This window comes from Acomys minous, assembly GCF_964271855.1.
Source record: "Acomys minous genome assembly, chromosome: 16".
Lineage (NCBI taxonomy): Eukaryota > Metazoa > Chordata > Mammalia > Rodentia > Muridae > Acomys > Acomys minous.
This window is the reverse complement of record NC_140498.1, coordinates 41,892,242-42,113,840: the sequence shown is the minus strand read 5'-3', so window position 1 is coordinate 42,113,840 and position 221,599 is coordinate 41,892,242. Positions and strand designations below refer to the sequence as shown.

The following is a 221,599-nucleotide window of genomic DNA, read 5'->3' as shown; positions in this document are numbered from 1 at the left end:
CATGTGTGTGCTTGAGGAAGACAGGTGGAAATTGTTTTAGTAAAGGACTTTTGGCCAGGTGTGGTGGCACACGCCTTTAATCCCAGCATTTGGGAGACAGAGGCAGGTGGATAACTGTGAGTTTGAGGCCAGCCTGGTCTACACAGTGAGTCCAGGACAGCCAAGGCTATACAGAGAAACCCTCTCTTGAAAAACCAAAGGAGGAGGAGGAGGAAGAGGAGGAGAAGGACTTTTATATGAAGATTAAGATGGATGGATGATTCCAGAATGGAAGAGGAAATAAACTAGAAAGCTTTTTGCAAGTTATAAAGGTCTGAGTAAGTTGTTTAAAGTATGCAGAAGATCAAATGTAGAGATAATATATATGGTCTAAGACCAACAATTACAAAAACTGGCTAAAGTGTCCAGTCAAAGTTATTTGTAGAAATATCTAGTTATTAAAATATTATACAGTGGATTAAAGAGCCACACCGGTGGGGCTGGAGAGATGGCTCAGCAGTTAAGAGCACTGTTTGTTCTTCCAGAGGTCCTGAGTTCAATTCCCAGCAACCACATGGTGGCTCACGAGCATCTATAATGACATCTGGTGCCCTCTTCTGGTGTGTAGGCACACATGTGGGCAGAACACTGTGTACGTAATAAATAAATGAAGAAGAGGAGGAGGAGGAGGTAGAGAGGAGGAAGCACCAGACGGTGAACCTGATCTTCTGGGTATTTAATAGCCGTACGTGGAGTACAGTCTAATACGATCAGAAGGACTGAAAGGGAGCATATCTCCCCTTTCCGGGGAGGATACTGACTCTCCAGGCTGGACCAGCACACGGGCCAGAGAGACACCTAAGGACCCGTCCCGTGGAACGGATCCCGGAAGGTTCACTCTTTTGTCCCTTTAACCTTTTTTCCTTCTTGTGTAAGCTAGTTGGGTTGTATAATAAAGTTTAATTGTTAAGAAACAGAGCCAACATTTTGTTTTTTGAGACAGGGTTTCTCTGTGTAGCCATGGCTGTGCTGGACTCGCTTTGTAGACCAGGCTGGCCTCGAACTCACAGCGATCCGCCTGCCTCTGCCTATCGAGTGCTGGGATTAAAGGCGTGCGCCACCACGCCCGGCTCCATGCCCTCCATTTCTAACTCTTCAAAGTCAAATATCCTCTTCACTCGCTGCACCCCTCCCCCTTTCCCCTGACCATATGGTCCTCCTATGGACTCTACTCGCCCTCTCCTAATTTGTGCACCAACCATCTGGGTGCTCCTCTTAACCTGAACTCAACGGCTCTCAAAGGCAGCCAGTTCCATTTACTCATCCAACTGCTGGGCCTGTCTGTCCACTAACGTCCAGTGAGCCCGGGCTACCCCTGCCACCTCCTCACCACGATCCACACCTCTGTCACACATCTTTATACACTGACTCACCCCTTGTCCCCAAGTCCTCGCCCTCCCACGACAGTGCCACTTTCCCAGCCTCCAACTGATCAACTCTAAGGGCTGCCTTCTCATGCTGACCCGACTCACCTGATGCCAAACACCCAGAGCCCTTCAACACACTGCACAAGTCCTTTCCCAGCCCCATGGGGGCTCCCATCTATGGACACCCACCGTCTCTTACAGGCTCCTCTCTGTGTCTTCTGCTTCTACTCCTCCACCTCCCTGGGAAGTCTCTCAGTTCCCTGGGAAGTCACCAGATCATCCGTCTTCAGCCCTCTAACATATTTTTCACAGGTGTTTTTAGGAGTGCATGGCGGCAACCAATCATCCACCACAGCTAGTAAAGTTAAAACTCTCCTCTGGCTACATGCAGTCAACCCGACCTTATGAGAGCCTGGTGATGGAGCCCAGCCCACTCCTCCTTTACTCCTCTTCTGAGGAAGTAGCTGGTGAGTGGGTGCATCACTTCCCCCTCTTTTTATCTGTCTAGAATAGCCTAAACGCCTCAGGTGGACCTAGAAATCGAGGCAGGAAAGTTGACCTGACTGACAGCACTCGTGGACACTCTGCTACAAGGCTCTATATACCTGGTATCTACCACATCAAGACTGTGGGGGACTGACCTTTACTGTCCTATAAAACCCCAAGTCCCCTGTGCTGCATGCGGGCTCTACTCCCTTAGAGAGATGGTGGTCCTTTTGTTCTTCTGATTAAAGAACAATTCTGGCTGGGAGTGGTGGTGCACACCCTTCATCCCAGCACTCAGGAGGCGGAGACAGGTGGTGGATCTCTGTGAGTTCGAGGTCAGGCTGGTCTACAAAGTGAGTCCAGGACAGCCAGGATGACACAGAGAAACCCTGTCTCAAAAAACAAAAACAAACAAACAAACAAAAAACCCCCAACAATTCTGCTTCTGGAGATGGCTGTCTTTTTCCTATTATTTCCAAGTCACCTCCATCAGTCCCAATCTAACAGTTTTAGATGGGTGTGGTGGTCCATGCTTTTAATCCCGGCACTCAGGAGGCAGGAGCAGGCAGAGCTTTATGAACCCAACGTTCAGAACTAGGGCTGAGAATGTAGTTTATTGTAGAGAGTGCGCCTGGCATAGATGAGGGCCCAGGTTTCCAGCCCAACACTAGCAAGCAAACATTGCAATCAAATGCGGTGTTATTGTGTAATTCCAAACCTAGGCTACAAATACATACATGAATGTTCTCAAGCGTTATTAATAAGAGCCAAAAAGTAGAAACGGGCTGGAGAGATGGTTCAGTGTTTAAGAGTTCTGGGGGTTCAATTCCCAGCACCTATGTGGCAGCTCACAACCATTCCTAACACGGTGCAGACATACATGTTGGCAAAATATCCATACACCTAATATAAAAACTAATAATAATAAAATGCAAAACACCTCTATGTCCATACACAGATAAGCCACACGTAGTATATGCTACAGCAGATTACTCAGCTACGAAAACAAATGAAAAATCCAGTCATGCAAGCTAGACAGACGAGGCCACGTATTTTATGATCCCATTTATATAAACAGACACACTTAGAAGATTCCGGGCGGAGGGGCGGGCTGGTGGTGGCTAGGGACTGACTGCTAATGAGAAGCAGCAGTTTCTGTTTGAGACCATAAAATGTTCTAGAGTTCGAAAGCGATAGATAGATAAGGATCTACTGAAGCAGACACTTTAAAAGGATTTCACAATAGCATAATATCTCTTAAGAAAGTAAAACACATGGTCTTCTCTCCAGATCTACTCCTTTAAGTGTTCCCAGTGTTATTTCAGTGACTGATCAAATGCTCAGCCCAGAAATCTACAAATTATAACCTCCCTGGCTCTTTTAACATTGTGTTAAAATCTTCAGGGACTCCGGAGGACCTCCGGGTGAAGCTGATTGACCTTTAACATGCCTTCACCAGGGTCTCTCCCGCTCCTGGGCTGCAGCAGCCAGGCACGCAGGCCGAGTCTGGTGCTTTCTCCACACGAGCTCCCCATGAAGGGATGCCACTGCCATTTTTTTTTCCTTTTAAGATTTATCTATGCATATGGATGTTTGTCTGCATGTACATCTGCACGCACACCACAGTGGGATATCGGATCCCATGGGACTACAGTTATAGATGGTTGTGAGCCACCATGTTGCTGCTAGGAATTGAACTCAGGGCCTCTGACCGTAGAGCCATGGCCCCTTCTACCGCACTTCTTTAAACGCGACAATCACTACCCTCAACCCGAGGCTCCTCAGGACTTTACAGAGCTCAGGCAGCCGCGCGCAGCCAGCAAACCGCCACTCCCGGATCGCCCCGCCTCACGTTGTCCGGAAACGCTCGCACCCGCAGAGGAAGACCGGAAGATGACCCTCGGCCCCTTTCCCACACTCGGATCATTTACGGAGTCTTGCGCACGCGCAGACTCTGGGCCTGCGCACAGCATTCTCCGCGCGCAAGCCTCAGGGCGCAGGCGCAGGCGCGGCCGGGCGGCTCTTGGTTAAGAAGGTGCGGTCGCTGTGCGGGAGGTAGGAGGAGCTCGGCATCGGGCTAGAGTGACCCGGTCGGGGTGGTGGTGCTGGGGGCTGTCACCTCCCGCGGTGTCCCCTCTCCTGCGAGGCCTGACGGCGTCTGTCTTATCAGCCTTCGCCGGCGGCCCGCAGTGGAGTGGCTGGAGCTGAGCTAGGTAGACAGGGGACAGCGCCTGCCGGGAGGGAGGTGGTGACAGTGCCACGGCCCCCTCACAGCCCGGCAATCCGAACCTTCTGGCTGGCTTTAGGACCCTCAAGACGTTTCCTCAGCCAGGCCCAAGTCCCCTTCTGTGGGTCACCTGTAGGGCTAAGCCGGGAGGGTCCGCCCCGCCCAGATCCATTCATTGCCTCCTCCTCGCCTCCTAGGAGCTGGCAGGCAGGCAGGCAGGACGCAGAGGAGGCACGAGCCCTCTGCCCTCTGGAAGCTTGCATCCTGGTGGGATCCCTTATGTCGTTTAGCAGATATTGGTGGAGCATCTTCCGACTCGATTGTCTAGAGAGATGTGGGGACTCAGCACGTGTGTGAGATTTACACACCTAGCACGATAAAACTCTGTTTGCTTTGCCTGATGTTCCAGGTAAACTGACCTCTCCCTTCTATCATTTCTCTTCACTCCCGTTGCACCAGACTCTTTGCAGGCCGTGAATTCAGCAGATAGCTGCCTAGTGTTTATTACAAGTTGGGTACCAAATAATCCAAAGAAAATACAAAGTAAATAAAGGCATATCTACTGATATGCTGAACTTCATTAACAGATAATTCGGTAAATGAAAACATGAAATCTGAACTGGGCGGGCCTCCTGTAATCCCAACGCTCTGGGAGGCAGAGGCAGGTGGATCTCTGTGAGTTCAAGGCCGGCCTGGTGTACAAAGTGAATCCAGGACAGCCAAGGCTACACAGAGCAACACTGTCTCAAAAAACCAAATCATACAAAAGCCGAAAACAACCACAACAACAAAAAGGAGGCCCCATACCCTGGAAGCACACTGCTCAGAACCTCTGCCCTGCTGCTTCAAAACTGGTCCTTACACTGTTGTGCCTGATTCCTTGCTCTAAAGAAAAGATGACCGTAGACTGTATTCCATACAATTGTTGTAAGGATTAAGTGGGTCAAAGACTTGGAAAGCAATTAGTATAGTGTCTGGCTCATAGGCATTCAGTCAATGTTGGGCACTGCAAATGATTATGAGCTGTGACAGATGTCGCCGTGACAACCATGTGCGCTACCACGGAATGGGGAGGGGCCCATGTGAAGGAGTCAGGGGTTCTTTTCTAATACTGCTGAGTTACTGTATTTGGGTGAATAGATTTCTGCCATTGGGTTATTTAGGGAGTGTGTGTGTGTGTGTGTGTGTGTGTGTGTGTGTGTTCTGTCGTGTGTCATGTGCTCTGTGCTGGGACATACTGTGGGACAATTATACTTCTGACCTGGCTGTATTCGGAGCCTTTCCCCATACTACATGCTCTTGTACCTTCCTGGAAGAAATGACATAAAATAGCAATAGCTGTCTAATTATACTTAGATGCTTTTGGTTTCCCACAGGTGCACAGTTAGATGAACGCATGCCCTTTATCACTGAGGAGAGCCTGGAGGACCATCCGATCACAGAGCTCACATGTGTTCTATCTCAGAGGCAGCCGCTGGACAACTGAACATTCTCTCACTTGTGAACATTAACAGAGGGAAGTTTTTAAGCAAGTTGTTTGACTACAGGTCCAAATTGAAGAAAGACATTTAAATCATTATGGAGAGGAAAACACTGATTTGTTTTGTGCCAAATCTCCAAGTAAACCAGAGAGAAGGAAAGCCCTGGTGAAGCGCAGGGGTGGGAAGGCCTAAGCGGGCTTCCGCGCGCTGTTCTCATCTGTGGACATGTTTCCAGATCAGTCCTCGCTCCCCTAAAGGCAGACCTGGAAAACCTTAAAACAGGTCAAGTGATGGATGAGTCAGATGAGGATTTCAAAGAACTCTGTGCCACCTTTTTCCAAAGGGTGAAAAAAAATACAACCAAAGAAGTGTCAGGAGAAAGGAAGAAGCAGACGGCCTCCAGTAACCCTCAGAAAAGAGGCAGGCTGAAAGGAGCCAGTCAGACTGCCACCAGGAGCAGAGCCCCTCAGGGCCTCTCAGAGAGGAGACCTCGAGTAGGCAGCCAGGCCCCTAGGACTAAAAAGCAAGGGGCCCCCACATCCCAGGAAGGGGACCCAGCTCTCCCTGTGAATGGGAGGGGAGGCGCTCTCGCTCCTGCCTCAGACCAGCCTGTGCTGTGTGAAAGAGCCCAGAGCACTCAGACAGGTAACCAGGCAAGACCTGCCAGATCTGGTTCCTGAGACAGAACCAAAGTGATGTGTGCTGTTGTCAACCAGGGCTCAGAAAACTTGCTATAAAAGGCCAGCGTGCCAGGTGTGGTGGCATATGCCTTTAATCCTAGCCCTTGGGAGGCAGAGGCAGGAGAATCTTTGCCAGTTTGAAGCCAGCCTGGTCTACACACTGAGTTTTTTTTCTATGTAGAAAGAGATCCTGTCTCAAGGCGGGGAAAACCCGCCAGAGAGTAAATGCTTTGCCATGTAGTTTGTGTTGTACCTGCAGTTGACCCTCATCTGTGGGATTCCAAGGCTGCAGATTTACACTCTGTCCAATAGTAAACTTTTGAGAAAAGAAATAGTCTACACTTAATAAGTCCAGTCTTGTCTTTGTACCCTAACAATACAGTAGCAACTATTTATACAGCATTTTCTTTATGTTGGGTACTACATTAATCTATAGCTGACATAAAGCACAGTGAGTAAATATAGATAGGACCCTGTTTAGAAGGGACTGGAAAGCCATCTGCAGGTTCTGACATTTGCCGGGACTCCTGGAACTGATCTCCCCTAGAGACAGAGTGATCGCTGCTAGAGAGAGACATCAGCATGGATGGTATTGAAGTGAATGGATGTCAATGAAACGTAATTTAAAAAAATATGGCTGGCCCTAGGACCATAGTTTGCCCCACCCTATATGTGTGTCCTTTGTGAGTTTTCTTTGAGTACATTTATAGCTCTCTGCTGAGCTGTCTCTGACTGTTGCTGAAGCTGACAGTAGTCACATTGGTGCCATCTGGATTTTTCTGAATTCTAAGGTGGGCCAGCCAGTTTGGTTAGGCTGAGGAGGCTTTCAGAGAGTGCACTACAGGTTGAAGTTCCCCACCCTGGCATCCTTGGCATCCTTAGCCATGTGCTTGACATGTCCTCTTCACACAGAGCTGGAAACCAGCCTTGCAAATGCAACACACTCTGCAGGCTCCTGGTTTCTGCTCCTAACTTTTCCTCACCTTCTCGTCCTTACTGTAGAAGAAAATTTTTTCTAGTATAGGTGTCGAGTCTCTCCTGAGTGCTGGTACAGGCTGAGCTCCTGGAGACTGCAGTACGACGCTGCAATGCTGCCCAGTGCTCTGGGCATTCACGCTCCCTTCGTGCAGCTGGTGAAAGCTCTGTGTGATGTGCACATGCATGCCTGCAAAATTGGCACATAGCTTCAGGGTTCCTTAGTCTCCGCTGAAGGCCATACATGATCTCGAGCCAAAGAATGGTCTAGAAAAGGGTGAATATTTGTCATAAAGTGTACAGTTTAGTGCTTTTAGTACATTCAGAGTTATGTAGCCACCACCACTACTACCTAACTTGAGAGCATTTTCATCACCCCCAGATGAACCCCAAGCTTATCAGCGATCACTGAACCCAGTACCCTACCAGTGATACGTCTCCATTGCCACAGTGAGTGAGTGAAGTCCGGTCAAGCCTGAACTGACTGGCAAAGGACCTTTTGGAAATTTGAGTCTAACCCATAGAACAAATGCTGTCTTCCTCCTTGCCAGAGAGTGCTCCCAATGGCGACTCCCAACCCCTTCCTTCCGGTTTCCCTACGACTGGTGTGCCAAGTCCTGCCAAACCCAGAGCCTCAGAGCTTGTTCTCCAACGGATGAAGCAGTTCAAGAGAGCAGACCCTGAGCGCCTGAGACACGCTGCAGAAGAGTCCTCTCCGCAGAGCTCACCGGGAGTAGATGTCCCAAGGAGCCCTCAAGAGGACGTGGTGGTGGACAACGGTATGGTGAGCATGTTCTGCTTTCTAAGATGAGTTACACTGTGTAGAAATCTCTGAAAGACATCTTGTTCACTTCATTTCTGTATGCAGCTTTTCTGATCCTTAGCTCACCACCTCACTGAGCCAGCCAAAGAATAGGATGTCCCTATAAAATCTGTTTTTTCTTTTGTTTTGTTTTGTTTTGGTTTTGGTTTTTTGAGACAGGGTTTCTCTGTGTAGCCTTGGCTGTCCTGGACTCACTTTGTAGACCAGGCTGGCCTCGAACTCACAGCGATCCGCCTGCCTCTGCCTCCCAAGTGCTGGGACTAAAGGCGTGTGCCATCACCGCCCGGCTAAACTCTGTTTTATTATCTTTAATTACGTTTACATATGTGTGTGTGTAGGGGTGTGTACATGGGAGTTTAGGTGCCTGAGGAGACCGGAAGAGTGTGTTGGATCCCCTGGAGCTAGATTATAGGCACTTATGAGCTATGTGACCTGAGTGCTGGGAACCAGACTCTGGTCTCTGCAAGAGCACTGTACACTCAACTCCAATGAGCTATCTCTAGCTCCCCGCTTCCTACTGGGCTTCCTTACATGGTCTTGCTCCCTCTTTTCCTTCCTCCCTTCCCATTCCCCTCCCTACTTCTTCTTATGAAATTATTCTTTACACAGTTTGTTTGTGTGGTTGCTTTTTAAAAACTACAGTAAGGGCTGAGGAAATGGCTTGGTGTGTAAAGTGTTTTCTGTGCAAACAGGAGGACCTGAGCTCAAATCCCCAGCAGCACACACATGTGCGCACATACAACATATACCAACAAAACAAAACAAAACAGCAAAAAGACATAAAAGAAATCTTCCAATAGGCCAGTAGCTCTCAACCTTCCTACGCTGCGACCCTTTCATACATACTTTTTTTTTTTTGAGCCTAGGGGTCTGTTCAGAAACATCACATGGGCCACTTTTGAGCTACGTCAAGACCAAAATTACTCCACCTTTTGGGCTGATGCTAAACAGAAGAGTCTTGCGTGTGGAAGGCAGTTCACAGCGTCCTGGTTCTTTTCTTACACTAAATAAGAGATTGGCACTAGAAAAGGCGAAGCTGCCGGACATGCAGAGTCCCAAGCTGGACTCCACAGAGCAAGCTTTCCACATGCTCCATGCTGCGCTGTGGGAAGAGCTGCCCTGTGTGCCTGGGCAGGGCCTGTCTGCAGGCGTGCAGAGTGCTGCTAGGTTTTAGTTTCTTTGTGCTCTTCTTAGTGTCCGTGATGTAAGAGTTCGAGCCAGGCGGAGAGGTTAGCAATCACGGAGGCTGTCTGTTTCATGGCTCTTGATGCTTCTCCACAGAGTGTAAGCCCAAGCTGCATGCCACAGACAGCGATGCTGCTATGGCCTTGGCCTTACAGCAGGAGTTTGGAAGGGAAAAAGTGTCTTCCCATCATGACAGCCTGGAGGAGAAGGGGTTGTTCTTCTGCCAAATGTGTCAGAAAAACCTCTCAGCAATGACTGTGACACGGAGGGAGCAACATGTGAACAGGTAGGAGCAGCAAGGGTTGTCCGCTTTTCTGTGTCAGTGACCAGATGCCAGTACACCTGCTAGCCCCAGTGGGCATCTTGACGCCTTGCATGGTGCGACCACCTCAGCATCATTAAGTATCTCTTTCTCTAATGAACCGCTGAGATAGAATCCTCATGATGTACTTCATCCACTCCAGGGCACAAGTCACAGGGCACAGACGAAGGGAGCCAAATGATGACACTTTCACTCCAGTTAGACTTTAAAGAAAAAAAAAGCTTTGTATAGTGCTGGTGAGAACTAACAATCTCTTGAATCTTGGCATGAGACATTTGAGGAACTTGGACAAGAAAGAATTTAGGAGCATGAGGATTTCACCTCAGTTTTGGATTATTTTCATCCCTTCCAAAGGGAATGTCTTAACCCCGGAAGTTACCATCAGTTGCCTCCTTCCTTACTCTCATGACGACCGTGTCCCAGCTGTCTTGTCTCTGGATTGCGTTCACATATGTGTAGTCACACAACATTTGTCCTCTTGTGTCCATCCTCCACTTACCCATGCTTTCAGAGCTCGCCTGTGTGTTGTGTGTCAGTATGTCGTCCCACCATCCCATTCTGTTCAGTGGCTAAAATAGTAGCCCATTGTCTGGATAGAGCAGAGATACTTAGGCTTTCATCCATAGCTAGACACTTGGGCTTCCTCCTTGTGGATTTTGTAGGAGAGCTGCTGTGAGCATGTGTTTCATGTTTGAACACTTGTTTTCATTCCTTGGGAGTGGATTGCTGGATTGTAACATGCCTCTGTGCTGATACGTCCTCAATCTCCCGCCCTCTCTTTGGTTTTTCCTTTGCTGTCCTAGACTCGCTTTGTAAACTAGGCTGGCCTTGAACTCAAGCGATCTGCCTGCTTCTGCCTCCCAAGTGCTGCGATTAAAGGCGTGCGCCAGTCCTCAGTGTCTTTAGCTTCCTTTGCTAACACAAACCCAAATTTAGTGTCTGAGGCTGACTGCCAGGGGACTGCAGGGTTTTGGGGAAGCATTTGCTACTGTCCTTGTTACCTGAGAGGGTGGTTTTGTATTTACTGACATCCTGCAGATGCCTGGATGAGGCAGAAAAGGCACGGATATCTGCTCTGCCTCAGATCCCTGATTGCCCAATATGTGGTAAGCCATTCCTCACCTCCAAGAGCCGAGCCAGTCACTTGAAGCAGTGTGCAGTGAAGATGGAAGTGGGTCCCCAGCTCCTGCTGCAGGCTGTGAGGCTGCAGACAGCTCAGCCCGAGGTGGGCAGCGGCCCCCAGGTACCCAGGTAAGACAGACAAAGGGAGCCAAATGATGATACTTTCACTCCAGTTAGACTTTAAAAAAAAAAAAAAAGCTTTGTATAGTGTTGGCGAGAACTAACAATCTCTTGAATCTTGGCATGAGACATTTGAGGAACTTGGACATGGTCAAGAAAGAATTTAGGAGCGTGAGGATTTGGCATGCACACGGGGCCATCCATCCACGCAGAGAACCGCTGCTTCCTTGAGATCCTTCCTGCGATGTTGCCAGGCCCACAGTCCTGCAGTGGCCACTCTAGCACATCCAAGAATGTGGGTGTGTAGCATGTTTCTATATTAGTGTAGCTTTATTTTCATGCTATTCATGTCCACTTATTCGGCACAGTTTAGAGATGACAAGGCAGAACTATAGGACCACATAGTCTTCTTTAAGAATCCCATACAGTGTTTTTGTTCATGTTTAGCCCCACTTTTTACCCTAAGGTGGTATTTTTTTTAACTGCACAAATTAAAGCTTATGTATTAAGATAGGAGGTTGCCCTAACAGCTGGGCTGTGGTCCTCAGCATGCAAGCATCAGGGGATCAGCTCTGTTCACTGAGCCTCAACTTTACAGGGAACAAAGGCAGCACGGGCACAGCTGAGGTCAAACAGGGCAGAGGAGGTTCTTCAGCCAGGGAGTCTGTGTACACTTAGCACATCCATACCAGCATTGTAGGACAGGAAGCCTTGAGGCTCTAGAGTAGACATCTAATCTTTTGCTTGTCTCACAGAGAGTAAACATGTATAAAGATCCTTCCAAATAGTGAAACTAGACGTACCTTCTAGAAGGCTGGTGAATAGAAACTGAAGGAAATTGAGCATCCTCAGGGGACTCTGAATCTTCTGTAAGTGGGCTTTGGAAGTTCCTCTACTAAAACCAAGCCTTGGGATTTGGGTTTTGGGCTATTCAGAACTTCATGGACAGAGCACACATGCAGGTCTGAGTATCTTCTTGCCCTCTGTACTCCTTACTTGTTTTCTCCCAGCCCCAGCTCTGCCTGAGGCACAGGGTACAGCATCAGATTGCTTGTCTCACATAGTTCCTGGCTACTGGCTAGCTTCCCCGAGAGTTAGGGATTGTTGACATCTTCCATGGAGTCTCCAATTTGACCAGCGTCCGGGGAGAGTGTGAGCTTTTGCAAAAGCCTGAGTTGGGACAACAGCTGCAGGGCAGGCCCTCAGAGTTGCTTCCCACCACACCTTCTGGTCCAGCTGCTGGGGCTTACTCAAAAAATAGATTTTTCTTTCCAGCTAGAGAGACCTTCACGTAAGTCTTCTGTAAGGCAGAGAGACAAAGCAGCTTAGGGCAGCTGGTTTGAGCAGCAGAAACTGGGAGGCTTTGTCTTTGGGGCCAGAGATAGAGGTGCTACTGTAGTCCTGAAGGAAGGAAAGGGTCCTTTGTGGCCAGGACTGCCTTGGGGGCATCTGAAGTTTCAACAGGCAGAACTTTTTGGGTACAGAGAGCCTACTTGGAGCTATAGACTCCTAGGATTTGGCAACATCTAGGTTTGTAGGAACCACTGGTGGCCAAGACAGAGCCCAGGCTCTCCAGTGTCTGCACTGTGCTAAATTTCTAGGTTTGGATCAAATGAGCCCACAAGAAATAGAATCAGCACAGTGAAAGCCAAAGCAGTTGCTGCCTATTGCAGTGGGGCAAACACATCTGTCCCCCGTTTCCTGTATGATAGCAGAGGCCAGGGTCGAAGGCACCCACTGACCATTCTCTGTGGCTACCTTTTAGTTTCAGCAACCATGTTGGAGGTTTGAAACGGAAAGGAACCACCAGCAAGAAGGAGCCGCAGAAGAGGCGGAAGGCTAGTAAGCCCGAGGCTCCGACTGAAGATCTGCTGTTGGCCATGGCTCTGTCTCGCTCTGAGATGGAGCAGGGTCCAGCTATGCCCTCACTCAGACTGGAAAATGCATTTTCGGAGAAGATAAGGCTAGGAGCAGGTATATGCGGCTGGAGCAGAGGCCTGCGGGAAGCTTGGTGCCGGGTCGCTGGCTGGGAGTCAGGGCTGCGTCTGGGATAAGTGGTCAGAGGCACTTCGGACTGAGTCACTGCTTTTTCTCTCTAGAGAAGAAAAGTCGCAAGAAGAAACCCCCAGTGTGTCCCCCACTGTTGTTAACCCAAGACCTTGAGACCACAAATAGACAGATCGAGGATCGCGTTGCCCAGCTCCTATCAGAGGAAATGGAGCTGTCCTGTACCCCACGACTTCCTGCCAGCAAGATTTTTAAGGAAGAATTGGAACATACAGGCTGGCGAATGCAGCTGCCTAAAGGAAGGCAGAATTTCCTGTGGGAATGCAGTGCCCTCCCAGGAGCCTGGGCTGAGGAGGCCTTCTACACAGTGGGCCTGTTTCCTCCAACTGGGTCCCAACGCCATACCAAGGTGAGCCCTGCTCCTCCTAGTACACATGTGGATGGGCCTTGGGTAGTACCTCACTTCTCTCCTCAGTAGCACGTCTGCTGAGAAAAGGACTATGGCTCCCCAGATTTAGCACATTTCTTGTTTAAAATGTGAAGTCCAAGCCCATCTCTGCACAGCTCCTAAAACATGTCTGAGATAGAAACTTGGAACCATGTCCTGTCTAGCTGTGCATGTATTGGGTGGCTGCAGCAGAGATGGTGTTGGTGACAATAGCCACATAGTCACTAGCTTTTCAACTTCTTTCAGGAACCTGAGCTACCACTGGAGCTGCCCGAGCAGCGAGAGCCAAGTTCACAAAGGCCACCTGCTTCCCACAACAGCTCTAATAACCAGCTGCTGTCCCGCAGCCAGAGGGAGTGTCAAGCCCTTCAGGACCTTGTAGACTTGGCAGTGGAGGGGCTGAGCTCTAGCCCCTGGCCCAGCAGTCTGGGGGTGCCCACAGGTGAGACACCGGGCGGGGCATTGGGCTTGCCCACTGCAGTGTGAGGTGGGGTGGGGCTACGGCCTGCGCTGCTGTGAGGCGCTGTGCTCTTCTGGGGTTTAAAGCGCTTTTGTGGTTTTCCTCAGAGCTGAATGTGATACGGAACATATGTGTCTCTCACATTCTTCCTTAGACTTTAGCCAAAGACAGAGTTTCCTGGGCTGGTTTTATCTGTCTTACAATCCTTCTTTTTCCCTATTCAGCAGATGGGGAAAAATAACTGGGGGACGGTCGCTTTAAGCGAAGATGTCCTTAAATAACATGTTCGGCCAAGCCTGGGGTTGGCACTGCCTGCGTGGGAGGTGACATCCCTTTGATCTGTACATCCTTCTCTCAGGGTTGGACTTGGGACCCAGCAACCTTCCATTGACGGGGTTTGTTCTGCCATCTAAGAAGGCGAGGGATGACAGTGCCTCAGTAAGTATGAAGGCTTCTGGGCCACAGGTCGACTTGTCCAGCTGTGCCCTGGCTCTGTGGTAGAGCTGAGAGTCCCAGGCCTCCGTTCTCCCCTCTTGGGTCATTGTACAACATCTTCTGTCGTTGCTCTGCTTGGACACTGGAGGCTTCCTAAGCAGCCAGTCACCGGCGCCAGCTTTGTTGAGGAGTCCAGAGATCATAGCCTCCCTAATGACTGCCTCATTCAGGCATTTGTTCTGCGTGCTTGTTTCCTAGTGTCCTTCATCCACTAAGGACTCATTGTATCCTTTCTGTGTATGATGATGGGCTGAGCTCCAGCTACCAACCCAGCATACTATGTTGTCAATGAAGGGGCCTCGGAAGATGGCTGTTCCATAAAGTGCTGTTCCATAAGTACCCTCCTAGGCAGAGGGCCAGCCTGGTGATGCTCCTGCATGTAGCTGAGAAGTATCGGGTTCCTGAACAGCCTTTGCATCAGGCTGCCCTAAGACCCAGGTGTACTGCTGTGTGCAGGCAGTGCTTAGGAGCTGTGAGCATCTGCCTTTATGTACCAGTGTCGTCCCTGACATAGAGCACCCGAGAAAGAAGGTAGCATTTGCCATTCTGGTTCGATGACGTCTTTAATGTAACCCAGAGGCATAACCTCATACCTCATGTGTGCACACCCTGAAGAGGAAAGTGTGGTCCTGGCTCTTGGCCTGCCCTAGCAACCCCCTCTCGCGGGTTGTTAGCAGAGCAATAGAGGGAGCTGACAAGCATCTTTTCCTCCGCCCATTGCAGCTCTCTCTTGGGTTTCTGGTGGCCGACTTTGGGGCCATGGTCAACAATCCACACCTGAGTGATGTCCAGCTCCAGATTGACAGTGGAGAGGTGCTTTATGCCCACAAGTTTGTGCTGTATGCCCGATGCCCACTTCTCATCCAGCATGTAAGTGCACAGAGTGCTGCTGGCCTGCCCCTCTTCCCCACTTCTTTTTTCCCCAGAAAGGAAGTTTTCCTCCTTCCCCACCCTTGTATTTCTATCATTGTGAAATCTCCTGATCTCTGTCTGTCTCTGTCTCTGTCTGTCTCTGTCTCTGTCTCTCTGTCTCTCTGTCTCTGTCTCTCTGTCTCTGTCTCTGTCTCTGTCTCTCTCTCTCTCTCTTTCTGTCTCTCTCTCTCTCTCTCTCTGAACATGTGATCTTGCCTTAGTCTCCTAAGTACTGATATCACAGGCTTGATCCAGCAAACTGCTCAATCTTTGTCACAGAGTTCTAGACACAGCAGTATGGTACTATCATCTGCAAATGTATTGGGCCATATTCTTCTCTATCCTGGGACTCATGTAACCCACAGGCCCCAGGTTGGACATGCCTAGAGTCTGATACGTGGACCAGCAAGTGGAAGCTAGCCTGTTCCCTAAACATTCATCCTGGTATGATTTTTGGAAACAAACATCCTGACTACAGAATCTGGCCAAGAAAATACACAGACTGCCCTTTCCCCTCAGGCTCTCAGGCTGTCTTAGAGGCGAAGGACAGACCACTGGTCACTCCAGCCTATCATAAGCCTTCTGTGTCCTCCTCCTTCAGGTGAATGCTGAAGGCTTCTGTGCGGAAGAGGATGGGGACCTGACTCAGCGCATCCTGCTCAGTGACGTGAGCTGGGAGGCCGCCCATGCATTCCTCAACTATCTCTACGTGGCAGATACTGACGTGCCTCCTGGCCTGGCTCCCGAACTGCGTGCTCTGGCCCTAAGGTGGGATTATTCTGACCACACACGCCACAGCCTTTAGAGCTGGTAGTGTGGATTGGGAGATGGACATCGCAAGGCAGGCTGAGCTGCCAAAATGTCAGGGCTGAGCCTGTCAGAACTTCATTATAGCTTTTAATCACAAGTTTATGCCAGCAGCAAACCCTGAACCATGCATGACAGTTGGCTAGATTGCATGCTTGCAGGGGTGCTGAGAGCTGGGTAGAGAGAATTACACTTGGCATTGCAAGATGGTGGCTGGTGGCCGCAGACATAGACGCTGCATGTAGCCCCTTGATTGTCTCCACAGGAGTTACTTAGAGGTGTCCAGGCATTCCTCTTCACAAAGCTTGAACACCTTTGGCTGCTCACTCGTGCCAGGATCTGCCTTGCTCAGCAGTGGGGATTTGAGATGTTTTAGGGCCTTCCGATAGGTGGTCGACCTGGCCCGCCGACAGTTTTGTCTGCTGTGGCTTTTCTCAGGCATAGTGTCTTGAGTGACTCCCGGGGCAACATGTGCTGCCTGGTTTTGCAGCCCTACCAGCTCCTGATTGCCCACTCAGCCCGACATACCCTTACGTTCTCAGCAGCGAAGTTAAAGTGATATCTAGAGCTATGACCAAGTGTGTCCCTAGACAAGGAGAAAGGCCACAAGAGGAGCATCCGGGTTCCCCTTCATGAGCTCTGCTCTGGCCTTCGGTGATAATTTATATCTCCTGTTGCAGGTTTGCTGTGAGAGATCTTGTTCAGCTGTGTGAGCAAGTGCCTGTCACGGACTTAGAGGGAGAGCAACAGGAGGAGAAGGAAACTGAGAATTGCGAAAGCAGAGCAGAGCATTTCCAAGAACTCCTGAGGTCAGTGTGGGCAAATGAAGAGGAGGAAGCGGAGACTTTGCTGAAGCCTGAGGTCTGCGAAGAAGATAGAGAGAAAGTGAATGAAGCAGAAATGGAGGAAATTTATGAGTTTGCAGCTACACAGAGGAAGCTGCTCCAGGGGGAACGAGCAGCAGACACAGATGAGGACACGAGCCAGTTCAGGGAGGACGGTCCAGTGTCTGAGCCTACCCTGCTAGGTGTCCCGAGGAACAGACAGTTAGAAGATACAGAACAAATGGACTCAGCTGGGCTAGAGAGAGAAGAGGCCCTAGCCAGCTGGGAACCTGAGAGAGATTCCATCCCACTCCAGGGCCAGGGCTCAGACTGGGCAGACAAAGCAGAGATCGAGGACACACTGAGGGGGACAGCAGACCACCCCAAATCCTGCAGCCCACCTGAGAGCCACCAGGTGAGGAAGAAAGAATGCTCACCTTTTCACCCATCCAAGGCCCATGACTACAAACAGCTCTTTGTATCAACTCAAAGAAAATCATCTGAACTGTCACAAATAGCAATTGACCAGGAAGAGCAGAGTGGCCCTGTTAGGGAGAGGCAGGCAGAGATGGCCTATCCACCCGCTCTGCACCAGACAGCTGTTCCACGCCCCTGCTTCCTCCTGTCCCAGTGCCCTGTGGGTGGAAGTCCCAGCCAATCACGGCTTCACCCATATCACCCAAGTAATTTGTCCCCATCAGTGTCCCCGTCCCGCAGTACCATTTCCAAGATGGAGTCCCCAACCTCACTGTTTCCAGCTTCACCAGCTAAACAGAGGATGGACAGGAACATTCTCATGTTACCAAAAGAACCGAGCCACCAGAAAGGCAAACAAAGTAGTCCCATGTTGGGACACAAAAATAGGGGCATCCTGATTTCCCCAGCAAAATCTCCACCCATTGACCTGACCCAGTCGGTTCCTGAGCACTCGAGCCCTAGGGCCCCGGACTCTCTGCATTGTGTGAAGAGAGAAGATGAAGTTATCCTCCTCCTGGACTCTGATGAAGAGCTGGAGGTAGAGCACACCAACACAAGGCTGGTTTCTAAAGACTCCCCAGAAGGAAGCAGAGTTCCAGAATCTAGCCCCAAGTCCTCTGAACTGTTCTCAGTCATTGATGTTGATGAAGACCAGGGACATTTCGAAAGCCCGCTGAAGAGAGAGGCTGAGCTACAGCAGGAAGACGGCGGACTGCTGGGAAATCCGTCGGCTACGGGGAGGAAAGAGATGCCCTGGCTGTTCTGCAGCCAGAAGAACAGCCTGGATGAGGACAGCACTACAGACACCTCCTGGCTGGTGCCCGCCACCCCGGGGGCCAGCAAGAGCCGCGATTGCTCATCACAGACCCAAATCAAAAGCCTTAAGACCAGGACTCCATCAGATGCTGCTGCTCAGCAAGCACCCAGGCCTTCCTTAGGATGTAGGGCTGGGCCAGAAGCAGCCCAGAAATTCTCAGTGATCAGACCACACACACAGCCTGCTACTCAAGGGACCGCTGACGGTGGAGGACACTACCCTAGGCGCTGCAGGCTCTCCTCTTCACAGCCATCATGTCCTGTCCTTGATGTTACCACATGGTCCCAGAAACCCTCATCATGTAGGCCGTGCCTGCCAAATCAGGCTGCAGCCGATGAGGTGGTAGAAGTTGGGGACAGTGATGATGAGCAGGAGGTGGCTTCCCATCAAGGAAGCAGCAGCCCTGTGCCAGATGGTGACCCCCCAGGTCCCATAGGTGACGACTCCTGGCATGAGCCCCTCTCACCAATTCCAATTGACCACATGAATCTGGAGCGGACTGGCCCCCTGACCACAAGCAGTCCCTGCAGGCAGACCCAGGATGCTCTGTATGGTGGTGACCCCCACTCCTCAGGAGTCCTGGGTGCCACCCCCATCCGAGGAAGCTATTGTGCTCTAAGAGAGTCTCAAGAGCAGTCCTCACAGGCTGGCTCTCCTGGGAGCAGCAAACTGAGTGTCCTTAGCCCAGCTCTGTGGGATGACTGGGATGAGGAGGAGCGACACTCTCCAGAGGCTCTACCTGTGGCCCAAGTGCTGAGCACGAAATCCCGGGAGCCAGACAGGCCGGAGACACCAAGTGAGTGGCTGTGAGGCCCAAGAGATCTGTCTTGTACTGTTTACACTAAGGGGCTGTGGAGGTCTAGGATGGGAAGCTGAGCTAGCAATGCTCAAGGGCTTGCTCATCTGGGCAAGGCCCCTCCCTTTGTCCTCCATACTCTCCTGTCAAGTAGAGGGAGAAGTGGCCAGCTCCCTAGGGTATTCTAGTAAGTACCTGAGCAGTGAGTCCACATTCCCTAAGCCTGCCTGGATCGCACCAGATGCAACGGCTCTTTCTGTGAACCACTGATCCAGCACTCAGAGGTTATAGCTGTCAGCAGACATCCCAGTTGTACGTGAAGATGGGCCAAGTGCGGTTCCTTAAAGAAGCTAAGTACATGGGCTAAGGATGCAGCTCAGTGGCAGAGCACTTACCTAGCACATATGCGGCCCTTGAACTCAGTCCCCACACCACATGATCACAGATGTTAAATATATCATAAACCTGGGTATGGTGACGCACCTTTAATTCTAGCACTTGGGAGACGGAGGCAGGAGGATCAGAAGTTCAAAGTTATCATCAGCAATATAGCAAATTTTACTCTGTCTTAAAAAAAAAAAAAGAAAGCTGAGTATAGTGGCGCATACCTTTAATCCCAGCACTCTGGAAGCAGAGGCAGGCAGATGTCTGTAAATTTGAAATGCTTTAGGCTGGTGGTGCACAACTGCAGTCCCAGCACAGGACACCGAAGCAGAATCTCAAGAATTCATAGCTGACCTGAACTACACTACACAACCAGGTTTATCTTAAAAAAGAAAATACATTTAGGGAGATGGTTCAGTCCATAAAGCACAAACATGAAGGATTAAGTTCGTTCAATCTTCAGACCCCGTATTAAAAGCCAGGCATGGTCTGCTGGGCGTGGTGGTGCACAACTTTAATCCCAGCACTCAAGAGGCAGAGGCCAGCCTGGTCTACAAAGCGAGTCCAGGACAGCCAAGGCTACACAGAGAAACCTTGTCTCAAAAAGAAACAAACAAACAAAAAGTAGGCCAGTGTACAGTGCAATGCGTAGCTGCACAGCGAGTGCTTAGCATGTGGGTCAGTCACCCTGCACCAAACACACAGTGAGGAAAGCGTGTGAGAGCATGGCCCCTGGCCCTACCCCCAGGTGGAAGGACGTTACCTCCCATGCATTTCAGCCATTCAGGAAAGCTGAAGAGCCTCTGCCTGGCAGGGAGGACAGTAGCTCTGCCCCACCGTGAAGTCACATAGCCACCCTGGGAGGGAGTGTAAGCAGCTACCTGCTGCTTCCTTCCTAAACTCCCAAGGGTACCGGGCTGCTGACACACTTCAGAGAGCCCCGTCACCCCACCACTTCTACTACAGGGGGCACCTGCCACACAGATTTGCATTTCTCATCAGTTCCCAGGCAACACTCAGAACCACTACAGGAGACTTGAGACCCAAGTGCTTTGGTCTGAGTCTGAGGCAGGCGTCAGGGACTTCCAGGCAAACTGAGGTGACAGGAAATAGACTCCAACTTGCACACAGTCATAAAAGGGAGGATTGGCTAGTCTCATTTTCCCACCAGTTTTTTGTTTTCTTTTTGTTGTTTTGTTTTCAAGACAGGGTTCTTCTGTGTAGCCTTGGCTGTCCTGACTCTCCTGGACTCACTCTGTAGACCAGACTGTCCTCAAACTCACAGGGATCCATCTGCCTCCACCTCCCAAGTGCTGGGATTAAAGGCGAGTGCCACCATGCCTGGCTCAGTCTTTTGTTTTTGTTGTTTGTTTTTATTGTTGTTGTTTTGAGGAAAGGTCTCCCTCTGTGTTCCAGGCTGCGCTTGAATTTGTAGTAATCCCCCTGTCTCAGCTTCCAATGTGCTGGAATTACAACTGTGAACTTCTACCCCTGGCTTGTGGTTGTAAGCAGGTAGAGTTTGGTTTGGTTTGGTTTAATTTTTTGAGACAGGGTTTCTCTGTGTAGCCTTGGCTGTCCGGGACTCACTTTTGTAGACCAGGCTGGCCTTGAATGCACAGCAATCCATCTGCCTCTGCCTCCTAAATGCTGGGATTAAAGGCTGCACCACCACCTCCAGGCCAGCAGGTAGGGTTTTGCTGTTTGTTTGGCTCAGACTGGAAGTTGAGGTAATCTTTTTGCCTAAACTCAGTTTTGTACCGCCACACCTGGCATCTCCATTAATTAAAAAAAAAATTTTTTTTTTTTTGAGAAGGGTTTCTCTTTGTAGCCTTGGCTGTCCTAGACTTGCTTTGTAGACCTGGCTGGCCTCTAACTCACAGCAATCTGCCTGCTTCTGCCTCCCAGTATTGGGATTAAAGGCATGTGCCACCACACCCAGCTCACTTTTTTTTTTTTTTGAGACAGGGCTTCTCAATATAGCCCTGGCTGTCCTAGAACTCACTCTGTAGACCTAGCTGGCCTTGAATTCAGAGATCGCCTGCCTCTGTCTCATGGGATGGGATTAAGGTGTGCACCACCACCACCACCCTGTCCTCCAAAGAATTTTTAAGAGGACTCCTACAATGTATGACCTTTCATAACTGGCCTCTTCACTTAGCACAGGTTTTTCAAGGCTCATCTGTGTTTCTTTATTATACTGGATAATATCCATCCATCCATGAGTGGGCATTTGGGTTGTTATGACTAATCCTGCTTTTTGTGGACAGAAATTTCGTTTCTGGTGTAGTTAGGTCCAGGATTGCTGGGTCATATGCTAGCTGTGGTCAGCACACCGCCCCCCCCCCCATCCTGCTTTATTTTACATCCCCACCAAGAATCATGTGAGGTGAAGATTCCAGGTCTTGCCATCCCTGCTAACACATTCATGTTTTCATCCTCGTGGCCGTAAAGTGTTACTGCACTGTATCTTTGATACCTGATGGCTCATGATGCTAAGTGCCTTTTTATGACTTTAGTGGCCATTTGTATGTCTTCTCTAGAGAAACACTTGCCCCAATCCTTTGTTTATTTATGGTTATATTGTATTTGTTGTTGTGTGTGTGCATGTGTGCAGTCAGGAGACAGCTCTGGGTGTTGGTCCTCTCCTTTCACTGTGTGGGTCCCAGGGATGCGACTGAAGTTATGAGGCTTGGGGATAGGGAACATGGCCACTCCCCAGACCATCTCACCAGCCTGCGTTGTCTTTTTATTGTTGGACTGTGAAGTTGTGCTGTCTAAGCTTGAATGTGCTCAGTACTGCCAACTGTCTGATGCTGTCACTGCATCCGCATAGTAGGATAAAGAGTCAGGATAGTCTCTAATGGTGGACCAGAGCACGTGCTGGGCTGTTGAGCCAGGAGCCTGTTCACCACACACTAGTGTTGTGCACATGGCACATTTCTTCACAGTCGCTGTATACTGCCTTCCCACGGGAAGAGACAACTCCAAGTGGTGAAGGTGGCTGTCCCTGAGCACGATGTTTATTGGGGTCTGTCATTTCCCATGGTGACACTTCAGGTCTAGAAGTGGTGGCAGATCCATCCTCTCACACTAAGTCAGGTGCTTCTCATGTTTTGTCCAGAAGGTGCTAACCGGAAGAAGAACTTGCCTCCCAAAGTGCCTATAACTCCAATGCCAAGGTATTCGATCATGGAGACCCCAGTGCTGAAGAAAGAACTGGACAGGTTGGTGATGTTCTCAAGGCTTTCTCTTGGGTGGTCTCCTGTCTTCTCTTAGGGGCCCAGCAAGTAGAATGGCCCCACTCCTAGCCCTTCGGGTCTGGGACATGCAGCGGGCTCTGAGCCTAGGTCCTCCTAGTTCTGCATTCTGCTCCTCGGAGCCGGTGTGCTTGCGAGAGTAGCATGGATAGCTGGGCTTTTCTTAACTCTTATGAGATGTGAGCTCCATCCAGAAAGCTAGCCAATGAGACCCATGTGGGTCCAGCTCGGAAGTGAGTCTCCGTGTTTCACGATGGTAGAAATGGAGCCCTAGCCATGCCATCCACTATCACGTGCCAACCAGTGCTGCTCTCCAGCTTAGGTGCTTGACGGAGTCATTGCTTCCACTGTCGCTCAGAACACTGTGTGAACATCTCTGATATGGATGGCCTTTAGAGCAAGCTTAGTTGGCAGATGGTCAGCTTTGCAGGCTCCTGAAAGTCAGGCCTCTTAGATTTCCATCCAACAAAGCTGGGCATCACTTTGCAGAAGCAGCAGAATGTATTGATAAGCTGCACTGTTGACCCTGAAATTCACCTGTTTCCACATGCAGGTTTGGAGTCCGTGCTCTGCCCAAACGCCAGATGGTTGTAAAACTGAAGGAGATTTTCCAGTACACTCACCAGACCCTGGAGTCAGACTCCGAGGATGAGATTCAATCCTCCCAGATACCCCCAGAGGTACCCTGTGGCCAGGCACCTACCACTGACACCTGCAAGTCTTCAAGGTCAGGAGGCTATACCCAGTTCAAGGCCACTGCAGGGCTTGGGACTCAAAGATCCAAGGGCCCCAGTCAGAGCAAGAGCCCTCAAGATCAAGGGAGACAGCTCAGTGAAAGCATTTCCCACCCAAGCAGGTTGCAAGCTGGGGAGCTGCCTTCAGGCCCTGATGCAGACGCCGAGCTCCCAGCCTCCCAGGAATCCCTGGCTACCTCTGTGGATGGCAGTGACAACTCCTTTAGCTCTCAAAGGTAATGGAAGCAGCAGGGCCAGTCACATCATGTGTCCTCTAGGTGGTGGGTCTGAAAGAGGGCAAAATCATGTGTCCAAAAACCCAACGATGTAGGAAGCCCACCTGGTCTAACAGCTCCCTCCCTGAGTCCCCCAGGTATTTCCTTATATGCTTGCGCCTTCTGGCTAGGGGTGGGGGGTTGGGGGTGCAGATCCCACCTAGACCAGGAACCAGGAACCACAGAGACCTGCAGGATGCCATCAAGGAGTCCTGTCACGTGCCTGGTCCAACAGAACCTTGGAAGCACTCCTCCCCTCAAAGGGGCTCCTAGGCTTGGGGCCATAGCAAAAGGGTGTCACGGAACATCACCTGTTGTTTTCAGTTCCTCCGGGGAGTTTGGAGCTGCCCTAGAGGCTGCAGGTGAAGACAAGGATGAGGAGGAGGGGGTCAGCGCATCACAGGTAGCCATCCGGACCGCAGACACAGAAGAGGCAGTGAGACGCTACATCTGCTCCAAGCCTGCCCTGCACAGGAAGGTACTGACCTACCAGCCTCTCGAACTGGCTGAGCTGCAGGCTGAGCTGAAGCAGAATGGCATCCCTGTGGCCATGGGCAAGCTACTGGACATCCTAGACGCTCAGTGCATCACCTTCACAACCGCTGCAGCCCGAAAGGAGAAGCTGAGGCGGAAGAGACGGCAGCCTGTGGGCAGAAAGAGAAAGGATCAGAAATGACAGGCCTGGACCCAATAGCTACCTGCCAGAGGGCCTGAGCACCTGGTGCCAGTCAGGCCTCCACAGGTGTGTCGTAGGACATGAGCCTGTGCCTGTGCAAAGGACACTGACCCCAACATACTTTCTCTCCCACTCTCTACAGCTCTATGTTGCTCTTGGCCTGAGAGCAGACCCTCCCTCCCTCAGTGCCAATTTTTCTCCCTTTGGCCCAACCAAGCAGGGTCTCCATCCTGTGTGTTCTTGAGAGGCAGTGGGCCACACCAACTGACCAGGGCAAGACCCAAGCCTTCTTCGCTTGGCATTCTGTGTCCACCACACCCAAGCTGCCCTATTAGTATATTCTGGCATGGCACTAGATGCAGCCTGCCTTCTAACCATTCAAACCAACCCAGCCACCACGGCCGACCAGACACCCGTGGGCGGCCTGTACCACATCATAGGTGCTCTTCTGACCTGGTGCCTGCCCAGATGCTTTGTCACTGTCACCAGCATTCTCCAAGCAGGGCTGTGAGTGGGGCCCAGCACAACTATGATGATCCCCAGAGTAAGCATGTTCGTGGGCTCCTCCCATGTGTTAAGCCTCCTTGACCCAGTATGGACCCTGGGGAGGGCCAGGAAAAAAATACAGATGTTTGGGTTTCCACAGCCTGTGAATGTCGTTGTGTGTTTTGAATACAGTGAAGTTGTTTTATATGATGCGTAATAAACAAAGAAGGCTTTTAAAAAAAATAAACCTAGATGCTCCTTTCTGGAAAATCATGGGGAACACACGGTGAGTGTGGGCCCCACTGACCTGCCGCTTCACCGGTGCCTTTGCACGTGCTCTAATCTTGGGGCGCCAGGACTTTTTTTACTGCCCACTTATCTACAGTTCCTCGGTGACAGGCATAGATACTCTTTTCTTGCTTAGCACACTCACTATCTGTGTTCACACTAATGGTGCCCTCATAAGCACTAACTCCAGCTGCTGCTGCTGCTCAGGGAAGCAGGCCAGGGACACAGTCTCACTAGGAGTGTCACAAGTACCAGGCTGGTCATGCTGGACCTATTGAGTCAGCTTGCCTTGTGAACACAATGGGTGCACAGCACTGACCTACTACAGGGAAACAGCAACCAGCCATTCTTTTTCGGCTCGGTGGCAGAGTGCTTGCCTGGCACACCTAAGGCTCTGGGTTCAGTTCCCGGCACTACAAGAAGAAGAAAGCAAAGCATCCTTGGGCCCTGAGGGTAACAAGGACATACTCCTGAAAAGGGTGTGAGCTGATCTTAGAGGCCAGCGGTGTTTGAGTAGATGAAAATGAAGCTTTGCGGAATGTGTTCTGGTCATGATCAAGCAGAGAGCAGCCAGTCCCAGCTCACGACATTCAGGGCAGGCAATTAGAAGTCATGTGGAATATTCTATGTTCATCCGTCCATCCACCTACCCATCCATCTATCCATATTTATTTATTGAGACAGGGTCTCACTGTGTAGCCCTGGCTGTCCTGGAACTCACTATGTAGACCAGGCTGCTCTCGAACTCACAGAGATATGTTTACTTCTGCCACCCAGGTTGCTGGGATTAAAGACGTGCACCACCACACTAAGGCTTTGGCATATTTTAAAAGGTCCCGTGTTTCTCCTGTAAAAGGCTTGATGGAATCTTCCCCTTAGGCTGGACTGGTTGAGGGAAGAAAGATGGAGTTGTCAAGACAGAAGACTGACAGGTTCTCACCACCTTAGCAGGGTTTGTGGTTGGGATGTGCTTTGTGGCCCTCCCTAGGGAGAAGCTGGAAACCCTCAGAAAATTCCTATGACCTGCTGAATGACTCCAGGTTGTCCATTTTAAGGGAAGAGTTTAGAAAAATTAGGCAAGAGCTCTTGTGTGCCTAAAAGTCTGGAGATGATTGGTGACTGAGTCAGCCCACCCTGACTGTGCCAGGCTGGATCCACCTGGCTCCTGGCAGCCAGCTGGGCTGTGGAGTAGGCTAAGGCTGTAGCACGCATGTGCACTGCGGGTCGCCAAATGACAGTAGCCTATGTAATCAGCACCGTTCACCTGTTTTAAAACACCCAGCGAACTATGGCTGCTTCTGGAGGAAGGAGGTTGAAATGAAGTGAAGTGAAGGGCCAGTGAACAGGAACCTGGGGAAAAATACCTTGACTTTCCCACAAAACCAAAACCAAACCAAAAACAAAGCCTTGCTTCCAGCATCACAGCGCCGGGCCAGCCACTTGAAGAGGAAACCAAGGTGCAGCGCTGCCTCACACCTTCAGTGGAGCAGAAGCCATGGCACAGGGACCACTTGCTGAGTAAAGTGAGGAGGACTTCCCTTTCAGAAACCACCTTGCCTTTGCATAATCAGCACAAGAAAACCCTCAGCACCACAACAGAATGCTCACTGAACACAGATAAGCCAGACATGTCATGGTGACGTGACCAGACTCCAGCCTCTTCACTTCCTGTGGTCCAGCCCTTGCCATGGCCTAGGCTTGTCTACTTAAAGCATTCTGATGACCACTAGCTCAGATAAGGGAACTGACAGGGAAAGGCCCCTGACTGCAGGCTAGAAGCCTCACACTCCTAAGCCCGCTGTCTGCCCTGCTGTGTTGCTCTTGGGGAGCAAAAAGTCTCGAGTGAAGATGACCCTGAAGAAATATGTGTACTTACACACACACACACACACACACACACACACACACACACACACACACACACACACCCCGAAATAGTCAATGTATGAGCTGGTGGCCATTACTGGGAGGTGAGGAGGGAGCTAGCACTGGGGTGCTCCCCATGATCATCAGGGAAGAGGGGGTTCCTCTCCTGCCAGATCCCTAGAGAACGCAGACCCAATTTCTTTTGATAGGCCCATAAGGCCCCTGTGGCTTCCAACATCAGATAGGTACCTGGCTCTAGGCATCTTTTCTGGATCTCTTGGCCAGGACTGCAGCTACGGACTCTATGCTCTGTCTTTAGGCTTCTCAAGGGGCTGCCACTGTGCCCTCCATCTCCTGGCATGTTCCTCTGTGCTCAGTAGGGAAGGGGATGTAAGGTGTACCCTTGGTTGTCCTGGACTCGATTTGTAGACCAGGCTAGCCTTGAACTCACAGCAATCTGCCTACCTTTGCCTCCTGAGTGCTGGGATTACAGGTGTGCACTACTGCGCCTGGCTTGAAACAGCATTTCTAACCTACCACCAAGGCCCCTCCCTCTCAGTGGGAATGGACAAGTAACAGCCACAAGTGCCACACAGACAGACAGACAGACAGACAGACAGACACACACACACACACACACACACACACACACACACACACACAGGCTGCTGTGAACATCTGTCACTCCCTGTGCTTGCTGAAGAGCTCAAGGCCCCTGTCACTTGGCTACACACCTTGTCACCTAACTCAGTGGTTTCACAATAAATGGCTTGTTTCCTGTCACTAGAAGATGCTCTAAACAGTTCATTTATTACAGCTTTTCTCCTTTGTTCACTCTTGAGTCATGTCCTTACCCTTCCTTCCCTGTCAGAGCAGAACACCTTCAGGGACAAAGTTCCTGCTGTGAACAGCTGCAGTCAGCTGTTTCAGGATCCAGGTGACCTGTCTTTGGGGCCCACTGACTCACAGGGAGACGCAGAATAGGTACCTTTGGGGTGAAAAGGAAGCGGTCTAGTAAAAAGAGGGTCACAGGCTGTCAAGGCCTGGAAGTGTACAGGCATTCCGGCCCCAGTAGTCATCTCTCAGCAGCGTGACCTAAACCCAGGTGCTGACTTCCTCCCTGCTCACTTGGTTCCCCACCACCCACCTAAAAGCTACCACCTCTTGATGGCGTCTGTTTTCAGAGGACGGAGGGCAACATGTCAACAGCTTTGCACTGTACCCTCTCCTGAGCATGCCCAATGGGGATGCTCAGTCCCAGGATGGAGACCCAACATCATTTCCCTACTCTTTAGACTTCTAGGGGGATGTGACAAAACCAAAGAGCTGAGCTTGGGGCCAGCCAGCTCACCGATTTGTCAGCGAGGCTGTTGGCTTTTCAAACTAGACAGGAAGGAAGGTTGAGGTGGAGCCCCGCACAGGAAGAGCTGAGGAGCCGGAGCTGCAGTAACAGTGGGTGGGCTCCTGGGGACTGCAGGATGTGGTGGGTCTGTCACTCCTTGCCCTAGTGTAATCGGTGTGGTAAACTGCCCTGATCCCTTCAGAGAAGGTTTCTTCAAGCTCTGGACAGACCAAGGCATCAGACTCAGCTGGCCTGCACTGACACCCCAAGGCGTTCCACCACAACCACGGCCTCCTGCTCACTGGAGCAGAGCTGAGCCTAGGAACATGCAGATAGAGCATCCTGGGGCGACAACAACGGCAGGAATGTAAGTAGAAGCCTAAGCACATCAGTGCAGGACAGAAGAAAGGCGGTGTGGGGGATGGGGGAGGCAGGCAGCTGGTAGGAGAACTGAGACTAATTAGGACCTGAGCTATTCTGGGCATGAGGAGACTCCAGAATGCGGACCCCTGGCTGCTGGGAGCTGCTGGGGCTGGATGTCTCAGTGGAGAATAAACTCGCATGGTCCTGTCCTGACAGGATCCTAAGGGAGAAAGCCCAGCTCCTTTTTCTTGGGGACGACATGGGAGGAGGAGGACACATTACAGGTTGCTACAAGTGAGCACCCACAGTCTTGGTGCCTGCCTCTCCTGGGCTGTAGAGCCCAGGCAGGTGACCCTCTTGTTGGTGTTCAGTTTTCACCTGTAAGTGGAGTAGCAACTCCAACACCTGCCCCGAAGGTCAAGGGAAGTAGTAATACAGCTCCCAGCTGTCCCCTAAGCACCCCCTCCCCCAGGGCCACTCCCAGCCACACCCTGGGTTTGATGAAACTTGTCATTCTGCGACTGGTGATTATGGGAGGCCTTCTGTAAGAGGTGCCGCTGCAGAGCGAGGTGTATGTTGGACACAGGGAGTGTTAGCTATGGTAAGCCACCCTATGGACAGGCTCTTAGGCCCTGGACCTCCGCCCCAGTCCAGCTTAGTCTAGGTGGTGTGTATCCTTAGGGCTGGAGCTGCCTCTTCCTTCAGGACGCTGATCTCAGAAGCCAAATAGTTGCCATGGTGCTAGGTCAGACCTTGGGAGGGAGATGAGGGTGAGGAGTTGGTAATAGGGAGAGCCCAAAGTACTGTGTGTAGCCAGAGATATGAGCAGCCCATGTGCCCAGTTTCTAAGCCAAGGCAGCCATTTGGAAGGGAATCAGAAGGCTCAGGTCAGGCCTGTGGCCCTGGGAGAAGAAGCATGGGACAGAAAAGGCTCCACCAGACATAATGTTCTGGCAGAGCCCTTTCAAAACAAGGTCACGCAGTCAGCCGGTGGTGGCGCACACCTTTGATCCCAGCACTTGGGAGGCAGAGGCAGGCAGATCTCTGTGAGTTCAAGGCCAGCCTTGTCTACAGAGCGAGTTCCAAGACTGCTAGAGTTACACAGAGAAACCCTGTCTCGAAAAACAAAACAAAACACAAATCTAAACAAACAAACCACAACACGGTCACCTCATCCTCTTAGTAGCAGCAATTAGATCATCTGTGGGCATCCAGTTACAGAAGGCAGTGGTTAGACACAGTCCATGCCCTGACAATACCCTACCAGAAAGCACAACTGGGGCCCCTCGCATCCTGGCCTTTGACACGCACAGGTGGACACTGAATTGCTTCAGTTGGTCCACTTACATTTGCATTTTTACAAAGTTAACTTTAAAAGTCAAGATGTACCTTACACATAGTAAGCTGAGCTCAATGGCTCTGTGTTTATATCACCAGACAGATCACTGTGTAGAAACTGGCACCCAAGAGGTCTCTTGTACCCCCTCTCAGGAAGCAGCAACCCCAAGAGTGACTTTAACATCTATCATTTCAGATTGGTTTTAAGCTTCCTGGAAATCCAAGAGCATATTTTTTTTCTTATTTCTTTATGTTTGTTTGTTTGTTTCAAGACAAGGTTCCACTGTGTAGCCTGGACTGTCCTAGAACTTGCTCTGTAGGCCAGGATGGCTTTGAACTCACAGCAATCCACTTGCCTCTGCCTCCCAAGTGCCAGGATTAAAGCCATTTACCACCACTACCTGGCAATTTTTTTATGATACCTTAGCATTTCAGTTTTGATTTGATTGTTGCTAGTAAGTAGAAATAGAATGACTGTTTGTGAGCCCGGGCCCTGGGTCTAGAACCTTGTGAACTCATACATCAGGCCTAGTCATTTGTCCATAGACTGTTGTGAATTTTCTGTGTATTCAACCATAACTGGGAATAGTGAGCATCCTGTTTTTTCATCATTGTGATACTTTCTTCTGTATGTGTGTGTCTAATCTGTCATCTCAATTTTTAGTTTAATAATAATATTTGTGTGTATGTGTGCACGTGTGCGTGTGTATATGTGTGTGTGTGTGCGCGTGTGTGTGCACACGTGCGTGCACATAAGTACATCGTAGCATGCATGTGGCAGTCAGAGGACAGCTTCAGGAGTCAGTTCTCTCCTCTGATCTAGGGACAGCTCTGTGGCTCTCATGTTTGTGCAGTGAGCACTTTAAAAAAACCTCTAAAAGCCATCTTGCCAGCACTATCCTAATATTTTAAAAACTAAACTACAAAACAAAATGTTATACTTAGTGGATAGAAGACTGCACTCTCTCTTTGGATTATTTAACTATTTTAATAAACATGTATTACTTTTCATAATTCTGTAAGCAGTCTACTGACGTGTAAGAGCAATGTTAGTGAAACCTGAGCAATTAAAATTCATAAAAGCTCCACTGCCATATATTTCCAGCTTTTCCTACAGTAAAACAAAATGGTATCCTACTATAACTGTATTCTGTTATTTTTTTAGATAACATAGGAAAAGTGGGTTGTTAAGATACAAGCCTTAGAAGGAAAATTAGAGAGACTTACAAATGAGAATAAGAAAAATACTCAGATACAGACAGAGGAATTTAGAGTCAGAGAATGAGAAGGAGCCAGATTAGAAAAGATTGCTGAGTTAGTTTGAGGCCAAGCAGAGCAATTCAGGGACCAAGAGAGAAGCCAGATTGAATAAGTCAGCTGGGAGAAGAGTTTGAGCCAGAACAGCTGAGTTGAACCAGCCAGCCCAGAGCTCAGTAACAGGAAGAAAGGGTGAGCAGTAAATCTCAGAGGCTGAAAACGTTCTAGGCCTAGGTTAGATTATATGGAGGCTAGAAGCTTCCAGGATTAGGTCTAGGCTAGCAGACGGAGGCAGTAATCCTTCCAAGACAGCAACTGAAACAGGCGAATAAAAGTCCCTTTTACACACGTGTCTCTGTGTATATGTATGCACATGTACTTGCAGGTGCCTGCAAAGAGGAAAATGGATCCCTTGAAGCTGGAGTTACAGCAGCTGTGAGCCACTGATGTGGATGCTGGGAACTGAACTTGGATCCTCTGGAAGAACAGCGAGCACTCTTAACCACTGAGCCATCTCTCCAGCCCCTGTATCCTGTACTTTAACTTTTTCAATATAAAAATGTGAATGTATTGTAGATCTGGGGCGATAGCTCAGTGTTAGACCACGAGCAAGACTCTGGGCTAACTTCCATCACAGTACAGAATGGAGTCATCTAACTTAGCTATACTCAAAATTATGCATTTTGTACATAAACTGTACCTTAAATAAGGTGTTTTGAATCTTTATGACATTAGAAGGCAAATGGTATAGTGGGAAGCCTGGCGTGGAGGCACACACCTTTAATTCAGCGCTTGTAGGGCAGAGACGGTCACCTCGCAGAGTTGGGGGCCAGTTTGTCTTAGGTAGTGAGTTTTGGGACATCCGGAGTTACATAATGAGACCTTGTCTCAAAATAAAGAGCACACTGTGTGCACTGTTCTAATTTGACACACTCTGGGCTGTACTTTACCTTATGCCTTCATAGTATTGCAATGTGGAACTGAGCCATTTTTATTTTTATCAGTCTCTTGTTGGGTAGAAAAAAATTTTGACACTTTAACTTCTTCCTGTTGTGTACATTTTATGAGCATTCTTATAGTCTTATCTGTGCGTATCTGTCCAATTATTTATTTAAGATAAATCCCCATGTGTGGGGGTGAGGGAGAAGGCTCAGTAAGAGCACTTGATGAGAACATGAGTTCAAATTCCCAACACCCATGTAAAAATCTAGGTGTGGCTGTACAGACAAAACCTCAGTGTTGTGGAGGGAGGAGAGGATGTCTGGGGCTGGCCGGCCACTGGCCTGCTCCTAGGTCAGTGAGAGACCCTGTCACAAAGGAGTAAAGTGCAGAGAGCGCGCAGGGCATCTGATGTCCTCTATTGGTCTCTGTACATGCACAGGCACTTGTACTCACATGTGTTTGTGCATACATCCTCTCTCTCTCTCTCTCTCTCTCTCTCTCTCTCTCTCTCTCCATGTTCTCTCTCTCTCTCTCTCTCCATGTTCTCTCTCTCTCTCCATGTGCTCTCTCTCTCTCTCCATGTTCTCTCTCTCTCCATGTGCTCTCTCTCTCTCTCCATGTTCTCTCTCTCTCTCTCTCTCCATGTTCTCTCTCTCTCTCCATGTGCTCTCTCTCTCTCTCCATGTTCTCTCTCTCTCTCCATGTGCTCTCTCTCTCTCTCCATGTTCTCTCTCTCTCTCCATGTGCTCTCTCTCTCTCTCCATGTTCTCTCTCTCTCCATGTGCTCTCTCTCTCTCTCCATGTTCTCTCTCTCTCTCTCTCTCTCCATGTTCTCTCTCTCTCCATGTGCTCTCTCTCTCTCTCTCCATGTTCTCTCTCTCTCTCTCTCTCTCTCTCTCTCTCTCTCTCTCCATGTTCTCTCTCTCTCTCCATGTTCTCTCTCTCTCTCCATGTTCTCTCTCTCTCCATGTGCTCTCTCTCTCTCTCCATGTTCTCTCTCTCTCTCTCTCTCTCTCTCTCTCTCTCCATGTTCTCTCTCTCTCTCCATGTTCTCTCTCTCTCTCCATGTTCTCTCTCTTTCTCCATGTGCTCTCTCTCTCTCTCCATGTTCTCTCTCTCTCTCTCTCTCCATGTTCTCTCTCTCTCTCCATGTTCTCTCTCTCTCCATGTTCTCTCTCTCTCCATGTGCTCTCTCTCTCTCTCTCCATGTTCTCTCTCTCTCTCTCTCTCTCTCTCTCTCTCCATGTTCTCTCTCTCTCTCCATGTGCTCTCTCTCTCTCTCCATGTTCTCTCTCTCTCTCTCTCTCTCTCTCTCTCTCTCTCTCTCTCCATGTTCTCTCTCTCTCTCCATGTTCTCTCTCTCTCTCCATGTTCTCTCTCTTTCTCCATGTGCTCTCTCTCTCTCCATGTTCTCTCTCTCCATGTTCTCTCTCTCTCTCTCTCTCTCTCTCTCTCTCTCTCTCTCTCTCCATGTGCTCTCTCTCCATGTTCTCTCTCTCTCTCTCTCTCTCTCTCTCTCTCTCTCTCTCTCTCTCTCTCTCTCTCTCTCTCTCTCTCTCCACGTGCTCTCTCTCTCTCATACACACACAGATAAAGAATTTAATTCTCATTAGTAGAATTTTTAAAGCATAATTTCTTATTGATATTTTGGGAATTTCACATCATGCACCCCAATCCCACTCATTTCCCAGTCCTTCCATATCCACCTTCCACCCATGTAACCTCCTCCCTCCAAAAGAAGAAAATGTTAAAAGACAAAAAAAAACACAAAAAAACCAAAAACACCCCAACCCTCACCTGTCCAGGCAACAGCACGCTCCCCCTGGATCAAGTGCAGTCTTCTCTCATTCACAGCAGGCACAGCTGTGGGGCTCCGGGTGCACCATACCTACATCACCCCGCTCCTCTCTCTTTCCCACCTCTCCACTGTTTGTCACAGTGACACTGGGAGCTGCGGTGTGTCACACAGTATACCTTTTGCTTACACATCTTGCTAATGCTCATGGCAATGAGTCATTGGTCTGGTTCAAGCCTCTGGCTTCTGCTATACCATTGATACTGGACCTTCACCAATACTCCTCTTGTATATCCCGCTGTTGTGCAGAGTCAAGGAGATGCTCTGGCTATGGTCCCACAGGACTGGCCCCTTCACATGCTCTAGCAGCTTATAGAGGGGACAGATGTTGGGGCGAGCCAACTCAAGGCCCTAGATCTGGGTTGGTCAGCCTAGGTCTCTGCTGGGCCTCCCCTGCTCCAGGCGAGGGTCGTGGCCCGCTCTCCCATGCAGCCCCAGTGAGGGGTGGGGCCAGCTCTCCCATATGTGGTGGCTGTTGAGGGGTGGGGCTAGCCTTCCTATGGTCAGTGTAGGGCAGGCCATAAGTAGAATTTCTAACGGCAAATTAAAATCTATAATGTTGTCTAGGAAGTGTGGTAACAGTGGGAGAGTTTGCCTAGCATGCACAAGGAGGATCCATTCCCAGCACTACAAAAAATATTCCATTATATTTTTATACTACCTTGTATTTCCACCACCATGTATTAAGATATCTTGGGCTGGAGAGATGGTTCAGCACTTAAGAGCACTTGCTGCTCATGCTGAGGACCCAAGATTTGTTCCCAGCACCCATGTGATGTCAGCTCACATCCGTTTATAACTCCAGTTCCAGAGCGCCTGACACCCTCTTCTGGCCCCCACAAGTACTGCACACACATGGTGAACGTGCATGCACGGGAAATACTCATAATACATAAAATAAAAATAAGTAATTCTGGGCTAGAGAGATGGCTCAAGATCACTGGCTTTCCCAAAGGTCCTGAGTTCAAGTACCAGCAACCACATAGTGGCTCACAAACATCTATAATGAGATCTGGTGCCCTCTTCTGGCCTGCAGGCATACAAGCAGACAGAACACTTTATACATAATAAATAAATTAATTAAAATAAATAAATCTTAAGAAAAAGATCCCTAATACTGCCACATTCTCAACAGGATCATGCTATATTTTCATATTTGCCAATTAGATGAAACTAATAGTTCAATGCTCTTCTTTCTTGATTTATAGACTGCTTCCTTTTAATATCTTAGCCACATATGTTTTTGAGAGGGAGGTTGAGACAGGGTTTCTCTTTGTAGCCTTGGCTGCCCTGGATTCACTTTGTAGACCAGGCTGTCCTTGAACTCACAGGGATCTGCCTGCCTCTGCCTCCTGTGTATGCTGCAATTAAAGGCATGGGCCACCATACCCGGCTTTTTATTGATTTTGGGGGTTTTGAGTCAGGGTTTCTCTGTGTATCCTGGAACTTGCCCTGTAAACCAGGCTGGCCTTTTGCCTTCTGGAATTAAAGGGATGCTCTACCACTTCTCGGCTACTTATATATTTTTTTAAAAAATTATTTGAGGCTGGAGAGATGGCTCAGAGGTTGGGTACTGGTTGTTCTTCCAGAGGATCTCAGAGCCTACATGGCATTTAAGAGCCGCCTGTAACTCCAGTTCTAGGGGATCAGAAGGCGTCTTCACACACATCAGGCACACACACGGTGCACAGACATATATGCAGGCAAAACACCCACATACATAAAAATAAATAAAACATTTAAAACTATTTGTTGGCTTTACTCATGTATATACATCTGTGTGAGGGTATGCCTCAGAGGCCAGCTGGAGTTACAGGCAGCTGTGGGCCGCCTGATAACACATACTGAGAACTAAGCCCAGGTCCTCGGGAAGAGCGGCCAGCATTCGTAACCACCGAGCCAACCCTCAGCCCCCTTTTCTTTTTCTATCTAGCCACTTCCTCTGTCTATAATGCTCTTCTCATCACTGTCTAACTCTTCTAATGTGTGCCTCCATGTGTATTTGTGAGTCTGTGTGATGCGTGCAAGTGCACATGTCTGTATGTGTATGCCTGAAGAACACAGGTAGACAGTGTGTGTCCTCTTGACCAATATCTGCCTTTTTTTTTCTTTTGAGACACAGAGGCTGTCTGGCCACACCGGCTGGCCACATGGAACCTGGCTGGCCACACTGGCTGGCCAGTGAGCGCAGGGAGCTGCCTGTGCCTGCTCCAGCACTGGCCTCACAGCACACATCACTACCCCTGCCTTTCACACTGGGTCTGAACTCTGAACTCGGGTTCTCATGCTTGGGCAGCGAGCACTTCACCCACTAAGGCAGCTCCCAGCCCCATCACCCTTCTGTATCTATGCAGCTCACAGATTCAGAGAAAGCCTCTGAGGCAAAGTATCCCTCGGTCCCAGCACACAGACGGCCAGCTCTTGTCACCCGCTGCTGATCACACTCATGTCACTAGTCGCCTTAGAAACCTTCTTCCTTCTCCATTATTATCATTGTGCCCTACTTTTCCCTACTCACAAGACAGGGACTTTGCCCAATTTGTTCACTTTCACATTCCCTGTGTCTACAACAAATATTTCCCAAAATACATACCTACAGTTTCGACACTTGGAAGGATGAGGCAGGGGGACTCCATCAAGTACAGGCCAGCCTGGGCTAAAGAGCAAGCACCAGGCCAGCCAGGGCCACACTGTAAGACTATCTTATAAACAAACAACAAGCAACCACACCTGCAGACAGGAGGCTGGGAGATAGCTCAGTGGGCAAGCACAAGGACCTGAGTTCAAGTTCTTAGCACACATGTCCCCAGCTGGACACGGCTGCATGCATGGCTACATACACGTGCATGGTTCCCAGCACGGTGGAGCCCAGAACCAGGAAGGGCTCTGGGGCCTCCTGGCTGCCGGCATAGATCCAGGTTCAGTGAGAGAGCTGGTCTCAGTGAAGTAATGCAGAATATGACACAGCAAGACACCTGACACTCCACTTTGGCCTCTCCATATGTGTGCACAATCACACAGGCCTGTGAGCACATACTACACACATCATCACACACACACACACACACACACACACACACACACACACACACTTTCAAATTTTACTGGTTGAATGAGTGGATGAATAAAAAAAATATTTTCTAGTTAACAGACATTCCTCCATTTTTTTCTTGGTTTTTCGAGACAGGGTTTCTCTGTGTAGCCTTGGCTATCCTGGACTTGCTTTGTAGACCAGGCTGGCCTCGAACTCACAGAGATCCGCCTGCCTCTGCCTCCCGAGTGCTGGGATTAAAGGCATGTGCCAATCACGCCCGCGTCCTCTATTTTTTTAAGGCAAGGTCTTACTATGTAGTCCAGGCTCTCCTGAAGTTTGCATTCCTCCTGCCCCTACCTCTAAAGTGCCAGGATTAAAGCCATCCACCACTACGCCAGTGACCAAGTTTTTAAACCATGTGTATACCTGCTACAGAGGCAGCAACACAGCAAGGTGCTGGGACCAGTGAGGCCTTGGTTCCATCCCAGCTCAGCATCCGTGCCTCCCAGCCATGAGTCCTTAGGAAGATCACCTAACCTCAGAGCTCTGTCTATGAAAGGGAAGACGCAAAGCTGTGGGGCGTAGCATGCCTTTGGGAACATCACCCAGCAGTGCTGAATGTGATAGGATCTGGGAGCTGTCCCCAAGAGGAAGGGAAAACTAGAAGTCTACCCACATACTAAACCCAATAGTTCTATACAGAGCTGCTCTTCATGCCTAGAATAACAAGACTGCTCACCAGCACTGCCCCAGGGAAAAAGCTGCCAGTGCAGTGAAATTGTTCAAAGTGAGTGACAGTTCAGAAATAAAAAGATGAAATTATGAGGTTAGAGAGATGGCTCAGCAGTTAAGGGCACATAAAAGAGTACATACTATTCTTGCAAAGGACCAGTGTTTGGGCACAAGCCACCTACATTGCCAGCTCCAGCAGATCTGATACTCTCTTCTCACCTCTGTGGGCACACACATGCATGTGCACAAACCCAAACAGACATGAATACACACACATAAACAAAATATAAATCTTATTTGAAAAGATGAAATTATTTGTACTGAAAACCTGAAAGCTTGAAGAAAACTAACAGAAAAGTAAGGAGTCAACAAAAGTATTTAGCCTGTTGAGATATGGTGAAATACAAAAATTAATCATCTTTTATACCAATAGTATTAAGAATGACAACAAAACTATTTTACAAGTTTAGATGCCAGTAGGAAACTGTTACTTTCCAACTCTAGATGAGAAAAAAAAATAAGGCTTTACTAGAGATGCTATAAAAAGATCTAAGTATAAGCACAAATCAACTGGGCATAGTGGCACATGCCCACCCAGCACTTGGGAGGCAAAGGCAGGCCGATCTCTATGAGTTTGAGGCCAGCCTGGTCTACAGAGTGAGTCCAGGACAGCCAGGGCTACACAGAGATTCCCTGTCTTGTAAAATTTTTAAAAAATAAGAAAGAAAGAAGAGGGGGGGAGAGAAAGAAGGAAGGAAGGAAGGAAGGAAGGAAGGAAGGGCAAATCCAAACACATACCACAGTTGGCTGCAATGTCACTTGCTTTCCCCCTTGGTTGAACATTTGGAAAACTGAAAAAGCAAATGCCAGCAGGATTTTGCAGGAGTGAGGAGAGAGTGGTCCACTCTGTGCCAGCCTTAGCGTTCCCAGCTTAATACAGCTTGTTGGACTTAAACCTTAAACATGTTGCATTTACCAATTCTTCAACACGGCCATGAGTGGAATGGCTGCTTTTTTTTCCCTTTTCCTTTTTCTTTCTTTTTTTCAAGACAGGGTTTCTCTGTGTAGCCTTGGCTGTCCTGGACTTGCTTTGTAGACCAAGCTGGCTTCGAACTCACAGCAATCCGCCTGCTTCTGCCTCCTGAGTACTGGGATTAAAGGCGTGCGCCACCACCGTCTGGCATTGGCTGCTTTTCTTACTGTTAGACTTTTAGCATTTTCTGTATGAAAATGTTCCTGCTGAATTAAATTGATACCAATCCCCAGTGCAAGTTCAAACCCAGGTGTCTGTTTACAACGATCACCTCAGCTAATCACAGAACCAGAGAACCCCAGGCAGCCAGCACTGGCCAGATTCCTGACAGTGACAACTCCTGCGTCATCTTTGTTTGGTTGGTTTTGGTTTTTCAAGACATGTGTTCTCTGCAATAGCCCTGGCTGCACTTTGTAAACCAGGCTGCCCACCTCTGCCTCCCAAGTGCTGGGTCATATTAAATAGGGCTGCTGCCAGCAGTAATGGACAGTGACCTCTGCTGACCCCCTCTCCCATTATGTTTTCTCTTCTAGAACTATAAACAATGGATGACTCGTCCGTCTCTGCCCACAAGTCCCTAAGGGACTGTTGTGGCCCCTGTTGTGAGGAGGAACATACATGGGGCAGGCTTGTATAGGAGAGCTTCAAACAAGGAGCCAGCTTTGGCAAAAGAGCGTGAGCAGGTGAGGCATGGCATGGCTTTGCCTCTTGCCGTCTCTGTATCACTGTCCCACAGCCCCTGAGCTTCCAGGAAGGCCAGGAAGCTACTAAGAGGCCAAGAAACAACAGAGGTCCACCAGGCTGCAGTTTCGCCTCTGTCTTCACAGCCCCTGCTGCAACCACAGGCTCCATGAGGAAGCAAGATCTGTGGAGGGACAGAGAGAAACGCCTGGCCTGCAGCGCTGGCTCCCCGGCTGAGCAGGTGAAAGCACTTGTGGACCTACTGACTGGGAAGCGTGGTCAGCTGCTACAGGCCCATAACAAAATGCCAGACTCCCCGCTGCGATCTCACAGCCACGGTAAGTCTTCCACAGGGCGGGGGAGCCACAGGGGAGGGTATCCGAACCCCCTCACCTTACCCTGGGACCTTACCTGTTTTGCTCTCTGCCGTGCAGATTCGAGGATAAGGAAGCACTGCGAGGCCCTGCTGAGCAGGGTAGGAAACGACCCAGAACTGGGCAGCCCCTCACATCAACTGGCCAACCTCATGCTGGTAGAGGGCCTGACAGACCTGCAGCTAAGGGAGCATGACTTTACCCAGGTGGAGGCCACACGTGGGGTCTGGCACCCTGCCAGGGCCATCACCCTGGACAGGCTCTTCCTGCCTCTGTCCCGGGTATCCATCCCACCTCGCGTCTCTATCACCATCGGAGTGGCTGGCGTGGGCAAGACTACTCTGGTGAGGCATTTTGTTCGTTGCTGGGCCAGAGGCCAAGTGGGCAAGGACTTCTCAGTGGTTCTACCCTTGACCTTTCGGGATCTTAATACTTATGAGAAGCTGTCCGCAGACAAACTCATCTGTTCCATCTTCCCAAACACTGGGGACGCTAGTCTGGTGGTGACAGCCCCAGACAGAGTTCTCCTAGTCCTGGATGGTTTGGATGAGTGTAAGGCGCCCTTGGAATTCTCCAATACCATGGCCTGCACAGACCCAAAGAAGGAGATCCAGGTAGACCACCTGATCACTAACATCATCCGAGGCAACCTCTTTCCAGAAATTTCTGTCTGGATCACCTCCCGTCCCGGTGCTGCTGGTCAGATCCCTGGAGGCCTAGTGGACCGGATGACTGAGATTCGGGGCCTTACTGAGGAAGAGATCAAAGTGTGTCTGGAGCAGACATTTCCTGAGGATCAGAACCTCTCGGGCCAGATACTGAGTCAGGTGCAGGGCAACAGGGCTCTGTATCTGATGTGCACCATACCAGCCTTTTGTAGGCTCACGGGGATGGCCCTGGGTCACTTGTACCACACCAGGCTGGCTGTCCACGACACAGAGCTGCCACCGCCTCAGACCCTGTGTGAACTCTACTCTTGGTACTTCAGAATGGCCCTGGGAGGGGAGGGGCAGGACAAGGGAAAGGTAACTCCTAGGATTGAGCAGGTGACCCAGGGGGCCCGCAAAATGGTGGGGACATTGGGACGCCTGGCCTTCCATGGGCTGGTTAAGAAGAAATACGTGTTTTATGAGCAAGACATAAAGGCATTTGGCATGGACCTCACTTTGTTGCAGAGCACTCTGTGCAGCTGTCTCCTGCAGCGGGAAGAGACTCTGGCCTCTTCCACAGCTTATTGCTTCACTCACCTGTCTCTGCAAGAATTTATGGCAGCCACATATTACTACAGTGCATCCAAGAGGGCCATTTTTGACCTCTTTACCGAGAGTGGCATGTCCTGGCCCAGGCTGGGGTTCCTCGCACATTTCAGATGTGCAGCCCAGCGGGCCACACAAGCTAAGGATGGGAGGTTGGATGTGTTCCTTCGCTTCCTCTCGGGCCTCTTGTCTCCAAGGGTCAACACTCTGCTGGCCGGCTCCCTGTTGGTCCAAGGTGAGCACCAGAGCTACCGGGCCCAGGTGGCTGAGCTCCTACAAGGCTTGCTATGTCCCGACACTGCAGTTTGTGCACGTGCCATCAACGTCTTGTACTGCCTGCACGAGCTGCAGCACACAGAACTGGCCTGCAGCGTGGAGGAGGCCATGCAGAGTGGGGCCTTGGCTGGGATGACCAGCCCCTTGCACCGCAAGGCTTTAGCCTACCTCCTGCAGATGTCTGATATCTGCTCTCCAGAGGCCAACTTATCCCTGTGCCTCAGCCAGAGCGTCCTCCAGAGCCTGCTGCCCCAGCTGCTCTACTGTCAGAGCCTCAGGTGAGTATGGGGTCCATGCGGGGAGTCAGCGCAAAGGAGAAAAACTCAGAATGGCTCCTTGGTTCCTCATGCCCCTTTCCCTGTAGTCTGCTGAGACTGCTATAGCAAAGTTCCACAGCTGGGTGCTGAACCATCACGGTAACTGATTTAGTTCTGAAAGCCAGAAATCTGAGGTCAGGGCAGCACTGCCTCTGAAACCATGGCAGGAGGGCCCTTCCTGCCTCTGGAGCTCCTGTGGGCCAGCAATCCTAGATGCTCCTTAGCCTCTCCTGTCATGTGACCATCTACTCCTGTGACTCTGTCTTCACATAGCACTCACTTTTCCTGTAAGGATACTATATTGGATTATAGGCCCACCCTACATCAGTGTGATATCCTCTTAGCTATTACACCTGCAATGAGCTTGCATCCATATAAAACTACATTATTGAGACAGCAAGGTTAAAATTGCAGTGTGGAAATATAATCCAACTCATCAGACCCTCTGAGACCAGGCATTGTGACTCATACCTGTAATCCGAGAAGTCAAGAGGTGGAGGTAAGAAGATTGCTGAGTTCCAGGACAGCCTGGGCTACATAGCAAGGATATACATATGTGTGTGTGTTTATATGTATGTATAAATGTGTGTATATATTAACACACACACACACACACACACACACACACACACACACACACACACACACACACAAAGACTGTCTGAATGTTGACAGAAGCTACACCCTCAGTTATACTCTGAACCTAGCTAACAAAAAGAAAAAAATATAGGACAAAGGTTGGTCAGGCCCTGAGAGTGGTTCTGGCATCCTCAGATGTATAGCTAGCCAACGGTGATTCACATGGGCACATGGTGTGCTGAGCTGTGAGGAACATCACAGCTCACAGGAACCCCCTCAGGTTGCTTGCACAGAGAACTCTAGAGCTCTGAGCTGACACAGTGGGGCCACAGTGGGGATGAGAGGTGGTGGAAGCCTTGCCCTGCTCATGGGCTGCGGGACTGCTCACTGTCATGGCTCCCCTGCTCATGGGCTGCGGGACTGCTCACTGTCATGGCTCCCCTGCTCATGGGCTGCGGGACTGCTCACTGTCATGGCTCCCCTGCTCATGGGCTGCGGGACTGCTCACTGTCATGGCTCCCCTGCTCATGGGCTGCGGGACTGCTCACTGTCATGGCTCCCCTGCTCATGGGCTGCGGGACTGCTCACTGTCATGGCTCCCCTGCTCATGGGCTGCGGGACTGCTCACTGTCATGGCTCCCCTGCTCATGGGCTGCGGGACTGCTCACTGTCATGGCTCCCCTGGCCAGGCTGGACAACAACCAGTTCCAGGACGCCGTGATGGAGCTGCTGGGCAGTGTGCTGAGTGGGAAGGACTGTCGCATTCAAACCATCAGGTAACCCAGAGCCCAGTGTACCTACCTGTTGCATGCGATAGGGGATCACTTCCCCCTCTGCTCAGCTCTTGCTTCCCCAAGAACAGGTATCTTTTTAGAGTGTGGTTCAAGATGCAGTCTGCTTTCTTCTACCCCTCGTAGAAAGCGCCAAAGGATCTGGTACATGCTCTGTAAGGAAGGGAAACTCCTAGGAAAGACTTGTCTGCCTGCTCAGGTGGCACCTTCTCAATGTTCCTCTCAACATTTACTCTAATAATATGCTGAGCACAGGATTGCATTTAGCTATAATATTAAAAGTTTAACTTTTAATTTAATTAAATTTTAAGGTACATTTTTTAAAAATTAGATTTATGTGTATTAATGTTTTGCCAGCATGCAGACATGTGCCATGGCTCACTTTTTGTATCCACAGATGTCAAAAGACAGTTTCAGATCCCCTGGAAGAGGAGTTAAGGATAGCTGTGGCCCACCAAGTGGGTACTGGGAATTGAGGCCAGGTCCTCTGCAAGAGCAATTGCTCTTAACAGCTGAGCCTTCTCTCCAGCCTCAAAATCTTCCTTTTTCCTTTTTCTTTTTCTTCCTTTTCCTTCCTTCCTTCCTTCCTTCCTTTTTTCTTTGACACAGGGACTCATGTACTCCAGATTTGCCTCAAACTCACTATATCGGTAGGGTGGCCCTGACTTTTGACCCTCCTGAGTGCTGAGATCACAGCACTGTGTCCTTATACCCAGTTTATGCTATGCTGGGGATGAACCCAGGCATCACACACGCTAGGCAAGGACTTTACCTACTTGAGCTACATCCTCAGTTCTGTTTTCATAAACATAAAACTTTGTCTTTAAGCCAGGCATGGGGGCACACACCTTTAATCCCAGCACCCAGGAGGCAGAGGCAGAAGCAGGTGAAGCTCAGTGAGTCTGAGGCCAGCCTGGTCTACAAAGCGAATTCAGGACGGCCAGGACTCTGTTACATGGAGAAACCCGTGTTTCTGGCAAAACGATAACAACAACAATGGCAACAACAAACCTTGGTCTTCAGCTGGGTGTGATGTGCGTTCCTATAATCCCAGCACTCTGGTGGCTGAGACAGGAGAATTGCCTGGGCCACACACAGGCAAGGCCTATCTCAAATAACATCAAATCACATTTTAAACTGTAATTAGAGAAAAGTCTGTATGCTGACTTAAATGCTGATGAAGTTTCTACACTTTGAGACGTAGGCAACACTTAGGCTCGGGGCTGGATCAGTGTGGAGATGGTAGGAAGGTTCCGGAGAACTACAGAGTAACTTTGGAGAACCGGGTCAGGAAGTGAGGTCTAGTAGGGCTGGCTTTGCCTTGCTGGTGGGCAGTGAAAACGTAACCCCTTCGGAAGACAAATGGTCTTGACAGCTTCTCATTGCCAGTGTTTTGTCTTTCACAGGCAGCTCTGGCCTTTCGGCACATGGAAAAATAATCAACATTTAGTTTTGCTTAAAATGGTTCAAAAAAATTCTGAATAAAACCAAACATCTTTTCACATGCTTTTTCCTCTCTGGTCTTCAGTGACACTTGTTTACAACGTCCACATCATTCTGCAGAAAAATATATAAGGCTGCTTCTGCCTGTGAGGTATTATTTATACAACATTATAAACATCCTGTGGCAATAAAAGTGGTCTGGGCTTCTGACATTTTGATGGCAGAGGGCAGGGAAACAAGGTCTTGTGTAGTCCAGCTGGCCTTGCCCTCAAGGTTCCCAACCTTCCACGTTCTAGAATAACAGATGTCTACCACTACACCTGGCCATTATTCAAATTTATTTATTTGTGTGCTTATTTATTTGTTTTTGAGGCAGGGTATCACTATAGAGTCCTGGCTGGCCTTAGAACTCACATGTAAACCATGCTTGTCTCTGACCCACAGAGCCCGGCCTGCCTCCACTTCCCAAGAGTTAGGATTAAAGGTGTGTACCACTATACCTGACTCAAATTTATACTTAAACAACAGACTCACTTGAAAAATGGTATATCAAAGGGATAAAGGGGAAACTGTTGGTGTATGGTCCACTCAGCTTCTCTTGGTCTTTTGTTGTCCTCTGGTGCCATTATCCCAAAGAGCCCTTGGAATGCATTTGCTTCTAACATCGCCAGGACCCTAGTGGCTGCTGCCTACAGAACTAAAGAACTACTAACTGCTCCACTTCTGCACTGAGCCGACCAACCAGTATGCTGTTAGAACCACCCTTCCCAGACACATAAAGAAAAACCTTTTTTAAACTTAAAAGTTAATTTTGTGGTAATTCTACCATTTTCTGCTTTGTACTAGAGAAAGGCTAGAATCGATTGCAAAATAGTTTGGACTAGTTTGTAAAAACTAGTTTGTATTAGTTTCTGAGTGCTATATGGGCTTTTAAGAAATTTCATAAGCTGAGGGTGCCTGGGGGCATTTGAGTCTTACAAACCAGCACCAGTGTCTGGCACTTTGCTTTTTCCTGAGAGCCACGTGAACTTCATGCCACTAGAAGGTGTATATGGAAGAACTTTTTTTAAAATATCAGCAACTCCAATATAAACATTTCCTGTACTTACTGTATTTTTGCTAGTGTCTGTGTGTGCACATTTGTGAGTATGTTTGTGTGAGTGCACGTTGTGTAAATGCACACACCACAGAACATATGTAGAGGTCAGAGGACACCTTGTAAGTCAGTTTTCCCCTTCCATTATGTGGGTGCTGGGGGTCAGGGGTAGGTTGTCAGGCATGGTAGCAAGTACTCTGGTTTTTTTGTTTTGTTTTGTTTTTTGTTTTGTTTTTTGAGACAGGGTTTCTCTGTGTAGCCCTGGCTGTCCTGGACTCATTTTGTAGACCAGGCTAGCCTCAAACTCAGCGATCTGCCTGCCCCTGGGCCTCCAGAGTGCTGGGATTAAAGGTGTACACCACCATGCCTGGCTAGTAGCAAGTACTCTGAAAATTTGCTGGTTCCATATGAAAGACTTCTATTGTTTACACTTTTGGCTGCACACTTGTAAAGCAGATACAGTGTGGGATGCTGGGCAAATTTCCTTGGGACCATCTATCAGAGCGAAGGCCGTCTGGCCCTCCCTGACTCTACCTTCCCAGGCTCAGGGGACTTCCTATTTCTTTCTGCTCCATAGTCACCTTGTCTCTGCTTATATCCACATGAGTGATGCTGGGAAAGCAAGGGCTAAACATGAGTGTAATATCAAAGAGTCACATCCTGAGATAGCCACTCTCCTGTTTCTTTTTTGGCAGCCTGGCTGAAAACCAGATTGGTAACAAAGGGGCCAAAGCTCTGGCCAGATCCCTCCTGGTCAACAGAAGTCTCATCACACTAGAGTAAGTAGGACCTCATCCAGGACAGGCCCTTGGAATAAAGGGGATTTTAAGTTATCTCCCTGTCTATGTATGAAGTGTCTTGAGTTTTCTCCATCCTTCCTCCACTCTTTGGATTCAGCCCATTTAGAGCATGTCAGTGCTCTGTGCCCTGCAGACCTCTTGTCCTGGGAGGACAGCTGAGCAAGCAAAGCCACCACTCTTCTTGTCTCTTGAACTTCATTTCAAAAAACTCTTGATTTTTGACCCTGACCTAGAATCATCTTTGTCTTCTCTACACTTAGCTCTCTCGACCATCGTATCCTGTTTTCTTTCCTTCATCACGTGGGGCTACTTTGGGGAACTCCTTTGTGTACACACACACACACACACACACACACACACACACACACACACACACACACGATCTCTGCCATGGCGCCATTCTATCAAATGTGAAAACCTTAAGCCTAATTCATTCCCTTTAAGGATTATAAACTTAAAATGTTGATGCCATTTTAATTGCTATTCCTACCCCAGTACCTTTTTTTCTCTTCTACCAGCCTCCGGAGTAACGCCATTGGACCACAGGGGGCTAAAGCTCTAGCAGATGCTCTGAAGATAAACCGAACTCTAACCTCTCTAAGGTATGTGGCCCTGCTCCTGGCCCCAGGGGAGGGCCCAGGAGACAAAACTCTGGCTACAGAAGATACTATGGGTGGAAGAGGGTTAAAAAATGGAGGCTTTGGGATGCGAGGAAGCTTCAGGTTCTAGATTCTCCCAACTCTGTGTGCTTCTGTGAGTCCCCAGAGTTTCTTAGGACAATGAAAAGTCTGCCTTCCAGACGATGAAATTGTTTGGGTATAGTTTGCAGTGTCCCTTATAGAAGTCTACAGATGTTGAGGGTGTACTACTGTTCTGTTTTATTTTGGTTTTCTATTTACTATTTAAGTAAAATTTTTGTTGTTATTGTTTTGAAATGGGTCTGGCTACATAGCCTTGGCTGGCCTGGAGCTCACTATGTAGGCCAGGCTGGCCTTTAGCTCACAGAGATCCACTTGCCTCTCTGTCTCCCAAGCGCTGAAATTAAAGGTGTGCACCACCACACCCAGCACCAGGTGAAATGTAATAAATATAAAATTTTATCATTTTGAAGTATATAGTTCATTGGCATTTTGTATATTCTCAGTGTTGTGCTACCTAGTTTCAAATGTTTTTGCCTTTTCTCCCAGTCCTCAGCATGTTTTTCTATGGGTTTATTGATTGTAGACATTTCATACAAAAGGACTTATACAATAAGAGCTTTGTGTCTGACTTCCCCAATTAGCATAATAGTGGTCTACTGCATGGGTGGAACAGTCTGCTTATCCACTGATGTGCAGACAGACAGACATTCAGTGTGTTTCTCTCATTTGGCTGTTATGAATAATGCTGCTAGCAATATTTGTGTAGAAGTATTCAAGTGCCTGTCTTTAATTCTTTAGGGGTATATACCTAGAAATGCAGTTGCTAGATTACATGCCAAGTCTAAGTTAAGAATTGCCAGACTGTCTGTGCTCCACAGAGGCCAGGCCATTGACATCCTAATCAGTAGTGTGAGGCTTCCTGTTTCTTCACATCTTTACTGTTGTTTGGGCATTGTGGAGCTTTATTGAAATGGGGTCTACCGATGACCTCATTTTAATTGATGGAGATAGCATAGGCACCTTGTTCCTAGTTGGCAGGCAGCTAGAGACTCAATACAGGAGGGCTTATGGTCTTTCCTGGGTGATGGACCATGAGGGGGGCACATCATCAGTAGCAAGTCTTTTCTCAGAAGTCAGTTTCTCCCTGTCTTGGGCCTCTGAGACAGGTATCCCCATGGCAGTACAAGTCCAGGCCACAACTGGGCATCTCATATTCTATTAGTGACACATTCCTTCTTACCTCTGTAGCCTCCAAAGCAACGTGATCAAGGATGAGGGTGTCATGTGCATGGCTGAGGCCCTGGTCTCCAACCACACCATCTCCGTGCTACAGTGAGTAGACGTAACTCCCATTGCTTCCCCTCTCTTCTACTGGGCATCTCTCTCATTCCTGATAGAGAGAGCAGCAGACGATCAAGCCTAAGGCTTCTGACCCATCTGTATTGTGCCTGGAAAACCCGATGTCACCTGCTTTTCCAGAGAATAGGTTATGAGGAATTACTGAAAACAAAAACCCTTGTCAACCCAGAAAATCATCTCCAGAGATGCAGGAAAAGAGCAATGCATTCTTTTATTGAATAAGTGCTAGTCTGACCATAAAGATTGCCAGTGAGGTTGCACAGAGAGCTCCCACCCTTCCTACAGCCCAGCAGAGGCAGCCCCTCCCATGCATGTTCCCAAGGACAATGACAACTTGTCTTGCAGTGTGAGGAGCCGGCAACACCACTTTTTAGCAGCTTATTGTAAGCCCAGCAGATGCTTGGAGAGGCCGTGTGCTCCTTAAATACTTTTGGCCCCAGAACAGAACTGCTCCTACCTTTATGTTAATCAGGTACTTGATGACCTGGAGCCAGGTGCCAGCCTAATGCCCACAGTGGCAGGGAAACAGAGGCACTATCTTGTCTGATGTTTATCTTGGGAAAGAAGGCCCTAAGACCCTTAGGAAGATCCCAGGAAGCCAGGCATGGTGGTGCACACCTTTAATCTCAGGCAGAGACAGGCAGATCCCTGTGAGTTCAAGGCCAGCCTGGGCTACATAGAGAGACCCTGTCTCAAAAAACAAAAATCAAAGAGCCTGAGAAATATACTCCTAGGCTGTGAAGCCAGAGGAGGCTGGGTGAGCTCATAAGGAGACAGCACATTTCAACAGGCCAGCCTGGTCTACAAAGAGAGTCCAGGACAGCCAAAGTGACACACAGAAACCCTGTCTGGAAAAACAAAACAAAAACAAGATGTATGGCTGGGCACAATGATGCACACCTTTAAAACCAGCACTCAGGGAGAAAGAGGCAGGCGAGTCGCTGTGAGTTCAAGGCCAGCCTGGTGTACAAAGCAAGTCCAGGACAGCCAAGGCTATACAGAGAATCCATCTCAAAGAAAACAAATAAAATAAAATAAAATAAATGTAAAAAGACGTATGGAGCTGGGCGTGGTGGCACACGCCTTTAATCTCAGCACTTGGCAGGCAGAGGCAGGTAGATCGCTGTGAATTCAAACCCGACCTGGTCTTTAAAGTCCAGGACAGCCAAGGCTACACAGAGAAACCGTCTAGAAAAACAAACAAACAAACAAACAAACAAACAGACGTATGGACATGTACAATGCAGGTCCATTATTTTTTACCTTTTATTACCTTTATTGTGTCTATGTATGTACGCACACACATGCATGTACACGCCATGGCACAAGTGTGGAGGTTAGAGCACAACTTACAGGAGTCAATTTTCTCTTTCCATTAGGTGGGTCCTAGAGATTGAAGCCAGGTCTCCAGGCTTGGCGGCAAGCACCTTACCTGCTGAGCCACCTCACAGCCTCCTGTCTCTTTCCCTCTTACGGATAGCATTTTAACTTCCCACAGGAGCGGTCCCTCCCCATCTGTTCTATACCTCTTCCCAGGAAAGTTTCTTGAGGTGGGAGGCAGTGTGTTGGTCCAGATGGGAAACACACCTTGCCAGCTGGCAGCCTTGTGTGTGGGAGTCTCTCCTATGGGAGGCTGCTGAGCACTATCAGCCTCTGCTCCTGGCTGCACTTCTCCCTTCTCTCCCCCAACCAGATCCCGTGAGACCCTTCCCACTGCTGTATAAATTGAGATGGTACCCTATTTGTCCTTGACCTCTCACCCAACACCTAGACTGGCTTTGCCTAGGAATGACTGTGGCTGGCTTTGCTGAGGGACCTTCTCATCTCTCCCAGGCTACAGAAGAACCGAATTGGGCCCAGAGGTGCCCAGCAGATGGCAGATGCTCTGAAGCAGAACAGGAGTCTGAAGGAACTCATGTGAGAAAGGCCAAAGGGTCAAACTGGTACTGTCAGTGTCAAGCACAAGGCTAGCCCACCCTACATATCTGTGAGCAGGAGAATGGATGACGAGTAGAGGGTGGATGAAGGGATGAGATGTAGGAGTGGATGGTTGGATGGAGGCATGGATGGATGCATAGGTAAGTGGATGGATGAGCGGATGGACTGATGGTAAAATGAATGGAAGGAGAGGTACACGAAAGACGCAGATACACTGATGGGTGAGTGAATGCAGGTTACTGGCTTAGCAGTACAAAACACTGGACAAAGAGAATTAAAACCCGGACTCCCAGAACTGGGTGAGCACCAAACTTCACAGGCATACTTACATACTCCTCTCCTGCTCTCAGAAGGAAATAATCTCTTGTCCATCTTCACAGAAAGTCCCACAAATACCTCTAAGGGTTGACTCAGTTCTTTCCAAAGAGTTAAGATAGGGGTCATCTGGAGTGACAACAGATGAACACAACTATGGCCAAACAAACCGCACTGCACACCCTTGAGACAGAGGTGGTCTCCCCTGACCTCTGACCCCTAGACTCAGCACACCACCATTTGTCTCTTGCAGGTTCTCCAGCAATACCATTGGGGATAGAGGTGCCATGGCCCTGGCTGAGGCCCTGAAGGTGAACCAGGGTCTGGAGAGCCTGGAGTGAGTCTGCCTGAGAACCCTCCATGGATGATAATTACCCTTGCCAGAACCCATTTCCGTGAGAGAACCCTACCAACCCTAGCTCTAATGCTGTCCTGTTTCTGCCCCTCCATCTACCTTTTGTCCTAGTCCATCTACCAGCTCCACTTTTCTGCAGTTTTTAGGGTGACAGGTCTATGTGCCTTGTCATAGGTGGCTGAAACGCCTTGGCAGGTAGGGTGGGGTGAGCTGGATACTGCTGCCACATTAGGATGCTTTTGCCTCATCACTTTCTCTGGGGCAGAGCTAACAGACTGAGGATGTCTGCAGTCCCTGTGTCAAGGCAGTTTGAATCCTGGGGATTACGCTCAGTCTCCTGCCTTCACCTGGCATGAGCTAGAAAGCAGAGTGATGGTGAGAACAGAGAGGTGAGGAGAGCACTTCACAGTTCCCAACTCCCTGTTGAGCTCAAGGTGTATGGTTCCAGGCTGCACCAGACAGCTCCCTCCAGGTCCTGTGGCAGCCACATCAACAGTACCTTGCCTCTGTCTGCAGCCTACAGAGCAATGCCGTCAGCAACACAGGAGTAGCAGTGCTGATGCGAGCCCTCTGCACTAACCAGACACTCTCCAGTCTCAAGTAAGTCCTGACCCCCGGCCCACAACCAGGATGTTGTCCCTTTGACCAGTGGGGATACAGGACCTCTGGGAATTGGGAAGAAAACTGCTGTGGAGAAATCTGTAGTTGGTACAGGCTTGGTTCTAGAACATGGCATCCTGTCCCTGTTTGTACTTTGTCAGTTGTGGCCTCAGTGGGCTGCTCCCTTCTTAAGTCCAGGTGCCACTTGCTCCTCACAACTCAGATCCTGTCTTTTTTCCTCCTGTGCATCTCTACACTGTAGGTAGCCCTGAGTGGGGCACTGGGTAGAGCCCTGGCTGGCTGGAACAGGTTCCTTCACATTTCAGCCCAGAAGGCCAAGGGCCGGTCTGTGGTTTCTAGGGGTTCGGAAAGCCTAAACATCTGGGCTTGCTCTGTCAGAAGCCTCACGTGCCTGATTGGATGCTCAGAGAGTCTTATCTCTCCTCAGCCTACGAGAAAACTCCATCAGCCCAGAGGGAGCCCAGGTCCTTGCTCAAGCTCTCTGCATGAACAACGTGCTGAAGCACTTGGAGTACGTGGTAGGATCTGGAGGGATGGAGGGCAAAGGGAGCTGTGCCTCTTCACCTACTCAAACACCAGGGTTCGCAGGCACAATTAGGATGGGCTAGACCCTTGGCATCATTCACAATTTACAAGGTGGGCAAGGGCTTGGTTTGGGAAGGGCCAGTAAAGAGGCCTGGTACCTACTGACAACCCTGACCCTGAACTCTCCACCTCAAGATGGATAAACACATGGGAGAGGACCCTAAAGAGTTGGCATGGAGCCATGCCAATAGGCAACAAGTCCTGCTCATAGTGCTGTGTGTCCTGGCTGCATGACCCTTGTAACCATAGTTGAACACGGGATGCTCTCAAGTATGCTTGGCACACCAGCGTTCTTCACAAGCTCGAGCCACACAAACCTAACATCAGTGCCGACAGTGTGTCTTGGGAGGATGGGGGGTGGCTGGGACCAGGGCAGGGGGTGCATGGTGGCTCCTACTTACTTGCTCCTCCTGTTCCCTTTTTGCCAGCCTGACAGCTAATCTCCTTCATGACCAAGGTGCCCAGGCCATTGCAGTAGCAGTGGGAAAAAATGACTCTCTCACACACCTCCAGTAAGTCTACTGTCCCTACCCCCAAAGCTCCATTCTCCTCAGCTGCAGGGCTACTCACAAATCAAGTATAGAAGCTGGCTTTGGGACATGCCTGAGGCCTTCCCAGGCTACTTGCCTCCAGCAGGTATTCCTATCCTGGGTTTAAATCTCAAGGTTATCCCCGAATAGACCCAGACTATGAGGCAAATGTTACGGCTGTGACTTGAGGTGACCTATGCATTATGGAGAATATTTAACCCTGTCTCGCGGCTACATTTGATAAAACACTGGTCCTCTGGGGGAGCTGAGCCTCAAAGACACCCCCCGCCGCCTACCACATCCTACATAGACTCACCCAGTCACTAGACCCCCCCATCCCTCAGAGCTTCTCTAGCTCTATTCTTGGGTACGTACACACACACACACACACACACACACACACACACACACACACACACACACACACACACACACAGAGTCACCTGTCTGTGTCTTTCCAGCCTGCAGTGGAACTTCATCCAGGCTGGTGCAGCCAGGGCGCTGGGACAAGCCCTCCAGCTGAACAGGACCCTGACAACCTTAGAGTAAGTGTAGCATATGGTTCCAGGCACAGGTCTGGTCTAATGGCAGTCAACAATACTTTCCTCCACCATGACACCACAGACTTGTTTCAATCCTCACCTATGGCACTGTGTGTGTGTGTGTGTGTGTGTGTGTGTGTGTGTGTGTGTGTGTGTGTGTGTGTGTGAGTTCAAGGCTAGCCTGGTCTACAGAATGAGTTCCAGGACAGCCAGGGCTACACAGAGAAACTGTTTTTTAAAAAACCAAAAGTGTGTGTGTACCTGCCATATACATGGCCAGAGGACACCTCCAGGAGCTGGCTCTCTCCTTCTACTCTGAGTTCCAAGACTCAAACTCAGGCTGCCAGGGTTGACAGCAAGCACCTTTACCTGCTGAGCCATCTGACTAGCCTCAAGCCTTTTCTTTTTAAATCTTTATATGTACGTGTATACATGTGAGTGTATTGAGGTGTGTGTGGGCATACACATACCAGGATGTACATGTGGAGGTAAGCGGTGAGCCTCAGGTATTGGTCCTCACCTTCCACCTTGTTTGAGGCAGTCTTCTTCCCTTGCTACATACACCAAGCAATCTGGCTGTAAGCTTTCTGGGGTTTCTAACTTGCTTCTGATTTCCCTGTAGGAAAGCTGGGGTTACAGTCGTGTGCTGCTGCATCCAGCTTTACATGGGCTCTGAGCATCTTAATTCAGGACCTCCTGCTTACAAGGCAAGCCTTTTGCCCACTGAGCTGCTTCCCCTGCCCGAGGCTTATACTTTTGCATCACATGGTTTCTCCTCAATCCTCCGTGCATCACTCCTCCAGCTGGTACTTCCTACTCTTTCTTGTTTTACTCCTAGACACTGGTGCTCCTCAGGGTTCTGCCCTAGGGCCTCTTCCCTTGAATGAACTTTCCTGGGAGTGCTCTTCTGACTCTCCCAGGATTCTAATTATGCAACGCAACTCCTGATAACTTCTACCTGGGGTGTTTTCAATGAGAATAACACCCGTGAGCTCATGTATTTGAATACTTGGTGGCCAGTAGGTGGAGTTGTGTGGGAAGGACTAGGAGGTGTGGCCATGTTGGAGGAGGTGTGCCAATGGGGTTGGGCTTTGAGTTTTAAAAACCCACCTCATCCCAGGGCCTCTCCTTGCCTTACATCTGTTGATCCAGGTGTCCGTTCTCAGCTACTGTCCCAGGACCATGTCTGTCTGCTGCCTGCTGCCTGCTGCCTGCTGCCATGCTCCCTGCTATGATGGTCCTAGAATCTAATTTCCTAAAACTGTGAGCCCCAAATAAACTTTCTTCCATAAGATGCCTTGGTCGTGGTGTCTTACCACAGCAATAGAAAAGTAACTAAGACACTACTCCAGCTGTGTCCCCTGAACTCCAGGACAGGAGTGCATACCCATGTTGCCTTGTGCCCTCATGGTTTCATGGGTATCGCAAGTTGCTGCATCACCTTACACACACACCTTCTTAATTCTCCATCTGACCCTTGACAGCTACCAGCTGTGCAAGCTCAAGGCACCCCCTGTGCTGCTGCCTCCACTTCCGCCCCGCTCCCCACTGTTTTTGTCCTCCACCATCCAGGCCATATCCCACTCACCTGCCATACTGGGTGACCTCCATCCATATCTAGGCCATCCCACTCAAAGTGCTGGCCAGAGATCTTTCCAAAACGTCTTCATTATGGGTGAGATCCTTAAGAGACTGCACCTGCAGAGTGAAGTGTAACCCCAGAGCATGGATTCCAAGGTCTGCCTCCCTCACACTTCCAAGCCTCAGCCCTCAGCGCTCCAGGAAATCAGCACTCTCCCAGGTTTCCTACATGGAGCAGCCTTCTTTGTCTCTCACTCACTGCTTTTGGCTTTATTTCTCCTGGCCGTCACACTGGGGTGGAGACTGCTGGTCTTACCTGCAGCTTAGACCTGGCTGGTCAATTTGCTCATTTAATAGTGCCAACCTAGCTGAGCTCTGAGAAGGCTTTGATAAGTTAGTTGTCTACTGCTGTGCTAAAACACTGTGACCAAAAACAACTTGGGAAGGAAACCTTTCAGCGTGTAGGTCCATCACCGAGGGAAGCCAGGCAGGCTTGGAGAACTTAGAGAAAGGAAGTGGAACAGACCACTGAGGAGTGCTGGTTGCTGGCTCATTCTTCCTCCTTGCTCAGCCTATTTTCTAATATACCCCAGGGTTAGCACCACCCACAATGCCACGGGCCCTCCCACTTCAATAATTAATACATAAAATAGCCCACAGGCTTGCCTATAGGCTATTCTTATGGAGGCATTTTCTCAGCTGATGTTCACTCATCTCAGAGGTCTCTAGCTTGTGTTAACTTGACAAAAAACTAGTCAGCACAGGGCAGAGCCCCAACACATAGGACACAGATGTTTGCTAGAGTAAGAATGAAATTGTCCTAAACTCATTTACTGTCCTGGAACTTACTCTTGTCCTCCAACTGGAACTAGGAGAAAAGATATAGAAACCCCAAGCAGCAAGAATGGTGCAGATCCCAGCACTCGGGAGGCAGAAGTAGGAGGATCTCTGAGTTCGAGGCCAGCCTGGTCTACAAAGAGAGTTCAGGATCACCAAGGCTACACAGAGAAACCCTGTCCAGAAAAAACAAACAAACAAAAAAGATGATGCAGAGCAGGGTGGTGGTGGCATACATTTTTAATTCCAGCACTTGGGAGGCAGGAGGAGGAGGTTCTCTGAGTTCGAGGCCAGTCTGGTCTACAGATAGGACAGCCAAGACTACACGGAGAAACCCTGTTTTGACAAACAAACAAACAAAACCAAACCACTAATAGAATGGTGCAGAGATGAGGATGTCAGGTTAATTTTTCCATTGCTTTAAAAAGGCATAACTTTTGGTCTCAGGCCTTGTTGACAGTAATTTCCATGTCCCTTTTCTTGTTTGCCTTTGACAGTTTATTCAGATTCACACAAACTCCTAGATTCCTCTGTATATTATGAGGCCAAGGGCACAATGGCTCCCCAACAGGAACATTTTTTTTTTGCTGTTGTTGGTTTTTTGTTTTGTTTTGTTTTGTTTTTTTCTGAGACACAGTTTCTCTGTATAGCCTTGGCTGTCCTGGACTTGCTTTGTAGATCAGGCTGGCTTCAAACTCACGTCAATCCTCCTGCCTCTGCCTCTTGAGTGCTGGGATTATAAGCATGTACCATCACACCCAGCTTCAACAGAAACAATGATCTCAAGTGACCTGGTGTAGGCCTGCTGTTTGTAAAGGACCCAAACCTCATAGGCCTTGGCCAGAGTGTTGGTTTGTGGCCCTTCTGTACCAATGGGTCACACTGTGTTCAGCTTACAGGAGAACGCTATAGGGGACGAAGGAGCTTCTGCAGTGGCCGGTGCCCTGAAGGTGAACACAACGCTCACTGCTCTCTAGTAAGTGCCCTGCAGGTGGGAGCCAAGTAGGCCACGCCTTCACCACCCTCTTTGTTTATAGTCTAGGGAGGGTTGCAGGCACAGACAGCATTCACCCCAAACCCTTCATAAGATACCCTACTTCCCATCCCGTGTCTAGATCTTACTCTTAGATGTCAGAGTTAGGTGGAAGATGTGGTGTTCTTGGAAGAATCACAGGAAAACAATCCTTAGTGTTATTGCTCAACTCTTAGCCCTGGCTAACAGGTATACAGTATGAAAGGAAGCCTGGCCCAGGGCAGGGAGGGGCCAGGAGCACTGGAGCCAGATTACCCACATTTGATTGCACCTCCCTCTTATAGCCTACAGGTGGCCTCCATTGGTACCCAAGGGGCCCAGGCACTCGGGGAGGCCCTGGCTGTGAACAGAACCTTGGAGATTCTTGAGTGAGTATTCTTGTCTCTCTATTGACAGACTTTTGCTGGGGGAAAAAAATCAAGCTATAGATTCAAAAGGAATAAACATGAAGACAAATACCTACTCAGACACCGACAGATGATTTTCATAATTATTTTTGGCTGTATGTCCCACCTTCCCCATTCTCATTTTATGTCTTTCCCTTAAGTCACTATGCCTCTATGTTCTGGGTTGGGCCTGCCCCAGACAGACAGGTCCAAAGGCTCTGTTTAGTGGTTGGTATCCACCTTACCCTGCAACACACACCAGAGGAACCAGTAGCCATCTCTTGGGGTGTGGTGGGCTCAAGCTCTATGAGGCTCTCAGCATGCCCACCTCATTCCTGCTCTCCAGGGTCTTTGTAACCACAGTGCACTGTGTACCTCTGGATGGAGAGTTACTTCCCCCATCTCAGCCTAGGTTTTCCCTTCCCTGGAGTAGAAAAAAGAACAGGCTCCCCAGTGCTTAGGAAGAAGCCACCTCCAAGTCCAGACAAGATACACCCATGTGCAGGGACATTGGTATCACCCCAGCCTATCCCTGCACCTTAGGCTTCTTGCTTGCCCTGACAGCTTACGAGGAAACAATGTTGGGATAGCTGGAGCCAAGGCCTTGGCAAATGCTCTCAAGTTAAATTCCAGTCTCCGGAGACTCAAGTAAGTGACAATGTGACTCACACACAAGCAGTCAACTTCTGCTAGTGCTTTTGGAATGGAACACAGACTTTCCTTCAGCTCCCTTTAGTTGCTTCCTTCTGGATGTTAAGTTACCACACTGTTCTGACCACTATTGTCCACATCCAGGGCAGTGAGTTTTGTTCATTCTCCTTAAGTCATTCGTTTAACTCAACACCCACATTTGTGGTTTTGGGTAGAGTACCTGGCTATAGTTTAGGGGTCAAATGTCATTTAGCAGTTGCTATGTTACCTATGGACCATCAGCCTCAGAATTGCTCATTCCATCCACATCTCAACAGGGCAATGTTGCCTCCTTATGACTTTGCTGTCCTGCTGGCTTACTGTGGTGTCTCCATCTCTTCTCTGCCTAGTCTCCAAGAGAACTCCCTGGGGATGGATGGGGCCATATATGTTGCCACTGCACTGTCTGAGAACCGTGGTCTTCATCATATTAAGTGAGTACACTCAGTGGCACCCGCCTTTCCCAGATACTTTTACTGAGCCCCAGAACTGCTCCCAGATCAGGTTCTGCCTTTGGTCCAATTCTGGGAGCCAGGTGATACAAAGACACTTGTAGCAACTCCATGGGGAAACTGTCTAAGAAGGAACATGCCAGAGTGGTGTGAGTAGGAGGGATCTCAGAAGGGCAAAGGCTCAGCAGGGTCCTGAACTCATCACAGCAACAACCACCCTATTAAAGACAACCTGTGGATGCTGAGTTCTGCCCTAACTCTTGTGTTCCAGTCTCCAGGGAAATCCCATTGGGGAGTCTGGTGCCAGGAAGATCTCAGAGGCTATCAAGACAAATGCTCCCATGTGCACTGTGGAAATGTAAGGGACACAAGGTCCTGGTGGGTTGTGCAGTGACTCAACGGGAAGGTTTTGATCAGAGAAACCTCTGATCTCTGCGTATCTTCCTGGAATCTGCAACCGTCGAGCCGGCTCTCAAGCGGTGTCCTGAACAGAGGAAGGAAGGGCGCTTCCAACAGAGGTCACAGGCACCTTTCCTGCTGAGGGTCAGCCGGAGGGAAGATGGATGCTGTCACAGCCTGGAGAAGGGAAAGGGCTGCCACTGAGGAGCACGCAGGGGCAAAATCTCAAAGCTCCACAAAGTAGGAAACTGGGCCTGGCGTATTTAAACCTGGGGTCTTCATGTGCCCCAACTTAAAAACAAAACAAAAAAACAACAAAAAACTGTGTTTCTGCCCTGTGCACTTATATGGTTAGCATCAGTCTCGCTGCAGTCTTCAAGCCCACTAAGCACTTAGCCTGGCAAAGGTGACAATGGGCCCATTTTTTCTTTTCTCTGGAGAAGAAAGTTTTGGAGTGTGACCCTTAGATATATATGAAGAAAATATGAGGAATCTGTAAATGAAAGGTTAATTCTAAGATTCTGGAGTCAGAGATGAGCCTCCAGGGGTTCTGCATTCTTGTAAGATCTCTCAGACATCTAGGTCAGCCATATTTGCAGTCCAGCACACTGGCTATCCACTGTGAGTTAAGGGTTGGTACCTTGGTGCCATTATCCTGTACTTAAGCTTTCAAAACTCCACAGTGGCTCTAGCTTCCCCACGCGCTTCCATGTGGCACCTTCCCTCCACTGTCTGACTGAAACAGGAAAACCTAAATGAACTTCACAGGTCTCAACTAGGCCACAGAGTGAGTCCAGGCGTGGCGGCGTTCTCCTTTACTCTCAGCCCTTGAGAGGCAGAGGGATCTCTGTGAGTTCAAGGCCAGCCAGTCTACATCAGGAGTGAATTCCAGGACAGCCAGAACTACATAGTTAGATCTCGCTTTAAACCAAAAAAGAATGAGTATCCAGAAGGCAGACTTGGTGCCACATAGCACTTGAGAGGCCGAGAAAGGAGGGTCATGAATGGGAGGCCAGAGTGTTCAGATGAGTAATCACAGAGAGGTGCTGCTCTGTTTATGTGGCAAGTAGCAAGATAAATGCAGCCTTAGGGAACATGACTAAGCTTCAGCCAGGAACAACAGCACATGGAGACCCCAGCACATAGTGGAGGCAGGAGCATCAGTTCAAGGCTGTCTCTGGATACACAGTGAATTCAAAACCAGTTTGTGCTACAAGAAATTCTGTCCAAAGAAAACAGCAACATCAACAACAACAAGTGACTAAATTTAACCTCACAGCCATGACACCAATGGGCATCACGCATGGCTGTAGGCACTGCACTGATGGGGCATTTCTGCCAAAAATGTTTACCTAAGCCTAACTGTAAAGGTGTGACTATACAAAACCCAAATAGAAGGACTGTCTACAAAGATGGCCTGCCTGCAGAAAAATGCGACAACAGTTTGGAGATTGTTTTAGATTAAACAGATGAAAAAGAACTAACAGTGAAATACAAGATTTGTGATTGGCCTCAGGCTGGAGGAAAATATAATCTTCTAAGGATGTTCCTTGGAAATTGAAGGTGTGTTCATTTTGGTTTTGAAGGGTATTGTTTCTGGGTAGAGAATGATGTTTTCTTTCTTATGGTATTTTTGTGATGTTGCTCTCTGGCTGGGGATACATCCAGCTCAGTGGAGTAGGCCCTGTGTAAGGAACTGCCACAGCGTACCATTGCTTTACTCTTACATTGTTTAGCTCAGCAGCAGGAGAACAGAGTCAGTAGGCACATGCTGGGACATTCGTACCCTGTAGAAGCTGAGTATGGAGGTCTGAGGGCCAAACACTGTGAGGAAAAAGGGTTCCCTCCAAGGGTACAGAGAGCAAGCCCCACTAGACCTAAAAGGTCTCCTTTCCAGCAAGTCTGTTTATTTGTTTGTTTTTGGTTTCTCAAGACAAGGTTTCTCTGTGTAACCCTGGCTGCCTTGGCCTCACTTTGTAGACCAGGCTGGCCTCGAACTCACAGCGATCCGCCTGCCTCTGCCTCCCGCGTGCCGGGATTAAAGGCGTGCGCCACCGCACCCGGCTTTCCAGCAAGTCTGTCCAGACTCCACTCTCAAGGCCTCACAACTCTCTGGCTAGCAATGTCTAGCTGCGTCACCACAAAGCAAGGCAAAATGTGAATGTGGTGCTGAGATAAGCTAACTGGACCAGGGGGTTGGTTTTCCTCCTATTTGGACACTTTTTGTTGTTGTTTTCTGCATTTTCTCCTGTAGCACATAATCTGCTGTTAAGGGCATCTTGTTACTTTTCATCTCAGACTTTTTGGTTTTTGTTTTTAAGTCTGGGATGATGCTCAGTCCCAGCTCCTCCAGCTTTAATGCTTCCATCTGCTCTGCACATCACTGAACAACTGCTGTCATTGTCACTCACTCTGGCCTCTGCTCTGGCTCTTGGTAGCCTGTGGGTTTACCTACCCCCTGCGGTAGTTCGCATAGGTTTGGCCCCCCACAGACTCTCCTTTAAGTGCTTGGTCCATGGGGAGTGGCACTATTATGAGGTTGTGGCCTTGTTGGAGGAAGTGTGTCACTGTGGAGGCAGGCTCTAAGGTTATATATGCTCAAGCTATACCCAGTCACAGAGTTCTCCTGGCTGCCTGTGGATCAAGATGTAGCACTCTCAGCTCCTTCTCCAGCACCGTGTCTGCCTGCACGCTGCCATGCTCCTCGGCATGACGATAATAGACTAAACCCCTGAAGCTGTAGGCCAGCCCCAATTAAGTGTCTTCTTTTATAGGAGTTGCTGTGGTCATGGTGTCTCTTCACAGCAATGAAATCCTAAGACACCTATGAAACATTTCTCCTCCTCCCTATCTCTCTCCTTTTCTTCATGCTTCCCTCTTTGCCTCTCTTTCTCCCTTTGGTTTTACTAGAATTTCAGGAGAGTACAGAGAATTATTAATGTACGGTTATATGTTTAACTGGAGGCCTACCTTGTCTGTGTATTTGTAAGTCATTATTAGACATCACTATGTAGTGCTGGGTATGTGTCAGCGTATTTCCAAAGTGTCTCTACCACTTTCTCCTCACACCTGCTGCTGCTGCACTTCTCAGTTAGCAAGTGCCCAATACAGTGCCTCACCTCTAGGAACTTTTCAAGACAGCTTTTCCACAATGAGTAGTCCCCAGAGCCTTTTTATCCTCCCAGCATCTCTTCAGACACTTTGAATCTAGCTCAAGGGCATCACCTGAGCTCTTCCTACACCACCAAGCCTTGGCTGGCCCAAGCTTTCTGTGTAGCAGACCGGCCTTGAGCTCACAGAGATCCATCTGCCCAGCATTCAGAGTGCTGGGATTAAAGGCATGCAGTATCATACTCACCCCATAGTGATTTTTTTCTTTTTCTTTTTCTTTTTTTTTTTCTTTCTTTTTCTTTTCTTTTTTTGGTTTCTCAAGACAGGGTTTCTCTGTGCAGCCCTGGCCATCCTGGTACTTGCTCTGTGGACCAAGCTGGCCTTGAACTCAGAGATTCACCTACTTCTGCCCCCCCCCCCAAGTGCTGGGATTAAAGACATGTGCCACTACTGCCCAACTGAATGATTTTTTTCTCTTTTAAACTTTATCTCTGGAGGTTGCTATTTACCCACAGAGCAAAACCCAACTAATTCCTTAGCAAAACACAGGAAGTTCATTTTACTACTCCCTTATTTACATACCAAGCATTTCAGCCTTATATACCTGTTGTTTCACCAACAGACTTCTGATATATGCTTTTGTAGTTCTGTCCTTCCTGGTCTTCTTAAGATATCTTTTAAACTATGTGTAGATATGTGTGTATGTATGTGCGTGTGCGTATGAGGATATGTGCATATGAATAGCTGGAGGAGGAGGAGGAGGAGGACAAGAAGAAGGAGGGTATTAACTGCCAATAGCTCTTCAGCACAGGCTGGGCCTGGGGCTCATCTCCTCTATCTATGTGGGGATTCTGGCTGGCTTGATCTTACATAGATGTTATGTGATGGAGTCTTATTTGGCCAGTCCAGGGCTGGGGTGCAGATCGTGGGAGAGCACTTACCTAGAATAGCAAAACCTTGAGTTCCATCCCCAGTACTACAAAGCAGAGACAAATAGACAACAAAAGTCCCCCAGAAGACTCATTCCAATCTGACTCACAGACATCTTAACTGACTCCTCCAGAGAAGGCTTGATGCTCCTTACTCTGGTCCCCTACACCACCCCTGACACTGAATGCACCTTGTAGGCAGATACTACAACTCATTTATCGCAGAACTATTGTTAGCATGACAGCTGAAAACCGTAACTGCTCAATAAATATTTAGTGGGGGAAAAATCTGCACAGGAAGTGTCCCTGTGACACGATGATCCTATGGCCGTGGCCAAACAGACTCCAGGTACCAATATACTGGGTTCCTGAAACTGCTTTCTATTATTTATTGACCAGGCTCTTTACCCTCTCCTGGCCTCCTGAGTGCTGGATCACAGCCACATGCCACCACACCAGTACTGAACCTTCTACATTATAACTGCTCTGTTACTATTACACAGTCACGCCCCTGGAAAACAATCCCTCCAAATTACTTAGAGTGATTGCTGACAAATGGCAGGGTCCCTGAGCCACATGGTGAGTTCCAAACTAGCTAGCGATTCTGTTTCAGAAAGCAGGACATTTAAGGAAGCGACCAGGAAGATCTGCCCTGTTGATTACACCAAGCATGGACCTCTGACACCTCTCCCAACTCTTAAGCCTTTGATAATGACAGCTTGACACCCCCCCAAACACTTGGGAAAAAAGAGAGATTTTATATATTCTTCTTATCTCAAGTAAAGGGAACAATTTTCAAGTTTTCTGTCTTTAATCCTTTGACTTTTTTTTTTCTTAACTTTTTTTTTTCAAGACAGGGTTTCTCTGTGTAGCCTTGGCTGTCCCGGACTCACTTTGTAGACCAGGTTGGTCTCGAACTCACAGGGATCCATCTGCCTGCCTCTGCCTCCCTGAGTGCTGGGATTAGAGGTGTGTGCCACCACTCCTGGCTTTTTTTTCTTAATTTTAAAAAAGAGTTTTAAATTTATGTGTGCCTGCAGAAGCCAAAAAAGTGTACCAGATACCTTGGAACTGGAGTTATGGGGTGGTTGGGAGCCGCCAGATGTGGGTGCTGGGAACTGAACACTTTTAACTGCTGAGCCATCTCTCCCCCTATGATTTTCTTTACGATGGCTATAACAAACAAGCAAACAAACAAACAAACAAACAAACAGCATTTAGCCAGAGGTGGCAGTATACCCAGTATGTACAAGGGCAGAGACAGGAAGTTTAAGTCTACCTGATCTTCAAAGCAAGTTCATGGCAGACGCAGGTGGATCTCTTTAAATTCAAAGCCGACTTGGTCTATACAGTGAGTTCCAGACCAGCCAGAGTTACACAATGAGACTCTTCCTCAAAAAAACAAACAGAAAGTGTTCAACAATGACACATGCTAATTTAGTTTTATATGTAATAGGTACAAGTTAAAAAATAATGCTTCCAAGTGAAGCCTAATTATATAAAATATAGTGCTGAGTACATTTCAGACTTGCACTTGTGTGCGTGGAGCTCTGTGTGGTACTTGCATGCCTATGTGGACGTCAGAAGACAACCTGTGGCAGTCAGTTCTTTCCTCCACATAATTCCTAGGCACTAACTCAGGCTCACTGGTGAGTTCCTTTCCCTACTAAGTCACCTTACATTTTACTTTTTCTCTGTTTTCTGGAGAGATAAGTAGCTTCTGAAATCTTGACTTCATAATCCTAACCTAAATGAAAATGACCCCACACTTGTGTCCACGTGTGGTGTATACATGTGTGCAAGTGTTTGTGTATGCCCGTGCTAGTGCACGTAGAAGCCCATGGAGGACATCAGTCCTTGAGACAGTCACTCTCTCAACTGAAGCTTGCTTGATATATAGACACACACACACACACACACACACACACACACACACACACACACACACACATGCGCGCACCACCACACCTGGCTTTGCTTGCTATTTTTCAGCTTGGCTGTCTAGACAACAAGCTCTAGCTACACTGTGCTGGGGTTACAGGTGTGTGCAGCCACACCCAGATTTTTGTTGTCATTTTGTTTTTGAGTCAGGATGTGGCTGTGTAGCCCTGGCTGATTTGGAACTTGCTATGTGGACCAGGCTGTCCTTGAACTCACAGAGATGGGCCTATCTCTGCCTCCTGAGTGCTGTAGTGAAGGTCATGTAGCCTCTGGCTTTTTAAATGTAGGTTCTGGAGATCCAAACTTAGGTCCTCAGGCTTGTATAGAAAGTGAGCCATCTCCCTAGTCCATGCTTTGCACAGAACAGTCAATTCCACTTGTGTTTTGCTTTCATTTACATGGAAAGTCTTTTGAGTACCACTTTACCAAATTTGGATCTGGTTTATTTTTCGAATCAGAAACATGAACTGGTACTGGTGCTTTACCTTTCTGATGACTTACTCAGGTGCAGGACACCTACTTGTATCCCTGTGCCATAGGAGAGCATCTTGTTAGACTTTAGACAAAGCTCCTTTAAGAAAAGCCAGTGAGTGGATGAGGGACTGGCTCAATAGGTAAAGCAATTGCTGTGCGAGTAGAAGGACCTGAGTCTGGGTCCTCAGAATGCACATAAAACTGGATGTGGTAACATGTGTGTGTAATCTTGGTGCTCCTATGGTGAAGTGGGAGGTGGTGACAGAACCCTTCACATTTTTGGACTAGCTGGCCTGCACTGTGCAACAGTGATCAACTAATTCTGCCTCAAATAAGGTGACAAGTGAGGAGTGACTCAAGGTTGTCTTCTGACTTTGACACATGTACTTGGTACATGCATGCCAACACCCTTATTTATGACATACACACACACACACACACACACACACACACACACACACACACACACACACACGGACTTAAAAATGAGGGTGCCAGGAGTGGTAGCACATGCATTTAATCCCAGTACTCCAAGGCAAAGGCAGATGGATCTCTGTGAGTTTGAGGTTAGCCTGGTCTACAAAAAAGTTCCAGGCCAGCCAGTGCTACACAGAGAAACCCTGTGTTAAAAATGAAAGAAAATAAGAAATGCCAGTTGGCTTAGCTGGTATGAAGCTGCTATGCAAGCACGAGTCCAACCTCCAAAACCCTCGTAAACCAGGTGCTGTGCTGTGTGCCTGCGCCAGACCTGGGGAGATGGAGACCAGGCTGGGGCTGAGTGTCTACTCAGGAACAGACCCATCCCTACCCCACAAAAAGGTGGGCAGTTCCTGAGGAACAACTTTAAGGGGTGTCCTCTTGCCTTCACACATACATGCATACGACATGCATACATACCAGCACAAACATGTACCTGCTCACACATGAGCATGTGTACACATAACACTCACATGTACACACACACACACACACACACACACACTCAGTCCCATGGGTGCCTGCTAGCAGGAGTAGACGGCAGAAGGGTTGGAGTTGCTCTTGTTGGGGTGGCCCCGGTCATCTGAGTGAATCTGCTCCCCAGAAGAACAATAGTCTTCTGAGAGAAAACGGAGCCTTCAAAATCTGGAGATTCTCTGTGGCCAGAACATCAGGGAAAATTAATTTAATAATAACAGCAGCCAAGACTTACATGGTTGTCAATCTGTATTTTTCCTCAAGGGCTTTTCTTGTAGATTTGAATTACTTATAACACAAGTGTTTCACAAGTGTTAGGAAATAAGACAAAAGAAAATCTTTGTTGGGGTTTCAGTTACGGTTAAGCCCAGATGGTGTAGTGAACAAAATACATGTTACCTTTCCAGCCTGCTGATTCCATTTACCTATAAATCAGAGGCTTTTAATCTGCCTGGGTCCCTGGGCAAGAAGGTCAGAAGTCATTGTCACTCTCATCCAGGGGTTCAGGCTTCCGGACCCTTCGACTGGGCTTAGCTGGCGAGAGAGCAATGCTTTCATCTTCCAAATCGTCATCATCTTCTTCATCATCTTCCATGTCAATTTCACTGTCCTCTGAGTCTTCCTGAAGCAAAAAGATGGCAAATGCAACTGAGGTGCTAGCTCACTATGATAGCTTATCTGAGACTCCACCGTCCTCTTTCAAGGAGAGTGCAAAGAGCAGAAATACCCCTAGAGTGGAAGGTTGTAGGAACACACACTGCTGACTGAGTAACTGCACTAGACTGCGGCAGCTATTAACAGTAACTTAAACACAGCCTTTGCCAGGGTTATCAAGCAGGAGCTGCCTTCCCATGGATGCCATGGGAACACCCTGCACACATGCTGACGCCCCAGCAGACAGAAGGGCAGGAGGAAGGGAGGCTGGCTCCAGGTGGAGATGGAAAGCAGCACAGATGTGGGCACGAAGGCGAGGTGAGGGTGCCACAGCTCACTCATGCTCTGGATCCAGGGAGCACCAACACGGGCTGTCTTTTTTACTGCAAGTCCTGTGCCCCTTGTATACCACGATGGCTGGCCACACAATCTAGATTATTCCTGAGTAGTACATACACGTTGGAATTCTCTTCTTTGAAGAACTGCCACCCTTTCCAGCTCCCTGCTCTGTCTGCTTTCTTCCCAGCAGAGACCCTTAGGAAGGCCAGGCCTACTGTGGGGCAAGCCTACAGTGTCAGCATCCCAGATGCTAAGGCAGGAGGATGAGCTACACAGAAAGACCTTGTCTCACAATGAAAGGAAGAAATACTCAAGTGGCCCCCCCATGTGCCCCTCCCATTGCCTATACACAACAGTCTACCCTAACACCCCAAAGCACTCTTATGAAGACTGAAAGGGTTCTCACCCAGTGCGGGCCAGTCTCCTCTCCACCCCTCTCACTGACCCACCCTTCCTCTGAGGTCCACCCCACACCCTCCCGGCACACGCTAGTCTAGCCTCTATCCCTAGCTCTCTGTACAGTCTGCTCCAGCTGTTTGGCCTGGTGGTCTTTAATCCTCTGGCCTCTGTTACAGAGGCAGCTCAGGGCTGCAGGCCGCTCCCTTCTCCTCCTGCTCCTGACACAGTGTGATCACACTATCAGTGCTTCCATAGCTAAATATGGATGGCTCCCAAGTTGCACTTCTGGCCCAGCCCTTTTTCTTTTCTTTTCTTAAAGTTATTTATTTATTTATTTATTTATTCATTCATGTATGTATTTATTATGTATACAGTGCTCTGCCTGCATGCCAGAAGAGGGTACCAGATCACATTTAGATGGTCATGAGCCACCATGTGGTTGCTGGGAATTGAACTCAGGACCTCTGGAAGAGCAGTCAGTGCTTTTAACTACTGAGCCATCTCTCCAGCCCCCAGCCCTGTTTCTTAAACTCCAAACTTTAGTTTCAGCTGGATGCTCCACACCAGCATGTGGGTGTCTAATAGGCCTCACACCTGACAATGTCTAAAACCAAACTCCTGATCTGCCTTCACAGCCGCTCCCTAAGTCATCTCTATGTCAGGAAGCTAGAGCCCCATGCTTTCAGTTAGTTACAGCCCACCAAAGCGTTCTGCACTTCTCTGCATCACCCTGTTGCAGTCAACTAACAAGACACCCAGAATCTGAGCACTTCTCTGCACCAACATCACCACCGCCTCTGGCTAAGACACTCTCACTTGTAACCCACACAGTTGCACTTCTACCTGTTTCTCCTCCTGGGCTGACGATTCTCCGCCATCTCTGTCTTACCAGGTGCTCCTTGCATCGCACACAGCTCTGCATTGCCTTTGCCTCCTCTTAGCTCTCTCACCCCAGGCCCCTCCATCCTGCCGCTGCCTCACGTTCACACTCCCCCGGCCCAGGGCCTCTGCCCACCCCAACATGGCTCGCCCTTTCCCTCACTCAGGCCTTTGTTCCAATTTCTCATTAGAGAGGCCTTGCCTTGTTTCTGTCATTTCTCATCTCCTGAACCTGACTGTGTTGTGTCTGCTAGATTGTTCCTAGAAGGAAAGGACTGTTTTTGTTCCCTGCTGCATTCAGGATCCATCACTGATAGGGCCCAACAGGCTCTTGTTGAAAGAACACATCAAAGCCAAGCCCTGGGAGAGAGGAGATGTGTGAACACAGCCTCCAGGAAATAAACAAGTAGGAGACCCGAGCCACTGTGGATGCATGCATTCTGAAAAGCATGTGAGCAAATAAAACAGAAGCCAGACACCACTTTCCTGGAAGCACTGGTTCCTTTAGGCCGGATCCTCCCTGTTTCCGACTCCCTGAACAGGAGTGGAGGACAGCTACCTCAGCATGTACATCTTTGCTGTTAAAAAGTTTTGCTGAGTGATGTCCCTGCCTCTCTATCAACTGTCCCCTAGGAATTCAGGGTGCAAGTGCCCTGCCCGACGAGACTCATGCCAGGTGTGCCCCTGGCTTTAAGCAGAACAGCACTGTGGCACTTAGGAAGTCAAGCTCCACACAAGGCATTAGGTCGGTTTTGTCCCTGGGCAGCCACTGGTTCTATACCCCAGGCAGAGGCCTGTCCCTTACAAGCTGACCTTGGATTGGCATCTCTAGTAACGTTTGCCCTGCAGGGACTGCCACAGAACAAGGGCTCAGCGTCCGGCAGCACACCCAGCCTGCCACTCTGAGAACCTAGAGTCCCTGTTTGGTTAAGTTCTCCAGTCGGTTTTCTATCTGGTAGATTCAAGGCTCCCACACCCTGATCTCAGCCTCCTGCCTGGCCTCTCCAAGGCCCTGGTCTAGCAAAACATGTTTTCTGTGTTCCTGCTCAAGAAATGCAGACTGGAGCTGAAGAAAGGCTGGTGTTGGGCCATGGCCCCTGCATCAGCACTTCCTTTCTAGGTTAAAAGTCAGGGCCTGGTGACTGGCCCCCTTCTCATCTTTGGTGAGACCCACGCCCCCTTAGTGTGGTAACGCAAGATACCACTGTGCCTCTCTCAGCATGGGATCTATTCTGAGGGCTTCTTGCCCAAGAGAGGAAGCATCACCCTGGAGGAGAGGTTCTGCTAGCCCTGGGCAGGCCGACACACACCAACAAACAGATGAGAAAAAAAAGAAAAAAAAAAAAAAAAAAAAAAAAAAAGAAAACCAACCTGCTTCCTGGAGCTGGGAGTCTTGCATTTACCTAAGAGGGCTGGTGCTGCTTCCATCTTTGGAAAGCGAGAATGGAAAGAAGAGTGAGAAGGCGAAAACAAAGGGCGAGCATACTTGTGTGAAAAGAGAAACAAGCTACTGACAAGCAGAGAAAAGAGCCGGCCATTCACAGGCTAAATTCTGTCACACTCAAGCAGTGTGCTGGGAACAGCTAGTTTTCCTGACTGCTGCCAGCACCTGAGCTAATCTATAAGGACAGGGCAGACACCAGGAGGCACAGGAGTGTCGAGAAGGTGCTAGCACTCACATCTTCATCAGAGTCTCCACCTTGCATTGTGCCCACGATGCGTTTGCTGGGCCTTCCTGAGAACAAGAACACAAAATGATGAGATCCTTGGAAAATATGGCAGCAACTGGCATTTAAGACTTGCTTTCCCTTGGAAAACTGGGGAAAGACTAAAGTACATACAAAAAAATATACTTAACTGAGCTCCAACTAATTAGAACGGTCAACAAATAGTAGTCAATTTTCTGTATCCCCCCCCCTTCCCCTCAATTTTGAGAAAGAAACTCACTATATAGTAGAGGCTGGCCTTGAACTCTTGGTCCTGCCTTAGCCTCTAGAGTGCTGGGATTACAGGTTTGGGCCACCATGCCCCAGCTCTGCACTTCTACTTTGAAAGGCAATAAAATATTACTATAGCAGGTGTGATGGCATATAGCTTTGATCTCAGCACTCAGAAAACTGGTACAGGAGGATTACTGGGAGCTCAAAGCTAGCTTGAGCTGCATAGTGAGGCCATGTCTCAAAAAACCAAAACCAAAACCAAAACCTTTACATGATGGCTGGGGTAGAGATAAGTGGTTGAACATTCATCTATATGCCACAGATTTCATCTCTAGCACACAGAAAAATTGAAGACAGCCGGGCCTGGGACAAACAGAAGCAGCTAACAACAAAAGTTAGCATCAAATGACGAGAAGACAGCGGCTCATCTCTGCAATTCCTGGGTATATGACAACTCTCTATGGTCCCAACACTTTAGAGGCTAAGGCAGGAGGACAGTGAGTTTGAGTCCAGACTAGGTACAAATGAGATCCTGTCTCAAAATACCAAAAATAGTATCTGGGCTCTAACATTAGCTGAGTGGTCAGTAAGAATTTTTTAAATCTACCGGTACTCCCGAATTCTGGGATTAACGGTGTGCACCACCATGCTCAGTTTAATACAGACATTCTATTGGCTTAACCCCATGTCCAAGCTGTCTTCTCCAGTGGGCATCTGCAATAGTGACAATGTATTTCATTTGGGTCTGAGTGTAGTGTATGTGTAGGTATGTGTGTATGTGCACATGCGGAGACCAGAGGTGATATCAGTGCCTTCCTTTGCTACTCTCCATGTTACTTTTTGAGCTCACTGATTCAGTACGGCAGCCAGCAAGCCTCAGTGATCCTCCTGTCTCCACCTCAACAGCACCAGGACTTCAGGCAGGCACTGAGGCATGGCTTTTCACATGGGCGCTAAGGATCTGAACCTAGCATCATGATGCAATCTGGTCCCACCTAAGTTAAAGGATTTTCAGGTGATCTTTTTACCTAAGTTTGACAATATGTGTGTATTTGAGTGCATCTTACACGTACGCGGAGAGGCAATCCCTTGACAGCTAGCTAGGCTAAAGTGGAACACCTCTCCTTTTTTGTTTTTTTTTGGTTTTCAATACAGGGTTTCTTTGTGTAGCCTTGGCTGTCCTGGACTCACTTTGTAGACCTGGCTGGCCTCAAACTCACAGCAATCCACCTGCCACTGCTTCCCTAGTGCTGGGATTATAGGTGTGGGCCACCACGCCCAGCTCAGAAGACCCCATTTTTTAAAATGTTTTATGAGAGGCACACATGAGACCCCTTTTCTTGGTGTTAACCTTGTCCACAAAGATGTAATTGCATTGACCCCCAATGGATAGAACACAGAGCTCAGCTGCAGAGACCATTCCTGAGGTGTCTGTGGGAAATTTGAAGCCGCCAGCGTGAACCAGCTATTCCCAGGGCCACTGGTAAAAATATTACAGGTGCTGGGCATGGTGGTGTATCCCATAATCCCAACACCTAGGAGGATCAGGTTCAAGGTCATTTTAGGGTATACTTTGAATTCAAGAGCAGTTTAGCTCTAAGAAAGCAAACAAAAGGCCTACTAGAGGCAACAACCACCAGCAAGCAGTCTGAGCAACAGATACTCAAGAACAGGAAAAACTGAGACAGGAAGTCTTCCAGGGACCTTCCCAGTACACTGTGCATCTCAGTACTAGCAGCACTCACGCGCTCTGCCCTTGTGTTCTGAGAAGCAGGCACTGGGAGCTGGGCAACAGTGGGAGTTACTGTACCTTGCATGAGCACCTCCATGGCTGTCCGAGGCTTAGACAGCCGTCTGTCCTCCAGCTCACTATCAGATTCATCGTCCTCGCGGATGTCTATGTCTGAGTCATCGTTACCTGGTAGGAACACCAGAAGGCAGAGTGGAGGAGCGGTTCCTTCATCATAGTCAAACGTCTGCCCACCACGGCTTCAGTACAAAGGTGCCTGCCTTTCTTAGCCCGTTTTTCATCTCTTAGACTTTATGAGACTCCCTGAATTTGCTCATAGGTACTTAATGAAATGTTAAAGCAGTCTATAATGTACTGTACTTGCTTAGAGCAATTTTTCAAAGCCAAAAGAATGTGGATCGGATGTTTTAAAAGCATTATGACAGCCTGAATATATTTTACAAAATCGAGAAGCTGGCTGTCAAGGTAGATGGCAGGGGGAGGGGAGGGCAGGCCTCTCTGTCTGTGTCAGCTATGTTACAACTCAAGAGCCTGGACCCTAACAAAGATAAAGACGTGGAGCTGGATGGAACAAACAATGCAGGCTGGAGGCAAGAAGGGAGCCAGGCGTGGGCTGCAGAGTAGGCTGTCCTGAGAAGGACAGGACTGATGTGGCCGGCATGTGTGAACTCTCCCTGAGGAGAATTCTAGTAAAGGTGCCCTGCTGGGGTTCTGCTGGGGTTGTGGTCCAGTGGTAGAGCACGTGCTTCTCTTTTATAAAGCTCCAGGTCCAAGCCCTGTACACCACACACACTTAATACTTTTTAAAAAAAAATACATTTTATTTATGAGGGCGCATTCATATAATAGGCTATTTCCTTTTATCAATTTTTAACTAAAAAATTCTCTGTGAGCTCGGTGTGGTGGTACATGCCTGTAATCCCAATACTTGGGGAGGCAGAGGCAGGCAGATCTCTGTGAGTTCGAGGCCAGTGTGGTCTACAAAGTAAGTCCAGGGCAGTCAAGGCTACACAGAGAAACTCTGTCTCGAAGAACCAAAAACCAAACTAAAAGAAACCCTCCTCTGTGTGTGTATGTGTTTGTGTATGTATGTGTGCACATGTGTTGGGGAGGCCTGCAGAGACCACAGAAGATATTGGGATCCCCTGGAGTTGGACTTAAAGGCCGTTCTGAGCTACGTGACGTGGGTGCTGGCAAGTGTTCTGAATCACAGAGTCATCTTCTGCAGCCCAGAATTCACTCTATATGCATTTCTTAAATACTTGGTAATATTCTTTGTGCCTATAAGCTGAGCATGTCCTAGACAGAAGCAACAGAGAAAGACTATAATGGGAGGAAAAAGATCTCATTGTCTGGTGCCTTATGTCCAAGGAGTGATGGAGTCTGGCAAGAAAGGGTTTCAGTTGCTGGTCTGACACTTAGAAGTCAGCCTGGAAATCCAGCAGTTGTTGGCATTCCAAAAGGTTTTTCTGTGCGCCTGCATGAGAAGGTAATGTCAAGGTAACTGGATCGGTAGCTTGCTTCCTTTAGCCAAAAGAAGAGCCGTGTTCTTCAGCTCAGGAGGGACAGCCTCAGCGCTGGTGACAGTGTCACAAAGACTACCAACAGAATTTGAAAACTACACCTTCTAAAAGTCTTTATACAGAAAACAAATCTATACTAACTTAATTTAACAACTATAACACAAAACTGCCACTCAGTTTAGTTTCCCGCTTACTTCATCCACAAAATTTATATTAAATGCGTACTCCACGCAGCACAGATCGTTCACTCAGCCACTTAGTCTGTCCTGACTGGCCCAGAACTAAAGCGGCAGGGGTCCGATTGGCTTCAGACACTTTTTAGGTTTCTAAACCCGCTCTTAGAGGATTCCCAGCAGTCCCTGCTCTTTTTCTGGGGCTCCCTGAGAACAGTGACAAAAAGACCCAGACAAAAGGACAGGCAGGTGGGGGAAAGGCTGGCCGTCCAGGTGTGCTGCTGTTCAGACCACAAGAACAGAGATACTGCATCATGAAGACATAAGCAAGAGAAGCAAGTCAAAGCAACAGAGCTGTAATGCAGCAGGAAGACCACCACTGCTACGGTTCCTGGTGTAGCCGCTGCTGCCTTGGGCGTCATCCTGGAGAGCACGTCTAGCTCACCATGGAGAGGACTCTCTCCCAGAACCTGGGCCTCATGTTTCGTACATTTAGCACATTTCATCTCAAGGCCGAAAACACTAGGCAGAACACATCTCTCGCTACAGGCAGAGTCTTGTTGAGCACTCCTACGTGACTGTGTGTGGGATTTTCCAACAAGCAAGTGGTCGCTTCACTGACACTGCATGTAACAGTATCGTTTTTAGCCTGCCCTAAAATAAGGGGCCATTCATACTACTAGGGATAATTTTTCTTTTATAGTTGCTTATTACATAAAGTTCAAGCTAACTGTAGCACTAAACAGACACAAATGTATCATAAGAAATGAATGTTAGATGCTGTATAATTAGAAGCAAGCTTATTATTATTATTATTATTGAAATTATATTCTTCTCTCATATATTCCAACCTGTTTCCCTTCCCTCTGCTTCTCTTAGTTCCTGCTACTCCCCCCTCCCTGCACCCTCCCTCTCCATTTCCTCTTCAGAAAAGAGCAGGCCTCCAAGAGACAACAGGACAAAAGATACAATAAGACAAGGCAAACCCTCATATCAAGTCTGGACAATGCAACTTAATAGGAGGGAAGAGAGTCTCAAGAGCAGGCAGAAGAGTCAGAGATACACCTGTTCCCAGGGTTAGGAGTCCCACAAGAACACCGAGCTAACAGCCGTAACAATCACACAGAGGACCTGATGCACGCCTCATAACTGGCATTTCAGTGTCTATGAGAAGCAAGCTTTCTGAGTAAACTCAAACGGCACTTAATATAGAAGCTGTGAGGAAACTATTTTCTGAGAACATTCTTGCAGTTCTAGTCAACAGTGACAGATTAGTGCTTAAGAGGGCAGATGTCATCTATTGCTCTTACCACAATAAAAATGAGAAAATAATTTAATTAAAATGTATTTTAAAATTTTTTCTTTAAAGTTTTATTTATTATTTATACAGTATTCTGGCCACACGTGTGCCTGCCCACCACAAGAAGGCACCAGATCTCATTACAGGTGGTCCTGAGCTACCATGTGGGTGCTGGGAATTGAACTCGGGGCCTTTGGAAGAGACAGTGCTCTTAACCTTTGAGCCATCTCTCAGCCCAAAATAAGTATTTTTTAAATGTAGATAATTCTGCTAGAGAAATGTAAGTAACTCATGTAAACCTGCTGACCTGAGTTTGATATCAGGGACTCATGTAAGGGTGGAAGGAGAGAGACACAACATTAAAGTAATTCTCTGACCTCAACATGTGCGCCACGGCACAGCCACACCTGCACTTAGACTTGGCATGGGTGTGCATGTACATCAGACACACACATGCGCGCGCGCGCACACACACACACACACACACACACACACACACACTGAATAAAAACCTTAAATACTTAGTTACTTTCTCATAACTGAAAACACTAGTGAAAACAAACAGCCTTACTTCCACTCTTGAGCAGTCGCTTTTCCTCTTCCTTTAGTTTGTTCTGCATCAGACGGAGAGTATTTTCAGCTGCCTGTGGAGGAGAAAAGCCAGATTCAGAACGAGGAACTTTGGTGGATGATTCAATTCTTACTATTGTGTGAACACTGCAGTGTTTGTCATACAGAACAAAACAAACAAACAAACAAACATACAAATAAGACCATAGGAGGTTGCTTAAGGGGATTAGAGAGTAGGCTAAGTGGTTTAGGATACTGGCTGGCCTTCCAGAGGACCCTGGTTCAGTTCCTTGTACCCACACGGTGACTTACAACCATGTGTAACTCCAATCCAGGGGATCTGATGTGCTTTTTTGGCCTCTGAGGGCACTGCATGGATGGACATGGTGCACACACATCCATGCTGGCAAAATACCAACATACAATACACACATAAGCAAGTCTTTTAAAATTTTAAAAAGTTTGCCAGGTGTGGTGGCACCTGCCTTTAATCCCAGCACTTGGGAGGCAGAGGCAGGGGGATCACTGTGAGTTGAGGCCAGCCTGGTATACAAAGTGAGTCGAAGACAGCCAAGGCTATACAGAGAAACCCTGTCTCGAAAAACAAAAGCAAAACAAACAAAAAATAAATAAGTAATTAAAAAGTTTCCATGAGAGCTGGAGAAATAGCTCAGAGGTTAAGAGCACTGTCTGCTCTTCCAAAGGTCCTAGGTTCAATTCCCAGCAACCACATGGTGCCTCACAACCATCTATAATGAGATCCAGTGCCCTCTTCTGGCCTGCAGGCACACATACACACAGAGTACTGTATTTAAAAACAAAAACAAAAGTTTCCATGAGCAACCTATGTGGACCCTAACTTGTGCTCTTCCTCTGTCATCCACCCGGCAGCCTGTGGGAGCGGTCTAGGCATTTGATGCTCTGGCCCATACCCTCTTCCTCCTACCACCCCAACTCTGAAAGAAATGAGTGACACAACAGAAGTCCACCACATGTGCCTTCAGGGGCAGTGGACACAGGAGATGTGTCCAGTGCAGACAGGCACAGCTCTGCTGCTCACAACAAAAGCAAGAACGTTCCCATGTTGCTGCCTGTGTCGCTTCACTACCCTGATCCTAAAGATGCGTATGGACAGGTCAGCATGGTAAGATAAGCCAGGAAACCCTCATCACAGCTCCTAGTGTAGGGCCAAAAGGAAGCAGTGTGCCAGGGGTGTTGTCAACTAGAGTCCTGAGTAAGCCGGGCGTGGTGACATGTATGTTAGGGTTTCTGCACTTAGGAGGCTAAAGCAAGAGGCTGGTCTGGGTTACATAGTGAGACACTGGCCTCCTCACCCCCTAAAATGAACAGGAAACAGCCCTGATTATTATAAAAAAAAAAACAGTGACAATCTGGGGAGATGGCTCAGGGGAGCACAAGACAACAGAGGGGAGCACTGGAACAAGCTGCCCAGCTCAAGTCAAATGGGCAAACTTCAAATTCAAATGCCCACCTGCCTCATTACATAAAGCAGAGAGGGGAAGATACCAGATGCCAACTTCTGGCCTCACCTGGACACACAGACACACATGTGCCCATACAAATGTGAAAATGCACATACAGACACACACATAACACACAAACATGTACATCTGCAAAAAAACCCAATGAAATAAAACGGGCTTTTAAATTTCGTTTGGTAGTCTAAGGATTAAAAAAACAAGGAAAACAAAACAAAACAAACAAACAAAAAACAACCGGCATATCAGTCAGGAAAGAGCAGAGCACACACAGGCCCTTCCAGGTCACAGCTGACCCATTTCCACTTCCTCACTGTCCAAACCCCGATAACACATCAAATATTTGACAATGAAGAATCCAGGCTATGCAGTCAGCAAAGCAGAATAATGATGTGAGCAGTCTGGAGAGCTGTACTTTCTATACACTGATAAGTACAAACTGCTATGTCTCAGGTGTAGAATAACACGCAGAAAGATGTCTGTATGGGTGATTAGGCCAAGGACCTACTTCAAACCTCTCCTGCTCCATCAGATGATGGTCCTCAAGTTTCTGTTCCAGGTAAGCCAAATTCCGAAACTTCCCTAGATACATGTCATACTGCTTTTGCAATTCTTCCTCAATCTTCTCATATTCATCCATAAAGGCTGGCCTAAAATGGGCAAATGAAATAAAAGTGAAAGCTTTTTTAAAGTGACAACTAACCAATCTACAGTAGTATGAAATTTGTATTTAAGAGTTCCAATGTCCAGCGTAATGACTTTCTTTCAAATACACCATGAAGCCTCTAATTATACAAGATCTCCCACTCTGATAACTGCCTAAAAATAATTTGTATTTTCTCCTCTCTACCTACCAAATGAACAATTATGATTATGATTATTTTGTTGTTGGCTTTTTGAGACAGGGTTTCTCTGTGTAGCCCTGGCTGTCCTGGACTCGTCATGTAGACCAGGCTGGCCTTGAACTCACAGCGATCTGCCTGCCTCTGCCTTACAAGTGCTGGGATTAAAGGCATGTGCCACGATGCCTGGCCTCAATGATTTTTTAAACCATGTATTCTTTATAAAAACCTGGAAAAAAAAACTCTGAACGAATTATGTAAAAAAAAAATTACTTATAAACCATCAATTAGGTGAATTGGGCGTTACATAAATCCTCCCAGGGTGTGTATGTGTATTTTTTTGAGACAAGATTTTTTGTTTGGTTGGGTTTTGCTTTTTTTCGAGACAGGGTTTCTCTGTGTAGCCTTGGCTGTCTTGAACTTGCTTTGTAGACCAGGCTGGCCTGGAACTCACAGAGATCTGCCTGCCTCTGCCTCCTGAGTGCTGAGATTAAAGGCGTGTGCTTCTGCACCTGGCTGGAATGTATATTTTTAATAAAAATTAAATAGCACTTGAAAGAGTAGACTCTGTATCTCACCTGGGCAGCACAGTAGAGCTGTCTCTGGTGGCATGGGTTCGGGTGAGCTGGCCCGCAGCACTGAGTGAGCTGGCAGGGGCAGTGGAAGAGAGCTCCCCCTGGTGGTGTGGGTGCAGGAGAGCGAGAGAGCTAACCAACTCAGCTACCAACCAGGCTCAGGTTCGGGGCTTTGAGTTGGCCCACCCCAACATCTACCCTATCTATGAACTGCTGGAGTGTAGGAAAGGGCCGGTCCTGCAGATCCAAAGCTGTAGGACCTCCATGACACAGGGCTATGGTGGGGTTCCGGGGGACCATTCTCACCCAAACCACCACATCCCCTACTCCTTATGTTATTTTAAAAACTGTTTCAAGCGCCTGCTTTGGCAGCACATATACTAAAACTGAACTATAGAAGATTAGCATATTATCTGTACAAGGATGACATGCATAATTATGAAGCAGTCCATAGTTTTGATATGGGTTCTCTCTTCCCCTCCCCCCACGAGACAGAGTCTCTCTCTGTATAGCCATCCTCAAAGCATAATTCACTCTAGTTATGCTCCAAATCATCTTCTGTTTGGTTTTCAAAACAAGATCTTGCTATATAGCTCTAGCTGTCCTGGAATTCACTTTGTAGACCAGGCTGGCCTCAAACTCACAGATACCTGCCCGCCTCTGCCTCCCAAGTGCTAGGATTAAAGGTGTGCGCCACCACGCCCGGCTGATATGGGTTCTCTTGGTGGCATGGACAAGCCTCATATATTTGACTACTTGGTGCCTAGCTGGTGAGACTGTCTGGGAAGGACCAGGAGGCATGGCCTAGATGGAGAAGGTGTGTCACTCGGGGCAAGCGCTGAGGTTTTAAAGCTTTGTTCTACTCTCAGTGTGTTCTCTTTCTCCTGCTTGGGATCAACATCTGCGTTCTCCGCTGTCCCTCCTGCCATGCTTTCCATCTGGCTAAATGCTGTCTTTCATAAATTACCTTGGGTAACTTTTGTCACAGCAATAGAAAAGTAAGACAGAGGATGAAAGAGAGAGGGAAAAAGAACTTTAATCTTTTAAAACTTGAATAGAGTAATTTTTCTATTAAGTTGATTTGGGGCTTGCCATGGGTAGTGGCACACGTGTTCAGCCCCAGCATTTGGGAGGCAGAGGCGGGCAGGTATCTGTGAGTTAAAGGTCAGCCTGGTCCACAAAGTGAATTCCAGGACAGCCAGAGCTATATAGCAAGATCCTGTTTTGAAAACCAAACAGAAGATGATTTGGAGCATAACTAGAGTGAATTATGCTTTGAGGATGGCTTTGTTAGTCCAAGGACTCTCATGGCCGTGAGTTCAGCAGAGGGAAGAGCAAGCCCTGGAGCGGTATGTGGGGACCTGTGGTGCCTTGCTCCTGGTGCCTGCTGTTTGCCAGTGCTCACTCCCAACATTGTGAAAAGAAAACCCAAAAGATACTGAAGCCAAGGAGGGAAGGCATAAACCAAGTAAAGAGAGGACACAGAGAAAATGTGAATACACAAAAGGCCCCACTAACACAGGCAATGTTCCGGGCCACTACTAGACTTCTAAGGACAACTGTTCTTCCACTGAGCCAAAGTCATAAGAAAAATAAATTGCTGACAGGTAGGAATTATCAAAGTGAAAAGTCTAAAACCTATTCAACCCAAAAGATGGAAGTATGTTCTGTTTCAAGCTAACTTATGGCAAGATTTTAGAAGGCCAAGCTTGGTATAACTCCCACCATCTCGACCTACTTTGTCTCATAGTCCAAGAAACCATAAACTTTAAGAGGGCTCCAGGGTTCAGCCATGTTAAAGGCAGTGCAGAGTGAGTGAGCGGAGCAGTCTGCTTTTAGGACAGGCAACAGGGAAACTGTGACAGGGTCTCTGCGCATGAGGCCGCTCTGTGGTGCGGAGCAGCTTATGCCACTGACATTCTTCCAAGCACATTTCCACCGTCCACAGACGCTATTCTCACTCTACCTGACACTCTGCAGGGTCTGTAGTCGCTTCCGATTTCTTTCCAGTTCTAATTTTCTCTTTTCAATTTTGGCTTCTAAGCTGGCTTCATCAGAGGCCACATTATTGAGCAGGTCTTTAGTCTTCTGAACCTGTGCCTACATTGAACAGGAGATACTGAGATGAGATGCCAGCGTGGGCTTAACAACTTTGACAAAGGAACATCACACAAATCATACACAAACGCAAACCAACAAAACACCAGCCCCCACCCAGCGTAGCTTGTGTAACAAACCATTTTCAGAGACAGGAGTGAGAGGAGGATACACTGACAGCCTGCTTGGTTGAACTGGGCACTGATACATCACTTTGCACTGTCTACTGCTCTCACTTAGGTGGCTCCCTGGTTATAAAATACCAACCTGAAACTCCCAGTCCAGGAGACCTGATGCTCTACCTGGCCTCCAGGCACTGCACAGACCTATACATATGCAATGTACATAATCTTCCTTTCTTTTCTTTTCTTTTTTGAGACAGGGTTTCTCTGTGCAGCCTTGGCTGTCCTGGACTCGCTTTGTAGACCAGGCTGGCCTCGAACTCACAGCAATCTGCCTGCCTCTGCCTCCCGAGTGCTGGGATTAAAGGCATGAGCCACCACTGCCCGGCTCATAATTGTTCTTTTATTAAAAAAAAAAAAGTTATTGAGTAAGGACCGATCTTCCTGTTAGAATGAATTTACACTTGTATTGGAGTATTAACATGTATTTTTAATAAATGAGTATATATCTCTGTGTAGCCCTGGCTGTCCTGGAACTCCATTTGTAGTCCAGGCTGTCCTTGAACTTACAGATCTGCCTCCCTCAGCCTCCTGAGTGCTGGGATCAAAGGCATGTGTCATCACTGCCCAGAAAAAAAAAACTGGTAAATTTTTAGTAATTTTAGAAACTGCTAAGGGAAAAAGTAGTAGCCATAATGTAGGAATCCTAAAATATCCTCTAAGTTTCCCCTGAAGCATCTCTTGTTTCTAGGCCCCTCTTATTCTGCCTAGTGTATACATAAAATCATACTTTTGAGTCCCAGGTATAAAAATAACAAATAAAAGCAATGTAATCTTACCAAAATATCTTTTATTGCAATTCTCATCACTTTTTCAGTCTCGTTTATTTCTAGAGGTCTAGCAATGGCTTCTGTTCTCAGTTCCTAGGAGAAATAAAGTCACGTATATACTTGAAGACAGGGAGTTCAGTTTTTTATTTCTATTAGTTTCATTTTTTTCTTACGAGCCTTGTTATGTTTCCTAAAACGTGCTTGAACTTGCGACCCCCCTCCCACTGCTGTCCTCAGACTCTGCAGCTGCCGGGATTACAGATGTCCACCTTTATGTCCACTGATGCCCCACAAAACATGTGCTGTATATGTGTCTACACAGTCACACCAATTCTTCAAAGTGTAACTCAATGGGGAAGACTGCGGCTCAGCATGTGCAAGGCCTAGGATTCAATCTCTGACACCATAAGAAAATAAAAAGTAAGGTTTTACAGTAGTGCACATCTCTGTGCAGAACATAATCACCATCCCTCTTTAAGTGCCTGGCTCTCCTCGGACTGCAAGTTCTCATTCTCAGCTCAGGGCCGCATGTACCTCTGGCAAACTGTAACTCAATATCCATTGCCTTTTTTTTTTTTAACACATTTTTTTAATTTAAAAGATTTATTTACTTATTAGGTATATAGTGTTCTGCCTGCTTATACCCCTGCAGGCCAGAAGAGGGCACCAAATCTCATTATAGACAGTTGTGAGCCACCATGTGGTTGCTGGGACTTGAGCTCAGAACCTCTGGAAGAGCAGTCAGCGCTCTTAGCCACAGAGCCATCTCTCCAGCCCAATATCCATTACCTTTACTGCTAAATTTCATAGGCGACCCCCCTGAAAACGGAGCACAGCACAACTTGCTGCCTGTATACTCACAGCCCTATCACTAAGATGCCCACTTCTGCTTGTCCCTAGAGCAGAAATGGAAGCTAGGCATTACAATGGAATGCTAAGACAGTGACAGAACAATGGAGGCTCACATACTTGAAAGAAAGTAAGGAAATAAAATCTGTTTAAAGTGAAAAATGTTAGACGGAGAATGCACACTTTAAACACCTTCAGTGGGTACGCATAAGGATTCAATAATACTTTTCTTCTCCTTCTTCTTTTTTTGTTTTGTTTTGTTTTTTGATTTTTTGAGACAGGGTCTCTCTGTGTAGCCTTGGCTATCCTGGACTCACTTTGTAGACCAGGCTGGCCTCAAACTCACTGCGATCCACCTGCTTCTGCCTCCCAAGTGCCGGGTACTTTTCTTCTTAACCCAGTGGTCCCAAACTACTGTTTGGTCAAAACCCTGATGCTAACTTATAGTATTTGAGTAGTCTGGGCATCGGGAAGTCCTGTGCTTAGCAAAGTTTGGGAGCCATGCTTCATCAGTCACTAGAAACGGAATGAATGGTGCACACTGTGTGACTGGCACTCAGCGGCAAGGCAAGTTTCATAGCAGCATTTTTCTCCAGCTACTTGAAAGTGCTGCCTAGATGACTGGTCACAAACATATATGTTATAGTCGTCAACAGGGAAAGCTTTGAAACTCCTAATGCCTAGATCATACTACACAGCAGCGATGTCAGCATGGTCTCTGGGTGAGTCTTGGGTCAGTGAGTCCTGGGAGCCTCACGCTGTACATTGGACAATCCTGACCTAGAAGCTGAAGATCTTAACAGTCACAGCATGCAAAGTCCATTCTAACCAAGGAGCTATTTGCAATTGATAGCAATCCATTTTCTTAATGTGGTGACACTGTGTATTAGCCACACTCAGGGCAGGCCTCATGCACACGAGCAGTCGGCCAACACAAGATGAATGCCATGTTTTTTTATTTTGGTTGTCTTTTTTGGGGGGATGGGGAGAAAAAATGGAGTTGGGTATGTAAGGGAGGGAGGATCTGGGAGAAATTGGAAGAGGGCAAAGAATACAATTAAAATATATTGTATGAAAAATATTTTTAATTGAAAAATCAAAGATTAAAACTTTTGCTTCTCCAGTGGTCCAGGGTCCAATAGAAGCAGGAAAGGATTTACACCCTATACCAATTTCCCACACATTAGCCCTCTCAATCAGGTACGGTGATTATGAATTGGAAGAACTATAGGGCAACAAGCAAGAGACAGTTTTCACTCCTTAACTGAATAGTACTTACCCTCAGCTCAACCTCTTTGCCCAGCAAGTCATACAGTGATGCTCCCTTGGCAGTGATTTCAGAAGCAAGCTGTCTGGCTGCTTTCAAATCTGCAATCTGGAGGGAAATTGCAAATACAGAACCCTCGCTTCTCAGCAGGCATTCAACAGCCACTCTGTCCTCCAGGCAGGTGTACAGCACGGAGCACATGCTCCAGCAGCCCCACTTACTGCTGTAGAACAGAGCCTAGGACACCAACTTAGAAACCATGGACAAGGTTCAAACGGACCAATTTCAGAGGCCTGGTCTCTCAGAAACCCAACTGGAAAGTGAAACAAGTCACAAGTAGGAGGTGTAAGCAACAAAAGCTGATGTGCTTCTTGTTTGGATTAGGCTGCTGATAGGAGAATGACCAAAGGGGCAGCCTGAGAGACACTACTGCAGCATGGCAAGGCCAATGCCTTGGACTTCCCTCCAGGGAGCTGCTATGACGCTCAGGGGAGGCCAACTCTACTAAGTATTTAGAATCTCCTGGGCTTCCACAGGGGACGATTGCTAGGAAGTTGATGCCAACAGCTCTGATGACGACTCAGTACTCAGACTTTCTTAGGGTGTGCTTATCCCCTTCTCCTTCAATATGTTAAATTCTCAAGAAGCCCAAACACAGACACATGCATCCTTGCTCCCCACTTCTCTTGAACAAGTATCCCTTCCCTTCTCTCTTTACTTCCAACCTCCCAGCAACAACTCACCTTAACTCTCAGCCCTTCTCTCTCTTTTGGTCCCGCTTTGTGGCCCCCTACAGTTGCAGCTTCTTCTCTTACGGCCCAGGGTACATTTCTTCCTGCTTTTCCTGCCTGATTAGCAGCAAGTACCCCTATTTCTCTGTAAGATTCACCTTAGTGTTTCTGCTTCTCTACAGTGGTAGAGGACATAGATTGGTCTCTGACAGACACTTCTCGCCCATGGTTTTAAATCCCTGGCATGCTGATGCCTTTTAACTCGCAGCTTCAGTCTGACGCATGAACTCCTGATAGGCATCTCCACTCAGACAGCCAAAGGGACTTATAAGCTTAATGTCTACAGTCAGACTCAGAACAAAAATCCACTAGTCACACTGGCTATTTTCATCTTTAAATTACAAAAAAAATTAAATAATATCAGAGCTCATTTCCTTGGTCACTTTGGCCAGTAGCTTCCGAAGAAGACAGGTCAGCTGGACCACTGAACATCATTACACCAAGCCTGGCAACATGACTTGAAGCTCTCATGCCACCTCATCTACTTCAATTCATATGCAAACCCATAAAAATCTACCATCAAATACATCTGAATCTGGGCTGAATGTGAGGCTCACATGCTAAAGGTGCTTGCCACTGATGATAAGGACCTACATGATAGAAGGAAAGAATCCATCCTCAGATTGACCTCTGACCTTCTTGCCCACTGTGACACTGTGTGTGCTCACAGATAGATTAACCTTTAACAATGTCTGGACCTCATTTGTGAGCGCTGGCTCAGCATGATGACCACAGTGCTTTCTCTGGGGGCTGAGAGAGAAAAACTACCCTGGTACCAGACTAATATGTGTTCTTATTTCGGATTTTTTCGTTCCTCAGTTCCCCATCTGAGCCTTGGGCTAAGGACCTCTTTAGTTGCTTCTGCTGAGGCCTTTTTATGGCAAGTTCTGAGAAAGACTGATGATATCTTTCCCACCTTAACACAGTAACCTAGTAGTTTTCCATTCTTTTGTTTTCGTTTTTTTGAAGACAGGGTTTCTCTGTGTAGCCTTGGCTGTCCTGGAACTTACTCTGTAGACCAGGCTGGCCTTGAACTCACAGAGACCCACTTGCTTCTCCCTCTTATGTGCTGGGATTAAAGGTATGCAGCATGGTTGCCCCAGTTTAGTTTTCTGTTCTTGTCCCTTCTCCCCATCTCAGGTCTGTGGAGCTTGCAGACTCTGGACCGAGATGGATGGATGCCATTGCACGGGCAGAGATGAAACGCGCAGCTGCTATCTCTAGTCTGAAGTCTTAGGCCACGACGGTAAGTGATTAGCAGCTCAACTCTCCTGTTGCTTGTTGCTTCCGTAGCTGCTCAGCAACCTGGCAGCCGAGAGCTGAGTGAGCCCCACCACAGCACTACATCCCCAGCCCTCACCTTTTCTGAGAAGGGGACTTTCTAATCCCCAAGGCTGGCCAAAAACTCTTGGGCTCAGAGGATCATTCAGCCTTGTTTAGCTAAGAGGAAGTTTAAAGCTTATAAATCTTGGTTGAAACCCCGTTTTCCACCCTTGAGTAAGGCCAGAGGCTTTTCCGAGGCCAGAGGGTTTACTATATTCCCCTCTTAGCTTCCACCAAGGACTTCCTCTCTTCGTCATCTTAGGACATTAGTCCCCATTCTCACTCTCATGGCCTGTCCCTTCCCTCTCACTTCTGCCAAGAGCCATGTATGCCTAGAGGCCCCCCTGACGGCAGTGTTTATGATAACAGCCCTCCCCCTCAGCAGGCTCCATTCCCACAATGCTCTGCTGCTCTCCAAGGCGCTGCCTGCATCAGACCTTCCACATCTCCATCAGTGTTGTTCACACTCTGAAGACCTCCAGCTAAGCAACAAGACCCAGCACCCTCGGTGCCTCAACACCATCTGTAAAATGAGGCTGTAAAACAATTGACTTTAGCACCACGCCTGTAATCCCAGCACTCGGGAGGCGGAGGCGGGTGGATCTCAGTTTGTGACTTTGCTTTCATTCCAACACTAATGAGAACAAACCTGTTACCACAGACTGAAGCACTCTCCTCAGTCAGCCAGCAAGGAGAGAGGGAGTGCGGCCAGTTAGACACACTCTGTTGCTGAGCTAGAGAAAGAAACATTTCCTAGCCACAGCCTTCATCATCCTCACCTTCGAGCCGAGATCAAACTTGAATTTGCTGACGTCGTCCCCTCCGACGTTAGAGCCCTCCATGCCTTTGGTCTTCATAGCGTTGTAAAGAACAGACGTGATCTTCAACAGTTCTTTCACAGCATACCCATCTGCTTGATAAAGTTTCTTAGTGTTGAGTTTTATATGTGCCTTCGTGGCCTGTTGGGAGACAAGAAAGTTCTGCTTTGTTTTTTTCTTCAGACAGGGTCTTACTATGTAACCTAGGCTGGCCTGGACTCACTACGTAGCTATTCGGGCTAGATTCAAACTCTCAGTTCCCCTGTCTTGTCCTTCTAAGCCCTGGGATTACAAGTGTACACCATCATACCTAGCTTCAAAGTTTAAGACCCTTCCCAGCTATATTTCAGATCCCATGTAGGTAACTTGAAAATGTCTCTGCCAGAAACCATGATACAACTCAGTAATTAAGGATAAAAGACATCCTAAGTGTTTCGCAATAGAGCAACATGGGAAGACACCCAAACTACAAACGTACATATCTTTGACCCAGTAATTTCAATTCTGAGAACTACTCTAAGCATAAACTCACATACAAAATGAAAACCATGGTCTATTCATTACAGAATGACTTCAAATAGGAAAGGTTGTAAACACCTAAATACCTGTGTGAATAACACAGGTGCGCGACACTCATGTAACTCGAGTGTAAGAGAGGAGATTCTCTATGCGTTTGGAAGTTTTCCAAAATACACCATAAGTGAAGAAACCAAAATGCTATACAGAATGTGTAAAACTGAATATAAACATGAATATTATTACTCACATATAATGTTATTATTTGTTAAAATATTCATAATGAAACCCTGGGATTAACTGAAATTAATAGTTATTATGATTGTAATTCAGGCCAGGGGAGACAAGGCAGAAAGTCATTTTACTCTGTATAAGTTCATGATTAAATATTTGTTATTTTATTACTTATCTAAAAATAAACAAATAAAACTATACAAGTAATAAGTCAAAAGCAAAGAAATAAACAAACACTGTAGTCAAAGGGTTCTAGAGAAACCTGGCAGTGGGGCAGTTTCAGGAAGTAAACAATTCAAAAATAGTCCCAACTAGGATTCATCTTTTTCTAACTTATTTGACAACTCCATAAAATAACTGTGAACTAACCATGAACTGGGCAATCGCCTTAATGAAGAAAACTCGGTCTTGTTCCGTCTCGATGTCAGAAGGGATATCGGTCTGCGGCTCGTACCTATCAGACAGAGAACAAGCAGAAGCCACCAGAACACAAAGCCCCTAGTCAGCCGTGCTTGTGTGCACCTGCCATCCCAGCACTTGGGAGGCAGAGGCAGGTGGATCGCTGTGAGTTCCTGGCCAGCCTGGTCTACAGAGTAAGTCCAGGACAGTCAAGGCTACACAGAGAAACCCTGTCTCAAAAAACCAAAAAAAGAAAGAAAGAAAGAATAGAAAAAGAAAAATATAACAAAGCAAAACAAAACCACTGAACAAACAAAACAAAGCAAAAAAAAAAAAAAAGGTCCATTAAACAGAAAGTGGATGATTGACTATTGCTAACATGAGGTTCTCCAGGCCCCATCCAAGGTAATGCGATTAAGCAAAAACTTCCAAAGCAAACAAAATACCCAGGGAGCAATTCAATGACTTAGCCGGGCGGTGGTAGTGCACGCCTTTAATCCAAGCACTTGGGAGGCAGAGGCAGGCAGATCGCTTTGAGTTTGAGGCCAGCCCGGTCTATAAAAAGTTTCAGGACAGCTAGAGCTGTTACACAGAGAAACCCTGTCTCAAAACAATGCCCCCCCCCCCCCGAAAAAAAGAGATTCAGTAACTCAGACCACATGATGGCTCAGTAAACAGGTCTACTACCAAGAACCTCCACATGTATGCCGTGGCTAGCAGGAGCCCATACACATAAGTGGATACACACATGCTTAGTAGGTAGAGGGATTTGTTGTATGAGCCTGGAAACCTGAGTTCAGTCCTCAGAGGCTGTATAAAGATGGAAGGAAATATCACTTCAGCAGTGTTTTCCTGCTCGCCACTCTCACTGCATGGCACACATGTACAAGTGCACACACGCAAAGTAACAAAATGTGAACAAACATGTACGAGAGCCAGATTACAAACGAAATCTATCTCAAACTTGCAACTTTTATGAAAATAACCAAGATTGTGACTCAGGCTGATAGTCATTGGCCCAAGATAGATACCAAGGCTAAATAATTCACTTTAAGAAGTGGCAGAGTTAGCTGGGCATGGTGGCACACGCCTTTAATCCCAGCACTCAGGAGGCAGAGGCAGGTGGATCGATATGAGTTCTAAACCAGCCTGGTCTACAAAGTGAGTCCAGGACAGCCAAGGCTACACAGAGAAACCCTGTTTCGAAAAACAAAAACAAACAAATGAAAAAGAGTGGCAGAGTTGTTGGAATTATTTTGATGTGATAATTCACCAAGGCTCAGAAGACTGTGACTCTTAGCCTTGTACACTCTGAAAGATAAGAATAGTTTTTAAATATAAAGAGCAAAGAAAAGGGGCTGGAGAGGTGGCTTAGTTGTTTAAGACCACATACTGTTCTTCCAGAGGACCTGTGTTCAATTCGTAGCACCAATATCAGACAGCTCACAACTGCCTATAACTCCAGAATATTCACTCACAACTGCCTGTAACTCCAGAATATTCAACAGACATCTCATGTAGACTGAATTTTATGTGTAACAAAACATAGAAATTTACTATCTGGTTCCTAACACTAATCCCAATTATATGAGATTATTACTAATCCCAATTATATGAGACTTTTTTTTTTTTTTTTTTGGTTTTTCGAGACAGGGTCTCTCTGTAGCCTTGGCTGTCCTGGACTCACTTTGTCGACCAGGCTGGCCTCGAACTCACAGTGATCCGCCCGCCTCTGCCTCCCGAGTGCTGGGATTAAAGGCATGCGCCACCACACCCGGCTATATGAGACTTTTTAACACAATGAAAAGTCTACATTATTTCTTATTTTGGATTTTTATTTTATTTTTTATTTAAAAAAAAAATATATATATATATATATTGGCCTGTGTGTAAGTATGTGCCCACTGAGGTCAGAGGTATCAGATCCTCCAAGGGCTGGAATTACAGTTGTGAGCCATCCAACATGAGTGCTTGGAATCAAATTCCGGTCCTCTGCAAGAGCAGTCCATGCTTAGCCTCAGGGCCGGATCTCCAGCCATTAGATGTTTCTAATGCAGTATATCCTAAGTGTGCACGAAGGTCCCTGCCATTTGTGTGAGGGCTGAAGTGGAGCCTATACCAGCACTCTAGTGAGGGCAGTCACCTCCCTCCAAGGGCTTTAAACTCTGGTGGTTTATTTTGCTTTCATGGTTTTACATTTTGAGACAGGGTCTCTCTATGGAGCCCTGGCTGGCCTGGAACTTGGTGTGTAGGCCAGGCTGACCCTGAACTAACAGAGATCTACCTGCCTGGCAACTCTTCACAAGGTACAACTAGGTCCACGCTGTGCACACTCTTGCTTTTACATCGCGAGTTTCCAGTTAGCTAACGAATGGAACCGATCGCGCACGCTGAGATGTGAAGAAAGTGCATTCTGACCTTTTCACAAGCCACAGCAGCACTTCAGAGACAAGCCCGAAGTTGGGTGTGCGGAAATTCTCCATTGAAATATGTCGCGGGTACCCCAAGGCTCGCATCATCTCTGTGAAATCTGTCCAATGTAGAACACAGCGCAGTGAGTCCTTGTCAGAGGGCAGCTCCTTCTGGGAGGCAGTGAGTCTTAGTCTCTGCTTTCCCTTCTTATTGCTTCTCCCCAACTCAGGGACAGTTCTGGGTGCTGAATCCATCAGCTCTGCACAATGCGGGGGGGGGGGGGGGGCAGGGGACGACAGTATCTAATCGGTCACCTGGAGATCACCTCACCTCAAGATCAATGGGAGCAGCCTTCCTACAGGGAAATGGGCCTTAGGTAGTAGCTGGGGCTTTAATTTCTCTCTGATAGCTGCCTCTTTACTAAGAACTACTTAGATAGTGGTTGGTTAAAGGAAGGCCTAGGGTAGGGTCAAGGTCAAGATTATGCATGCCCCCCTTCCACTCCCCGTGAACATATGATTTTCATGACGTTTCAAAGGTCAGTTACCTCATATTCAGAGAAATTTTAAGAGAATGGTTGAACTATATGCTGTATTTAGATTTACTGTAAAAGCAGAGTAGTAAACAGTAATACTGTACGTTGGGAATGCCTGAAAAAAAGCTACACTGCTTGAAAGAAAGCAGAAACAGCCCTGGAGAGATGGCTCAGCACTTAAGAGCACTGACTGCTCATCCAAAAGTCCTGAGTTCAATTCCCAGCTACCACATGGTGGCTCACAGCCAACTATAACAGAATCTGATGCCCTCCATGCATACCTGGAATAGAGTGTTTATATATATGAAAATAAATAAATCTTTAAAAAAAAAAAAGAAAAGAAAGCAGAAACAAAAACAAAGAAAGTGAGACTTAGAGATGAACACAACCAAGCCGGGCTCTGTGATGCACAGCTTTAATCTCAGCACGTGAGAGGCAGAAGCAGATGGATCTCTGTGAGTTCGAGGTTAACTTCACCTACACAGTAAGTTCCAGGTCAGCTAGGGCTGTTGTTACACAGAAAAAACTTTGTCATGAAAAGAAATGAACACAGGCAGCAGCATTTCTGAGTTCCCACAATACCCTGAGACCTTGAACGTGTTTCCTGGCTATGTAATGTCTGCTCATTCTTACTGTAGACAGTTATTTTAAAAATGTCCTATTGACAATCCCAAATATAATCTACTTGGGCAATAAAGGAGGGCAGATCACACCAGACCACGGAAGCGGAGACGGTTGGAAGTAAGTGGCAGCCTTCCCCCAGTCAGGCTTTGCCTCAACAGCTGGGCAGTAGCTGCCAGGCTCTCCACTGTTCTCTCTCACAGTACAGCACTGTACAGCGCTTAGTTATGGCACACATTCAGAAACGCGTTTTCCCGCACATCGCTATTCCGTAATCCTAGCCAAGCGCCGTCCTCATCGAAAACTATGTGGGGCAGCCATCGTAACACGTCCAAACACCCTCAAACTCCAGAGAGCACCCCTAGTAGCTGCTACTCTTCTGCAAGTGAAGCCAGATTTTTGGGTCACACGGTCCTAGTCCCTCTTTCTAGCTGTGTGAACCGCGGGTAGCTGTACTACTTAAATTGCAGTTAAAAGCAGGAACGGTAAAAGTGAAATATAATCGCCTGGCCCATAACAGATGTTTCCTCCCCCCCCCCCCCAAAAAAGTATTCCACTTCTCCATGCTCTAGCGATCTGCTCAGAAAGCCTGGATTCAAACCCCAAAGCCACACGTTTCTATCCTTTACTTGTCCACTTGACTTTAACCTCTTGCTGCTTGTTTCCTCATCTCTGGACCCCAGGGCACAAGAACTGCCTAGGAGTAAACGAAATGATGCTCACACGGAGAGCGCAATCGACAGACTGCAACAGACCCTCGGAAATTTAACAAAAAACCTAGTAGCAATAGCCATTCATCCGGTCACCTCCGTGGCTTTATTTGGATCTTCCTACACAAACCCTGACACAGGAAAAGTCTCCATCTCCCGTAACCATTCCAATGCGCCTGCGAATGCGACCGTGATAAACTGAGATAAAAACGAGGTAAAAATTAAACATTCATTTCCTCGGCCGCTCGAGACACACATTCCAAGTGTTCCAGCCACACGCGGCCAGTGACGGACAGAACTTTCCAAAGGAGCTGTAAAGTTCTGTCAGCCCCTGGCTGGTGTGGGAGCCACCGGCCTGACGGGGCCTGAGGCTCAGGCACGGGTCTGGCAGGGGAGCCCCGAGTCTCTGGGAAGCCCCCCAGGAAAGCCGAGTGCAGCCTTACTGCGGAGGTCGCGGAAAGACATGGCGCTCGGGTCCCCAAGAGTCCACTGCGGAGCGGCAGCACGTCTCTTTAGAGTTCCCAGGCCCAGCGCTCGCCGGTCTCTATAGCAACCCGGAAGGCACTAGGACGGTGCGCCGCCAGGGCCAAACAAGGCAGGAAGCGAAAAGGCGTAGTGCGCGCATGCGCACGACACAGACCTGCAAGCGGCGTTTCGCACCTTGCGAGCTGCGCTGCGCCTTTGGCTCCGGTCCCGCTGTGGCTCTCATTGCTTCACTTCTATATAGAGAGCACTATCACTTTATGTGGTTGAGTCTTCGTATTCGTAAAAGCGTAGCTAAACCCCGGAGTCGAAGCCGCATAAAGTAACCGGTAAATAACCGGAACGAAGATACACTATCTTGGCGATTACGCCAACAGTACCCGGAGGCATTTCGTGCACGCACAGTTGGTCGGTCTTCACGACCGGCGGGAAATGGGTGCCCAGACTCGCGTGCCAGAGGTTGTCCTGGAAACCCTGGTTAATTCTGATTCGGGCTGGTTTATCATACCCCAGCCCAGGCTTAGCAGGGACCGCTTCCTAGTGACTGCTACGAGAGTCTGGGACAACCGCGGCAAAAAAAAAAAAAAAAAAAAAAAAAAAAAAAAAAAAAAAAAAAGGGCTAGGGGAGAGAAGAGATGACCCAAGAAGGGTGGGCGAAGAGGAAGGCAAAGCCCCAAGCTGGGTAGATGCTGGATGTAAAGGTGGTGCCCACTAGCAGTAGATGCTTAAGGATTTATAGTACATGGAATAGGGCCACACATTTGTGACTAGTGCATACGTTTTTTATGATGGGGTTGATTCCAAAGCAATTGTTTTTATATTTCCACCAGCAAGACAAAAATTCCAGTTTGTCCACATGAACAGGAAAACAAACAAAAAACCCCTGGCATTATCTATACAGTGCCTAACAACTTATGAGTAAATGGACAACTAGGTGTCACCCAGAAACACCTCAGCGTGATTCAGCTCTCTCCAGGATTGTACTCCAAACCACAGATGAGGAAGCTGAGGCCCCTAAAACCTCACCCCCAGAGAATGACTTTTCAGCATGCCAAAGCTAAACTTTTTTTTGGGGGGGGGGGGTTGGTTTTTTTGTTTTGTTTTTGAGACAGGGTTTCTCTGTGTAGCCTTGGCTGTCCTGGACTTAGTTTGTAGACCAGGCTGGCCTCGAACTCACAGTGAATCCACCAGTCTCTGCCTCCTGAGTGCTGGGATTAAAGGCGTGCGCCACCACGCCCAGCTAGCTAAACTTGTTTTATGTGGCTTACTCTGAATCTGAGGACCAGTGAATTTACCCTAAGTGTTGCTCTGAATCTGAGGACTGGTGAATTTAGCCTAAGTGTCTGGCCCCTTTTCTTTCCCTCCTCGCACCCTACTCCTGACCTGATACCATCCTTTCCCAAACTAAGGGGTCCAGGAAGACTAGAGTCTTTACTGTGACATCATAAGGACCAGTTGCCGTGGGAGACCCGCGGACCCACGCCCTTGGCACGGGAGAGCAGGCCTTGCTGCACACAAGGCCTGGCCACTACTCCTTCACCATACTGGCCCTCCATGGAAGCCTTGGTCTGTGCATTCTCTGAGCTTCGAATAAGAGAAGGTGCCTGGCTGCAGGGAGGAGCAGCAGCACAGATGCCACCCTGTCCCAACCTGAGCCCAGAGCTACTGGGCAGATCCCAGAGACATGCATGCTTGAGAAGGGAGTAACTCTTAATCTAGGCTGTAGGACTGGGCCAGTCACCTCCTCCTGTATCCACTGCACACTGTATAGTGGTGCCAGCGTACTCTTTCTGGGGTGGAGGGCACAAAAAGCACTTGCAGTGCTCAACAGGATCTCGGTGCCAAAGTCCTGGGCTGCTTAGGCCCCTCTGTTAGGGGAGCAGAGAGGAGTGATGGGAATAGACAAGAAGTGAGGCAGGACAGCCTGGGGGTGGAGCCTATCGCGTGGGCTGCATTCTCCGCAGTTGCTGGGCCCACTGGCCACCACCCTCCTGCTCTCTCTCTCTTGCAGATGCAGTGAGCTGGGCTCCAGGTCGCCCCAGCCACCCTGACACACCACCCAACATCTATGAGGGAGGTCTGGGGGCCCAGCAGCAGCAGCCGCAGCAGCAGCAGCAGCAGCAGCAACAGCAGCAGCCACAGCAGCAGCAGCAACAGCAGCAGCAGCAGCAGCAGGGCCCCGGTGCCCAGGGAAGCAAGCCCAAGAACTTCCGATTGCGTCACCTCCGGAGCCTGGCTCTCTACCTGCCAGGCCACATGCAGCCAGCTGGCCAATGTGGAGGCCACTGGTTAGGCCGGCTCATGGCTGGGAGCAGCCTGCCACTGCCTGAAGGCTCGGCGTGGCCCCTGGACCTGCCACAGGGGACCCCAGGTCCAGGTAACAGCCATTGCTCAGCCCTTCTGGAAGCCCAACTGCCCAGGGACATCCTGGGAAATAAAGGTGAGCTCTGTTAAGGCAGGACTGCAGTCATGAAGGAAAGGCTCAAGGGAACTCCAATAGGCCTTTTCCATTCCCTAGCCTTCTACCAAGGAGAAAGGATGCATGGCCAGGACACACTAAAATAATGTCATGTTCCAGGGGCCAAGATCTTGTTTAATTTTTCCCCACCAGTGGGCATCACCCATCAGTGGTGCCCCACCACTGATTCAGAACATGGGTGTGCACAATGGGTCCTGTGAAATCTCAGAAGTACGATGCAACTGGACCACAGCAAAAGCCAGTTGGGATGAGGTGTGAGGCAGGGGAGATCTGGGACTAAGAGTTCTGGGTTCCTACCTCATTCTGGGTTTTGATAGGCCTTGGCCAACTCTGTCAGTTCCTTCATTTCACAAGTGGAGGACTCAATGATGCATCATCAGCTTGGCCCCACTGACATTTTTCTCACCTTCACTGGTTCTTTCGAGGAAATAGCACCAAGCCATTCAACTGTCTGGAAGGTTATACCAGGGACTCCCAAGGTAGGGCTTCAGGCCAGGCCCCTCTGAGTGACTTCTCTTTCCTTTTTCCTCAGCTTCCGGTTCCGGCATGGATCCAGCCAAGGGTGTCCCCTCCCAGTCTGGTCCCCCTGAGGGCTTGGGACTCAGGCCCAAGAGGTCCTGGAGAGCCCTGGAGGAGACCATGTGTCCCTTGTGCAAGAGAACCCGCTCTGGGGCCTTGGAGAGGACATAAGGAGCCCAAGTGCCAGGGCTGGGGACAGCAGGGGAAGGATGGCCGAGGAGGAGGAGGAGGAGGAGGAGGCCAGGGTTCCTGAGGAAGGGTTCAGTCCCAGCAGCGGCCCTCCCCACTGACATGGCCCCCATAGGTGCCCAGCACCAGACCTGGGCTAGTCTGGGGAAAGCATGAGGAGGGGGGGAGGAGGAAGTCCCATGGGAGGGACAGAAGAAATGGAAGCATGCCCATGCCCTTGCAGCCTGCCCAAACTCCGGTCAGCCACTTGGACCTGGGAGGCCAGGCCGAGCAGAGAATCGGGTTCCTGAGAGGCCAGGGAGTCCTCAGGTCTAATCTCAGTAAAAGCCAAGGCCTGCACCTTCCTGTCTGTCTGTCTGTCTGTAAGTCAATCCAGTCAAAACAGCCTCAATCCCAGGAAGCTTTCCTTGGGGGTTACACGGAGTCAGGAGCCAGGTCCGGGAAAGCATTGTGGGTGAGAAGCTGCTGAACATGACAGCTCAAGACGGCAAGCAGGGTCTCAATAGGCCTCACATAGGGCAAAAGGATGGAATGTGGGATTGCTGTAAAGAGGAAACCAGGAGGGGACCCATTAGGACTGGCATAGGTGTCCTCCTCCCAGCTAGACTAGATTTGAGGTGCCTGGGTGTTGACCACCTCAGGTGTCAACATTTGGGACTGTCTCAAGGCTCTTGTAGGCCCGTTCTGTATCCTGGAGGATGTTCTGTAGCCTCCCAATAATGGCAGGAGTCCCCTCTTCCAGGCCTGGACCACCTAAATTGTCTCCAGACAACACCCAACATCCACCAGGGACAAGGCGGAGGCCTCTGCTGACCACATGCTGAATTACTCTTGGAGCCTTCTCTAAGTTAATGTGGCAGTGGGAGACAGGAGGTTGGGTGAGAGAGCTATACAGTTGCCCCCTTGGACAAGGCCCTAACTCAAAGCTGAGAGCCAGCTGTCAGGCAGTTGGTTAAGGACCTTTAAGAAACAGCCCAGTTGCTGCTTTTAGCAGCAGGAGCCTTCACAAGTTCACAATCTCCCCCACCCCAATCCCCCACCTCTCTACGACAGTGGCCTGCATGCTGAGCCACCAAGGATACAGTAAGCAAGCAAGCTCCCCACCCCACAACCCTGGCCCACAAGGGCAAAGCACACAGTGTGAAGAGACAGGGTAAGACTAGTGAAGGTCTATTTATTTGTAATGAGACTACACACTACGATTTGTTCAACACTGGGCTGGACACTGCAGTAATTACGGGACAGGAGGAAGGGAGACAGGTTGAGGCCTTTGAGTTGGATTTATGAGTGTCCGAGTCAGAACCTTCGGGAAGCCTCTTCCTTGACCACACAGGGCAGAAATGAAAATCACATGATCACCATTGACTGAAAAGGGAGAGGATGCGGGGCTGGGGCCTCAGCACACGACCAAAACCAATCAGGACACCAGCTACCTGCTGGCCAGTTCTGTTGAGGAAGAGGGATACTTTCCCTGCCTTGGCCTTCCTCTGTGAGGACCCTTCCCTCTCTGAGGCTAGGCAGCCTAGAGCTGGCTCTGGAGCCTGAGAGCCCTGAGCCAGGAGATGCTGAGGGAGGCAAGCACTCGGTAAAGAGGCTGAGATCCCCTTCAGTCTGGCACAGTGAGGGGCTGTGAGGATGCCCTGCAAGGGCTCCTGTAACACTGCAGCAATTCTGGGCAGAACCGTTGACAACCAACATTTGGGGGCACAAGGGAAACTTGAGACATATGCTGCAAGCACAATTCATGGTACTGACAACACCTCTGCCTCCGAGACTGAAGGCCCACAGGCGCCAGCTGCCCCCTGCTGCAAAGGCCAGGTCCCATACAAGGTCCACAGCAGCAGAGTGCCCAGTGTAGAACTGAGCCTCCTTCCATCTGCATTTGGCCAGGCCTTGAGGTTTTAGCTTCTAGAAGGATGAGCAGGGAAGGAACCCAGAAGCCAACAGCTACCTGTCCTTGGCCGAGCTCCCAGTGTAGGTCAGCTATGTGGAGCATGCCAGGATCCAACAGGCAGATGATCCTTCTGGACAGCAGGAAGCCACCGTGGAGTCTGGAGTTGTCCATCTGACTGTCTACGGAGAGGGCTGATTCCTGAAGCTTTAAGTTCCTGTGAAGGGCCAGCCCCACTCACGCTCTGCCCAGTCCCCAGCCTGTCGTGGAGGGGAGAGCTGCGTCCACCATGTTAGCTTCTTTAGGCATCCAATACAAAAACCTGACATTCTCTTTGCTGTGCCTCTTTATTCTAAGGTTGCTGTGTCTTCAAGGTCAAAGAAGTTGATAGTTATCAGCAAGGTCCAGTCCATCTTGTAGGAAAGAGCTGAAGCAGCAGGAAGGAGGCAGGGGAAAGGCCTGGAACGCCCTTCCCCAGTAAATGTAGCCACACCTGCCAGGCCTTTGGGTGGTGCCAGTGCTTAGAGGCGGGACAAGGGCTCCAGGTGGAAGGAGAGCCTGAAGGGAAGAGAGCAGGGAACATGAAGACACTGCAGGATGCTCACCCACCTCAACCATCAGGCCTATGGCATTTGCCACAACAGGAACCCCTCTCCGGCCCCTGTCTTAGCGATGGCCAGGCTCCCGTGGGACTTTACAAATACAAGCAACAGCCAGATTGCCACCTGAATGTCTATCAAGCCTCTAGGGGGATAGGCAATGGCACGGGTGTGGCAGCAGCCCGGCTTCCGGCACTCAGCAACTAAAATGGTTGCATCCAAGCAGAGTCTTGTCTTGATTTACAAGCTGTCGGCATAGGAAGCCCACAACGGGGCTCGGGAACGCCACATGGAGATGCGCTGGTGAGGGCGCTGCAGTGGGAGTGGAAGTCTGGAGGGAATTCTGAGAAGCAGCAGGCATGGACCACAGATCACTGGGTGCCTCTTGTGAAGTGGAGTAGCTAGGGCCTCAGGTAAGAGCTACGCGGTCTTTCTGTATCTTCCCCATGTCTGAATTATGTAAATCCCCCCATATTAACAACAAAAAAGATTAAAAAAAAAACTTGTTCAGGGCCTTGGGAGGTGGAGCTGGCTCAGTGGTTGAGAGCATTTGCTGCTCTTTCCAGCAGACCTGGGTTCAGTCCCCAGCACTCACATGGCAAAACTGCCTGTGCCTCTAGTTCCAGAGGACCCAGTGGCCTCACATTCCCAAAAGATACTTAAAAACATTTCTTCTTAAAAAAAAGCCACTTAGGGCTGGAGAGATTGCCATGTAAACACAAGGACCTGAGTTTGATCTCTAGCAACCATATAAGAAGCCTGGGTTGGCAGCTGGGGAGACAGAGCCAGGAGAAGCTCAGAGGCTCACTAGCCAGCCAGTCCAGTTAAACCAGTGAGCTACAAGTTCCATGAGAAACCCTGTTTCCAAAGTAAGGTGGAGAAAAACTGAGGAGGATACCCCGTGTTGAGCTCTAGGTTCCACAAATGTGCACATGTATATGTACATGCACGCGTGCACGCACACGCACACGCACACACACACAAACAGGCACACACACACGCAGGGTCCAGGGAGTAAAATGAATTCTGGCAAGTGGTCTGAGATCTTTGGTCTCTTGCTCTTCAAAAGGCTTCTGGACCCGCTGTGAACTGCTCACAGGTGCCTTGCCTAGAAACTTCCTGTTGCTGCAAGCACCAGGCTCCCAGGTCCTACCATCTGTTCCTACCTGCTGACGACCGACCAGGCATACACTCTGCTCCTGAGCCAGCATAGCACCGGGCCTGCAGCTGGGGCAGGCTGATGGGCTGGCAGGTGGCCACCAGCTCTTCCAAAAGGACAGCAGAAGTCAGACAGACAGGAAAATAGGCTCCACAGAGTGCTGAGGACAGAGGCCTGGTGGAGGTTGCCCCAGTGGCGTTACATGGTACGGCTGTATTCGATGCCACCTTTGGTGGAGATGCTGGACCATGGCAGAAAGCTGCAGAGCAGGCTGTGGGCCTGCCGGTAGATCCTGTGTGGGATGGAGCAGGGGCTCAGGTTGGCAAGTGCTGAGCCCAGGTGCTGGATGTAGTCTGTGGGCTCTGTCAAGGAAGACACCCCACGTGCCCCATCTGCCTTGCCTTTCTGCATGTGACCCACAGCACTGTACCCACATGGCACAATGCACTCAACTGGAGGCCCAGGGCCTATTAAACCCTAGAGAATACTAGGAAGGCTCATTAAATGGACCATCAATATAGGACAACCACCATAAGGCAATTAACAAAGAGTAGGGCAGGATCTACAAGACAAGTGTTCCTAGCTCTCCAGTGGGACAGAGCTCACCCCAACAAGGAAATACTCCTGCAGCACTAACCCCTGGACGCCCATATGTGCCTGACTTCAACAGAGCTAGGCCTGTAGAATTTTAGGTTTTTACTTCCTTCTAAAATGAATCATTTCTTCAAAAACACATAGAGGCACAGATGGTCTATTCTGGGCTGTTACCCCGACTGCTGGGACATCTGGTTTCCTTCCCACCTAACAAGGACATTACTAGAGGAGAGAAGTGGGGTGGATGGAATGCACCCTGGACCATGCAGCTCCTCGAGGAAGGTCTGGACTCGTGTGCTCTTTTGTCACTGCTTGCTTCCTTTTCTGCATCACAGGCTGCACAGGGTGAGGCTTGCATCTGCTGTGCTTATTGCTGACCCTAGAATAGGACATTTTCCATATTGCTTGAGTAGATGAATCAATTCTGGGCCCAAAGAGTTAAAACCTAAGCTTGCTGCTGGGCTGAAGGTGCCAGGGAGCGCCAGCTTTCCTAACGTATGCAACCAATCAGGTGCACCCAAACTGGCCATACCATAGGCTAGTCAAGGAACAATGCTGCAAGCTAAGCCTGTGACTGTCACTCGAAGGTGGCCACAGTGCCAGCTACCTTTCTGGTTCTTCCAGCCCTCTAGCCTGGAAACCCTTCTCCTGCTCCCTTCCAGCAGTAAAGGATATAAGATGGTCCAGGGAGGGTGGCCGCCATTGATGTAGAGGACATAGGTGAAGCCATCTTTGAGGACCCCTCGGATGGAGTAGTAATAGGGCAGATAGTGATGCTGCCTAAAGTCTCTGTTTTCGTAGAAGTTTATTGCTGTATTGTTGGTGGTGAGAACATGCAGGTAGATGGCTTTGCAGTGGTCCTGGGCGGTGGTGGAAATATGGTCCTTTAAACTTTCTAGTAAAAGGGAACCTGAGGAAAGGAGATGAAGGTTTCCCAGAGCAGGGCCGTTAGGAGGACTGCAGAGTCTAAATGGCTATACACCCAGATCTGAAACCAGCCTCGGTTCCCTCCCACTGCCGAAGCCCCTAGGAGATCCTAGCCAGGCAGAGCCCAGGAACTGCACACTAGAACGAGCCACAGCTGTGCCCTGGAGCTGCTCTGGGTCCATTGAGGACACTTACCAACCCGTCAACAACAGGACACGCAACCAGGACCCAGAGAGTGCAGGAAAGGCAATCCGGGGCTGAAAATAGGACTGCTACTCTCTGCTGTGTGGCAGAGTAAAGTGAGAGCCTGAGGACACAGTGCCTGATGAATGCTGGGCAGTGCTGTTTCTTCATTTGTTGTTCTTCTGAACTGAAAACACCTGCCCACACGCAGGACTATGCCTGGCAGCAGGAGAGCTAAGGGAGGCCTATTCCCTCCTGAGGCTAGGACGACAGGGGTGACAGGGTTTGACCCCAAATAGGGACAAGGAAGAAGAGAATGAGAGGCCTCTCTGAGCTGAAGACCTCAGAAGAGATGCCTGACCTGGGGCAGGAGGTGTTACTGGTTAGGGGAGGGGTGGTTTGAACCCTGAGCTTTCTGCTTCTTACCTATGCCGTGTTTTCTGAATTCTTTCACCACGCCCAGACTTAAAATGTACGCAACTTGTGTGTCCACAGAGAAGCTGGAGGCTAGAATATCTCCATCCTAAAGAGAAAGTTAGAGATAAAGTCAGGGCAACACTGTGTACACAGACTCCAGGCAGAGCCTTCCTGGGCTCTGCGTGTCCGCTCTCCATATCCTGAGCCTTGAAGCCACAGGGCGGGAAGGGGCAGAACAAAGCGAACAAAAGGCGCCCTGCTGACGGCCAGAACCAGGAGAGGTTAGGCGCTGCGGGCAGAATGCTGCTACAGTGAGACACCTAAGAGGAGGGACAGTGGGCTGGTACTTTATGCCAGAATTGCACTGCAAGCACATTAAAAAACACCTGCTGGCCAGGTACAGTGGCGCACAGCTGTAATCCTAGCACTCAGGCAGAGGCAGGTGGATCTCTGTGAGTTCCAGGGCATCTGGGGCTACACGGAGAAACCCTGTCTTGAAAATCCAAAACAAAACAAAAAGACAATGGCTGGGAGTGGGAACGTAGCTTAACAATAGAGTGCATGTCTGGCATACATAAGGCCATGGTCTGATCCCAGCAACACACACACACACACACACACACACACACACACACACACACACACACACCAAAACACCAGGTTGTCAACAGCAGTGACACAGCCACCATGATATGGGACAGTAGACAAGTGAAAAGTTGTGTTACACTTATTTGTGTGTCGGAGTGAGCATGCGTGTGCAGCATCGCTCAGAAGATAACTTTGAAAGCTGGTTCCCTCTCTCCTCCATGTGAGTGCTGGGAACTGAACTCAGACTGTCAGGTGTACTGCTGAACCATCTTGTCAGTCCAAGTACAAAGCTGTAAAGGTTTATAAAGAAAACATGCTGTCCCTAGTTACCACGAAGAGCCGTTTAGACGGCCATCCACTCTGCTCTGCTGTCAGTGCTGGGCAGAGCTGCACACTGCAATGTAGATAGCATGGTTCTCCATGGCTACCTTGATTTGGACAAAAATGCCTCATGAGAGAGTCATGACTCTGGCCATGGGGTTCTCATGTTATTCTAACCTCTTAAGAAAAAGAAAGATCGGCCATGTGTAAGGTTTTCCCTTCCAAGAAAGGATGCCGGGAGACTTGGATCTTCTGCTTCCCGCACACTAAGATACCTAGCACCCCCTTCTACAGTGAGCCCGGACACAGCAAACGTGGGGAGGGGAGAAACTCACGGCTCCAGTTAACAGAAGCCCTGGCTAATGATGCTAGCCAAAAAGCTGGACAGAGAAGGGGCCCCAAGTCTGTGGAAAGGGTAAACACAGTCAAGAGACCCTCGGGCAGTGCGCGTGGTGGAAGTAGACAATCACTAGGAAAAAGTCCCAGGGAAGGATCATGAAGAAACACGGTACAAGAAGGTGAAACAGCACCCAGCACAAAGAGGAAGATCCAAGGGGTATTGGCCCTTGCTCTCTCTCTATCTTAGCAATGATCAATGTGAGGCAGTGACTCAGGAGGAGACTGGGCTAGACAAAACCCAAACAAGCAATGTGCTAAGATGTAAGTATGTGCACAGTGGGGTAACCTTCAATGGGCTGGGTTCTTAGCAACAGCTGTTTCTTCTTCTTCTGGGAATGGGACTCGGGCCTCCTGCATATTAGGCAAGCACTCTGCCCCCAAGCTGCAGCTCCAATCTCCCTTCCCTCAAGCAAGGCTGGGTGCACATCTTGGATTCCAGCACTTGAGTGGCAGAGGCAGGCGGATCTGAATTTCAGGCCAGCTAATACACAGTAAAACTCTGTCGATAGATAGATAGACAGACAGACAGACAGATAAGATAGATAGACAGACAGACAGATAGATAAATGGAAGAAAGACAGGAAAAGAAAAAGAAACAGGAAGCAACCTCAAGCCAAACAAAACAATTTACTGGTTGACAGGACTTCCTTTCCTTACTGTGGTAAATACTGTGTCATTGAGATTTCCAGGAGACTCCTTGCTGTAACCAAGCTGTACACAGAACACAGGTCTTTCAGCTGTGGTCTTTCAGCCTGCACTTAAAGCAGTTGCCCAAATCCCTGAGGGGTCTGAGGTAGGTAAGTCTTTGAATGGTCCATAAAATTGGGTAAAAAGATACATTTTCATTAATTCCTAACTGATACTTGCCATTTCCCTCCATAAAGTACAGCAATATTGGATCTTCTGTGACAGTGCCAACAGCACAAACCACAGGCACCCTCATGTCACATAACATATGTCACTTCTGCTTGTTCCCATTTCAAAGTGGCCACATCTTTATTAAACCCACTAGTAGGTCCTATTCATTATTCACACTATTCCATGAATGGAAGTGCACGCCACTGAGCTGGAGAAACGGCTCGGCAGTTAAGAACATGCACTGCTCTTGCAGAGGACCTGAGTTTAATAGTGGCAGCTCACAACCATTTATGACTCTAGTGTCAGGCAAGTCATCTTTGGGTTTTGTGAGTATATACCTCCATATAGGCATACACGCACACACACAATAATGATAATAATAAATAATCCTTAGAAAAAAAGCCCATGCATTTACACCTACATACAGAGAAACCAACTGGATACGAATGTTGTTTGCTGCCAAGTCCTCAGGTCACACGCTGCTGAGACCCCAGCAAGAGCTGGCCATGTGACCCACGTGACCCCACTGCACAACCCCATTTCAGTCGGCACGAGGGCCACGTCACTGCAGCGCAGACATACCTCTTTATGTATTTTGGTCCTATTCTTGATTTCAGCTACTATCATTCCCACAATGGCACCTCTGTAGGTTGCAGCAAGCGAGAAGAACTTCTTGTTGGACGTGATGTCACGATACCATGAGTCTGGGTACCTGAGGGAGAGAGCACACTCCGAGTGAGTCCTGGGGACCCTTCCTACACTTATAGTCTCTAGGAGCCTCGCAGCTATCTTTTCAAAGAAGCCATCTGTCCACTTGTAAACTTTTTACAAAAGATGCAGGAAAGGAGGAAAAACCTCCCATGAAACTGTCTCCATAGAATAGGTCCTGGAGGGACAGCACAAGGCAGCTGACTCCTCGGTGCGAGCCAGGACCCCAGGGCCCTCAGTGTCCCATCAACACCTGGGCGGTCTATGAGAAATTCTGTGAATACTTACAGACAAGCCTCAAAACCTGAGTTCAATACCTAGGACCAAAATGGTGGACGGGGAGAGCTGACCATGCAAATGGTCCTCCCTGAGACTTCATGGCACTGAAGACTAGGCAAGGTGAGCCAAGGCAGAGCCAAAAGTCACAGCTATGTACACTAGGGGTTATAGTACCTTTCTAGACACTGGTAGGGACATACATGACTAAGTGATGGCACTTGAGGGAGACACGGGCCTAAAGCTCAATGTGGGTCCCAACAAGCCCAGCCAGTCCTCTACAAGGCCTCTTTTCTGCACTTACTGGCACTCTTATTTCCTGGGGTTACTTTTCAGTAGTGGGATTCTAACTTGAAGGATAGCTTATGTTTCATCATATTAAGCACAGTTAGCCCACATCCCTAAGGAGCTGGCAATTTATATCTCAACAGAGATGCACAGGGGTTGGGGAAGTGTTCTGCTGGCACAGAGTAACAAGGGTAAGGCTAGGACTCATGAAAAACCCATGACTCAAAGGACCTTGCTTAGCTTAATGTTACAGTTTGTGCCTGTTTTTCTTACCAAAACAAAACATTTTTTCATATCATACAATAATCTAGAAATAAGGCAAGTAAAAACAGAGGAACCCACAGGGACTGATAATCCACTCCACCTCAAATTGCTGCAAGTATTTAATTTTGTAGTACTTTGGGGGCTAGTAAATGATGCCCACAGAGAAAGTGCAGAAGGGAAACTCCGACCTGCCTCTTGTTTCTCATTCTCTCTAAGATGAGCCACGCAACCTAGAATTCTTCTACTCTAGTATGGACCACAGAAACCACAGAACCCTTTTCCTCCGAGGCCAACCTGACTTTCTGTGTAAGAAGTAGAAAGGCCTCTGTCCCGTCTTGTCTCACAGTAGCTCTGACACCACTGATCAGCTTGACTAGACCAGGATGAGCCCTTGAGATTAACAATACATTTCTGGGTGTGTCTGTGAAGACACTGTCAGGGTCAGACTCTGCACTGGGCTAGGGTGGAGGAAGTTGGTCACCGAGGGCACGTCCTTAGGGGGAATTAGCTCGCTGGTGGCCTGTTAACCACTCTCTTCTACTCCTTGTCCACTGTAATGTGCGCTGCCCCTTCAAACCTTCTCTGCCACAATGTCCTGAAACCGCTGAAGTGGAAAATAAACCTTGTCATACACAGGTTGTTTCTGCCAGGTATTTTGGTCACAGCAATGACAACACAATCCTCATTCCAGAAGGATCCCACCAGTGCCTAGAAAGAGGGAGCCTGAGCAGACAGGCCTCACTGTGCCCTCGCCTTCAACCCATAGTAGATAATATTCTCTGCCTAATAATCTCTATATGGCAGTCCACGCTTCATTGAACCTAAGCACAGAAATGGAGAATTCACCATGGGTGTTCTGATCCATCCTTAACCTGAAGGCTTCCATGCCCCACAGTGTGGTCTCTTCTCCTGGTGGCCTATCTTCTGCTAAAGCAGTGTCGGCAACGGTTCTCAGGAAGGGCGGGCGGGTCCTCGCCTGCCTCTACAGCATACGGATGGAGGCTCTTATCCTATGCTTATTTTGAAAGGAAGGTGCAATAGGATAACGCATGGCTCTCTAGTCTGCTTTCACCTAGTATTTGGTAAAAGAAAGAGGGCGGAAGGGAAGAAACGTTGTCAGGAAATAAAGTTCTTTAACAGATTTTTGTTCCTGGACAACTAATAACCTCCTTTAAAGACAGGGTCTCTCTCACACAGCCCAAGCTGGCTTCAAACTGCCTCTGTATGGCCTTGAACTCCTGACCCTTTCCTGCTTCTGCCACCTGAATTCCAGCACCAGGCCTCTGCCACCACAGCAGCCACACTGCGGTTCTACATATACATATGCTAATACATCTAACCAACTTCTTACATGAAGCTGCTCCTAAACTTGCATAGTACATGTAGCGCTGGACGCCTCTGTGGGTAAAATGTCTCAGCAGAACCTCTTGAGGAAGGTGAGAAGCAGACAAGCACGAGGCCCGGTGTGCACTGCCGAGCTGGCCAACTTTACCCAGCAAGTCTGGCCCACTGTGGTCTTGTCTGAGGACGTGCAGCCCTGTGCGTCCCAGCCCAGCACTCACTCGATGGGGAACCAGTCGCCACACAGCTGCTTCACAGCGTCTATGTCATCGTGGCAGAGGAGGCGCAGGCTGACCTCGCTGAGGGCGCTGGAGGGCACCACCTCTGTCATTCACACCTGCAGGGAGAGGAGACAGCATGACCGGGAGGCTTGCTTACCTGGGTGAGGTGGGAGACTGCTGAGAGCCTCCCATGGTGCAGAAAGCACTCTTGGGGTGGCAGATGGCGAAGAGCTGACTACCTCGGGGCTGTGCCTCTCTCTTCTCTGCCTGAACAGCACCCCACCCTTCAGCTTTCCCCCAGGAGTGACCACAGCTCCTGCCTGGATGGTCTTCTATCTCTTAACTGTCATTCCTTCACCTACAGGAGGCAAAACGGTCCCAAGTCTGACTCTGGCTCGGTGTCAAAGAGAGTCCTGGGCTCAGCAGCCCCCTTCCAGCAGCCTGGTGGGTGCGGGGGAGGGCAGGTCACGTACTGCTTCTCCCCCTGAGAATAACCGGATGCTACTGACCATAGGGGAAGGGAAGGCTGAGGATCACACCCACGGCCTCAGGCACACCAGGCAAACATATGCCCACCAAGCTACGCTGCCAGCCCTGTTTTTGTTTTTAAGATTTATTTATTACATATACAGTGTTCTGCCTGCATGTACACCTACACACCAGAAGAGGAAACCAGATCTCATGATAGATGGTTGTGAGCCACCATGTGGTTGCTGGGAATTGAACTCAGGACCTCTGGAAGAGCAGACAGTGCTCTTAACTGCTGAGCCATCTCTCCAGGCCTGTTTTCGTTTGAGACTTGTCTCCCTAAGTTGTCCAGGCTGGCCTGGAACTCACTTTGTAGGCTAGGCCTGTGGAAGTCAAATGCTGAACTCTTCCAAAAGGGAAAACACCATTCTTTTCAGCAGGTAATTCAAAAGAAAAGGACTATACATTTATCCTATTTTTCTAGAAGGAACTGTGCAGTTAATCTCCCATGGCTAAGGAGGAGGACTTTTTTACACAACAACCACCCGGTGACAGTTGCCAGATTCAGAGTCGACACTGTGGAAGCTCAAGAGGAAATCTCCAAGTGCAGCAAGACTCCTGGAGGAATTTGAAGGAGGCAAAGGCTGCTGAGGCGCAGGTAAAAGGCACAGACACACCCATGACTTAGCTTGTGCAAACAAGGAGACCCCGCGCCATTGGGCGAAGCTCTCCAGTGTCCTGTGCCTCCAGTGTGACTGGTGGGTATGGCCCAAACTTTTGGAGTTTCTTCTGAAAATCCTGGGTCTGGACCTAACTACAGCTTTAAAACCCAACTCCCTGATTGCAAGAAGGGAAGTGACACCCAACAGACAGACATGTCAATCACATTAAAGATATCAACGTAAATGAGAGAAAAAAGAAACAAAACAACAACAGCAAAACCCGATGAAGAGAGACTAGGAGATCTAGAGCCAAATGTAATGCCTCAACCTGCTCCATAAAAATGAAAACCAAGACACGCAGCGGACCTAACACAGGTACAGGGAAGCATCAGGAAACCGCTGTTAACGCTTAGGTGAGGGCCGCTCTCACAGGACAAGGTCTTCTTCAGGAGACACACACAGAAACAGTTCAGACGGAGGTATCCTGATTTCTACCTTAAATGTTGTAGGAGAACCACAGCAATCCTGAGGTGAGCTTTGTAGCCCTGGGCCTCAAGGTAGTTGTGTGCCTCGGTTTCCCAGTCATGATTTCAGGAAGATTCTAAAATCTCTACCAGACACAAACTGGAAACGTCTGCAAGATCTTTCTCCTGGCCTAGGCACACTGCTCTGACATTTGTCAACAGCATATTCCATGCAAACTCCTGTCTGACAGGCTGTGAGCACCATGTGTGCCCCCTCCTTCAGCACTACCTGCACCAGGCCTGCCCCTGCTGCGATGCACCTCAACACAGCTGCTGCCTCCTGCCTTCCCCACATCCCGCTCCTACTCACCGTGCCCAGTTTCTGCCTTGTTTGTGTGAGAACGGCCCGTTCCCTCCTTTCCTCAGGAAACCTCCTCAGACTGCCTGCTGCTCCCTGCTCAGGCCAACACTTTCGCAGACCCTTATCTTTCTTCCCTCTACAGCAGAGGCAGGTGTCATCATAGGCCTGCCTCCAAGCAAAGCACGAGGCAAGATTCCTCAAAGCTCCCTGACGTGTGAGGCAGGAATCATAGGCCCAAAGGCTCCTGAGAATGTGAGATTCCATGGACACAAGGTTTACTGGTTTGAACAGTGAACAAAAGTGAAATTCCTTCCTTGAGGAAAAACAGAGAAAAGGAAATAAACTAGTGATTGCTAAAGGCCACTGTCTAGTACATCAGTAATATGAGCTCAGGGCCTAAGTGGAGGGTGAAGGAAGCAACAAATACTATTCACAGTTCGTTTGTTCAAATGAGCAGCTGCCTGTGGGCGAGAAGCCATCTCCATAGCTGCCTGTGCTGCTCCCAAAACTGCAGAGTAGAAAAATGAGTAATTTTCAGAGTGACGAGAAAACACCCACCTCTCTATTTCTAAACAGCATCCCGCTTAAAACGCAAGTCTCTATGTTCTGAAGGGAGCCTGGACCATATACATTGAGTGCATATGATTTGAAACACATCTCTCCAAACCCGAAATAATGATATAGGAGGATTCCACCTGTAGGAGATTCTAGAATTGGCTAAAAAAATTAAACAATACCAGCAATTAAAAATGGTTATGGCCAGGAGTGGTGGCACACAGCACTTAGGGAGGCAGAGGCAGGCGGACCTCTGTGAGTTCGATGCCAGCCTGGACTACAAAGCAAGTCCAGGACTGCCAAGGCTACACAGAGAAACCCTGTTTTTTGTGTGTGTGGGGGGGAGCAAAACAAAAAGTGGTTATGGAGGAGGGGTTGGAGAGGGCTGTTAAACCATACAGAGTGCAGCTCAGCCAGTAGAATGCCTACCAATCAAGTACAAAGTCCTGGGTTCAATCTTGAGCACTGTATGAGCCAGGCCTGGTGGTGCACACTAACAATAACCATAACATTCAGAGCATACATGAAGGGAAGACAGGAGAATCAAGCGTTCAAGCTCAGTGGCTTGTTTGGATGGAGCCCACAAAGAACAGACTGCTGGGATCAGAGCAGGCGCTGCCAGATAGGGTAAGTGAGCTCAGAATGAAATTCCTAATTCAACTCAGTGAAAGGGTTTTGAAAACAAAACAACAAAACTACCTACAGAGAATACTAGATTTCAAAAGGTGGGAATAAAAAAATAGTAAAATACTGCTGAGAGTGGTGGCTCATACCTAGAATCCCAGCATTCAGGAGGCTGAGGCAGAAGGACGATGAGTTCAAGACCAGCCTGGGCACTATAGAGGGTTCTAGACCAGCCTGAGCTTTACTTCAACACCCTGTTTCAAAATCAAAGACAAGAACCCAGCAGTTGGGCTAGAGACAGAGGCTCAGAAGTTCAAGGTCATCCTCAGTGGCAGAGAAAGTCTGAGCAGTCTTTCTGAGACAAACAAAAACACAGGAAAGTATCTGCTCGGCACACGACTTCCTGTAGTGTTCAACCCGCCCAAGAACCCTTTTGCTGCTGCAGAGAACAGCTCCCAGAAGCCCTTGTGCTGGTGGGGACAGGAGAGGAATGGAAACCTGGCCACACAAGGAAAGAACTCGAGGACAGAGGCATCTGGTTTCAGCATCTCACCTGCGCCCTTCCTGCAGCAGGCCAGCCCTCCCGCGACATCAGTCTTTCCATCTCTCGTGGGGGTGTGCATGTGTTGTTTTTCAAGTGTTTTATCTCCCCTCTATTGTTTCCACTTACTTTCCTCCAGAACGTAATATACATTTTATATATTATATAAGTGTTATTACATTTTGTATAAATTACCACTAGGTCATAGCTCAACTTGTTGTTTTGGCATTTGTGATCACACCTAGGCCTGAGGCACCCTGGGTGTCCATTCTACCACTGTGCAGCGGCAGCAGCAGCCCTTACCTCCTGTCTAAATTTCCCTCAACAATCATGGCAGATGTTTATGTCCTCTGTTCCACACTGTCATAATATTTGAGTCTTCCGCAATGAGCTTGGGCTATTTTATTATCAAAAATAAAGACTGAGTGTAAAAATTCTGAACACATTTAATATTGAGATAATCTCATGGATTGTTTTAATTAATAATGACAAGGAAATCTGACAGTGTCCTCAAATTATGAGCAGAATCAATACCCACTAAGTGCTAAAACATTCTGAGAGCTGACTTGTACATCTGCAGACCTCTGCAAGGTGACTGAAGTTGTCAGACGCACCAGGGAGGCACCTGGAGGTGGGCTGCTGAGCGACCTTGCCAAAACCTCTTCAAGGGTTCTTGTGTAAGTAGCAAAGAACCAGCCCTAGTGCTTAGACAAAAGCTACAATAAAAGCCTTTGCAAGCCTTGAGGCAACCATTTCATTCGCCTCGTGTGCACAAGGCCCCAGGTTCAATCCTTACCACTGCAAAAGGCAAAAAGAAAACAAGCGCAGGGGCTGGAGAGTTGCCTCACTCATCAGGAACCCTTCCTGGTCTTCCAGAGGATCCAGGATCTGTCCCAGCATCCACACACTGGCTCACAACCACCCTTACTTAAGTCCAGTTCCAGGGACCCAATGCCTTCTTCTAATCTCTGCTGGCACTGCACACATGGTACACATACACACACTCAAGCACACACAGAAAACATTTTTTTTTAAAGAAAAAATACAGCAGAAGGAGGAATTAAAAATCCTGTCCTCACCCCACCCCCATACAACTGTTACTGGTTTCTTGCAGGTTCTATGAGGGGAATGACTTGACTTTACGTAAGGAGGGGGTTTGTTGTCTGCTAAGCAGACCACTTATTTGCTAGGCAGAGCAGTTTTATACACACACCAGGGAGAGGTTAAAAGGAGAGGCCAGAGGATAAGCCAAGTAATCTGAAACGCAGGGCAGGAGAGCAGCAGCAGCAAGACCATGGCGTGAGTCACAAGCAGGTTACAACGGCAGCTCCAGCCGCATCTTTCAAGGAGACACTAAGTGTGCACAGCCCTCCACAGCACTCGTGAATGCCAAGGGAATGACAGAAACTCTTTTCCAGAAAAGACTCCCCTTTTGGTACTTAAGGGAAAAAAAATTATCACCCACCTATTTCTAAGCCTTTGTGCCCAAATTAACCCCATTTCAGAAACAAAGGGGAAAAATGTCTTTCTGAGTCTGCTAGCACACTCTGTGCTGTCAGCACAGGTCAGCGTCAAACTCTTGAAAGGAAGGAGGGAAAAACATTCATGGTTATTTGCTGACATGTATGTCTGCACTCCGCTGGTGCCAGAAAAGGGCATCAGATCCCCTGGAGCTGGAGTTACAGATGATTGTGTGAGTTGCGGGTGGGCACCCCAAACCCAATGGGGTCCTCTGCAAGAACAGCAAGCACTCTTAACTACTGAGCCACATCTCCAGCCCCTACCCCCCAACAGCAAGCTCTTGCACCTTCAGCCTGGGCCTGGCAAGCGCTGGGATTACAGGCATGAGCTTCATTTTATTTATTTTAAAGAGTTATTACTGTGCGTGTGGCTGCATGTGTTTCCGCACACTCACCGATGCTCAGGGCCCCTAGAGCTGGAGTTTTAGACGGCTGCAGGCAGCCGGTGTAGATGAGGAAGGGTTCCAAGTCCCCTGCAGCATTCCTAACTGCAAGCCATCTCCATCCTTTCCTGGTTTGTTTTTGCTGTTTTTTTGGCAACAGTAACTATTCCACAAAAGTAAGTAAATAAATAAATAGATATAACCTGGGAGCTTTGAAAACAAGCTTATTGGCTTGTGATAGGGCCTTGTTATGCAACCCATGTTTACTTGAAAATTCATTACCTATCTCAGGCTGGCTTCAGACTTGTGACAATCCTCCTGCCTTGACCTCGAGTGCTGCGATTAGATGTGTGTGCCATTATGGCCTAAAAACAGACGTTTAAAAGTATCAAAGCACATTTCACCTTCTTATGGAAACAAGGGCAACACAGGCTGTCTCCACTCTTTGTTCTTAAGTCTGTCCACAGCCATCTCCTCTTCCTTGGAACTCTGAATCTCTGCTTTGGCATTTATTTCTAGCATCAGTGCTCAAAATGCCAAGCTATTCCTAGGGTGCTGGCTTTAAAAGGCAACGCTAAGAGCCTATTTTCAGATGAAATAGGTAGTCATCTACTTATAATTTGAAGAAACATTTGAAAATTGAGTCTTTTCCTTTTTTTCTCCCCCGAGACAAGGTCTCTCTCTGTAGCCCTCACTGTCCTGGAACTCACTGTGTAGACCTGGCTGGCTTTGAACTCACAGAGGCCCACCAGCCTCTGCCCCTCAAATCCTGGGATCAAGATGTGTACCACATACACCCTGAGCAACCCCTTAGAGCTCAGAGAAGAGAATAATCTCCCATATATTTGTCTTTGCCATGTAAACACACACAGGCCAAGCAGCAGTGTGAGTTATCCAGGCTTCAGACAGACCCCCAGCTGTCCAGCCAGCCTCCATCAGAGCCCGTGTTGAAAAAAAAAAAAAAAAAAAACGGTGTACAGGAAAGGAAGTCTGCCCTGAAGTTACCAAAGCTACTTCCAACCATTTGCTGGACTGGGCTGGACACAGCCCCAGCACCTCCAGCACCAGCCTGCAGACTAGCGTTGTGCTGGGACGCACTTCACCCTGCACAAGCAGGCCATTCCTCAGCCCTGCCCGCTGCAGAGGATGGACCGGGGCGGCAAAACTCTTCCAGGATGAGAAGCACCCTGAGAAGCAGCACGTTCAACTCCGCACGTACACGGGTCCTCTGTCTCATTTGGACAGAGCAGATACACTCCATGCCTGGAGCTCAAGTCCGAAGATTCCCATTTCTACCCTCCTCTGTGGCGTCTATTAGGACTCTACCCACCTGAGCCACTCCTTATGCTGCACTGACGTACACAGAGGCACCAACAGCATCTAGTCCTTAGCACTCCCTGGTCATCGAGGACCGCTGCTTCCTGGTCTTGGTTCAGGGCTATCTTAGATCCTTCAGATCTGGCATCCAGAAATCTTCCCTTCTGGTCAGAAGCATGTTGTTGCTATGCAACTTGGCCAAGTCAAATCTAAAGATACTCTCCACACTGTGTGTGGGTGTGGGCGGTTAAACAGTGACAAAGTCTCTTGAAGTTACAACTGAAAGAGGCTAAAGATAGTAAAGACAGGACACACATAGACTTTATTTATGCTGGTGCTGGTGTGTTGACACCAGACCAACCTGATTCTGTGACGAGTTTTAACAATTTAAATTGAAACCCAGCCCAGCAAGTCTGATGTGCAGCTGTCTGGGTCCATGAGATGAAAGTCTAGCAACCCACAACTTGTTGCAGGAGCCAGAGCTCAAGGGACTCACGTCCTGCATACTACCCTCCGTGTTTACAACCCCCCTAAAAGGAGGTGTGGACACTACGGTCACTGCCATGACGACTGCACCACTTTACAATGATGGCTGTCAGAGTCCTGTAGCCTTGAATCCTAGCTGTACTAACTGAGCAGTCACTGGTGTGTGTGTGTGTGTGTGTGTGTATGTGTGTCCCAGAACCTCCTCTTTCTGACACTGAAGCCAGTAGCACAGTCATAGACTTCTAAAACTTTCTTCCCATGTCACATGGTTGTGTGGACTCAAGTATTTGCTAGGTGATTTCCTGCTGCGTCAGACAAGCACTAGTTCCGGGGGGTTTAAGTCTTCAGTGCTTTGACAAAGGAAAACCTCTGTAATTGGCAACCTTCTCTCTTGATTAGCACTCAGGCCACCCAGTGAACCACACTGTCAGGCTGTTATTCTTTTCTTTCAAGACCAAAGGGTGACAAGAATGACCCAAAAGCACACGCTCAAGGACTTGGCAGAGTTAAGAGATCAATAAAGCAGCCAAAGTTTATGTTTATTGCGGCCTGTGCTCCCCAAGCCTTGGGTTTTGACACCAGCGAGGCAGGCAGACATTTGCTGGAGGTCAGGAAAGGCTCAGAGTAACCTCTCCACAACCCCGGGCCAATTTTCTCAGAAGACAACCCTCTTCTCCTTGACAAGTGTGTTTTTTTTTTTTTCCGAACTTAGAAGAAAGAAGCCAGAGTTGATTATGGAGGTTCAGCTTAGCTTCCATTTGCTGCAATATCAAAAGTACTGCTGGAATAAGACGCAGAGGGACCCAAAGCAGGGTCCTCTGCTTTCACGAGTTCAGACAAGTCCGCAAGTACCACCAGTGCAACAAGTCCCCAAAGAGAAGCTGGAGCTACAAGACATGGCCAGACCCCTCACCTCCAGCAAACCCAGAGGATGCCGCTTTCCCGTCTCCCAATTCCTGCGCTCGCTGGCTGAGGGTCCCCGGAAAAGCTAACTCCCGACGCTCCACCGCCGCCACGGAAACCAACTGGGCGCCACGAAGCGCAGTCTCGCAGGGGTGGAAAGAGGGACGCGCTCTCCCGGAAACCCGGCCTCCCACGGCCGGCGAGTGCCGTCGGGGTCCCGACTGAGACCTCCCCACCGCCCCGACTTGAGCCCGCCGAGGCCCTGGCTACCTCACCTCGGATGGGAGCCAGCGGCAGCGGACGGCGTCGCAGGGCTCAGCGCATCCTGGGGTAGCCGGGAAGCCGGACAGGGGACTGCGAGGGCTCTCCCGCGACGGGTTATGTAACCGGCAGGGGCCGCAGCCGGGACAGACAAGGCCGCCCCGCGGCGCTTCCGCCTCTCGTGCACTGCGGGCGGCGCAGCCCGGAAGATCATTGGCCGCTGCGCCAAGTGGCACCGCCTTCCCTGACGACGACGCCACCATCTTGGGAACGGGCAAGCCTCCCCCAAAGCTGCCAGCACCCTCTGCAGAAGCTCAAGACCGCTGCTGGCCGCTGGGCTGCCCCAGCGTGCGTGCGCGGACGCCGGCGGCAGGCCCCGGTTTCTGCGCTTTTCCGCGATCAAGCTGGTCAGGGGAGCCAAGAGGCCTCGCAGGCCCTAAGACGCACCGTCCGCCGCTGGCCTGCTCTTTCCCCGCTGAGGTTAGTAGACGCCCGCGCTGGCGATTGCTGGAAGCCCTGACTCAATGACACCGCCCCGCGCTCGCGCAGACGGCCTCAGAAGAGTGGAACTGGGCTGTCACTGCAATGGGCAAGTGGCGGTGGCCTTCCGGACGGGGTAGGAGTGGTGGGGGTGGGGGTGGGGGGTTCTATATCCAGATGTAATTCAAAGATAATTCAGTTCTTGTTACCAGAGAGCGGGTGCTGACAGTTTATCCTTTGCTTTCAAATAACTACAATGATCTGCATAACAAAAACAAAAAGAACATAAACAACCGTAAAGAGTGCAAATAGTTTGTGTCTGAAAATGTAAAACATCACTATCTTAGAAACATCACAGCCGTATTCTTTTAGCATTTCGAAAAGTAATGTTAGAATTTTGGGGTTGTGTATGTAGCTAAATGGTAGAGGGCTGCCTACCTTGTGCACCTGGCTGGGTTCCATCTGCGACATCACACACTTTGTAGACCAAGAGCCGTGAAACAAACAAGATGATACAAATTAACCACGAAGAGTTAACTCTCTTGCCTGGGTGTATATGGCTAACAGTCTATGTAAAGCAACCTTTATATTTTCCTTTTGAAGGGGGACTGGAAAATCACTCGGACAAAATGGAGACTGTTACATAATTTACAATTCTGTTGGGTCCAGTTATCTACTTCCTGCTATTGTATGCAGGCAGCTGTGACAAACATGCTTGGACCTATTCAGGGCATTTTGAGCCTTCAATACATGTATACTTCGTGTGGCATTACTAGAATTATTTCTAATTAAACTCACAGGAAGATATGTAAGATTCGTCTTGGTGTGTCGCCACACACCTGTAATCCCAGCACAGGAGAGGCAAGAGGGCATGTGATACATGCACCTTGTGTCACACTCTTGAAATAACATTGGGAAAACTATGTTAAGTGTATACTCCATTATACAAATATCCAGATTTGAAATTTCAAAGTAAAAAGGTGAGGCTATGAAAAGGAACTAGCCCACTCTCCGCTCCCACCCCACTCCTTTCCTACTTGCTAAAGCCATTCAGTGACAGAGGAAAGGCAAAGTCCTACCAGCATCCTTAGGTACATTGTCTGGCCTGGGTTCAGCATCAGTGTCACCTTAGGGCTTATCAGACTGTCTGAATCAGAATTTGCATTTAACTCAAACTACATCCAACAGGATTCCCAAGTGAATAGAAAGGGCAGTAAAGATTGAGAAGCACATTATGGATGATGACAAAGTAAAGACATTTCCAGAATTCTAAAACAAACTGGCAAAGCCTTGGTTATACAAATTCCAGGAACTCAAAACTGCCCGATGAGATTCTGCCCGTGTGCATGCATGCCCCAATGAGTATGGGCATGTGTGGGCAGGTGTGCACGCATGCCCCAGTGTGTGTGGGCATGTGTGTGTGCCTGTGTGCTTGTGGAGGCTCAGAGTTGACGTCAGATGTGTTCCTCAATGGTTCTCCACTTTATTTACTGAAGCAAGGTCCCTTGATGAACCCAGAGTTCACCAATCCCAGCTAACCCAGCTAGCTGGCTTGCCATAGGGATTCCCTGGCTCTACTCCCCATGTGCTGGGATTATAGGAGACCGCCATCCCGCTCAACTTTTTTTTTTTTCATGTGAGCTCCAGGGACCTGAATTCACTTCTCATCTCACAGCCCTAAACCACTACTTTTAGATCCAAATGAGATGATTGCGATTTTCCTGGAGCCCCTTAGGCACCACACACGTTAAGCAGGTCTCACCATCCTCAGGACAGGGTCAGAACTGTGGTCTTACAGTGAGAGCAAAGGTAGCTAACCCCTAAAAGACAAACACAACAAAGCTTCTCCCTCCTATGTGGGTGTCCTCAACCTGAGCCTTGGTCCCAGTCATCCTTACAAGGGCTAATCAATTAATTAATGCCACCCTGCCCTGCGGGGACTCACCGATTAGTTCAGCTAACCTTAGCCTAAGCAGGGCAGAGGGACATGGGACTGATCTGAATCAACACGGTGCAGTGCTGACTGAGCACCCAAGACTGCCTTCTAGTATCTTCTGATGTCTTAGCATAGCTCCACGTTGCTCAGCAGGCTCCAGCTTTGTGGTGACCACCCCTCCCTCAGTCCACCTAACTGAGTCTGCTACAGCTTGAACAAAAATGCCCCCTCCTTCAGGCCCACCAGGAGCCGGCTTCTTCTTCCTTTGGATCCTAAGCGCGCTATCAGGCTTACTGTTTTCCTCTGGCTCCCTCATGGCCCCTTTCACCTTCTAGCTTTTGGTCAGACTTGCCAAAGGCAGCGCAGTGGGGGCAAGCTGGCAAGAGAAACTGGTAATTCTACCTCAGCTCCCCAGTGCCTTCCTAGCCTTGGAGACAAGGCTGTCATTGGCTTCTGTGATTACAGGGTGAGCAGCAAGCTTTCAACTGCATGCATAGGCTCTTCTCTGAAGGCCGGAGAGCCTCCCCAGTCAGGATCCCCCGTCCTCTGCTTCATGCTTCTCTGGCCCTTAGGAGGACAAACCTAGCGCCGCTCTCTGGGAGGCAGCAGCCATGGCCGTACTCTCATGTTTGAAAAAGGCTGTCAGTAGCTGGGCTGGGGAAGGAGTAGAGCAGAGACTGGTATCATGTTGACCTACCAATGTGTAGGCATTGATGAGGAGCAGTGAAAGTCAGGAGACACGTCAACACACTTGGATGGCAGAGGCTGCTCCACTCACAATGCGGCCACCTCCTGATAAAGCCACTGTAGGAAGCCACAAATGCACTAAGGGCTGGAGAGAAAGCTCAGTCTGTGAAATGCTTGCTGGGCAAGGGTGAAGACCTTTCAGATTCCTGGCAATCACATAAGCTTGTATGGGGGAGGGGGCACCAAGATTCCAGGGTCTTGCTGGCTAGCCAGTCCAGCCAAAGCCACAAGCTCTAGGTTCAGTGAGAGACTTTGTCTTAAAAACCAAAAAAGGTGGAGAGCCATAGAGAAGTCACTGACTTCTATCTCTAGCCTCCATTTGGAAGCAAGAGGATCAGCAAATTAATGTAATCCTCAGCTACACAGTGAGTTGAGGCTAGCTTGTGTGTTTCTTTCTTTCTTTCTTTCTTTCTTTCTTTCTTTTTTTTTTTTTTTTTTGAGACAAGGTTTCTCTGGGTAGCCTTGGCTGGCCTATACTCACTTTGTAGACCAGGCTGGCCTCTAACTCAAGAGATCTGCCTGCCTTTGTCTCCCAAGTGCTGGGATTAAAGGTTTGTGCCATCACACCTGACTTAGCTTCTGTTTCTTAAGACTTCCTTCTCAGCCTGGCATGGTGGTGCACGCCTTTAATCCCAGCACTTGGAAGGCAGAGGCAGGTAGATCACTGTGAGTTCAAGGCCAGCCTGGTCTAAAAAGCGAGTCCAGGACAGCCAAGGCTACATGAAGAGACCCTGTCTCGAAAAAACAAAGACTTCCTTCTCAAAAACCCAAAATAATAAAAACTTGAATTTACCACATCTAACCTACCAAACATCACTGCTTTGCCTTTCAACATGTTAGAACATACACATAAGCCTCTAGTGTGGCAAAACCATCTAACGCAAAGCCTGTTATGATAGAATATTGACATCTCCTGTAATTTGTTGATTACCTATATCCAAACAATCCTGGCAACACAGTACACTGTACACAGTACATTGTAGAGTGCTGGATGACTGTTCTGCCTAAAGGCTTGACTGGGTGCTGTAGCACCCACGGCCAAACACTGCAGGAAAAGTATTTACCACATATTGCTAGTTTAGAAAATGATCAAAAGTTGAGGTACAGTTCTACTAAATGGGTAATGATCTATCATTGAAGAGCTGAAAACTGTTAAGTGTAAGCATGCTAAGTTGGGAACCATCTGTATTGCTTTAGGAAAAATTCCTAGAATGTTGGTTAAAATTGTTTTTAATTAACCACATTTTAACTTTGGAAACTCATTTGACTGGCAGGTAGGTTTTACCAATGGCCTCTCATTCTAAGAGAAGAGCTCCCTTGCTACAGCAGGGCACATGGCCAGTGCCCTTGCTTAGACAACTGAGGTGGAAAGCTTTCAGCTTTTTGTTTGTTTTCTTGATTTCTTCTTGAGACAGGTTCTCATGCATCCCAGGCTGGCCTTGAACTTGTCATCTATCCAAGGTTGGCTTTGAATTCCTGACTTTCCTGTGTCTACCTCCCCAATACTGGTATCACATAGTTGCTAACATGCTCAGCTCCGTAACCCCCACCAACTTAAAAGAACCACCATAGGGGCTGGAGAGATGGCTCAGAGGTTAAGAGCACTGGCTGCTCTTCCAAAGGTCTTAAGGTCAGTTCCCAGAACCACATGGTGTCTCACAACCATCTATAATGAGATGTGGTGCAGGCATACATACACGCAGGCGTATGTACAAACAAAACACTGAATATATGATAAATAAGTCTTTTTTTTTAAAGTCTATATTTAAACTTCACATAATTTTTACAAATGTGTCCAAGATATTTTGAATCTGACTTCACAAAAAGTGATTTTCTGACATTAAACCATTTTAAAAGGAAGCAATGCATGTCTGTAGCAAACATTTCAGATAGACTAAAAGGGTGTCCAGTGACAATTTTTCCTCTGTCTGAGTCTTGGTTACCAGTTACCACTTTCCTGGAATCTTTTATCTTATACTCATGGTGAAACATTGTCTCTTCAGAAACAAAATCCAAGTGTGTGCTTGACTGGGATGATATACACACCTACAGTCCTAGGACTTCTGAGGCACGGAAATAAGGAATTTGCAGCCAGGCTTCAGCTTCCTACCCAGCTCTAGATTAGCCCAGAGAACCATGAGGCCCTGTGTCAGGGTGCGGCTGGGGAAATGGCATAGTGCATAAAGTGCTTGCTGTGCAAGCAGAACCTGGGTTTGATCCTTAGAACCCACATAAAACCAAAGCAACAGCATGGGGTGCCCATGACAGCAGCACTGGGGATCCAGGGGAAGGTAGAGATCTGGAACTTGGTGGCCAGCCAGCACAGCTAACCTCACAAGTTCCAGGCTATCAACAGAGCCTGTCTCAAGGAAACGACAGGCAGCACTTGAGCAGTGACACCCAAGGCTGGCCTCTGCCCTCTACATGCACATGTACTCAAACACTCAAGTGTACACATGTATACACGCATGCACGCACGCACGCACACCCGGCACAAAGGTCAAGCTTTGAAGTTCATTTCTTTTCTTCATTTACAGAGGAAGCAGGCAGTGTGGATTCAGAACACTCTGCTTTGAAGATTTGATATTACACAGTGTGTTAAGGATTTCAACAAGTGTTTATTATAGAAACAGAATTTTTAGAATTGAGTATGAGTGAATATATATATTTGCCATGTTAAATATTCTGCTAGTCCTTCAAATATATTCCTTTATTTTCTCAATAACCACGAAAGGTGCCCTTGCTTTGCAGTGAAACACCTACCTAAGGCCTTTATAGTATGCCGACTGTCGAGGACAAAGTCATGACAAACAAGTGGTTCATCGTTAAAAATCACAAATCCTTCACTTGGATCACAATTTTCCTGACATACCTGGATAAAAACTGAGTTCCCAAAAGTAGCCTTTCCAGGAAGACATCTGAAGCCATCTTTCCCAGGGTTTTGTAAACAAGCTTTAAAATAAGCATCTTCATGATAAACTAAGCAGAGACATCTTACTGACCATCACCTGTTTCTGCCTTGGGAGCACTCAGGAGAGAATGGCTCCATGAAACTATCATGAGACAGTCAATTACCCAGGCCTGGGCTTCTAAAGGGCATGAATCAAAGCCAGACAGGTCTGGGAAGCAGCTCAGGAAAGATTCTGCAAGCATGACTTGAGTTCAGTCCTTGAGCCTGCGTGAAGATGCTAGGCACTATAATCCCAGTAAAGACAGCAGGATCCCTGGGCACCCCTGATCAGACAGACAGCGCAGCCTAATTGCTGAGCTCCAACCAGTAAGAGAACATCTCAAAGGAGGTGGACAGTGGTCCTGAGGGTGACATGCATCAATTACCCTCCGGCCTCCACGGGCATGTGCATTCACATACACATGAGCCTGCTCACACATCCAATCCAGGAAAAAACGAGAGCCACATATTTTACTTCCGAAAGCCAAAGAAATATTCCTGTTATGAAATAACACATGTAGGGCTAAAGAGATGGCTCAATAGTACAGGAAGCTTGTTGCTCCTCTAGAGGACCCAGGCTCAGTTTCCAGCACCCTGTGGTGGTTCACGACCACCTGTAACTCCAGGTCATGGGACCTGACACCCTCCTCTGACCTCCTTGAGCACCAGACATACAGACACTGTGGCTGATACCACTTCTTTGAGTCAGGACCAAAACCAGTGGACTAAGTTGACCGTGTGATCCGAGTGTCTAGTGTCAGAATGTTAGGGCAGTACCATGAAGGATCTGGTTCTCTGCCGCCATTGAGACTGGGCCTGACGATGGGACAAGAGAGGATGCGAATACTAATACTTGTTTAATTCCTTAGTCAGCTAACTGTTCTGTTAACCTCCGAGTCTTTAAAACCTGCTCTTTCAGTAATAATTTAAAAAATAACACATGGACTGATTTTACAGTTGAAAAATACTTGTATTTGTGTGTGAGGTGGTTCTTGCTGTGTCCCTCTGGTTTGCCTCAGCCTTCTGAGTACAGGGATTCCGGGCACACAGCACACTAGTCTCTAGCTCTCTTTTTGATGGGATTCACTAGGCAGCACTGGCTGGCCTCGAACTCACAGAGATCTGCCTGCCTCTGCCTCCTGAGTGCTGGGATCACAGGCCTGTGCCACCACGCCAAACCACACCAGTCTTGTTATTTTTTATTAAATGCAATATGATCTTAATTGATTTATTTAGATCTTAAGAAAGAAGACACTTGGCTAGAGAGAAAGCTAATATTTGTAAAGGTTTTACTACTACCGTTGATGTTAAAGATGAAAATGGAAAATCTTGCAATGGACCCTTTTATTTATTTATTTATTTATTTATTTATTTATTGAGACAGGGTTTCTCTGTGTAACCCTGGCTATCCTGGACTTGCTTTGTAGACCAGGCTGGCCTTGAACTCACAGCGATCCACCTGCCTCTGCCTCCCTAGTGCTGGGATTACAGGAATGCGCCACCACACCCAGCTTTTTAGACTTTGTGTATGTGTCTGTGTGAGTGTATATATGCACGTATATATACATGGAAGGATATTTAAGTGAGTTTTTTGTTTGTTTCAAGACTTATAAGTTTGGGCTGGTATTTATGTCAGTTATTTAATGCATTAATAAGCATAATCATTTATTAATAGAGAAAATTTCAACATCCACTTATACTGAAAACTCAGCAGAACAGGAGTTTTTTGCCATTACAATGTACTGGGCACCTCAAGGGAAATACAGTATTATAGGAAGTAGATTTGGAATAATATTTTAAAAGATTTAATTTTATGCATATGGATGTTTTACCTGTATATATATCCACCTACACCACAAGAAGTCATCTGAGTCCATGAGACTAGTTATAGATGGTCGTGAGCCACCACATGGGTGCTGGGACTTGAACTCAGGACCTCTGAAAGAGCAGCTAGTGCTCTTAACCACTGAGCCATCTCTCCAGTCCAGATTTGGAATTGTTTTTAACTGCATATGTTAGGTAGCCAGGAAAATTAAGGAAACATAATGGACAATGGGGAAAGGAGGAAATGATTCATATATTCAGTTAATACAAATGAGGCAAAAAAATAAAATGGTGGTGGAAAGACAGCAAGACAACAATAAATAGTAAACAGCACTACAGACGCCAGGAGCTGCCTGAAAAGTAGCAAGCGGTCACGGTTGTTTTGGTTTTGAGACAGACCTCATGGTAGCGCAGGCAGTCCTCAGACCATGAAGCTGAGGATGACCTTGAACTCCTGGTTTTTCTGCCTCCGCCTCAGTCTAATGCTTCGGTTGGCAGAGGGCATGCCTTACTATACCCAGTGTGTGTGGTGCTGGAGACCAAGCCATGCCTGCCAGGTGGTCTGCTAACTTATTTTCCCTATGCTGGTTTACCTTAGGCTTTTACCTCATCTCTCTACTTTCAGCAAGTTCAAGCTTTCATATTTGCTGCTTCTTGATCCACGTGTTTGGCTTGGTAGTTAACACCCACAAGGGCTGAGGACAGTGCTGACTCCGCCCCCTTAGGGCTAACATATTCTCTGGTTAGTTACTCCAGGCTTAGTTTGTGGTTGTTGGAATTTGCTCATCTCTTTCTCTTTGCTCAAAGTAAACAACCATACATCTGTATCAGGAGATTCTTAGCCCAAATGAGAGAAAACTGGCAAGCACAAAACATGAGAGATGATCACACGAGCTGCATTCAAGACACGCCTTTGCTTTAGGACTCATACACTGCTCCTCTTCAATATTTTGAGATGGGCTAAGTCTGCAGGGAAGTTCGTTTTTGTGATTCTTCTGCCTGTCACTGAAGCATTTTCTTTCCCCCCCCCCAGAGCTCTTAGGCCGCCTCTTCAGTGGCCCATTTCCAGGCAGCTTAGCTATCAGTGGGCGTCCCGTGTAATAAATGTTAGCACTTGTCATGCTTTCTACTTCCGTTTTCCTTTCCCCAGGGTCTTGTCTTTGTTCGGTTAGGTGGCTAGAGCATGCTAGAGCCTTCTCCCACTGCACTGAATCACGACAAACCAAACTCTAGTGAATTCTTGATCAACTTGGGGTGGGAACATGACACAATAAAAGTTAGCCTGCAGTATCTGTACTCCACTGCCTTGATCAATCAGCCTGCAAACTAAATAGGAAGCACTGGGCCTGCGTGTCTTCACTAAGCCACAAAATTAACACAATTGCCCCACTCTTAATTGTTTTCCTAGAATTCCTGTTATACGCAGTTGAAGCTATCCTGACATTCTGTCAAATCCCACTACTCTTCCACTCAGATGTTCTGATAACCAGGCAGCTAGTCACTGAGTGACCTGATGCTATTGTAAGAAGTGTTGGCACTGGGCGGGATGACCTGAGTCCCAGCACTTGGGAGGCAGAAGCAAATAGATCTCTTATATGTTGGAGACCAGGCTGGTGTACACAGCAATTTCTAGAGCAGTAACACCCTATCTCTAACAAAGGAGAGAGGCCTGTACTTTTTTTTTCCCCAGAATTTTCAAAGTACTAATCCTGTTTGTCACCCCTCCTCCCCAAACACCTTCATAAACTGGCAATTCTTTTCACTTAACACTTCATTATATTTTAAATTGCCCTCCAATTTATCATAGTGAAGCATTATGGACTCTTTGCAGCTGAGGAAAGCAAAGTTAAAAGCTGTCCAAATGTTGGGTCTGTATGGGTGTATGTAAGGGATACTGAGGCAAGAGGCTCTTAAGTGCCAGGGCTTGCTGGGGCTACACAGTGAGGTCAAGGTTAGCTTGGATCAACCTAGTTTCAAAATGCAAAATGAAGTTTAAAAAGAAAGGATAGGAGCTTGGATACAAAGTGGTGGTGGTGGTAGTGGAGGAAGAAGAAGAGGAAGAGGAGGAGGAGGAGGAGGAGGAGGAGGAGGAGAAGAGTGAGGGTGTTTGTGTTATGTGAAGCCATAGGTCCACCCTCAGTAGCACAAAGGAAAAATTTTGGCACAATTATCCAATTAGTGACAGTTCTAGAAGGAGCTCAACTTTCTGATTTTGAATCATTAATCAACCAACTACTCAGTGTTGGTTACAAGAGACATTTGCCACTGGAACAGGTCCAGCGCGAGGTACAAAGCGACCGACATCCTGTGAAGGAAATCAACGACTCATCCCCGCTTGATGTCCGCAATGGGTCCCGACCGTTCGGCTGGACCACAGCTGTGGGCTACAGTGCCTCAAGCCCTTAGAATGCTGAGGGGTGGGACAGGAGCAGCCGGGCTAGCCTGGCCTGAACTTGTGGTTGCACAAGGCAGCCTCTTATATACCGCGGCCCCGCAAGCCATCTGAGACAAGGGCCCAACCTAGGCCTGGGTCTCGGGCCTCCCATTCACCTCATCCCGTTCAACAGAAGCCTGAGGCCCGCAGTTCCGTGACAGAGTCCAGGACATTCCCGCCTCTGTTTTCGGAATCGCCAGGTCCCTCTGGGGCCGTTCTACTGCTCCAACTGAGCCCACCAAAAGGCGGGGCACTCACCACCGAGACCCAGCCAACGGAAGCGGAAACTATTGTTCGTAGAAGCTCAGGAATAATTACGTCTCTCAGTTGCCAGGTGTGATTTTGGTCCTCAGGAAGCGGCTCGATTGGTCCATTGAAGAGGGACGGCCTCGGGAGCACGCTGACCAATCAGGATGCAGGATGGCTTAAGCGGGGGAGGCGCGTCGCTTCCGGCGGTTTCCTCACCCCACGGCGTAGGGGAGCATGGGAGCGTGGGAGTTTTGTAGCGGCCTCCGCCTCCTTTGTGGCGTCCCGGCTGGGCGTGGCTTCGTGCTGCTTCTGCCGGGTTGGGCGAGGCTTTCAGTGCTCCGGGGCTGCTGAGTGGGACCGGCTCAAGGCTCTTTCGGAGAAAGAAGCTGTCACCTCAGATTCTCCAAGGAGCTTGAGGCTTTCGAGCCTGAGGGCGGAGTGGAAAGGCCTGGAAGCCCAGGCGGAGATTCTATGGACTCTTCTCTCCACTCGAAGTGTCCCAACGTGGGGGTTTGAAGGAGCCCGTCGTTTCCCCTGATGGCGTCGACGCTCCCCACATCGGACGAGCAGGTGAATTCTGTCGCTGTTTTGCTACAGCTGCCCTGGCCTCCTGGCAGCAGGGTTAGAAGCGCAGGCCCTCAGGTGGCTCCTCGGATAGCCCTGTCATCGAGCTGTCCTCTTTCGGAGGCTTACCAACTTCCTCCTCAGCATCAGCAGATGGGCAGCAGAGCCCCTGCAGGGGTCGCTAACAGTTTGACAGAGTGTCCTGCTGGACGGCCTCGCCAAGTGGCATGCGGCTAGGCTTCGCACCTGTTGAGTAATGATGCTAAAGCCCAGGTGATTTTTAACCACACCAAAAGCTCTGTGGGTTTATAGGAACAGGAAACTTAGAATTAAGAGAGCTAGATCTTGAAGTGGGGGGAGCCGAGCAATCACAGGGAAGAAGACAGACTAGCAAAGGACGTTAGGAAACTCCTGAAGACTATTTCCCAGGATTCTTACTGTGGCAAGCTCCCTCCCTCTCTTTCCCCCCCCCTCTCCCCTCCCCTCTTAGAGCATCCTTAATGATTTCTCCCCCCATAACTGTCCGTTCATCTTTTCAGGAAAGACTGCATTTTCACAGTGTCCTGTCTTGATTCTCACACCGCTGTTTCACAATGTCCGTTTATGCTTTCTCTCCTGACCCTACCCAAGTCATAGAACCCTCTTGCTGAGGAATATTGTACACCAAGCCTTTGCCCCTTGCCCTCTGAAGGGTTTTAGCGCTCTTCAGCCTTCCTCCATTGACACTCAACTGAGCTGCTAGCTGCCTGTACTCACAGGGCTCCCCTGTTTCAGGGAACGCTGCTGTTTGAAGATCTGGACGTGTATTTTTCTCAAGAGCAATGTGTGAATCTGCATCCTGCCCCGAAGACCCTCCGCAGAGAAGCGCCATTGGATTATCTGGAGGATTTGGAGTTGATGGGTAAGACAGTTGTTTTCCCTGCATTATGGAACTTTCTTCAGTTTTAGGATGAGAATTTTATGCCCTGTCCACATTGATGATGCTAACTGTGTGATGTGGGGTGTGTGTGTGTGTGTGTGTGTGTGTGTGTGTGTGTGTGTGTGTGTAGGCCAGAGGTTAGTTCTTTCCAACCTGCTCAGCCTGTCCTCCTAGTCTGTTGTGTCACCTAAGAGACACTTTCTACTAAGGGGACCCCACTTGGCTGAAATGTTAGTGGATCTAAAATTACTCTTAGTCTCCTAGTAGCCTGCCTGCGGGAGCCCCTCCCCCGACTCTAGGCACTCTGCCTCCTGAGGCTGACCCTGGGCCACCTAGCTCTTTCCCACTGTTCCTAGCAGTCTTTCTTCCTGTGTTGTCACTAAACCACAGTGTCACCCACTGACCTGCAGAAGCAGTCTTTACTAAGGAGCCCACAGCCACAGTACATGCATAGGATCCAAAGTAGACAATAGCAACCAAATATTTATAAACATTATAGTATAAATGACATGTTTATAATACCGCTTGCTGCCTTCTTTGCTGGTTTTATTTCTTAGGTTTTTTTTGAGACAAGGTCTCTCTATGCAGTCTTGGCTGTCCTAGAACTCCCTATGTAGACCAGGCTGCCTTAAACTCACAGAGATCCGCCATCTCTGCCTCCCAAGTATCAGGATTATAAGCAATGCCATGCTAATCTTAATCATCCGTGTTGCTTCTGAGTCTATTTGTATTGGTGGTGCATACTTTTTTTTTTTCTGGTTTTTTGAGACAGGGTCTCTCTGTGTAGCCTTGGCTGTCCTGGACTCACTCTGAAGACCAGGCTGGCCTCGAACTCACAGCGATCCGCTTGCCTCTGCCTCCCGAGTGCTGAGATTAAAGGCATGTGCCACCACACCCGGCTTGGTGGTGCATTCTTATTCCTAACATGGGCTGGATTTTTAGACATTGGCTATCCTTCCTTTCTATCTTTCTATCTATCTATATCTTGTGGTTTTTAAAGATTTATTTTTGTGTTATGAATATTTTTGCCTTCATGTGTATGTCTGTGTGCCATGTGTATGTCTGGTATCTGAAGTCAGAAGAGGGTGTTAGGTCCAATGGAACTAAAGTTACAAATGATTGCATGCTGCCATGTGGTTGGGAATTGAACCCAGATCCTCTGGAAGAGCAGCCAGTGCTCTTAACAACTGAGCCATTTCTCCAGTCCCCACAGATATGATTTTAAAAAAAAGGAAAATCTTTAACTTGCAATTAGTTGAATCTATAGCTATAAACCTATGGGTATTAAGGGATAGATATATTTGGAAAGATATTTAAAAGGAATTCTTTATGTTAGGTTTAGGTTCTGCCAGCCCTCCTGAGATAAGATAATATCTACCCATAGTCTACAATACATACACATACATATCATGACCACTCCTCTATGAGGGACGGAATTTTAGAGACCCTCTAGGGATATAGAACTATTTTTGATAAGTTGTATGTACATTAAAGTAGAAAAACATTTGTTTTCTTTCTTTTCTGATAAATATGCCTAATCTCCACCCCAGTTTTGACTATTCAGCTCTCACTTGAGGTAAAGGAAAACTTCTAGAATCTAACTAGACTAAGCAGAAAATCCACATGTCTAGGCACTGCCTACCAAGATTGTCCTTAGCACCCATGTCACCAAAGCACCTTCGAGTCTTTTCTGCTCCTTCTCCTTGCAGATTGGCCATGTGCACCCACATGGATAGACTTTTGATCTGGGGAAGTCAGCACGCCTGTTGGCTCCTGATTTTGTATATGAAGTTGTGTCTTGGGTAATAACTCACTTTCAGTTCCCTAGTCTTCCGTGTAACTACTTTAACTTGTTCTTTCTCTAGTGTCGCTGAAAGGGTGGTATCTGTGTTTTGCTTTTATCAATAGGAGGGGAAGACAAGCCTGAGACCAATCAGCAGTTAAGCCTAGAGCCTATGGAAGTTGAAGAGATGTCCATAGAAACATACTCCACTGCTGCACCCCTTGTCCATTACTCTGAAAAACCTGAGGGTGATGCCAGAATACATGAAAGGAGAATGTCAGGTGGAACTTTCACTTCCAAGACCAAGCTTATAAGCCTCTTGGTTACCATTGAAAACAAAACCCCATTAGTAGAATTATCTCAATGTTTAGGAGTCAGAACACTTTCTGATATTATTGAAGTTCCCTGGGAAGAAGCTAAAAATGTGTACAAGTGTCCTGACTGTGACCAAAGCTTCAGTGATAATACGTACCTTGTTTTGCACCAGAAGATTCATTCAAGAGAGAAAAGGTATAAATGCTGTACCTGTGGGAAGACCTTCAGTCACAGAGCCAGCCTGAGGACACACGGGCGAATCCACACTGGGGAGAAGCCTTACAAGTGTGCCAAGTGTGCTGCCAGCTTCCGGCAGCAATCACACCTGTCCCGGCACATGAACAGCCATGTAAAGGAGAAACGATACACCTGTAGTGTGTGTGGGAGAGGCTTTATGTGGCTTCCAGGACTGGCAGAGCATCAGAAGAGTCACACTGATACAAAACCTTACGAATGTGCTGACCGTGATCAACATACAAATCTGGCTTTGCCTGAAAACACAGGCTCATCAGACACCCCATGCCAGCACCCACAGTATGTGAAGAGCTTGGAGCAGCCCTCAGATCCTGCTCTCCCTGACAGGGACCAAAAGGAGGACTCCAAACCTGGCAGTGTTGATGATGAAGGCTTTTTTTCATTCTCCAGATTCAAGCCCTTACAGTGTCTTGACTGTGACATGACCTTTCCTTGTTTCTCAGAGCTTGTTTCTCATCAAGCCATCCACGAGATGGAAAAACCTCATAAGTGCAAAACATGTGCAAAAACTTTTGCTTTAGATTCAGAACTTGCATCCCACGAGAAGAGCCACAGACGAGGAGAACCTTTTAAGTGTACGGTGTGTGGGAAGAGCTTCCGAGCGAATATGCATCTCATGTCTCATAAACGAACCCATAGGAGAAAGACCAAGTAAACACAAGCTTTTGCTACCATGTGGGCTTTTCAGTATCTGTATGACGGTAAACCCTGCTCATGTGGGGCACTGTGCTAAGCAAGTACTTTACACACAGTCCATGTAATGTAGGCAGTGTTATTTATTAAATCTCACTCAGAACTGGGAGATGAAATTTATGTTACATAGATAGTATATGAAGCCAGGATTGAAACACAGTTTCTGACCAAATTCTATTTATATGAGCCAGAGAAACATAAAACTTCTATAAAATTCAGTTTTTGACTGCTGGGTGTGGTGGCGCATGCCTTTAATCCCAGCACTCGGGTAGCAGAACCTGGAGGATCTCTATGATATTGAGGCCAGCCTGGACTACAGAGTGAGTTCCAGTCAAACCAAGGCTACATAGTAGGACTCTATCTCAAAAACCAAAATAACAGTTTTTGTTAAAATGAAGGGTTATTGCCACAATTCTTTTTTTTTAAATGTGGTTTCTAAGAATAGGAAGAGGAAAATTTATTTTTTGCCAGTTGTATACATGTAGTGTCTAGGAAAATGAATGTCTTTGTATCTGTTTTTATACTTTTTGTTAAAACTACTTCAGTGTAAAGTTTGTATGGGATTTTTTAAAATGTGAATTTCTAGTTTAGGAATGCATATAAAGTTACCAGATGGGCCAACTTTTTTTTTTTAAGTATGTGTGTATGGGGCCTTGCTGTATAGCCTAGGCTGGCCTCAAAATCATTATATTCCTGTTTGCATCTCCCAAATGCCAGGATTACTAGTATATACCAACACATCCAGCTGGTTAACAGCTTGATTACAGTGTTTATGCATTTCCCACTTTCAGACCTGATGGCAGGGACAGGTCCTGACAGTCTCTAGAGGTTAGACTTTGAGGAGATTTGTTCCTCTCTAAGGGGGATTGCCTCCAGATTGTCACTGAAGCTGGTTATGAATAATTAAAACTACTGTTTAGAAAGCATGCTAAATACTATGGGTATATTATATATATTAATCTTCCAAAGAATCTGAGATGGGACTGTTTATAAATAACCAGAAGCTTTCACAGGGTAAAGCCAATACTTTGCTAAGCACACAAAAGATTACATTGTGATGAGGGTGACATCTAAGTGCAGGTGTTTTGTAATTCTTAAAGCCATGCATTTGTGACACTGCACTATCAATTACTGTTTGTGTCACATGTTAATACTACTAGAGACGAGGAGGCTGGGAGAGGGAGGGGAAAGACGGTCATCATAGGGGCTGCCCTTGGACTTGATTACCTGAAGCCCATTATGTCCTTAGTTTTATCCAAAGCTTTATTTCATTATTCTTAAAAGGCAACAGAAAATTCTCTACAGCTTCACACTTGAATTCTTTGTCACTATATTAAATCAGACGGTTTTTTCCATTAAATTGTAACATTTCCTGCCCATCTCCAAAGAAAAATACATATAGCACTGTTGAGTTTTTAACCAAAATAATTGATAACATATATACTATTAGGTATGGGTATTACAGATAAATATTAGAACAAAATATTATCATATAGTATAGTTATAAAAAAGACCCCAAAATGTTGTAAGTATTCACTCATACAGAACTATACCTTATTACAAAATGGATTATATATATCAGTAAAACTTATCTATATGGTCTTTTGGTGGTATGCAAGGATGATATTGTTGTTTAAATGGACTATAAAAATACAATATTTACTAAAATAGAATTAACTGCTGGGAAATTTCATAAACAAAAATCAAGCCCTCTTGAGGGCCAGTGGTTGAACAGTAGTACCTGGGCAGTATCCCAGCTAGGCTCTTAGTGTGCACTAGAGACAGTGCGACTGCTTGCTGTGTGAGAGACTGAAGTCAGCAGCGTTGCCTCATCTGTCATTCCTCTCCTGGCTGTTGACCCTCTCCTAGAGGTCACTGTTTCTGCTGCTCTACAGTTGAGACCGCATGGCCTATATGTCAAGGTCAGACTTGGATGTTTCTACACATTTAGGATATAAAGCATCATTCTGTCAGGGAGTTGGGGGTCTTACATTTTAAATGATCTCCAGGGCCCTTCAGCCCTCTGTCGGAGATGCTTTGAATTGTATAGTCTCAAGTCTCAATTGGTAGTCTCAACTTAAGTCTTTAGCTAACCCTGGGATACATACAATGCTTACTACACAGCAAGGAGAGCGTTAGCTTCCCACACTTTGCGTCCCAGATGGAGGAATTGGCACGGTGCCTCATAGGCTCTAGTACTGCAGTGAAAACAAGAAGAGTTGAAGGATAGGGAGTGAAACTGGAAAAGAGGCCCCTACTAATAGAGTTGGTACAGAAAGAAGGGAAATGTGTCAGAAGGTACTGCAACAAAATGTGGCTGATAGAAAAGATGGAAGTTATCACTTTTTTTTTTCTTCTAAGGAATTACTGAAGAAGGTGAGTTTATACTACAGGTCCTGCTGTACTTTTTGTTTGTTTGTCCTGGACGCGGCTGTGTAGACCAGGCTGGCCTCAAACTCACAGGCCTGCCTCTGCTTTCAGTGCTGGGTTTAAAAGCGTGTGGCACCGCCACCCGAATGTGCTGTACATCTTAACATGGAAATTCACAGTTTACCTCTTAGTGTTTGTCGTTTTCTGCATTCTCCAAATTTCAAAAGATTAGAAAAGAAAAAAAAAGATTAGAAAAGGACTTTTACAGAAAACAATATATGTGAGAGTAATTAAATCACCTTTGGTATATTATTGGTGATTGGTATGCAGGAAAAAAAGGAAAATTGTATGCCAGTTACTGTGAAATAAGCGTATTTTTATTTATTTCCTTATTGTATACTTTCTCCTAAAAACATGAATTGTGTGTTATTCTCAAGCTGCTCTGCCCTAAGGAGTTGAAGGGAAAGCTGTGTTTGCCAATGGCCTCTGGGCTACATTTATGATAATGGCCTTTTTGTCCTCTGTATAATATTGCCAACGAGGGTAGATCCCATACAGTTGCTCTAAACTGGTGATGTTAGCAAATATGTTAGGTGCTAATAGCAAATATTGAATACAGTCAATACAGAGATAAAAAATGGAATGTAAGAGTGTGAAAACTTGATACTGAAGAAATAAACTTTGTGGGGTTTGTTGATGTCATGATAGACATGTGAATAAAGCTTTTCCTTAACATGACTGTGGGGACACCAGGTTCTCTTAAACAGTCACCACTGGTGACAGCAGCATTTCCCAGGGGACTTTTGATGCTAGTGTTTGCACTTTGTATTTAAGAAATGTTAAATTTTGTTGTTGAAAGAACTGAACTCAAACTAGTTTTGCTTAGAATTTTGCTGCTACAAAAACTTGCCCTGTAATACTGCAGCCAGCCAGCCCAATAGCTCCTGCAGGTACAACACATGACATTTTTGTCTTCATGTCTAAAGTTCTATAAAATTAAGTGGCAGTGTTCTGGTGACTGTAATGTAAGATGTCAAGCAATCTGAAAATAGAGATTTGGCTTTAAATAGTCTGTAACTTATATGTATTTGAGGGGAGGTGTAGGTTATAGTTATATAAAAAAGAACCTATTTTGAATGTTTCTTGACTGAGATCCAGATCTCAGTAGGAAACTGTTTTTGCTTTGACTATTTGTTAAAAGGGTAAAAGATGTTTATCAAGTGTGTATATTTAACTGTTTTAGTCTTGTAGGAGAGCTATTTATGTGATACAGAAACGACTATTAGCTATCTTTCCAGGGCCTGTGTGACTACAGGTATTTTGCCTTTTCAAGTTGAGATTCCCATCTGCATGAATGCTAGCTAGAAAGGGGATGCGACGTATGTATATAAACCTGAGAACATCTTGCCATGTCTACTTATGTCGATGCCTAGTTTTCTGTGTGCACTTTACCGTTTCAGCTTTACTGTTTTTGATGCATTCTCATCAGTCTTAGCACTAGATTGCAATCTCTCAACTGCGAATGTGAATCTGATGTGCAGTTTATCATCCAATAAATGTTATTGTGAAAGAAAGGTGGTGAGCTTTTAAAATGTATACTTAAGTGATTTTGGGTTTGCAGTAAGGTAAATTTGAAACAGCTGATTGGATAATCGTTAGGAGAACGAGGACGAATGACATTATCCCACTTGATAAAGGAAATAACATGTCATGTTCCCTGGAATCCAGTATAAAGTTCCAGAATTATTCTAAGACAGCACTAGATGTCTACCTACCTTCCCGTCTTACTGCAGGGTAGCAGCATGGGACCAGGTATCTCCTGCTCTGCTGGGCAGCGGTTGTTTGACAGGTTCAGCTGGGAAGAAGTATGGTAAATAGTTATCTCTTCTGGTTTCCTGTGGCCTCAGGGTGATCATGGGGCAGCCAAGCCGACACCAGTCAGTCGTACAGGCTGGAGTTACTACCTGTCAGATGCCGTTTGCCTCAGCAGTGGGCAGGAAGGCGGAAGCTGAGGCCACTTCCGGTGTCTGCTTCCATCCACGCTTGCGCACTGCTGTGGTTGTTGGGGCTGAGCGTGGCCACCCCACACTTCGAAGGTCTCAGCAGAAACTGGACTGTGGCCAGAGGACATGTGTCCTGAGGTTACTCCGGACTGAGTCTGAGCACGTCTGTGCGAGAGTAACGCGTTGAGGCTACAAAGGCCACCTTTATTTCTCTACCACGATGGGAAGCAGCAACCAATGCTGGACCAGAGGAAGCCGCACTGTCCGTTCAGCTTCTTGCTTGCCCTGGGTAGAGCGTTTTCTCTGGAACCTACATCAGCAGCAGCTCTTCTGCTCAATATGTCTCGTATGGTGCCCAGACTAACCTTTACCTTATGTGCTCAAGCAGTCCTGATCCTCCTGCATCCGCCCCCCCCCCCCCCCCCGGGACTAGCTGAGTCTGAAAGCTCAGCTGGTTTCTTGGCGGTTACCCTATTTACTGGCTTCTGGTTAGCCAGAGTGTGTTCTTGGCTCGCCGTGGCTAAATGGTTTCTCCTGGATGATTTTAGCCCTGTTTATGACAGCACAGACGTATTTGGTGTCAGTCCAGGTTTCTCCTCCATGTTGCACTCAATTCCTGTAGTGAAGCGCCTAAGACATCCTCCTTTGAACATTTTTGAGACTTCCAAATACCTATCCAAAATGGGACGTGCATCTAGCCTCTGGCTTTGCCTCCAGTGTGCCACGCCATCCACACAACTGTCCTTCCTTCTCCTTCCCCCCACTATGGTTCCAGTGTTTGTCTCCCAAGATTCATATGCTAGGATCCTAGCTCCCAAGGGATAATGTGAGAAGGTGAAGGACTTTGGATGGTGGTTAGGCGAAAACCCTTATTTAGTTCCCTTACAAAAGAAGCGAGAGAACTAGCCAGAACCTTCCACCATATGAGGACCTGTCAAGAAGGCACTCAAAAAGCCGGACGTGGTGGCTCCCGCCTGTAATCCCAGCACTAGGGAGGCAGAGGCAGGCGGAGTTTGAGGCCAGCCTGGTTTACAAAGGAAGTCTAGGACAGCCAAGATAACACAGAGAAACCTGTCTCCAAAAACTAAAAAAAAACCAAAAAACAAAAAAACCAAAAACAAATACAAAAACCAGCACTCTATAAAATGGCCCTTTCCAGAAACAGGGTCTGCTAGCACTTTAGTCTTGGGCTTCCCAGCCTCTAGAAATATTTATAAGCTGTCCCAACTTCTCATCCATTCTTCCGTGAATTTCTGCGAATAATACCTCAAGAATATTTCTCAAACCTGTTGGGGATATAACTCAATGACAGAGTGCTTATTTAACATATGGGGCGGGGCTGTCTTGGGTCCTAGCATTACAAAACAAAAAACAGACCAAAGAAAACCCAAAATATTTCCCAAACCTGTTTCTCTACTTAATTGTCCCTACCTATATCCAGCAGTCACTAAACTTTATCAATCCTGTTATGTAAAATAGCCAAATATCTGATTATGTCACTATTCAACTTGACACTTTCCATAGACATTCTGTTGTCCTCAGAGCAACATCTAAAGTCTTCAATGCAACCATTTCTGTTACTTCCTTACCAGCCACGCTCTCTAGCTACGTGTGGACTTCCAGTCCCACATGCCAGTTTCTTCCTCAGGAGGAGTTGTGTAGTGCTAGGGATTGGCCTTAGGGCTCTATGCATTGCTAGGCAAACATTCTCAGTTCAAGCAGTATTTCTTACAGAAACCACATGTCAGGAAAGGGAAGGCAGTCTCACAGAGTTTTACAGAACGGAGCATGAGTTTCCTTGGATACAGAAAATAAAAAACGAGAGGCCTCAGGGTAGTGGTGGTGCTCACCTCTAATCCTAGCACTTGAGAGGCAGAGACAGGTGGCTCTCTGAACTCAAGGCCAGTCTTATCCACAGTGCAAGCTCCAGGACAGCCAGGGCCACACAGTGAAACCTGGTCTCGGAAACAAAAACAAAAACAAAACAAATCAACGAGGGGCCAGCAAGATAGCTTAGTATATAAAGGTGCTTAAAGCGAAAGCCTGAGGAACTAAGACCTAAGTTGGATTCCCATAACCCACATAATGAGGAAGGAGAGAACTGAGCCGCGGAGCTGCCCTCTGACTTCCACGTGCACACAACACACGCAGATGGGGGCAGGGCTATCAGAAGCTCAGGAGCATCCTCAGCGGCGAGAGACAGTTGAAATAGGAAGAACAGGCGTCGTCTGCTCCTTTTGGAGGGACACCTCAGGATAAGTCCAGGCCTTCAGCACGCACACACACACACACACACACACACACACACACACACACACACACACACACGTTTGTGACCTCCTGATTATCACTGGTAAAACTTTTACTTGTCACGTTCACCTTTGGCAAGTCTTGGTGACTGCTCTGAGTTGGAGGTGCTATGATCCTGGCCCTGAGCACTGGCTCAGCTGACTGTGCGGCCTGTGCTAAAGACTTAACTGTGAGGTTGCCTCATCATGCTTTTGAGTTACACTCCCCCGTCAGAGCCTTTGGCAATCAGTAATCTAGTTTTTGTCTTTAGTATCTGCCTGACTAGGCGGTCTCCATAACTGAAATCACACATGTATGCACTTTGCCACTTGGCCTCTATCACTGAGCCTGGCTTTGGGTGCATATGTGGTATATGTACTTGCTTTCTTACGGTTGACTACTCACCCAGGGAGGACAATTTGCCTACTCATTCCGTCATCTATGTTCTCTGCTGGGGTATGTACCCTATAAATCTACGTGATGATCCAGCTGGGAAGAGCCAAGCTGCAGGTGGCATTCCTCAATACAGTCTGTGTCAGAAAAGCCACCCAGCATCTGTTCTTTAGATTTTCCTCAAACCCAGAACACCTGTCAGCTCCACTGACATGCTTCTCTCAGAGGCCAGCGTCCCCAAATTTACAGCACAGTGATTCAAAAACTGACAGACACGGTGACACATGCCTTTACTGCCAGCGCTTATGGGCTAGAGGAAACTCAGAAGTTCAGGGTCAACCTAGGCTACATGGTTCAAAGCCAGCCTGGATTATGTGAGACTCTATCCAGAGCTCTGTGACGGTCTGAAGGGGAATGGCCCAGACACTCATGCATCTGAATGCTTGGTTTCCAGTTGGTAGCCTGTTTAGGAAGGATTAGGTGTTGCAGCCTTAGGGATCGAGTGGGCAGCCGCCCGTCCCGGCCTGCTGTCTTTGGATCGGATGTGGAACTCTCAGCTACTACTCTGGCTCATGCCTGCCTGTCTGCCACCATGTTTCCCACCATGACGGAAATGGACTCACCCTCTGGAACTCTAAGCAAGGCCCCAATTAAACGCTTTCTTTTTTAAATTGCCTCAGTCTTGGTGTCTCCTCACAACAATAAAACAGCGCTGAAGACAGACCTAAGAAAGAAAAGCAAAATAGTAACATTGTTTTGTTGTCCCAGAAACTCAGGATGCTGAAGCAGGAGGACTGCTTGAGCCCAGGAGTTTGGGGCAACACAGTGAGACCCCATCTCAAAACATAAACCACACCAACCAAAGAGCCAATCAGTAAACTAAAGAAACAATAAAAAGTTGAAACTCACACTGACTCTTGTCTGGCTGGCTGTAAGATATGGCCTAGAGTATTTGAATTCTGAAAATTTGGGGTTTTCTTCTGCCTAAAATAGCAACAATAGAAAGTTAGTCTCCAAGTTAGCTGCATTTAAGTGAGTTACACCCCACGACTGGGGAAAAAATGTCTTGTATGTCAAGTACTTACTGTTACTTAATGGAGTAATCAGTAGCACCTTCATTTCAGTGAGAAAATGTTTATTCCAAAGCCTAAAACAGCAGAACTATTTTAATAGACTTTACATTTCCCTTGGGCTCCGTCAGTCACGTGTGACTGGCACAGGGAAGTCTGGGTGATGATGGACCTGACAGGCTTGCAGAAACGAGTATGAGCTGTGTCCCAAGGGTCCTAAACTTCATTCTTATTCACAGGGATGTCAGCCTGTTTTACTGGCAATTTGGAAACTGTGAGAGTTTTGGTCCCATGTATTTTGGCAATGATAGCTGTTTTCATTACAGATGTGTACTGCTGGGCATGGGTATACACGAGTAATCCCAGCATTCCACTGGTTAAGACAGGAGGCTGGCAAGTTTGAGGCTAGCCTGAGTTATACAGGAGATGGTGTCAACCCCCACTGCAAGAACAAAAACAACCGTACAAGAACGTATAACAAAATGGGACAAACAGTTTGCAAGTCATACAGCTGATAAGGACTTCTTTAAGGAATTCTTACAGCAGTAAAAAACGATGAGTAGTACATTTTAAAAGGGCCACAGACATAGTTATGGCGGCTCACACCTGTAATCCCAGGACTAAAGGCTGAGGCAAGAGGATTGCTGCAATCCTGACCGGCCTAGGCTACAGAGCAAGACTCCCTCTCAAAAACAACAAAAGTCAAAGGGTTTGGGAAACAGAGGCAGGAGCATTATCTCAAATTCATCGCCAGCCTGGTCTACATAGTGAGTTCTAGGCCAGCCAGGGCTATACAGCAAGACCCTGTCTCAAAACATCATGTGGGAGGGGAGTTTTGAGCAGCCATTTCTTCAAAGCAAATATACAGACAATAAACAAATACATCATTAGTCACCAGGAAAAAGAAAATCGAGATCATAACATCACTTCACGCTGACTGGGACGGCAATAATCACCAAGACAAATACAGGAAAGCGACATGGTGACACATGCCTGTCATCTTGACACTTGGTGGAGGCACAAGGAGCAAGAGTTCAAGACCATCCTCAGCTAGGATTGTGAGTTCTGTGCCGGTCATGAGATACTGTCTCAAAAAAAAAAAAAAAAGCAAAATAACAAAAAGACAATAGTAAATTATGTTGAAGGTGCAGAGGAACTGGAACCCTTGTGCACTGCTGGTCAAAATGTAAAGTGTGGTGCAGCCACTGTGGAAAACAGTTTGATGTTTCCTAGAAGAGTTAAACGAAAAAATTATCATATGATTAGCAATTCAACCGTTAGGCATGTACCCAAGAGGAATGAGACATAAAAACTTGAACCTCAGTGTTCATAGCAGCATTATTCTATTCACAATGGCTAGAGTGCAATTCCACAATGTCCACCAATCAGTGGATGGACAAAACACCCCTCCTACAGTGCAGCGCGATGAGGGAATACAAGGAATGAAGTTCTGACACGTGACACAATGCGTATGGACCTGAAGGCACTGTGTCCCAGAGGCTCACGGTGTGACAGGAACGGGACATTCCTGCTAGTGCTCAAGGGTACTTCCTTGCTGACGCTGGCAAACTGAGACAGTGGTGACAGATGCACAGCTCTAAATCCGATATTATAAACACTGAACTGTGTACTATAAATTCACAAGTTTTCTAGTATGTATGTGCAATACTTCAATGAAGCAATAGCAAGGAAGTGTTTTCATTTTAGGAACAGTTGGAGGGGAAATTTAGCGTCTGTTGCACTGTGAGGAGTCACTGAGAGAGACAGCTGGACTGTGGGATTGGTTTACACAGCATCTGCTGGAGATGAGAAAATGCTCGTTTAGAGGTACAGACCTCCACGATCTGTCAATGTTTCCTTTCTCCTTGGGTCTCCCTGGGAGTAACTCAGGGATCAAACACTGAATGCAGGAGTCACCCCTAACCTGACGCCAGTGTTGCTAGGCAGCACCCAGAAGTATGGTAGCACCAATGGGATGGCTAGGAGCAAGAGCTGCATATGAAAGGAAATGGTTATTTTTCTCATTTTGGGGTCCAGCAGAGAGAAGCTGGCTGCAAAGAAAATAGGTCAAGACTCTACGCCGAGGCTCTGGTGAAGCACGTGTGGGCAAAGGAGACGCAGGAACTCCTGGGTACAGTACCCAAGGGCCTTCTGTGCCATCAGACTCCCTACTACCATCAGGTGTCTGGAGGGGAGCCTCATGCCAAGGAGGCAAGGCAGCAGCATGGCCTTGACACCGCATGTTTACTGTGGGTTTGTCCCAGAAATGAAAGGTCTTCAGTTGACCAGGTACTGAAGACACTAAACAATTACCAACCCTTATGAACAACTCTATGCTCCTCTTTTTGGAGATCCTTTCTGACTGACCAAATTGACCCAAGATACACAGGCGCGGTAGGTAGGCTGAGTGACGGTCCTCCATGACGGTCCTCCATATACATTCACATCCTGACCCCCGGAACCAGCAAACGTTACCTTTTTGTGGGTGTCACTAACAATCTTGAGATGGGGAGATTATCCTGTTATACCCAATGTAAGAGATCCTTCTAAGAGAGATGCAGGGGGCCAGAGTTAGACAAGGCTGGGCAATAGGGACAGCCAAAGAATGTGCTCTGAGCATGAAGGCCACAAGTCCAAGAATGCAAGAGGCTGCTGTTAGCTGAAGACTTCAAGGAAACCGATTGACCTCTCGGAGTCTGCAGGAGGAAAGCCCTGCCCGACGTGATTTTGGTTGCGTGAAACTGACTTCAGACTTACCTTCCAGAAGTATAAGAGAAGTTTTGTGTTAAGCCCCCAAGTCTGCAGTCATTTGTTATAGCACCAGTAGAAAACAAATGTAGACATGACTGAGAAGTTACTACGAGACAGTTCCAGAACTGTAACATTTTATATAAATATAGTATTCTGTCATTTTTTATAAAATGCTACGGAGGTATAATTTACCTGTCATAAATTAACCTATTTCAATATATTGTATAACCATCACCACAATCCAACTGTAAACACTGTGAACACGCCAGTCTTACAGCTTCTGGCTGAGGTGAGAAAGAAAGGTAGAATCCCCCACCCACCACAGTAGCATTACCCCTCCGCAGCTTTTCTTGTACCTCACGCTGCAGTGGCAACACCTTTTGTAAATGAAAAGCACATTGATACACAATCCCTCAAATACAACTTTTTAAAATAAAAGTGCCATCTCCTTGCTTAGAAACTGCGAATCACACAAATACACATATATTCTCAATCTGTCTTTTGTTAAATCAGTTACAGCAGGGGGTGGGGCACTCAGGAAGCAGAGGTAGGTGGGTCTCTGTGAGTTCGAGGCCAGCCTGGTCTACAAAGTTAGTTTCAGCACAGCCAGAGCTATGTAGAGACATGTCTTAACTAATTAGCTAATTGAAAATCATCACCACCAACAACAAAAACGTTAGTTGTAGAAAGACTGTTAAAGGACTCCCCAGTGAACGTTTTCTTGGCAATCTGATGAAATGCTTTGTGTGTACATGAAAACAACTGCATTTTAGAAGATAGAGCAACAAGGAGAATATAATTGAGGGGTCGTTAATTAAAACCACTTGTAGCTCATCGTAACTATTCCTAGTATCTAGTCCTCACTCTGCAGAGACTGAGGTTCTCTCTGCCCTAACCCCCATCAGCCATCTTTGCAGACAGGCCCCACCAGCCTCTTTCTGAGCTCCTTACCTTGGCTATTCACCCATCACTCCCCCAAGCGCCACTTGCTCTGTAAGTCACAAAGACATTCTGTGACTGACATGCAAGTAATGGAAGAGAGAGACCGGCAGCCCTCCCCTAGGGCTGTACCGCACACAGCATCTCTTTAGTCCCCATGGTGGAGCCTGTGGTGCTGGTGGAGGTTTGAGCTTTGGCGGAAGCTCTTCCCACACTGGCTGCAATGGTATGGTTTCTCCCCAGTGTGGATCCTCTGGTGCAGTTTCAGAGTCGACTGCCTCCCAAAGCAGTTCCCGCACTCCCCACAGATGTAGGGTCTCTCCCCCGTGTGCACCCTCTTATGCCGCTTCAGCTCCGAGTTCCACGTGAAGCTTTTCCCGCAGTCATCACATCTATAGGGTTTCCTGGCTGAGTGGGCTGCCTGGTGACTAAGGCGGTGCAGAAGGCTGCTCAGGCTTCGTTTGCCTCCTCGGCTTTTCTTTAGCTCTCTCAGTGCGGGACCCCTGAGGGGGCTGCTGATAGAGTCCAGCTCCCTGCAGTGTCTCTGGTAGTGAGCGAGTGGCGCCTGAGCACGCGAGGGGCTGCCCTGCCACCCTGCCACCCGGCCTTCACTCCTGTTCATCCCTCTTGGCTCAGGGCTGTGCAAAGGATTCCCTTTAGCTCTTCCGGGTGACCCCGCAAACGTCCTCACTCCTTTTGCTCCGTCCTGTTGTGGATTCTCCTTGTTGTCACTTCTCATTCTGGAGGCCTCTATAATTAGAAATAATATGCTTCATTTTCTGTACTTAGAAGACAGAACTTCAGCTCTAAAAGAAGTATAAAATGTGTTGTCAAGTTTGTCAAAGGGGAGGCAGTCTTCTGCTGATAGCCTCCTGGGGACCCATCAAGAGGCTCCTCGCCCTTGACATGGGTGAGTCAGAAGCTCTGGGGGGTAGCCATGGAAATCTGCACAGTTAACTAGTTCGTGGGAGTGTCCCTAATTTATAGCAAAGCTATGGACCAAACTCTCCTTCTGTCCTTCCTGTCTTTGGGAAAAGGTATAGGAAAACGGGAATAGAAAAAAAGAAAAAAACATCAGAGTGAAGCATCAACAATGAAGAAGGAAGGCTTTGACATGTTATTTATTTATTGACAGGGTCTACTGTGTTACCTAGATTGACGTCAAACTCTAGGGCCTACGTGATCCTCCAGGTAGCTGGGACCACAGAAATGTACTACTGCACCTCACTCAGTGTTAAAATTCCAAGACTTTAAAACAACTATTTGAATAAATTTCCCCGCTTACGTGGACAACAACTGACAACCTCCTTCACTTCAAAGGATGATAAATCCAGTGCCTATGGTGTTTTTCTCATCTCAATGTTGACAGCCTGTGTTTTTAGAAACTGGAATACAGACTAGATATGCATCCTAATTAAGGAAAACTGTGCACCATCTGACAGGACTGAGGCTCAAGATGGATGTGAGCTGGAATGGACGTGGGATTCCAGAGAACCAAGGACAGTGCTGGCCAACAGGTCCTCCAACGTGAAGAATGTGTTTCCATGAGCTGTACACACCACTCAACATGGCATCCACCAGACAGATGGGAAAATTTTGAGTTTTCATTCATTTAAAACTTAATAGCCATCTCAAACTGCTATTGCTAAGTGATGTTCATCAAGGTTTTGTTTTGTTCCTTTTTTGCGACAGGTCTCATATCGCCCAGGCCGGTCTCAAACTCACTAACTGAAGATGACCTTAAGTGCTTGCTCTTCGGCCTCCCTATCCCAAGTGCTGAGACTGTGGGCACGCATCGCCGTGCTTGGCTTCATCAAGGTTCTTAAGAACCACTCAGTGGAAAAGGAATCATTTTCCAGTGATCGACCCTGGAGGTGAACGGGTCACAAAGATGGAGCCCTCATGGATGCCTTGCTTTCTGTTTTTCTTTCCAACCACATGGTCCTCAGACCTGCATCTGCCAGTACCAACTCTGGACTCTGTGTGTGTGTTTGTGTGTGTGTGTCTGTGTATGTGTGTGTGTGTGTGTGTGTGTGTGTGTATGTTAGAGTGCATAAGTATGGTGATGTGTAAAGCACAAGTGAAGAGGCCAGAGAAGATGTCAGAAGTCCTGCTCTGTCACTCTCTGCCTTCCTCTCTTGAGACAGGGCCTTTCACTGGCCCTGAGGCTGACTCCTCCTGTCTCCTCCCGCCCTCCAGTACTGGATTACAGGAGCATGCAGCCAGGCCTGATTATTTTCCCTGTAAGTCCTGGGGATTTGAACTCAGCAAACACTCTTCCCTACTAAGCCAACTCCTCAGCTAACTTTGGACTTAACTTTTGAAACTGTGAAGAATAAATTTGTTGTGCATTTACTGCCCAGTCTAAGGCACTTTTGTTATAGAAACCTTAGCAACACATACAAAATATCACACACAAAACACTAACTCAAAATGAACCCAAGAACTAAACAACTCTTTAGAGCACATATCTATGAAGCTGAATCATCTGATTGGGCAATGGTATTTTAGCTACAACTGCAAAAACCCAAGTAAAGAAAGAATCAGAGACTGTAAACATAAAAGAAAGGCATTTGGGCCAATGAGATGGCTCAGAGTGGCCAAGCCTGATGACCTGAGTTTGACCCCTGGGACCCACATAGTGGAAGGAGAGAACTGAATCTCCCAAGTTTCTTTTGACTTCCACATATACACAGGGCATGTGCATGCCGCTCACACAGGTACACTCAAAATACATAAAATGTAGTACAATTTTTTTTAATAATATGAAAAACATTTGTGCTTCATGGAACTCCATTAAAAAAAAACTGAAAAGAGGGGGCAGTAGAGATGGCTGAGAGTTAAGAGCACTGGCTGTTCTTTCAATGGCGTGAGTTCAATTCCCAAATTCCCAGCAACCACATGATGGCTCACAACTATCTATAATGAGATTTGGTGTCCTCTTCTGGTGTGCAGGTTACATGCAAGCAGAATACTGTATACATAATAAAGAAATCTAAAAACAAAACAAAACAAAAGAAAACAATAACAAAAAACTGAAAGGGAAAGCTGAGCAGTAGTGGTGCATGCCTGTAATCCCAGCACTTGGGAAGCAGAGGCAGGTGGATCTCTGTGAGTTCAAGGCCAGCCTGGTCTACAAAGGGAGTCCAGGACAGCCAGGGTTACACAGAGAAACCCTGCCTCGAAAACCAAACAAAACAAAACACACCAAAAAATCTGAAAGGATAACTCACAGAATGAGAGAAAACACTCAGGGGTTATCATCTGTGAGGTATCGGATTGAGAACACTTACTTAGCTCTCAGACCTCAGCAATAAAAATACAAATCGCCTACATTAAAAGTGGGCAAAGTATATGACTAGAATTTTTCTGTAAGGTGAGAGTGGTGGCAAAGGCCTGTCAACACCTAAGGTGAAGGCCAGAGGATCAGGAGTTCAAGTTCAGCCTCAGCTCTGAAGCTAGCCTAGGCTACAGGAGACCTGATAACCATCAAAAGGCAAGATATACAATTTCTTTTTAGAAACATCTTATTATACTGTGTGTGTGTGTGTGTGTGTGTGTGTGTGTGTGTGTGTGTGTGTGTAGAGGACAACTTGCAGGAGTGGTTCTTGCCTTCCATCATGTGTGTGGGCCCTGGGTATTGAACTCAGGTTGTCAAGCTTGGCGGCAAGCACCTTTACCCACTGAGCCAGCTCACTGGCCAAGATATATAATTCAATAAGCATGTGCAATAATGCTCATTAGGGAAATGAATATCAAAACCTCAGGGGATATTCAGTCATAATAAAAACCGCTGGGAGTGAGCGCTGTCAAGGATGTGCGCAAACACCCTCACGCTTTGTTGACAGGCGCCTCAGACGGTGCAGCTGCTCTGCAAACTGGTCCAGCAGTTCTTCAAAAAACACAAACAAGTGAAAAACCAAACGGGCCGGGTGTGGTGTTTCACACCTTTAATCCCAGCACTTGGGAAAGAGAAGAGAGGCAAGAGGATCTCTCTGAGTGTGAGGCCAGCCTGGGCTTCATAGTGCCACCCTGTCTCAAAAATATACGTAATTTTAAAAGGTGGGAACTGGCCAGGAAAATGGCTTAGTAAATAAAGGCACTTTATATAAATAAAGTGCAAAGACTGGGGTTTGGTCTCCACAGATAAAGGTAGGAAAGAAATGACTCCTTAAATGTGTCCTTTGACCTCCACATGGGCACTGTGGCATGTACATGCAGACGGATATACACACACACATAATTAATAATTTATAAAGGGCGGGCATATGCAGCCCAGCTGTGATGGAAGTAAGCTGATGAGAGAGCCCAAGGACACAGAGTGTTTACCTGTCTCGGTCAATCTGGGCACTGGGTCCTGAAGGAGGAGTAATTTTTCCCAGTGATGGGGACTCAGCCGGTCATGAGCTCCTCGCCCATCCAGAGAGTTCTCTTGAGTATCTCTGCTAGGAGTTTGGGGCTGAAAGTCTCGAGGTTCTTGTTGTACAAGCTGAGCTCCTGTTTTCTCCAGGAGCACCTCTTGCCCTTGCATGCAAACGGTCACCTAGGAAAAGGGCTATCCATTAATTCTGCAGTATTTGGGCTGAGCGCAACACGCCACTCACTGCTACAGAGGGAGCCTCTGCCCTCGGGAGACCTGCTAATGACCGAGAGTTCAACTTCCAGAGGCCACCCACACCTTCAAAGGAAGGGAAGGAACGCAGAGCAGGAACGAGGCTGCTTCATAATCAGCCAGGACTCCCCAAGTAGATGCCCAAAGCTCGGGCTATTCCCACGGCCTGGAGCCAACATCATCAGAAGAGAGCTGGCAAAAATATTCAAATCAGTAATGCCACCCGTCTCTACTTCTGGGGACAGGCTACATGGGGACAGAACCTGTACAGTTCTAACTTGGTAAGCATTTCTGCCAGAGAGGTCCAGGGTGCTCAGATCTAAGAACACGGTTCCCTCTGTTGCTCGCTTCCATTTTCCAGAGCACGCCTTCCTTGCTTCCTTCTGAGGCTCCAGCTGGGGTCTGACTTGGGGAGAGGATGTGGCAGGGCAGCGACACCGGGGAACTGAGCTGAGGTGTCCCCACTCAAAGGCAATATGGTAGGTGAGTCATTGGAACAAGGTCCACGGAGCCGTGCCCCCAAATTGGTTTCCTATCGAACAGGCTAGACCTGTTGGCCAAGAATTCTGATTGTAGCAAAACTTCGGGATGAATGGGTCAGGAGAGATGGCTCAGAGGTTAAAGAGCACTGACTACTCTTCTGAAGGTCCTGAGTTCAATTCCCAGCAACCTCATGGTGGCTCACAACCATCTATAATGAGATCTGGTGCCCTCTTCTGGCGTGCAGGTGTAAATGCAGGCAGAACACTGTATACATAATAAAGAACTAAATCTTAAAAAAAAAAAAAGATGAATGGGTCAGAGAAGATCATTCCAGAAACTTAAAACTACTCTTCTAAGCTCACGGGTCCTATGAAGGAATACCTCAGTCTGCTTCCTCACTGGGTGCCAGTGACTCGGTTTTCTGAAACCCTGTTACAACTTTTTGGGGGGATAGGGGAGTTCCCCGAGGCTGGAAGCAACTTTTGAAGCTCTTCATTCCCCTGGAATCTCTAACTAGCTAAGGATCATGGCAAGATCCTGAGAAGACAAGAAAGACATCCAAGGACCCACAGAAAAAGCACCCTCCTTACCCACTGCTTTGGTCTTTTGGATGCTCTGTGCAAATCTTCCACCAGAGTCACAATCTCCCTATTGCTCATCGGATATCGAGGCCAGACCTGAGCCTGGATCTCTGGAGGTAGGACGACCAGAAACTGCTCCATCACTAGGAGCTCCAGCATTTGCTCTTTGGTGTGTAGTTCAGGCTGCAGCCATTGTGTGCAGAGCTGTCGAAGGCGGGAGAGCGCTTCCTGGGGTCCAGACGCTTCTTGATAAGAAAAGTGTCGGAAGCTCTGGCGGGAAAGCTCAGGGTCAGGACAGGCTTTTTGCTGAGGGAACCCATGTTTCTCCTCGAGCTTCATTATTATATGCCTCTCTTGCTCGTCAGAATCCCCAGGGTGGGCACCCAAAGTTATCTCCATCTTAGCTGCCATTTTGGGGGCTCAGGGAACGATGTCACTCTAATCGTCAACTGATAACGTCTTCTGGGTCATTGCTCTAGAGAAATCTGGAGACTAGAAAAAACGGCAGGAATGTAGGTCCTCTGGAAGTGTTAGGGAAGGACCGCAAAAAACACAGCTTTCTCACTTGCTAGCCTTTATCCCAGACCCTGAAGACAAGATAGTTCCTGCCAGTGGGAGGAGTTGGCCTTTTCGTCCGTTTTTAAGGCGAAAAGTCAATACTATTCCAGAAGGCACTGCGGAGTAGAAAGGCACGAAATGGCCTAACGGGCTGGTAGAGGATGACTCCCCAGGAAAAGTTCAAGCTGTCTTGCAGGACAGCTCGCACCAACTCTCCCGCATCCAGCAGACACCCACCACCTCCAGTACCTCCGAGAGCGAAGCAGAGCCCAGCGAGGCCACAGCGAGAACCGGGAAAGCGAGTGCGGCTCCACCGGCCAGCCAGCCAGCCCTGCCCAGTGAGGCTGCGGCAAAGGGGCGCGCAGCACCGTCGCAATGCTGGGTGTCAGCTCCAGGAGCCACGCGCGACGCCAAGGTCTGAGGCAGCTCAAAAGCCAGAGCCCGCCAGCGGCCAAGCCTGCTCTCCAGAGACTGGTGACCAGGAGAGCTAGAGCATGGGCTAGGGGCGGGGCCGGAGCCGGGCCAGGGGGACGCCCACTGGCTGCGGGAGCTACCCACGGGAAGACCCGCCTCTCCGCTACAGGATTGGGTCTCCAGAACACTGGCAATTTTTTATTAGCTACTTGAGCTATCATTCAGTCGCAGTGCCTCTCGGGAGTCGTAGTCCAGTAGCTCTTTTGGGAGAGGGTGCAATGCGTTGCCTTAGTGCCCAGACAATCATTAAGTGCGGGTTCTCAAGCGCGTCCTCTGTGTGGAGGGCTCCAGCTGAGGTGTCACATTGGCCGGGAGGCCCTCCCTATTAGGACCGGATTGTGGGGTGCTTGGAGCTGGACCCAGGCGTTGAACGAACCCTCCAAAACTCGCTCTCCACAGCAGGACCTTGATTTTTTTCTGACCTCACCTCTAGGGCTTTTCCACTTTAAAAGTTCTAACCTTGGCACTGTCTCAGCGGACTGACTGCACCACCTGGTACCGTCTATGATGGTCTATGATGGCCTGGGCACGGGACCAATCCCTGTCTCCACAATCAGTCAATAATTTAGTGATGAACAGAACATAAGGGGTCCATGGGAGTCGTTAAGTGAGGGGAGCATCTGCTACACTTTCTTGAGTTACACAAGTACAATATATGAGAGAAAGTAATTCCATTACTGAAGATCAACATTAACATTTTCACACACTTCTTCATATGCTTGAAGACATTCTTTCTTCCTGCATATTTGTCCGGATCTACCGGACAATCAACTGGGACCCTCGGACCCCTGGGGAGAGAATGGGGGACAAGAGACGCAAAGAACCGACAGCAAGTCAAGGAGTCTGATCAAGCTGACAACATTTTATTTTCTCACAGGCAATTATGTACCATTGAAGCAGGAGGCTGAGTGGGGTGATCCCGGGTGGGCGGTTTTCACAAGATATCAGGACGTCAGGAAGTCTGACAGGGCGAGGGCTCCTGTGGTTCTGGGGCTGGGTGGAATTGTTAGGCATCTGGAACCACAAGGCGTTATCTATAGACTTTGTTCCACTTGTCCTCTGAAGGCCTCTGTAATTCCAGGAATTGGTGGAATCTTACTGAGAACAGCTGGAGAGTACCTTGAGGGCGGGAAAGAGGTCACAAGGCAGCCTTCTGGAATGTACCCTGAAGCAAGGAGGGAAAGGGGTCACAAGGCAGCCTGCCCCAGGTCCACTTGATGTATTATGCCAAGGTCCGAGATGCTTGCTGGCTACGGTCTTGGCTCCCCACACATATTAAGAACTTAACCTTTGTAAAATGCATTTCTCCTATGATTTTTGCCTTTCTTCCACAGTCTTATTTTAAATTTATTTTTATTTGTATGGGAGTTTTACCTGTAAATATATCTGTGCACCATATGCATGCCTGGTGCCCATGAAATCCAGAAGAGAATGTGGGAATCCCTGGGAACTGGACTTACAGAGAATTTTGAGGTTTTTTTTGTTTGTTTGTTTGTTTATTTGTTTTGAGACAGGGTTTCTTTGTCAATTGTGAGCTGTCATGCGGGTGCTGGGAATTGAACCCAGATCCTCTGGAAGAGCAGCCAATGCTTTCAACAGCCAAGCCATTTTTCCAGCTTCTTTTATTTATTTTTTTAAAAAAATATTTTTATTTAATTTTAATTTATGGGCATTGGTGTGAGGGTGTCAGATCTTGGAGTTACAGACAGTTGTGAGCTACCATGTGGGTGCTGGGAATTGAACCCAGGACCTTTGGAAGAGCAGACAGTGCTCTTAACCACTGAGCCAACTCTCCAGTCTTTTATTTTTTACTCAAGCTTTTTATTTTAATAAAAAAACTTTTTGATGTTGTTTTAAGACCATGTAAACCTGTTTTCCATCCGCCCATCTCAGCTTGCCCAGTGTTGGGATAATAGGCATGTGCAAGTACTAACATGCTTAGGAAATGTTTTAATGGATTCCTTTTTCTTGAGCCTGGAAGTATCTCAGTTGATACAGTGCTTGCACACGAGCGTGAAGACACAAGTGAAAAATACGGAGCTCTTGTAATCCTCCCAATGTGAGGGAGGTAGAAAGATCACTGTAACTCCCCGGCTACCCACCCTAGCCTAGGTGTGAATTCCCAGGCCAATGAGAGACCCTGCCTCAAAACAGCAAGGTGGTCTAACAACAGCAACAACAACAAGAAAAACCAAACCAAACAACAACACCCAAAACAACAGCAACAAGAGGGCTGGAGAGATGGTTCGGTGGTTAAGAGCACTTGAGGATTTGAGCTGTAGTCCCAGCACTGTGTCAGGTAGCTCATGTATAACTTCAAATTCACAGCATCCAGCACCTCTGGCCTCCCCTGGCACCTGCATTTACATATATCTACCCACATACAGGCACATACACCTATATAATATTTACAAATAGTTAAAAAAAATCTTTAAAAAGTTAAAAAAGCAACATAGTGGCACATGTCTTTAATCCCAGGACCCAAGAGGCAGAGGCAGGATGATCTCTGTGAGTTTGAAGCCAGCCTGGTCTATATGCCTGCCAAAGCTTCATAGTGAGACCCTGTCTCAGGAAAAACAAACAGAAAGTTTTAGGGCTGGAGAGATGGCTCAGAGGTTAGGAGCACTGGCTGTTCCTCCAGAGGTCCTGAGTTCAATTCCCAGAAACCACATGGTGGCTCACAACCATCTATAATGTGATCTGACGCCCTCTCCTGGCCTGCAGGTGTACATGCAGGCAGAGCGCTGTACACATAATAAATCTTTAAAAACAAGAAGTTTTAAAAACAAGTTGCAAGCAAAAACCTAATCAATATGTCTGCTCAGAGAGTGTTTAAAAACAATTCCTGATCATTTTCCTCAGCACCAGAGATGGGAGAGGAGAGTGGGGTTGCAACACGAGGTTGAGGGAGGAAGACACAAGGGGAGCAGCTCCTGAGAAATGACCCCTATGGATGATTTTTTTTTTTTAGTCCACAAAAACATGCACAAATGCAGATACTCACAGAAAAAAAACTTTAGGTAAAAATTCACATAACATACAATTAACCAATATAGAGTGAACAACCACTCTGTCTAGTTATAAAACATTCTCATTACCCTAAAGGAAACCTTGTACTTGCAGCTTGTTCCTGTTTGAATTTACCTGTCCTCGCATAATAGTCCACTATACGGCTAGTACAAACGTCCATGTTTCTATACCTTTGTTTTGTTTTGTTTGTTTTTCCAGACAGGGTTTCTCTGTGTAGCCTTGGCTGTCCTGGACTCACTCTGTAGACCAGGCTGGCCTCAAACTCACGGCGATTCACCTGCCTCTGCCTCCCGAGTGCTGGGATTAAAGGCGTGCGCCACCACACTCAGCAGCCACATTTCTATACCTTTATATCTTTTTCCAGGAAATAATGTGACTGGATATATTTCTAGACAGCCTTAAAGTCCATTCCTGACTTCCCTACTTCATTGAAGATGGTCTCTATCACTTGTTACATAAATCCTGAGTTCAGATGCAGCAGAATAAGAAGTAAGAGAGAGCCTTATTTCTTACCTTGCAGAGAAATCAACTCCACATGGACCAAAGACCTTAACATAAGAACTGAAACTCAGGGGCTGGAGAGATGGCACCCAGCATGGGCTCAGAGGTTAAGAGCACTGGCTGCAAGATATCTTCGAGAGGTCCTGAGTTCAATTCCCAGCAACCACATGGTGGCTAACCACCTATGATCAGATCTGGCAAATACATGCAGGCAAGCACTTTATACATAGTAAATAGATCTAATCAATCAATCAATCAAACAAACAAACAAACCCCCTCAGCTGTAATGAGCATGGTGTGGTGGGACTTGCCTTTAATGCCAGCATTTGTGAGACAGAGGCAGGTGGATCTCTATGAGTTCAAGGCTAGCCTGGCTGAGTTTAAGAACAGCCAGGGCTTTATACAAGGAACTCCTTTGGGGGAGGGGGTACTGAAACTGGAAATACTAGAGGGAAAAGAAGGGAAATCATCCCTAGGTGTAAGCATAGGTACCATACTTTCTGAGAACACTCTGCTTGCTCAGGAAATACATTAGTGACAAGTGTGAACTCATGACCGTAAAAGGTGAAGCAGCTGCCAAACAGCTTCCCGTTGTCAAGATTGTCCTGAAGCGATGCCTCACAGCTTCTTGGACACCTCCAACCCGGTCTTGAGGCTCAGATACCCAGAGAAGACTTCATTATAGTCTGGGAATCACCCAGCTGTCACCACCGCAGGCAGCTGCAGCATTGCTCTGTGGGACTCTGGGGCTCAGAAAGGTGCTCCTTCCAAGTGGGGGCTGCTGCCCTGTTCCTAGGTGGGGGTCATCTACAAGTTGCAGCCCCACAGTCTGGGAAAATGGTGGGGCCGGGAGGGGGAAGAAGCAGGAACAGTTAGCCTGTAGCACTGAGAAGGCACAGAGCACTGGACCAAGCTGATGGATGGCTATGACACAAAGAGGAATTCTCCTTTCATCTGAGGTTGATAATGCATGGCCTCAGGTCACGGAATTATAGCAAAAATTATACAAGAAATTTCACGTTTCTTAGAAAGTAAGGAAATTCGGCAGCGATATGTTATAATAAACAACGTAGACGTCAGAGACAGAGCCAGTGAAACAGATCTGCACTAGGTGAACAGCTTCTGGCCACGCAATGACACGTAGCTGCCCTGTTATCTGCAGCTCACAGTAGCATTTCTGGTAAATAAACATAGAGTGTCTCAAGTAACACTAACCGTCCTCCAAAAGCGTAGTATTGTCAAGAACGCACCTTGGCTTGGCTGAGTATCGATCTCATCAAAAAAAGAGCACAGGGCGAAGAGACAGCAAGTGATGAAGAGGCTTGTGCTTTCCTCAGCCGCCTTCTCTTCCTCTCCCCAGCAATCTTCCCAGCGCCCCCTTCACTTCTTTGTTCCTTAGGGTGTAAATGAGAGGATTCACCATGGGTGTAACCACAGAGTAGAAGAGAGAAATGAATTTCCCTTGGTCCTGATTACTGCTCTTAGCTGGAAGCAGATACCCATAGATAGCCGAGCCATAGAAGAGGAACACGACCAGCAAATGGGAGAGACACGTATTAAAGGCCTTCCGACGTCCCTCCACAGAGCGCATCTTCATCACTGCCTGAGCAATGAAGCAGTACGACATGAGGATGATGCTGAGCGGGACAGCGGTGAAGAAGGTGCAGACGCCATTGAGCACAGCTTCGTTGAGACTCGTGTCTCCGCAGGCCAATTTAATCATGGCGGGCACCTCACACAGGAAGTTGTCCACCTTGCGGTGTCCGCAAAACGGGAGCTGCAGAGTGAATGTCGACTGAATCACAGAGTTGCCTAAGCCCCCCAACCAGCTGATGGCGGCCAGCAGCCAGCAGAGCCGAGGGTTCATGACGCTCATGTAGTGCAGGGGCCGGCAAACCGCAACGTACCGATCAAACGCCATCACCACGAGCAGTATGCACTCGGTAGCCCCCAGCCAAAGGAAGACATACAGTTGAGTTACGCATCCACCGTAGCTGATTGTCTTGTCTGGCCCCCATAAGTTCTTCAGCATTTGGGGCACTGAACTGGTAGTGAAGGCGAGGTCCAGGGAGGAGAGGTTGCTGAGGAAGAAGTACATGGGCGTGTGGAGCCGGGCGTCAAGGCGGGAAAGCAAGATGATGGTGGAGTTCCCAACCAGGGTCACCAAGTAAGAGGAGAGGATGACCACGAAAAAGACCATCTCCAGCTGGGGATGGTCAGATATTCCCAACAGAACGAAGCTCCCAGAGGAGCTGTTGCTGTCTGCTTCCATCGCCAGTTGCCTCAAGTCACCAGAAGCCTGCTCTGGGAAACTTCTGTGGGAAAAGCAAGGGACGAGGCAGCTACTGCTAAATCTGCATCCACAGTGTTCTTGAGGCTCCACAGTTAAGTACCAATCCAGCCTTTCTGGGCACAAGCTTTCTGTGCAATCGCTGGTGCTCAGTTGAGTCGGGGTGTCAGCATGCACCTAGCACAGAGACAAAGGGAATGTCTCGTGAAGACAGATTGCTCTTTAGTGTGGAGCTGTGGTGTGGCAGGAGAGAGGGGAGCTGCCAAGGTAGAATCAGATGAGGAAAGCCAGGAGTGGTGGCGCACGCCTTTAATCCCAGCACTCAGATGTCAGAGGCAGGCGGATCGCTGTGAATTTGAGGCCAGCCTGGTCTACAAAGTGAGTCCAAGACAGCCAAGGCTACACAGAGAAACTCTGTCTCGAAAAACTAAAAAAGAAAGAAAGAAAGAAAGAAAGAGATGAGGACATTCAAAGCACAAATTCCCTCAGCCAACTTTTGATCAGGGGGAAACACAACCCTGACTTTGAAGTCTCCCCGGAAGTCAGGGATACATCTCTTTCTGAGGCTGTAGAAATGGCTGAGGATCCACGTTTGGTTCTCAGGACCCTCATCAGCAACAGCCTGTAAGTCATGTCCAGCTCCAGGGGATCTGACCCCCTCTTCTGGCAACTGCACAGAGGTGAACACAGCACCCCAAACACCAGTGCATAACTTAAAATAAAGCCCCGCCCCCTTGGGACAGGTTCTCCTTATGCAGCCCTAGTCAGACTACAGCTTTCCTCCTCTATGTTTGCACAGCAGTGTAATCACAGGGCATGCGGATGGCGGACTTAGTGATCCCAAGAGATGTAGGGTCTCTTTTTCACAGATTGCTTTTAACCTATTTTTGCCCTATTTTTCAACACCCAGAATAAAAGAGGCATCAATTTTATGATAGTATTTGTCTTTGAGGTATTTATGGTTACTTTAGACACAGAAGCGTCTGTGACATAGATACAATTTTTAGGAACTGATTACATGAAGTTGGTCCTTGTCTTTGCCTATCTGTAAATTTATTTTGAAAATGCTTCATACCGGGGGTAGCCCACAATTGTGTCCAAATCCAGCTCGGGAGGGAGGGGTGTTTCATACCTTCTTTTGGCCTCTGAGGGCACCTGCAAAGATATGCACCTCTGCCCCCAACAAACAAACACACACGCACTCTCTCTCACACACACACACACAAAAACACACACACACTCACATAATTAAAAGTAAACGTACATATTTTAAAAAAAGAAACTTGCCACCTGCTCTGAAGAGCTTCTTCAGGAGAATGCTGGGGCTGGGAGTGCAGCTCAGTGGAGGAGGACCTGCCTAGCCTGCATGGCGTGGAGTGAGCGGGGACAGCACGGGGACCTTGCCTGTTTGTCCTGTCCTTTCTCCCCAGCTTCCTGCCCACTTCTTCTGCCCACTGGTGGTTTAGCACCTGCATGCCTGACATTTGGGCTTGGCTGTCTCCTAGGCAGAGGCTAGTGCTGGTCTGTAGCATTTCCTGAGTGTGGGTGCAAGGCAGTCAAATCCAAATGTGGCACTCACATTGTCCTGTGCTAAAAGGTAAAACAAAAACAAAAACACAAAACAAAAAACTCAAGAAAGGCATGGTGGCAAATGCATATAATCCCAGTATTTGGGAGGTGGAGGCAGGAAGGTCAAGAGTCCAAGGTCATCCTATTGACATAGTAAGTTTCAAGACCAGCCTGGGCTACAGAGACCGAGGGCATCAGAAAAACAAACAAACAAACAAACAAACAAACAAATAACTAACCAACCTAATTTTGTACTCCTAGGACTCCTAGAGTTTTTAAAGTATGTTTTATTGTAAAACATTTCATTTATTATAAATGGGAAAATTTTTAAGTAAAAAAGAAAGAAAAAATGGATACTGTGATGTTCTGAAATAGATTACTTGTACCTGAATGTTTTGAATAAAGTAGTCTAAGTTAATATTATCTGTAATTGGTCTAAATGAATGCATGTCTTTCAGAATACATTACTATTATGATAAATAGACAGGCAAGAATCACACACACACACACACACACACACACACACACACACACACACACACACACACTTTTTCTAGAAGGAATGAAATCTGCATTAGAATGCAACCAATTGTCAGGTCCAAAAGAAGCCTGGGGAAAATGGCTGGTTGTGCTGCCTGTTAGCACACAAAGCTCACGCTGCCTCCAGGCTCCCTCAGTGCCTGTGGCTCCTCTCAGCTCTTCTCAGCCCATCCCCACCCTGACCTTCTGCTCATGGGCTTTCCTTCCTCCAGCTTCTTACACCCACATACAACTGCCCTCTTGCCCATGTACTCTCTGTGCCCTCTTGCCCCTTCTGGCCCTCTCTCCTCATTGCCTTCTCTCCCTTCCTCTGTCTCCCCCCATCCCTCTGCTCTCCTTGTCTGGTGCATTCTCCTGCCTGTGTTTAGTCTGCCACTTTCTCTCCCTGCTCTCCACTCTTGCAGGCCCCTCTGGCTGTACTCTCTCTCCCTCAGTCATACACTGGGCCCGGCATGTCCTCACTCTGTGTATCAATCACTCTGTAAGTAGGAAGACTTAAGGTATTAAACACAGCAAATATGAATTTCCTTCCTTGAATCTTAGAGTAGAGAAAGTTTGGGTCCTAGAAGAGGTCAGTTTAAGACCAATAAGAGAAAAAGAGTTCATTATCAATAGTAAACGTATAGAAACAAATCTTCTCAGGCAAGACTTCCAGTTCAGTATTTAAGTTTAAGCACAGTTACAGGGGGCAGCTAAGGGAGTCAGCCTGTTTGGAGGGGAAGATTAGTGAGGCTCTGCTCAAATGTATATTTTTATTTTACTGTTGATGATAAATCCTTGATGCCCCCAAGGCTGCTCAGTGGGTAGAGATGCTTGCTGTCAACCCTGGTGACCTGAGTTTGAATCCTAGGACCCATATGGTAGAAAGAGAGACTCTGTGCCTACAAGGTGTCCTCTGATTCCTCTATGCACATAGTAGAAGGTGTTCCTACAAACAAACAAACAAACAAACAAATGCTGGACCTGGAGAGATGGCTCAGTAGTTAAGAGAACTGACTCCTATTCCAAAGAGCCTGAGTTCAAATCCCTGCACATACATGGCAGCTCACAACCATCTGTAACCGCTGTACCTGAGCATCTAACACCGTTTTCTGGCCTCTGCAGGCACCAGACATGCAGGTGGTGTACACACTTACATGCAAGAAAAACAACAAAAAACAAAGTTTTGAAAGTCATGGTTGAAGGGACCATGAGTTAGCCGTGTAGCAGTTCTAAAGAACACAGCAAGCGGTTTTAAGGCGGAAGAGCTAAGCGCACAGCAGTGCATCAGTTAAGTAGGAACATTCAGAGAGCTGAGGTGGTGAAGCCCTCTAATTCAGGAACGGGTCTCCAGGTTAACCTGTAAACAATTTGCCAAGGGACAGAAGCATGAGGATTGTCCCCCAGCGCGGCTGCCATGTCACTCTGGCACATCCTTACTCAGAGGGTCCTGCCTGGTTTGCCTTTCTGAGAGGTAGGCGGGAAGTGCACTCTCCAGAGAAGAGAGTGGGACCAACAGTCCTGAGAGAGGCCAGATGGTACCGTTTTGTTAGACCCTAAAGGGGCTTTGTTTCTGTTTATCCTGTGACTGTCTTCACTGTGAGGATGAGATTTTAGAGACTCGAGCTTGCTGAGCAGTGCCTTCCTGCTTTATAAAAAACAAAGACAAACAAACAAAACCAACAGACCGAGAATTAGGAGAAGCTGGCATTGGACATCCTGAGGTTTCAGTGGTAACACAGTAGAAATCCTTTCTGCTCAGCCACAGGCCTGCCTGGAGGTGCTGCGTTCTGTCTTTGAGTCTTTGGGGCCAGAGGACTCCATACTAGGGCAGGGTTTTACAATCAACAGGGGACTTGGATGACAAGTGGTTATTTTTTTATTGCTACTATTTTTTAATTTCTTTCCTAGGTTAAGAATTTCCTCACTGTCAACAGATGATTTTTGCTAACGGGTTCTAATCAGTGCCATGTGAAAAATCTCCCTTTTCAGCTAAAATATTTTTTTTCCCTTCTTGTCTCTCCTCACTATTGATGGAGAGACCTCTACAACTCTGGCCTTTCCCCTAAAGGAGTACAAAGCAGCCTATTTAAAAAGCCTTTATTCCATAGTGTAAATGTACCACAGTTTCTTTATCCAGTTTTCAACTGAGGGACATTAAGGCTGTTTCCAGGGTCTGTCTATTATGAATAAGGCTGCTATGACCATGATTGAGCATATGTCCTTGTCGTGTGGGGCACTCAAGGAAAGAATAAGCAGGCTACCAAGATGAGACTTGATAGCCTATGACCATATAGTGGGGGAGGAGGTCCCCCTCAGTCTTAGACCTACGGGAGGGGAATAGGGTGAAAGCAGGAGGGAGTAAGGAATGGGAAGATACAAGTGATAGGATAACAATTGAGTTGTAATCTGAATAAATTAATAAAATTAAATTTAAAAAGATAGAAACCCCCAAAATATAAGAAATTATAAAAATACACACAATTTTCAATTAAAAAAAAACGCTTTAACACTTTTGCTCTCTCTTTCCTAGTTTCCCCACATAACCTCCTCCCACCACCCCCTTTTGGTCTCTCTTTGACTCTCTTATACTCTGGATTTGCCGCTCCTATACTCACAGGAGGCTTGTATGCAGAAGGATGCCTGTGAGTTCAGGATCCCCCATTCTCCTGCCTGGAGCTCAGAGGATGGAGAGGGAGTCTGGAGCACAGGGCCGGCCTTCCACTGTGCTCCTACACTCAGCCGCTGGCTGTTCACCTGACATTCCTCTTGACCTCTGCGCAGCCTGGATCCGCCAGCCAGAGGCCTGACACACGGGGCTGATCCTGAAGGACCCAAGGGGCAGGTACCTCAGCCCCTTCTTATCCACACCAACCCCTACTCCAGGCAATTAGCACTTGGGGCCTGTGTGGCCAGAACACAGGGAAGAGGTTCCCTGAAGAGCCAGCTCAGTCTTTCATCTGACCTCTCTCCCCAAACACAGAACTAATTGAACTTGAGAGAAGAACAAGTGTGCCCCATAATTAATTAGCGATTACATGTGGCTTGGATTTCTCTTTCTTTCTTTTTTCTTTCTTTTTCCATGCTAGTTCTTTGGGAGGCATATGTTCAATCCCACTGGCAGACAAATAGATAAGAAATAAAATAGTTCCATGTCTTGGCTGGTGTTAAGTAAGTGCCACTCAGAGAAGATTTTTCTTACTAGGTACCAACCAGCTTTTCTAGCTATAAAGTGTGCTTTTGAGATTTTGGCCAGGGGCAGGAAACTTGCACACTTGTACTGTGCCATGGGAAAGCAATCATTTACAACCATCAGTACAGAAACATTTGGGGTGCTATTGGGGACATGGTCGCATCCTTATGTCATAGAAATTGACCTAGTCCATGAACAGCAAAGAAACCTCATTCATTCAAGAAACAGACACTGGCTGAGGGTGGCAATTCAGTGACAGAGATGTACCCTGCCCTCGGGAGGTCTTGGTTCCAATCCTCAACACTAGAGGTGAAATGCTAAAAATGCACAGTGGAGGGGTTGTAGCTTGAGCAGGCTTAGCCTGACCCTGCGCAGTGGGATCATCATCTGTACGCAGACTGCAGCCTCTCAGAATCCTGAGCAACACCTGTCAGCTCAGCGGCTGGCAAGCAGGAGCACAACCACACCTCACCAGATAAGCATCTTTCAGCCTTTTATACAAAAGAAGAACCGATTCTGGGAGGTTTTGTGTAACTTGTCTATGGGCAAGTGACCAGTGACAGAGTTACTAAAGGCTGGGGGTATCGTGCACTTGGCAGGTGCCTGCCGTGCAAGCATGAGGACCTGAGTTCGTATCCCCAGGACTCACAGCAGAAGCCAAGTGTGGAGGGTGGAGAGATGGTTCCACAGACAAAAGCACTTGCTGTTCTTGCAGAAACCCAGGGTCAGTTCTCAGCACTACCATCTGCAACTCCAGTTCCAGACCATCTGATGCTTTTTTTCTAGACTCCATGGGTACCAGGCACACATGTGCCACATGTATGTACATGCAGGCAAAACACTCATACACATAAAAACATAAGGAAATCTAAAATTTCAAGATGAGCACTCAGGAGGCAGAGGGAGGTCAGTCTCTATAAGTTAGAGGCCAGCCTGGTCTACATAACAAGTTTCAGGAAAGCCAAGGCTACAAAGAGAGAGCTTGTCTCTAAAGATCATCATCATCATCATCATCATCATCATCAATTTTTAGAGTTAAAAAAATCCAAGTGTGGTCACAGTTATCTAGAACCTCGGAGAAAAGAGCTTCAAAGACAGGAGGATGCCTGGAGCACAGCAGCTACTCAGCCTGGCCAGTCTGTGCGGGCCAGAGGCGGTGAGAGACCCTGTCTCAAAGGCTAAAGTGAAAATCAAGCAAAGAAGTCACGGAAGTTAACTCTGCCCACCACACTTGCCTACTCATGAGCCTGCATGCACACACACTCTACATGCACACACACACTCTACATGCACACACACACTCTACATGCACACATGTACACATGGGTGGCTCACCCAGGAGGCTGAGGCAAGAGGAAAGTGAGATTAAAGTTAGCCTAGGCTCCACAGCAAGACTCTGATGAAAAAAAAAAAAAGGTCCTTTTGATTCTAAAGTCCATACTGAGACAAAATTGGCAAATGTCAATGTCCATCATCAATATTTCAATAATGTGATGTGTGTACAGAATCTTGTGCACATGGCCGTTGTTCTCTGCAAGACAAGAATCCTGTCAGGGAATTCATATTTCATTTGCTTTCTCAACTTCACTTCTCCCTATGCCTCCTCTCACTTGTCTGCCCTCACTCTTAGGTATCTGCTCCATCCATGGGGCTGTGTGCGCAAGGGAGTGCAGGTTCCCACAGAGTGCAGGAGAGGGTACCAGGCCACCAAAGCTGGAGTTGAGCCCTCGTGAAACACCTGATATAGATACTGGGAACCAAACTCCGGTCCTTTGGAAGAGCAGCAAACGCTCTTAAGTGCTGAGCCATCTCTCCAATCTTTAAACTGTTCTTTGACATTTATTATTATTTTTTTTCTTGAGAGGGCAAGAGTGTCTGTGTATGATGTGGCATGTGTGGAGGTCAAAGGACAGCTTGTAGGGGTCACTTCTCAGGTCGTCAGGCTTGGCAGTAGGTGCCTTTACCCACTGGGGTCACCTCAGAAGACCACGATGGTTAATCTTGTCATCTTGGGAAGATTTACAGTGACCATGGACACATCCTCCTCGGTGTGTCATCTATGACAGTGTTTCCAGAAAGGTTTAAGTGAATAAGGAGGATCCGTGCTGAATGTGGGTGGCACCACCCTATGGGGCAGGGTCCTAGAAAAATAAAAATAAAGTGATCTGAGCACCAATGTGACCAACTGCCTCACCCTCCATCTGGGGTGCCTCTCCTCCATGATGGATTGTACCCTCAAACTGTGAACCAAAATAAGCCCCTCCTTCCTCAAGCCTTAGTCAGCATCGTGCTAGAACATGCCAGTACATGGAAGACTTTGTCAAGACAGTTGTCTGCGCCCCCAACAAGTTAATCTTCTTTCATACCAGCAGAATTTAACATTCTCATTTAAGGTGGAAGGTATTCCTCAGGGATAGACATGATGAGTCTTTTGGATCAGTCTCCAGCACCTAACAGTGATGATGGTGTCCCCTTTAATGTCTCTGTCTTCTTTCCTAGGTTAGTTCCTAGACATTGTTGTAACTCTGGTAGTCTGGTTCATTTACCGCTATGAATGGCATTTTACTTTCTTCTTCTTCTTCTTCTTCTTCTTCTTCTTCTTCTTCTTCTTCTTCTTCTTCTTCTTCTTCTCCTCCTCCTCCTCCTCCTCCTCCTCCTCCTCCTCCTCCTCCTCAGGTTGTCAGGCATGGTGACAAGCACTCTTTTATCCACTGAGTCCCCACTAAGCCCCCAACTTCTACTAAGTCCTATCTTTTTAACAGACCCTTGCTGTGGAGCCAAGACAAAGCTTGAGTTTGTGGTCCTTCCATTTCCACTGCACCAGTGATGGTGTTACAGGTGTATGCCACTGTTTCCTTCTCACGGTAGGCTTTAAATCAACATTATTGGACTTCTTAGGTAGGATACTGAAACATGAAAGAAAATACAATGTGTAAGGAATGGAAAGATCGGGGGGGGGGGGCAGGGGGGGAAAGCTAATGGTGAAAGGACTAGCAAACCAGACTCTATCTTAGGCCTGTCTTCCATCTTAGCACACACAGGCTTTCAGTGCTGGGGGAGCAAAGGGACCATCTACTAACCAAGGACAGACAGATGTTCTCAGTCCCAAGACAGACTGCTGTTGCTGACTCCACACATTGCTGACTTCCCATCATGTCCTGCCGACTGAGTCCTTCTGGTCCTGACCAGCGCAGACAAGGCTGCCCTCCCCTTCCTGCACATGCCTTCCTGCTTAGGGTCTTTTGCTTTGAAAACACTGTAAGGAGCTTCTCTTGGTGGAGGTTTCACTCCCGAGCCTGAAGCCCAGCCCTAGATGCCAGCAACTGCTGCCTAGAAAATAAACATTTTGCTCCACTACAGGGTGTCCTGGCTGTTTAGTTAGCACAGCTCCAGACCCAACAGTGGAATTGAAGTTCATGTTCTGGGTAAGAGAGCGTATGCATGCTTTCATTGTCTTTTCCTTTACACTGAAAATAGCTATAAAATGTAGACCATACACAGCATGGAGCAGCGGTTAGCTAACCCTGAAAAGCCAGTAAGTGATTATGGGAAGAATATCAGAACTCAAAAGATTATTGAATTGATTGAAATTTTCTTATTTTTTTCTGGTGTCTTTTTACCTCATCTTTAAAAAAAGATTTATTTATTATTTATATAATATTCTGCCCAAATATGTGCCTGCACACCAGAACTCATTGTAGATGGTTGTGAGCCACCATGTTGTTTCTGGGAATTGAACTCAGGACCTTTGGAAGAACAGATAGTGTTCTTCACCTCTGAGCCATCTCTCTAGCCCTTCTTTACCTCATCTTAACACAGCTCAAAATTCAGAATGCATGCTGTAGTGAAGGTGGAGAGAAAACTATGGGATTTATTTAAATTAATTTGATTAAAACTTTAAGCAAGTGGCTAGAAAGATGGCTCAGAGGTTCAGAACACCAGCTGCCATTTCAGAAGAGCCAAGTTGAATTTCCAGCACCCACATGGTGAATTACAACCGTTTGTAACAAGACCTAGTTCTAAGGGATCCAATACCCTCCTTCCAGCTTCCTTGAGCACCGAGTGCACATGGTACAAGTACCATGCAGGCAAACACTCACACACATAAAATAAATACATCTAAAAAATAAAAACGTTAAGCAAACTTAGAACAGAATGAAACATTTCCAGTGTTTCAAATATTTCTACAAAAAAGCTATAGCTGGTAGACTAAAGATCAAAGACAGAATCCCACCATTCAGGATGCAGAGGCAGGAGGATCACTGTGAGTTCAAGGCCAGCCTGGTCTACAAAGCGAGTCCAGGGCAACCAGGGCTACACAGAGAAAGCCTGTCAAAAAAACAAAGATAAAAAAATACTTAAAAAAAAGGTCAAAGACTGAGTGTGTACCCTCTGAAGTCAAAACCCAGTCTTATGCCTACTCAACGTAACAGTGGAAGGTAACTCTTCATGAGATAATGCAAGGAGAAACAAAAACACAAATTGGAAAGGAAAAAGTTTAAGAATGTCTCTTTTTATAAATGGTATGATTGTCAATGTAGAAGATCCTCAGAGCTTGCACAGATTTCTATAATTATTCATTACAGCCAGAATATAAAATCGTTTGATAATAAATAGTTATATTTCTATATACTATAAATGGTACTAATATAGTTGTTTCCAAAATGAGAGAGGTACAAATATGACAAGAGAATAAATCCATCAAGAGCAATGAAGTGCTGGTCAGGAAAATACAAGAGGCTGTGAATAAACAGAGACGTATACCATGACCAGAAATAGGAAAAACTCAACATAGGATCTATCAACTCTCCCAAGACTGATCAATATAATTATTGCAAGAAAAAAAAAATTAAAGGAACATGAATGGTCTAAATAGTTTTGATTAATAGGAATTGATTAGAAGGAATCATATTACTTGATTATACATTTTTCTCTAAAGCTATCTTAAAACAACGTGGTATTGTTTTGATACACAGATCAGTGGAACAATCTGAATAAAGTGTCTAGAAACACACTCACACACACACACACACACACACACATATATATATATATACGATCAATTGACTTTTATAAGTAACTTTTTATGTTGACATAAGACAAAATTAACTATTTCTAAGTAAGCAATTCAATGACCTATATTCACAATATCGTGTGACCATAGAGTTCCCAAACATTTTAATTATCTGTAAAGAAAATTCCATACTCACTAGAGATTTATTTCCATGCCTGCAACCCATAGTTAGCGACCAGAAATCTCCTATTAATCCCATGGACAGCATGTGATTTTTCTTGTTCCAGCTTCTTTTTCATAGTACTATGCTTCTGAGGCTAATCTGCATTGTAAATGTGCTGAAATTATTTTTTTAAAAGATTATTTATTTATTATTATGTATACAGTGCTCTGACTGCATATACACCATTAGGCCAGAAGAGGGCATCAGATAACATTACAGATGGTTATAAGCCACCTTATGGTTGCTGGGAAGTGAACTCAGGACCTTTGGAAGAGCAGGTTGTACTCTTAACCACTGAGCCATCTCTCCAGCCCATGTTGAAGTTATTTTTATAAACTAGTGTTGGTATCCCTTAGCTTATTTCTTAACCTAGCTATCACACAAATAATTGTGAATCTTTTTATAAATCAAGGCTTCACAATGGTGACAGCTGTTGCTTAGGATTCTGAGACGCTGCAGTGATCTCACTGCACAGGGTCAGGCTAAGCCTGCTCAGGCTACAACCCCTCCACTGCGCATTATTAGCATTTCACCTCTAGTGTTGAGGATTGGAACCAAGACCTCCCGAGGGCAGGGTACATCTCTGTCACTGAATTGCCACCCTCAGCCAGTGTCTGTTTCTTGAATGAATGAGGTTTCTTTGCTGTTCATGGACTAGGTCAATTTCTATGACATAAGGATGCGACCATGTCCCCAATAGCACCCCAAATGTTTCTGTACTGATGGTTGTAAATGATTGCTTTCCCATGGCACAGTACAAGTGTGCAAGTTTCCTGCCCCTGGCCAAAATCTCAAAAGCACACTTTATAGCTAGAAAAGCTGGTTGGTACCTAGTAAGAAAAATCTTCTCTGAGTGGCACTTACTTAACACCAGCCAAGACATGGAACCATTTTATTTCTTATCTATTTGTCTGCCAGTGGGATTGAACATCTGCCTCCCAAAGAACTAGCATGGAAAAAGAAAGAAAAAAGAAAGAAAGAGAAATCCAAGCCACATGTAATCGCTAATTAATTATGGGGCACACTTGTTCTTCTCTCAAGTTCAATTAGTTCTGTGTTTGGGGAGAGAGGTCAGATGAAAGACTAAGCTGGCTCCTCAGGGAACCTCTTCCCTGTGTTCTGGCCACACAGGCCCCAAGTGCTAATTGCCTGGAGTAGGGGTTGGTGTGGATAAGAAGGGGCTGAGGTACCTGCCCCTTGGGTCCTTCAGGATCAGCCCCGTGTGTCAGGCCTCTGGCTGGCGGGTCCAGGCTGCGCAGAGGTCAAGAGGAATGTCAGGTGAACAGCCAGCGGCTGAGTGTAGGAGCACAGTGGAAGGCCGGCCCTGTGCTCCAGACTCCCTCTCCATCCTCTGAGCTCCAGGCAGGAGAATGGGGGATCCTGAACTCACAGGCATCCTTCTGCATACAAGCCTCCTGTGAGTATAGGAGCGGCAAATCCGGAGTATAAGAGAGTCAAAGAGAGACCAAAAGGGGGTGGTGGGAGGGGGTTATGTGGGGAAACTAGGAAAGAGAGGGAGAGCAAAAGTGTTAAAGCCCTTTTTTTTTCATTTGAAAATTGTGTGTATTTTTATAATTTCTTATATTTTGGGGGTTTCTATCTTTTTTAATTTTGATTTTATTAATTTATTCAGATTACAACTCAATTGTTATCCCATCACTTGTATCCTCCCATTCCTTCCTCCCTTCTGCTTTCACCCTATTCCCCTCCCGTAGGTCTAAGACTGAGGGGGACCTCCTCCCCCACTATATGGTCATAGGCTATCAAGTCTCATCATGGTAGCCTGCTTATTCTTTCCTTGAGTGCCCCACACAATAAGAACATATGCTCAACCATGTTCATAGCAGCCTTATTCATAATAGACAGAACCTGGAAACAGCCTTAATGTCCCTCAGTTGAAAACTGGATAAAGAAACTGTGGTACATTTACACTATGGAATAAAGGCTTTTTAAATAGGCTGCTTTGTACTCCTTTAGGGGAAAGGCCGGAGTTGTAGAGGTCTCTCCATCAATAGGGAGGAGAGACAAGAAAGGAAAAAAATATTTTAGCTGAAAAGGGAGATTTTTCACATGGCACTGATTAGAACCCATGAGCAAAAATCATCTGTTGACAGTGAGGAAATTCTTAACCTAGGAAAGAAATCTTAAATAATAGCAAACAAACAAACAAACAAACAAATAAACGAAGAAACAAAAAACCACTTGTCATCCAAGTCCCCTGTTGATTGTAAAACCCTGCCCTAGTATGGAGTCCTCTGGCCCCAAAGACTCAAAGACAGAACGCGGCACCTCCAGGCAGGCCTGTGGCTGAGCAGAAAGGATTTCTCCTGTGTTACCACTGAAACCTCAGAATGTCCAATGTCAGCTTCTCCTAATTCTCGGTCTGTTGGTTTTGTTTGTTTGTCTTTGTTTTTTATAAAGCAGGAAGGCATTGCTCAGCAAGCTCGAGTCGCTAAAATCTCATCATCACAGTGAAGACAGTCACAGGATAAACAGAAACAGGCCTAACAAAACGGTACCATCTGGCCTCTCCCAGGACTGTTGGTCCCACTCTCTCTTCTCCGGAGAGTGCACTTCCCGCCTACCTCTCAGAAAGGCAAACCAGGCAGGACCCTCTGAGTAAGGATGTGCCAGAGTGACATGGCAGACGCGCTGGGGGACAATCCTCATGCTTCTGTCCCTTGGCAAATTGCTTACAGGTTAACCTGGAGACCCGTTCCTGAATTAGCAGGGCTTCGCCACCTCAGCTCTCAGAATGTTCCTACTTAACTGATGCACTGCTGCGCACTTAGCTCTTCCGCTTTCAAAAACCCGGTGTTCTTTAGAACTGCCACAGGGGCTAACTCATGGTCCCTTCAACCACGACTTTCAAAACTTTGTTTTTTGTTGTTTTTCTTGCATGTAAGTGTGTACACCACATGCATGTCTGGTGCCTGCAGAGGCCAGAAAAGGGTGTTAGATCCTCAGGTACAGCGGTTACAGATGGTTGTGAGCTGCCATGTACGTGCAGGGATTTGAACCCAGGGCCTTTGGAATAGGAGTCAGTTCTCTTAACTACTGAGCCATTTCTCCAGGTCCAGCATTTGTTTGTTTGTTTGTTTGTTTGTAGGAACACCTTCTACTATGTGCATAGAGGAATCAGAGGACACCTTGTAGGCACAGAGTCTCTCTTTCTACCATATGGGTCCTAGGACTCAAACTCAGGTCACCAGGGTTGACAGCAAGCATCTCTACCCACTGAGCAGCGTTGGGGGCATCAAGGATTTATCATCAACAGTAAAATAAAAATATACATTTGAACAGAGCCTCACTAATCTTCCCCTCCAAACAGGCTGACTCCCTTAGCTGCCCCCTCTAACTGTGCTTCAATTTAAATACTGAACTGGAAGTCTTGCCTGAGAAGATTTGTTTCTATACGTTTACTATTGATAATGAACTCTTTTCCTCTTATTGGTCTTAAACTGACCTCTTCTAGGACCCAAACTTTCTCTACTCTAAGATTTAAGGAAGGAAATTCATATTTGCTGTGTTTAATACCTTAAGTCTTCCTACTTACAGAGTGATTGATACACAGAGTGAGGACATGCCGGGCCCAGTGTATGACTGAGGGAGAGAGAGTACAGCCAGAGGGGCCTGCAAGAGTGGAGAGCAGGGAGAGAAAGTGGCAGACTAAACACAGGCAGGAGAATGCACCAGACAAGGAGAGCAGAGGGATGGGGGGGAGACAGAGGAAGGGAGAGAAGGCAATGAGGAGAGAGGGCCAGGGAGGGGCAAGAGGGCACAGAGAGTGCGTGGGCAAGAGGGCAGTTGTATGTGGGTGTGAGAAGCTGGAGGAAGGAAAGCCCATGAGCAGAAGGTCAGGGTGGGGATGGGCTGAGAAGAGCTGAGAGGAGGCACAGGCACTGAGGGAGCCTGGAGACAGCGTGAGCTTTGTGTGCTAACAGGCAGCACAACCAGCCATTTCCCCCAGGCTTCTTTTGGACCTGACAATTGGTTGCATTCTAAAGCAGATTTCATTCCTTCTAGAAAAAGGTGTGTGTGTGTGTGTGTGTGTGTGTGTGTGTGTGTGTGTGTGTTGGAGGCGGGGTGCATATCTGTGCAGGTGCCCCTCAGAGGACAAAAGAAGACATGAGACCCTTTCCTGCCTGCCAGGAGCTACAGTTGGAAACAGTTGTGAGCTACCCCAGGTATGAAGCATTTTCAAATTAAATTTACAGACAGGCAAAGGCAGGAATCATCTTCATGTAATCAGTTCCTAAAAGTTATATCTACCTCACAGATGCTTCTGGATCTAAAGTAACCATAAATACCTCAAAGACAAATACTATCATAAAATTGATGGCCTCTTTTATTCTGGATGTTGAAAAATAGGGCAAAAATAGGTTGAAAGCAGTCTGTGAAAAAGAGACCCTACATCTCTTGGGATCACTAAGTCCGCCGTCCACATGCCCTGTGATTACACTACTGTGCAAACATAGAGGAGGAAAGCTGTAGTCTGACTAGGGCTGCATAAGGAGAACCCGTCCCAAGGGGGCGGGGCTTTATTTTAAGTTATGCACTGGTGTTTGGGGTGCTGTGTTCATCTCTGTGCAGTTGCCAGAAGAGGGGGTCAGATCCCCTGGAGCTGGACATGACTTACAGGCTGTTGCTGATGAGGGTCCTGAGAACCAAATGTGGATCCTCAGCCGTTTCTACAGCCTCAGAAAGAGATGTATCCTGACTTCCGGGGAGACTTCAAAGTCAGGCTGTGTTTCCCCCTGATCAAAAGTTGGCTGAGGGAATTTGTGCTTTGAATGTCCTCATCTCTTTCTTTCTTTCTTTCTTTTTTTTTTTTCTTTTTTCTTTTTTCTTTCTTTTTTTTTTTTAGTTTTTTGAGACAGGGTTTCTCTGTGTAGCCTTGGCTGTCCTGGACTCACTTTGTAGACCAGGCTGGCCTCAAATTCACAGCGATCCGCCTGCCTCTGACATCTGAGTGCTGGGATTAAAGGCGTGCGCCACCAGTCCTGGCTTTCCTCATCTGATTCTACCTTGGCAGCTCCCCTCTCTCCTGCCACACCACAGCTCCACACTAAAGAGCAATCTGTCTTCACGAGACATTCCCTTTGTCTCTGTGCTAGGTGCATGCTGACACTCCGACTCAACTGAGCACCAGGCATTGCACAGAAAGCTTGTGCCCAGAAAGGCTGGATTGGTACTTAACTGTGGAGCCTCAAGAACACTGTGGATGCAGATTTAGCAGTAGCTGCCTCTTCCCTTGCTTTTCCCACAGAAGTTTCCCAGAGCAGGCTTCTGGTGACTTGAGGCAACTGGCGATGGAAGCAGACAGCAACAGCTCCTCTGGGAGCTTCGTTCTGTTGGGAATATCTGACCATCCCCAGCTGGAGATGGTCTTTTTCGTGGTCATCCTCTCCTCTTACTTGGTGACCCTGGTTGGGAACTCCGCCATCATCTTGCTTTCCCGCCTTGACCCCCGGCTCCACACGCCCATGTATTTCTTCCTCAGCAACCTCTCCTCCCTGGACCTCGCCTTCACTACCAGTTCAGTGCCCCAAATGCTGAAGAACTTTTCGGGGACAGACAAGACAATCAGCTATGGTGGATGTGTAACTCAACTGTATGTCTTCCTTTGGCTGGGGGCTACTGAGGCCATACTACTCCTGGTGATGGCGTTTGATCGGTACGTTGCGGTTTGCCGGCCCCTGCACTACATGAGCGTCATGAACCCTCGGCTCTGCTGGCTGCTGGCCGCCATCAGCTGGTTGGGGGGCTTAGGCAACTCTGTGATTCAGTCGACATTCACTCTGCAACTCCCGTTTTGCGGACACCGCAAGGTGGACAACTTCCTGTGTGAGGTGCCCGCCATGATTAAATTGGCCTGCGGAGACACGAGTCTCAACGAGGCTGTGCTCAATGGGGTCTGCACCTTCTTCACCGCTGTCCCGCTCAGCATCATCCTCATGTCGTACTGCCTCATTGCTCAGGCAGTGATGAAGATGCGCTCTGTGGAGGGACGTCGGAAGGCCTTTAATACGTGCCTCTCCCATTTGCTGGTCGTGTTCCTCTTCTATGGCTCGGCTATCTATGGGTATCTGCTTCCAGCTAAGAGCAGTAATCAGGACCAAGGGAAATTCATTTCTCTCTTCTACGCTGTGGTCGCTCCTACGGGGAATCCTCTCATCTATAGTCTAAGGAACAAAGAAGTGAAGGGGGCGCTGGGAAGATTGCTGGGGAGAGGACGAGAAGGCGGCTGAGGAAAGCACAAGCCTCTTCATCACTTGCTGTCTCTTCGCCCTGTGCTCTTTTTTTGATGAGATCGATACTCAGCCAAGCCAAGGCACGTTCTTGACAATACTACGCTTTTGGAGGACGGTTAGTGTTACTTGAGACACTCTATGTTTATTCACCAGAAATGCTACTGCAGATAACAGGGCAGCTACGTGTCATTGCACGGCCAGATGCTGTTGACCTAGCGCAGAACAGTTTCACTGTCTTTGCCTCTGAAGTCTACGTTATTTATTACAACATTTCTGCTGAATTTTTTACCTTTAATAAACATGAAGTTTTGTTATGCCCAAGTCGCGTGGACCCTCGTAGACCACCCAAGACCCGCCAGATGCAATTCACACAAGGTCTTTTATTGTGCGAGCTCCAGAGCAAGCACCGTCAGTTCCTCAGTTACTGGAGGAACGTGGTGGCCCCGACTCTTTAGGATACAGGGCTTATAAAGGCAAAAATCGCAAGTGGGGCTTTTCAAGCCTTGGTGTTTCATGATTGGGTAAAGGGGATTACAGGGAAGTTGGCCTTAACGCTGATACGGCGGAATCATAGGCTAGGGGGCTTGGGCCAAGCCACAAGGGGAATCTTATTTAATTTTTGTATGTACTGTAACGTGGGATTTTCACCTTATGAGTTGGCCCCCAGATGTTACCAGGAGTACTTTTGTGGGCTTTCCGAGAACTTAGGGAACATGGGGCGGGGGAAAAGAGATGTTCACTCTGGGGGTAAGACAGAAGCTTGGTGCAAGATGGCTTTTGGTTAGCTATCACAGTTTCTTGTATAAATTTTGCTATAATTCTGTGACCTGAGGCCATGCATTATCAACCTCAGATGAAAGGAGAATTCCTCTTTGTGTCATAGCCATCCATCAGCTTGGTCCAGTGCTCTGTGCCTTCTCAGTGCTACAGGCTAACTGTTCCTGCTTCTTCCCCCTCCCTCCCCTGCCCCTCCCCCCAACCCCTGCCCTGCTTCCCCCCCCCCCACCCCCATCACTGGATTACCCTTTGCTGTATGTGCACATCCACATTTGCCCTCTACCTAATGCTATAATTAAAGAGAAAGCTTAGGCAAGGCCATTTGCCTTTCAATGCCAGCCCCAAATGCCTCCATCCGGCTTTATTTAAGTCATCCCAGCTAACAGCCAGAGCCGTCCTTTGCTGCCAGTGTGGCCAGGGGATTGTGGAATAGGTTATGAGTCCTTAGGCAAGTTTGGGAGCCCAAGGATGGTCCATCCATTAACCCGCCTCAAGTTTTCCTCTTCCAGCACCACTGTTTCAGGAAGCTGGCAATAAATTTAGGAAAAAGTTTATTTCAAGAAACTTGTGTATTGGAATTATAACTACATGGCTCTGTTCATTACTAGAACAGCTAAAAGAAGCATCATCTGCTGTCATGGTTCACACAGCAGTGCCTGACAGAAGCCGGGCTTATACAGGATAATAGTTTAGCAGCCACATTGTCAGAAAAAAAGAAAATCACTAGGTTTGGCAGTAGTTTCAAAGGATCGTCAGCTTTGCTTCCACATCTGAAATGCATGCCTGTTACCAAGCGTGTGCTCTGTAAGCGCTCAGTGAGTGAAATTGTATTGAGTTCTCAGCCTCCTTCTTATGGTAACAACTAAACCTTCCCTGCAGCTCTTATCACATTTGCTGGTTTGGGTTATCTTGTCCCTTGGATAGAATGGAACAAACGATCATACATTTCCCCTTCCACATCTTCATAATTCTCCTATTTAAAAAATCTAATAATATTATCCTGCCCTGAATTTGTTTCTCTAGCTAAGATCAAAGCCACGACCTGATTTTTCAGTTCTGTCCACAGCAATAGTCAGTCTGTCTCCAGGATGAGCCATCTAATATTGTCTTGGCGACGTCATCAGATTATATCATCGTGGAAGCAAAAAATATCGATCAGCACACAGGGATCGATCAAGTTCTCAGAGACAAGCCTGCATTGCCCAAGCTCCTAAAGCTAATGCAGAAGCAGAACGCAGCTGAGTCACGGGAGCAGCCACATCCTCTGCTCGATTCATCTGAGTTTCAAAATAACTACAAGAAGGTATAGACAGAAAACAGAACTATTCTTTAAACATTTTTGAGTTCTGCAGAACTTCCTTCTGGAAAGTATGGGACACCGTAAAAGAGACTAGGAGTTAAGGAAGTGGAAAGACAGGGGGCTGTCAGTCTTTGCCATGGACCAGCTCAGTCGGGGATAGGTCCTTGGGAACGGGGGTTCTCGAATCATCAGTGGACAAAGATAAGGCAGTGACAAACCCACACAGCCACACAGATGAGTCTGCGTCTGAGTGTATTTTGCAGCTCAGCAGTCTAAGTTTTTAAACATACATTTCAAAAGCAGGGGGGCTAGCGATTACATTTTCCCACAGAGCAGATTCAAGGAAGCCAGTGAGCGATCAAACACACACTGGGCAGGTACAGAATGCGAACTTATTGTGTTGTCGTATTTTGAATTACACCTTTAAATGAAACAATACAGGGTACAGAACACACAGCAAAGACGTCATCATTTCTAAGTTACTGGCTTGGTATCAATATGCCTGTGCTCCCTTTGTCCAGGGTCAGTGTTCTCTCCCTAAGGAAACTTGTGCCCAGCACCTGTGTGCCAAGACAGGTTTTTCCTTTTTCTTTAGTTCCCTTTTCTGATATCTGAGCACCATTATCTAGAATTTTTGAAATACTCTATATCTTTGTAAGCCATAATATAACTTATTAACTAATGATTAATTTTCAGCCATGTTTCTTTTAATAAGTGGAAGTGAAGCCGAACTACTCCAGCCCTTAATAGTCAGTCCCTGGCTGCAGTCCCGAGTTAGGGTCGTCTCCTAGCGACCGCGGCTAGGCCTGAGGAGCCCTGACATGGGAGTGAAGTAGAGTTAAGAAGAAAGAATAGATTCCAGCACAATGAGAGAAAAGAACTGCGATTCAATTTCTCCTGGCAGATATATCAGCCCCAGTCCAGGAGACACTCTCCTTTTCAGGGGCTGTGGCCTCAGGCCTGTGTAGTTTTTGTCACACAGACTCCACTGGAGGGGTCGTGACAGGTCTTCTGGGTTACATGGGGACATCGATCAAGGAAATAGACACTCTAGGACAAATTCAGGCTTCTCAAGGAGCAGGGGCTTAGCTTCTCAGGGACTGAACCTCAAACCCTTTTTGCAGAGCCTCCATATTGTTACAGAAAATGTACTATACTGGGTCAACTTCTGCACACCAAAACTTCTTATCTGATCTAGGGGTGGTCCTGAAAGAACCGCTACCTGAAGGAATTCTCAGCCGCAGGAGACTTCCTGGGTTGCCAGGCATGCCTTGAGACTAAGTTACCCGAGACTCCTTCAAAAGAACAACCTCATAAAAATCTCAGATAACAAGCACCAAAGAAAGGCTACTTCAGAGCCTAGGTGCCTTCCCTCCAGATGCGTGCCGGATACAATGGCGCTGCTCAACTTCTGCTTACAGGAGGAGGTCCAGAGAAAACGGTAACCGGTTATAGTTGGAAAGTCAGGGCAGCCCAGGTCTCCATTGCAAAGTATCCTGAATGATTTTGTCCTTTCGTGTTGCTTTGAGACAGGGTCTGCCCTGTAGGTCAGGCTGGCCTTAAACTCAGGACAATCCTCCTGCCTCAGCCTTCAAAGTGCACGGATTAGAGGTGTGCTCTACTATGCCCAGCTGTTCTTCTCCCTTTAAAAGTCACTGAGGGATGAATATGATCATGTTTCATTGTCCAGAGTATGACTTTATCAACTGTGGAGGCTGGAGAGCTAAGAAGCCGCTCCTCCAGAGGACCTGGTTTGATTCCCAGCACCCTCATGGTGGGTCACGGCTGTCTTTAACTCCAGTCCCAGAGGAGTCAATGCCTTCTTTCTGGGCTCCAAGGGTACCAGTCATACACAGGGTGTATAGACATACAAGCAGACAAAACATCTGAATACATACAAAGTAATTAATTAAATTAAAAAGAAATTCTCAAGAAAAAAAATTATTATAAAAAATACAATGGTTGAAGCTGGGGGTACAGCTTAGTGGTATAAGAGAAGGCTTGCCTGAAATGCATGAGGCTTTTGGTTCAATCTCTAGTACTGCAATAAATAAATACATAAATAAATAAATAAATAAAATAATAGGTGCCACGTGGGCTATAGTGAAGGACACCTGTCAGACTCCTCCAACATAGCCTCAAGTGGCCGTTGCCAGGAGTAGAACCCAACAGCCTCCAGGTGGGGGTGAGTTGATGGAGGGCTGTAAACATCCCAGCAGCCCCTGAAGATCTTGAGACAGCTGCAACCCCAGCCCCCCATTTTCAGAGACTATGGGGCAGCAACTTGTAGATGACCCCTACCTAGGAACAGGACAGCAGCCCCCACTTGGAAGGAGCACCTTTCTGAGCCCCAGAGTCCTACAGGGCAATGCTGCAGCTGCCTGCGGTGGTGACAGCTGGGTGATTCCCAGACTATAATGAAGTCTTCTCTGGGCCTCTGAACCTCACATGAAGTTTCCATGGAGTAGCTATGGAGGTGTCCAAGAAGCTGTGAGGCATCGCTTCAGGACAATCTTGACAACTGGAAGCTGTTTGGCAGCTGCTTCACCTTTTACGGTCATGAGTTCACACTTGTCACTAATGTATTTCCTGAGCAAGCAGAGTGTTCCCAGAAAGTATGGTACCTATGCTTACACCTAGGGATGATTTCCCTTCTTTTCCCTCTAGTATTTCCAGTTTCAGTAACCCCTCCCCCATAAGGAGTTCCTTGTATAAAGCCCTGGCTGTTCTTAAACTCAGCCAGGCTAGCCTCGAGCTCATAGAGATCCACCTGCCTCTGTCTCACAAATCCTGGCATTAAAGGCAAGTCCCACCACACCATGCTCATTACAGCTGAGGGGGTTTGTTTGTTTGTTTGTTTGTTTGTTTGATTAGATCTATTTACTATGTATAAAGTGCTTGCCTGCATGTATTTGCCAGATCTGATTATCGATGGTTGTGAGCCACCATGTGGTTGCTGGGAATTGAACTCAGGGCCTCTGGAAGATCTTGCAGCCAGTGCTCTTAACCTCTGAGCCCATGCTGGGTGCCATCTCTCCAGCCCCTGAGTTTCAGTTCTTATGTTAAGGTCTTTGGTCCATGTGGAGTTGATTTCTCTGCAAGGTGAGAAATAAGGCTCTCTCTTACTTCTTATTCTGCTGCATTTGAACTCAGGATTTACGTAACAAGAGATAGAGACCATCTTCAATGAAGCAGGTAAGTCAGGAATGGACTTTAAGGCTGTCTAGAAATATATCCAGTCACATTATTTCCTGGAAAAAGATATAAAATATAGAAACATGGAACTCTGTACTAGCCGTACAGGGGAACACTATGTGGAGACAGGTAAATTCAGACAAGAACAAGCTACAGGTTCAAGGTAATGAGGAAGTTTTATAACTAGATAGAATGGTTGCTCACTGTATACTGGTTAATTTTATGTTGTGTGAATTTTAACCTAAAGGGTTTTTTTTTCTATGTATATCTCTGCACTTGTGCATGCTTCTGTGAGCTAGAGATCTCTCTTAGAGGTCATTTCTCAGGAGCTGTTTGCCTTGTGTCCTCCCTTGTGTCCACCCTTGTGTCCTCCCTTGTGTCATCCTTGTGCTGCACCCCCACTCTCCTTTCCCATCTCTGGTGCTGAGGAAAATGATCAGGAATTCTTTTTAAACACTCTTTGAGCAGACATACTGACTAGGTTTTTGTCTGCTACTTGTTTTTAAACTTTTTTGTTTTTAAAGATTTGTTTATTATGTATACAGTGCTCTTTCTGCACGTACGCCTGCTGGCCAGAAGAGGGCATCAGATCACATTATAGATGGTTGTGAGCCACCATGTTGTTGCTGGGAATTGAACCCAGAACCTCTGGAAGAGCAGCCAGTGTTCTTAACCTCTGAACCATCTCTCCTACCCTCTTGTTGCTTTGTTTTGTTTTGTTGTTGTTGTTTGGTTTGGTTTTCATTGTTATTGTTGTTTCTATTGTTAGACCACCTTGCTATTTTGAACAGGGTCTCTCATTGGCCTGGAAATTAACATCTAGGCTGTTAGGATTCTGCCTCAGTCTGCCTATTTGTGATGTCATCACTTACCTGCCCAGGGCCATATAAAAGGACAGACCCTCCACATGCTCGCTCTCTCTCTCTGTCTCTCTCTGTGTCTGTCTCTCTGTGTCTGTCTCTCTCTCTGTCTCTCTCTCTGTCTCTCTCTCTCTCTCTCTCTCTCTCTGTCTCTCTCTCTGTCTCTCTCTCTCTCTCCCTGTCTCTCTCTCTGTCTCTCTCTGTCTCTCTCTGTCTCTCTCTCTCTCTTTCTTCTTCTTCTTCTTCTCCTTCTTTTTCTTTTTCTTCTTCTCCTCCTCCTCCTCCTCCTTCTCCTCCTCCTCCTCCTTCTTCTTCTTCCTCTTCCTTTCCTTGTCTCTGTCTCTCTCTGGGGCACTCCTTCCCCCATGCTCATTTAATAAACTCCTCTACAACATAATTTCTGCTGCCTGGTACCTTCGTATATCTTATCACCTTGTACTTTACTGCCTTAATTAACAAATATAAAATAGGCCATGTAGGTGGCCATGGAGTTCCATGATCCTTCCACCCCACCCACCCACCGAGATGATTACAGGAGCTCCAGACATATTGTTTGGCCATTAAGCTGGGTCATGGGGTTGAGGGTTTCCAAGTCTCAGAAGCAATATCTGGGTCAAGCCAGGGTTAGGGTGTTTTTCCCTAGGCCCTGGTCTCAGGCTTAGTGTCTAGTCAGGAGTAGGGTGTTCTTTCTGTGGCCCCTGATCCCTAACACATGGCATACAGTCACACACACACACACACACACACACACACACACACACACACACACACAAATAAAAAGAATTTTAAAAGCTAATTTTAAAAGGGAGGGCGTTAGAAGACCTGAATTCAGTTCCCAGCATCCACATTGCATGGATCACACCCACTTGTAATTTCAGCTCCTGAGGGGTCCACTGTTGTCTTTCTGCCTCTGTGGGCTACCTCATACCCATAGAAAATATTCCTATAAACACATATGTGTGTTATGCCCAGATCAAGAGGACCCCCAAAGCTACCATGAATCTAAAGTCATATGTAAAAGCAAAGAGCCTTTATTCCAGCATGCTGGGATTGACTGCTCAAGAAAAAAAAAATGGCAGTGAGCCTGCGGGGAACGTGCAGGCCTCTTTTAAAGGCCAGAGGGGAGTTCCAAGGTGGGTAGGTAATCTTTAACATGATTGGAGCACTCAAACTGAAAAGGCAAGGACAGACTGAAAAGGTGCAGGCAACCTTAGTCATCGGTCATGAGGTAGTCATAAGATGACATTTCTATGGGATTTTTGTGGGATTTTTGAAACTGGAGTTCATTACCCGGCCACTTTTCCTTAAAAATAGAGTTTCCTTTTCAGAAATGGAGTTACACAGACCTTACAACATAGACATAAATAGAAATTAAAAATGAAATCTAAGGCTGGGTGCAGGGGTGCATGGCTGTAATCCCATCACTCAGGGAGGCAGAGGCAGGTGGATCTGTATGAGCTCGAGGCCAACCTGGTCTAAAAAGCAAGTCCAGAACAGCCAAAGCTATACAGAGAAGCCCTGAAAATAAAATAAAATCTAAAAATAAATAAATAAATAAAGAAATTACATCTAATTTATCAGTAGTTGTGAGACCAAAGCAAGATCAAGAACCATATACCTTGCAAGTTAATGGAAGACCAAACCAGGCAAAATACACCTTGCAGATCAAGGGTTCTGTTTGCAGTTAAGACAGTTAAGAATAAGTTCCTGTGTTTCTTAAATTTGTTTGACCCATCTGCACCAGATGTGCTTGATCACATGTGGTCAGGAAATACATCAGGATATATACTCACCCCTGATTGGTCCTGATGGGAATTGCAATGAATTGTGGGGTTTTGACTTTGTAAACCTCTAAAAAAAAAGTGACTCATGGCCATTTCCTTCCCTGGAAAACTAGAGATGGACATGGCCAGAGTCCATTACCCTGGCAATTATTTAGTAAAAGCTGGCTTCAAATTTGGCTCAAAATTATTTAACTGGTTTTTTTCTCTCTCTCTCTCAGGTTTAACAGTGTAACAATAAGCCAAGTGGTAGTGGCACAGGACTTTAATCCCAGCAGAGGCAGGTGGATTGCTGTGAGTTCAAGGCCAGCCTGGTCTACAAATCAAATCCAGGGCAGCCAAGGCTACACAGAGAAACCCTGTCTCGCAAAACAAAACAAAAACAAAAACAAAAACAAAAGTGACAATAAAGGCAGGTAGGTTTCTGTTGACAAAACAATAAAAATCTCGTTAATTAATTTTTTTAAGGTTTTTAGAGATAGGGTTTCTCTGTATCCCAGTCTATCCTCAAACTCAATAGAGATCCACTTGCCTCTGCTGCTCTTCTCTTCCCTTCCTCTCTGGGTTGTCCCCACCCTACCACACTTCTGCTCCTGCTTCTGTCCTGGACAGGTCCAGTCCATTCATGTCCAGTTTACTTCTTTCTCTCTCTTCTCTGGACTCTTCCAGATGCCTCTGGCTGGTCTTTCATATCTACAATAAAAGCCTTTCCCTTAACCATACCACGGAATGGTCATGCGTCAGTTTATACATCCTGCCAAAATGTTCTCCAATGTTAATTCCTAGATGAACCCCAGGACACAGAATTTAAAAGAACAAAGCGTTAGTTTGGCTAAGGGCTTGTCAATATTATTTACCTTTTGAAGGGAACAACTCTCTGTCCTATTGATTCTGTGTTGCTTGCTTCTGTTTCATCAATTTCTGTCTTTACCTTAATGAATTCTGTCTACTGATTTTAAGTTTGACTTATTCTTGTTTTTCAAAGATCTTTGTTTGTTTGTTTGTTTGTTTTTGGTTTTTCGAGACAAGGTTTCTCTGTGTGGCCCTGGCTGTCCTGGACTCACTCTGTAGACCAGGCTGGCCTTGAACTCACAGCGATCCGCCTGCCTCTGCCTCCCGAGTGCTGGGATTAAAGGCGTGCGCAACCACACCCAGCTTGTTTTTCAAAGATCTTAAGGTAGATCATTGGGTCTTTATTTGGGAGCTCTCTGATTTCTTTCTCTTTCTTTCTTTCTTTCTTTTCTTTCTTTTCTTTCTTTCTTTCTTTCTTTCTTTTCTTTCTTCCTTCCTTCCTTCCTTCCTTCCTTCCTTTCTTTCTTTCTCTCTCTCTCTCTCTCTTTCTTTCAAGACAGTACTTCTCTGTGTAGCTTTTGGCTGTTCTGGAACTCACTATGTAGACCAGGCTGGCCTCAAACTTAGAGAGATCTGCCTGATTCTGCCTCCTGAGTTCTGGGATTAAAGTTGTACACCATCAGCTCCCGGCTCCGATTTCTTAATGTAGGCACTTATAGCAAAGAAGTTCCAATTAGGAACTCCTTTCATTGTACCCCATGTTTGGGTTTGTTGTGTTTTAATTTTGATTCATTTCTAGAAATTTTCTGATTTATTTCTCATTTCCTCAATGCCCTACTTGTCATCCAATGATATCATTTAATGTTCTACGGTTTCTCCTGCTGTTGACTTGTAGTTTTATTCCATTGATATCAGATGGAATACAAGTAATCACTACAGTTTCCCTATATTTGTTAAGACTTGCTTTGTGCTCCAATATATAATCAATTTTAGGGAAATTTCTGTAGCTTTCAAGAAGAATCTTGTATAGAGAATTTGGAGCCACCCACTATTATTATTTTTGAGTCAATAAGTAATTTTGGCTCTGGTAGTGTTTTTTTAAAGGAAACTAGGTGCATCTGCACCAGTGTACATGTGTTTAGAACTGTAATGTCCTCTTCATTGGTTGCTCCCTTAATCAGCAGCAACACACGATCTTTATTTCTTCTACTTTTGGTTTAAAGTTTATTTTGTCAGAATTTAGAACAAATTCCTGCTTATTTCCTTTGTTTGTGTTGAGGTGTGTTTCTTTCAGACAACAAATTGTTACATCTTGCCTTTTAATCCAATCAACTGTTCCATATCTTTTTATTGGAGCATTAGACCATAATAGCCAAAGTTGTTATTAAAAAGTATATATAAATTCCTATCACTGCTGATTTTGTAATGTTTGGTGCTTTTCTAATCTCTGGTCTGACTAGTAAAGAGTGGTTTGTTTTTTCCTTGTGGCTCTATGTATATGCTTTTTTTTTATTCTGCTGGAAGAAGTAATAAAACTGATTTAGTGGCCATGAATTCCTTAAGCCTGTGAAAGGAAACTTTTCCTTTCACCATGAATTATTAGAGAGACAGCATTCATGGACATAGGCTGTGTTGGCATCTTTTTTATTTCAAAAATTTAAAACATCATTCCAAACCCTCCTAACTTTAAGTTTCTATCCTGGTTAGCCTTGGAGGTTTGTTGTTGTTTGTTTGCTTGTTTGTTTTTGTCAACTTGGCACGAGCTAAAGTCATTTGAGAAGAGGAAACCTCAACGAAGAGAGTATCTCCATCATACTGGCCTGTAAGCAAATCTATACCGTATTTCCTTGACTAGTGTTGATGTGGGAAGACCCAGTCCTGTGGACAGGGACACTCCTGAGCAGGTGGTAGGGGCTGAGCAAGCCACAGGGAGCAATCCAGGAAGCAGCATTATTCCACGGTCTCTGCTTCAGTTCCTGCCTTGAGTTCCTGCCCTGACTGCCCTTGATAGTGGATTGTAAGCTAAGGTGAAATAAACCATGTCCTTCTCCTGTTGCTGTTGGTTATGGTGTTTGTCATAGCCGTGAAAAGCACATTAGAACAGTTTCTGAGGAGAAATCTGTTATTCTGTGGGCCTGCTTTTTATGTGACTTGGGTTTTCTCTCAACACTTTTGGTGTATTTTCTTTGTCATGAACACTTGCTAGTGTAAGTAAGGTAGGGCACAGAGACTTTTTCCGTTCTTATCTACTTGCTGTTTCAAATGCCTCCTGCATCTAGACAGTCATCTCCTTCCCTAGGTTGGGACACTTTCTGCTGTGATTTTACCGAAAGTGTTTTCTAACCCTTTGGGGTGGAGTTATGAACCTTCTTTATGTCCACAAATCTTCACTTTGGTCTTCTCATCTTATTCTGCCTTGAAAATATAGCTCATGCCTTATTAACTTATCTTTGTCTTTGTTGGAATGATCCAAATCATTTTCAAGCTCAGATATTCTTCCTTTCCTGTCATTCTATTGCTGAGGCTCTCCAAAGTCTTTTGTTGTTTGTTTTTGTTTTTTGTTTTTTGAGATAGGGTTTCTCTGGGTAGGCTTGGCTGTCCTGGACTCACTTTATAGACCAAGCTGGCCTCCAACTCACAGCGATCTGCCTGCTGATGCCTCCCGAGTGCTAGGATTAATGGAGTGCACCACCACACCTGGATTCCATAGAATTTTTAAAATTGGATTTATGTTTTTCATTTGTAGAAGTTAACACAAGGTTTTTCTTCAGTGTTGCTATCTCTTTATTGGATTCTTACAACTATCTTGTATAAACTGTCACCACCAAGATGAGCAATACTAAATGCCATGGAGGGCCAGTGTACTCTTTGAGAGTATTTTCCCCAATCGCTTTTGCACACTCTTGCATAGGTGATATTGGTCTAGATGGCATAAAACACTGACTCCTGCATAATTAATAATGACATAATTAGTCCTGTCCAAGGAACTCAGGGAGTGAGATGCTCCTGAGAAGCAGAGAAGGAACAAGCGGATATTGGATAGCGAGCTGACCGGAGCACACTATGAATGGTGTGACCATTCAATCAATAGCACAGATTTCACGTCATAATACGCCTTGGATGGTATGACTTCTTATTCACTGTATTTTTCAAAAAGGTTAGTGTGGCAGTTTGAATGAAAATGGCTTCCCATTGGCCCAGAGGGCGTGGCACTAGTAGGAGGTGTGGCCGTATTAGAGTGGGCGTGACTTTGTTGAAAAAAAGTGTGTCATTGGGGGTGGCTTTGACGTTTCAGAAGCTCAAGCCAGGCCTGGTGGCTCACTCTCTCTCCTTTCTGCTGCAGATCCAGGTGCGGAACTCCCAGCTACGTCTCCAGCACCACTCGCCTGCACACCACTGTGTTCCTGGCCATGACGATAACAGACTAAACCTCTGAACTGTAAGCCAGCCCCAATGAAATGTTTTCGTTTATAATAGTTGCTATGGTCATGTTGTCTCTTCCCAGAAACAGAAATCCTAAGACTTTTCCCTGGAAAGTAGTAATACAAGGCAGAGAAGAGGGAAAGGAAGCTTGTCATTGCCATGGGTTGTCACTTATGCACAGTGGTCACCTTTTTGATGGCTCTTCTATTTTGGGGTTGACGCTTGTGGTGATTAGCTTTTTTTGTTTGTTTTGTTTCTTTCTTTTTTTTTTTTTTTTTGTCAACTGGATACAAGCTAGGGACATTTAGGAAGTTAGACCCTCAGTTGAGAAAATGCCTGTAAGCTCCATCGCTCACTTACTGAACAAGGAGCTCCTGATATGGTCAGTGGGAATGCAAACCAGGCAGAGTTTGAAGGCTCGCAGCAAGACTGAGGCTCAGACAAGTTTATTGCCAACAATCAAGACTTTTTATGCCCTTATCAGAAACAATAAAACGGTGGTTGCCGGGAAGAACACAGTTACAGTTGCCAGGATACAATGGCATTGGCAAGCTATCCGGAGCACACAAGATGAATCTCTAAGAGTAAATTGCCCAGGCACGCTTCTGTATGCTTTGCTAACTTCTAAGGGAGCAGCACAGAAAAACACAGAACACAGGGATGCACAGGTGCCCTGAGTGCTCCATTGCCTGAGGGAGTGCCTCGGTTTCCTGGGAACTGAAAGGTTCGCGGTACCCCACGGTCCAAGGTACCCCACGGTCCACGGACTCTAACCTGAAAAACCTAACACACCTTTCAAGGCAGCTAGACCAGACCAACTCCATGATGTCCTGCAAATGTCCCCATCAGACTGACCTGTCAGCATGCCTGCAGGGCAGTTTCTCGATTGACAATCGATGTAGGAAGACCCAGCTCCATGGGTGATATCACCCCTGGGAAGGTGGTCCTGAGGCTGACCAAGCCAGGAAACGTCATTCCTCTATGGTATAGAGAACACATGACAAAATACTCAAGGGCATCAGGCTCTTGGCTCATAAACTGATTTAGGTTCTAGAGAAGCCAACTTTGTTTGAAATAAGTAGAAAAGAAATGTTTTTGGAAGAATACAGAGCTGCTCACTAACGGAAATCAGAACTGGGAAAGAAGCAGGACAAAGGAACCGAGGCAGCAGGGACCACAGCCACCGTCAAGCTGCCGGGCAGGCTCGCCTCAGCAGCCCTGCTCCCTCCAACACCGCAGGTGTCCCTACCACGGAGGCAGACCCTGGCCACTGCTTCCTGCTGGATGCAAGACTCAAAGGGAACAGGAGACTTGCTCGCTTGTCACTGTGGGCAGCGGGATGGTCGTGAGTGTTCAGGCGATTCTGGAAGCTGTGTTGAGGAACTGAAGTGTAGCACCAATGAAACAGCAGATGCAGAGGGGGGCAGCATCATTGGCGGGAGAGAGAGGAAGCAAGTGCGTTCAATACCAGTTCACGGACAGTCAAAGTCGTCCAGTGTCTCAGGAGTCTGCACGCGGCGCTCAGGAGCTGCAGTAAGGTCACTCACATGTGACCTAAAACTGATGCTTAACCGTGTATTGTCATTATCTAACTTAACGTTTATAAGGAATATATGAAGTGCCGACGTCATATATGGTCTCTCACTTAACATTAAACATGATATGAAGTACATGGCATATCCTGACCTCACAGTTGAGGAAACTGGCACCCAGAGTTTAAGCAACACTCAGACTCTTTCAGCTCACAGCTATCAAGGAAGCGCCTTCAGACCTGCGTGGGAAGGTTTGGGCAAACATCACTGCGTTACAGTAGCTGGGCGGCTGAGGCCAGAGGATCATGGAGGGAAAAAAAAAAAAGGCAAACCTGAGCTACATCATCTCATAAAATAAAACCAGAAGTAGAGACAGTCAGGTTAATAGGACATGAGTAAGTGGCGGCATATAACATCAATAAAGTCTGTAAGTACCAGTATGATTAATCTAAAAAATAACAGCAGAACAATTCCTGATTGTGACACACATGTATGGAAAACCTCCATACTGTGCAAGAAGTAATGCTATTCGTAAGTGGCAAGCACTGTAGGCATACCAAATTCACAGCAGCAGGCGCTGGTTGACATCCACTGTATGTCACATGCCACATTGCATGTGTCCATTAAGCAGTCAGGGAACATTTGAGCTCTGCCTCCGTTTGGCTTACACTGTTTACATTTGGAGGCAATGTTTTTTCTCTCCTTTGAGACTATGACACTTTAGCCCAGGCTGGGCTTGAAATCACAGCAGTTCTCTGCCTCAGCCTCTGGAGTGCTGGGGTTGTGGGTGTGAGCTGTGGGGGCCCCATTTTTATCTAGACATGATTTCGTTTTGGAGAGACATGGAATGGTGCGGGTAGCAAACAGGAAGCTCTCTAGTGACATGGCTTTATCGACACTCCCGTGTTGAGATAGAGGCCAGAGGCTCACACACAATAAACAAGGGTTTGAAGCCACACATGCCTGTAGTTAGCCTGTTAAGCCTCTGGACTCTTTTCTACCATTTTTACGTTGCTATTAGCAGTGTGTCAGTGTCCTGATTTCTCCAATACTTTGTCATCTTTTTATTATAACCATCCTAGTTTGTGTGATGTTTTGGTGACTTCGGCTTGCACTTTCCTGTGGCTAATGATTTCGAGGCTTTCTATATAGTGATTGGCTGTTTTACACATTATTTTGTATCATTTTAATATTTGTTTTGTTTTTTGAGACAGGCTCTCTCCGTGTTAGCCTTGGCTGTCCAGGACTCTCTTTGTAGACCAGGCTGGCCTTGAACTCACAGTGATCCGCCTGCCTCTGCCTCCCAAGTGCTGGGATTAAAGGCATACGCCACCACACCTGGTCATTTTAATATTTTATTCTGTTGAAAATTTGGCTTGTCTGTTATTTCTGGGTTTCTTTCATATAGTTTTTGTTTATTTTGTGGTACTAGGGCCTTTAGCACACTAGGCAGGTGCTCTTCCAAGGAACGATCCTGCGTCCTTTCCCAGCCCCAGCCCCACCCCCTTGAGACAAGGTTTTATCAGGGTATCCAACATGGAACTGAATTCTGTAGCCCAGGCAGGACTTGAGCTTATAATTCTCCTGCCTCAGCTTTCCTAGTGATTGGGAGGACCAGCACGCACTACCAGCTCGTACTGGCCTTTGTTTGTGTAAGGTGCTTGCGATTGAACTCGGGGCCTTGCACGCTCTAAGCAGCTATTTCACTGCTGACCTACATCCTCTGCCCATCATATAGTTTTAAATATTGCTCCTGTGGCAACCTTTCTGATCTCTGGGGCCTGATTGTAGTGGAAGTTTGGAAAACAGGAAAAATAAAGAAATGCTACCTTCCAGTGTGAAGTACATCTGTATCTTTTGTTCGTAGAGTATAAAGCAAGCTAACCAGATGCTCTCACAGCTGTGCAGGCTGGAAAGCACGAGGTGAAGGTGACAGCAAGGTGAGTCATCTGCTTCTGAGATGCTCGGTGATCCACACTCCAGCGGGAAGGAGCTCTGGATCCTCACATGGCAGAAGGCAGAAAGGCGGGCTGGCCTGAGGCTTCACGGTCTAATTATCTCCCATCAGCCCCTGCCTCTTAGAGCAATCAGTGGCTACACCTGACTTTTGTAATTAACACACCTGGATGCTAGTGTAGAGCTCACGGCACGTGATACCTGAGCCAGTCACACAACACTCGCATGATTGTGGCCCCATAACACTGTAAAATCTGGGCCCCCTGGCCGCCTTTAATTACGTTCTGATGCTCTCACAATGCATTTCCTAGGATCTCTCTCCATTGATAGAAGACATGTGGCTGTAACTACTTACGGGCTGAAGTGACTACAGTTTTCTTAAGAGTTTGCTTTCTGTCTCAATGTCTTTCCTGAGAACTTAATAATCTAATGTGTGTGTTTCTACAAGACTTTTTGAAAAGTCTAAATTTTTTGATATGTCTCTCAAATGTAAATACTTAAGTCTATTCTTTTTTTAAAAAATGATAGCATCTAAATCAATTCAATCAAAATCCCTCTTAAAAATTGAATTGTGTGTATAAAAATTGGAGAGAGATGTTTTCCTTATTCCATTTTGTGGAATCTGAAACTAAAGATAAGATACGATTTAAAATTGACCAGAAAAAGCAAATCAGCTAGCCAAATGAAATGGTACAACTATCATACTTATTATTATTTAAACACCATAAAGAAGTGTAGAAAATGTCTTCTTTTTCTTAAACCCAAAAATATTTCTTTATAGTCCAAACAAACAAAAACAGAAGAAAAAAACCAAAAAGCCCATTAAAACCAACTAACAACAAAATCCAAAGACCCATAATGTTTGCAAATACAAAATATCAATACTTAAAACAATGCCTAGCCCATAGAAAGTGCTCAGTAAATTTTTAAAATACCGATAAGTGAATCAACAGAGAAAGTACATATCTTTCAGGAAGCTTTAGGAAGTAAATATTCTTAGGCAGAGAAAAAAAAAAAACAATTGAGGGCAAAAGTTAGTGCATATTAATTTGGGAATTGCAGAAGGTGATAAATATTAGCTGACAGTGCCAGGGCCTCAGTTGCAGTGAACTCTTGGTTGGCTAATATGTCTTTATAAATGATAAATCACACACTATGCTAAGTATTGAGGCGGGGGGGTTAAGGAATCTTTCAGGTAGTTTCTGTGATGCTTCTTGACTAGCAGCATACTGGGTGTTAAAGTACAGAGTGACTGTTCTAGAATAATTCCAGAAAGAGGCTTCCGGGCCAGAATGCACACTAACCCTGAAGGGTAGGCGAGCTCCTCATCAGGACTGAAGCTATAGTAAGTTTCCAGGTCATCGCTCTTCTCAGAAGTCACTTGATAGACAATTATACAAAAGAGGTATAATGAAGGAGGGATACAGACAGGGAAGTAAACAACAATGTAATCATTTACACATTATTTTGAAAAAGATACTTAAAGTCAATGGAAGTGAGTAATGAGAAAGTACTTAGTATATACTGAGCTCTTGGGGACTTGCTCTATGCACACTGGAGCGTGAATGTCATTATATTGCTTTTTAGCCTTCCAGGAAACCATCAATTATCCAATGCTCTGAACTCTTCATGAATGAGTCACTCTGGGGCTCATTAAAAGTGCAACAGTAGGTCACGCAGTTTCAAGTTATTAATAAGTTGCTTTGGTGATCATTACAGGCAGCTGGTACCCCCTCTGGAAAGCCTTCATTATGAGACATGTGGGATAGCTGGTGATCTCATAAACGAATGCCCCAGGCGGGAGGCCAAGAGCGGCCTCTTACAAAGCCATCTTGAGAAGTTACAGGTTAAGTTTTGTTGTACGCTAGGGTAGAGAAAGGCTGCCTTTGTCCCTGTAGAAGAGAGGGCCCTGCGGGACCTTTTAAGGTGGTGGTTGTCAATACTATGTTCCTATTCAAATGACATTATTGACAGGCCAATGTGTAATGTCTTGGGTCTGCTTTAAATACTACAAAGCAAACAACACTCTCACGCCAAACAAAAACCATAACACTGAAGGGAGTAAACTAAGTAAGATTGCAAAATGGTGAGTTTTGAGATGGGGTGTCATGCCAACGTAATTTTTGAGGCATAAATAACAGTCATTATAGATAGGAATTATCAAGCATACATATAGCTATTTAAAAACGTTTACATAGTTATATGAAAGGGATTTTCCATCTATATACTAAGTTAGTTATTATCCCATGTATCTGCGGGGTTTTTTTTTCAGTTATAATTAACAGAAAGTTTGGTTCACAGCAGTGTTAGCAATGAAAGGAATACACAGAATTCATGCCCAGGGCAGGCAGAAAGAAGCCTCGGGTGATGCTTGATCCTACAGCTCAACGATGTTGCCAAGGACCGAATTTTTATCACCTGCTCTTCCTTCTGCAGCCCTGGCTTCCCAGGAAAGCTTCCACCCCCCAGCTGCAGGAAGGCAGTCTCTGCTTGCTGGGCCACTTCCATGTACTACCTGGCATGAGCTGGATTTGTCCCAGCATTTCTAACGACAGCCAGGCAGGCACCCACGTAAGCCACATGCCTATGCTGGGAACACCACCTCTTGAACTGTGGATCACAGCCATAAATGGGATTAATCAAAGCCACCTGTTCTAACCTTTATGCTCAAAGTCAAGAGGCAGGATATTGCAGACTATATCGAAGAAAGTTGGAAGGCTGAGGCCATCTGACCTTACACCCTTTGAGAAAACTAACACAGAATGAATCGCAAACCTAAATATAAGTGGCAAAACTCCTAGGAGATAGGAGAAAAGTCTAGAGTAAATTAAAAACCGTTGCCTTGGTGCTGGGGAAAAGGCTCAGTTGGTAGAGCGCTTGCTGCTGCACAGGTGTGAGTTTGACTCCTAGGACCCATGTAAGGAGTCAGATGACAGCATACACTTTGTGGCGGTGTTGGGGTTGGTTTGGTTTTGCCGCCACTTCTCAACCTGACACTGCACCTTCCTTGGCAGGATGGTCAGAAACCGTGTTAGCACAAGCAGTTCCAAAACTGGCTCTCTGGAGTGGATCTCTGATCTCAGCCACAGATGGCATCGTTCTGGAAGCTGGCTGAGAGCCTCAGGAGGTGCAGCCACTTTGTGACTGCTGAAGCTCTGGACCTGGCAACGGAAGTTCTTAGGTTTGTGAGCTCCTTCTTGTGAAATGGATTTTTAACTTTGAGCATCCCTCTTCGTCTCAGGCTCCTCAGCATCCCATAAAGCCTTGATCTGAGGGTCCAAATGTCCATCCGCTTCCAGACTCCCCGTCACCACTGTGTTGTCTCATTACATTTGCTTCTATAGCAACACAGGTGCCACCATCGGCAGCTGAAGCCCAGGCTGGTCTGGTTTAACATTCAACGGAAGTGTCTTCTTCCTAAAGGCACTGAAGGGTGCTGGGGAGAAGGGAATTACACACCAATAAAAGAGTCATGATGATCTTAAAATTTGCTACTTAACGTAAGAAAAAAAATGAACAGAAAAGGTCTTGACTTGGTTCTCCCTTTAATGTAAACTATTATGGGCCAGAGAGATGGTTCAGCAGTTAAAAGCACTTGCTGTTCTTGCAGAGGGCCCTGGAGTTACCAACCATAGGACAGCTCATAACTGTAAATTCAATTCCAGGGGATCTGACTTCCACTGGCACCAGACACATACCAGAAAAGGGATGTTGAAGGCAGAGAGCTACAGAATCACTTCCCATCTGAGGAACTTACGGAAAACCGATGATCAGGAACAGCAGCATTTTAATTCTCCTGGCTGCTGTCTCTTAGTTCAGATTAAGTAAAAGCCAACGAGGCCTTAAACTCTGAAACACAAAACGTGTCACTTGATACCCTGATGTAAATTTAGGAAAACAAATGAAAGGATAGTTTTTTTTAAAACTCTGATAAAATATTTTGCAAACCTTCTAGACTCCTATGTAAGAATGCATTATTCTGAAGATAGATCCCAAATATGAAACCATTTCACTGAAAATATATCTAGAATACTCCAGAAGATGTGAGAATGGAAAAGTGCTACTAAATGCTGTCTGCATACGTACAGATTACTTTGGGAACTTAGTGACTGTTGCAGGATATTTGACCCCATTGTGAACCCCAAGATTGGGAACTGTAAAAACCTGTTTCTTGTTTGGTGTGGTTTAGCCCTAACACATACCTTTAGTCCAAGAGCTTTCTGTACACATGATTTAATAAAGTTAACTCTAAGTCAAAAGGCAGAGCAAGAAAGTGGCTGACAGGTATTAAGTTGAAAGGACAGACTTTGAGAGAAGGGCATTTAAAACTCTGTGGAGAAAAGGAACTCTTTGGCTTTTAGCTTTTGGCCTTTTCCTCCTGGGCTATCAAGCTGAGCTAGCAGGTTTTTGGCCTTGGGCTTTTGGCTTTTTCCTTTGGGACATGAGCTGAGTAGGAAAGTCAGCTGGGTGCTTTCTTTCTACCTCTCTGAGCTGGCAGGTTTTCACCACAGCATCTGGCTCCTGAGTCTTCACTGGTAAAATCAAATGTCTGGGATTTTCTTCATTATAACAAGTAACACTCAAAGCTCACTGATGTATCGACTGAAATAAAAGTTGGATTGCACTCACGTGTACAATCTACTAACTTTTCTTCACTTAAAAGATTCTAAGGCATGGCACACACCTTTAATCCCAGCACAGAGGCAGGTGGATCTCTGTGAGTTCGAGGCCAGCCTGGTCTACAAAGTGAGTCCAGGACAGCCAAGGCTACACAGAGAAACCCTGTCTCAGAAAAAAAAAATTCTACACAGCCAATGGTGGTGCCACACGCCTTTAATCCCAGCACTCAGGAGGCAGAGGCAGGCGGATCGATGTGAGTTTGAGGCCAGCCTGGTCTACAAAGCAAGTCCAGGATGGTCAAGGCTACACAGAGAAACCCTGTCTCAAAAAACAAAAAGCAAAAGGAAAACCCAAAAACAAACAAAAAGGAAGAAAAAGAAAGAAATGAAAAGACTCTATACAACTGTTTTCAAGTTCCTGTTATCTAGGCTTCCAATGTCAGGATCTTCGAGGCTTGTAGCCTGACAGAACAGCTGAAGTTACCAGTAAGTGCTACACTCAGAGCATGAAGGGCATCACGCTCTTCTCTCGCAGTGAGGTAAAATCAGCTGCTTTGGGAGAAGCTATTCTGCTCCTCTGCCACACAGTTACTCCCGCATTGTCTTTGAGTCTTTCCCACTCTTCGCAAGCACTACTCTTTAGCCACGCCCCTTCCGCATACGTTCTTGTGGAAACATCTTTCAGTTATTTCCTTATTTCGTTGCTTTCCCTGTGCTGAGTTAGGGAAAGGCTGCGGGTATCTCTGTCGTGGCTGGCTTGGAGAAAAAGCAGAATTCTGAGCAGTTGACTTCTGCTTTGCAATAGAAAGAACCAGACAGTACTTGCACAACGGCAGCTTAGCGTTAAGTGCTTCCCTCGCTTGCTCGGCATTTCCGTCATGAAGCCTTACTCTTTTCAGTCAGTAGTTACTTTCTACTATAAGAGACTGTGGCCTTCTGGGGCTTTGGGCTAGTTCTGTTTGTTTGTTTGTTTGTTTATTCACTTGCTTAAAATATTTTTCCCAGTTTTCTAAGGCTTTCCCCTTTCCTCCTGTTTGTTGTTTTTAGTCAAATTCAGAATGAATAAGAGAGGAAAATATATTACACTGAATTTGGGGGAGAAAAATAAAGGTTCTAAGTAGGAATGAAGTTGGGCAGTCTCTTAAAAGTGTGATGAATGAATTTGGTATCAGAAAAGTAATATCTTGTGACATTAAAAACAAAAAATTGATTTTGAATTTTGTGCTGAAACAGGATGGACCTTTAGTAGGGATTGAAAACAGAGAGAGGATGACAGGAATCCAATATAGTGATGTGGGCGATGTAGCTTACGTGTGGTACCAACAGAAACACTCATCTGGTGTCCCTGCTAAAGGCGTGGAGCTTCAGATTGCTATAGAAAGGTTTGCACGGTGTTTTGGATTTTGAAATAGGCATGAAATTGGGAACCAAAAAGTACGCAGGGAACATTTCTGAGGATCAGCTTCAGAGCACATTTCAACAAAAACTGTGATAATGAAAGAGGGGAAAAAAAAATCTACATTTGTCCCAGCTACACAGTGGGCTTGAGGCTGACCTCTTTTTGAAGTCAAGAACATTCGGGAAAGTAGGAAAGATACCTGCCTACCAGGAAGAAAAATAAACAGTTGTCTGCCCCTACATGTGCAAATGCCAATGGAACTCATGAATTAAAATCAGTCATCATTGGAAAAGCAAAGGTGCCCAAAAGTGTGAAAGAGATCACAGGACATTATCTGCAATATATAAGCCTAGTGAAGATGTCTGTCCACGAGAGGGCTGTTTGCAGAATGGTTCTTTCACATTTTGTTCCTGAGGTTCAGCATTTTCAGCTTAACAGATCTAGGGTTTCCTGAGGAAGGCTTCAGGGTGTCGCCCTGCTGGACTCCCTTCAGTCAGCCTTCTGCTGAGCCGCTAGCCAGTGAGGCTGAGGGAATTAAATGCATATTCTTTCCCCAATACTTCATCCAACCAATGAACTTCATCCACTGAATCAAGGTGTGATCTGGAGCTGCAAACAACTTCACACACAGAAACAACTTGAAGAGAGTTTTGTCATTTTTGGAGAAAGTGAGGATGAACAGGATAAAAGAAAAAAGGGAGTTACCGAAATTAACGACTGCAACATGAAAAGTGGAATTTTTAACTAGGCAAAAAGTTGGGATGGAGTAAAACAAGTAACAACAGCAAATGCATAAGGAAATCATAAAAAAAAAAAAAAGAACCCATGTGACCTTCGAGGAGTAGAAGATAGGATTATAGAGAAATTCTGGAGAAAGGTGTGGAGTTAGAAACCAAGCTGGGTAATGACAGGGTGTGGTTAAATGGAGGTGATAAAGAAAAGGGTTGTACCCCCCTCCTCAAAAACAAAAGGTGAGATTGTAAAAGATGCTGTCCAAAGGAGGGGGAGCTGAAAAGCAGAGAGCTAAATAGTTATTTGCTGTAAAAGACAGTTTGGACAGCCTTGTTAACTTTGTTGCTGCCACACCTGAGTTCCAAAGATTCCATTTCACACTAAAAGAGGCGCGACACAATACAGCCAATAAAGATCTCGAAAGTAAAAGCCACTTGAGAATTGGTAGATTTATTTATTTATTTATTTATTTATTTTTGGTTTTTCGAGACAGGGTTTCTCTGTGTAGCCTTGACTGTCCTGGACTCACTTTGTAGTCCAGGCTGGCCTCGAACTCACAGCGATCTGCCTGCCTCTGCCTCCCAAGTGCTGGGATAAAAGGCATGCACCACCACACCCAGCTCGAGAATTGGTAGATTAAAAAAAAAAAAAAAGGTTTCATAATACTAAGGATATTTCCAATATGCCTTCAACTTTTGGTTCAAGTAATTAGACTATGTAAAGATACAAATGAACTGTTGACATTGTTTTTAATTAAACACATTTTCATATCAATGCCCACTTATAGTGGTTAGAATATTGTTTGAAAATAATAAATTTAATTTTCTTTAAATGTATGAATATTGTTTTTTATTTATAAAAACAAGGACTAGAATAATGAATTACTGTCCCAAATTATCTAAATTGTAATGGCTATGCTAAAAACAGAAGTTCAGATTGCAATTGACTAGTGCAGACTATGTAACATGCACCAAGACCTTGGTTCATTCCCTAGAGACAACAAACAAAGAAACAACAACAAACAAACAAGCAAGTAAATAAAAGTATGCCACATAAAGGAGCAAGGGGCTCCTCCCATGCTCCTAAAAGGAGCTAAACTGGCCATAATCAGATTTATTTATGGCTGCTTACATGTCCTTAACACACAATAGGGAAGTACAACCAAAGATGATTACAATATTACAAACTAGGAGCTGGACAGGTGGCTCAGCGGTTAGGAATGCTGCCTGTTCATGTGACCTTCATGGCAGTTCACAATCAGCTGTACCAACTAGGGCCCCAGGGGATCTGGGGCTGTCTTCTGACCTAAAGCCCTGCCACCACCGTAGGGATGGAGTTCAGGAAACAAGCTGTTACTCCGTGGATCCTTAACAACGTTCATCCAGCCACATTTTTGGGGGGATTCAAACACTCCAAATTCTCATGGAGCCTTCTTCATTGTCTTGAGAATTAAGACTTTATGGTCGATTTCTAAAAACTGGTTCCACTTGTGGTCAGTCCAAGGCTTGGGGAACACTGTGAAAGAGTTCCCTCCTTCCCGTTTTACAGCCTGTCCAGCATAGGGTAACTACACTGGAGAGAGACTGACAAATGCCTCCACATAAGGAACTCAATGTCTACTCATTGTAGTTGGTACCGTAACCAGTGGATGGGCCATTCTGCCAGTAAAACGGAAAGGGTTTCAAAGGCAGCCACTGTCCTAATACCAATTCTGGGCTCCCTCGGTGCACACAGTTTTATAACGGCCTGTCTGTCATTTTGAGTATCATTCACCAAGTGTGTAAAGGTCTTAAAATTATCAAGCCTCGTGTGGTGGGGCATGCCTGTAATCCCAGCACTAGGGAGGCAGAGGCAGGCAGATCTTTGGGAGTTTCAGCCTGGTCTACAAAGCGAGTCCAGGACAGGACAAGGCTACACAGAGCAACCCTGTCTGGAAAAACAACAACAACAAACAAACAATCTCCACATGGCCCGGCATCCTCTCTCAGGAAGATTAAAGCGGAGAATATAAATAACTCCCCAGTGATTGTTTGTTGCACTCAGCATTCTTGGCCTCCCTACTTTCCCAACTGAGCTTCAGAGAGAGTCAGCCCTAAGTGGGACCCCTGTTATCAACCCCGCTCCCAGGGCTCAGAGAACACCGTGAGGTGGTGGGGGAAGGCACAAGCTGAAGGACGGGAAGGAATGATACAAAATGCCGCCTTCTAGACACGTCCCTCATGAACTCACAGCAGCTGTCAGCTGCTGAGGAGCCTACAGGCCCAGCTGCAGCCGAAGAGCTAGTGACACCCTGACAACCACTGGCAAGGAGGAGACGTTTGAAGGGAGGGCGGTCATGATGGCCCCCAAAATGCACATACAAGCAACTCTAGCTGGACTCAGTGGGTTATAAAAAAAAAAGATTGCATTACATTGGGGGAGGGGCATATGGGAAGAATGGGGGATGGACATGATCATATTACATCATATACACGTATGAAGTTCTCCAGAGAATAAATAAAAAGGGCTGGGAAACGGCTCGGTGGATAAAGGCACTTGCTGACAACCTGAGTTTGATCCCCAAGATTTACAGTGTTAGGATAGAACTGGCACTCTCTCTCCATCCCTACCCCCTCCCTCCCTCCCTCTCTCTCCAATACACACGCACACTGAAAATGATCCCACACGACTCCTAAGGTGACAACTCACTTCAGCCCACCCAAAGCACTTTACAGTAGGCCACCCAGACAGACCCCTTCCGAGATGCAGAGACATGGTGCCTGTTTAACAGACGCCACCACCACCTGGTGCCTGTTTACCATACGCCACCACTGGACAGACAATGCCGGCTTCCACTGAGCACCAGGGTGGGCACACTTCCGAGCCTAACTGCCCTTTTTTGAGGTCAGCTCTTCACATTAAGTGGGGAGACTGGGTCTATCTAAAAACTCTCCTACGGGGTTAAAGGCCACTAGAAGCTGTCTGGACCACATCTTAGGTTCTTCTCGTGTCTCCAACTGCAGCTGAATTACAAGGCCAGACACCACACATGCATCTGTGCAGAGTTAAGGCCGTCCTGTTGCTGGAAGCTCACACAGCCTCTAGGTCTCATGTCTTCAGGCAGCATCCCGGACCCCAGCAAGTCACCTGCGCACGGATGTCATCACCTACCTTGGGTTTTAACTAATGCCCTCATCCCTTGCCTCACTATTCCTGGGTTTCATCACTGTTACCACACATTTTGTCTGTTTTCCTGAAATTACTTAATCACTATGACTTTTGCTCTTTACTCTGTTCTCAGCTCCTTCTTGTAATTCTGTTCTGTGGACGTCCCTGCTCAACCCTTAGTATGGCCAGTGTCTCCCAGATTACAGGCCATTAGGCTCCAAACACGCGTTCACAGTCCAGGGTTCACCTTCTATGTTAACTAAACCCTCCTCTCTCCAAAATCTGACTCAAGCCTTTCATTATGGCTTAAGGCCCTCTGACCCTAAAACAGACTAAGAACACCTATTAACATCACCTCGACCCCATTCTCTTCGCAGCTCCGCAACAGTTTCAGAAAAGACGAGATTAGGGAGGGTGTGGATGTAGGCCAGGTGGCAGAACCATGCCTAACTTGTCTGCAGCTCTGGGTAGGCACCGCGCAAATCTGCAATCCCAGCAGTTGGGAGGCAGAGACAGGAAGATCAGAAGTTTAAGGTCACCTCTCAAGCCACAAAGCAAATTAAAGGGCAGCCTAAGATACAGAGGAGTTAAAACTTAGGCTTTAAAACAATTTTTTTGAGACAAGTTCTCACTGTGTAGCCCTGCTATGTAGTCCAGACTGGCCTCAAACTCAGAAAGACCTGCTTGCCTCCTCCCAAGTGAGGGGATTAAGGGGTGCGTCACCACAATGATGAAAGATACTGTCCCAGGCTCTAAGTAGTCCAGACGTGATTGTTGCAAAGTAGGGAATTTTGTTTTTTAAGGTGTTCTATGCGTAATTACAAAGAAAAGCATTAGCGTTGCCACTGGCTGCCTCCTTACCCTTAATTCCAGCTTGCCTGGCTCAGTTTATAGCATTATGGAACCCGGCTTGATTTTATTTATCTATTTATATCTGCCTAGAATGACAGTAGTTATCCCTAGCTTGCTCCCGCTTCAGAGAGCCTTTCAGTCTGGGGTTAGAATCGATGACGGGAATTGAGGATAAAACATGGTGAGTAGCTATTCTCTCCTGGAGAAGGGAAACCAACTAAGACTTCAGATGCTGAGGGATGAAAATGAGCCCACGACACAAGTTTGAGTCCTAGGACCCTCATAAAAAGCCGGGTGTGGTGTCAGCATCAAGACAGGTAAATCCCTGGAGCTTGATGGCCAGCCAGCCAGCCAGCCTAAACCTAACGGGTGGGTAAGCCCCAGGCCACAGTGAGACAGCATTCAAAAACAAAAAACAAAAAAAAAAAAACATGTATGGCTCCTGAAAAATGACACCACAGGTCCTCTGGCCTCCACATACCCACACAGTTAAGAAAGCTCTAGGCTCAGAAAACTCTGCTCCCATCTGGCCGTCCTGTACGTAGCACCAACAAACTCATTGACTTACCAGTCTTATCTGGGGTGACAGACACTTGTCATCTGCCCAGGAAAAGGCACACATGACAGCAACACTAGAGAGACCACGGAATAGCTGCATGGGTGATTTTATAGTGTGTGTGTGTGTGTGTGTGTGTGTGTGTGTGTGTGTGTGTACAATCCAAGTAAGCTGCTTTGTGGCACAGCAACTGTGTCCCATTGCTCCCGACTCATGGCACCAGGCGCCTTCTCCGTCCTGCTTCTACTACAGCAGATCCTGTATTAATCTCTAATCTACATTAACCTCCTCACCTTCCTTCCCAGGCCTCAGGCCTCACACCACCGCTGCCCACCTCCCATGGAAAAGGCCCATGAAACAAAGGGAGAGAAACGGGAGAATGATGTTTTAAAAGTTGATCCAGAAAACCAACGCTTCTGAACACACTAAGCTGAGCCAAGCCCTGGGCTAAGAACGGGGACTGCTTTGACCGCCTGGGACTAATGGCCTCTTCTGCAGCAGGCTTTAGCGACTTTATGGGTTCTTTTCCCCACACCTTATCTCCCCCACAGCCCCAAGTTTCACTCCCTCTATCACTAGATAGGAGAGAAAGGATGGGGGGGGGGGGAGATCTCTGAATCTAATTTCTTTCTTCTTTGCTTGTAGCTGGTCTTTGCTATTTTGTGGGTTCTCCTTTGTCCCACCCTTTACTCCCCCAGTTTCACCCCATCACTAGATAGGAAGGGATAGAGGAGGGAGGGGGAAAGAGAGAGGGAGAGAGAGAGGGAGAGAGAGGGAGAGAGAGAGGGAGAGAGAGAGGGAGAGAGAGAGAGAGGGAGAGAGAGAGGGAGGGGGAAAGAGAAAGGGAGAGAGAGGGAGGGAGAGGGAGGGAGAGGGAGGGGGAGGGAGGGGAGAAATCTGTGAATTTAATTTTCTTTCTTATTTCTTCTTTGAGCTCAACTACTAATAAACTAGAACCCACCAACCCCCCCTCCCCCCTCCAAAGACCAACAACCACAGCCCCTGCCTTCAGGGTACTAGCATTTACACACCCTCTCAAAAATTCCCAGAATTCCAAATACCACACAATTGCAGAAACTATCTGCAGCTGACAAAACTGCTCCTCTGTTAGAACACGAGGCAAATCAGTCAGGTGCTGTGAAGCAGCCCCATGTCCCCACAGCTGGGATTAAAACAAAAACAAACTTACAGTACTTCTGTTTTTTGAAATAAGCCAAAATTCCAGAATTCTCACTACATTGTTCTACCATAACACCCCCCCCCCCTCCAAAAAAGAGAACAGCGAGTTAAATAGCTTCCTCCGGAGACGGTGATGGCTTCCTGGCGTCTGACCTCCTACTCCTAGAGAGCTGGGTTCTAACTCTCTAAACACTGCTGGGCGGTGGTGGCACACGCTTTAATCCCAGCACTAGGGAGGCAGAGACAGGCAGATCACTGGAGTTCGAGGCCAGCCTGGTCTACAGAGCGAGTTTAGGACAGCCAAGGATACACAGAGAAACCCTGCCTTGGGGAAAAAAAAAAGAATAAAAAATCAAAACAAAGCCTGAGTTGGCTGGATGGTGGTGGCACACACTTTTAATCTTGGCACTCAGGAGGCAGACTGGCCAGCCTGGTCTACAGAGTTCCAGGACAGCCAAGGGAAACCATGTCTTGAAAAACCAAAACAAACCAACCAAACAAAAAACCCAAAAAACAGAAACAAAAGAATTTCCACAAGGAAAGAACAATCTGTCTGAAATACATCAACACAAAAGCCCTCAATAATGATTCACACATGTTTGTTTCCTGGGAGATATTTATTATAAATCTTCCAAACAGTTTCAACAGGGAAAGACATAACTCCTAGTTTCTCTAGGATCTGTTTTTTGTTTCTGAGGAGCCATCATGTCTCTGGCGTTCTACCCACCTTTCTGACAGATGGAAGCCGCAGTCTCTGGACTTTAACCATGTATCCTTAATCTGTAAACCGCCAGGCTCACCTGCGGAGCCTACTGGACGATTCCCCATGCCTACAGCTCCCTTTTTCTGAGGTCACCTTATATGGCACCGAGCACTCCTGCCAAAATGCTCAGAGGGTCCTGGAGCGGCAGAACAGGACTGCCCATGACTTCCCAGCCGGGGCGCTTCAAAAGCCTGCAACTAAAATCAGCCATGTGGCCCTCACACAGGTCTCCAGGAGACCCAGCCCTTGTTTGCTCTCGAGGGCCCCAGGAGCTCAAACTCTCCTGCTGAATGTCAAAATTAAGGAGCTAAAGTTATATGTATTCCCAAACGTTTGGGATAAATACCAGCTCAGAACAGCACCCAAGCCATACCCAGGTCGAACAATAAAGGTAGATGTGTCTGAAAACAGGATTATTGTCACAGAAAACGGCCCTGAGCAGGTTACCTCAGAGAACTTACTCTTCCTTCTGAAGACTGAACTTTTAGTGTTAAGCTAGTTCCTCACCTCCCTTAAAATAAGTCCCATTTTCTCTTTGTATTAATTACCTGCAAGATACACCAGATACGGCAAAGAATACCAACTCTGGGTAAGACAACTTTCTGCCAAAACTGAGGCAAAAAGAAACCTCTTGTTTCTAACCAGTGTGAGTTCTCTGATGACTTGTAAGGCGTGAGCTCCGAGAGAAGCTTTCTCCACATTCGGAACACTTATACGGTCGCTCTCCTGTGTGGGTTCTCAAGTGACGAATCCGGTTGGAACTATGAGAGAAACTGTCTCCACACTCGTGACAGGTATAGGGCTTTTCTCCTGTGTGAATCCTCTGGTGCCTGATCAAGTTAGATCTATGCGAGAAGTTTTCCCCACAAAGGGTACACTTATACGGTTTTTCTCCTGTGTGTGTTCTCTGATGTCTGGTCAGGTGCATGGCCTGTCGGAAACTCTTCCCACAAGTTGAACACTCGAAGAGTCTCTTCTCCACCCTGTGAGCTCCGTGGTTGGTCAGAAAGGGAGGGCTGTCACTCATGCCTTGCCCACACTCGGGGAAAGGGTCGAGTCTCTCCTTCTCATGGGTTCTTTCATGAATGACAAGGTGTGAACTCCGAGAGAAGCTCTTCCCACACTCACGGCACCGATAGGGCCTCTCCCCGGTGTGGATCCGCTGGTGGCGAAGCAGGTTGGAGCTGTGGGCAAAGATCTCCCCACACTCAGGGCACTTGTAGGGCTTCTCCCCGGTGTGTGTCCTCTGGTGTCTGTGGAGGTTGGAGTTGCAGGAGAAGCTCTTCCCACACACGCTGCACTGGTAGGGCTTCTCGCCCGTGTGCGTGCGCTGGTGGCGGGTGAGGTGGGTATTCTGACTGAAGCACTTTCCACACTCAAGGCACTTATGGGCTTCCTCTCCCGTGTGTGTTCTGTGCAGCGAGAGAAAGTGCGGATGGCCACCAAAGACCTCCCCACACTCCACGCCCATGCACAGCTTCTCAGCGGCATGGATCCTCTGGTGCCTAATGAGGTTTGAGTTATTAGAAAAGTTCTTGCCGCACAAGGCACACAAATGGAGTTTCTTGGGCTGGTCCTTTGGCTGCAGCAGTCCCCTAGAAGCCGTGGTTCCCACTAAGGACTCCTCTATCTTGCCTTCTGAGGGACATTCCCAGTGTCCCTCTTCTCTGTCATCAGGCCTTCCCTGCTCAGGACTCCAGGGCACCTCCCTCCTGGCCTGGCCAGCCAGCAGCACCAGAGGATCCGTACTTTCAGGAGAAATAGACTCGACATTTCCTTCTAGGGTCTCAAACTTCTCTACCCCTAGAAAGAGAGGAAAACAAACGTTTAGATTATTTCGCAGTGGAAAAAGAAATCCCTACATGCCTTTTAGGCAAGAGGCTCAGAGAACAGAGTCCTCTCTGCTCCCCATCCTGTCCTTGTAAGCAAAGCATGCCAGAGAAGCCGCGGAGAAGATTCGGAGCTCAGACGAGTCTCAGGAGTCCCTTGTTTAGGCCCCGCCCACCTGCGCTCTGGTTAGCTGTCACTCTTCATGCACGGATCGCGGCTGAGACTATAATGTGCCAAGAGTTAGCACCTCCTCAGACTCTCACCGACCTCACTGGTGTCCCGTGTGCAGGAGACAAAGAGGCATGCAACAGTGGTCATGCACTTCCATCTCTCAATGTCACACACAACCCTGGGAGCCTTCCTGAGCAACCGCTACCTTCATTCGGCTCTTACCTGGAACTGGGTTTCTGAGGCTCACACTTTCCTTGCAACTCTGGACACTCGGATCCCATGGCTTCCGTCCTTGTTCCACCTGGGTGCTTAAGACCTCCTGAGCGGCAATGCAAGGCTCTGCTCGGAACGACAGAAACACATCACCACTCTCTTCCACCACGTAGAGAAAACAAAGCCGCTTCCTGACAGCAGCATAGGAACAACCCTGTCTACACTGACGCGTCCCCTTAGACTAACTAAGCAGCAGTTACTCTAGAAAAAGAAAAGACAACTAGGGAAGACTATGGGTTTTTAAATATTTTCAGAGAACTTGAATTTTTAAAACTAGAATATACAATTTGTAATTCAGGTAAGTATAAAATAAACATAGGATGACCACTTCTCTTTGAGACTCAACTTACTATACTAAAAGTGTGTTCGCTACTTACAGATAGTACTAAGTTTAGCTGTAAAAATCCCCCTGTGCTGTGCTAAAAAGAAAAACAAACATCTCACTCTTTCAGTAAAACACAGACTCAAGCAGAAGCTCAGGGCCTCTCATCACCGTTGGCATGGCAATGGGAGTGATGCAAACCAGGGCGCCCCAAGGAAGTAGCAGTAGCTCTTCTTCCTGCTGGATGCTTCAATATAATCAACCATACTGTACACAGCCTTGCTAGATTACCTCCAGCTTTTTATTATTATTACTACTTATTTGTTTATTTTTGGTTTTTCGAGACAGGGTTTCTCTGTGTAGTCCTGGCTATCCTAGACTCATTTTGTAGACCAGGCTGGCCTCAAACTCCCAGAGATCCACTTGCCTCTGCCTCCCGAGTGCTGGGATTAAAGGCGTGCGCCACCACTGCCCTGCCCAACTTTTTATTATGGGGATTTTCATATACACAGAGAAGATGAGAACTATGTAATATTTACATATCTACATTTAGCTCTCAGTTTGTCTTATTTTATTGCCATCATTTTTAACCTTTGCATTACTGTTCAATACACAGACTCGCTTTAATATATTGTCTAGCCTACTTTGCATATATACATTGTTCCAAATTTTCATGAGCCCCCCTTCCCTTCCTGAAATTTCACAGGCTAGGAGAGCTAATAAACTGATAACAATGGCAGTGTCCCTGGATTTCTGTCTTTGGTAAAGTCTACAAATACCACCGGAGCACAAAGGACATAAACGCTAAGCGGTAAGTGAGCTCAGGGGGAGGACCGCTATTGCGCGGAAGCAGAACCTAGCGCCCTGACTGTGTGATGCGGGCCTGTGGTCAGGGTCTGTGCTGCCCGCGGGTTCTCTACAGTTCAGGCTCTGCCTTAAACTCTAGCAACAGAAACACAGCCCAAGGACGCCATTAAGCCCATCAGCTGTGCCACTGGCACATGTTTAAGTGACCACAGCATGAGAACCGTTAGAGGAAAGGGCTGTGGGGGAGGTGGGGTGGGGTGGGGTGGGGGTGGGGGTGGGGGTAGGGGGTGGGGGTGGGGGTAGGGGTGGGGGTGGGGGGGGTCTCTTGACCAGACTCAGAGCTCATGTGTGTCCAAGGGACAGGACATTCTGGTCATAACCGCCATCATCCCAGAACGGCAAGTTCTTACCTAGGGCGCCCATGCTCTCACAGCTATCTGGCACCATGTCCCTTGAGAGGGCTCTCTTACTAGGGTCCTGGTGGCCCCACTCCTGAGAGATATACATTGCCATGTCCTCGAAGCTCTCGGGCAACTGAAACAACACAAGATCTCCTTTAGCATCACAAAATAAGAACAATTCAAGCAGAGACACAGCTAAAGGGGTAAAACCTAGGCATACCAAGAACACGTCATGGGGGGGGGGGGATAAGTGATGGGCTGAAATGACAAAGGAGGAAAAGAGGCATCTGAGCAGAAGGAAAACATCCTCCTAGAAGCAGAGGGGCGCCTCCCACCCCAAAGGGCGAGGAGAAAAGGAGGGTTGTGAGGAGAGGCAGTGAGAACGTCCACATCACCTGGGGACCAGGCACATCCTTCTCTTCCATATGCCCTTCTGGAGGAAAGACAGAGAGCCAGGGAGCAGACAATGCTGAAGATGACAGAAACCACAATGAGAACAGTGACACTAAACCTTGGCAGCCCACAGATTACAAGACAATAATGCATTCCCCAACACCCAGTGTCAGCTCTTAGGACTGACATTAAAGAAAAAGTAGCGAAAGGTGTAATACGGTGATCTAAAGTAACGGGGTCATAGAAAGGGTTGAGCGGCCTTTCATCCTGGCCAACAGGATTCTAACCACACCCCCCACACCAACCACCTAACTATACACTGCTGCTCCGTGCACGGAAGGGCCTGACTAGAACGTTCCCTTTCCTCCCACCGCCCTCACAGAACTCACCCTACCACTTTTAGGCTTTCCAGACGACATCTGAGATACTTAACTTCAGAAAGATTTTTTCTCCTTGGCACCTGTACTACATCCTGCTAGGGTGAGGGGCAACCCCAAAGCCCCTCCTCCCCCCACCTGCCCCATAACTGTCCCTCACCCCTCTCCTTTACAGCCTGGGGGTCCCCCTTGGGGTCTAGCGGCTCCTGCAGCCTGGGGCCAGGGCTTCGCTCAGTCTCCATTGGCTCCAGCTTGAAGCTCGGTGACTCTCGTGCTGTTTCCAGCGGCAAAGGCTCCTCCAAAAGCACTGCTGCTCCCCGCCCTTGGTTTGTGACCTGGGAACCAACCCACATCACTCATCATCACAATGGGGCTGACAGCAACGGAAATCAGTACAGGAGTTTTAGGACAAGCCTTCAACAGAGAACCACCATGGACCACCCCTTCGGTCTGGCCACGAGGATGGTTTATGCTAAAGGCTTTTTACATTGTGTCTAACAGAAAATGGGGGCGGGATGGGAGAAGGAAAAGTGAGGGTCCACTACTAGTGCGCATCTCAATATGTTCTTCCACTACACCTCACTTCTGCTCACGTTCTCTCTCACTTTTTCTAGATGCTTCCCTTTTCGCTACTAGATAAGGCGAACTTAGCAGGCAGTGAGCACGTACCTCAGTGCTTAGCTGTTTTTCAAAGTTCAACTGACAGAGATCCAACTCTACATTGGAGACTACTGACTGACTTCGTGGTATTCACCACTAAGTTTAAGCCTAGGGTGGCCGCATACTATGCCTGAGGTAATCCCAGTTGTAGGGAGGTTGAAGTAGGAAGATTGCCTCGAGTTTAAACTTGGGCAACATAGCCAGCATCTCGAAAGAGCAGGGGCAAACGAGATGGCACACGCCTGCAATCCTAGAACTCAGAATTTGGGGGACACTGACGCTGGGGGATCGGCACTGGTCCGGAGCCAAGCTGAGATAGATACACAGCCAGTCACAATCTGCGTGGGCTACACGAGACGCTGGCACAAAACACGCAAAGCCCTCAAAGCAGCGGCAGTGGTGTCATCCAACTTGACATACTTTTCTCCCAAACCTCGAAATTATCCCCAGACAGTACTTTGGCACCTTCACTTTAGCAATAGAAAAAAGAGGACCATTGGCTCCGGCGTGAAGCTCAGTGACTCTCCCTCTCACTGTTTCCAGTAGCAAACAGGACCAAACAGAAAATCACAAAGCTAGTAACCAGTGGGAGGCTTTCTAACTCCAGGACTAACTAAGCCCGCTACTGTCGTATGGGGGAAACCTGGAAGGAAAACGATGCACCCAAGTCACACACAAAAAAATCCCTCTTCCTTATGGGAAGTCTCCTGGGGCAATCAAGTATATTAGACCACAGAACCGGGCTAGCACAATGTCCCAGTCTACCGAGCCAAACCATGGATAGAACAGCTCTGTCACCTGTTGCCTCAGTTTCCCGAGTTCTCCCTGCATACGCTCCACAAGGGTCACTGCTTCTTCGCCGCTCTCTGGGCGCAGCTCCTGCACCCGGCTCTGAATCTCCTGGGGAAGGATGGTCAGGAACTGCTCCAGCACCAGGAGCTCCAGGATCTGCTCCTTGGTGCGCATCTCCGGCTGCAGCCAACCATGGCAAAGCTCCTGAAGCTGGCTAAGCGCCTCTCGGGGACCAGAGGCCTCTTGAAAGCGGAACCGTCGGAAACGCAGATGGGAGGCCTCCGGGCTGGGCTGGGGGTCAGGCGGGGGTACCTCCTGGCTCCAGGTGCAGTCCTCCTCCAGTTTCACTATCAGGAGCCCTTCCGGCTCCTGGGAGCTCGGACCCGCAGCCATAGTCATGGCCCCCAGAGTGCCTAGGTCCCGAAGCCAGCTACGTCCGCCTTGCCAGACGCCCTAGGTTCTCTACGACGGTAGATCACGAGAGGCCCCGAGCTCCAAATCCCGCCGGAAAACCCCAGTTCGAAACCTTGGCAATAATAGGCCTGCAGCGTCGCCACCTGACCGGCTTCTCGGGCCGCACAGAACTTAGCTCTCGGCGTCCGCGGCGGAAGTTTCAGCGCGTGAGTTATGCGTCATAAGCCAACGGCTGCTGGTCAGAACAGACTTCCGATTCACGTTAGCTTACGCTGTCTCCCATTGGGTCGGGGCTCGCCACGTACTCTCGGCCGACCAACCACGAGGAAATTTTACATAAGTTGGGGAGGGGAGAAAATGTCCTCTTGGGGGTGAGAGGCGGGGCTACAGAGTGGGCGGGGCCGCCAGGTGGAAAACTGTAGCAGTGGGCATCCCTGGGCCATAAGTGGGCCGGGCAGGTTCCTGAGTCACGATCGAACCAGAATCCAGTGTCATGTTGGGGCCCAGAAGTGTCAGCTGTTAACAAGCTCCACCAAGAAAACCTTTCGGATCCCAACACCTGGGAGAACTACGGCCAGAAGCCGAGACCAGCGTTCGGCGCTTACGAGGCTCGAGCTGCGTGGGGACTGCCGGGAAATGTAGTCTATAGCACGCTCTTGTTACTGAGCCTGCGCCGTGGATTCTGCACGCCCTCTACGGACTGTACCTCAGTAAACCATACCGATGCTTGCGCTGGTCCCTAGTCCTCTAAGTTCAGGCGGGAGGAACGAGCTGGGTATGATGTGCTCTCTCGCCATGCTCCCGGCGCAGTTCTATGGCCTAGCTCTGCGGGAGCATGATCGTCGCCTGTGACTGTCATCCTGAGGGAAGAAGCGAACATCAAGGCGGACTCCCTTGCCCAGGTCCGAGACTGGAACGTGGAGTCCGCAGATTCCAGGAATGTCCTGTGAAAACCAGTGTCACTTACTGAGTACACATTTACTTGAAATAAAACCTTCACAATATGGTATAAAGTAGACTCTAAGGCTTGTGATTGTGACACACGCCAGTTAACTTGCTTGCGTAAGGTTACACGGCTAACCTGCCGTAAAAGCTTAGGCTGCGGAAATACTAGTCTGTTTTGGATGGCTGTGTAGAGTCTTGAGTGTTTCCGTTTCATTACAGGTACCAAGGCCCCCAGGCTGCCATGACAGATACCAATCCGACTGTAGGTAGTACATGGGCAGGTGTAAGTGTAAGGACCAGACAAACTGCATTTTGAAAAAAGAAAATCCATTTTGTGTTAAACCTGGCCAAAAGAGCTGCAGAAGATTGCACGATTAGGAGAAAAAAAAGTCTCCGAGCTTTATTAGCAGTGGCAGAGGAAGTGTATAATGGAAGGGACGGACAGTGCAGAGAAGCAGATAAAAGCTGAAAAAAGACAAAAGTCGGGACTTGGCACGTATTTTGCTTGCTGCTACCTCCTAACTAGAGGATCGTAGACGACTGAAAGACATTGCCGGGACAGGCCTTAGAAAGACAAAAGGAAGGGTACATTTACAGAGACCAATGCGCATGCTGCAAAAAGAAAGGACATTGGGCAAGAGAATGCCCTCAGGGGCGGCAGATTAAGAAACTGGGAGAGAGCCGGGCCATGGGTGACACACGCTGTTAATCTCAGCACTTGGGAGGCAGAGGCAGGCGGATCGCTGTGAGTTCGAAGCCAGCCTGGTCTACAGAGTGAGTACAGGACAGCCAGGCTACACAAAGAAACTCTGTCTTAAGAAGAAGAAGGAGAAGAAGAAGAAGAAGGAGAAGAAGAAGAAGGAGAAGAAGAAGAAGAAGAAGAAGAAGAAGAAGAAGAAGAAGAAGAAGAAGAAGAAGGAGAAGAAGAAGAAGAAGAAGCAGCAGCAGCTGGGGGAGGACAGAAATTCATCAATTTCCTAGTTGATACTAGTGGCCAGCATTCAGTCTTATTGAAAACTGTTGGCTCCATATCCCATAAGAAATCTTGGGTACCGGGAGCCACTGGTATGAAACAGTATTCCTGGACTACCTAAAGATGGTCCATACATTTATGGTTATTCCAGAATGCCCATATCCCCTACTTGAGCGAGACTTACTATCTAAAATGAGAGCTCAAATTCACTTCTCCCCTGAAGGCACCAAGGTGTTAAATCAAAAAGGACAACTCAGACACATCTTAACTACTCAACTAACAGAGGAGTAGTGAATGTTTGAAAGTGAACCAGCCCTAGAAACCACCATCAAACAATGCCTTCAACAGTTTCCCCAAGCTTGGGTAGAAACTGGGGTAATGGGACTGGCAAAACATAGGCCACCCAGTTTTGTGGATTTCAAACCAGGAGCCCACCCAGTCAGAGTCAAGCAATACCCAATATCACTGGAGGCCTGAAAAGGCATCATGCCACACACCCGGCGATTGCTAGAGCTGGGGGTCTTAAGGCCTCTGCCTGGAATACACCTCTCCTGCCAGTCTGGAAGCCTCAAACTATAGGCCGGTACAGGACCTAAGGGAAGTTAACATTCATCCAGCATTTCCCAACCGTACACTTTATTAAGCTGCATCCCCCCTGAGCATCAATGGTACGCTGTGTTGCATCTTAGAGATGCCTTTTTCAGTCTGCCCTTAGCCCCCCCAAAGCCAAGAATACGTTGCCTTTGAATGGCACGACCCTGAGAAAGGAACTAACGGACAACTTATTTGGACTCGTTTGCCCACGGCTTCAAGAACTCTTCAACCATCTTTGATGAAGCGCCCCATGAAGATCTGGGTTGAGTACAGGAGGCAGCATCCACAGCTAGCCTTACTACAATATGTAGATGATCTCTTGATTGCAGCAGCTGACTGGGCCATCTGTATAAGGGGAAACTAAGACCCTCCTTCAGACTCTAGGAGACTTAGGGTACCGAGCATCAGCCAAGAAAGCCCGACTGTGTCGCTCCCAGGTGACATGTCTAGGGTACATCTTAAAGGAGGGAAAACGTTGGCCTTCAGATGCCAGAAAAGAGACTGTCCTACATATTCCCAGTCCCACCTCAGCTCAACAGGTGAGAGAATTTTTGAGGTCAGCAGGATTCTGTCGTCTGTGGATGCCAGGCTTTGCAGAAATAGCCCATCCCTTGTTTAAAGTAACAAAAAACATGGGGAGTTTTACTTGGACAGAAACTCATCAACAGGCTTTTGACAGCCTTAAAAGGGCTCTGTTATCAGCCCCAGCCTTAGGGTTGTCAGATGTAACTAAGCCGTTCCATCTCTTTGTAGATGAACACACTGGGGCTGTTGGGCCAGACCATTGGACCCTGGAAGCGCCCAATAGTCTATCTATCCAAGAAACTGGACCTAGTGGCATCTGGATTGCCTACTTGCCTGAGAATCATTGCAGCAGTTGCCTTACTAATTAAGGGTGCTGATAAGTTCACCCTAGTGCAAAATTTGATCATTACCACCCCCATGCCATCGAAGGGGTCCTCAAACAGCCCCCAGATAGATGGATGAGCAATGCCCATATGACCTGTTATCAAACTTTACTGATGAATCCTTCTAGAACCTCTTTCCAGGTGTCCACTACTCTAAACCCAGGCACCCTGCTGCCTGACCATGACCTGGATTGTGTCGGTATCCTGGCCCATGTAGTCTCCACCAGGGCTGACTTACAGGACACCCTGGTGAATGACCCTGATGCAGCATGGTTCACAGGCAGTAGCAGTTTCTTTCAGGGTGGGCATAGGTATAATGGGGTGACCACTGACTCTGAGATTATCAGGGCAGAGCCTTTAGACTTCAACGAGCCAAGCTGATAGCCCTCACCAAAACATTACAATGGGGACAAGGATTAAAATTAAATATTTATACTGATAGTAGATATGTTTTTGCCACAGCCCATATTCATGGCGCCATCTACAGGGAAAGGGGGCGCTTAACAGCTGAAGGAAAGACTCAAATAAAAGGACAGGACAGCCAAGCCAAGGCTACACAGAGAAACCCTGTCTCAAAAAACCAAACAAACAAATAAACAAACAAAAAACCAAAAATCAAAAAAAAAAAAAAAAAAAAGAGGAAATATTAGCCCTACTTAGAACATTATGGCTACCTAAAAAATTAGCCCAAGCCATCAGCAGGGCAATGGACCCATCTAAAGGGGGAACAATTTGTTAAATCAAACTGCCCAGCAGGTGGCTTTACCTGTGGACTCAGCCATCACTCTCATAGACCCGAGAGACCCATGCTTGCCAAATCAACCAAGATATACTCAGGGGGACATAACATGGATCCAATGGTGGCAAACTGCAGAGGGGAAGTGGGTCTTCTTCAAATACTAGCAACTAAAATCTTAAAAAGGATCCACCGGTCTACCTACATGGGAATTCGATGGGTGCAGGATCTCATCCAACAAGGCCCCATCAAAATTAAAGAAAAACATTCTGCTGTTGAAGATATCATTATTGCCTGCCAAGCTTGCCAATTAACCAATGCCCTGGCTAATCCCAAGAACCCAGGGCACAACAGAGGGGAACACCTCCTGGTATTTTTTGGGAAACAGACTTCACTGAGGTAAAACCTGGCAAATCTGGTTACAAACATCTTTTAGTTTTCATAGATACTTTTTCGGAATGGACTGAGGCATTCCCTACCAAACATGAGATTGCTCACATAGTGGCAAAGAAAATCTTAGAAGAACTCCTACCCAGATATGGCTTCCCAAAAGTTATAGGGTCAGACAATGGACCAGCTTTTGTGTCCCAGGTAAGTCACAGTTTGGCCACTGGATTGGGGATTAATTGGAAATTACATTGTGCTTACAGACCCCAAAGTTCAGGGCAGGTAGAGAGAGTGAATAGAACTTTTAACGAGACCTTAGCTAAATTAGTCTTAGAGACTGGCGCAGACTGGGTGCCTCTTCTCCCCTTTACCCTCATCAAATGGGACTCACCCCCGATGATACCTAGCCTACAGGCAGATGTTGTTACTGAATTTGATGACACAAGGACTTGCTTGAGGCCCTTCAAGGACTCAAATGCGCTCACAACCCAATCGGCCTCAGCTCACTGCTCCCTATGACTCAGGTTCTCCAGCTGAGCCTCACCACTTCAGACGGGGTGCCTGGGGATGCGTGAGAAGACATCCTAAGGACAGCCTCAAATCCAGATGGAAAGAACCCTACCTTGTATTATGCACTACCCCAACCGCCCTCTGACTGGACGGCATTGCAACCTGGATTCACTGTGCTCACGCCAAATCCTCAGACCCTTCCACAAGAGAAGAGACCTTCCAGGAGCCAGAACCCCCCAAATGGAAGGCTTCAAGACACCCAGACAACCCCCTCAGACTCAAATTACAACGCCCCTAGCAATAACTTCTCTGTGTGTACTGTTATAGCTAATCCCCCCACCAGCCCTCCAACAGGTCCTAGATAACAGCCAAGCCAGAAACAGGGCATCGGGCATGTCTTGCCCACCGTACCAGCCCCCGAGGGACCCCATGGTTTCCTAATCTCACCTTTGATTTTTGTCGGCTAGCTGACTACTCTTGGCCGGATACCCAACAGACACTCAGAGACTCATACCCAGGTGCAGATGGAACACCTTCTTTTCTGCCCTGGGAAAAGGAGAGCGCATCAGTGTGAGGGACCTGAAACTTATTACTGTGCCTCATTGGGGTTTGAAACCTCAGTGGTGACCTCAAAAACCACTCAGGGTGCCAAATGGTCAACAACAACAACAACAAAAAAGGAGACCTTATCAACTTAAGTAAAAAGGACGACTCGTCCAAGGTGATCATTCAGTTTACAGACACGGGGAAGAAAGCCCGTGGATGGGAAATGAGAAGATCTGGGGGCGCCCGGTTGCATGGCATTGTGGGCTATCATCCAGGTCTAATTTTCTCCCTGTGACTACAGCACCAATACCAGCCGTCCTCTGACCTAGCCGGATAGGCTCAAATTCAGTTCTAGCTCCCTGGCAAAGCCTAAATAAGCCATCTATATTTTCAAAACCTGGCACCATACATTTAACCCACTTGCTCACTAGTCCCTCCCTGGATCGCACCACCTTAAACTTCAAGAACAGGCCTATAGAAGATCCCTTATGAGATGTAATGATACATACTTTCGAAACCTTAAATGCTACTCGGCCTGATATAACAGAGTCATGTTGGCTTTGTTTTGATGTTAAACCCCTTTACTATGAGGGAATTGCTGTGGCGCTAGGCAACAACACTGAGAGGGCCTCTGCTGTCACCTGTAGATGGCGACAAAGGAATGCCCGCTTAACCCTGCATGCAGTAGCCTGGCAAGTACCTGCGTGGGTCAGTCCCCCTGGAATATGGTCACTTATGCAACCAAACAGGTCAGGTCGGTGCGAATCAATATGCTATTCCCCCTGATAATGCTTGGTGGGCCTGCTCAATGGATGTTATCCGCCGTGTGCATGGACAAGTCCTTAGACACTCAAAGGACTTTTGTGTGTTAGTACAGCTCAGCCCTCGGATGATTTATCATTCTGGTGAGGAATTGCTTGACCGATTAGATCTGACTCGGTCAAAAGGAGAGCTGACAACCGCTATAACATAACTATATTGTTAGCCTCGGGAGCTGGAGCTGCCGGCCCCAGCACAGGCATGTCACCCCTCACTTTACAACACCAGAATTATAAAAGTCTCAGAGCAGCCATTGGCTTAGATATAGAAAACTTAGAAAAATCTATCGTCCATTTACAAGAATCCTTGTCCTCCCTTGCAGAGGTGGTTCTTCAGAACAGAAGGGGGCTGGTATTCTTACATCACGGAGGGCTCTGCAGCCCTCAGGGAGGAATATTGTAGAAACCATTCTGGGATGATGATTAAAGACTCCAGGGAGGGACTGGACAAATGAGAAAGGGACCGAGAACCAGCCCAAGGATGGTTTGAATCATGGCTCAATTCCTCTCCGTGGCTGACCACTTTCAGGTCCTTTGTCTATTTTATTCCTCCTTCTCACCTTCCAGTCTAGTATCCTAAATAAGCTAAATCATCATTATCATCATCAACATCATCATCTAAATAAAAGAAAGACTAGGTATCATCCACCTAATGGCCAACGAAGTCCATTGTCAGCCCCTACAAAACATGGGCCTAAACAATTATAAACTGCAAAGAACACAGAAGCCCAGGGCTGAGCTTCTCTAGTCACTAGAAGAGGGGAAAATGTAAGGATCAGACAAACTCCATTTTTAAAAAAGAAACTATTTTGTGTTAAACCTGGCCAAGGCTGATCCCAGATTCCAGGAAAAACCACAAAGTAGTCTAAACAAAAACAAAAACAAAACAAAACAAAACAAATTCCCCTAGCAACACAATCATCTCACCTTTGGAAAGCACCTGAAGTCCAAATATACTATCTGCTGGTGACCAGCAGATGGCTGGCACATAGCAACAGCCAATTAGGAGAGACCAGGCCAGAGTTCCTAATGCTCCCCCTCCCAGATACATTTTTAGCTTGCTTCAACCAATCTTTTCTCTAGGTCAACTTGCCCCTACGCCTATTACCCAACCACAAAATGCCAAGGTTGTAACTCCCTGCTTGCAGCTTTTCTGCCCAAATGGCATCGAATCATATACTGTAAAAACCATTTCTTTGTCTAAAACCTATAAAAATCCCTCTCAATTGAGACTCAAGGCCGCCTCCCTGCATCTGCTGTGTCAGTGCATTGGAGGGGTGGCCTGGGCTTAAACCTGCAGTAAAGATTTTCTTGCAAGTACATTTGGACTTGGCTCTTGAGTGGTCTGTTTGAGGAGTCTTCCACAATTTGGGAATAACAGTAAGTTTATTCAGAAGAAAACTCGTCAAGACTTGTGAAGTTGGCCCGGAGAGATGACTCAGTGGTTAGGAGTACTAGCTGCCTTTCTAGGTGACTTGGGTTTTGTTCCCAGCAACCATGTGGTGGCGGCTCACAGCCTTCTCCAGCTTCAGTTCCAGGGGATCTGGCGCCCTCTACTGGTCTCCACGGGTACTGGTCCTTGCCAGGTATAAATATGCAGTCACAGTCCAAACCTTCAAGTGGGCCTAGAACCTTGGGACAGGAAAGTTGACTCAGCTGATAACGCCTGTGGGCTGTTAGGATCCTGGAAGCCTCTGATATGATTGACTACAACCTCAGGTATTTATCACTCTCAGACTACAGGGGAACTGATCTGCAGATGGAATCTTCCATCCTCAAAGTTCCTTTTTCTGCCCTATAAAACCTCAAACCCCGGATGTGATGGAGCACAGTCTCCACTTCGAGGAGAGACTACCGGCCTTCAACTGTTCTGACCAAAGGGCATTTCTGACTCTGTAGAGGTCAATCACCTCTCTTATTTCTACGCGCTGCCTCAATTCTGGTCTAACAAAAAACATCTATACACAAAAATAAATCTTGTTTAAAAATAAAAGATAGTCAGGCGTGGTGGTGCACGCCTTTATCCTAGCACTTAGGAAGGCAAGGGCAGGTGGATACTGTGAGTTAGAGGCCAACCTGGTCTACAACATGAGGCCAGGACAGCCAGGAATATACAGAGAAACCCTGTCTGGAAAAACCAAACCAAACCAAACAAACAAAAAAAGACTTGTGATTTCGTGTATTTTAGACATTCCTGTTTCAAGGGACTTTAGACTCTGGCCCTGAAGTGTCTTTTCCCCCTAATATTTACTTTATGATCTCAGAGAGTTTATCTAATCTCACTAAGATAATAAACCTCACTTTTTTCTCTTGTTCTAGAAAGATTTTACCGTCTCCTGGCATGGGGTGAAGACTAAGCAAAGAACTAACAGATACACAACTAATAGAACAAAGCTTTGCACACCAGATGGGCTTGAATCAGGACCAAAAGATGGAAAACTGAGGAGCCATAGAAAGGGGAGAAGCTGGGTGCAGCGGCACATGCCTGTAATCCCAGCATGCAGGGAGAGGTTCATTGCTCAACTCTAAACAGGGCATCTAAATCAACTCCAACATAGCTTAGAGAGTGCACCCCGAAAGAGAGGCGGAAAGGGTGGAATTGCTGAAGGGTGTGGAGGCGTGCCGTCAAACGCTGTCTACTCAGTGCACTCATGAACTAATTCACTGGAGCTCTGGTCACCTGCACAAGAGCCGAGATCAAGACAACAAGCTTAGTCGCCGTTGTGCAGGCAGCACTAGCTGGACTCAGTAAATTAAAAAAAAAAAAAGGGCCTGAAGAAGGGGGGCGCTGTGCTGGGGGAGCATCTTGAGTAAGTAGGAGCAGCTCCTTATGATCCAGACGCGTTGTAAACATGTCCAACATTACCAAAGCATAACAAAGATGCTGTTAAAAATGAGGGGGGAAACTCAGTACTATTCTACTTTCATTCTTAAACCAAACACAATATATCACCTAAGGCTTTAAGCCTAGTTTTCCATTTCATCAGAAGCCCCTCAAAAATGAAACTTTTTGGAGTCTCTCTTGACCTCTTGACTCTCGTATCATCAAAACACTGCCTTCCAGAAGTGTCTGACTCAGAGTTGCCCCTGTTACAAAACAAGCAGTTACAATTGCAAACTGCGGCTCTGGAAATCCCCACTCTCGGCCTCATTCTGTGGTAGATGCTCCAAGGAGTTTCCTGATGAGTCAGGGAGTCCTGCACGCCACAAAACCTCACCGTTTCTCCCGGCAGCAGAGGCAGGAAGCTGTCTGCCGTCCAGAGATCAGGCAGCAGCTTCCTAAAGTCTTGCACAGGTCCTGGTCTCAGAGAGGCCTTAGTCCGGATCCTTCCGGCACAACCTGAGAAATCCCTATGCATCAAGCCATCAGCTTGCGTGTGTTTGTAGTCCCTGTGTTCCTGTGGGGAGATGGAGCTAGGAGAAGCCACAGAGGCTGGAGGACCAGCTATCCTGGCACCTACAGTGGTGCTGAGACCTTATCTCATGACAACGTGGAAAGCAAGGACCAACACCTGAGGTTGACCTCTGACCTGGCATGTGTACAATTGCATTCCTACATGCAAATAACAAATAATACATACACAAAGATGAAAAGAAGAAAGAAAGGAGGGAGGAAGGGAGGGAGGGGAAACAAAATAGAGTGAACAATATGCTTGGAATAAAACATGTGCCATGTGGTGGTGGCGGTGCATGTCTTTCGTCCCAGCATGTGGGAGGCGGAGGCAGGCAGATCTCTGAGTTCAAGGCCAGCCTGGTCTACAGAGTGAGTTTCAAGACAGCCAGGGCTACACAAAGGAACCCTGTCTCCAAAAACAAACAAACAAAAACAAAAACAAAAAGAAAGAAAAAAGTGCTGTTTGTTAAAGGATTAACTGTATTATTCACAAAAGAACTTCAAGGCAAAACTTTGATGGGAACAGCAAGTCAGAAGTCAAGTTCAAGATATGCAAATAATACAAACAAAGAAGTGGAATTCTCGCTGTTTCGAAATCACTTGAAGTAATTTATTTAGAAAAGATTCTTCAACCGGTGGAAGTTACTGTCACACTCTCAGGTTAAAGGAAAGGAGAGATCTTGAGGATACCTGAGTGCTGCCTGCTGCCTAGTGACAAAGACCCAATCACACAAGTGCAAACTGGGGGGGCACTCTGCTTGAAATAGACTTTTTTTTTTTTAATATTTATTTATATATTTAGTAGTCTGCCTGCATGAGTGCCTGCAGCCAGAAGAGGGCACCAGCTCTTATTATGGATGGCTGTGAGCTACATGTGGTTGCTGGGATTTGAACTCAGGACCTTCAGAAGAACAGCCAATGGCTCTTAACCTCTGAGCCATCTCTCCAGCCCCTAAAATAGACTTTTAAAAAGCCAATGTCTATAGTTTTGAAAATGCCAGTTGATAGAGGCAGGGAGGCAGATGGTGTGAATTGATTAAGAGACTGTTTGGATGGAGGGGTGTATTAATTACTTTTATGTCAGCTTGACATGGGCTAGAGTCAATTGGAAGGAGGGACCACAAATTTAAGACAAAAACAAAAAAGCAAAGAACAAAAAACTTCCTCTACCAGATTGGCCTGTGGGCAGGGCAGGGGACGTTTTCTTGGTTAATAATCGATGTGGAAAGTCCTGGTTCTTTGGGGGGGCCAGTGCCACTCCTGGGCAGGTTGTCCTGGGGTGAACAACAAAGCAGGCTTCCTCAGTCTCTGCCTCAAGTTCCTTGACTGTGACGTGGAAGTGCGAGCCAAAGAAACCTCTACTTCCCCAAGTTGCTTCAGATCGTGGTGTTTCTCACAGCTCTAGGTACCCTGCGTAAGACATTGGACATTGTTTTTGCCCTCTGTGACGTCCAGACTAAACAGTATTTTTCAACAATGACCTGGAAAGTTCTGATTAGTTTGCCTTAGTTATGCCCCTGCCCCCTGCCCCCCCCCACACACACAAGGGAAGCCATTTTCTCTGAGTAATGCAAATCTACAGAACAGTTTCTCACAAAGGGTAATTTTCCAGCATTTTAAGACTCTTGAGTTATTACACACACACACACACACACACACACAGAGGTTTTGGGGAACCGGTTTCAAAATAAACTATTTCTTCAACAGCAACAACAACAAAAGGCCCGCTTTGGTCATGCCTGCCTGTAAATTCCAGCATTCCCAAATGCACAGGAATCCCAAGGCACAGGAGGATCAGAAGTTCAAGGCTGTCCTCAGGTACATAGCAAGTTTAAGGGGGGGAGCTGGCCTGGCCTATATGAAAACCTACCCCAACCCAAAACCTCAAAGAGCCTGCTGTGACGTTCAAGTGCTAATCTCAGCACTTGAAAGGGGGAGGCGGGAGGATCGAAGTTCAAGGGCATCGTTTACAAGTTCCAGGCTCACCTGTCCTCAATGAGAACCCTGCCTCAACCCAACAGGCCGGAAGCCACAGTGACGTCTCCCACCTAAGGTCTGTGCCTGTCCAAGCCATCACATGACTTTCCTCACAATAAATAATTCAGACGTTGCTGGATTCTTTCCTCGGATACTGCCTGTGCTCTATGATGAGGAATTGTACTCCTCAGGAGCAAGGAAAGCATCCATCTTCAGTCAAGGGAACCCTCGGTGTGTGTGGGTTCAGCCTCCATGCAAGGGCTGCCTAGAGGAGATTTACCCCACATACTTTCTCCTCTTAATGTCCAGAAACTCATCCAACAACAACAACAACAACAACAACAACAAAATACTGGTTTTTCCTACGATGTTTCCGAATGTCATTATTGTTACACGGGCTCAGATTTGTAAAAATTTCAGTTTTTACTTTGGGAAATGAAAATCAGGTTTGAGATATTTATAAATATTATATTATAAATAATATAAAGCATTTGAGATTGACCTGAGTGTAAAAGATTGATATTGTACTTAGATTGATATATTTGAAATGTTTTCAATAATAAAGAATAAAATATGTATCATTTTCATAAAATGGATATAAATAAAAATGAGCATATTAAGTGAATTGAGTCAATGTCAGAAAGGTAATGTGTTTTCTTTCATTTCTGGTTCCTATATATTATATAGACACTTAAAATCATGTATGTATATATGATATGAAAGTAGAAAAAAACACCATCTCGGGGAACAAAGGGGGCCGAGGCAGGGAAGGGTCAGGAGGTATGGGAGGTGTATTATGTAGTTGTATGAAATGAACCTTTTGTAATCCAGAATTATACACAATGATTATACATTAGTGCAAATTAACTAATCAGTTTTAAAATGTTTATATGAATAAAATACCAAACTCAAATTAAAATGGAAAAATAAATATCTCAAAATTTAAAAAAATCATAGGAAGAATGAGACCCTGTTGGAACAAATGTAGACAGTTCATAGACTGGTTATTCTGTTGTGACATTGCCTTTCTTGAGTGTAAACTTTTCATTGTGGTTACTTAAAATAGCACCTTAGGTAAGTTGAGGAGATGGCTCCGTGGATTTGATGCTTATCACACAAGTATAAGCGTCTGATTTCAGCTCTTCAGCACTGTCGGAAAACGTCAGGCCTGGTGGCACATGTGTATAATCCCAGTGCCAGAGAGATGGGGAGGGAGCCCTGGGGCCTCTCAGACTACTCAGTCTATATGAATTGGTGAGCTCTAGGTTCAGGTAAGAAACTCTGTCCCAAATAAACAACATACAAACAAACAAACAGGATGGAAATCAATAAACTAAGATACCCAATGTCAATCCTTGGCCTCTCTAAATGCACACATTTGTGCACATGCACCCGAACATATGTGTATGAGTACACACACACACACACACACACACACAGTAAAGAAATACATTTTTGGAGGTATTTCGGGTCATTGTTCTAGTTCGGTTTCGATCGCTGTGATAAATTCCATGGCCAAAAGCAATTTGAGAAGGAAAGGGGTTATCTTCCTCCTCCAGGGTACAGTGCATGATCAAACGAAGCCAAGGCAGGACACACGGGCAAGAGCTTGAAGCAGAAATGGCGGAGGAACACTGCTCACTGGCTTACTCCCAGGTGCACACCCAGCCACGTTTCTTTCTTTCTTTTTGGTTTTTCAAGACAGGGCTTCTCTGTGAAACCGCCCTGCCTGTCCTAGAACTCACTCTGTGACCAGACTGGCCTCGAACTCAGAGACCCACCTGCCTCTGGCTGTGCCACCACCACCCAGCTTCAGCTATGTTTCTTTTTTTATGGGTGTTTTTGTTTGTTTGTTTGTTTGTTTGTTTGTTTTTCTGAGACAGGGTCTCTCTGTGTAGCCTTGGCTGTCCTAGACTTTTCAGCTACATTTCTTGTACATGCCAACCCCATCTGCCCGGGATGGTGTCACCCACAGCGGGTTGGGTGCTCCTATATGGGCTAATAATCAAGAAAATGCCAACAGACATGCCTAGAGGCCAATCTGAAGGAGGCAGTTTTTCAGTTAAGGGTCTCTCCTCCCAAGCATGTCAGGTCCACAATCAAGATACTCCAGCACAAGCCGGGCAGTGGTGGCACATGTCTGTAATCCCAGCACTCGAGAGGCAGAAGCAGGCAGATCACTGTGAGTTCGAGGCCAGCCTGGTCTACAAAGTGAGTCCAGGACAGCCAAGGCTACACAGAGAAAATCTGTGCGTGTGTGTGGGGTGTATAAGCCATCACAGATACCTAGGGTGTTTAGAAAGATCGGTAACAGTGCTTTCCACTTATTATCAAATGGTTAAGAAGAAAGTGAAGGAGGCAGCCCAACACAGAAGCAGTTAGTCAGCCTGTGTAGACAGTGTGGAAGTGTTCCTTGTACGAACTCTCCACTTTCTATAGGCTGAAATTTTTCAAAATAAAACATTGAGGTGTGGTGTTGACAAACGTCTTTAATCCCAGCACTCGGGAGGCAGAGGTAAGAGGATCGCTGTGAGTTCGAGGCCAGCCTGGTCTACAAAGCGAGTCCAGGACAGCCAAGGTTACACAGAGAAACCCTGTCTCGAAAAAACAAAAACAAAACCAACCAAACAAACAAACAAACAAAAAAGATTGAGGGTAGCCAGGCGTGGTGGCGCAGGCCTTTAATCCCAGCACTCGGGAGGCAGAGGCAGGCAGATCATTGTGAGTTCGAGGCCAGCCTGGTCTACAGAGTGAGTTCCAGGACAGCCAAGGATATACAGAGAAGCCCTGTCTTTAAAAACCAAAAAAAAAAAGAAAAGAAAAGAAAAAAAGAGATTAAGGGTAAAAATCAGGAATTTCATAAAGGCGGAAGCTATAGGTCATTTTCTCCCACGGATCCTCCGTTGGCTTTGGAGCCACTCTGAGGCTCACCGTGGCTCACCTGTGCCAAAGGATGCCCGCATCTCTCCAACCTTGCACCTCAAGCATCCTAGTGACCGCCTAGAGAAT

At 47.3% G+C, this 221,599-nt stretch overlaps 10 protein-coding genes and 1 long non-coding RNA gene across 35 annotated transcripts; 5 read left to right on the top strand and 6 right to left on the bottom strand.

The window, feature by feature from the left end:
- Positions 1 to 5,686: 5,686 nt before the first annotated feature.
- SLX4 (SLX4 structure-specific endonuclease subunit) lies at positions 5,687 to 24,929 on the top strand. Of its 7 annotated transcripts, none has more exons than XM_084760984.1 (15): positions 5,687 to 6,245; positions 7,807 to 8,034; positions 9,360 to 9,549; positions 10,624 to 10,836; positions 12,593 to 12,801; positions 12,927 to 13,243; positions 13,529 to 13,724; positions 14,101 to 14,180; positions 14,961 to 15,107; positions 15,751 to 15,917; positions 16,637 to 18,870; positions 22,376 to 22,478; positions 23,065 to 23,238; positions 23,368 to 23,481; positions 23,845 to 24,929. In XM_084760984.1, exons 1-15 carry the CDS (start codon positions 5,891 to 5,893, stop codon positions 24,194 to 24,196), a joined length of 5,079 nt encoding a protein of 1,692 aa, XP_084617110.1. In that variant the 5' UTR covers positions 5,687 to 5,890; the 3' UTR covers positions 24,197 to 24,929. The 7 variants fall into 7 exon arrangements, with proteins under 7 accessions (XP_084617110.1, XP_084617109.1, XP_084617108.1 ...); XM_084760983.1 differs by having other exon boundaries at positions 23,365 to 23,481; XM_084760982.1 differs by having other exon boundaries at positions 22,379 to 22,478; positions 23,065 to 23,481.
- Positions 24,930 to 28,273: 3,344 nt separating this feature from the next.
- On the top strand, positions 28,274 to 66,115 carry NLRC3 (NLR family CARD domain containing 3). Of its 3 annotated transcripts, XM_084761931.1 has the most exons (20): positions 28,274 to 28,545; positions 39,266 to 39,415; positions 39,560 to 39,751; positions 39,848 to 41,597; positions 42,905 to 42,991; positions 46,241 to 46,324; positions 46,864 to 46,947; positions 48,235 to 48,318; positions 50,179 to 50,262; positions 50,852 to 50,935; positions 51,470 to 51,553; positions 52,002 to 52,085; positions 52,588 to 52,671; positions 53,151 to 53,234; positions 53,854 to 53,938; positions 56,549 to 56,625; positions 56,967 to 57,050; positions 57,633 to 57,716; positions 58,037 to 58,192; positions 58,482 to 66,115. In XM_084761931.1, the coding sequence occupies exons 3-20, from the start codon at positions 39,583 to 39,585 to the stop codon at positions 58,570 to 58,572; spliced, it is 3,339 nt and encodes a 1,112-aa protein (XP_084618057.1). In that variant the 5' UTR covers positions 28,274 to 28,545; positions 39,266 to 39,415; positions 39,560 to 39,582; the 3' UTR covers positions 58,573 to 66,115. The 3 variants fall into 3 exon arrangements, with proteins under 3 accessions (XP_084618057.1, XP_084618059.1, XP_084618058.1); XM_084761933.1 differs by lacking the exon at positions 53,854 to 53,938 and having other exon boundaries at positions 39,266 to 39,751; positions 56,542 to 56,625; positions 58,109 to 58,192; XM_084761932.1 differs by lacking the exon at positions 53,854 to 53,938 and having other exon boundaries at positions 39,266 to 39,751; positions 56,542 to 56,625.
- LOC311586094 lies at positions 42,998 to 56,534 on the bottom strand. The gene is made up of 3 exons (XR_014775456.1): positions 54,820 to 56,534; positions 48,227 to 48,376; positions 42,998 to 43,159 (listed from the first exon to the last, which is right to left on the bottom strand). It is a non-coding gene; the product is annotated as an uncharacterized lncRNA (long non-coding RNA).
- A 96-nt stretch (positions 66,116 to 66,211) lies between the features above and the next one.
- Positions 66,212 to 92,561, bottom strand: CLUAP1 (clusterin associated protein 1). Of its 3 annotated transcripts, XM_084761934.1 has the most exons (13): positions 92,429 to 92,561; positions 90,126 to 90,237; positions 87,678 to 87,762; positions 86,520 to 86,699; positions 83,639 to 83,734; positions 81,520 to 81,603; positions 80,428 to 80,561; positions 77,553 to 77,694; positions 75,547 to 75,619; positions 72,040 to 72,147; positions 69,969 to 70,024; positions 69,661 to 69,717; positions 66,212 to 66,640 (listed from the first exon to the last, which is right to left on the bottom strand). In XM_084761934.1, exons 1-13 carry the CDS (start codon positions 92,448 to 92,450, stop codon positions 66,491 to 66,493), a joined length of 1,299 nt encoding a protein of 432 aa, XP_084618060.1. In that variant the 5' UTR covers positions 92,451 to 92,561; the 3' UTR covers positions 66,212 to 66,490. The 3 variants fall into 3 exon arrangements, with proteins under 3 accessions (XP_084618060.1, XP_084618061.1, XP_084618062.1); XM_084761935.1 differs by lacking the exon at positions 69,661 to 69,717; XM_084761936.1 differs by lacking the exon at positions 69,661 to 69,717 and having other exon boundaries at positions 69,969 to 70,020.
- Positions 92,562 to 93,847: 1,286 nt separating this feature from the next.
- Positions 93,848 to 96,011, top strand: LOC311586093 (uncharacterized protein C16orf90 homolog). The gene is made up of 3 exons (XM_084761937.1): positions 93,848 to 94,068; positions 94,480 to 94,908; positions 95,480 to 96,011. The coding sequence occupies exons 1-3, from the start codon at positions 94,023 to 94,025 to the stop codon at positions 95,635 to 95,637; spliced, it is 633 nt and encodes a 210-aa protein (XP_084618063.1). The 5' UTR covers positions 93,848 to 94,022; the 3' UTR covers positions 95,638 to 96,011.
- A 3,351-nt stretch (positions 96,012 to 99,362) lies between these two features.
- NAA60 (N-alpha-acetyltransferase 60, NatF catalytic subunit) lies at positions 99,363 to 126,055 on the bottom strand. 10 transcript variants are annotated; one of them, XM_084760969.1, is made up of 7 exons: positions 115,249 to 115,376; positions 112,280 to 112,430; positions 106,690 to 106,805; positions 104,174 to 104,303; positions 101,435 to 101,531; positions 100,574 to 100,808; positions 99,363 to 99,659 (listed from the first exon to the last, which is right to left on the bottom strand). In XM_084760969.1, exons 3-7 carry the CDS (start codon positions 106,797 to 106,799, stop codon positions 99,503 to 99,505), a joined length of 729 nt encoding a protein of 242 aa, XP_084617095.1. In that variant the 5' UTR covers positions 106,800 to 106,805; positions 112,280 to 112,430; positions 115,249 to 115,376; the 3' UTR covers positions 99,363 to 99,502. The 10 variants fall into 10 exon arrangements, with proteins under 10 accessions (XP_084617095.1, XP_084617096.1, XP_084617097.1 ...); XM_084760970.1 differs by lacking the exon at positions 115,249 to 115,376 and adding an exon at positions 113,598 to 113,811; XM_084760971.1 differs by lacking the exons at positions 112,280 to 112,430; positions 115,249 to 115,376 and adding an exon at positions 125,924 to 126,055.
- A 127-nt stretch (positions 126,056 to 126,182) lies between these two features.
- ZNF597 (zinc finger protein 597) lies at positions 126,183 to 134,327 on the top strand. The gene is made up of 3 exons (XM_084760965.1): positions 126,183 to 126,424; positions 127,193 to 127,319; positions 129,246 to 134,327. The coding sequence occupies exons 1-3, from the start codon at positions 126,392 to 126,394 to the stop codon at positions 130,343 to 130,345; spliced, it is 1,260 nt and encodes a 419-aa protein (XP_084617091.1). The 5' UTR covers positions 126,183 to 126,391; the 3' UTR covers positions 130,346 to 134,327.
- A 1,531-nt stretch (positions 134,328 to 135,858) lies between these two features.
- On the bottom strand, positions 135,859 to 148,921 carry ZNF174 (zinc finger protein 174). Of its 5 annotated transcripts, none has more exons than XR_014775264.1 (7): positions 147,884 to 148,921; positions 146,528 to 146,741; positions 142,211 to 142,948; positions 138,524 to 139,737; positions 138,344 to 138,422; positions 138,062 to 138,162; positions 135,859 to 136,711 (listed from the first exon to the last, which is right to left on the bottom strand). XR_014775264.1 is itself a non-coding variant. In XM_084760966.1 (3 exons), exons 1-3 carry the CDS (start codon positions 148,283 to 148,285, stop codon positions 142,347 to 142,349), a joined length of 1,218 nt encoding a protein of 405 aa, XP_084617092.1. In that variant the 5' UTR covers positions 148,286 to 148,921; the 3' UTR covers positions 141,673 to 142,346. The 5 variants fall into 5 exon arrangements, 1 of the variants encoding a protein (XP_084617092.1); XR_014775265.1 differs by having other exon boundaries at positions 135,859 to 138,162; positions 138,524 to 138,585; positions 139,502 to 139,737; XR_014775266.1 differs by having other exon boundaries at positions 135,859 to 138,162; positions 138,524 to 138,585; positions 139,502 to 139,592.
- Positions 148,922 to 153,770: 4,849 nt separating this feature from the next.
- On the bottom strand, positions 153,771 to 159,477 carry LOC311587335 (olfactory receptor 2C1; the record flags this gene model as incomplete). Its single annotated transcript, XM_084764005.1, has 2 exons — positions 159,434 to 159,477; positions 153,771 to 154,752 (listed from the first exon to the last, which is right to left on the bottom strand). Exon 2 carries the CDS (start codon positions 154,707 to 154,709, stop codon positions 153,771 to 153,773), a length of 939 nt encoding a protein of 312 aa, XP_084620131.1. The 5' UTR covers positions 154,710 to 154,752; positions 159,434 to 159,477.
- A 7,141-nt stretch (positions 159,478 to 166,618) lies between these two features.
- On the top strand, positions 166,619 to 171,496 carry LOC311587336 (olfactory receptor 2C1-like; the record flags this gene model as incomplete). Its single annotated transcript, XM_084764006.1, has 2 exons — positions 166,619 to 166,662; positions 170,515 to 171,496. Exon 2 carries the CDS (start codon positions 170,558 to 170,560, stop codon positions 171,494 to 171,496), a length of 939 nt encoding a protein of 312 aa, XP_084620132.1. The 5' UTR covers positions 166,619 to 166,662; positions 170,515 to 170,557.
- Positions 171,497 to 200,197: 28,701 nt separating this feature from the next.
- Positions 200,198 to 207,900, bottom strand: ZNF263 (zinc finger protein 263). Of its 2 annotated transcripts, XM_084763988.1 has the most exons (6): positions 206,395 to 207,900; positions 205,097 to 205,271; positions 204,562 to 204,635; positions 204,176 to 204,299; positions 202,586 to 202,702; positions 200,198 to 202,165 (listed from the first exon to the last, which is right to left on the bottom strand). In XM_084763988.1, the coding sequence occupies exons 1-6, from the start codon at positions 206,785 to 206,787 to the stop codon at positions 201,000 to 201,002; spliced, it is 2,049 nt and encodes a 682-aa protein (XP_084620114.1). In that variant the 5' UTR covers positions 206,788 to 207,900; the 3' UTR covers positions 200,198 to 200,999. The 2 variants fall into 2 exon arrangements, with proteins under 2 accessions (XP_084620114.1, XP_084620115.1); XM_084763989.1 differs by lacking the exons at positions 204,562 to 204,635; positions 205,097 to 205,271 and having other exon boundaries at positions 206,395 to 207,899.
- Positions 207,901 to 221,599: the final 13,699 nt, after the last annotated feature.

What these genes read in the sequence shown, in the direction of transcription:
- ZNF174 (XM_084760966.1), bottom strand. Translation starts at nt 148,285, where the DNA reads ATGGCAGCTAAGATGGAGATAACTTTGGGTGCCCACCCTGGGGATTCT. An exon ending in CCAAAAGACCAAAGCAGTGG is followed by an intron (nt 146,742 to 147,883) that starts GTAAGGAGGGTG and finishes CCCTTTTCCTAG; the next exon opens with GTGACCGTTTGCATGCAAGG. An exon ending in GCCCAGATTGACCGAGACAG is followed by an intron (nt 142,949 to 146,527) that starts GTAAACACTCTG and finishes TTCTAATTATAG; the next exon opens with AGGCCTCCAGAATGAGAAGT.
- NLRC3 (XM_084761931.1), top strand. Translation starts at nt 39,583, where the DNA reads ATGAGGAAGCAAGATCTGTGGAGGGACAGAGAGAAACGCCTGGCCTGC. An exon ending in CAGACACTCTCCAGTCTCAA is followed by an intron (nt 51,554 to 52,001) that starts GTAAGTCCTGAC and finishes ATCTCTCCTCAG; the next exon opens with CCTACGAGAAAACTCCATCA. An exon ending in TCCAGTCTCCGGAGACTCAA is followed by an intron (nt 57,717 to 58,036) that starts GTAAGTGACAAT and finishes ACATCTCAACAG; the next exon opens with GGCAATGTTGCCTCCTTATG.
- SLX4 (XM_084760981.1), top strand. Translation starts at nt 5,891, where the DNA reads ATGGATGAGTCAGATGAGGATTTCAAAGAACTCTGTGCCACCTTTTTC. An exon ending in CGAGGGATGACAGTGCCTCA is followed by an intron (nt 14,181 to 14,960) that starts GTAAGTATGAAG and finishes CGCCCATTGCAG; the next exon opens with CTCTCTCTTGGGTTTCTGGT. An exon ending in CTGCGTGCTCTGGCCCTAAG is followed by an intron (nt 15,918 to 16,636) that starts GTGGGATTATTC and finishes CTCCTGTTGCAG; the next exon opens with GTTTGCTGTGAGAGATCTTG.
- ZNF263 (XM_084763988.1), bottom strand. Translation starts at nt 206,787, where the DNA reads ATGACTATGGCTGCGGGTCCGAGCTCCCAGGAGCCGGAAGGGCTCCTG. An exon ending in TCGGGAAACTGAGGCAACAG is followed by an intron (nt 205,272 to 206,394) that starts GTGACAGAGCTG and finishes GTTGGTTCCCAG; the next exon opens with GTCACAAACCAAGGGCGGGG. An exon ending in CCAGGCTGTAAAGGAGAGGG is followed by an intron (nt 204,636 to 205,096) that starts GTGAGGGACAGT and finishes TGTCATCTTCAG; the next exon opens with CATTGTCTGCTCCCTGGCTC.
- ZNF597 (XM_084760965.1), top strand. Translation starts at nt 126,392, where the DNA reads ATGGCGTCGACGCTCCCCACATCGGACGAGCAG. An exon ending in TCCCCACATCGGACGAGCAG is followed by an intron (nt 126,425 to 127,192) that starts GTGAATTCTGTC and finishes CCCCTGTTTCAG; the next exon opens with GGAACGCTGCTGTTTGAAGA. An exon ending in GGAGGATTTGGAGTTGATGG is followed by an intron (nt 127,320 to 129,245) that starts GTAAGACAGTTG and finishes TTTTATCAATAG; the next exon opens with GAGGGGAAGACAAGCCTGAG.
- LOC311586093 (XM_084761937.1), top strand. Translation starts at nt 94,023, where the DNA reads ATGGAAGCCTTGGTCTGTGCATTCTCTGAGCTTCGAATAAGAGAAG. An exon ending in TGAGCTTCGAATAAGAGAAG is followed by an intron (nt 94,069 to 94,479) that starts GTGCCTGGCTGC and finishes TCTCTCTTGCAG; the next exon opens with ATGCAGTGAGCTGGGCTCCA. An exon ending in GGACATCCTGGGAAATAAAG is followed by an intron (nt 94,909 to 95,479) that starts GTGAGCTCTGTT and finishes CTTTTTCCTCAG; the next exon opens with CTTCCGGTTCCGGCATGGAT.
- NAA60 (XM_084760971.1), bottom strand. Translation starts at nt 106,799, where the DNA reads ATGACAGAGGTGGTGCCCTCCAGCGCCCTCAGCGAGGTCAGCCTGCGC. An exon ending in GGCGACTGGTTCCCCATCGA is followed by an intron (nt 104,304 to 106,689) that starts GTGAGTGCTGGG and finishes TCTCTCCCTCAG; the next exon opens with GTACCCAGACTCATGGTATC. An exon ending in ATTCAGAAAACACGGCATAG is followed by an intron (nt 100,809 to 101,434) that starts GTAAGAAGCAGA and finishes TCCTTTCCTCAG; the next exon opens with GTTCCCTTTTACTAGAAAGT.
- CLUAP1 (XM_084761934.1), bottom strand. Translation starts at nt 92,450, where the DNA reads ATGTCTTTCCGCGACCTCCGCA. An exon ending in CTGCTGTGGCTTGTGAAAAG is followed by an intron (nt 87,763 to 90,125) that starts GTCAGAATGCAC and finishes TCTGTCTGATAG; the next exon opens with GTACGAGCCGCAGACCGATA. An exon ending in GCGACTGCTCAAGAGTGGAA is followed by an intron (nt 72,148 to 75,546) that starts GTAAGGCTGTTT and finishes TGTTCCTACCAG; the next exon opens with GTAACGATGACTCAGACATA.